Raw genomic sequence first — 288,358 nt, 5'->3', positions numbered from 1 at the left:
TAATGTGAGGTGCACATGCAAGGATGAGGAGGACACTGGAAAGGGTACTCACCCTGACAACCCGAGTGAGGTCGTTGAACTTCTTCCGGCATTGCACAGGAGTCCTGGCAACCACGCTGTTGGAAGACACCCTGTTGGAGACCTCCCTCCAGGCTTTCCGGTAGGCGCTGGGCAGCAGCCTCTTGCCACCTTCTGGGAACAGAACATGGCGCCTGCGCTCCAGTCCGCCAACCAGCAGCCTCAGGTCACCGTCGCTGAAGCGCTGCGCTCTCTCCCTGGCCTTCTCCATAGCCCTGAGCGTTGTGCAGATGAAGCAGAAGTGGTCAGGCCTAGGTTGAGGGCTGCAGTGTGCAGGGCGTGGCAGGCAAACAAATCCACCCTCCCCCTTTAAAAGCTGACCGGCGCCAGAGTGTCTGCCGTCAATCAAGAACTCGCCGCACCTGCGCTGCGCCCGGCCTCGGGGGTATCGCTCAGCACCGCCGGCTTAGCGCCTAAAGATAGTCGTGCATTGCCTGTTTTAGCACAGCAGCAACCTCTTGGGGCGATGCGACTGAATATCGGCAAAGGGGGCGCGACTTTGCGCCAGGCGCAAACTTTAGCGGCCGCCCGACTTTACCGCCCCAAAAGTGGCTATACTGAATTTCTAGGCCCTGGACTTCGGTATAGGGAGTGCAATTTCGAAGTTTGCAGATGATACAAAACTTGCCAAAGTTGTAAATATTGAGCAGGATAGTAGCAGACTGCAGGACAACATAAACAGACTGGTGAAATGGGCAGACACATGGCAGATACAATTTAATGCAGATAAGTGTGAAGTGATGCACTTTGGGAGAAGCAGCATGGAGAGGCAGTATAATCTAAATGGTACTATTTTCGGAGGCTGGGGGGTGCAAGAGCAGAAGGACCTGGGGGTGGCAGGGCTAGTTGATAAGGTAGTTAAGAAAGTGTGTGAGATAGTTGGCTTTGTAAATGGGGCATTGAATACAAAAACACGGAAGTCATCCTAAACCTTTACAAATCGCTGGTTAGGCCTCAGCTGGAGTATTGTGTACAATTCTGGGAACCACACTTTAGGAAGGATGGCAGGGCCTTGGAGAGGGTACAGAGGAGGTTTACCAATATGATACCAGGGATGAGGGACTTCAGTTATGTGGAAAGATTGGAGAAGCTGGAATTGTTCTCCGTAGAGCAAAGAAGGTTAAGGGGAGTCCTAGGGGGTATTCAAAATTATGAGAGGTTTTGATGGAGCAAGTAGGGAGAAACTGTTTCCTCTGACAAGTCCTTTAAACAGAGGTCATAGATTTGGCAAAAGAACTAGAGGGGAAATGAGGAGAATTTCTTTTCACACAGACAGTTGTTTTAATCTGGAATGCACTACCTGAAAGGGTGGTGGATTCAGATTCCATAAGATCTTGCAAAAGGCAATTAGACATGTATTTGAAGTGAACTACACTAATTTGCAGGGTTATTGGGGAAAAAGCTAAGGTGTGGACTAAATTGGATGGCTCTTTCAAAGAGCCGGCACAGGCACGATGGGCCAAATGGCCCCCTTCTATGCTGTAAGATTCTATTCTATTCTACTATCTAGTGGAGTTTGCAGCTCCAGGACCCCACAATTTTGGTTTACATTCTAGAATAAACTTCAAACTGGGAAGGCGAAATACCCCAGATATATGGCAATATAAAAATGATTTACTTTTCAGAACAGTTAGTGGCCCATATTAGGTATGTGGAGCATACAGTCCAGTCCTCAACCAACATTACTTTTGTAATGTATATACCTTTAAGGGGGGGGGACTACTTTTTACAGCTCATGTATACTGTAGTACCGGCAGTGACCACACCTGTATATAGCACTGAGTAGTAATCTGTACAGTCAGTTCAACTGTGAGCCACGTTGAGTAAACACCTGTTGTACCGTTTCTGCTGCAGTCTGTATCTTATTATACCCAGACGTAACATTGGCGACGAGGCAGGTTCGAACCTACCTGCAACTCTGCATCACCTCCTGGGGATTCGTTCCTGGAGATCAGTGGATTGGAGGTCAAGGCCAGAGACTCGGGCGTCGACCACGGGCAACCGCCCAGTCATCCAGCAGAGACTCGAGAATTGCGGGGGAGGCTGTCGAGAGCCAGGCTTGGCTTTCCAGTCGAGGTGGTCCAGCGAAACGGGCTGGCAACAGGTAGTGCGCCGACCCTTCCCGGACAGCGGCGGATTAGAGCCCGACCGAGCGGCACAGCAAAGGGCCGAGCAGCGTCGACGGGGGAGAGAGAGAGAGGGCAGAGCGCACAGGGCGCAGCCGGTGTTCAGGGGCCGAGCAGCGTCGGAGAGAGGGAGGGAGAGACACGCAGAAACCCGCAAGGCGCCGCCATTGCCACGAGGACCGCCGAGTGCGGCGTTGGCAGCAGCGGGGGAGGAAGGAAAGCGCGGGAGACGCCATTTTAAGCCATTGGGAGACGCCATTTTAAACCACACCCAAAATGCCGAAGTGTGGCAGTATCACCGCATTTGACAATGAAGTCGAAGATTGGACTACATATGTCGAGCGAATAGAGGTGTACTGCAAGGCAAATGAGGTGTCAGATGACAAGAAAGCATCGGTATTGTTAAATTTAATGGGTGCAAAGACGTATGGGTTATTACGAAATCTAGTAACCCCAACGAAGCCAATGGAAAAGAGTTTTGAAGACATAGTAACGATACTACAGGAACATTTAAACCCCACACCGCTGCTGATAGCAGAAAGATTCAAGTTTCACAAACGGAACCAGCATAAGGATGAAAGCAATGCTGATTATTTAACAGAACTGCGCAAACTATCGAAACACTGCCAGTTTGGAGCGGGACTGGCAGATACCGTAAGGGACAAGTTTGTGTGTGGGCTTCAAAGTGAAGGAACCCAGAAATGGCTTTTATCTGAAAAGGACCTTACGCTGGAAAAGGCTTTCAGCATTGCGGTATCATATGAAGCAGCAGCACGGGGCGCTGCAGAGATACAACAGAGACCGCAAGAATATGGCACAAACGAAATGTCATATGGAACAGAGAAGTGCTATCGCTGCGGCAGAACAACACACGACCAGAATGATTGCTGGTTCAAAGACAAAGTGTGCAGACAGTGTGGAAAAGTAGGACACATAGCACGAGTCTGCAGGTCGGGAAAGAAAACCAGCAATAAGAAACCTACCAAAGGAAAGTACAAGAAGGTACATAAGATGACGGAGAATAGTTCAGACGAACAAAAGAGTGATAACGACTCCGAAAGCAGGGAACTGAGTTGTCTGAAACTACATAACATGATCACAATGGAGGATCACCGAACCATTTGGGTCACTCTCAAGATAGCAGGAGTCCAGGTAAAGATGGAATTGGACACAGGATCAGCCCTAACAGTCATAAACCGACGGGACTACGAGCGGCTATTCTCACACATACCCTTGAGAGACACAAAAATTATTTTGAAGACGTACACGGGGCAAAAAGTCTACCCCAAAGGAAAAATAAGGGTGACCGTTACATATAACGGTAAGGAAACACCAAAACTAGACCTGTATGTATTGCAAGATGGAGGACCACCATTACTGGGACGTGAATGGATCCGGAAAATACAACTGGATTGGCATTCCATACAGGCACTGACTGTGGCTGACAAAAAGGATGACGACAAAACACCTGGGCGACTGTCAAAGGTCCTAACTGACGCGAAAGAAGTGTTCCAGCAAGGACTCGGAACACTAAAAGGCATGATAGCGACAATTAAAATTGAAGAAAACGCAAGCCCAAAATTTTTTAAGGCCAGACCGGTACCTTATGCGATCCGCCCAGCCGTTGAAGCAGAGCGGGAGAGTCTGGAACGTTCAGGTGTACTGTCCAAGGTACACTGGAGCGAGTGGGCTACACCCATCGTCCCTGTGATGAAAAAGTCGTTGAGCAGCACACCTGGGGAACCAAGGAAGGTTCGCATCTGTGGGGACTTTAAGGTAACAGTGAACCCGATCCTTCACACCGTACAATATCCACTTCCGTGGATTGAAGATATTTTCGCCTCGCTGTCTGGAGGGAAACGCTTCACTAAGATTGATCTGGCCCAGGCGTATCTGCAAATGGAGGTAGAAGAAGCATCAAAAAAATACCTCACAATCAACACCCATAACGGTCTCTACCAATACAACCGGCTGGTATTCGGGGTAGCATCAGCTCCGGCTATTTGGCAGAGGGCAATGGAACAAGTCCTGCAAGGGATCCCAGGGACCCAGTGTTATTTGGACGACATCCTGGTCACGGGCGAAAATGACAGTGATCACCTTGCCAACCTGGAGCAGGTGCTCACTAGATTGCAGGAATATGGGCTCCGAGCTAACCGCCCCAAATGCCAGTTTTTTAGAAAACAGATCTCGCATTGTGGCCACGTTATCGATAAAGAGGGGTTACATAAGTCCCCAGAGAAGATTGAGGCAGCAGTCAAGGCTCCAGCACCGGAAAATGTGTCACAACTGAGTGTAGTGATCAATAACATGTCATTCTGTGGTGGACACTAGGTGGAGCAGTAGAGCTGTATATAGCTGTATGTATAAAACTACACTACCCAGCTATATATACATTAAGACTACATTACCCATGAGGCTAGGCTACCCACAAGGCAGCAGTCAAGATGGAAGCCTCTACAAGATGCTGTACAAGTCCACATGTGCTCAATAAAAGTAGCTAGCAAAAGCTAGCTGTGTTCGTAATAAGAATGTCTAGTTATTAATGAACATAACATGGTACCAGGGTAGTGAAGATCTGCTGAAAATTGTAAAAAGCGACATGGAGAATTTGAAGACACCAGAGCGTTTGAATCTCACAGAAAAAATCGACTACAATTGGCAGACTTTTAAACAGCAATTCGAACTCTACATTGCAGCCATCGGATTCGGTACGAAGCCAGACGCAAGGAAGATAGCGTTGCTGCTTACGGTTGCAGGCCCACAGGCGATAGAGGTATTTAATACATTTGTATTTAATCCAGCGGAGAACAGAGACAAATTAGACAATGTGCTACAGAAATTTGATGCACATTGTTCTCCCAAAAATAATGAGACGTATGAAAGATACATCTTCCGTTCTCGGACACAGCAACAAAATTAGACTTTTGATAACTTTATAACTGATCTGAAACTGAAAGCACAGACATGTAATTTCTCTGAGCTCAAAGCATCCATGATTCATGATCAGATTGTGTTTGGTATTCATGATAAAAAAGTCAGGGAACGTCTGTTGAGAGAAACCGAACTAAATTTGGAAAATGCGGTGAAAATATGCCAAGCCAGCGAGCTAGCTCGAAATCACGCGAAGACTTTCAGTGAAATCAATAATGATGCGAATGTAATGAGTGATAATGCTGCTGTCGGTGCTGTGTCCTACAAGGGGAAGAAACGTGGGCAGAACAGAAATGAAAAGCAATCGGAGGATGACATTTTTAATTGTAAATGCTGTGGTTACAAACACCAGTTAAGACAATGCCCAGCGTTTGGAAAAATGTGCACAAAGTGTAATGGAAAGAATCACTTTGCCAAACAATGCTTTTCAAAAGTAAAAACGACGAAAGGGCAACGAGTTAATCTGATTGAGGACACTGATTTAAGTGAGACATTTTTTGTAGGAATGGTGTCATGTGACGATATCAAAAAAGATACAGAAAATGTGCAGCCCTCAGAAATGGACAATGCTGAACATAAAGTTAATGCAGTAAAAGAGGACAAATGGATGATCCCACTGCAGATAAATGGAGCATTAGTTACATTGAAACTGGACACTGGGGCAAAAGCAAACTTAATCAGTATGAGTGACATTAACAATATGAAAGAAAAGCCTAAAATACAGAAAAAGTCAGTACTACTGAAGAACTATAATGGAGAGAAAATAGATAGCTTAGGTGTATGCAGACTTAAAGTGACAGTCAAAGACAAAGTGCATCATCTCATGTTTTCTGTTGTGGCTGAAAGACTTGATTCACTATTAGGTGACAAAGCTTGTGAAGACTTAGAACTGGTCAAGAGAGTCTACCGTATAAACTGTGCCATAAGCAGACCAGATGACTCAGGTGATGAAGCAGAGAGCCCATCAAGGATGAAAAGGCCAAAGGGTATCCATGTCTTCAAAAAGCCTAGTTTCTCCAAGAAGAAAGAAAAAGACTTTAAGGTCAAAGAGCAAAGAGAAGCCAAAGGAAGAAAAGTCCAAAGATATAACCGCAGCAGATGTTGTTAAGCAGCGGAAAGAGAAAAAAAAAAAGAAGAAGCCTGCACCAGAGCAGGAAGCAGTTCCGGTGGATACTCTTTCTTCCCTCAGGCCAATCTTTGGTGTTCCATTAGCCGAGGCTGCTGAGAGGACTATGCTGTATGATGGGATCCAGCTGCCAGCAGTTTTTCGAGAATGCATTGACTACATTGAGAGTTATGGCATGAAGAGTGAAGGAAACACTGAAACCCTCTCCAAGCAAAGATATCAAGGAGACCTCGATCTATACAAGAGCAGATTGATGACAATGCCGCAACTGCATCTTGTCATTCACCGCCAGAACAATCTCATGAAGACACATCAGACTTACCCGTGTTGAGAAGATCCACACGTGAAGTAAAAGAGCCTGATAGACTTAATCTTTGAGTACAATGTAAAGCTTTGAAAATGTGTTGACTGTCTTGAAAATGTTTATGTTTATAAAGCACTAACAAAAGTGTTACTGATATTATCTTTATTGTTTTCTTGAAAGTTGAGTGATATTGATTTTGTTAAACCTCCAAAGAAAGGGGGATGTAGTGATCAATAACATGTCATTCTGTGGTGGACACTAGGTGGAGCAGTAGAGCTGTATATAGCTGTATGTATAAAACTACACTACCCAGCTATATATACATTAAGACTACATTACCCATGAGGCTAGGCTACCCACAAGGCAGCAGTCAAGATGGAAGCCTCTACAAGATGCTGTACAAGTCCACATGTGCTCAATAAAAGTAGCTAGCAAAAGCTAGCTGTGTTCATAATAAGAATGTCTATTTATTAATGAACATAACACTGAGGTCGTTCCTCGGGCTGGTAAACTAATACCATAAGTTCTTGCCAAATTTGTCTACAATATTACACCCACTGAACACCCTACTGCAAACTGGGGTGCCATGGAAGTGGAGTGACGAATGTAGACGAGCTTTCCAGAAGAGCAAAACACTAATCACATCGAAAGAGGTATTGGCCCATTACAACCCAGCATTACCAATTCGGTTGGCATGTGATGCGTCACCCTACGGCATTGGAGCGGTGCTGTCGCACAAATTCTCAGATGGCTCAGAGAGGCCAATAGCCTTTGCGTCACGATCACTAACCTCAGCCGAGCGTAACTACGCCCAGATTGACAGGGAGGCTCTCAGCCTAGTGTGGGGAGTGAAAAAGTTCAATCACTATCTGCACGGGCAGAAATTCACCTTGCTGACTGATCACCAGCCTCTTGTCTCCATTTTTAATCCGAAGAAGGGCGTTCCGGTGATGACTGCGCAATGACTACAAAGATGGTCACTTTTTCTAGGGGTGCACCACTATGAGATTGAATATAAGGGCATGAAACAGCATGGAAATGCTGATGGGCTATCACGCCTGCCACTGCCTACTGCGGAGGAAGCACCAGCAGTGGATCCTGTCAAAATATTCCATTCGACTATAGTTGAATACCTACCGGTAACTAACGCTTGTATCGAAAAGGAAACCCGAAATGACCCGACACTGTCTCGGGTATATGATTTGACGGTGAAGGGATGGCCTGCCTGCACATGGCGACTCACTGTTGCCAGCATTCTCGACAAGGAGAGAACAGCTGTCAGTGTGCCGGGGGACCTTGATGTGTGGATCCCGAGTGGTAATTCCACCCAAGTTAAGGGATAGGGTGCTCAATGAGCTTCATGAGGGTCATCTGGGAGGGGTAAAAATGAAAAGCCTAGCCAGGGCTTATGTGTGGTGGCCGGGAATCGATAAACAAATCGAGGACCTGACCAAGAGCTGCTCAGGATGCCAGAAAGTCCAAAATGCACCACCACAGGCCCCTCTACACCCATGGGAGTGGCCCTCATCTCCATGGCAATGGGTGCATATTGATTTTGCTGGTCCATTCATGGACTCAATGTTTTTAATAGCCGTGGATGCGCACTCGAAATGGCCTGAGGTCATCAAAATGTCCTCCACCACCACAGAGAAAACTATTGCAGTCCTACGGACCATTTTTGCCAGGAATGGCTTGCCAGAACAGATTTGCTCCGACAACGGACCACAGTTTGTGTCCGAAGAGTCCCGGAGGTTCTTGAAAAAGAATGGGGTAAGGCATTACACATCCGTCCCGTATCATCAAGCCACAAATGGATTGGCTGAGAGGTTCGTACAAACCTTTAAGAAGGCAATAAAGGCTATGTACAATGACAACATTCCGCTGCAGCACAAGGTGGACAATTTCCTGTTCGCCTACCGGAATGCGACACATGCAGTCACCAACCAGGCCCCAGCCATGATGTTCTTTAACCGAAGGTTAAGATCTCGCCTGGATTTGCTCAGACCAAACGTACGAAGAGATGTTGAGAGTAAGCAATTCCAGCACATCCATGAGAAGCCAACAAGGAGCTTCAATGTAGGGCAACCAGTCTTGGCCCACGACTACCGAACAGAAAAATGGCAGCCAGGAACAATATGCACACGGCAGGGCCCACTAATGTACACAGTGGACGTTGGGGAGAGCATCGTGAGATGCCATGCTGACCAGGTCCTAGAGTCACGAGAACAAGTCAACCCCATGCCTCGCCCATACGTACCTGGTGATGAACCCGACGTACAGGTCGCATCTACCCCAGAAACAGTAGCATCGGAAGCTGATGAACCAACCGACGACAGGGGGCCAGAATCGCCTCCGCACCAAGAGCAAGACACTCGGGAAAGGCGCTATTCAGAAAGGATCAGGAGGCCTCCCCAAAGACTGAATATATAAATAGACTATTTTCAGCTAATGTTGCATGTTAAAAGTGTTTATTGTAATTAGTTTGATATTTAATTGTTAAATGAGTGTTATGGTACTGTTAATCTAAAAGGGGAGGAATTGTAATGTATATACCTTTAAGGGGGGGGACTTCTTTTTACAGCTCATGTATACTGTAGTACCGGCAGTGACCACACCTGTATATAGCACTGAGTAGTAATCTGTACAGTCAGTTCAACTGTGAGCCACGTTGAGTAAACACCTGTTGTACCATTTCTGCTGCAGTCTGTATCTTATTATACCCAGACGTAACAACTTTCAGTGGCACAAATGCTAATATTTGTTCTTGGAATGCAAGTGACACTGACACCGCAGTATTTATTATCAGTCCCTCAGAGTCAACCATATTGTTGGGCCTGGAGTCACATGTAGGCCATTGCAGGTCCTCTCCAAAGTTGGTCAATAATCCAACAGCTCTTATGGTCATTTACTCATTTTTAAAATTTTATTTCACAACATAATAGTATTTGAACTCATAACATCTAGGTTACTACTCTATTATTATAACCATTAGGGTATCTGAAAGGTGATTTTATTGAAGTGTAGAGTTGTTAAGAGTAGGGAAAAAGCAAATGGAATAGAAAAGGTAAAATCTGGAAAATTACTTCGGACTAAATTGTGAGAGCAGACCAAGGACACAGGGAAAAATAGCACTGATATCCGGTTATTCCTCAGTCCAAGAATGATCAACACTTGGAATAAAGATAGAGTTGGGGAGGTGAAAACCCTGGAATCATTTAAGAAATGATTGGATACAGCATAAGAACATAAGAACATAAGAAATAGGAGCAGGAGTAGGCCATTCGGCCCCTCCCTCGAGCCTGCTCCGCCATTCAATAAGATCATGGCTGATCTGATCTTGGCCTCAACTCTACTTTCTTGTCCGCTCCCCATAACCCTTGATTCTCCTGTTTTTCAAAAATCTGTCTATCTCCGCTTTGAGTATTGTAAGGGTAAACCGGGAGAGCTTCTTCTCCCCGAGACGGACCCTCTGATATAAAGGGTCGATGTCCACCTTATTCCCAATCAATCACTCGGAGTCCGGAGGTTCGTTCAGTAAAGCAACTTTGTACAAGTTGACAGGGGAGTCACTCATCCTGGGATGAATGCTCCCCGATCGCTGAAAATCTCCTGCCTTATATACAGGTTTTGTTCTGAGTCGTGGCTACTGTTTGCAATTAGGTGCATTACACATCTACATTTCTTTCATCATACAGTTGGCTTCAGGTGCAAATTCTTGTGACCTGTGTGCATTGGTCTTGTGACCCCATACGTTATCTCTCAATACATTCCTCAGTTAGTGATTCACGGTTTGTGCACTTTGGCCACGTTACACCAGACATCCCCTCTGTTCATAACCATTCCTTATATGGTTGGAGATATGCTCTGTTGCTTAATCCCCTCATTTTAGCCCTTTCTAACCCTTTTAATCATTGACCAACCCGATTATTTTTTTTCCTATTATGGTGTCCTGCCGGGGTGGTGATCAAATCCAACCCATTGGGTCACCTAGTTTATATAATCAATATTGTCCTGATTTCTATGCCCCCTACATCCTTTCCATCGACATATTATCCACCCAAATACATAGGTTATAAGCATTAATGTTATTAGTACTATACATCCGTTAAGCAGGTCTTTCTCCCAAGCCTTTGCTCATTCGTAGTAATAGTCCGTCTGCTCGATGGGAATCTGCCCAGGAGGTTTCTGTAACAATTACCACCGAACAGCATACATTGCTACTTTATCAAGGTCATGTACATTTCTTCCATTTCTTTCTTTTTTTGTTTTCTACGTTTTTTTACAGGCAGCGCATGCTGCTATTCCCATTCCTATTGCCAAAACCAATTGTACTATAACTAGTATGTGAGAAGTAACGCGGATCCATGGGTGGATGTTGACATTCATCCCCCAATCCCACAGCTTCTCATACCATGGGACTTCCTGTAGTTCTATTTCTATGTCCCTTTCTAGTTCCCCAAGATTCCTTTGCAACATTACGTATTGTTTCACCATTTTACTTAAGCCCTCTTTTATCTCTTGCAGATCCTCTTGCAGGCGGGGTATCGGAGCCCCCACCGGATCTTCATAATTGATCAATTCGTTCCTTAAACTATCTGGCACATTTAGTTTCATTTCCTCCCTTGAGTGTACATACACCAATCTGGTGTGTCCAATTGTCACAAGGATCTTTGGTGTAAAGCAGAAGTTAGGCATTGTGATTACACATACAAGGTTACTATATTGATACTCAGTCTCTGTGGTGGCTATACTATACTCCCCTCTGCCTCTGTATCCCGAGCGGGTGTGATGGTGATCAACATGTGATAATTCCAACATGCACCCCTCTGTCTTATTATAGCCGCACTCATCCTTAGGGCCTTCTCCTACCGGATGTGGGCATATCGTAAGCGTATCTTTCCCATGGCATCCGTTTAGGGAGACTCCTCTTATAGTATCATTCTTCCTGATGGCATAGGTATCAATTGGATAGTATCGGGGGTATGTCTCACCCCTCACTATGCCTATGTTTGTTACCTGGTACTGTGGGTATGGAGTTGTGTCTAGTCTCACCACTGGTATCATGAGTACCATGCCTATCATTGCTGTCACTTCTGCTTTGCATTTTTGTATCACTGGATATACTCTGGTCATCCCCTTGAGGGCCTGGATTCTGGCTCAGGCCATAGAGCTGTGTGCTGTTAATCCAGTCTGGTACCTCACCTCGTTGTATCTGTGCCAGATTGTGTTTTAACTGTCCAGTGATCCAATGGCCATAGGCATAGCACAAGCCTCTCCCTACCCCATCTTTTGCCTGTTCCTCATCTCTATGGTTTAGTTTGTTGATAGTGCTAGCATGGTCTTCTATAACTTTGATTCCCTCGAGTAATTTCTTTATTGTATATTCTCCCAACTCTGATTCTTGTTGAACCAAACCAGCTTCTTTCTCTAAAATCTGTTGTATTACCCTTTGTAATTGTTCCACACTACTTGATGTGCCTCAATAAATCCGAGACTCGATGTTAGCGAAACAAAACAAGGCTTTTATTGACTTGGAAGGTAACACACAGAGGAGAATGTATCTTCCATCCAGAGGTCTGCCGTACTGGATGTGCTGCAGGCTGGGCCAGCTTACATAGGAGCCAGGTATGGGCGGAGCCCTACACACAGTACAATACAATGGAAATGAAACTGAAACCAACCACAGTCACAGGCAGAGAAATACTGATGAGTGATGAATGGAATATTTCATCACATTCACCCCTTCTATAGATTTAGTCTGTTCGGGGGTTTGATAGTCCTCTGCGACCGACGTGGCTGTTGTGGTGCCGCGGATGTCGGCTGGGTGTCCCCGGTGGCCTCCTGGGTCTCTGCCGGGGGTGCCGCCAGGGTTGTTGAAGGGGTAGTTGGTGGGGGTACCATTGGTCGATGTTCTTCCGGGGGTGATGAAAGAGTAGTGGGTGGGTAAGAGTTGCTGTGGTCGTGGTTGTTGTCGTTACCGGCTGGGGCGACGTCTTTTATGGACACGGTGTCCTCCCTTCCGTCGGCGTGCCGGACATACGTATTGGGGGTTGGCGTGGAGTAGGTGCACTGACTCCATGAGAGGGTCCGTCTTGTGGCCCCTCACATGCCTTCGCACGAATACCGGACCTGGGGTGGAGAGCCATGACGGCATGGATACGCCTGAGGTGGATTTCCGGGGAAAGACAAACATTCGCTCGTGAGGCGTGGCATTAGTGGCAGTACACAATAGCGACCGTATCGAATGGAGCACATCTGGGAGGACTTCCTGCCAGCGGGAGATAGGGAGGCCTTTGGTCCTTAGAGCTAGAGTGACTGCTTTCCATACTGTCCCGTTCTCTCGCTCCACTTGACCGTTACCCCGGGGGTTGTAGCTGGTGGTACGGCTCGTGGCGATCCCCCTGGACAGCATGTACTGGCGTAGCTCTTCACTCATGAAGGACGCCCCCCTATCCGTATGGATGTAGCTCAGCATACCGAACAGGCAGAACAGGCTGTTGAGGCATTTAATGACCGTGGCGCTGGTCATGTCTGGGCAGGGGAAGGCGAATGGGAAACGAGAGTATTCGTCCACAATGTTCAGGAAGTAAACATTGCAGTCGACGGACGGGAGGGGGCCCTTGAAATCTAAGCTGAGCCGCTCAAAGGGCCGTGTAGCTTTGATTAAGTGGGCTCTATCTGGGCGGTAGAACCGAGGCTTGCACTCAGCGCAAGTGCGACAGTTCCTGGTCAGGGACCGAACTTCCTCAATCGAGTAGGGTAAGTTGCGGGACTTTATGAAGTGGAACAGCCGCGTGACCCCTGGGTGGCAGAGGTCATTGTGGAGGGTCTGTAGCTGATCCCCGGTGGCACTGGCACACATCCCTCGTGAGAGGGCGTCGGGGGATTCGTTAAGGGCCCCTGGCCGGTAAATGATGTCATAATCGAAGGTGGAGAGCTCGATCCGCCACCTAAGAATCTTATCATTTTTAATCTTCCCCCTCTGTTTATTATTGAACATAAACGCTACCGACCGCTGGTCGGTAAGTAGGGTGAAGCGTTTGCCAGCTAGGTAGTGGCGCCAGTGGCGCACTGCCTCCACGTTGGCTTGGGCCTCCTTTTCTACGGAGGAGTGTCTGATCTCGGGCCCTTGGAGGGTCCTCGAGAAGAAAGCTACGGGCCGCCCCGCCTGGTTGAGGGTGGCCGCCAAGGCAAAGTCAGACGCATCACTTTCCACTTGAAAGGGAGTGTTCTCGTCCACTGCCTGTAGCGTGGCCCGCTCAATATCCTGCTTAATGCTTTTGAAGGCGGCATGGGCCTCAGCAGAGAGCGGAAAAGAGGATGCTTTCAAGAGGGGGCGGGCTTTGTCGGTGTAGTTGGGGACCCATTGGGAATAATAAGAAAATAACCCCAGGCACCTTTTCAGGGCTTTGGGAGTGTTGGGCAGGGGCAGCTTCCGTAGGGGGCGCAATCGGTCGGGGTCTGGTCCGATTTCCCCATTCTCCACCACGCTGCCTAGTATGCAGAGGCGCGTGGTGTTGTAAACGCACTTGTCCTCGTTGTAGGTGAGGTTGAGTTTTTGTGCGGTTTTCAGGAACCTCTCAAGGTTCGAGTCGTGATCCTGCTAGTTGTGACCGCAGATGGTGACGTTGTCGAGGTAGGGGAAGGTTGCCTGCAAGTGGTGGTCATCGACCATGCGGTCCATCTCCCTCTGGAAGACCGAGACCCCATTCGTCACCCCAAAGGGGACTCTGAGGAATTGGTAGAGGCGTCCGTTCGCCTCGAAGGCGGTGTACGGGCGGTCCTCTGGTCTGATAGGGAGCTGGTGGTACGCTGACTTGAGGTCGATGGTGGAGAACACCCGGTATTGGGCGATTTGGTTCACCATTTCTGATATGCGGGGTAGCGGGTAGGCGTCTAGTTGGGTGTACCTGTTGATCGTTTGGCTATAGTCGATCACCATCCGTTTCTTCTCGCTACCCCTTACCACCACCACTTGGGCGCGCCACGGGCTATTGCTGCGTTCAATAATGCGCTCTTTCAGGAGCCTGTCTACCTCGGTCGCGATAAACCGCCTGTCCTCCCAGCTGTACCTCCTGCTTTTGGTCGCTATTGGCCGGCAGTTAGGGGTAAGGTTCGCGAATAGCGAAGGCGGCTTTACCTTCAGGGTAGCCAGACCGCACACTGTGAGGGGCGGCTGGGACCCACCGTAATTGAGCGTGATGCTTTGGTGGTAGCACTGGAAATCCAGGCCCAAGATAACGCTCGCACATAGATTCTTCATGATTAATACTTTAAAATTATCGTATACAGTTCCGTTAACGGACAATTGTACCGTGCAGTAACCCATAATGGTCGATGTCTGGGTTTTATCAGCCATAGAGATGGTACCCCGAGTGGGGACCACCTTTAGGGAGAGTTGTTGTACCAGTTCAGGGTGGATAAAACTCTCCGTGCTTCCACTGTCAATTAAACATTTAACCCTGCACCCGTTTACCTCGATGTCCACCATTGATTTGGATAGCGGGTGCAGCCTGGTCTGGTCCACTGTGACCGATGCCACTGTAGGGCCCTGATTGAGACAAGATGGCGTCCACGCTGTCTGCTCACAAGATGGCGGACCCCACGAGGTCGGGCAAGATGGCGTCCAAGATGGCCGCTCCCACGGCGCACACACGGCGGTGGCGGGTTTTCCGGCGGGGTTCCCTCTGCACACCTTCCCGAAGTGCCCCTTCTTACCGCACTTAAAGCACGTGGTGCCTTTCGCCGGGCACAGGTTTCTGGTGTGCTTCGGCTGCCCGCAGAAGTAGCAGTTGGGTCCCCGACGCGTCGCGGCTGTCGTAGGGCTTCTGGGGGGAGAGCGGGGCCCCGACGGTGTCGGGCTGCCGGGCGGGGAAGATGCCTTCCAAGATGGCGGCGCCCTTGGTGCACACGTGGCGGCGTGGATGGCGCGGGCTGAAGAGTAGGCGTCCGAGTTTCTCTGGGCCACATCCAGGGATCGTGCTGTGTCCGCAGCCTGTTTCAGGTCCAATCCCGTTTTTTCCAGCAGTCTCTGCCGGATGTAAGTGGAGCTGAGGCCTGTGATAAAGGCATCGCGAACAAGCTCGTCAGTGTACACTGCGGCTTTTACATCTTGGCACTTGCAGTCTTTGCCAAGCGTTTTCAGGGTGCCTAGGAACTCCTCCACCGATTCCCCAGGTCGCTGTGCGCGAGTAGCGAGCAGATGCCTAGCATACACCTCATTCGTAGGCTGCTGGTAATGCGCCTTTAAGATGTCGCAGGCGGCTGGGTACGTGCCGGCGTCTTGGATGAGGGGGTAAACCCGGTGGCTTACCCAATTCCGCAGAATTCCGAGTTTCATACTCGCAGCGTCCGTAGCGTCTTTGACGGCTGCGGAATTGTCCAGGAAGAATTCCATACACATAAACCAGTGTCCGAAGCGTGCCGATGCGTCCGAAGCATGCTGGTCCAAATCCAAACGTTCGGGTTTCAAGAGTTGATCCATTGTGTTGAAAATTAAGTCAATAAAATTGATGTGCCTCAATAAATCTGAGACTCGATGTTAGCGAAACAAAACAAGGCTTTTATTGACTTAGAAGGTAACACACAGAGGAGAATGTATCTTCCATCCAGAGGTCTGCCGTACTGGATGTGCTGCAGGCTGGGCCAGCTTACATAGGAGCCAGGTATGGGCGGAGCCCTACACACAGTACAATACAATGGAAATGAAACTGAAACCAACCACAGTCACAGGCAGAGAAATACTGATGAGTGATGAATGGAATATTTCATCACACTACTCTGAGCTCCTTGTCTATCTAGGGCATTAATGAACGACGTCCCTGAATTTATTCCCGTGAGTACAGCGTTTCCTAAGCCCCTCTTAATTCTTTGGTGGAATGCAGCATGTCCCCTGAAACTAGTAGCCCCTGTTGCATCAGCAGCTTGGTTAATTACATTCCTTATCATATATGCATACAACTCTCTAGTTTTAGTAAATCTTTCACAATATCCTAGCCATTGTAGCATAGTTAAGTTCATTAGTACCAGTACAATTTCGTGTCTCACATTATCATACAATTGTTCTCCCTCGGTAAATAACACCAGTCCATTTTCGGGCCCAGGCGTCAATTTCGGACACCTTCGTTCTTCAGGTATCGTTGTGATTGGAGGTGTTGTTGGTTCTAGGGTTACTCCTTGTGGCGTTATCCTTGTTGTTGCTGGTTGCGGTGTTGTAACGCCGTGTACAATAGTCCATCTTATGATATCGTCCGTGCAGCTCAGGACATATCCTCCCCCTACTTGACCCAACACATGCCAGTGTCTATTACATCTTACCATATTGCTGGTATCTGTCATTCTACAGGGTCCGCATGGTTGTTGATCCAAGTTCACCCAGGTACCGTCACACCTGTAACATCCTTTTCCTTGTTTTTCACACTCGTAACTGTGTGATATAATGAAGTTCCTCGTGGAGTCTCCACTAGGGGATCTTAACTTGCAGTCCATTTCTTCCAGCCTGTTATTTGGGCTTATAAGTGTTGTCACCAGAGTAGTTATAATAATCCATCTCACTGGATCCATGTTTATCTGTAATTTAAACAGAGGTCTGGTCGTCTTCCGAGCTCTTTCCCCTAGAGGAGAGGGTGGAATGGGGATTTTTAGTGTTAAATGGTTTCACCTGGGTCCAGTGCTTCCATCACATACCCGTCGGTTCCTGTAGACAAACACACGTATCACTTGTCATAAATACAGTATATGGCCCCATCCAACGGGGTTCCATTCCCTTTCTTCCGATAACTTGCGTCATTACTTGTTGACCTATTTTGGGCAGCTCATTTGGTTTAAGTCCAGCATTTTATCTTTCTAGATCTTTAATCTGTTGCTGGTTCCTCACTTCTTTATTTAGTGCTTGTACCTCCTGATTTAGTTGTACTAAGTATCGCCTTACTCTATCTTGCCCTGGTCCTGGTTTTCCCACCCCTCCAGCCAAATCCTCTGGTAGTCTCATAGCTCGTCCTGTCATTAATTCATAGGGGGTCAGTCCGGTCATTCGTCCTGGGGTGGCTCGCAGCCTCATTAGTATGCTGGGTAATAATTCCGACCATCCTTTCCTTGTTTCTTGGATGGCTTTTGTCAGCACGATTTTCAGTGTCCTATTCATTCTTTCTACCATCCGCGAGCTCTGGGGGTGATATGGTATGTGGTATTTTTGTGTTACGTTTAACAGCTTACAAGTTTCTCTCATTATTTTACCGGTAAAGTGAGTGCCCTTGTCTGAGTCAATTTGCAGAGGCACTCCCCAATATTAGTGCAACTGTTTTTGTAGAGCAATCTCGGGTGGCAAAGACTTCCACCCACCTGGTAAATTGGTCAATTATTACCAGGCAATATTTCTTCCCCCGGTCCTGCGCTAAGGGGCCGGTAAAGTCAATTTGTAAGTTTTCCCAGGGTCCTTGGGGCTTGGGTTGGTTTGCTACTCTAACTATACATCTCTGTCCTACATTATTTTTAGTGAATATTATAAAGCGGTGGCAATATTTCGCTACTTCCCGACCCATCTTTGGCCACCACCAGTACTGTGTCAGTAGGTGCAACATGTTACTTCTGCCAGTATGTGTTACACCATGGTATAGCGCCATCAGTTGTTGTCTGCAACATTCCGGTGCCACCACCTGGTTATGGGGGCCCCATTTCCAAATTCCATCCTGTAGTCGAGTGCCCGCTTGTCTCCATCTCTCTTTTTCCCCAGTGCCTGATAATCTACATCCTAGGATACTTAAGGAAGTGGCCCTAGAAATAGTAGATGCATTGCTGGTCATCTTCCAAAATTCTATAGACTCTGGAACAGTACCCATGGATTGGAGGGTAGCTAATGTTACCCCACTATTCAAAAAAGGTGGTAGAGAGAAAACGAGGAATTATAGACCAGTAAGCCTGACATCAGTAGTGGGGAAAATGCTAGAATCCATTATAAAAGATGTAATAGCAGAGCACTTGGAAAACAGTGACGGGATCGGACAAAGTCAACATGGATTTACAAAAGGTAAATCGTGCTTGACTAATCTACTGGAATTTTTTGAGGATGTAACTGATAAGGGAGAACCAGTGGATGTGGTGTATTTGGACTTTCAGAAGGCTTTCGATAAGGTCCTACATAAGAGATTAGCGTGTAAAGTTAAGGCACATGGGATTGACATACTTTTGGGATTCACCTACCTAGATTATCAGATGGGGATTTTCCGGTGGGTCTTCCTTTACTCCACTCCCTATTTCTTCCTCCATTTTCATCAGACAACTGCGCTCTTCTCCTTCCGTTAATATGCCCGTGGCTGGATTAACCCCGGTATGTATTTGTATTATCACCGTTCCATCCCTGGGGAGTAATATAGCTTCCCATTTAGCTTGCCTGCTATCCGATATAGTCCGCAATTTTCCTCTGTTGAGTAGTTCCACTAATGTATGTTGAGTATGCAAAATTACCTTTCCCATCATCACTATTGGTTCGCTTACTCGCACCGCCCAGGTGGCGCAATCTAGTGCAGCCACACATCGTGGCATCGCCTTCGCTACTGGGCCTTTTTTTTTGCAGAGTAATACGCAACGGGTCTCTGTTTCCCTCCGTGATCTTGCATTACCACGACTGAATACCTCTCATGATCTAAATCACAATATAGGTGGAAGGGTCAAGTGGGATCTGATAATCCTAGGGCAGGGGCTGTTATTAATTCCTGTTTAAGGGCCCCATATGCTTCCTCCTGTTCTGTCTCCCATTCTATCTTATCAGTGGTGGGTCTCCCCCCTTTAACTAACTGTTGAATTGGCTCTGCTTTCCCTGCAAAGTCTGATATAAAATTCCTGCAGTAATTAAATAGTCCCAACACTTTCTTCACTCCTTGTTCCTGTACTCAAACCCTCTCGCTATGAAGGCCAACATACCATTTGCCTTCTTAACCGCCTGCTGCACCTGCATGCTTACCTTCAGCGACTGGTGCACAATAACACCCAGGTCTCTTTGCATTTCCCCTTCTCCCAATCTATTGCCATTCAAATAATAATCTGCCTTCCTGTTTTTGCCACCAAAGTGGATAACCTCACATTTATCCACATTATAGTGCATTTGCCATGTTTCTGCCCAGCACCCTTGTCAGCGGGTTTAATGACAATGTCGGGGTTGGATCTGAGAGAATGGAGTGCTGCAAGTTCAGGGGGAGGTAAGTGTTATGTTCATTAATAACTAGTCATTTTTATTAAGAACAGCTAGCTTTTGCTAGACACTTTATTGAGCACATGTGGACTAGGTACAGTATCTGTAGAGGCCTCCATCTTGACTGCTGCCTTGTGGGTAGCCTGGTGCATCATGGGTAGCCCACTCTTATATACATACAGCACCACCTAGTGTACCATTCCAGAATGACAGGTTACTGATCATTACATCCCCCTTTCTTTGAGGTTAAACAAAATCGGTATCAATCAATATCAATCAATAACAACATAAACATCTTCAACAGTCAATACATTTTCAATGTAGTTTTCTTTGTACTCAAAGATTAAGTCTATCAGGCTTTTTTACTTCACGTGTGGATCTTCTCAGCACAGGTAAGTCTGATGTGTTTTCATGAGAGCCTGTATGTGTATTTGTGTTAGATTGTTCTGGTGGTGAGTGACAAGATTCAGTTGCGGCATTGTCATCGATTTGTTCTTCGATAGTCTCTTGTGTTTTTAGGAGGGAACGGCGGTTCCTCCTGAGAACCTGTCCTTCCTCAGTTCTAACAGTGTATGACCTTGCTCCTACTTCCTCAAGAACTGTAGCTTTCCTGTTCCATGCATCTGAATCCTCAATCCTGACAACATCATCCCTTGTCAATGGTTTCAGAGTTTTGGATGACTTGTCATAGTATGATTTCTGTTTCAGCTTTAACAGTTGAAGTCTCTGTCTCAGTTCCTTACTCTGCTTTTCTTTTGCACAGCAGGGTAGTGTGGTACGCAACTTGTGACCCATTAGGAGTTCAGCAGGTGAAGAACCAGAGTCTAAAGGTGAGGCTCGGTAGCTCAGCAGGGCGAGATAAGGATCAGACTTGCTTTCTGTCGCTTTCTTCAGTAGCTGCTTGAAAACTTGAACACCTTTCTCTGCCTTACCATTCGACTGAGCATACAAAGGACTGGATGTGATGTGTTGAAAATCATAATGTGCTGCAAACTGTTGCCACTCCTTACAGTTGAAGCACGGACCATTGTCGCTAACGGCAATCCTGGGAATTCCATGTCTGGCGAAGATGGATTTCACATGCATTATGACACTGCTTGCTGTGGTGCTTGAGAGCAGTGCCACATCAGGATAGTTAGAATAGTAGTCAATCACTATTAGATAGTCTTTACCATTTAAATGAAAAAGGTCCATACCAACCTTTTGCCATGGTGCTGTTGGTATGTCAGCTACTATCATTGGTTCCTTTGCTTGTTTGTTTTGGTGTTTCTGACATGTCTCACATTTGCCTATCATGTTCGCAATGTCCTTATTTATGCCAGGCCAATAAACAGTGTCTCTTGCTCTCCTTTTGCATTTTTCAATTCCGAGGTGTCCCTCATGAATCCTTTTGAGCATGTCTTGACGTAAAGCCTGTGGAATGACTATTCTGTTCTGTTTTAGTAATAGTCCACTTGCGACACTCAATTCTGACCTTATGTGAAAATATTTTGGACAGGAACCTTTTGGCCAACCATGATGAATGTTCTCTATTACTGTTTGTAATACTGTATCTTTTACTGTTTCTTCTGCTATTTGCTTTGATTTTGTGTCTGACATGGGTGGCGCAGCAGTGACCATACTCACATGAACATCCACGTCTTCTTCAGTAGAGCTCACATGACTCATTGTGGGTGCTCGGGATAGTGCATCTGCTAACACTATGTATTTGCCTGGTGTGTAGATCAGTTCAAAGTCATATCTTTGCAGCGTCCTCATGAGTCATTGAATCCTTGGAGACATCTCATTCAGGTTTTTTTTTATGATGGTGTAATACCCACTGGAAATGTTATGTACGCTAAGTATGGTTATCAATCTTTAACTTAGACACTGTATTATCATTGTTATAAATCCCTGTGTTAAAGTTGCCCATGTGAAGGTACGGCAAGAACTTTTAAGGACACAATGTGACTAAGAGCAGACTTTCCATAATTCTGCATCAGTATCAACTGTTGCAGACAATGAGGCTGCGCAGTCTCCAGGCAGAAACCCCAGGAGGAAGGGGTGGAGTCGGGTTTTTCGAGCGGGAAGAAAGGAGCGACTGGAAGAGAAGAGGGCAGGAGCTCTGAAAAGAGGGCTCAGGAGGCAAATGGCTGCCGCATCCCGTCCCGGGCTTCCAAACTCGGCCGCCGCCCTTCGTATTAGTAGCTCTGCATCCAGAACTCAAAGTGGGATTCAGTGATCGTGAAGAGAATTCAACGAAGGGGTTCAGAGTCATAAGTCTTGCAGACATTATACATACCATGAGCTCCAACTTAAGTGCGCCAACGAAAGAGTGCACTCGAATTTGGACACAGGGACAGATTCTCCTTTGAATCCATATAAATGGAGAATGTATGTTTATTATGTCTAGATTCATTCTAATGTATGCAAATGTCAAATTTAGGTAATTGACCCGTAATCTTCTTATACTGTCTGACGTTAAAACTATAAAGTAAGATAATTAGAATTAAGCCATTGTAGTAGTGATCTCCTTACTGGACTATAGAATACTGTCTACAACAGAGACCACATCTCACATATATCTAGAGAACCGTGAAGGGGTTACATTTTGGGGGCTCGTCCGGGATTGTGGTCTATTTATGTCAGTAAACTAACAGTATTGAATGCTCATTGCTAAGAGAGTGGTTTGTGGTTTCTACTGGGCTGTTTGAGCATAAAAGATGGATGTTATTGAGGTTGAAGCTTGGTGCAAACGGAAGCAGATAGCTACTACCCATGCCATTGCGCTGAATGGTGTTGCTAACGATGACCCTGATGATGTCTTGCTAAGGGCTCTGAATTGTGTCAAAGCCTTTGGAAAGGTTAGGATAGTTGAGCGCTGCTTGGGTACAGCTACCAAGAAGCAGTTTGTGTTGATCCAGACATCAGAGAACCTGAGAGGTCATGGTTTACCTGAGGCAGTTGGGCTTTCTGAAGAGGCTGGTCCCTGGCCAGTTCAGTTTGTCCCTATTACTACTAAGGAAGAAGAAGGGTTTCAGACCAAGTTGTTGTCATTCTTGAGACAAGAAGGAAAGACTGTTGCTGATGTCAAAGGTCTGATAGGTCCTTCGGCCCTGGATATGAACACTCAGTTGGTCAGTGCCATTAGTTCTCTGGTGGATAAATGCACCAATCTGCCCTTCGAGGCTCAGGGATACCGTAAGCTCCGTATGTTCTCAGGAGTGAGACCAACTCCCAGTGGGGAAGAGGAGTACGACGCCTGGGCTGAGCAGACCCTGCCTCTGCTAGAGGAATGGCAGTGCAGTGACAATGTGAAGAGGCAGAGAATAGTAGAAAGCCTTAAGGGTCCTGCTGCTGACATTGTAAGATTCTTAAAGGTGCAGAACACCTCTGCTACTTCCTTTGACTACATGCAGGCTCTAGAAACTGCCTTTGGAACTACTGAAACCATTTCAGATTTGATGGTCAGATTCAGAAGCACATTCCAGTGTGAGGGAGAGAAGCTGTCCAGTTACCTGCTGAGAATAGACAAGCTGCTGCATTGTATGTTACGGAAAAGAGGGATTGAGTTGCCTGAAATGAATCGGTTCCGCATTGAACAGGTTGTGCGAGGTGCATTGCTCGAAGACGTGACTGCTCTTCGCATACGCATGACCCATAAGTTGCGAGATCCACCTACCTTCACTGAGCTGCTAAGGGAAGTCAGAGAGGAGGAGGATATGCTTCAGGCCCGGAATGTAGCAAAGAGTGCTGTGATGTCCAAGCTTGTGACTCCTGTTACAGTTCCTACTCCTAAGGGTGATGTCAACCCTAAGATGGAACAGCTGAAGAAGGAAATAAATGTCATGAGAGCCGAGATGGCATATTTTCGGCCTAAGCCCAACACAGAAAGGGATGACGCACGGGTGCAAAAGGTTGAACACCCTGCGAAGTCTAACAGCAAAATGAATGATTCCTCTAAAGGATATCCCCATGAAGGAGATAGACCTGGAGTCTTTTGTTATAACTGTGGAAAGGATGGACATTTCAAGCAAGAATGTAGAGGTGAGGAAAATCTAATAAAAGTAAATGACCGTCTCATAAAACTTACCAAGAAGTCGGGAAACTACAAAGGGGCACAGTAACGGAACGGCCTGCTGTCCCTGTAGTTAAGACACGTTCCGCTAAGTGCAATAATAGACGAGGGGATATGAAAGACATCATACCTGAAGGTTTAGTAGGGCCGAGTTCTGCTGTATCAATACAGATTGAAGGCATTTATACTAAAGCTATCCTCGACACGGGTTCTCAGGTTACCATACTGTACAGATCCTTCTATGACCGATACCTGACGCATTTGCCGTTAACCCCAATCAGTCTTCTGCAGATCTGGGGCCTTAGTCCTGCTGATTACCCATATGATGGCTATTTGTCGCTGAGGTTGGAGTTCTTGGAAGCTGATGTAGGGACCACTGAGACCATTGATGCACTTGTGTTGGTTTGCCCTGACCCCATGGTGAAAGGTGAGGTTTCCATACTGGTTGGCAGTAATACACCCATAGTGAGACGACTCCTGACAAGCTGCAAAGAGCAGGGAGGTGAAAACTTCTTGAGCACCAGACACATTCACCCTGTTTTCAAAAAGGCTTTTGAGAAACTGCCTGAACTTTCTTCCGACGTAGATGATAGCAAAAGAGGAACTGTGTGGTACGTTCGAGCCAAACCTATCACCCTGCGTCCTGGAGGAGTGGCTAGAATCCCTGGGATACCAAAATTCCCTGGAACGCCAGGTACTGAAGCCATTCTAATAGAGTCACCTGATGATCCTGCAGAAGAGTCACGGTTTCCAAATGAGCTTCTGGTGAGACCAGAGTTGCAGACCCCGACAGCTGTGATGTCAAGGAGAGTTACAGTGACCGTGAGGAATATGTCAGGCAAAGGAATCACATTGAGGAAAGGAATGCCGATTGCGCATCTGTTTCCTGTAAATGTACTGTCGTCACATGTGAAGGAAGAGTCCAAAGTTAACTCAACCGGAGATCTGACACCCTCCTCCTTCAACTTTGGAGATTAATTCGTTCCTAAAGAATGGAAGGACCGATTAGTCAGGAAGATGATGGAGCGGAGAGGAGTTTTCTCTACTCATGAGTTTGATGTTGGTTGTAGTAAGAGTACTCGCCATGCTATCAGAATTACCGAGGATAAACCCTTTCGGGAGAGGTCTCGACGGCTGGCACCAGCTGACATCGAAGCAGTGAGACAGCACCTGTCGCAGTTAAAAGAAGCTGAGATCATTACCGAGTCCAGGAGTCCTTATGCATCTCCTATAGTGGTGGTGAGGAAAAAGAATGGAAAGATTCGGATGTGTGTGGACTTTAGGACGCTTAACAGATGTACTATTCCCGACCAATACACCGTTCCAAGAATTGAGGATGCACTGGCTTGTCTTAATGGAAGCAAGTGGTTCAGTGTGTTGGATCTCAGAAGTGGATACTACCAAATACCGATGAGTGAATCGGACAAAGAAAAGACAGCCTTTATATGTCCAGTTGGGTTCTACCAATTTGAAAGGATGCCACAGGGAGTTTCAGGCGCTCCAGCAACTTTTCAAAGAATAATGGAACAAACAGTTGGGGACATGAACTTGCTCGAAGTATTGGTGTACTTGGATGATATCATTGTGTTTGGGGCAACCCTTGAAGAACACGAAGCTCGGTTGCTGAAAGTGCTTGGTCGCCTGGAGGATGAAGGTCTCAAGCTATCATTGGACAAGTGTCAGTTTTGCCAAACATCCGTGTCCTATGTGGGGCATATTGTATCACAGGATGGAGTAGCCACAGATCCATCCAAGATCGAAGCTGTTACCACATGGCCCAAACTGAACACAGTGACTGCCTTGCGGTCATTTCTTGGGTTCTGCGGATATTACAGGCGCTTTGTGCAGGATTACTCCAAAGTGGCCCATCCTCTGAATCAGCTGCTGGCTGGTTACCTCCCACCAGCCGAGAGGAAGAAAAAGGCTAAAGGTAAAGAGAACAAGGACTACTTCAAACCCTCTGAGCCTTTTGGTGTTAGATGGGATGAGAAATGCGAAGAGGCCTTCCACACCTTAAAGCAAAGTCTTACTCAAGCCCCCGTGTTGGCTTTCGCAAACCCACAGCTGCCATATGTGCTACACGTGGATGCCAGTCAAGAAGGGTTGGGTGGTGTGTTGTATCAGGACCAAGGAGCAGGACTGAGACCTGTAGCGTTCATCAGTCGCAGTCTTACGCCATCAGAGCGTAACTACCCAGCTCATAAGCTAGAATTCTTGGCGTTGAAGTGGGGGGTGGTGGATAAGCTGCAGGATTATCTGTATGGAGCGAAGTTTGAAGTGAGGACAGACAATAATCCATTAACCTATGTGTTGACTTCGGCAAAACTTGATGCCACCGGCCACCGCTGGCTTGCTGCACTATCTGCTTACGACTTTAGTCTCGGGTACAGACCTGGGAACCAGAACATTGACGCAGATGCTCTGTCTCGGCGCCCACACTACCAGAAACCAGAGTGGAAAGATGTTGCTTCAGCAGATGTGAAAGTAATGTGTCAGATGTCCGTGGTATCTGGACCAAAGAATTCATTTCATGCCCGAGAGATTGACCACTTGGGAGCGTCAATGCATGCTGTTCCCCAGGCATTTTGCAACCTTTCCAGTTTGGATGTACAAAACTTACCCATGTTGTGTTCATCTGAAATATCCAAAGCACAACAGGAGGATCCCTGTATTCATGAGGTGTTTTCAGCTCTCCGTCTGGGTGATATTACACAGATCGACAAATCAAAACATCCTGACTGTTGTCTGCTCCTAAGAGAATGGGACCACTTGGAAATTAAAGAGGGAGTGTTGTGTAGAATCACTCACCCACCCACTAAACCATGTCATTCACAGTTGGTCCTGCCTGAAAAGTACAGGGAAATAGGGATGAAGTCTTTGCATGATGACGCAGGTCATCTGGGAGTAGATAAGACCTATGGGTTGGTCAAGGACAGATTCTATTGGCCGCGTATGAAGTCTGCGGTTGAGGAGTTCTGCAAGTCCTGTGCACGTTGTGTCCAGAGAAAGTCTTTACCTAAAAGAGTTGCTCCTCTGTTTCACATGCAAAGTGATGGACCTCTAGACCTTGTCTGTATGGATTTTCTGTCCATCGAACCCGATTCCAGCAATACCGCAAATGTCTTGGTCATTACAGATCATTATACTCGCTATGCCCAAGCTTTTCCCACAAAGGATCAGAAAGCATCCACCATTGCCAAAGTGTTGTGGGAGAAATATTTCATCCACTATGGACTGCCAAAGCGAATACACAGTGATCAAGGTAGAGACTTTGAAAGTAGACTTATACATGAGTTGTTGTCCATGCTCGGGATTGAGAAGTCAAGAACAACTCCATACCATCCTCAGGGAGATCCTCAACCTGAGCGGTTTAACCGTACTTTGTTAGACATGCTTGGAACGCTGGATTCAAAGCGAAAGAACAAGTGGAGTCGGCACATTGGACATCTTGTTCATTCTTATAATTGTACCCAAAATGACGCTACTGGTTTTTCACCGTACTACCTCATGTTTGGACGTGAAGCGAGGATGCCGGTGGATTTGTGTTTCGGAGTATCCAGTGATGGCACATCACAGAGAACTTACCTCAAGTATGTATCTGACATGAGAAAGGAATTGCAAGCTGCTTATGAACTTGCTGAATCTGTTTCTGCCAAACAGAATAAAGGAAATAAGCAGAGGTATGACCAGAAGATCCGTTTTTCCCAACTCATGCCTGGTGACCGAGTTCTCATACGGAACCTAAGACTTCAAGGGAAACATAAGTTAGCAGACCGCTGGGCTTCTACACCTTACATTGTTGAAAGTCAAATGTCACAACTACCTGTGTTTCGGCTAAAACCTGCAGGTGGGAATGGACCCATAAAAATACTGCACCGGAATCATATCCTGCCATTGGGACAGCAAGTGCGTCTGGATCCGCCAGCGGATAATGAGCCGACACCTAGTAGGAGAACCCTGCAGAGAAGAAGAAGGAAAAAAATGAGAAACCAGGAAAACTTTGTTCCAGAAGACAGAAAACCCATGACACAGTGTGTGGATCATGAGGAACCTGATGAGTCGGAAGATGAAGAATGGGATCTATGGTACGACCTCCCAGAAAGACGCATAAGACAGAATCTGGATGAATTGTCTGAACCATTTAGCTCAGACTTGGACATGGTCTGGGAAGAACCAGATGCTTCCGAGAAGGAGATAAAAGAGACTGAAAGGCATGATAACAAAGGAACCAACACCTCCAACGTAGTTGAAGGAACTGAAGACCGGGTATCCGAAATAAGGAGCTCACAGCGAGTTAAGAAGGTTCCTGAAAGATTGACATACAGTACACTAGGAGTGCCAAGTGTAATGATAGCCCCTACGGTTCGATATGTTACCTCCCTTTATACATGGTTGGGAAGCATGCAACCCCTTATGTGTAAAGTTCATTAGTCATGGGGACATGCCTATATTTGGTAGGGGGGGAGTGTAATACCCACTGGAAATGTTATGTATGTTAAGTATGGTTATCAATCTTTAACTTAGACACTGTATTATCATTGTTATAAATCCCTGGGTTAAAGTTGCCCATGTGAAGGTACGGCAAGAACTTTTAAGGACACAATGTGACTAAGAGCAGACTTTCCATAATTCTGCACCAGTATCAACTGTTGCAGACAGTGAGGCTGCGCAGTCTCCAGGCAGAAACCCCAGGAGGAAGGGGTGGAGTCGGGTTTTTCGAGCGGGAAGAAAGGAGCGACTGGAAGAGAAGAGGGCAGGAGCTCTGAAAAGAGGGCTCAGGAGGCAAATGGCTGCCGCATCCCGTCCCGGGCTTTCAAACTCGGCCGCCGCCCTTCGTATTAGTAGCTCTGCATCCAGAACTCAAAGTGGGATTCAGTGATCGTGAAGAGAATTCAACGAAGGGGTTTGGAGTCGTAAGTCTTGCAGACATTATACATACCATGAGCTCCAACTTAAGCGCGCCAATGAAAGAGTGCACTCAAATTTGGACACAGGGACAGATTCTCCTTTGAATCCATATAAATGGAGAATGTATGTTTATTATGTCTAGATTCATTCTAATGTATGCAAATGTCTAATTTAGGTCATTGACCCGTAATCTTCTTATACTGTCTGACGTTAAAACTATAAAGTAAGATAATTAGAATTAAGCCACTGTAGTAGTGATCTCCTTACTGGACTATAGAATACTGTCTACAACAGAGACCACATCTCACATATATCTAGAGAACCGTGAAGGGGTTACAATGGCAACTAGTGGGCTGTGGTCTGTCTCAACTGTGAAGGTGGGAAGTCCATATATGTAGCCATGAAACTTTTCTAGTCCAACTACCAAGCCTAGACATTCCTTTTCAATCTGGGCGTATCGACACTCAGTATCAGTCATAGACCTGGAGGCATAGGCAACAGGCTTCCAATCTTCACCCTCTGCTTGTAGCAAGACCGCGCCTAGGCCATCTTTTGATGCATCCGTTGACACATTGATTCTCTTTGTCGGGTCAAAGAAAGTGAGTACAGGTGTGGTTGTCAGCACTGTTTTGAGGTTCATCCACTCTTGTTCATGTCTTTCTGTCCATGCGAACTCATTTGTTTTATGTAGCAGGTCTCGCAGACAGGTTGTCTTGGCTGACAAGTTAGGAATGAACTTTCCAATGAAGTTTATCATCCCCATGATGCGTAGTACTCCTTTTTTGTCAGTGGGTCGGGGCATGTTGAGTATGGTGTTTACTTTTTCCATATCTGGCTCTATTCCTTTACCAGATAGAATATCTCCTAGGAAAGTGACTTCTTGGACGCCAAACTGACACTTGGCTTTGTTGAGCTTCAGTCCATTCCGGCGTATGCTCTGTAGCACTTTAGTCAGTCTCTCATTGTGTTCTTTCAGTGTGGAGCCCCAGATGATGATGTCATCAACATAGACCCGAACTCCTTCCAGACCTTCAATTATGTGTTCCATCGCTCTATGAAAGATTTCAGATGCAGATATTATCCCAAAAGGCATTCTGAGGAAACAATACCTGCCAAATGGTGTGTTGAAGGTACAGTATTTCGTGCTCTCTTCATCCAGTTTTAGTTGCCAAAATCTTTGTGAGGCATCGAGCTTTGTAAAGTATCTGGCACCTGACATTTCACTGGTGATTTCTTCTCGCTTGGGAATCTGGTAGTGTTCACGTTTTATGTTTGCATTTAAGTCCTTTGGATCCATGCATATTCTTAGATCATTGTTCTTTTTCTGTACACATACCATGGAGTTAACCCAGTCTGTTGGCTCTTCGACTTTCCTGATGACTCCTAGTGTGGTCATTCTGTCCAGTTCATTCTTGAGCCGATCACGCAGGGGTGCTGGAACTCTTCGTGGAGCATGTACCACTGGCTGAGCATCCTCCTTTAGCTGGATCTTGTATGTGAATGGTAGAACTCCAAATCCTTTGAACACATCCTGGAAATTACTCACTACAGAATCCATTGAGTCATCTGGTCTGCTTATGGCACAGTTTATACGGTAGACTCTCTTGACCAGTTCTAAGTCTTCACAAGCTTTGTCACCTAGTAGTGAATCAAGTCCTTCAGCCACAACAGAAAACATGAGATGATGCACTTTGTCTTTGATTGTCACTTTAAGTCTGCATACACCTAAGCTATCTATTTTCTGTCCATTATAGTCCTTCAGTAGTACTGACTTTTTCTGTATTTTGGGCTTTTCTTTCATATTTTTAATGTCACTCATACTGATTAAGTTTTTCTTTTGCCCCAGTGTCTAGTTTCAATGTAACTAATGCTCCATTTACCTGCAGTGGGTTCATCCATTTGTCGTCTTTTACTGCATTAATTTTATGTTCAGCATTGTCCATATCTGAGGGCTGCACATTTTCTGTATCATTTTTGACATTGTCACATGACACCATTCCTACAAAAAATGTCTCACTTAAATCAGTGTCCTCAATCAGATTAACTCGTTGCCCTTTCTTTGTTTTTACTTTTGAAAAGCATTGTTTGGCAAAGTGATTCTTTCCATTACACTTTGTGCACATTTTTCCAAATGCTGGGCATTGTCTTAACTGGTGTTTGTAACCACAGCGTTTACAATTAAAAATTTCATCCTCCGATTGCTTTTCATTTCTGTTCTGCCCACATTTCTTCCCCTTGTAGGACACAGCACCAACAGCAGCATTATCACTCATTACAATCGCATCATTATTGATTTCACTGAAAGTCTTCGCGTGCTTTCGAGCTAGCTCGCTGGCTTGGCATATTTTCACAGCAATTTCCAATGTTAGTTCGGTTTCTCTCAACAGACGTTCCCTGACTTTTTTATCATGAATACCAAACACAATCTGGTCACGAATCATGGATGCTTTCAGCTCAGAGAAATTACATGTCTGTGCTTTCAGTTTCAGATCAGTCAAAAAGCTATCAAAAGTCTCATTTTGCTGCTGTGTCTGAGAACGGAAGATGTACCTCTCATAGGTTTCATTCTTTTTGGGAGAACAATATGTTTCAAACTTCTTTATCACATCGTCTAATTTTTCTCTGTTCTCCTCTGGATTAAATACAAATGTATTAAATACCTCTATCGCCTGTGGGCCTGCAACCGTGAGCAGCAACGCTATTTTCCTTGCGTCTGGCTTCGTACCGTACATGATGGCAGCAATGTAGAGTTCGAATTGTTGTTTAAAAGTCTGCCAATTGTAGTCGACATTTCCTGTGAGTTTCAAACGCTCTGATGGCTTCAAATTCTCAATGTCACGTTGCACAATATTCAGCAGATCTTACCAATCCTGGTACCATGTTATGTTCATTAATAACTAGTCGTTTTTATTAAGAACAGCTAGCTTTTGCTAGACACTTTATTGAGCACATGTGGACTAGGTACAGTATCTGTAGAGGCCTCCATCTTGACTGCTGCCTTGTGGGTAGCCTGGTGCATCGTGGGTAGCCCACTCTTATATACATACAGCACCACCTAGTGTACCATTCCAGAATGACAGGTTACTGATCATTACAGTAGGTTGGAGTGAGTGAGGGGAACAGAGAAATGGAGCTGGCCGATGTCATGCCGGCAGCTTGCAATGAAATGATCTAGAGAGGGTAAGAGGCCAGAGGGAGGTGTCCAGGTAGAACGAGAATTCTGAAAGTGGGAGAAAGGGTCAGCCATGCTGGGGGAAAACTCCTGGCCAAAGAAGTGGGCACGGAGACGAAGGCAATGGAGAAAGAGCTCAGCATCGTGCCAAGCTCGAAATTCATTGAGGTGAGGACATAAGGGGATGAAGCTCAGGCCTTTGCTAAGGACTGATTGTTCAGGGTCAGAGAGGGGAAGGTCAGAGGGGATAGTGAAAATGTGGCAGGGGGTGAGATTGGAAGAAGGGATGGGGTCAGAGGAAATTGAAGGGGAAGAAGGTTCCGGAGGGGCGTTGGTGTCCAAGAGTTGTTGAAGTATGCAACCCTTGACACCAGAAAGGAAGAAAAAAAGTTTTCTGTTAAAGCACCGGATGAGGCGAAGGATGAAATGGAACTGCGGACCAGGACAGATTTGAGATAGAGTGAGTCGGTGCTGCTGAAGAGGGAGGTTGAGTGTTCATGTGGTGGCGCATGGCATTCAGCATGGATCTCAGGATACAGCGAGAGCAGTGGTTCGAGGAACGCTGAATATCTTGGAGATATCTGTAGTCCTGGGTGGATCCAAAACACGAAGGGTGGAATTTCAGTTGGAATCCACGTGGAGTAAGTCAGAGCCGGAGACAGTTGCTGAGGAAAGATATGTGGCTGTGAAAGCGAGTTTTGGTAGATACCTGATCAAACACGAGAAGGGAGACAGAAAGCAATGAAGATGAACAAGGTAAAAGAGACAAATGGAAATCCCGTCAGAGAGAAGAGCAGAACTTCTTCAAGGTGGGCATTCCTGGAAGAGAGGTCAAATGTAAGAAGTCACACAACACCAGGTTATAGTCCAACAGTTTTATTTGAAATCACAAGCTTTCGGAGCGCTGCTCCTTCGTCAGGTGAAGTGGAGAGATGCATAAAGACACAGCTTATATAGTCAGAGAATAATGCCAGATGATTACAGGTAATCTTTCTAACTGCCATTTATCACAATAAAACTGTTGGACTATAACCTGGTGTTGTGTGACTTCTTACATTTGTCCACCCCAGTCCTCCGGCATCTCCACACCATGGAAGAGAGGTGACAGTGAATTAAACACTAATACAAAAAGAAAAATACTGTAGATGCTGGAAATCTGAAATAACAACAGAAAATGCTGGAGATACTCAACAGGTCAGGCAGCATCTGTGAAGAGAGAAACAGAGTTAATGTTTCAGGTCGATGACCTTTCGTCAGAACTGGAAAAAAGCAGGAAATGGAACAGATTTTTAAGCAAGTTTAGAGGCTGGGAAATGGGGGAAGGGATGAAAGAACAAAAGGGAAGGTCTGTGATAGGATAGAAGGCAGGAGAAGTTAAGAGACATTAAGAGATATCCAAGGCAAAAGGAGATGGTAATGGGACAGGTTAAGAAACGAAGGATGGCTCTAGATGAAGTGTAAATTGCGCTGGCAGAATGAAAGACAGCTGCCATGTGGGAGAGAACAGAAGGCACAAACACAAAGTGTGGATAAAAAATATATATATGATAGAGAAACTGTCCAGTCTGTCTGGATGCATGGGGAGAAGGCAGGGACAGGGTACTGAATTTGGATGATCAGCCATGATCTCATTGAATGGCAGAGCAGGCTCGAGGGGCCGAATGGCCTAATCCTGCTCCTATCTTCTATGTTTCTATGTTTCTAAACTGAACCAGCCCTCCATCCCTCCCCTGAGTCATTCTGGGATACACACACACACAGTTTTGCTCCTGTACAGATATGGCTGATCCGCAACTTCATCCTCCAGCGAGCGCAGGCGCGCACCGAATCATCAAATCCCGCGCATTCACAGTCGCTGACAGCTCTCGCGAGAGCTGGCGTGGCTGTGACTGCGCGGAGCGGAAGTTCGGCCTCTTTTTTTGCGGGCGGTGCAGGGACACGGCGCTGGTGATCGAGGATGAAGGTGAGGAGCCGGCGATTGAACCGCGACCAGCGGCTGGCCCCCCTCTCATACCCGCGCCTCTTACACCCTTATCGCCCTTGTAACAAGCCGCCGCACTGAGTCGGTCCCTAGTGGCTGCTGCGGCCCGGATGGCGGCGGATTCAGGGAGGGAGCCGGAGCGGCCAGTCCGGAGGAGGGCGCTGCTAGGCCTCAGGCCTCGGTTACAGAGTGCTGTGTGTGTGTCGGACTCAATGCGGCGGGGCAAACTTAAAACGTAGCCTCAGTGCCGTCTGGCGTCGGGGTTCATGTGCCCGACACAGGGCCCGCCCAGTCTGGACAAGGATGTTAAAAGGAAGAGTAGCAAACTAAGTGATGGTCCCTTAGAGGCTGAGACAGGTGTAAGTATCTGTCTTCACAGTAGGAGACACAGAAGCATTCAAAAAGTAGTGGGGAACCAAGGGGCTATTCAGAGTGAGGAACTTAAAGTAATTAAAATCACTAGAGAAAAAGTATTTGAGAAACTAATGGGACTAAAAGTCAACAAGTTCCCTGGATCTGATGGCCTACATCCTAGAGTTCTGAAAGAGGTGGCTGCAGAGATAGTGGATGCATTGGTTGTGATCTTCCAAAATTCCCTAGCATCTAGGACGGTCCCAGTGGCTTGGAAGGCAGTAATCTGAGAAAGGACATGCATGCCTTAGAGGTGGTGCAATGGAGAAGGTTCATTAGATTGATCCCTGGGATGAGAGGGTTGTCCTATGAGGAGAGATTGAGTAGATTGGGCCTATACTCTCTGGAGTTTAGAAGAATGAGGGGTGATCTTACTGAAATATATAAGATTCTGAGGGGGATTGACAGGGTAGATGCTGAGAGGTTGTTTCCCCTGACTGGAGAGTCTAGAACTAGGGGGCATAGTCTCAGGATAAGGGGTCGGCTGTTTAAGATTGAGATGAGGAATTTCTTCACTGAGGGTTGTGAATCTTTGGAATTCTCTACCCCAAAGGGCTGTGAATGCTGAGTTGAGTATATTCAAGGCTGAGATAGATAGATTCTGGGGAATCGAGGGATATGGAGATCGGTGGGGGAAGTGGAGTCGAGGTCAAAGATCAGCCATGATCTTATTGAATGGCAAAGCAGCCTCGAGAGGCCGTGTGGCCTGCTCCTAATTCTCGTGTTATGTTCTTATATTGGAGGAGCTCGGCCAGGGCTGGTCTGGAGGAGTTCTACTGGGCTGTCACCAGTCTGCTCTCCCCATGATCTATGGCTAGAGAGCGCGGTGAGTTTGGGGTTGGGTTTATGCGGCGGCCCGCGGCTGATCCAATGTGTTGATGGAGAGTTTGCCACTAGATGCGGTCTGGTTCATTGAAGCCCCAGCAATGGGCTGGTTGCTGCGTCTTGTAGCTTTTTGTGTTCGTTTTCCACAAACTCAAGCAGCTGGTTTCACTTTTCTAGCTCAACATCTCTTTCCCAGCCACTGGCTGCCAGAAGCTTATCGAAGTGGACGATGAGCGAAAACTGCGTACTTTCTATGAAAAGCGCATGGCCACCGAGGTTGCTGCTGACTGTCTTGGAGATGAATGGAAGGTAAGTCGGAGCAGGAGCAATGTGTCGTGCTTTGTAAAGTGTTGGAATTTGTGTTGACTGTGGAATTAATGTATTTATCAAAAGCATTTCAAAGGGCTAGTTTTTAACTAAGTTGTCTATTTATGTTTAGAATTCCTTAAATGAAAGTTTTGTGATATTACAAGCGTTTCAAGTGCCCCTTTTACTTTACAGTGGTGCTGTAACCAGTCATGACTCTCTTTAGTTGGCCTTGCTGTCTCCAGATCTAACGTCAGAGGTGGATTTTCTTGGTACTGTACCTCTGTAGATTGGCATCTCTTCTAGCTGATAGCAAGTCGAAACTCTCTGCCGGTCATCAATATGATTATTTGTTGGACAGTCTAGCTTTCGGGGAAGGTACAGCAGTCCGAAACACAGTCACCAACTGTTCTGGTGCAGAATCCACCTAGTTAGGTTGTGGGGTTGGGATCCTTGGAATGCAGTAAAATGTAACTGATGTTGACGTGTTTTTTGTGTTCTATGCTTGTTAATGCTTGTTTTAAGCTAAACTAGCTGTGTACTTAATCAGGATTCAGTTGTGGAATGGCGCAGCATTGATGAGAAGGCGGTACTGGTTGTATAACAAAAAAAATACTGCAGATGCTGGAAATCTGAAATAAAAACAAAATGCTGGAACTGGAAAAAATTAGCGATGTAACACGTTTTAAACAAGTACAGAGGAAGAGAAAGTGGGAGGAACGGGAAGGTCTGTGATAGGGTGGAAGGGAGGAGAGATTAAATGACAAAAGGTATGATTGTACAAAGCAAAAGGAGATGATAATGGGACAGGTGAAGAAACAGAAGATAGGTCTAGAAGAGGTGTAAATGGGAATGGCAGAATCATCAACAGCTGCTGTCCAAAAAAATTGGGGACAGAGGTTATGATCTGAAATTGTTGAACTCAATGTTGAGTCCAGAAGGCTGTAAATGAGGTGCTGTTCCTTGCGTTAAGCTTCATTGGAACAGTGTAGGAGGCAGAGGTCACGAGTGGGAGTGAAGCGGGGAATTAAAGTGACATGCGACTGGAAGCTTGGGGTCCACCTTGTGGACTGAATGGAGGTGTTCTGCAAAACGGTCACCTAATCTGCGTTTGGTCTCGTTGAGACCACATCGTGAGCAGCGAATACAGTGTACTAAATTGAAAGGAGTACAAGTAAATCACTGTTTCATCTGGAGGGAGTGTTTGGGGTCCTGGACAGTGGGGAATGGAGGAGGTAAAATGGCAGGTGTTGCATCTCCTGCGTTTGCACGGGAAGGTGCTGCGGGAGGGGTTGGGGGTGATTGAGGAGTGGACTGGGGTGTTGCGGAGGGTATGGTCCCTTCGGAATGCTGAAAGGGGAGGGGAAGATATGTTTGGTGGTGGGATCACGCTGGAGCTGGTGGAAATGGCAGAGGATAAGCCATTGCATGTGGAGGCTGGTGGGGTTGAAGGTGAGGACAAGGAGAGCCCTGTCATGGTTCTGGGAGGGAAGGGAAGGGGTGAGAGCAGAAGTGCGGGAAATGGAACGGACACCGTCGTGGGCCATGTCAACCATGGTGGAGGGGAAATCTCGGTTGAGGAGAAAGGAAGACCTATCAAGCGCTGGAAAAAAATTAAGAGATATAACCATTTTTAAGCAAATGCAGAGGCAATACGGGTGCAATATGATTTGACAAGGTCCCTGTATGGGAATGTCCACACACAACTTGGTCATTAAACTGCTGTCTGTTGATTGGCCGTTGGGTTAGAAGTCTCTTGCGTGGAGAATCTTATTCCCCTGAGATCAGTATAGATTACACTCTGGTTTGTGGGGCGGAAGGATAAGAATGATAAATGATTACTGGTTTTGTGTGTTGTGAATTTAGTAGCCTTTCCAAATTGTAATACTTCCAAAGAAAGGAAAACACCACTACCGTAATTCTGTCATACATCTTTCTGTTAATAAAAGTACTGGAATATTTTATTAAGTCTATATAGCAGTAAGTGAACAGAGTTCGGTTCACTAATTTACCTCTGAGCCAGAAGGTTGTGGGTTCCAGTCCCACTCCAGAAACCTGAGCACATAAATCTAGGTTGACACTCCAGTGCTGCAGTGTCGGATGTGCCGTCTTTCAGATGAGACATTAAACCGAGGCCCAGTCTGCCCCTCAGGTGAACGTAAAAGATCCCATGGCACCATTCATTCGAAGAGTTGGGAAGTTCTCCCTGGTGTGCTAGCCAATATTTATCCCCCCAACCAACATCACTAAAACAGATTGTGGTCATTATCACATTGCTGTTTGTGGGACCTTGTTTGCAAATTGGTGACCACACTTCAAAAGTACTTCATTGGCTGTAAAGAGCTTTGGGACATCCTGAGCTCTTGAAAAGTGCGATATAAAATCCAAGTTCCTTCTTTAATTCTGGATTTTTTTCAGGGATACGTTGTACGCATCAGTGGTGGCAATGACAAACAGGGCTTCCCCATGAAACAAGGTATCTTGACTAATGGCCGTGTCCGCCTGCTGCTCAGCAAGGGGCATTCCTGCTATCGCCCGAGGAGGACTGGTGAGCGCAAACGAAAATCTGTCCGTGGGTGCATTGTTGATGCCAACCTCAGTGTCCTGAATTTAGTTATTATTAAGAAAGGTGAGTGAAAGTTAAGTCAGTTTATACTGTAGATTGAAGAGATTATTTTTGCAATTGTGAATGTTGAATTTGCGGCCTGCACTGTAGTAATCTTGAGCATCCCTGACTATAATCGCGCAACCATTGGTGGCCGTGCCTTCAACTGCCTAGGCCCTAAGCTCTGGAATTGCCTTTCTAAACCTGCCTGCCTCTCTACCACTCTCTCCTCCTTTTAAGACACTCCTTAAAACCTAGCTCTTTGACCAAGCTTTTGGTCACCTGCCCTACATTCACCTTATGTGGCTCGGTATCAAAGTTTGTTTCCGAACACTCCTGTGAAGCTCCTGGAGACATTAAAAGCGCTATATAAATACAAGGTGGTGGTGTAATGTACTGAAGATTTACCAAATCTATTTCCTTACAATTAAATGATTTAACACTGGGCAATATTTGCACTATGCAAAGTCAAGTCAATTCTGCCTGTGTTCATTCAGCTAAGCTCCTCAATGGGTAAAGGCACTGCACATTGTATAGTAAGTTATATAGAGCAGACAGTCCCAGCTTTGATTCCTGACTTATTGGGTTGGCTGCTCTCAGTTTTTTGAATTGGGGGGGGTGGCTACAGTGGGTACTGAGGCCAACAGCCAAGGGAGAGGAAAAGTCAGTCACAAATGTTACTTTTTACCCTGCTATGGACAGTTGTGTTTTTAAGAGAAATATGTTGTAAAATACGCATGTGTAAAGTGCCATTTTTTTTGGTTTTGGCGAGGAAACCCCTTTAAGCTTTGATCTTGCTTATTGTTGGTTGAACATCTTTTCTAATGTTTTCTGTTTGACAAACTGGCAGTGATGGGATTGTTGATCCTTCAGCCTGTTGGCCATTTAAAGGTGCCATAATATGGATTTTATTTTTTAAATGACAACCATCTGCTGCATGGCAGTTTTCGAAGTGATGGTGATTCGTTAAACTCCTTTCTCAGCCTCTGACCCTTTGTAGCAACTGAAACCATAATGAATATACAGTTGCAAATTGCTATATGGTTCCTGCTGCTCTGACTAACCAACCTAATGAACTGGTTCATAAAGGTATGAAAACAGGAAAGTGACTTTGGTATAGTGTTGCAATTGGGCAATAATCCTTGAGCCTTTCTGGTTCTTGCAGACATTGTCTCTCAGCAAACACTTGTAACTTGCACAGCGATCCTGCTGCCCGATTGCTTGTCGGTGATGTGACCTAAATCCTGGAAAACCTTTGTGTGATGTAGGCATTTTGCTGGCATGAGATTCGATGCATTTTTATACTACTTTTACCCCTCTCGAAAGTACTAGCTTGGATGTGGTTCCGCAGGTGCCCCAGTGTGGTTGCAATTTTTGAAACCCCCCCCCCCCCCCCCCCTTGACGCTTCCTGATGTTACTGCTGCTAGCTTTCCGAAAGAGAAATTGGCATTTTGGTTCACTGTTCTCCTCCAACTCTTAGTAAAGACCCACTCTGCGTTGCTCAAATGCAATCAACTTTTATGCTCATCTCGTCTATCGAATCCGCTGCTCTGGTCATCTTCAAGCTGTGAGACACCAAATTTGCCTCTTCTCTGCAGCCTCTTTATATTCTCTCAATCCCAGTTCCGCTTTCGTACTACAGTAATTGGATATTTTTCTCATGATCTCTCCTATTCCTGTCAGCGTTCCTGCTACAGTCCCCACTGCTTATAGCAGGCCTGTTCGTGCAAACGTGATTTGCCCACTATATGTGATGGCCAGTATAAAGCGATAGCGTTAATAAAATTAAAAATAATTTCAGTTGCAGTACCATACTTTTTATTTGGAAACTTCCCAGTGGCAGTCGGTTTTGTATACTATACGTCGAGCTATGGAGTGGATATATTTGGCAAAGGACTGTACCCCAGAACACGCACACTGTCTTGCTCCACATACCACTTCCAGAGAGAGGACAGTTAAAATTCAGGCGGCCGCATGTGCTAAAGATACCTGTAGCTGAAACCTCAACCAAAACGAGAGAAATGAAATAAAAAATGACCCAGTACGGACTAGTTAGTAAACGCAGCTGTTTCTGCCCAAAATAAATGGAGCACTTAAGACGCTATAACCAGCAACTTCAAAATTGATGTTGATGCAAATAGATAATGATTATTGAATTTTGGATGAAGTAAGCGACTACCTGTTTTATGCGTGGAGTTTTAAGTGCTGGGGACTGTACTACCATTTTCCCTTGGGTCAGTACTTTCCAAAGCTATGGCTGCCTCTTTCATTTTCCATCACTTTCAAAGTTGCGGTCTAATTCATGATTGGCTGTAAGGTTTTTGACATGGCTGCTTCTCTAATGCCATTGTTGTCTATGTTACACACCTGTGGAACTCCGCTGTTCAATGCTCTGGTAAATTATTTGCTGATCTCTGGTAGTTTGCATTTCTAAAGAAGTAATAATCATACATTCTTTCACCAGAGCTATGCTGATGGCTCGTTCGCTGGCCCGTTTTAATGTTTGCCATTGGTACTCAGAATCTCTCATTTCTCACAATGCAGTGGCTGAAATACTTCATCTTTATTCCCTTCAAAAGAGTAATGCAAGTCGTGTTTCTTTCAATTTATCGAAGCCACTCTTTGTCCCAACCCAACAGTTATCGCCACTTAGCTGTAAGTCTGTCCAACTTCTATCCCCAATCTCCGATGGAACTCCCAGAAGCATTGTCAAAGCTCTTTCCATGGGGCCTATTTTCCTCTTGTTATTTTTTTTCCCCTTTCCCTTTGTCTAAAGCCCGTGTCTGTTCCAAGACTTGAATGCTGCTCTCTTACCTGAGATCTCACCCTGGGGGGGGGTTTAAACTAACTTGGCAGGGGGATGGGGTACAGAGTGGAGCTATAGTAGGGGGTGATTTACAGCCAAATACAGAGGAAAAAACAAGTCAGCTGGGAAGGCAGAGCAAATATGTGAAGGCAAAAGGGAATATGGCAGGGCTGGAAGGCATTTATTTTAATGCAAGGAGTCTTGCAAATAAGGTGGATGAACTGAAGTTGTTGTTGAACACATGGGAGTACGATATTGTTGCTATCACGGAGACATGGTTGAGGGAGGGTCAGGACTGGCAGCTCAATATTCCGGGGCATAGAATCTTCAGGCGAGACAGAGGGGGGTGTAAAAGGGGAGGGGGTGTTGCAATATTAATTAAGGAGTCAATTACTGCTGTAAGGAGGGACGATATATTAGCGGGTTCCTCTAATGAGGCCATATGGGTAGAACTTAAAAACAAAAAGGGGGCAAGCACTTTGCTGGGAGTGTACTATAGGCCCCCAAACAGTCAGGGGGAGATAGAGAAACAGATATGTAGGCAAATCTCAGAAGTGCGAAAATAATAGGGTAATAATAGTGGGGGATTTCAACTTCCCCAATATAAATTGGGATAGTCAAGAGTGTGAAAGGCTTAGAGGGTGCAGAATTCTTAAAGTGCATCCAGGAGAGCTTTTTGAGCCAACATGTAGAAAGTCCTACAAGAGAGGGGGCGGTACTGGACCTAATTCTGGGGAATGTAGCCGGGCAAGTGGTGGAAGTATCAGTAGGAGAGCATTTTGGCGACAGTGACCATAATTTGGTGAGATTTAAGGTGGTCATGGAAAAAGACAAAGACGGCCCGGAAATAAGGGTTCTAAATTGGGGGAAGGCCGATTTTAATATGATAAGGCAGGATCTGGCCAAAGTGGACTGGGAGCAGCTACTTATAGGAAAATCCACATCAAAACAGTGGGAGACTTTCAGAAGGGAAATAGACAGAGTACAGCACCAACATGTTCCTGTAAAGGTCAAGGGTGGGACCAACAAGCAAAGGGAACCTTGGATGACAAGGGATATACAAAAATGCATTAGAAATAAAAGGGGGGCTTTTGGCAGTTACAAAAGACTAAAGACGGAAGAAGCCCTAGAGGAGTATAAAAAGTGCAGGGGCATACTTAAAAAAGAAATTAGGAGGGCGAGGCGGGGCCATGAAATAACACTGGCGAGCAAAATAAAGGAAAATCCTAAGATGTTTTATAAGTATATTAAGGGCAAGAGGATAACCAGGGAAAGGGTAGGGCCCATTAGTGACCAAAGTGGCGATCTGTGTGTAGAGCCAGATGATGTAGGCGGGGTTTTAAATGAATTTTTTGCATCTGTGTTCACTATGGAGAAAGACGATGCAGACATAGAAATCGGGCAAGGGGACTGTGACATACTTGAACATATTAGCATCGAGAGGGAGGAGGTGCTAGCGGTTTTAGCAGGCCAAAAAGTGGATAAATCCCCAGGCCCGGACGAGATGTATCCCAGGCTGCTGTGGGAGGCAAAGGAGGAGATTGCAGGGGCTCTGACACAAATTTTCAGAACCTCTCTGGCCACAGGGGATGTACCAGAGGACTGGAGAACAGCTAATGTAGTACCATTATACAAGAAGGGTAGCAGGGATAAACCAGGGAATTACAGGCCAGTGAGCCTAACAACTGTGGTAGGGAAATTATTGGAAAAAATTCTGAGGGACAAAATTAGTCTCCACTTGGAGAGGCAAGGATTAATCGGGGATAGTCAGCATGGCTTTGTCAAGGGTAAATCATGTCTGACAAATCTGATTGAATTTTTCGAGGGGGTGACTAGGGGGGTGGATGAGGGAAATGCTGTGGATGTGGTTTACATGGACTTCAGTAAAGCCTTTGACAAAGTCCCGCATAGGAGACTGGTCAAGAAGGTAAGAGCCCATGGGATCCAGGGTGCCTTGGCGCGTTGGATCCTAAACTGGCTGAGTGGCAGGAGGCAGAGGGTGATGGTCGAAGGTTGCTTTTGTGACTGGAAGCCTGTGTCCAGTGGGGTACCTCAGGGATCGGTGCTGGGTCCCTTGCTGTTTGTGATCTACATAAATGATTTGGATGAGAATGTAAAAGGTATGACCAGCAAGTTCGCAGATGACACGAAAATTGGTGGGGTGGTCAATTGCGAGGAGGAAAGCCTCAGGCTACAGGACGATATAAACGGGTTGGTCAGATGGGCGGAAAAGTGGCAAATGGAATTTAACCCTGAAAAGTGCGAGGTGATGCATTTTGGACGGACAAATAAGGCAAGGGAATACACAATGAGTGGTAGGACCCTAGGAAGTACAGAGGGTCAGAGGGACCTTGGTGTACATGTACATAGATCCCTGAAGGCAGCGGAACAGGTAGATAAGGTGGTTAAAAAGGCATATGGGATACTTGCTTTCATTAGCCGAGGCATAGAATATAAGAGCAGGGAGGTTATGATGGAGCTGTACAAAACGCTGGTGAGGCCATAGCTGGAGTACTGTGTGCAGTTCTGGTCGCCTCACTATAGGAAGGATGTGATTGCTTTGGAGAGGGTGCAGAGAAGATTCACCAGGATGTTACCTGGGATGGAGCGCCTCAGCTATGAAGAAAGACTAAACAGGCTGGGGTTGTTTTCCTTGGAGCAAAGAAGGCTGAGGGGGGACCTGATTGAGGTATACAAAATGATGAGGGGCATAGATAGGGTAGACAAAGAGGAACTTTTCCCCTTAGTAGGGGGGTCAATAACAAGGGGGCATAGATTCAGGGTAAGGGGCAGGAGATTTAGAGGGGATTTGAGGAGGAACTTTTTCACCCAGAGGGTGGTTGGAATGTGGAACTCAATGCCCAAAAGGGTGGTAGAGGCAGGAACCCTCACAACATTCAAGAAGCATTTGGATGAGCACTTGGAATGCCAATGCATACAAGGCTATGGACCAAATGCTGGAAAATGGGATTAGACTGGGCAGGGATGGATGGGCGGCGCAGACACGATGGGCCGAAGGGCCTCTTTCTGTGCTGTAAAACTCTATGACTATGACTCTATGACCAGAAAAGGCTTCTCTGTCTTTTGATATTATTATGGTCTGTGATCCTGAATTTACAGTTCCAAATACACCTCCATCCTATACACTTGTATTCAAATAGTGACTCACTGCTCTCATTTTTCCCGTGATATTTCCTTTGACAGGCTTCAGACTTTTGAAATGCAAGCTGGCTGCTACCTTGTTTATTCCTGTTTGAACCTTGGGTGTATGGGCTTTGGCTCTTCATCCAGTCTTCTAAATTAAAAACTAGTGGAGACAGTATATCCACGGCTAATCTGACTTCATCTCATATTTACACAAGCACGTTTAGAATGATGGTGGTGCTCCAGTTATATTAGGAGTGTTCAACTTGTATTTGAGTGTTCAACTTGTATTTGAATCAGACAATGTGAAGACAAACTCTGGTTTGACGGCATTACAGGTTTATATTGGAATATGATTGACAGTACAACTTCCTAAAAGGTTTTATTTCTGACTAGGTGAGAAGGACATCCCTGGTCTGACAGACAATACTGTGCCCCGTCGTCTTGGACCCAAGAGGGCACGCAAAATCCGCAAACTGTTCAACCTGTCCAAGGAGGATGATGTACGCCAGTACATTGTCACCTCATCTTCCGATTAGGCACTCTGCAGCCTTCCGGACTCAATATCGAGTTCAACAATTTCAGATCATAACCTCGGCCCCTATTTCATTTTTTCTTGTAATTTTTCCACTCCTTTCCCCCCCCCCCCCCCTTTTCCTTTTGTTTCGCTCTCACACCTGGCAGCTATCCCTTGCCCTGCCAGTACACTTTACACCCAATCTCAGCCTATTACCATCTCGTCTAGCTTCTAACACCTTTTATTGTCTCTTTTTTACTTCTTTTATTCTTTTGTTTGGTCGCAGCCCTGCCTCCGATCTATCTTTTCTTTCCAGTTTTGAAGAAGGGTACGACCCGAAACGTCAACTCAAATTTCTGTCCACGGATGTTGCCTGACCTGCTGAGTTTTTCCAGCATTTTCTGTTGTTATTTCTGGTTTATATTGGTGCTGAGGTATCAGAAACATGTACTGTCCCATTATTGGCCAGATGGCTAGCTGTATCGAAGCCAATCTAACATTGGTTTGTGATATAACCAACCAATCTCATGTCATGGGAGCTTTTTGAAGGGGGTGTGGTCTTTGTTTTATTTTCCCCTGCGATACATAATCCTGAGCAATGCAGTTGGTGTTATAACCTACACCATAAAAAATATTTTCTTATTGCACTGGCTTGTATTGCAAAAATGTTAAATGCTACACTCCCTGTTGTTGCCAGTTGAAATGTGGCTTTCGTGGCTCCTTGATGGCTCAGTTGAGTAAATAGTCTGTACCAGGTTCAGGCTCAAGATTGTGCCAGGTTAGCTGATCTCAGTCAGGATGATTAGGGGAATTTGGTCAGGACTCCTCTACTGTCCAGTAAGCTATGCTGCAAGTATGGTTATACGGACATCTGGTGACGGCAAGATCAGCTTTAATTGTGATGCCTAGTCCCGTAGTTTAATGTGCCATGTTTAGACTCGCGTGAAGAACTGTTGATTGAGGAGGGTGCTGGAGGACATGTGTGGAAGGTGTTTTCATGAGAGCTGAGGAAATTGGCAAGAAAAGGAGAAAAAAATAGATTTGTACAATATAGAATGTCTATATCATTGATGTGACGGCATTACAGGTTTATATTGGAATGTGATTGACAGTACAACTTCCTAAAAGGTTTTATTTCTGACTAGGTGAGAAGGACATCCCTGGTCTGACAGACAGTACTGTGCCCCGTCGTCTTGGACCCAAGAGGGCTAGCAAAATCCGCAAACTATTCAACCTGTCCAAGGAGGATGATGTACGCCAGTACATTGTCAGGAGACCTCTGAGCAAGGAAGGTAGGTATATCGGTGTTTTGTACGTTTTTCCGCATACTCTGGAGCAGTCTTTAAACTTCTCTCTCGCCCTCGCCTCCTACATGTGCAAGGAGCTCATGGATGACTTTGTCACAAAAAGTGAGACCATCCGTTCAGCTGCCTCTGCCGCTTCCCTCCCTTCCCCCGTGCCCACTGGGCTAAACTTCTCCATAGGATTCCCCCTGCCTTTGTCTGAACTTGCAACTTTCTCTACTTTTTCCTGTTATCTCCCCTCGTGTCCTCACTGAGCTCATCTTGTCAATGAGACCCACCTCCTGCTCCCTCTTGAACTGCATTGTTGAATTACACGTATTACCTCTACCTATCATCTAGCTCTTCCCATCAAACTGCTGACCACCCAGCTTCCCTTCCTGGCCCCCATGTTTGCTGATATTGTTAACGGTTCCCTCTCCTCGGTTACTATTCTCCTCCCCTTCAAATCTGCTGTCATCACTCCCTCCTCGAAAACCCCACTTTTGACCCCTCTGTCTTGCTGAAACTACCACCCCCCAAATCCGTGCCCACCATTCCCGCAACTCCACGCTTGAATCCCTTCAGCCCCTGCCACAGTACTGAAAGTCACAAATGACATCCTATGTGACTGTGGCCATGGTAAACGATCCCTTCTCGACCGGTCTGCAGCCTTTGGCAAGGTTGACCACACTATCCTCCGCCAACGCCTCTCCTCCGTCGTCCAGCTGGGTGGGACTGCACTCGCCTGGTTCCTTTCTGATCTATCCAGTAAAAGCCAGAGAATCACCTGCAATGGCTTCTCTTCTGACTCCTGCACATTTACCTCTGGAGTCCTACAAGGATCTATCCTCTCCTATTTCTCATCTACATGCTGCCCCTCGGCAACATCATTTGTAAACACGACGTCCGATTCCACATGTACGCTGCCGACACCCAGCTCTACCTCACTCGGCCCCTCTGCTGTCTCTGACTTGTCACACTGCTTGTCCGACATCCAGTACTGTGCAGAAATTTCCTCCAACTAAATATTGACTTCGGTCCCCGCCACAAACTCGATCCCTTTCCTTGCTAGCTGTTTGTTTGAGGCTAGACTAGTCCGTTTGCAACCTTGGTGTCGTACTTGATGCGCAAATGAGATTCCGACTACATATCCGCTCCATTACTGAGACCACCTACTTCCACCTCTAACCTCTGCATCGGCTCATCTGCTGCTCAAACCCACAGCTATGCCTTCGTTACCTCTAGACTTGACTGTTCTAATGCTCTCCTGGCTGGGCTCCCACAATCTATCTCACATAAATTTGAGCTCATCCAAAACTCTGCTGCCTATATCCTAATTCACACCAAGTCCCATCGCCCTGTGCTTGCTAAACTACATTGGCTCCCCGTCTAGCAATGTCTCCATTTTTAAATTCTCGTCTTTTCTCCATGGCCTCTTTCCCATCCTATTTCCAGCCCTACAAGCCTTCAAGCTCTCTGCTCCTCCCATTCTGGCTTCTTGCGCATCCCCGATTTTTAATCACTCCACCATTGGCGGCCGTGCTTTAGCTGCCTAGGCCCTAAGCTCTGGAATTCCCTCCATAAACCTCTCTACCTCGCCTGCTTTAATGCGCTATTTAAAATATGCCTCTTTGACCAAGTTTTGGTCACCTGCCTTAATATTTATGTGACTGCGTCAAATTATGTTTGGTAATGTTCCTGTGAAGTGCCTTGGGATGTTTTACTCTGTTAAAGCTGCTATATATGCAAGTTGTTGCTGGTATATCCCAAACAAGGCTCACAAAAAGTGGTGTTTCATTAAAATATTGCTGTGCTGTTTTGGAATCTTGTTTTCATCAGCCATGCACCAATTGCTGTTCAGATCAGAAACTTGGTGCTGTGGATGGAGTTGAACGAAAGAATGTTCAAAGTACAGGAAACTCTTTTTTTATCCGGGACCGACGTGGTGCCGGTTTTATCAAAAAGTCCGGATTACAGAGAGTTATAGTTAAAAGGTACGAGAGCTCTGTACACAGCAACAAATCCAGGCTTCCCTGTTGTTTAGCAACAGGTGCAAGAAGCCCGGCCACAGACCAAGCGTCCCTGTTGCTTAGCAACAAGTGCAGGAACCCCCGATTACACAGCCAAGAATCAAGAAACGGCCACTAATATGAAGAAAAACTTGACTGAACCTACTCCTGAATTTTGCCGGTTAACTGAGATTTCCGGTTGTTTGGGTGCCGGTAAATCGAGAGTTTCCTGTACATGTCTTTTTTAGACAAGAGAAGCAGACTAACTGCAGCTCAGCGGGGTTCCTGTTTTGTGAATGCTTAAGAACATGTCTTTCTGTTAGCATTTTATTTTTGTTATTTATTTTGCACTTTGACTTTAATTCCCAGGTAAGAAGGCTAGAACCAAAGCTCCCAAGATTCAGCGTCTGGTAACTCCCCGAGTTCTGCAGCACAAACGTAGGCGCATTGCCCTGAAGAAACATCGTACCCTAAAGAACAAGGAAGCTGCAGCAGAGTACGCCAAGCTTCTGGCCAAGAGAATGAAGGTTAGTTTGTTCTGTGCTTTGAGGAATTTCTTGGTCTGTGTGGTTAGCTTGCACTTTTGGGTTACTCTAAAATTGTGTGAGCACCCCCCCCCCCCCCCCCCCCCCCCCCATGTAATGTTAACATTTGGTCCTAAAAGAGTTGCACTTGGACTGGAATTCTCCTTCACGACACTTAAATTGAGCGAGATCTGTTGCAGAAAGTCCCGCTCACCCATCACCCTGTCCTTGTTGGCCTACATTGGCCCTGTGTTTAAATACCTCGCCCCCCTCCCTGTCTTAAACTTTCTCCAGCACCCCACCCTCGAACTCTTGTTCTTATAACCTCTGAAATTCCCTCAAACTTAGACTGTCCTTAAAAGTTATCTCTTTGATCAAGCTTTTAGTATGTCATTTTTCGACAGTGTCTATATTTTCCCTTCAGCCTCTGTGAAACACCTTGGGACATTTTTTTCCCTACATTATAGACAGTACATAAGTGTTGTAATTGAACATCTGTTGAAAGAGGAGTTGCCTCGATAAACAGCAATAATATATTGAGTAGGATGCATTAGTGCTGTTGTCAGAAATCTGACCTATTTGAATTTGTTTGCAGGAGGCTAAGGAAAAACGCCAGGAGCAGATCGCAAAGAGGCGTCGTCTTTCTTCACTGAGGGCTTCCACGTCTAAATCTGAATCTAGCCAAAAATAAAAATGTTGGTGGGATAGACAAATAAACTTTTGTTGAAACCTCCTGCTTTGTTTCATCGTTTGTATATTGAGAACAAAGGTTTGAGCTCGGTGGGTCTTCCGCAATTTAACGGTGTGATTGTCCATTCATTGACATCAATGGAGGGATTAAATATTGTTAATTTTCAGCATTTTAGGAGCAAAAGGGCAGTTATTTTACACTTCAGTTTGGAGAAATGCCTTTTTATCTCCAAGGGTTAATGTTGCATTTAATTTAATGGGTGCTTTTACCTAAAGAAAATTCAGGCATAAACCATGGGTTGAGAAAGCATTTATTAAACAGGCAAAAAATTTACTTTACTTTATTTAAACAACATTTTAGAATTGCTTTAACAACAATGAAGCACCTGAAGTCCCAAAACACGTAACTTTCGGAAATCAGATGTCTATCTTAGACTAACCCCATTACGAAAGTTGTATACTCATGGGCCTAGAAACTTGAGCGCTGGAAACCTGCCGGTGGCACCGCGGGCCGCAGTTACCGGCTGCCAAAATTAATAGCGCTGGCAGCAGCAGTATATTGGTGCGGCTCACTAATTAACATTAATGCAGCGCTAAACTCACTGCAAGGCCAGTTTTCGGGCGGTAGTTGCAGCAGGAGGCCCAATGAAGAGTGGCCATAGTGTCATTGCAGTGAGAACAGCCTTCTCTTAAAGCAAGGCTGTCCTTTTAGAAAGCAGTGCGGTCCCTTAAACGGGAACTGCTTTCTATAATGAAAAAAATAAAAATCATTTAAAAATCATTTGTAGCTGTTGGAGCTCAACTGCCTTCTGGGAGGGGAAATAACATTAAAAAGAATTCCCAAATGGCAGTCTTCAGCTTCCGCGGCTTAAAAAAAAAAGTTTTATAGAATCATAGAAAGTTACAGCACAGAAGGAGGCCATTCGGCCCATCGTGTCTGCTGGCCGAAAAAAAGCTATCCACCCTAATCCCACTTTCCAGCTCTTGGTCTGTAGCCCTGTGGGCTATGGCACTTCAGGTGCATATCCAAGTACTTTTTAAATGTGGTTAGGGTTTCTGCCTCTACCACCCTTTTCAGGTGAGTTCCAGACCCCCACCACCCTTTGGGTGAAAAAATTTCTCCTCAAAACCCCTCTAAACCATCTACCAATTACTTTAAATCTGTGCCCCTGTTTATCGACCCCTCTGCTAAGGGAAATAGATCCTTTCTATCCACTCTATCTAGGCCCCTCATAATTTTATACACCTCAATTAGGTCTCCCCTCAGCCTCGTCTGTTCCAAACAAAACAACCCCAGCTTATCCAATCTTTCCTCATAGCTAAAATTCCCCAGCCCAGGCAACATCCTCGTAAATCTCCTCTGCATCCTCTCTAGTGCAATCACATCTTTCCTGTAATGTGACCAGAGCTGCACGCAGTATTCCAGCTGGGAAGTGCTTCAGTAGTAACACAAATGGCTCCGCAAGCCAGGGAAGAGCAACCAGGTTCTCGCACGCAGCACTCCAGCTTTGTGTAGGGGATCACGACCTGGCTCCAGTGCCCCAAGAAGCTTCATAGCCTCAGATAAGTGGTCAAGGTCAGTGAATGCATCTTCGTAAGCCGTCTCCTACCAACTGCACCACTAGTTTCGCACAGTTCTCATTGCATGATACGCCCAATCACTCCCAACGGCTGGGCTGAAAGGATACAGGATGCTGGAATTCTTGTACGTTATTCTCATTCTTGCTTTCCCAACCTCCCCTCCCCACAACTCCACCCTTGTGCCTTCAGACACCATGCAGCCTGCCCAGCCAGTTGTTGACCGAGAGGAGAGTGAAGAAGAAATGTCACTCGATTTCACAATCCCAGCTACCAGCTCCTTAAGGCCATCTGCAATGTCTCCCACTGAAAGTCAGCAGCCTTCCACCAACCATGCTGCAGCCATTAGGGTAGCACTGTGTGATATCAGTAGGATAGGCAAAGGTACACAAGACAGTCACTAAGAGAATGCATAAGGGTGATGAGTTGATAGCTTGATGTCATATTGGGTGGATAGATGTATATTGGTGGATTGGAAAATTTGCTTTGTGGTGGCTTTTATTTCAGCATTGTGGCCGAGAGGATGTTGTGATGGTCAGTAACAAAGGTAAGGGGTGGGACAAATGCTGAAAGGGGAATTGGGGTTGTGGTCACTGGTAGCGTAAGCTGACGCTTGCATCCTGGATATACCGGCCAGAAAGAGTCTGTCTCAGGGTTGCATCTTTCCTTCTGCGTCTTCCTCTTCCCTCTGCGAGTGGATGCTGGAAATCTGAAATAAAAGCAGAAAATGCTTGAAATACTCAGCAGGTCAGGCAGCAAAAATTTGTGTTTCCCCACAGATGCTGCCTGATCTGAGTGTTTCCAACATTTTCTGTCTTCTCAGAGGCCTTCCTTTACCATTCAAGGCCTTGCAAGCATTGAGTAGGACTCCCTGCAGACTTTAAAAACTTTTAACATCTATTGCATCAAGCCACTACTTCAATAAAATATTAAAATCCAGTCCGAAAGCTTAAATGCAAACTAACCTGAAAGATGTGTGTGTGATGAAATATATGCCTTCATCACCCCCTGTGTTTTACCTGCTTTGTATTGTGTGTACCGCCCCCTTTTTCCTATTGTGTGTATTGGCTACGCCCCTGTCTCTTGCTATATAAAGGTCTCAAGAGCTGTATGAGTCATTCTAGCAGCTGAACCCGATGTGTAAAGACCTGCAAAGTTCTTAGTGATTAAAAGCCTTTAGTTGAATCTTTAAACTCCTTGTCTTTGAGTTATCGATGGCTCTTCAATTTTAATCACTAAAACAACAAGATGGATCGACTCCTGAAACCAGAGCGCTTGGCTCTGGACCCCCATGCCTCAGACGCAGCCACACAGTTCGGACACTGGTTCCAATGCTTCGAATTTTTCATTGCAAACTCATCCACCGCCATAGCAGCCGCCACCGGAGACGTGAAACTGGGAATCCTGCGAAACTGGGTGAGCCATCGGGTCTTCCCTCTCATCCAAGACGCCACCAGCTACGGGGATGCCTGCACCATTCTGAAGGCCCACTACGTGCGGCCAATAAACGAGGTGTACGCCAGGCCTCTTCTGACTACTCGCACGCAACGGCATGGTGAGTCACTAGAGGACTTTATGCTAAGCCTAAAAGTACTGGGCAGAGACTGTAACTGTAAGGCCGTGTCTGCCACTGTGTACACGGAGGAGCTGATCTGAGACTCCTTTATTGCGGGCCTCAGCTCAAATTACATTCGGCAGAAGTTGTTTGAAAAGGAGGGACTGGACTTAAAACAGGCTATGGGTATAGCGCGATCGCTGGATATGGCCCAGAGGAACTCTGAATCCTGTTCCCCAGGCCACGCGGCCCACTCCGCCTCGTGCGCGCCGTGGGGGCCGCCATCTTGGAAGCCATCTTCACCTCCCAGGTCTCAGGCCAGCCCAGCACCATCGGAGCCCCAGCCCCCACCTCGGAGCCCCACTACTGCCGCGATGCATCGGGGCCCGAAATGCTACTTCTGCGGCCAGGACAAACACTCCAGGCATCTGTGCCCAGCGAAGGGCACCACCTGTTTTAAATGCGGGAAGAAAGGACATTTCAGCAAAGTCTGCAGAGGGAACCCCGCCTCCAACTCCACCACCGCCGCGTGCGCGCCGTGGGAGCGGCCATCTTGGAAGCCATCTTGTCCACCCTCATGGAGTCCACCATCTTGCCCCGACTACACGGACCTCCAGGACCCACTGGTGGCCTCGATCACAGTGGCTCAATCCAGGCCGCATCCGTTGTCTAAATCGATGATGGACATAGAGGTAAACGGGAACAAGGTTAAATGCTTGATTGACTGCGGGAGCACCGAAAGCTTTATTCATCCTAGCCTGGTAAAAACGACTTTTACTAACGATAGTCCCCACACAGGGCAAAATCGCCATGGCTGATGAGACTCATACCTCAAAAATCACAGGTTTCTGCGCTGTTATGCTGTCGGTAAAAGGCACTGATTACAGAGATTTTAAACTATTGATAATGCCAGATCTCTGTGTGAGCGTGATCTTGGGTCTGGACTTCCAGTGCCACCACCAAAGTATCACGCTTACCTATGGTGGGTCCCAGCCGCCCCTCACAGTGTGCGGTCTGGCTACCCTGAAGGTCAAGCCCCCCTCTCTGTTCGCCAACCTCGCACCCAACTGTCGACCCATAGCGACCAAGAGTAGGCGGTACAGCTGGGAGGATAGACGGTTCATTGCGTCGGAAGTAGAAAGACTCAAGCGGGAGGGTATCATCGAATGCAGTACCAGCCCGTGGCGCGCCCAGGTAGTAGTAGTTAAGGGTAGCGAAAAGAAGCGGATGGTGATAGATTATAGCCAGACGGTTAATCTATACACCCAGCTAGACGCCTACCCTCTGCCCCGCATAGCGGCTATGGTTAACCAAATCGCGCAATACCGGGTGTTTTCCACCATCGACCTAAAATCGGCATACCACCAGCTCCCCATTAGGCCGGAGGCCCGTCCATACACCGCCTTCGAGGCGAACGGATGCCTCTACCACGTCCTCAGAGTCCCCTTTGGGGTAACGATTGGGGTCTCGGTCTTCCAGCGGGAGATGGACCGCATGGTCGATGAGAACCAGTTAACAGCCACCTACCCATACCTAGACAACGTCACCATCTGCGGCCACGACCAGCAAGACCACGACTCGAACCTCGCGAGATTTCTGAAAACCGCCCTCAGACTCAATCTCACCTACAACGAGGATAAGTGTGTCTTGAGCACCACGCGCCTCTGTATCCTGGGCTGCGTGGTGGAAAACGGGGAAATCGGTCCGGACCCCAACCGATTGCGCCCCCTACGGGAGCTACCTCTACCAAACACTCCCAAGGCCCTGAAAAGGTGCCTGGAGTTCTTCTCCTAGTACGCCCAATGGGTCCCCAATTATTCCGACAAGGCCCGTCCCCTCCTGAAATCAACGTCCTTCCCGCTCACGGCCGAGGCCCACGCCGCCTTCAACAGCATTAAACATGACATTGAGAAGGCCGCGCCGTGGGCAGTGGACGAAAACATCCCTTTCCAGGTCGAAAGCGATGCGTCCGACTTCGCCTTAGCAGCCACCCTCAACCAGGATGGGCGGCCCGTAGCCTTTTTCTCAAGAACCCTCCAAGGGCCCGAGATCAGGCACTCCTCGGTAGAGAAGGAGGCCCAGGCCATAGTGGAGGCAGTACGGCACTGGAGGCACTACCTAGCCGGCAAACGCTTCACCCTGCTTACCGACCAGCGGTCGGTAGCCTTCATGTTTAACACCAAACAGAGGGGGAAGATCAAGAACGACAAAACTCTCAGGTGGCGGATCGAACTCTCCACATTTGAGTACGACATAATATATAGGCCGGGGGCCCTCAACGAATCCCCCAACGCCCTATCACGAGGGATGTGTGCCACCATCCAGGGGGACAGGCTACAGGGCCTCCACAATGGCCTCTGCCACCCGGGGGTCACCCGGCTATTCCACTTTATAAAATCCCGTAACCTGCCCTATTCTATCGAGGAGGTCCGGTCTATGACCAGGGACTGCCGCACCTGTGCGGAATGCAAGCCCCATTTTTTCAGGCCCGACCGAGCCCACCTGATCAAAGCTACACGGCCATTCGAGCGCCTGAGCTTAGATTTCAAGGGACCACTCCCCTCCACCGACCGCAATGTGTACTTTCTCAACATTGTGGACGAGTACTCCCGCTTCCCATTCACCTACCCCTGCCCAGACATGACCAGTGCCACGGTCATCAAGTGCCTCGGCAACCTGTTTTGCACGTTCGGCATGCCCAACTACATTCACACTGACAGGGGGGCGTCGTTCATGAGCGACGAACTGCGCCAATACCTGCTGTCGAAGGGGATAGCCACGAGTCAGACAACTAGTTATAACCCCCGGGGTAATGGGCAAGTGGAGAGGGAGAACGCGACAGTGTGGAAGGCGGTCACCTTAGCACTAAGGTCTAAAGGCCTCCCCACCTCCCGCTGGCAAGAGGTCCTCCCAGACGTGCTCCACTCGATAAGGTCGCTACTGTGTACTGCTACTAACGCCACTCCTCATGAGAAGATGTTTGTTTTTCCCCGCAAATCAACCTCAGGAGTGTCCCTACCCTCGTGGCTCTCCACCCCAGGGACCGTCCTATTACGAAAGCATGTGAGGGGCCACAAAACGGATCCACTCGTGGAGGCAGTACACCTACTCCACGCAAACCCACAGTATGCGTACGTGAAGCACGCCGACGGGCGTGAGGACACCGTGTCCATAAAGGACCTCGCCTCGGCAGGAAGCGACGACGACAACGACCCATCACTACCACCCCCAGAAGAACCTCCACCACCCCCAGGCTTACCACCCCCAGAAGTACCTGCAACACCCCCAACACATGGGTATGCCAAGGAGGGCACCACGGACTCCCGGTCGGAACCCGAGGTACTGTTGCGACGTTCAGGAAGGACTATCACACCCCCGGACAGACTAAATCTGTAGAAGGGGTGAATGTGATGAAATATATGCCTTCATCACCCCCTGTGTTTTACTTGCTTTGTATTGTGTGTACCGCACCCTTTTTCCTATTGTGTGTATTGGCTACGCCCCTGTCTTTTGCCATATAAAGGTCTCAAGAGCTGTATGAGTCATTCTAGCAGGCGAACCCGATGTGTAAAGACCTGCAAAGTTCTTAGTGATTAAAAAGCCTTTAGTTGAATCTTTAAACTCCTTGTCTTTGAGTTATCGATGGCTCTTCAGTGTGTGTCCCTTTAAGAAGTGCTTGTCAGTCTGCTGCACGCTCGCTTTTCAGAACAAGCTTAGGACCCAGCGCAAAGGTCCAAGTTCGCAGAGCATAGCGTTAAGTCGGCGTGCACATCACGCTCACCAGATTTGCATTTCCAGGGCCTAAAGCCCTCCCCAAAATGGCGGCCGCTGAGTCCTGCGCCAGAGGCGAGTGTTAGAATGGAGGCAGCCATTGTTTTCCAAGAATCTGCCGCTAACCGGTGGCGGTAAGTAGCCCAATTTCTAGGCCATGATATTTTGACAAATACTGCTGTTGTGTAGCGTGGCTTTCCCTTGTAGCCAAGTCATCTGCTTTATAGACAACTAAGCCTGTATTGAGGCATAAAGCTGTGAGGTAATGAGCAGTCATGAAGATTCCAGGTGAAGTTGGAGCAGTCATGGTGAAGCTGAGTCTTTAACTAACTTCTGCTTAGCTTTAATAGTCTTTGGCTGTGAAATTCTGCTCCTTTGCGCCTCCAGGGGGTGCTAACTGGGTGCAAAGGGCTTACTGTCTGGGTGGGGGCTGAGAAATTCGACAGGGTGCTACTGAGTCACTAGCTGATAGCGCTGCACCCCTGCCGGTAGCGCCCCGGGCTGCTATGCCACTGCCAATGACATTGCCGGGCGCCACGACCCCTTAGTGCCCCGCCGCAGCAGAAATTCGGCTGCACCCCGCGAGGCTGCTGTGGGCAGTGTTAACGTCAGCCTCGTGGCCGTGAGCCGGGCCAACCTCCGCTCACGGGGCGCTAATTAAAGGGAGGTGTGGCCGCGACCCGCGCCGTCATTTTATTTCTTTTGGCCGACCTACAGGTCGGCCCTCCGTGGCGGCCCTTGACATAGTCTGTGGCCGCCATTGTGCAGCCCGGCCCTGCATCTCGGGGCCGAGCTGCAGCCACGGCACCTCACCGCCCTGGTGGGCTAGTGTGGGCCATCGGAGGCCCTGCAGAGCTCGCAGCATCCCTCCCCTTTAACGGAAGTGGAGGGGCGCTGAAATGTGTCAGCGCTATGCGGAATGGCCACGCAGCGCTCCGGCAGTACCACGCTTAGTGCCACTGCCCCAACAGGAAGTGGAGCACCTGAGATAGCGCTCCGCTGCCTCGCTGTGGCGGTAAACCGAATATAGCAGCCGGGCGGCACTTCCACGCCCGGCACTGAATCTCTGGTGATAATTTGGTTACTGACCCCAAATGGGGCGTAACCAAATTTTGTCCCCTTTAACTTTGAACCACACCTTCCGGGGCAGTGGATTGTCAACAATAGGTTCCTCCAAATACAACCCACGATTTATTAACATTTCACTTATTTTCTATGTGTTTTTCATGTAATCAAGTTAAGTAGCCGAGTGTTCAAACTATTTCCACCCGGCCCAGAGGCGGTTCTTCTTGTTATGATGATCTGATACTTGTAATTAACAATTTTTTTTTAACAATCCTTTTCCTTCAGCATGCTGGAGCCGATTTACTATCAGGCTTTCATTTATCAGATGTATCTTTACTACATATCCTCATCTTCCTACAGCTAGCTGATTATTCCTAATATCACATTGAGTAGAGCGATCCTTCGTAATATCTTTAAATTTATGTTCTCTGGTTTAATTTGAAGTAGTTTTTATATATGATCCTTTGGGTCTGGAATCCAGATATGTTATTTGAGCAAGACCAGCAATTTATTATAATCAACACATTCACTGGAGTTGGTACCGCCAAACTCAGGTTTTGTAGGTAGGGGTCGCTCGTCTGAGATGCGTTGTAGGTAGTGTGATTGATTTAACATATTGCCTTATTTCAATACTGAGCAACACTGCAACAAAATATAAGACGTTAATAAACTTGCGGAATGGGTGTGTAAATGGCAAATTAATTTCAATAGAGGCACGTGTGAGGTGGTGCAGTTTGGTAGGAGGAATAAGGAGGCCACATACTCCTTGGAAAATAAGACTCTAAATGAGGTATCCAATCTTACAGCACAGAATGCTTCATACAAAGCATCAAAGGCTACTTTCAAGAACAGTCTGTTTCTAGTCCAAGGAAAGAAGCATTGTTTTAGTTCTCAAAATGAGAATAAGAGTTCAACTGGAAAATAGCAACCACAGCAATAGTTCAGTTCAAAGCTGACTGAACTGGCTGGTGATCTTTTCTCTAGAAAAAAGTAATCTAATAGATAACATTTTAGAATTCTAAAAATTTAGACTAAAGGAAGGCCTGGAGTTTCCGCTCAATTGCGCTGTTTTTTTCGGGGTAATTCCCCCGATAACAGTGTGGCCAACGCAAAACATCACAGAATTTTAAGCACAAATTGCATTCAACGCAATTCGAGTTTCCATGATCTTTTGGGCTAGTTTTAAAAGCATCGTGGTAGAAGTAGGCCCCGCCAGAAAAGTGGTCATGCCTCCGGGGTGAATTCATCACCATTTGGAGTATATTTTTTTAAAGTCATTTTCAGTCATTTATAATTGGGTTACTCACGGGGGGTGGATTGACTGTGATTTAAAATGCTTATTTTTGTGATAAACCCATTTTCAGCTGTATTAATCAAACATTACCAAATTAATCACTCTTAAATATATCAAGGAATATAATTTAAAGCAGTTTTTTTTTTAATTACGATTTAAAATGCTGCCCAATTGCACTGGTTCATGTCAGATTTTGTCTTTGACGAGTTTGAGCGGAAACTCGGGGGGTGGGAACACTTTTCAAAACGAGTGCAATTTGCGCCAGGATTGCCAATTGCGCCCAAAGCAGAAACTCTACCCCAAAGTCTTTAAACTTATGAAAGGATTTGGTAGGGTAGATGTTTCCACTTGTGGGGGAATCCAAAACTAGGGGGTTATAAATATAAGATAGTCACTAATAAATCCAGTAAGGTATTTAGGAGAAACTTCTTTGCCCAGAGAGTGGTTAGAATGTAAAACTTGCTGCCACATGGAATAGTTGAGGGGAATAGCATAGATGCATTTAAGGGGAAGCTAGAAAGAAATTCAGGGGTCCGTGTACACAGTCAGTAAAATATAGCAATCAGGTACACAAAATAATCAAAAAGGCTAATGGAATGCTGCCTTTATATCTAGAGGGCTAGAATATAGAGAGGACGTTTTGCTAGTTATACAAAGCGCTGGTCGGACCACATCTGGAGCGCTGTGTACAGTTCTGGGTACCGCACTTTAGAAAGAATATATTAGCCTTGGAAGGAGTGCAGTGCAGATTCACCAGGATGTTACCAAGGCTCCAAGGATTAAATTATAAGGAGAAATTACATAAACTAGGCTTGTATTCCCTGGAATATAGGTTAAGCAGTGATTTGATTGAGGTTTTTAAGATTTTGATAGGGTATAGTGAGAAGCTTTTTCCGCTGGTGGGGGGAGTCCAGGACAAGGAGACATAACCTAAAAATCACTGCCAGGCCATGCAGGAAAGGGATTAGGAAACACTTCTTCATGTAAAGGGTGGTAGAAGTGTGGCACTCTGTTACAAAAAGTATTAGATGCTAGCTCAATTAATAATTTTAAATCTGAGATTGATACATTTTTGCTAGCCAAGGATATTAAGGGATATGGAGCCAAGACGGGTAGATGAAGTTAGGATACAGATCAGCCATGATCTAATTAAATGGTGGAAGATGCTCAAGGGGCTGAATAGCTTACTCCTGGTCCTCTGTTCCTACATGAGGGAGAAAGGAATAAAAGGATATGCTGATAGGGTTAGGTGAAGTAGGGTGGGAGGAGACTCGTATATATGAAGCATAAACCGGCACAGAGAATCCTCGGTTGAGGAAACTTTGTCTACACTTCCTCCCACCCGCTTCCTGTAAGGACTCTATTCCATTCTCCCAGTTTCTCTGTCTCCGTTGCATCTGTTCTAACTATGCCACCTTCCATACCAGTGCTTCCAATATGCCTTCCTTTTTCCTCAACAGAGGATTCCCCTCCACCATGGTTGACAGGGCCCTTGACCGTGTCTGTTCCATTTCCCACACTTCTTCTCTCACCCCTTCCCCTTCCTCCCGGAACCACGATAGGGTTCCCCTTGTCCTCACCTTCCACCCCACCAGCTCCCACATTCAACTGATTATACTCCACCATTTCTGCCACTTCCAATACAATGCCACCACCTCTTCCCCTCCCCTTTCCATTCCTTCCGCAAAACCCTGGTCCACTCTTCAATCACCCCTCAACCCTTCCCACGGCACCTTCCCGTGCAAGCGCAGGAGAAGCAACACCTGCCATTTTACCTCCTCCCTTCCCACCGTCCAGGGCCTCAAACACTCCTTCCAGGTGAAACAATGATTTCCTTGTACTTCTTTCAATTTATTATACTCTATTCACTGCTCACAATGCGGTCTCCTCCACACTGGGGAGACCAAATGCAGATTGGGTGATCGCTTGGCGGAACGCCTCCGTTTAGTCCGCAAGTGTGACCCTGATCTTCCAGTCACCTGTCATTTTAATTCTCTGCCCCACTCTGACTTCTCAGCCTCCTACACTGTTTCAATGAAGCTCAACATAAGCTAATGGAACAGCACATCATCATTTGATTAGGCACTTTGCAGCCTTCCGGACTCAACATTGAGTTCAACAATTTCAGATCATAACCATTGCCCCCATTTTTTGAGACGACAACTGTTGATGATTCTGCTATTCCCATTTACACCTCCTCTGAACCTATCTTTTGTTTCTTTACTTGTTCCATTACCATCCCCTTTTGCCTTGCACCATCATCACTTTTATTATTTAATCTCGCCTGCCTTCCATCCTATCACAGACCTTCTCTTTTGTTCTATCTTCCCCTCCCCCCTTTTCCCAACCTCTGTACTTAGTTAAAACCTGTTACATCTCAAACTTTTTCCAGTTCCGACGAACAGTCATTGACCTGAAATGTTAACTTTGTTTCTCTCTCCACAGATGCTGCCTGACCTGACGAGTGTTTCCAGCATTTTCTGTTTTTATTTCAGATTTCCAACATCCACAGTATTTTTGCTTTTGTGTTAAAACCAAGGCTTTATACTAATCAAAATCATGAATGTACAAAGTGCAGCAGGGAGATGAAAAGGGAGAATGACTAACACAGAAATGTGAAAAAGACTTGCAGATACTATAAAAGGAAATAGGAAGGGCTTTTATAAGCATATTAGAAGTAAATGAATAATCAGAGAGTAGGACGAGTCAAGAATGAAGGGGGAAATCTGGTCATAGAAGGAGGAATATTAAGATATATTACTAAATACATTTTCAGGTTTTTTTTTTTAGTGATGATGGATGTGATAATGTAGACGTACCAGAGGATGTGGAAAAATTGTTCAACATAAATGTAGAAAACATATTGGTTCTGAAAAAAATAGCAAGATGAGTAAGTCAACAGGTCTTTAAGGAATGCTCCCGAGATGGTTGTCAGAGAGGAGATAGCAGAGACTGGCCACAATTTCTAAATCCTCTTTAGATATGCAATGAATACAAAGAACCCTCTAGTTTTTGGATGACGAAAATTCTCAAAAGTTCATGTTTTACATAGTTTAATATGTGACAGTTGCCATGTGGAAGAGGGAGCAAAGATGGTACATACCTGTAGAGAATCTGGAAAGAAAAAGTTTCACTGACCAGACACAATGAAGCAAGTTCCCAGAAAATAAAACAGCCCAAAATCCCTGATGCTAGAAGAATTGCCAATATAACACCTCTTTTCAAGAAAGGACAAGAAGGAAAGCCTGGGTAACAATAGACCAGTTAATCCAACATCAATTCTGGACAAATTGCAAGTATCCATAATTCAAGCATTCAGAAATGCCTTTTATTGTCTCTTCTTTTGTCCAATCACAGCCCTGCCTTCGATCTATTTTCTTTTCTTTCCCGTTTTGAAGAAGGGTTTTGACCCGAAACGTCAACTCAAATTTCTCTCCACGGATGTTGCCTGACCTGCTGAGTTTTTCCAGCATTTTCTGTTGTTTTTTAGGATTATCAAGGTTTGCCAGCACACATTTGTTAAAGACAACTTTGACGACAAAGTGATTAACTGTCTCAAGGGAATGCAATAGATGTAAATGGCATCACAGCATTTGACTATGTTCCACAGGAGGCTCATTAGAAAAATTTAGATAAATAGTTGAAGAGAAAATGCTAAGCGACAAGGGAAAAAAGGGTTAGAGTGAATGCATGTTACTTGAATTGTAGAAGGGTTGGAAGTGGTGTACTCCAGGGCCAGTACTGCGTCCACATTTGTTTGAGACATCTTGTGGCATTGCTTTAGCTGCGTTTGTTGTAACAGGCTGGGAAGGTACAGTGCCAATTGTGGTCCAAGAATTGGAGCTACCAATGCAGCATTACCTATTGGTTTCAATCTTTCGGGGGTGTTACTGCATTATCAAGAAAGGATTTTATTTTTATATCAAATTTGGATTGGGCATGAGCAGGATCACTATCTGCTGATGACACAAATGGGGAGTTCTGGCAAACTAAAAGATTTGAGGAGGATTTAGGCAGGCTTGTGGAATAATCAGACAGATAGCAGCTGCAATTTGTAGTGAAGTGAGAGGTGATGCATTTTGGGAGGAAAAATAAGCAATAGTAGTATAAATTTAATGGAAAGACATTGAAGAAGGTGGAGGGACAGAGACTTAGGGTGCAAATACAACTTCCCATCCCAATCAACAACTTGCATTTATATAGCACCATAAATATAGTAAAATCAAATCAGATCCTCCAATCCAAATCCGATCCCATCAAATCAAATCCACAACAACTTGCATTTATATAACGCCTTTAACATAACACTCCTGTGAGGTGCCTTAGGATGTTTTATCAAACAAAATTTGACACCAAGCCACATAAGGAGATATTAGGACAGGTGACCAAAAGCTTGGTCAGAGGTAGGTTTTAAGGAGCGTCTTAAAGGAAGCGAGGTAGCGAGGCAGAGAGGTTTAGGGAGGGGATTCCAGAGCTTAGGACCTAGGCAGCTAGAGGCACAGCCACCAATGGTGCAGCAAAGAAAAACGGGGATGCGCAAGATGCCAGAAAGAGGAGGAGAGATCTCGGAGGGATGTAGAGCTGGAGAATGTTATAGAGGTAGGGAGGGGCAAGGCCTTGGAGGGATTTGAAGACAAGGATGAGAATTTTAAAATCAAGGCATTGACAGACTGGGAACCAATATAGGTCAGCGAGCACTGGGGTTCAGCCTCAGACAGTGGCCTGGGAGAAAGTGATGCAGTAAGTGGCTAGGAAACGGAGTTCGTAATGGGGACCAAAGGCAATGGTTCCGGTCTTCCTAATATTTGATTGGAGGAAATTTCTTGAGACAAGAGGGGTCGAGAGAGGTGGTGGCGGCGGTGAGGTACAGCTGGATGTTGTCGCCGTACATGTGGAACATGACATTGTGCAAATACAGAATTCCTTCAAAGCGAGTGTGCAAGTAGAAAAAGCCATAGCCAATAGCATTTTGTGTTAAATAAACAGGGGTATAGAGTACAAGAGCAAATAGATAATACATTTGTACAAAGCAATGGCTGGGTCATAATGGGCAGTTTTGGGCACTCCATTATAGAAAAGGCCTTTAAAGCTAGAGAGTACAACAGATACATCATTATATCAGGGATGGACAACTATAGTTGAGAGATTTGTGATATTAGGACCATTTCCACTGAAGCAGAGAAGGCTAATATTTGAACAGAATTTTTAATTTTTGAAGTGTTTTATAGGAAAATATTTTCTTACTTGTTCTGCCATGGAGAGGGATCATCAATTTAAAATAGTCAGTAAAACAGTGAAGTTGAAACAGACCTACTTTTAAAAGTAGTGGAGAGCAGGGCAGGGCAGTGGGATTAGCTGTGGATTGCAATAGCAAAGAGCCAGCAGAAACAATGGGCCAAATGGCGCCTCATGCTTACATGATTCTACGGGGAGGGCTGATAACCAAATAAAATTAATAGCTAGAAATTGCTTCATGCCCTTTTAAGGCAGAGTCCTGCTACTTTCTCCCCAATCCATCTTCGGTCTTCCCTGGTCGCAAATCAATAGCAGTCAAGCGATCAGGTGGGTAATCTATTCCTAGGCCTTTACCAGTGCTGGTCAGCAGACTGTTCAGATCCAAATGTTGATGTGTAAATTGCATTTGTAATTTCTTCTGTATACGGGTATTTTTTAGTTTAAAAAAATGATAAAGGGATAAGGACATTTTAAGAGGATATTAAATCTTGGGAGGAAAAAAAACATTTTGCTGAATGTGGTTTAAAAAATGTCTTTAGATCTCAATGGTCATCAACTCTGATAACTCCTTGAACTAAATGAAAGAACATTAAACAAAAAAAAAAAGGATTAACCAGACAGGGAAGCATGCAAGAACATTCTATTTCATCCTCTCCTCCTTCAGTACACTGGAGTCATCTCAGTTCACAAGTTGGCCTTTTTAAAAAAAAAAAATATTAGCAGTAATACCGAGGAGGAGCTATGCTGGTAAGAAAATTGAACTTTTCAAATACAAGTTCAGATTTTGATAAGTTTATCATTTCCTTGTATAGAATAGGGGACAAATTTGAATGAAAATATTTGCTCCTTTCCTTTCCCAGATCGACAAGTCCTTAATTTTGTCCTCAAACTTCTTTTTGCCACTCTGCTGATTTTTCTCTGTGGCGTTTTTACTATCATGCATTCATTAAAAATGGCCATCATTGCCAAGTTCTTGTGACATCTGATCTGAACAAGATGGCCAAGTGACTTCCAGCCAGCCAATCATCTTCGATTTCTTAGTGTTTCAAAGACTGTGAGGTGAGCCACTTTGGTAGGAAGAAAAGAAGCGTCACCTACACTCTAGAAAAGAAGAAACTGAATGGGGTAGAAGAGCAAAGGGATTGAAGGATACAGGTGAACAAATCATTAAAAGCAGCATTGTAGGCCAGCATTAAAAATGCTAACAAAGTACTGGGATTTATTTCTAGAAGTATAGAATTCAAAAGGTAGTGAAGTTATGTTAAACTTGTATAGAACCCTGGTCAGACCATATTTAAACTGTGCAGTTTAGTCTCCATACTATAAATCAGACATAGAAGCACTGGAGAAAGTGCTATCAGGAAAGATTGAACAGGTTGGGGCCTCCTTCTTTACAAAGAGGAGACTTCAGGAGGTCTTTTAAAATTATTTCTGGTTTAGACTTCAATGTGGGGGGCACGATTAAGAAATCTGCAGACGGTACAAAAACTGGTTGTGTGGTTGATAGGAAGAAAGCTGCAGGAAAATATCAATGGACTGGTCCGGTGGGCAGAAAAGTGGCAAATGGAATTCAATCTGGAGAAGTGTGAGGTAATGCATTTGGGGAGGGCCAACAAGTTAAGGAAATATACAATAAAATGGTAGGATACCGAGAAGTGTAGAGGAAAAAAAGGGACCTTGGAATGCATGCCCACAGATCCCTGAAGGTAGCAGGACAGGTAGATAAGGTGGTTAAGGCAGCATATGGGATACTTTCCTTTATTAGCTGAGGCATAGAATACAAGAGGAAGGTTATGCTAAAACTGTATAAAACATTAGTTAGGCGACAGCTAGAGTACTGCATACAGTTCCAGTCACTACATTACAAGAATGATGTGATTGCACTAGAGATTGACGAGGATGTTGTCGGGACTGGAGAATTTTAGCTATGAGGAAAGGTTGGCTAGGCTGGGGTTGTTTTCTTTGGAACAGAGGTGGCAGAGGGGAGATTTAATTGAGGGGTATAAAATTGAGAGGGGCCTAGATAGAGTGGATAAGAAGGACCTATTTCACTTGGAGTGGTCAATAACTAAGGGGCATAGATTTAAAATAATTGGTAGGAGGATTAGAGGGGAGTTGGAGAACTTTTTTCATCCAGAGGGTGGTGAGGGTCTGGCACTCACTGCCTGAAAGGGTGGCAGAGGCAGAAACCTTATTTGCATTTACAAAGTACTTGGAATGCACTTGAAGTGCTGTAACCTACAAGGCTACGAACCAAGAGCTGGAAAGTGGGATTAGGCTGGATAGCTTTTTCAGCCGGCAGAGACATGATGGGTCAAATGGCCTCCTTCTGTGCTGTAAATTTCTATGATGCTTATGAATGGGTTGAACAAGGTAGATGTGGAATGTTTCCACTTGTGGGAAAATCCAAAACTAGGGGCCATAAATACAAGATAGTTACAAATAAATCTAATGGGGAATAAGGATAAATGTCCTTACTCAGAGTGGCTAGAATGTGGGACTTGCTACCACAGGAAACGGTTGAGGCAAATAACTCATAAGGAAACTAGATGAGTACATGAGAAAAGTGAACAGAAAGATATGGTGAAAGGCTGAGATGAGGTAGATGAAATGGGAGGAGACTTCTGTGCTGATATTTATACTCCACACAAGAGTTGTGCCAAATGGCCTGTTTCTGTGCTGTATATTCTATGTACCCAGTCCCTTTGCCAATAAAAGTGACAATTTTGTATAACTATCCTTTATTGAACAAGTAATTTTGTTTATACTTTCACATACATCTTATTTAGAGAATTATACTAACAGCTGTCACATACAACAACTGTGTAGCTGTACAAGATTTGGACCATAGATGCAATCTGCCTTTCTAGAAGTGTTAAAATATAAAATCAATTATTTTACAGCTCAATGTGGTAAAGTCTTTAATACAAGATTACATATAGATATCAGAACAGAAATTTTGTCCTTCAATAGTATTTGTACTGCCACAATTTACCCAGTGCTTTTATATTTTTCTCAGACTATTAAATCCTGAAGAAACAAGATGTCAGCAATATTTATCTGATTTATTTTTAATAAAATTACTTTGGTTTTACCATACAGAGAGGGAGAGCTCCAACAGTGCTGCTACTGCAGAATGTATCAAAAATCGCAGCATAAAATTATAGCATCCCTTTATAAATGCAGCACTAAGGAGCTGCACTGTCAGACACCAGGGTTGATTTTTATCTTCACCACCTAGACATAAAGCATCAGCTGGGCACAGCACAGGGAGAAGAGAAGTCAAACAGGCCGTTAGTTATGAGCATGTGATCCTCCCCAACTGATTTTCCTCTCTGCAATCCAATCAGGTGATGTTTTATGCCTCCGTGGTCTGACAAAAATCTGAATTAACCTAGAATGATCCCCTAGTTTCATTATAGTATAGCTAGTTATTTCATTCTGAATTGTAGAATTTCATAGGAAATCATCCAACAACTTAAAATCCAGTCTTTGATACTAAAAAAATACAAAATGGTCAGAACCATCCTTTGTGATATTGTACAAAACATTGCACTGCTAGATCATTGATAGTAAATGGCAGATCTGCCTTAAGACATTTAGTGTTTAGCAGTTACATTTTATTAAATCTCCCTTCCATAGAAGTTCAGAAACTTACTGAACATGTTTTTCATTATTCACAATGCAACAGCGCCTCAAGTTGTGCAGCCATATATCCGTGTATACCAACATCTTAATTCTAATCATCTAGGCACATATGCTTAGTTTGCAGTGTGTACATTCATACTTTGGACATAAATCATATAGTGGTTCAATTCCATAATGATATTGCAGTTTTTTTTTTAGATGAAGGGAGGCTCAAAACACTTTCGGCACCACTCGATCCTGGTGCAGGGCGGTGAATCAATCGGATGTGCCACCTTCACTTGTTCTTCTGTCAAACGTTCATAAGCTGCTCTATACTCCCTATCAAAAGCATCTGTAATCACAAGTATCAAGCCAGGTTAGGAGGCACCAGTGTAACATATTCAGAACTTACATTTTATTTTTGAAGATATTAACTCCTCTATATATGCCTGAAGTCTAGACAAAGCAGTTAGAATGTTACAGCACAGGAGGAGGCCATTCGGTCCATCGTGCCTGTGCCAGCTCTTTGGTAGAGCTGGCCAATTAATCCCACTCCCCTACTCTTATTTTATCCCTTCAAGTATTTATCCAATACTCTTTTGAATGTTACTCATTGGAGTTCAGAAGAATGAGGCGATCTTATTGAAACATATAAGATTGTGAAGGGGTTGGATCGGGTGGATGCGGGGAGGATGTTCCCGATGATGGGTGAAACTAGAACTAGGGGGCATAGTCTTAGAATAAGGGGCTGCTCTTTCAAAACTGAGATGAGGAGGAACTACTTCACTCAGAGGGTGGTAGGTCCATGGAATATGCTGCCCCAAAAAGCTGTAGAAGCTACATCATTACATAAATTTAAAACAGAAATAGACAGTTTCCTAGAAGTAAAGGGAATTAAGGGTTACGGGGAGCGGGCAGGAATTTGGACATGAGTCTAGGTTCGGATCGGACATGGCCCTGTGGGTAGCGGAGCGGGCCCAGGGGCCGTGTAGCCTGATCCTGCTCCTATTTCGTGTGTCTAATTCTGTTAGATTCAGGAGATGGTTCTGTGATAGTAGATTGGCGGTTAGGATCAGATCAGCCATGATCTTATTAAATGGCGGAGCAGGCTCGAGGGGCCGACTGGCCTACTCCTGCTCCTATTTCTTATGTTCTCCCTTTTAAGCGGTGCATTCCAGATCACAACTCGTTGTGCAAAAAAAAAAAGTTTCCATCTCGTCACCTCTGGTTATTTTGGCAAACACCTTAAATCTGTGTCCTCTGGTTACTGACCCTTGTGCCACTCAAAACCCTTCATGATTCTGAACTCCGATATCAAATCTCCCCTTAACCTTCTCTGCTCTAAGGAGAACAACCCCAGCTTCTCCATAGAACTGTCCCTCATCCCTGGTACCATTCCAGTTAATCTCTGTGCCCTCTCAAAGGCCTTGACATCCTTCCTAAAGTGTGGTGCACTCAACGGATTACTCCAGCCGAGGCCTAACCAGTGTTTTATAAAAGGTTTAGCATAACCCCCTTGGTTTTGTACTATATGCCTCTATTAATAAAGCCAAAGATCCCATACGCTTTAACAGCCTTTGCAACTTGTCCTGCCATCTTTAAAGATTTGCGTATATACCCCTAGTCTCTGTTCCTGCACCCCCTTTAAAATTCATATCGTCTCTCCTCATTCTCCCTACCAAAATGCATCACTTCACACTTCCCTGCGTTAAATTTCATCTGCCATGTGCCTGCCCATTTTACTAGTCTTTCTATGTCCTCCTGAAGTCTGTTACTATTCTCCTCACTGTTTACTATCTTTCCAAGTTTCAATATCATCTGATGCCCTGCATACCCAAGTTCAGGACATAAATATACATCAAAAAGAGCAGTGGTCCTAGTACCGTGGTGGGGAACACCACTGTATTCTTCCCTCCAGACTGAAAAACAACCATTCGCCACTACTCTCTGCTTTCTGTCCCTTAGCCACTTTTGTATCCTTGCTGCTACTGTCCCTTTAATCCCATGGGCTTTAATTTTGCTAACAAGTCTATTAAGTGGTACTCTGGCAAACGCCTTTTGAAAATCCATATACACATCAATCGCACTACCCTCATCAACCCTGTTACTTCAATGAAGAACTCAATCAAGTTAGTCAAACACGATTTGCCTTTAAAAAAAATCCGAGCTGACTTTCATTTATTAGCCCATCCTTCTCGAGGAGGTTCAGCATCTCTAAGAAATGCACGGATATCAGGAATATGGAGTGGGAGGTGGGGGACAAAAATCAAAAAATTTGCACAACACCATTTTGTGGAGCTTCACTACTCTGTCTGAACACTCCTATTTTAAGTGGTGCAATACATCAATACAACATTTGTTTCAGGAATTATGATAAAGACTGCAAAACAAGGCTTTGAAAACTAATACAAAGTTAATCTGAAAAAAATCTTGCAACTTGGTTTGAGAACACTAATTTTGAGTCTTGCAACTTGCCAAAAGTTGCTCAGCTTATGTCCACTACTGGTGCCAAGAAAGCAGCACCATAGCATTTAGCACAGATCAGCATCGCTTCCAGTACTGGATAACAATGGTGAACCATCCAGGCATGGATACTTCCAATACTGGCTAAGTGCTGCATTACTGGAGTTGGGAAAATTGCCTTAAGTTTCAATCTTAGAGATGCAGATTTAAGTTTATTTTAATTTTTGGAAAGTACTTCACTAGATCAGAAAAGTATTTCAATGGAACATGCTCTACTCTGCACTTACTACCAGCTTCAAATGTTTTGTGGACATTTTGTACACTTCTCAGGGGATAGTGTGGAAAGTTGCAGCACTGGTATAAAAGTTGCAGCACTGGTATAAAAGTTTTAGGATAGCCTAAGGTACAATCCACATCAGGGTCACAGCACTTAGCACCATGAATGACATCTAGCAGCTGTACATTAGGATTGCTCTAATTTTAAAATGTTCATTTCAAAAGTTAAGAAGTGTGCAGGAGGCAGGGGACCATTTTCAAAAGGCTGAAGGCTACAACAAATCTGAAAATGCTTCTTCCTACACATTAGTCATAACACCTTACTTACCAATATCAATATTCTCCCTCCCAAGGGCCACCAGGGAAAGAAAAAGAATTTCCCTGTACATACTCCTGTGGAGAAAGAAAACAACTCCAGTGACTATCCAATTACTAATGAATCCAAATCTATCAATTCATCAACATACACCATTACAAACTGAGGCAATGGCTGCTTCCAGCAATCATTCACAGGCATTAGAATATACAAATATAAGGACAGGAATGAGATGCATGGAGTTGCATCACACCTGGACCTGTAGTTGGTCAGTTATTGGTGGAAGATTAGATATCAATATAAAAAGGACAGTTTATGGCATAAACTATTCTTGTTTTCAACATTTGCATATTTCAGAGAGTTCTCATGAGTTTCTGACCTTTGTCGCTTGGTTTCAGGATGTTTGCTGGTCTCCTTCAGGAGTAGGCATATAGGTCCAAACACATCGTTGGTCTGGATACTTCTCACAATAATATGCAGGGGACTCTTCTCCACCTGACTATCTGGAGTTAATCCACCAGCCAAATCCTTGTCTGTGGATACAGAAGGTTAATTTGATACTTTAGATACAGAAGCATTTACTTTGATGACTATTTATTTTGCTGTTTTATGCTCACGTAGTGCACATCTACAAAAAAACCCCGATCTGTCAGCAATGCATTTTGTTTTGAGAGGTTAGGTGCACAAAATTTAAAAATGAGAAGCAACTTAAAAAAAAAAAAAGTCCATCTCTGCCTTTCCAAAAGTATCAGAATGCAGAGAGGAGTTTGGAAGTACAGATAATGGGAGTGAGTAAGTTAATCAGGGCAATACAATGGCTGTTCAATTCAATTTGTCTGAGACCCAAACCCATACCAGATTGTGAAATTCAACAGATAACTGAATAAAAGACAATATTCTTGACAAACTGTTATTAATTTCACTTATCACACTATCTTTCTCTAATTTATATAAAACCACTGTGGAGTTATCAGTGTTCAGATAACAGATAAGTTGCACTTTTCTTACATTAAAAGCCATGACACATCTTTCTTAAAGTACAAATTTTTCCATCAACTTAAAATTTGTACATTTCTGTTGAAGCGACTGCTGATCCAAACAGTGATGTCCATTATTTCCTGTGTTCACAGTTCCCTATTGAATATGTTCCCAACTATTAAGATCCAACTCTCAACCACTTATTTGTACATTTCATGTTTGGGGTTTCAATCCAACCAGCAATAACTAATAGTGATCTGTTCAAGCAGAACTTTGATTACAAATTCACTTACTTCTCCTGGGCCCGAGTTGGTCAGCACAGTGATGATAAAATGAGTGATTGTACATCAGTATTTCTTCCAAATTGAATATTTCTGATTGTGATGGGGGTGTGGGAGAACTAGATCTATTGCTGTTGCATTAATTTTGTACTGTTAGGCAAATTACTACAAGTTCACAAATTAAGCAATAAGAGGGACACCAAGTGAATGCAAAAGCTTGGTGAAAGAAAAACCTTCCTATGGAGTCCATCTCAGTCACTCACTTCTGTTTCTCCAACGTATATACAGGGGATCACCAGGCTCTTGATGAAGATTAGTGTTATCCCAAAGTAGCTGTATGTAGACCGATTTGCTGTCTTGTGAAAGACTTGACTGAGGCATCTAGAAGGGAAAAAAAAGTACATGATTTGAGAACTATTTTTCACATCTTTAAAAATGCACATTTAACAAGTAAATTAATAAACTGCTTTTGTTAATGGAAAAAATATAGCAGCTTCTATTCAGTTTATTTGTATAGAGTATTTCAATAAAAGTTACACAAGACTGCATAAATCATGAGCAACCAAGTTATACAGGGTCTTTCACAACTTGTGTGGTAGTGAAAAAGCTTTTGCATTGCAAGTATAGTGTGAGCAGATATAAAGGACTTCTCTTGTTGCACAGTAGTATGCAGTAACAGCCTCAGCAGATCAAGTCATTGCAGCACTGGTAACATTTGTTTAGTTGAAGAGGATGCAGGGGAGCCAATTACTGGGCTTAACATTTGTCGTAGGTTGCAGAAGTTTGTGCCTTCTTTTTAATTTTATAAAACGAGTTAGTGTAGCAGTAGTGAAGTCTTTCCTATCTTGCCACCCCGTCCCCCCTCAAAAAACTGTGCTCATCGGAGGGATGTTAGTGCTAGAGGGATGATACGCTTCTCATTTCAGCCACACGCATCAGTAGCAAGCACTCCCAGGTCAGGTATGGCACAATGAAATACAGAGCAAAGCTCTGTCTACTCTTCCACAATGAGTCTCAGCCTCAATCTCAGCAGAGCACTACACCAGCGTGATCATGTGGACTCTGAGCGAGACTGCCAAATTAGGAACAATTTTGTGCTGTAGATCCATGTGCACCAGCAACTGGATAAGGCAAGACCCTTGCAGCTAGATGATACTTTAATTTGTTCAGTCCGCAAGCGTGACCCCGAGCTTCCAGTTGCCGGTCACTTTAATTCTCCGCTCCACTCCCCCTCTGACCTCTGTCTTCAGCCTCCTACATTGTTCCAATGAAACTCAACGCAAGCTCGAGGAACAGCACCTCATCTTTCGAATAGGCACTTTACAGCCTTCCAAACTCAACATTCAGTGCAACAATTTCAGATCATAACCTCTGCCCCCATTTTTTCCAGACGGCAGCTGAGGATTCTGCTATTCTCATTTACACCTCCTCTACACCCTTTTTTTTTTTTTCCTTTACTTGTCCCATTACCATCTCCTTTTGCAAAGCACCATCATCCCTTTTGTCATTTAATCTTTCTGGCCTTCCACCCCATCACATCCTTCCCTTTTGTTCTTTCCTCCCCTCTTTACCTGCCTCTGCACTTGGTTAAAACGTGTTATATCTCTAATTTATTCCAGTTCTGATGAAAGGTCATCGACCTGAAATGTTAACAGTTTCTCTTTCCACAGATGCTTCCCAACCTGCTGAGTATTTCCTGCATTTTCTGTTTTTATTTTCAATTTCCAGCATCCGCAGTATTTTACTTTTGCATGCGAGATATTTTCATCCCAAAAGTCTGGGCTAACAACTTGTCCTATCCTGTATGAGGTGTGGAGCAGCTATCATACACTCTCACGGGGCATATGTCATTACATAAATTATGTTTCTCACATCAATATAGTTTTACTTCATTTTAACAAGTACTTCATGTTGACTTTTGCCAGGACGATTTTAGTGTCTGTTCAAAATGGAATCAATTCTACCATAGTAACTGATGTGCTATGCATGGTATATATAATGAGATGTCTCTCTTCATTCTGTTGAATTTTCAATGATATAAAGGAAGTTGCTGCAACTAGAATTTAGTGCCATTAAGAAAAATGCAGCGATTTACAAGAGGTCATCCATTTTTATTCTTTGATTACTCAATGACATTCTGTCCAACTTCTTTTGTTATACTAAAAATATACTACTTCAATAATAGCATTAAAAAAAAAAAAACCAAGATCAGGAGCACAATTTGCTGGAGAAACTGCACCACCCTGAACCACAGCAAGTTACTGATCCCAGTCACACCAGAGCCTTAAATAGTTATCCTCTTCCAACACAAAACCAAAACTCCCTGGTGGCATCCACTCCTTTTAAAAAAATATCAGAAGATCACCATTACCAGAAAAAAACAGCCAATAGACATGGCAAGTGATTTGTTATTACTTCTCTCTCCTCAAAACTTGCATTTTCACCGTCTATGGGACTTCAGGTAAAATCGCAGCATCTGAACAGCAAATCATGTTGCAGGTGGCAAGAGTACAAGTTGCCACAGGATGTTGAGCTGTGAGGAGTCTCCTGTCCTACTCATAGGTCATTTGGACATTTTTAGGGAAAAGATCAAATGTACCTCAAACAAAGAATTTACTGTTCATTACAAAAGTTCAAAGCAAGTTTTGCAAGTGTGGGCCTGTTGAACCTGACTGCATCTATGGGTTCCCTGTGCTGATGTAGTTTAGAGTTGAAAGGGCTGTCCTGAAATTAACTAAGGTTCCAGCTCAATCTGAAAGAATAAATGGTGAATGATTTCTGAAATGTGCAATTTTGCAATATTGGAAAGACTGAAGCCATTGCTTTCAGCTCCCACCACAAACTCCACTTCCTTGCCACTGACTCCACCCTCTTTAAAAAAAAAAAAAAAAAAATATAAAAGGATATAGAGAAAGAACAGAAAAATAGTTTGAACAACTAGCAGACGCCATGTGCTGTAAACTGAATACAATAAAATAGAGCAGCTCCAAGCCACACTCGGTCAGTCAGAAAAAACGACGTGTCAAAAACTATGGAGGCTGAAACTTGTTCAGAGGAAGATTGACCATATCTGCGTAAGTAATCTGACATTTGTTCAGCCTACATTTATGAACACACGGTCAATGGGAAACAGAGAACCAAACTTCAGGCCACTTTGGAGCATAGCAGTGGCACACTCAGAATGGCTGTTGTGCAATATGGAGAAATGTCACAGTAGCAGAGTTGGCAAGTAAAAAAAACTTCACTCAGAATTTAGAACATAGAAACAGAAAAATAGGAGCAGGAGTAGGCCATTCGGCCCTTCGAGCCTGCTCCACCATTCAATATGATCATGGCTGATCCTCTATCTCAATACCATATTCCCGCTCTCTCCCCATACCCCTTGATGCCTTGTGTGTCTAGAAATCTATCTATCGATCTCCTTCTTAAATATATTCAGTGACTTGGCCTTCACAGCCTTCTATGGTAGAGAATTCCACAGGTTCACCACCCTCTGAGTGAAGACATTTCTCCTCATCTCAGTCCTAAATGTCCTACTCCATATCCTGAGACTGTGACCCCTCGTTCTAGGCCCCCCCAGCCAGGGGAAACATCCTCCCTGCATCCAGTCTGTCCAGCCCTGTCAGAATTTTATACATTTCAATGAGATCCCCTCTCATTCTTCTAAACTCCAGTGAATATAGGCCTAGTCGACCCAATCTCTCCTCATACGACAGTCCTGGCATCCCAAGAATCAGTCTGGTGAACTTTCGCTGCACTCCCTCTATGGCAAGTATATCCTTTCTTAGGGAAGGAGACCAACACTGCACACAGTACTCCAGGTGTGGTCTCACCAAGGCCCTGTATAACTGTAGTAAGACATCCTTGTTCCTGTGCTCAAATACTCTTGCAATGAAGGCCAACATACCATTTACCTTCCTAACTGCTTGTTGCACCTGCATGTTTTCTTTGTGACTGGTGTACAAGGTCACCCAGGTCCCTTTGTACATCAACATTTCCCAATCTATCACTATTTAAATAATACTCTGCCTTTGTTTTTCCGACCGAAGTGGATAACTTCACATTTATCCACGTTATACTGTATCTGCCATGTACTTGCCCACTCACTCAACTTGTCTAAATCGCCTTGAAGCCTCTTTGCATCCTCCTCACAACCCCACCTAGTTTTGTGTCGTCAGCAAACTTGGAAATATTACATTTGGTTCCCTCATCCAAATCATTTATATAGAGTCAGAGTTATACAGCACAGAAAGAGGCCCTTCGGCCCATCGCATCCACACCGGCCATCAAGCCCTGTCTAATCTAATCCCATTTTCCAGCATTTGGTCCGCAGCCTTGTATGCTATGGCATTTCAAGTGCTCATCCAAATGCTTCTTGAATGTTGTGAGGGTTCCTGCCTCTACCACCCTTTCAGACAGTGAGTTCCAGATTCCAACCACCCGCTGGGTGAAAAAGTTCTTCCTCAAATCCCCTCTAAACCTCCTGCCCCTTACCTTGAATCTATGCCCCCCCTTGTTATTGACCCCTCTACTAAGGGAAAAAGTTCCTTTCTATCTACCCTATCTATGCCCCTCATAATTTTGTACACCTCAATCAGGTCCCCCCTCAGCCTTCTCTGCTCCAAGGAAAACAACCCCAGCCTGTCCAGTCTTTCTTCATAGCTGAAGTGCTCCAGCCCAGGTAACACCCTGGTGAATCTCCTCTGCACCCTCTCCAAAGCAATCACATCCTTCCTATAGTGTGGCGACCAGAACTGTACACAGTATTCCAGCTGTGGCCTAACCAGCATTTTGTACAGCTCCATCATAACCTCCCTGCTCTTATATTCTATGCCTCAGCTAATGAAGGCAAGTATCCCATATGCCTTTTTAACCACCTTATCCACCTGCTCTGCTGCCTTCAGGGATCTATGTACATGCACACCAAGGTCCCTCTGATCCTCTGTCTTTCCTAGGGTCCTACCATTCATTGCGTATTCCCTTGCCTTGTTAGTCCCTCCAAAATGCATCACCTCACACTTTTCAGGGTTAAATTCCATTTGCCACTGTTCCGCCCATCTGACCAACCCATCTATATCGTCCTGCAGACGGAGGCTACCCTCCTCGCTATTTACCACCCCACCAATTTTCGTGTCATCTGCGAACTTACTGATCATACCTTTTACATTCACATCCAAATCATTAATGTAGACCACAAACAGCAAGGGACCCAGCACCGATCCCTGCGGTACCCCATTGGACACAAGCTTCCAGTCACAAAAACAACCTTCGACCATCACCCTCTGCCTTCTGCCACTAAGCCACTTTTGGGTCCAATGTGCCAAGGCACCCTGGATCCCATGGGCTCTTACCTTCTTGATCAGTCTCCTATGTGGGACTTTATCGAAAGCCTTACTGAAATCCATGTATACCACATCCACTGCACTACCCTCATCCACACACCTAGTCACCCCCTTGAAAAATTCAATCAAATTGGTCAGACATGATCTTCCCTTGACAAAGCCATGCTGACTATCCCTGATTAATCCTTGCCTCTCCAAGTGGAGACTAATTCTGTCCCTCAGAATTTTTTCCAATAATTTCCCTACCACTGATTTTAGGCTCACTGGCCTGTAATTCCCTGGTTTATCCCTACTACCCTTCTTGAATAATGGTACTACGTTAGCTGTTCTCCAGTCCTCTGGCACATCCCCTGTGGCCAGAGAGGTTCTGAAAATTTGTGTCAGAGCCCCTGCAATCTCCTCAATATATTGTGAATAGCTGGGGCCCAAGCACTGATCCCTGCGGTACCCCACTAATCACCACCTGCCACCCCGAAAAAGACCCATTTATTCCTTCTCCGTTTCCTGTCTGTTAACCAATTTTCAATCCATGCCAGTATATTATCCCCAATCCCATGTGCTTTCATTTTGCACACTAGCCTCTTATGTGGGCCTTTATCAAAGGCCTGCTGAAAATCCAAATATACCACATCCACTGGTTCTCCCTTATCTATTCTACCAGTTACATCTTCAAAAAACTCCAGTGGGTTTGTCAAACACGATTTCCCTTTCATAAATCCATGTTAACTTAGTCTAATCCCTTTTTTTTAATTTAAAAAAATTTTTTTTTTTTTTTAAGTGTCCTGTTATCACATCCTTTATAATACTCTAGCATTTTCCCTACTACTGATGTTAGGCTAACCGGTCTGTACTTCCCTGTTTTCTCTCCCTCCTTTTTTAAAATAGTAGGGTTACATGCTATACCCAATACTGAGTGCCCAAAATGAAAGTGCCCCATTCCCTTACCTTGAACACAAATATTTACAAAAGGCCATTAAAACAGCTTGTGAATGTAACAGATTTGAAGATCAAGTTAAGGACACTCTAGAACATGAGTGAACTGATAAAAATGAAGACAGGAAGATCTGGTACCAATAGGAGTAAGTCTTACATCTAGGTCCAACTGTCTGTGGGCAATCTGGGTGTGTACCATAGAGCTTCATACAAAGTTTAATTATCAACATTCCAATTAATTTTCACACATCTTAATTTTCAAATGCTAACTGATCTTGCTATAGTGATTTTGAATTTATCCACCAAATAAGGCAACGGTGTTAAGAACCGCCATTTCCAAAACTACAGATCAATGAAGTTCAAGCAGGACAAACCAGTGTCTAAAAAATATAAGCATAAATAGTATCGAGTTGCCTGGACTTCGTGGGCCCACATGCCAGAAGAATGTGGACCATGGGCTATAGTTCAGACAACCCAGCTGTACATACTGCAGAGTGGGAATTAAATCACCTGTTCAAACAGAGTGCTAAAAAAAATGGACAAAAGCAGCACTGGTTCATTCTCTCAAGATTATAGGAATGTACTATTTGTACATGGAAGCCAAGAAGTTGAAAAAAGCAACACTACTGCTCTTCACATGCATCCTCAGACTACCTCACTAAGAGTTCTCAAAATTTCCCCCAAGCTGAAAGAACTTCAATTATTAGAGGTGGCCTGTAAAATAAGCAAACATTGCAGCCAACTCTCAAACTTTCTGTAGCACTTTATCCTTTATCACACCAATGTACCATGATGCTACAAGGCTCAATTTTTATAGCCCTCTTACTAACCAAAATTACATTGTATTCCCAAGTGTTTGAGTACTTCAGTTATCATCTTGTTAAAAAAATAAAGATTTATAATAGTGATTAGTATGCGCTCATTTGAACAGATGATGGTTTGGTGTGCTGACAAATTGCATCCAGTCAAGGTATAATTTATGAACATTACCTCTTCAAATAAAGTAACCACCAATCTTCTACGTACCTGCATTCCTTTATTACAATGCTCGGATGTCAGGATGAGACCCGGCAGGTTACTTGGTAAATCCAGCCTTCTGAAATACCAAACAAGGTTCCAAAAAATGATTGGGTGCTGGTTGATAAACGTGGAGCTGTGAATCACCTGATCTCCCTCATTCTCCAGCAGAGACTCCAACTCCTTACGCAGCACTAAAGGACTTAGATATGGTACAGAGACGGGCTTTGGATTAGGTCTGCTTTCAAGACTCACAGGATCCTAGTGAACAAATATAAAATGGTGAAGGGTGAATTCATTCATAAACTAAATGTGTAGACCCACTTTCAAAAGAAAAATTGAAACAGAAACCAGTTTCAGGAATCCTCAAAACAAGTCCTCTCCTCCTGGGGGAAGGGGAGGAAAAGAGGGGAGGAAGTTGAGATGGCTTCAAGGTGACATACTGGGCAACGAAACATCAAAATCATGTCAAGTCTTGGCAGAGGACTTGATAAAGCAATACTTGAGCTAGGCCAGTCAAAGTACTCCAGAAACAGTTAATTAAGTTGAGCTCATCCAAAACTCTGCTGCCCATATTCTAACCTGCACCAAGTCCCATTCACCCATCACCCCTGTGCTTGCTAACCAGCAACACTTAGACTTCAAAATTCTCAGTTATTTTTAAATCCCTCCATGGCTTTGCCGCTCCCCAACTCGAATCTCCTCCAGCCCTACAACCCTTTAAGAACTCTGCATTCCTCCAACTCTGGTCTCTTGTGCATGCCTCACTTTGTTCAGCCCACCATTGGTGGCTGTGCCTTCCGTTTTCTAGGCCCCAAGCTCTGGAATTCCCTCCCTAAACCTCTCCGCCTCTTTCTCCTCCTTTAGGCCACTCCTTAAAACCAACCTCTTTGGCCAAGCTTTTAGTCTCCCATCCCAGTATCTCCTCCTTTGGCTTGATGTCAATTTTTGTCTGATTACTCTCCTTGGGATGTTTTACTATGTTACAGGAGTTATATAAATCAAGTTGTTAATGATTACCTAGCCAGCCTGGCTCATTAATGGGATCTGAAGGGATAGACCAGGCACTGGGAATCTGCTCACTTGGCTCCAATTCAGCCTGAAATCCAATGCTGTAACAGAAAGAGTGGTCCTGGCTAGACAAGCAGTGGGAAGCGTGCGAGTGCTGGTAAGCTGAGCAATTTCAGCTGGTCCCTGTACACACTTGCCAAATTTTGTTTTTTTTTGGGGGGGGGGGGGGGGGGGGGGGGGGGAGAAAGGAGTGGGTGGGACGTACCACCTAAATTCAAAATAAACCTAAATGACGATTACAATATTCATTCCATTTACAGACCGATACTATAAGCAGTAATAAAGAGAAACATGGAAATTTGTCCTCCGAAACCTATTCATGTTTTATTTTAGTGCCTAAGCAAGCTGATATAAAAGATGCACAAGACTGATCTGAAACCAAATATGGAAATCACTGGAAGATCAACATTGCTGTTGATCAGTGACTATTTATCCGAACATACCTCAAACTTTGTTACATAGCACATTCACTTACTTTTATATAATTGATTTAGAAAGACCGGAGGATTACAAAAAAACATTTTGTTTGTAGGGTGTAGGTGATATTGGCAAGGCTGTATTATCTATTGCCAACTGCCTAAAAATGTGGTGGGCACTTATTGAAGCAACTTTGTGTAACTGAGTGACTTGCTGTAGCATGTCTGAGGGCATTCACAATCAGTCACTTAGTGAGAGAGTGGAGTCACATGTAGGCCAGCTTCTTCTCTCAAGGATGGTAATGATCCAGCTGATTTTTTTTACTCCTGGTGAAATTTCACAATTTTCCATGATGGAATTTGAACTCAACTGCTGCACAACTGTATCCAACAAGCACTGTGTTGATTTCACCCAAATTTTTAAAATTTGAATAGTTATAATAGAAATAAAAAGGAAGTTCTAGTGCCTGAATGCCACACAACTGTGCTAGCTGTCTCACTTAAAAAAAAAGTTCAGAAAGTTACAGCTGGAGGCCCTGAATTATATAGACAGGAACTCTAACAGAAAAACTAACATGACAGTTTAGATATCCACCAGGTGGCGCTTATGACAAAAAAACTAAATTGATCTGTATACGTCACATAATAACAGGCAATTTTAGAAAAGAGAAAAGGCTGTTTGGTTCAGTTAACCCATCCCATTTTGGTTGATCTAAACACCATCTTCCTTCTCAACACATCCTTCAATCCTGTTTCTTCAGAAACATGCGTCACCCGTGGTAACTTTATTGCATTTATATCTATTACTTTGAGAGAAACAATTCAGCCTCAACTTCCTAAATATTAATCATGTCTCCTACTTTGAGCATCTCCCAGCAATGTGGACAAGTTGTCAACCAACCCGCTCAATCCATTTTCCAACATGAAGAAAATAATTTATATACATGCAGAATTAATGTGGTGGACTTAAAGGGAACCCAAGTTTCAAGTGGGGATCTTGATCAACAGTCAAATGATCTCCAACACCGTTCTTACATTTTGAAAATATTGAAATATAAATAATTCCATTTTTAAACTTTATTTCAGGAAATAATTCAATGCCTACAGAGCACAAATCTGTGGCAGCACTAAATCCAAAAGTTACTTTTTCCAAACTTAATCATTCTATTACGTCAAATCATTTCACATCTGGCTGCATTAATTACTTACCACACTTTCCTGCAGACTATTTGGGAGGCTGGTTGTTGAAATACCATGTGTAGGCTGCTGAGACACATCCAAGTTCTGCAATGGACCACCTACACTGTAACTTCGGATCAAAGATGCTGTCCGTTTAGGGGTTTCATCATGTCCATTGTCTAGCAACTCCCGGGAGTCCTTTGATAAAGCACTGGTCCAAAAGGGGGAAAAAAATTAATGCCTTCCATAAAAAATCACAGCACAGGAGGCCATTCTGCCCATTGCGCCGGCTCTTTCGAAGAGCAATCCAGTTAGTCCCACTCCCCTGTTCTTTCCCCATATTACTGCAATTTTTTTCTCAAGTATTTATCCAATTCCTTTTTGAAAGCTACTATTGAATCTGTTTCTACCACCCTATTTGCTGTGCGCAAATTGGCACCCGCATTTCCCACACTACAACAGTGACTACACTCCAAAAGTACTTCATTGGCTGTGAAGCGCTTTGATATGTCCGGTGGTCGTGAAAGGCGCTATATCAATACAAGTCTTTCTTTGTTTTTCTATCAGGCAGTGCATTGCAAATCCTAACCACTCGTAATAAAGGTCTGATGGATCCAGCCCTTCTTGCCTCCTTTACCTGACATGTATCTCATTTGCATACTGATCCAAACTTTACCTTATGCATAAACTTTTAGTTTGTTAAAGCCTTCAAAATAAATGCATTTTGCTCCTCCACTAGATCTTCCTATGCCATACACCATGCATTTGCTGAGATCGCAGATAAAGCTCCCAAGCCTCCAACAATGCCTGTATAAAACTGGCCGCTAGGAAATGGGCGATAGTGGGAGAGAGGTACATTTGAAACCTCAGTCTCAATAGTCGGCAGCGATAGGACATAGATTTGTGCTTTCATCCTTTCACCAGGTGATGACAAAGCGTGGAAAAGAAGAATTTAAAAAAAGCTGCTCTCACACGCACCTTTAAATAGTTTCAGATGTATATTGGGAGAAGTCTGGGAGCAAAGGCACTTGCTTTGGAATAGTGTGTGGTTCAAGAAGGAAATACATTTAACAAAACATTATCGTTAGACAAGCAAAGAAACTCACAAGGGGGGAATGGATGTCATTTGAATATTACAGAAACTTTACCGTTTATCTTCAGAAGAGGACTCCTCCTGGGTTACTGTAGGAACTGGTGAATCTGCCAAGTTTATTAGATTCGATGTGGCAGGAATACAGTCAGCTTTCTGCACCACACGTTCTGCTGCTGTGGTTATATTGTTGCTGTGCAAACTGTCTCCAGACACACTGGACTTCAGGAAAAAACTGAGAAAAACAGATTGCCACAGACTTCAATTCAGGCACTGATCATAAAAGTGCAGACAGCAAATTATGTAATTTTACGACAAAAAGTAAACCTGCATAATTACTACCAAAATGTTATTTAAAAAAAACTAAGCAGTTTTATCTCAAGTCAATATTAATTTTGCTGTACTATGTTTCACGGTCACTTAAAACAATAACAGGAAAGCCGAATAAGCACTTCATTAGAGTTAGAAAAAAATACATGGGCCCGGAATTTGTAGTGGGTAATAATGAACGAACAGCGTTCACCGTTGTTACCCCTTTGAAAGTGACCGTAACATCAGAATGTAGCGCACGCGCATCTAACATAGAATCATGAAGTTGCGGTCAGTCATTCACTACTCCAACACTAGCTGCACTCCCACCGCCCCCCCCGCCCCTAACACAGCTGGCAATCAGGGAAATCAGTGGAACGGACGAAAACTTGGGCTTTTCCGCGGTAATATCACTGTTAAATACCCCATTAATGTCAGATCTTGTTGGATTAGGTGTAACTGGGGTTTTAACAATGTATTGACTGCTAAACAAATGTTACGACACTGAAAAACGAATTTTAATTTTGTGGAGTGTCAAATTTCTTCATAATGATGAAAATTACAATAAGAAACTTAGATATTTTAAAAGTTTGTTCATACTTAGTTCAGGTTTACTTTTCCCCCATACGAGAGCCCCAATCTTTGATTTGCTCTTCCTGGTTCTCTGTCTGAGACTTCTGCATGGTAATTGGCTGCTTAGACAGCTTGTTGAGGTCACAGTAGCTCGCACTAGGAATTCCTCACTATTCTACACTGATCTGACCTACACGTCGAGAAAGGCAAACATCTCGTCAGAAATCTCAAGATCTTTGTGGGCGGCTTTCTTCAGGGCCAGCGGCAAGTGCCTTTGCTTCACCGCTGACTGCAAATTCCCGGCCATGATATATTTATCAGTAATATTTTTCTTAAAACACAAAGAAAAAGCAGTGGTATATCCAAAGAGACTAATCAATTTTACCACTTTTTCTTCCACATATTTTCAGGACACCAAACCACAGCAAGCTCCTGATACTAACTGAGCAGGGAGGGAGAATATACAAAGCAGATGCCAGGGCAAGTCCACCCAGTCTACTCTCCTACACCTCTTACCTGCTGCATTGACCAAAGGCTTGGAAAGAAATAATCTTATTCTTAAATATCAGAAAAATGCATAGTACCAAACATGAGATTTTATAAACTGGAGCAAAAAACAAATAATTCAGTACCTTCCGGTATCTCGTAGGTCCTTAAACTCAATGTTTAGAACTGGCAAAAAAGTCTTTTTACAAAATGGACAAGTGGTATTAAGGTTAGAATCATCTGCACTCCAGCCAGACATAATCTCCTCATCATAAACTAAAGCTTCACAGACACGACACTGAGAACAGCTGGACATCAATACCTTTGGGGGAGGGGGGGGGGGAAAAAGTGCAATATGACAGATTAATCAAATAATATCTCAATGCGTTTGTTAGAACAATTTGTTCTGTTAGGGAAAAAAAACAATTTATAAATTTGGATTTAGTCAAACAAATGATAAATCAAACAAGGTCCTGCTCTTGATTGGCCATCAAAAAAATTATACAGTACCACAATATGATGGGCCTAAGGGATGCATATTTAAGCTGCAGTAGCAGCCCCGTGGAAGTAAAATAACTACGGAACTAATTTAAAACTAAAGCTAATGTTTTAAAGTAAAACATTCAGTCCACACTACCACAACTGCTTGGCAAGGTAGGAATGCCACTGAAGGCATCAGATAATTGTGAATGGCTAGATATTTGCTTTCTAAGCTTGAATTACTGTGACTCACTTGAAGTCACGGCCATATAAATTACCCTTGGGTATAATTTCTATTGCAACATTCTTATAAGTAGATGCCATAGTAAAAAAATGACAAATGGCATCCACGCCAAAAACAATAAATGAATCTGACAATCTAATGACAATCAACGGTTAACTATGCCATTAACTGATGTTCATGGTGCATAGACTATGAACCAGTATTAATATGATGGCAGATACACTGGGTTGTTTATACTAAAATGCTTTTTTTTTTTTTTTTATATAAAAAGGGCAGAGTTTAAAACCGGAACTTGATGTTAAAATTCCCAATAAACTAGATTCCCATTGTTTATTTATATTACATTTTTCTTTTTCCTCACCTGGCCTGACATCTGCAGCCAAAAGTGCACATCCCGTTTCCAAGACAGCAACATATAGCCATTAACAAGCATCAAATATTCTCTAGACATGATTCTATTCTCCGATTTTACTTTCTACTTGCAGGGAGATGCCAGAGTCTCTGCTCAGTGCTGAGCGGAAACTGAACCCGTGTATGCCCATCCTCTATGGCAGTTTTTTATTTTTATTTTAACACAATGGTCCAGTAATTCCGGGCACAACGCATGAGTACGGACGGGGTACTCACGCGTATGCCCGGAGGAATTGCTGGTTTTCAGCATGCACAGCGCATGCGCTGAAAACCGGCATTTCCTGTCCTCTGACCCAAGGGGTTAAGAGGCAGAACGCGCGCGACTGCACAGGCAGCGCGTGCGCAGTAAAATTCCTTCCCCCCCCCCCAACAAGAGTTGCGCGCGTGTAAAGGCCTCCGGTCTTTGTGCGTGGAAAAACAAGACGTAAGTATTTAGTTTCAGGTAAGTGGGCTTTTAGTACAATGTAGAATTTTTTTTTTTTTTTTTTTTTTTTTTTAAACACAGGTTTGTTATTTTTAAAGAATTTACAGGATGATAAGTTTAGTTTTGACCTTATTTTTTAAAAATTTATTTTTTTCAAAAAACTGATTAATTGTTTAAAACATTTTTAAAAACTTATTTATAGTTAATATACAATCAGTGGGATGTTTTTTAAAATTTTATTTAAAGTTAAAGTAGTGTTTTGGCAGCCCATACTTTTCATGAGTTTGACAGCTCTTACTGTCAAACTCATGAATGAGTTTCCCCTCCCCTGATTGGCTGCACAGTGCTCACCTGATCCCAGCCGGCACATCGCACTAACTACGCCGCTGGATCAGGTAAGCACTGCGCGCTGACATCTGAACCGGGCCTGTGACAGGAAATGCAAGCAGGCCCAGGCTTCAGATGTCGGCGCGCAGGGCGAGTGCAGATCGGGGGCTTGCACGCGCGGCAAGCACCCGATCCTAATTTCAGGGCCAATAAGTTAGAGTCTGTAACATGATTTCACAAAGACGTTTTGATACAGAAATGAGTCTCATACCAAATTAATGCAAATTTACAGAAGTTTGCCAACAGTTCTCAGCCAATCAAAACTCTCAATTCATAAGTTAGTGTTATGCTGATTGCACAATATTTGCTCCCTAAGCATGATTAACAACTAAATATTACGCAGTAGGTCAGCCATGTACACCTGATCAACCAACTCTGTGAAATCAGAGATAATCATCCTTAGTAAAGCGTCAGCTTGATTCAGTTGGTAGCACTCTCACTTCTGAGTCAGAGGTTGTGGGTTCAAGTACAAAATTTGAACAGAATCTAGGCTGATACTTCAGTACAGCACTGAGGGAGTGCTGCACTGCTGGAGGTGCCACCTTTCATATGAGACTTTAAACCCAGGCCTCATCTGCCTATTCAGGTGGATGCAAGTATGAGTTTCTACATAACATTTCAAGAGTTTTTGTCTTATAAAAACAAATGGCAAAATGTGTGATTCTGTTGCTTCAACTTTATGGTTTATAGTTTTAAGAATGCTCTTGTAAAAGGCATGGGGATCAAAGCATAATTTTCTTACCTCCATTGCACAATTCTGGAAGATACTTGATGTACTGGCACAATGGGAGGATCCATGATCGGATTTCTCAGGTTCATTGTCCTTTCCTACTTTAGACGAATGTGCAGCACCTAGTGAAGTATATAGTATTAAGATATATTATAAAAAGTCATCATTCATAAAAAAATTTCACTAATGTCAAGGCAATATTAATATGGAGGGGAGAGTAACCTTTTAAAGATAAGGCTATCCCCCCATATATGTATAAAATATTTTACATAAATCAGCGATTACAGACTAGCTTGCACAGCAAGTTAAGTCTCCCAGACAATTGGCCCTGGATTGATGGGCCCCATTAGAGCTCTGTTTAACTGCAACAAGTGAAATCAGTTCTGGTAATCTTTATTCAGACCTCAGCAGACAAATGGTACAAAGCTTCCTTTAATCTGGTACTACTGTACCCTTTTAAAAATGGATTTACATTAAGGATAGTTTGTGGGGAAACTAGAATGTCATTAATACAGGAGGGTTTAAAATTAGGATTGCTTGGTATTATGAATAAACTGGGGGATATTACTGACACAGGCACCAAGTAAGGTATGATTGACGAGAGATCAACACAATTAATAATTACTGAATATAAGTATGGATGACTGTCCATTTATCGACAACCAAATCTGGAAAAGCTGCTGGTCCAGATGGTGTTTACCCAGAATTCTTAAAACTACTGGGACTCAAAGCTAAGAGATGGTTGACCTCCTCCTTCTCCGAGGTACTAGCAACCAGTAAAATTCCACCTATTTGGAAGGAGACTAAAATAATTGCCCTCTTGCAGCAGGGGGAAGAATGCTTGTAAAGCCTCCAGCTACCGCCCAATCTCCTTACTTTGCACTTGTTATAAAGTGCAGGAGAGGCTACTACTTCACAGACTAGCCCCCATCATCGAGCCAACCATCCCCAAGGAGCAAGCGGGCTTTCGGAGCGGCCATAACTGCTGCGACCAAGTGGTAGCTTTAACACAGATTGAAGCAGGCTTCCAGCGCCAGCTCAAGACCACCGTAGCACTGATGGATCTGCCAGCAGCTTATGACACAATATGGAAACATGAACTGCTTTTCAAGCACTCCACCATTTTACCCTGCAGAACAACGATCCATCTTCTCAACTCCATGCTTAGCAACCGACACTTCCATGTGTACACTGGCACCCAGAAATGCAGATAAAGGACATTGAACAACGTACTCTCACAGGGTTCTGTCCTGGCACTCCTGTTATTCAACGTTTATAACAGTGACCTGCCCAAAACAGAGTTCCACAAGTTTGTATACACTGATGACATTGCCGTGGCCATGCAGAACATGGATCTGCCCATCACCAAGGAAACCCTGACCAGTGATTTACAGAGGATGAAGGCCTACTTCCACCGATGGCGACTTTGGCCAAACCCACAAAAGACCGGCAACCTCGACAGTCCACCTCAACACCAATCAAACAAACCATGCTTTGAAAGTCCCCTTTTGTGGCGCAGAGGTAAACCATGCCAAAAATCCCTCCTATTTAGGAGTCGCGCTTGATCGCACAGTGTCATATAGCCAGCATCTCCAGAACCCTGGGAAGAAACTAAAGAGTATGGTCAACTTGATCCAGAACTTCGCCGGATCCATATGGGGAGTCGACACTCAAACTGTCCGTCGGCAGCACTCGCCCTGGTGTACTCTACAGCGGAGTGAGTATAAAAGGTAAGCCCGAGCGCGGGTAGGCGTACTAATCTCCAATCTCAGGGAGGGTGAAGTAGTAAAAAGTAATCGAGGTGTGACGTCACCACAAAGCAGGTAAGTGATTGGTTGGGGGTATTTCTCTCTTTTTTAAAACTTTAACTCTGTGTTTTATAGTTTTTAAGGTCTCTGTGGTGTAGCGGGGACAGTTTGTAAACCAGGGCCCTTAAATATATCATTTAACTGTAGTGAAATTGGTGGGATTCAGTTTAATTTAATTGCAATTAATTAAAGGTTAAGTCATGGCAGGACAGCCCAGTGCTGTGGTATGCGCCTCCTGCACTATGTGGGAACTCAGGGACACTTCCTGTGTCCCTGACAACCATGTGTGCAGGAAGTGTGTCCAGCTGCAGCTACTGGCAGACCGCATACTGGACCATTCGCGATGCTGAGGATGTTGTGAACAGCACGTTTAATCAGTTGGTCACACCGCAGGTAAAGGTGGCACAGGCAGAGAGGGAACGGGTGACCAACAGGCAGAGTAGTAGGCGCAGGCAGGGAGTGCAGGGGTCCCCTGTGACCATCCCCCTCTCAAACATATATACCGCTTTGGATACTGATGGGGGGGGGATGGCTTACCAGGGGAAGGCAGCAGCAGCCAACTTCCTAGCACCAGGGGTGGTTCTGCTGCACAGGACGGGAGGAAAAAGACTGGGAGAGCTATAGTAATAGGGGATTCTATTGTAAGGGGAATAGATGGGTGTTTCTACGGCCACAAACTAGACTCCAGGATGGTGTGTTGCTTCCCTGGTGCAAGGGTCGAGGATGTCTCAGAGCGGCTGCAGAACATTTTGGAAGGGGGTGATGAGCAGCCAGTTGTCGTGGTGCATACAGGTACCAACGATATAGGTAAAAACCAGGATGAGGTCCTAAAAGCTGAATATAGGGAGTTAGGAGGTAAATTAAAAAATAGGACCTCAAAGGTAGTAATCTCAGGATTGCTACCAGTGCCACGTGCTAGTCAGAGTAGAAATAGAAGGATATTTCAGATGAATACGTGGCTAGAGGAATGGTGCAAGGGGAAGGGATTCAAATTCCTGGGACATTGGAACCGGTTCTGGGGGAGGTGGGACCAGTACAAAACGGACGGTTTGCACCTGGGCAGGGCTGCGACCGATGTCCTAGGGGGAGTGTTTGCTAATGCTCTGGAGGGTTTAAACTAAAATGGCAGGGGGTTGGGAACCTGAGCAGAGAGACAGAGGAAAGGGAAACAAGGATAAAAGCAAAAAAGACAGGAAGGAGAAAAACAAAAAAGTGGCAGGCAGAGAAATCAAGGGTTTAAATCAAACATGGCCACAGTAAATAATAATTCTAAAAGATCTAAGAGCGTTAAAAAAACAAGCCTGAAGGCTTTGTGTCTTAATGCGAGGAGCATTTGTAATAAGGTTGATGAATTAGCTGTGCAAATAGAGGTAAACGAATATATATATGATTGGGATTACGGAAACATGGCTCCAGGGTGGCCAAGACTGGGAACTCAATATCCTGGGGTATTCAATATTCAGGAAAGATAGGCAAAAGGAAAAGGAGGTGGGGTAGCATTGCTGGTTAAAGAGGGGAATAACAATTGAAAGGAAGGATATTAGTTCTGATGATGTGGAATCTGTATGGGTAGAACTGAAAAATACCAAGGGGCAGAAAACGTTAGTGGGAGTGGTATATAGACCTCCAAACAGTAATGCAGAGGTCGGGGATGGCATTAAATTGGAAATTAGGGAAGCGTGCAATAAGGGCACAGCAGTTATCATGGGTGACTTTAAATCTACATATAGATTGGGCTAACCAAATTAGTAACAATACTGTGGAGGAATTCCTGGAGTGTATACGGGATGGTTTCCTAGACCAATATGTCGAAGAACCAACTAGAGATCAGGCCATCTTAGACTGGATATTATGTAATGAGAAAGGATTAATTAGCAATCTTGTTGTGCGAGGCCCCTTCGGTCAGAGCGATCATATGATCGAATTCTTCATTAAGATGGAGAGTGAAATAGTTGACTCAGAGACTAGGGTCCTGAATTTAAATAAAGGGGACTACGATGGTATGAGGTGCGAGTTGGGTAGGATTGATTGGGGAATGACACTCAAAGGGTTGACGGTGGATAGGCAATGGCAAACATTCAAAGATCGCATGGATGAACTACAGAAATTGTTCATCCCAATTTGGCATAAAAATAAAACAAAAAAGGTGAATCAACCGTGGCTATCAAGGAAAATTAGGGATAGCATAAGATCCAAGGAGAGGACATATAAATTGGCCAGAAAAAGCAGTAAACCTGAGGATTGGGAGCAGTTTAGGATTCAACAAAGGAGGACAAAGGGGTTAATTAAGGGGGGGAAAATAGAGTATGAGAGTAAGCTTGCAAGGAACATAAAAACTGACTGTAAAAGCTTTTATAGATATGTGAAGAGAAAAAGATTGGTGAAGTCAAGCATAGGTCCCTGGCAGTCAGAATCAGGGGAATTTATAATGGGGAACAAGGAAATGGCAGACCAATCAAATACATACTTTGGTTCTGTCTTCACAAAGGAGGACACAAATAACCTCCCAAAGATGTCGGGGAACATAGGGTCTAATGACAGGGAGGAACTGATAGAAATCAGTATTTGTAGGGAAATGGTGTTAGGGAAATTGATGGGATTGAGGGCCGATAAATCCCCAGGGCCTGATAATCTACATCCTAGGGTACTTAAGGAAGTGGCCCTAGAAATAGTAGTTGCATTGCGGGTCATCTTCCAAAATTCGATAGACTCTGGAACAGTACCCATGGATTGGCGGGTAGCTAATTTTACCCCACTGTTCAAAAAGGGTGGTACAGAGAAAACAGGGAATTACAGACCGGTAAGCCTGACATCGGTAGTGGGGAAAATGCTAGAGTCCATTATAAAGGATGTAATAGCAGAGCACTTGGAAAAAAGTGACCGGATCGGACAAAGTCAACATGGATTTACAAAAGGTAAATCGTGCTTGACTAATCTACTGGAATTGTTTGAGGATGTAACTGGTAAAATAGATAAGGGAGAACCAGTGGATGTGGTGTATTTGGATTTTCAGAAGGCTTTCGATAAGGTCCCGCATAAGAGATTAGCGTGTAAAATTAAGGCACATGGGATTGGGGGCAAGGTATTGACTTGGATAGAGAACTGGTTGGCAGACAAAGCAAAGAGTTGGAATAAACGGCTCTTTTTCCAAGTGACAGGCAGTGACAAGTGGGGTGCCGCAGGGATCGGTCCTTGGACCCCAACTATTCACAATATATATTAATAATCTAGACAAGGGAACTAGATGTAATATCTCCAAGTTTGCAGACGACACAAAGCTGGGTGGGCGTGTGTGCTGAGGAGGATACTGAGAAACTCCAGTATGATTTGGACAGGTTGGGTGATTGGGCAGAAGCATGGCAGATGCAATATAATGTGGATAAATGCGAGGTTATCCACTTTGGTGTCAAAAGCAGGAAGGCAGATTATCGGAATGGCAATAGATTGGGAGAAGGGGAAGTGCAACGAGACCTGGGTGTCCTTGTGCACCAGTCACTGAAAGTAAGCATACAGGTGCAGCAGGTGGTTAAGAAGGCAATTGGTATGTTGGCCTTCGTAGCGAGAGGGTTTGAGTACAGGAACAAGGATGTCTTGCTGCAGTTGTACAGGGCCTTGGTGAGACCACATCTGGAGTATTGTGTGCAGTTTTGGTCGCCTTATCTGAGGAAGGATGTTCTTGCCATGGAAGGAGTGCAGCGAAGATTCACCAGGCTGATACCTGGGATGGCAGGAATGACGTATGAGGAGAGATTGGGTCAATTGGGCTTGTACTTGCTGGAGTTTAGAAGAATGAGAGGGGATCTCATCGAAACTTATAAAATTCTAACAGGACTAGACAGACTAGATGCTGGAAGGATGTTCCCGATGGTCGGGGAGTCCAGAACCAGGGGTCAGAGTCTAAGGATAAGGGGTAAGCCATTTAGGACAGAGATGAGGAGGAATTTCTTCACCCAGAGTGGTGAACCTGTGGAATTCTCTACCACAGAAGGCAGTAGAGGCCAATTCATTAAATATATTCAAGAAAGAGTTGGATATATTTCTTAAGGCTAAAGGGATCAAGAGATATGGAGAGAAGGCAGGAACAGGGTACTGAATTTGGACGATCAGCCATGATCTCATGGAATGACGGAGCAGGCTCGAGGGGCCGAATGGCCTACTCCTGCTCCTATCTTCTATGTTTCTATGAGTCCTGCATGGCTATCAAGTCCACGTCAAATCCGTTGATGTCCAGCTGAATTCTACTATGAGAATTATCAAGTATGCTTTTTATCGACACCAACACCATGGCTGCCTGTGCTTGCAAACATCGCACCACCACACCTACGCCACAAATATGCAGTCCCTAGAGAATACAACCACTACACCAGCAAAGACATGCTGATCCAGGCCGACTTGAACAATCTAGCACCAACCCGTCTCAAATCTAGGCGGCCATTTTGAACCTTCGCCAAAGTCCTTCAGCGATCTCCCCTCAGCCTTGATAACAGATGGCGAAATGCTTGGAAGAACTGTGACATAGGGAATGGATTCCTTATAGAGGACCCCACAGTACAACCTGAAGGATCAAACCTTCCTCGCAAACAGTGGACAACCATCAACCGCCTCAGTACCGGTCATGGTAGATGCTGCCACCTTCTCCATAGATGGAAGATGAAAGCATCCCCATCGTGGAGATCTAATCAGACGCTGGAGCACATCAATGAGCACTGCCCTCTGAGGAAATTCGCAGGCAGTCTGCAAGATATCCACGCTGTTACGCCGAAAGCTTTAGCCTGGACATCTGACTTAGATATTGACATCTGATTTGCTTTGCTACTACCATACGAAAGAAGTAGTCAATTTATTTTACGGAACACAGTAACTGACTTTACCTAATTCTTAAAAAGAAGCAAATTTTGACTATATTTACTGTATTAGTGAAGCACAGGAGATATCAAACATATATTCAAGCCAACATACCGCCACTCTGAAGCCAAGATCAGGTATTAAGGGAAGGGTGGAAATAAAAACGCAAGCACTTTTGTATACCTGCCAAAGCTAACTTAACAATGCCAGATGCTTGGAGCAATTCACTCATTTGCCATTCACCCTAGTTGATGAATTGTCCAAGCAGGCCTGAACAAGGAGGGGATAAAACAGGGTAACAAAAATATTATAAAACTTTGATTTACTGAGAGGCCGCGCAGAGTGAGCAGACAAGTCCGATTCCACATTGAGTTTCAGATCCCAAGCATGTTGTGGTGGTAAGCTGCAAGGTTCCTCCAGATGAGAGGAAGTGTTATCCAGTGGGCTTGCAATGTTACCAGTTAACAATAGTCTAACCTAGACTATAATTTTAAAGAGTGCTGGTAAGTGGAACACAAGACCACCAACAGTTAACTTCCTCAAGCATTCCGAGTATAAACCGAGCTGCTCAGAAGTGGAGAATTTGATGGGGAACCCTTCGGGAGTTTGGGACTGAGTAAGCAGAGAGAGACAAATGTCAGAAAATAATATGTGATCAATAAATTTCATGGAGCAGCAATTCACAAATATAGTGCAAGTACAGGTAGACTATCCTTTATCCGAAAACCTCGGGACCAGCCGTGTTTCAGTTTTCGGAAAATTTCGGATTTCGGAAGGTGGGTCAGCGGGGGTCTCCGCAGTCGTGGCTTGTCCGTCGCTGCTAGCCTGGAATGCAATGAAGTTCCGCATTTCCACCAACAGGTCGTCGTGCTCGGTCGGAACAGGGGCCGGCACCGCCGCGGGCTCAGAGCTCTCGTTGCTTTCGAGCCTTTGAAAGAGAGTCAGGTGGTTCCGCGGGGGGGTGGGGGGTCGTGCGCACGACTTACGCTGACCCTCTGCTCAGCGTAAGTCGGCGGGGTCGGGGTCGGCGTGCGCACGACTTACGCTGACCCTCTGCTCAGCGTAAGTCGTGCGCCACTCTGGTCATGTCGTACGCACGACTTACGCTGACTGAAAAAACCTTTGGTTTTTAGAGGGTTTCGGTTTTCGGAAGTTCGGATAAAGGGTAGTCTACCTGTATCAAAAATAACTAGTTTTGTAGTACATAGAATATACATGGTTTGCTTAAAAAGCATTAATAGCTGGATTTTAAAAAAGCAAATATAATATATTAGTTTTAACTAACCAGTCAGAGGGTGTTTACCAGTATCACTGCTGCTGCTGCTGCTGCCAAGGCTAGTGCTGCTTTGATTAAGGCCATTTGTAACCATTGTTGTAGGTAGACCCATTCTTTCAGTTGGGTTGCCACTATAGCTATAATCCTGAACACCAGGAGGAAAGCTGAATTTTGAATCATCAAACCGTTCATCCTTAATATGGAAAGAAACAAATAATTCAAATTATAAGAAATAACCAGCTGAATAGTCATTCTTTTCAAAAAGGAAATACTGAGAAAAGAAACAAGAATACAGAGAACAAGCAAGTGCTGTATTAGTTAATAGTGGATACTAGAACTAGTGGTAGTATTGCTGCAAGTATTCACTACCTTAGAGAACAGTTAGATAGAAGTTTGTATCTTTGACTCAGTCGAGCTTTGATCTTGGCCGTGTCACTAGAATAGGCAAATGGAGATGTAATGCTTCTGCACACAATAGAACAAAAAAATTGCCAGAGTGGTCACCCAAGGCTGCTCCAAATCACTCTGGTCGGAAACAGAAATCTTTGAGCAGGTCACCAACCTACTTACCCTTAGCCAGGTCAAATGGACTCCTATAGCAAGTAAATTTTAGCTATACCTTTAACAGAAGATCATAAGAAGTAGGAGCAGGAGTAGGCCATTTGCGCCTGCTCCACCATTCAATAAGATCATGGCTGACCTTCTAACTCAACTCCACTTTCCTGCACTATCCCCATATCCCTTGATTCCCTTCATATCCAAAAATCTAGCCATCTCTGTCTTGAATATACTCAACGACTGAGCCTCCATAGCCCTCTGGGGTAGAGAACTCCAAAGATTCACCGCCCTCCGTGAAGACATTTCTCCTCATCGCAGTCCTAAATGGTTGACCCCTTATTCTGAGACTGTGACCCCTGGTTCCAGACTCCCCAGCCAGGGGAAACATTCTCCCTGCATCTACCCTGTCAAGTCATGTAAGAATTTTCTATGTTTCAATGAGATCACCTCTCATTCTTCTAAACTCGAGAATATAGGCAGAGTCTACTCAATCTCTCCTCATAGGACAATGCCCCCCATCCCAGGAACCAGTCTGGTGAACCTTCTACAAAAAGGGAGGTAGTAAAAGGTGTTGCATCTCCTGCGCTTGCACGGGAAGGTAGCATGGGGAGGGGAGGGGCTGTTGGAAGTGATAGAGGAGTGGACCAGGGTGTTGCGGAGGGAGCGGTCCCTTCAGAGTGCTGAAAGGAGGGGGGAGGGGAAGATGTGTTTGGTGGTGGGATCACGCTGGAGGGGATTGTCCGAAGGGACCGCTCCCTCCGCGACATCCTGGTCCACTCCTCTATCACCCCCAACACCCCTTCCCCTGGCACCTTCACGTGCAAGCGCAGGAGATGCAACACATGCCCTTTTACCTCCTCCCTTCCCACTGTCCAGGGCCCCAAACATTCCTTCCAGGTGAAACAGCGATTTACTTGTACTTCTTGCAATTTAGTATACGGTATTCACTGCTCACGATGCGGTCTCCTCTACATTGGGGAGACCAAACGTAGATTGGGTGACCGCTTTGCGAAACACCTCCGTTCAGTCCGTAAGGGTGACCGAGCTTGCGGTCGCCTGTCACTTCAATTCGCCGCTCCACTCCCACCTCTCCGTCCTCTGCTCCTACACTGTTCCAATGAAGCTCAACGTAAGCTCGAGGAACAGCACCTCATCTTTCAATTAGGCACTTTACAGCCTTCTGGACTCAACATAGAGTTTAACAATTTCAGACCATAACCTCTGCCCCCATCTTTTTTTGCCCCTCACATGGCAGCTGTCAATCTTTCAGCCATTGCTATTTACGCTTCATCTAGAGCCATCTTTTGTTTAATGTCCCATTACCATCTCCTTTTGCCTTGCACCATCATCCCTTTTGTCACAATCTCTCCTGCCTTCCATCCCATCACAGACCTTCCCTTTTGCTCTTTCCTCCCCTCCCCCTTTTCCCGGCCCCTACACTTGCTTAAAAACCTGTTCCATCTCCAGCTTTTTCCAGTTCTGGCAAAGGGTCATCGACCTGAAAAGTTAACTCTGTTTCTCTCTCCATAGATGCTGCCTGACCTGCTGAGTGTTTCAAGCATTTTCTGTTTCTATTTCTGGTGAACCTTCATAGCACTCCCTCTATGGCAAGTATATCCTTCCTTAGGTAAGGAGACCAAAACTGTACACAATACTCCAGGTGTGGTCTCACCAGGGCCCTATATAATTGCAGTAAGATGTCTTTACTCTTATACTCAAACCCTCTTGTAATAAAGGCCAACATACCATTTGCTTTCTTAATTGCTTGCTGTACCTGTGTTAACTTTCAGTGATTCATGTACAAGGACACCCAGGTCCCTCTGAACACCAACATTTCCCAATCGTTCACCATTTAAAAAATACTCTGCTTTTCTATTTTTCCTACCGAAGTGGATAACTTCACATTTCTCCACATTATATTCCATTTGCTATGTTCTTGCCCACTCACTTAGCCTGTCTACATCCCCTTGAAGCCACTTTATATCCTCAACTTAAATTCCCACCTAGCTTTGTACCATCAGCAAACTTGGATATATTACATTATGGTCCCCTCATCCAAATCATTGATAAGAGGATTGTGAATAGCTGAGGCCCAAGCACTGATCCTTGCAGTACCCCAATAGTTACAGCCGGTCAACCCGAAAATGGCCAGTTTATTCCTACTCTGTTTTCGGTCAGTTAACCAATCCTCAATCCATGCTAGTATTTTACACCAATCCCATGAGCTCTAATCTTGTTTAATAACCTCTTGTGTGGCACCTTATCAAATGCCTTCTGAAAATCCAAATACATCACATCCACTGGTTCCCCCTTACCTATTCTGCTAATTACAACCTCAAAAAACGCCAACAGATTTGTCAAACATTATTTCCCTTTCATTAAATCAGTGTTGACTCTGCCCAATCCTATTATTATTTTCTAAGTGTCCTGTTACCACGTTCTTAATAATAGATTCTAGCATTTTCCCTACTACTGGTATCAGGCTAACTGGTCTGTAGTTCCCCGTTTTCTCTCTCCCTCCTTTCTTAAATAGTGGGGTTACATTTGCTACCTTCCAATCTGCAGCAACCGTTCTAGAATCAATGGAATTTTGGAAGATGACAACCAATGCATCCACCATCTCTTTCAAAACCCTAGGATGTAGGCCATCAGGTCCAGGGGATTTATCAGCTTTCAGTCCCATTAATTTCTCCAGTAATTTTTTTTTTTTTACTAATACTAATTTCTTTCAGTTCCTCATTCTCGCTCGACCCTTGGTTCTCCACTATTTCCGGGAGGTTTTTGCATCTTCTTCCATGAAGACAGACACAAAGTATGTTTAATTTCTCTGCCATTTCCTTATTCCCCATTATAATTTCTCCTGTCTCAGCCTGTAAGGGACCCACATTTACTTTCACTAATCTTTTCCTTTTTACATACCTATAGAAGCTTTTGCAGTGTTTTTATATCTCTCGCTAGTTTACTCTCATCTCTTTCTACTCTGCTCTTCTATATAAGGAAATAAGAGTTTCAAATGTATATTTTCATTAGAAAAAAAAATTACAGCTGGTCAGAACAAATTCAAAACACTCATTAATAGAAGCATAGTAGTTTACAACACAAAGAGGCCTTACCCCCAATTGCATCGGTGATGACTTTCTGCTGGAGCAATTCACAAACTAATCCCATGGCCCTATTCTCTCCCTGTAGACCTGTAACAACTTCTAATTATAAAGTTGTAGCTACAACCACCAAACATTTAGCTAATGATTGTCCTCTTTATCAATCATGCCATTCTTGTCCACCATCTCTCCTCTAGTCCACTTCCATGGAACTGCCTGATCTTGCACAGTATGTTCCTATCAGTCACAAGAGTCAGTACATCTCCTGCAATGGCTTATTTTCCCACCCAATTCCCTTCCTTTTCTTCATACAGGTGCCTCAGTGACATCATCTGCAGGCATGGAATCAGTTACCATACATATGCTGATGACCAACTCTACACTTCCACCACTTTGATTCCACCACTATCTCTTCAATGCCAGACTACCTGTGCAACTAAACAATGGAAACACTGCAGCATGTATATTCAGCCCCCTGCTAAAACAGTCTAGTCACTAACCCCATCTACCAGATAATCTGTAACCTTGGTGTCCTGCTCAACCCAAAGCAGTCTCACACCCCATATTCTGACCATCACCAAACTGCTTACTTCGACCTCTGCAACACTGTCAGCCTCCTCAGCTGAAACCTTTGCCCACATGTCTGTCACCTCTGGACTCGATTTATTTAATGGTCTCATCAGTTTCCCAACCTCCATAAATACCAACTCATGTAAAATTCCGTGACCTGTATCCTGTCCCACATGGCTCATCATTGCGATCCTTGTACACACATTTGCTCCCTATTCCAACATAACTATTTCAAAATTCCCATTCTCATCTTACAAATTCATCCATGACCTTTCCACACCCTCTCTGTGACCCTATTTATCCCAAACTCTTTATTCCTCCAACTGTGTGCATCCTCCTTTTACCTAATTTCACAAGCTGTAGCAGAGCATTCAGCTATCTCGACCCCCCACTCTAATTACCTCCCTAAACACCTCCACTTTGTTTCCTTCTTCTCCCTCCTTTAGATACCTTCTCAAAACCTAGCTATTCAACTATGACTTTGGTACTCCCCAAATTATACTGTTTCCATTTTGACTCCTCTGTGAAGCACTTTGGGACATTCTTCCACTTAACAGAAATGTAAATTTATTATTCCTCAGCTAATGTATTTTTTTTAATTTGCAAAACTTTATTGTAGGAGTTTCATTTTTCCAGCGAATATTCCTGACTTTTTCCTGTTAAGACCATGGTCAGGATATTTATTTAATTAGAGAAGCAGCATAATCATAGTCAACAGTAATAAGACTATACTGGAACTCTTTCCAACAGGAGGAAGATCCTTGAAGGAGATGGCAGCTGTATGGTGTCAACCAAATATCAACACCTTCGGATACTGTGCTGCATCCTAATAGAAACAACACCAAGTTCTATACTTTTGGACAAGTCAATGTTGCCTTACTACTGGAAGGTGCTTTGAAAGTATCGTACAGTTCTCATGTTTTAAGTAGTATAAAATTGAAGGCGGCATGGCAGGGAGATCACCAGAAACTACAGCCAGGCTAACTGCATCCATCTTGATGTCAACTAACAATATGTTCAGGCCCTGACGCATCTACTTGGCTCCAGTCTCTGGTTCAGGAGGAAGCCAATTGCAAAGACATCTACAGATACTCTGGACCATAGGATTGGCACTGCTACTAGCAGGAAAGGTCACCAGAACCCCCAACAGTTTTTGTCTCTCCTTTCTGCATCAGCCAACGCCATGCATCACACAGATCATTGATAGATGTCATTATACGCAGCAATTGTATTTCCTTTTCCACTAGATAGCAACTGAAAAGTGATATAGCTGCCCAAGGGCACTGCACTGCTGAATTGCCCAAAGTACAAGGTCCTTGATGACTAGCTTCTGTGCCCATCATCAACATCTATACCCAAATTGAGGCAATTGTCAAATAAAAAGGAAAAAAAAGTTTGGAAGCCCTTGTTCCCACCAATCAGGCTCCAGCAAGCTGGCCACCTATCACACTGTTGATAGAATAGCACATCTGAACAACTCCTTGTATATATTTTTATAAAAACAGATCTTGTACAGTATTAGAGGTAAACGAATATGATATGATTGGGATTACGGAAACATGGCTCCAGGGTGGCCAAGGCTGGGAACTCAACATGCAGGGGTATTTAATATTCAGGAAAGATAGGCAAAAAGGAAAGGGAGGTGGGGTAGCATTGCTGGTTAAAGAAGGGATTAACACAATTGTAAGGAAGGATATTAGCTCTGATGATGTGGAAGCTGTATGGGTAGAACTGAGAAATACGAAGGGGCAGAAAACGTTAGTGGGAGTGGTATATAGACCTCCAAACAGTAATGCGGAGGTTGGGGATGGCATTAAAAGGGAAATTAGAGAAGCATGCAATAAGGGCACAGCAGTTATCATGGGTGACTTTAATCTACATATAGATTGGGCTAACCAAATTAGTAACAATACTGTGGAGGAGGCATTCCTGGGATGGTTCCCTGGATCAATATGGTTCCTCGGCAACTAGAGATCAGGCCATCTTGGACTGGGTATTATGTAATGAGAAAGGATTAATTAGCAATCTTGTTGTGCAAGGCCCCTTGGGTCGGAGCGATCATATGATCGAATTCTTCATTAAGATGGAGAGTGAAGTAGTTGACTCAGAGACTAGGGTCCTGAATTTAAATAAAGGAAACTACGATGGTATGAGGCGCAAGTTGGGTAGGATTGATGGGGAATGTCACTCAAAGGGTTGACGGTGGATAGGCAATGGCAAACATTCAAAGATCGCATGGATGAACGACAGAATTTGTTCATCCCAGTTTGGCAGAAAAATAAAACAAAAAAGGCGACTCAACCGTGGCTAACAAGGGAAATTAGGGATAGCATAAGATCCAAGGAGAGGACATATAAATTGGCCAGAAAAAGCAGTAAACTTGAGGATTGGGAGCAGTTTAGGATTCAACAAAGGGGGACAAAGGGATTAATTAAGAGGGGGGAAATAGAGTATGAGAGTAAGCTTTCAAGGAACATAAAAACTGACTGTAAAAGCTTTTATAGATACGTGAAGAGAAAAAGATTGGTGAAGTCAAGCGTAGGTCCCTTGGTCAGAATCAGGGGAATTTATAATGGGGAACAAAAAAATGGCAGACCAATCAAATACATACTTTGGTTCTGTCTTCACAAAGAAGGACACAAATAACCTCCCAGAGATGTCGGGGAACATAGGGTCTAATGAAAGGGAGGAACTGAAAGAAATCAGTATTTGTAGGGAAATGGTGTTAGGGAAATTGATGGGATTGAGGGCCGATAAATCCCCAGGGCCTGATAATCTACATCCTAGGGTACTTAAGGAAGTGGCCCTAGAAATAGTAGTTGCATTGCTGGTCATCTTCCAAAATTCGATAGACTCTGGAACAGTACCCATGGATTGGAGGGTAGCTAATGTTACCCCACTATTCAAAAAAGGTGGTAGAGAGAAAACGGAGACTTACAGACCGGTAAGCCTGACATCGGTAGTGGGGAAAATGCTAGAGTCCATTATAAAAGATGTAATAGCAGAGCACTTGGAAAACAGTGACCGGATTGGACAAAGTCAACATGGATTTACAAAGGGTAAATCGTGCTTGACTAATCTACTGGAATTTTTTGAGGATATAACTGGTAAAATAGATAAGGGAGAACCAGTGGATGTGGTGTATTTGGACTTTCAAAAGGCGTTTGATAAGGTCCCGCATAAGAGATTAGCGTGTAAAGTTAAGGCACATGAGATTGGGGGCAAGGTATTGACTTGGATAGAGAACTGGTTGGCAGACAGAAAGCAAAGAGTTGGAATAAACGGCTTTTTCCGAGTGGCAGGCAGTGACTAGTGGGGTACCGCAGGGATCGGTCCTTGGACCCCAGCTATTCACAATATATATATTAATGATCTAGACGAGGGAACTAGATGTAATATCTCCAAGTTTGCAGACAACAAAGCTGGGTGGGCATGTGTGCTGTGAGGAGGATGCCGAGAAACTCCAGTATGATTTGGACAGGTTGGGTGATTGGGCGGAAGCATGGCAGATGCAATATAATGTGGATAAATGCAAGGTTATCCACTTTGGTGTCAAAAACAGGAAGGCAGATTATCTGAATGGCAATAGATTGGGAGAAAGGGGAAGTGCAACGAGACCTGGGTGTCCTTGTGCACCAGTCGCTGAAGGTAAGCATGCAGGTGCAGCAGGCGGTTAAGAAGGCAAATGGTATGTTGGCCTTCGTAGCGAGAGGGTTTGAGTACAGGAACAAGGATGTCTTGCTGCAGTTGTACAGGGCCTTGGTGAGACCACACCTCGAGTATTGTGTGCAGTTTTGGTCGCCTTATCTGAGGAAGGATGTTCTTGCCATGGAGGGAGTGCAGCGAAGATTCACCAGGCTGATACCTGGGATGGCAGGAATGACGTATGAGGAGAGATTGGGTCGATTGGGCTTATGCTCGCTGGAGTTTAGAAGAATGAGAGGGGACCTCATTGAAACTTATAAAATTGTAAAAGGACTAGACAGACTAGATGCAGGAAGGATGTTCCTGATGGTCAGGGAGTCCAGAACCAGGGGTCACAGTCTAAGGATAAGGGGTAAGCCATTTAGGACAGAGATGAGGAGGAATTTCTTCACCCAGAGAGTGGTAAACCTGTGGAATTCTCTACCACAGAAGGCAGTAGAGGCCACCCCAGCCACAGTCTGTTCGCCCTCCTGCCATCTGGGAGACGCTACAGATGCATTCGCACCCGTACGACCAGATTTAGGAACAGCTTCTTTCCCAGGGCTGTCATCCTACTGAACTCCACAAATAAACTCTAAAGCCTGCACATCTGCCAATGCACTTTATTATGGTTATGTTTATGTTAATGTATTACAAGCCAAATGTATGTTGAATGTTTAAATGTCTTAATCTAAATGTACACTCTCAGGAGCCGCAAGCCTACATTTCGTTGTACTGCACTTGTGCACTAACAATGACAATAAAGTTGATGATTATGATTATGATAATTCATTAAATATATTCAAGAAGGAGGTAGATATATTTCTTAAGGCTAAAGGGATCAAGGGATATGGGGAGAAGGCAGGAACAGGGTACTGAATTTGGATGATCAGCCATGATCTCATTGAATGGCGGAGCAGGCTCGAGGGGCCGAATGGCCTACTCCTGCTCCTATCTTCTATGTTTCTATTGAGAATCTAAAAGGCGAGATAGTATTACAATCTGCATGATTGACTTGTGAAATAAATTTCTTATCCTACTGCCTCTCAAAACAAATCCACTATGCAGTGAGCAAAGTTGTGTCTAACCTCATCATCAGAGTAGGAGTATGCTGATGCCACAGCTCCCCACATCTTGCTGGCAACATTTGCTGCTTGTTTCATACCAGACTTAAGTACATCCATCTTGGGTCCAGAGAGCAGATTGTCAAGCTTAAATCCTGAAATTGATGTAACCACGGACCCCAAGGAGCCATGCTGGGTGTTCCTCACCAAGGCAGTTAATGAAGTCGAACGCATTTTCTGTGAAACTGGCTTTTGCACTTTAGGTTGGCCAGCAAATGTTTTTGACCGGGACACAGATATAGATGTTGCTTGTAGATCTTCCGGTGGAAGAGGGCTAGATGGGAGACTTGACCTTCTTTCCTGTGCATGACCGTGCACGCCATCACTGACACCTGAAGGCTTCTCTTCATTCTCAGTCTTGTGCAGTTCCATACTGGCTGATTTGTCCCCAAGAGGGCTTTTAAGGTTCATATACATTTCAATCTCATCAGCAAGTTTTCGAGAGACAACTGGTGGTACATTCTCAACATTAGAGGGAATTTTCTTTTCAGTCTCCGAGACCAGCAATGATAATGGGTCAAAACCCATCTTAACATCTTCTCTTTCTACAGGTTTAACTGCAGGGTACACACTAGTCCTTTTCTGCATGGGATCTTCAGCTTCATTTCCTTCATCAATTGGAAGAAAAGTATCTGGTTCAACCTGTAGGTCCTCCATTACAAATGCTGCATTTTTAGTCATCACTGCAGTCTCAGTATCAACAAATGATGCTTCCACTTCAGGTGAAACACCCAAGCATTTATCAACAGTAATTTTGCTGTCATCACCTTGACACTCTCCAGTTTGATTGGCTAAGTGATCCAAGGTTGGAGAGGTCTTAATCTTTGAAGATAGCTCTTCGGTACTGCACAAAGCAGCAGCGAGGATCCTAGCATCAGCACCCATCATCTCCGCTATCTCATTTGGATCAGTTTCAAGGCTTCCCTTTTTAAGTAACATGTTAGACCGCATATCAGCACTGAAACTGCAACTCCTTTCTGCCCAGAGCTTTTGCCGCTGTTGGCTTTTCTCGCTGTTCTTTCTGTGTGCTCGAGTACGGGGGTCACCAACTCCATCACCATCTTGATAATTGTCATTATCAACCAGCAGCAAGCTAGCCAAATTACCTAGCATTGAAAAGATAGCAAAAGTAAAGGATTAATGTTGACAAGTCATACAATTTATTGTTCCCTTATTTCAATAAATGAACAGCTGTGCCTTAAAACTAAATGAAGGTGGAGGTGTACGGAAGCTCCATTCCAATTAATCAGTAATCCTCAAATGTTTTTAAAAACACCAGTCAGAACAAATATTAAAGCCAATATACAAACAAGTACAACAATCAAGGGAACTTCATGTCTGGAGTGTTAATAAATGGTTGGCACCACAAATAATACAAGTTCGCATAATTCTTCACATGACAAATAATCCTCAGCCACATATTCAAGAGAAACAAATGTAAGACAGGGTTGGTGGAAGACAGATAGAAAATCACCTCAGAATAGTCTTCTACATATCCTAGCGTTCAAGAGCATTACTGACAGAGGACCAGGAGCAAATTGTGAGAAGGATGGGGAGGAAGAGGACACAGCCAAACAAAAAGAAAATCACTTTCTACTACATTTGAAGCAAACTGGGCCTATGGCATTTGAAAAGCACCAATAACCAACTCACAGGAAATGGTTAAAAAGAATTGGCTCAGTGGTGGAACTCTTGAACCCACAACCTTCTGACTTGGAGGCAAGTCCCACTCCAGAGACTTGAGCACAAAATCCAGGCTGATACTTCAGTCAGAACTGAGGCACTGCGGTCTTTCAGATGAGACGTTAAACCAAAGCCCCATCTGCCCTCTTGGGTGGAATAAACTATCCCATAGTACTTTTCGAAGCAGCACGGAGTTCTCAGTGCCCAGACCAATATTTATCACTCAACCAACACCTAAAAACAGATTATCTCGTCATTATCACATTGCTGGTTGTGGGACCTTGCTGTGTGCAAATTGACTGTTGCATTTCCCTAGGTCACAACAGGGACTACACTTCAAAAATTACTTCATTGGCTTTAAAGCACTTTGGGAAGTCCCAAGGCTGTGAAAAGTATCTCATAAATGCAAATCTCTTAGTTTTACAGTTGTGTGACATCCTAAAAGAATCATTCTTGCCTACCCATTCCTGCTATCTTACTCATTAACATGAATTACAGGATTCAGGCCATATCCTTACTAATTTTTACATTCTGTAATTACATTTTCTTAGCAGGAGAATTTAACCAGTTTAGCGACTCTGAAAGATGAACTTGTCGGACATGTGAACCACAGGAGTTCCTGTTGAGACTTAGAAAGGACTGTTACACATATTAAAGACTATAAAAATATACCAAGACTTCTTATTCCTCAGTGGAAGTGGTATTAGCTTTCATTTTCAGTATGAAATCCCAAAGTAAAAAGATTCCTTTTCATATTCTTTCAAAAGATAGATATCAAGTTCTCCAATTATATGAGCTGTTAGTCTTTAAAGTTCAATAGGCTTTAAGTAAAGACAGGGACAAGAGTCAAAGATATCCTGTGCATTAGGTATAGCAAAATCATAAAACTGTTGTCTATAGGCAGGTTTATGATTTAATTACACTTGGTGCACAGAAGAAAGTTGCCAAGATTTTCCTCAGAAACCTGTAGCAAATAAAGTGGTCACTTTTTGCAGTGCTGTTGCAATCCTATGCTGATTTTAAGTATCCATTCAGAGGGAGCTGTAAGAATTGCATTGAAGCTCCAATAAAAATAGCATTGACAACTGAAATAAATCCTTATGGGGAAAAAAGAATGAACTTGCTTTTATATAGCACCTTTCCGGTCCTCAGGAAGTCCCAAAGCACTTGATAACCAATTAAGTATTTTTTGAGTGTAGTTACTGTTGTCATGTATGGAAACGTGGCAGCCAATTGGCACAGTGAGGTCTAGCAAACAGCAATGAGATAAGAGGAGATAATCAGTTTTAGTGATGTTGGTTGAGGGATAAATATTGGCCAGGACACCAGAAGAACTCTCCTGATCATCTCTGAATAGTACCACAGGACATGGCCTCAGTTTAATGTCTCATCAAAAAGAGGAACCTCCAAAAGTATCAGCCTAGATTATGTCCTCCAGTCTCTAGAGTGGGGCTTGAACCCACGACTTTATGACTCAGAAATGAGAGTGGTGCTGCTGTGCAAAGGTTGACAGTAACAAACAGGAAAAAAAAATACAATCTAAAGCAGGGAGATTACAAAGGTGTTCATTCACATGCTATTTTCAAAAGTCAATACATGAAACCTGAATGTGGGACTCGCCCAGTGCCGTAGAAGCAAAGACACCAGCCATGATTTGAACTGGGATGTGAATCGAGTGGGTGCTGACAGAGGGGAGGTGAGAACCATCCTAACTTTGGCAGCATGCCACGGTCAGTTTCTCGCCTGAAACCGGCAGCTGGCCAGTCGCGCAATGTTCCTGTGGCAAAGCATTTCATACAGAATCTGCACAGTATTTTCTTAAAACTTAAACCATGCAATAGCTCAACTTGAAAAAACTGAATTTTATGAAATTTTAATTGATGTAGAACAACATTTCCCACACATTGAGTCATTATTTGGATGTTCACATGACCTGTATAGTTTTGGGCCATTAAATAAAAGTTCTTCAATACTTTAGATGCTCCAAGGTATGGTAAAGTTCCTTCCTGTTTATCGTCATTGTTAGTTTTTCCACATAATACTCTTAAATTCCCCAATAAAGCATTTTGGTTTTTGAAATAATTAACTGTGAAAACCAAAAGCAGCACACACAATTAACCCCTTCCTCCACATACTAATTTCTTAAAGAAAGCAAAAGGACTGATGAAAGGTAACAGATATTAAAGTTGGGTTTAATTCAGGAGTTTTTTTTAAATTACAGTAATAAGTTAATATTCACAGATAATTGAGCAGTGCTCAGTTCTCCCTTTGGTCCTAAAATATGTCTGAAATTTCCCCTTGTGAAGGGTCTTGGGCATTTTACTACATGCAAGTGTTGTCTACTAAGAACTAGGAGCAGGCCATATGGCCCTTCGTGCCTGCTCCGCAATTCAATAAGATCATGCGTGATCTTCAACCTCAACTCCACTTTCCTGCCCTATCCCCATATCACTTGATTCCCCAAGAGTCCCCTTCGCCATTTCTAGCGGCACATAGGAACTCCAAAAAACTTGCAATCCATTGAAAAGAATGAAGATAAATTGGTAATGCAAAAATGACAAGACACACTGTAATCCAATAAAATACTAATAACTCGCAATAAAAACAACAATTGCTTACCGCTGCTTCCTCTGCTGCCAACAGCAGCACATTGCAGCTTTACAATGCTGCTACTTGAATGAAGTCTTTCTGGTGAGTGGGAATTCTTAATTACTTTACTCACTGCTGGTTCCGCACCAGTCTTGTCTGTGCTTTTTTCTGTCGATGAAATGCAATGTAAATTTAGTTAAAGATGGTTTCCACTTCAAATTCAAGTGAAGGATTTGGAACTCAACTCAAACCCACATATACACAATAAAGACGAGAATGGACTGTGAGCACAGAACTCAAATACAAGAACTAAAAAAAAAAAATCACAGATCTCAAGCAAGATTTCATTGGCTGTAAAGCGCTTCGAGGCGTCTGGTGGTCGTGAAAGGCATTATATAATTGCAAGTCTTTCTTTAAGAATAGAGTTGAGAAATTCCTTTCTACAACAGATAATTGATATGGGGAACAAGCACCAGAAAAAACGAATCGATTCTCGCCAATTAAAAAAGGACTGGATCAATATTTAACTGAGGTTTGTTGAGATAAACATATGTTGATTCGTATTGATTATGAAGAGGGAATAGATTTTGCGGAGGGGAGGCCGGATGCTGGTGGTTGTTTTTTGGGAATGGGGAAGAGAAGAGTCATCATGTCCTATGAAAGGCGAAAACTTGATAGGTTGAAGTTTCTAAGCTTTTAAACACTTCTCCCTGCATTATCAAGTCTCTAATCATTTGAGATGCTTTTTAAGGGCTAATAGGGTGGTACCGGAGTTAACCCAGTGCCTAAAACAAAGGAACAGTTTACAAATGCCCTCTGTGTACAGAAGGGCACCATTAATACAGCTGGCTTCAACAAACTAAAATATATTAAATCACTATTATTTTGCCCATCTATCAGACAGCCTATATCCAGTGGTGCCATCGGTTGTAGAAGGCTTCAACCGCATTGGTGGACATCGTGTGATACCTCTCCAAGGTCACCATGGACCAGAGGCTGGCAGTCTGAGCAACCTTCCTGGTGGATCCTACTCATCCTCAACCTCTAGACAGCTGAAGAAATTGCTTCACAGTTTTCAAACTTTGCGACATCACCTGAAACCGTTCTGCATTTTGCAAGATTCTAATATTGATGCAACAGAATTAGAGTAATGGCATTATTTTAGTTCTGAGTGAACTAAAGATTGTTTTTCAATGATTTTTTTTTCAATACAAATTCTTTTGGTAAGAATTTATTTAAAAAACCTCCAGTTGTCTTTCCTCCTTTTTCCATGGTAGTGACTCATGACTGAGTCCTACATACACCAGTCATGCTGCAGTACCTCACCCATCTGGTTATTCTTAATGTGAGCCTAGACAAGGAACACTGGCAAGCTGAACCAAATCTTCTCACCCAATAGCTACATAAAGTGACAATAAATCGCAGTTGGATAATATCATTTCCACATGATCACTTTTTAAACAGCGATCTTAAAGGTAAAAGTGCTTTATGCCATTTATTACCTCCCTAGCGCTCACTATAATTTTCTCTATAAACAAATATTTATGGCATAAATATACATCTACAGTACAAAATCTTTTTAAACAAGCTACATTCCATTAATTAAAAGCATCTCCTGCCCTGGAATGCTGCTCAAATTGACAAGCTGCAGCAGGAACCTCTCTGCGATGACTCTCCTTCCCTAATGTTCTTTACCTCCCAATGGGTAAGTACTTAGCTGCTTGACTCATGCTCATGACAGCATAGCTGACTGTGTGCAAAAGGTTGTTCGACATTAAATTCAAAGAAAACACTTGATTAGTGTTAAGTTAAAAGTCACATTGATTCTCATAACCTTCACCTTTTTGCTCTTTAATTGTACCAGATGAGCCAATTTCTACCAGTGTTTCTTCATGAAGCTCAATGTCTTCACGTCGAAGTTCATCTTTAGATCCATACCCTTGGTCTGACTGAGCACCTGTAAGAAAGTTAGCCCACAGTTTGAACAAATTAACTGCTTCCCATGTGAACCATACAAATATATTTTTTTTAAATGCCATTTTCTATCTTGCACTGGAAACAACAGTGTTCTTCAGACTATAGAGTTCTCCCTTGTGAACATGCAGCATACATTAATATTTACATAAATCTCAGTTTAATGGAGTTGCCTACCTTTCGAAGACATTTTAAAATCTTCCTGAAGTTATAATTACATGACCATGTCATTTGTGCAATCTTTCTCTACTGTTTGAAAAAAATTATTTCCATTTCCCTTGAACCCAAAGCAGAACACCTTGATTTTCTAAAAGTCTGAACACTTTGGACAAATAGGGGCAGCACGGTGGCATAGTGGTTAGCACTGTAGCCTCACAGCGCCAGGGACCCGGGTTCGAATCCGACCTCGGGTGACTGTGTGGAGTTTGCACATTCTCCCCGTGTTTGCGTGGGTTTCCTCCGGGTGCTCCGGTTTCCTCCCACAGTCCAAAAGATGTGCAGGTTAGGTTGATTGGCTATGATAAATTGACCCTTAGTGTTAGGGGGATTAAATACGTGGGGATAGGGTGGGATATGTGTTGGTGTAGGGGTTAAGGGGATCGGGTGGGATATGTGTCGGTGCAGGCTCGATGGGCCGAAATGGCCTCTATCTGCATTGTGGGGTTTCTGTGAATCTGTGAAATATCCAACCAGCACATAAGGCTAAAAAAAGGAAATACTATATATTTATCTGGTACTATTTTCTGGAAATTCTTCAGTGGTGTTTAACTAGATGCTAGACTTTTAAAAACAAACTTGAAAAGCACATTATAATCTTATGAAGTTGCTGCGTATTCAATATTTTGAAGATTAATAGGCTTATCCAGGTATGATGACATATGACATGCTTTCCAAGTAGCATTTAACCTTTTTCATTACATTTCTTAGGCTACACAAGTAATTTAACAATAAAGTAAATAACCAAATACAATGAAGTATGTTCCTTAACATTCATTTGTACACAACATTGAAGGGGGAAAAAGTAGTACTTCCAGTATAAGGCACTCCCCTACATTTACATATTACAAGAAGAAATGGTGGCGAGTTGGCAACATAGACTGATGAAAGATTATTCAATGGAAGATTATTCAATTTCTGTAAGTTCCAGATTTATTTCCCTCCCATAGAGATCTGCCACTTAGGTCTTTGCCCCACTTAAAGCTACTCTAATAAGTGTCAGTCTTGACCTATATGTCTGTTTGCATGGACCAGCCTTAGGCCAATCCAAAAGGTGTCCAAAGTAAGAAAAACGGTTTGACCAACATACAATAGAGTGGCTCTGGATGTGACTAGACACCATCACGACTCTCCACCAGAAGGCCTCCAATTGAGAGGTACCACTTTTAGTTCCTTTATACAAAATGTCTGTTAAGTTGAAGAAGCAGGTAGGGTTTAGAATTATAGAACAGTACAGCACCGAAGTAGTAAACTGCTCACTGAAGGTGCTCCTTCCTATTTTACTAACAAGGATATATTGGTCTGCAAACATTAAATGAAAATTAAATTGATTTTCCCATTAACTTTCATCCACTTGTAAGCCAAACCTGGTCAGAATTTGACAACAATTTCGAATTGTGCTTTTCCGCAAGTAAATATACATTAAAAATCAAGACGCTCTAGTAAAAACAAAGACAGAAAGGGGCACACAAAGGAAACAAAAGTGAGAAACACACCAAGTGAGCAAGAATAATAAAGTGAAAAAGGATAGGTAATACAAATGCTGTTTCACTCAATCAGGAGGAATTAACCTAAACGGAAAGCAAAATCCCTACTGCAAATTAGATCTTGCAATCACAATAGGCGGCATGCAGCAAAATTCAGTGACAAGTAGCAAAAGCAAGGAAAATGAGTCCAGATCAAGGAGCTTTCCACATTAAAGGCAACTAATCTCTGCTCAACAAAAGAAAGCAGAAGGGAGCTTTAGGAGAGTGAGCGCAGGATGGTGTAAGGGACAACGGTCACTGCTAAAAGAACAAAATAATTTGCAGACTGCATGAAGATCACTAGTGGAGGTAGTGCAGCTCAAAAGTCAATACCTGTGCTACCGTGATTATCAGTGGAATCTAGTCTGATTAGGTCTCGGATGAACAGCACATGCTCTCCATTGTTAGCATCGTTAGAACTATCCACGCTACCATGGCTCACAGCATCCGTATCACTTCCACCTGTTCAGAACATCAAATGAGGTATGGAAAAGTAAAAACAAATGGAAAAAACTTGCATAAGAAACCTTCGAGGGAGGAAAGCCTTGACCAAAGCTACCACTTTTTTATTAAATAGTACTTTTCAAATAAAATGGATGTTTAACAAAAGAAGTTTCTACTCCATACCTCTGGTTACATAAAGGCAGCATTTTTCAGTCTGTTCAAAACTTATCCAAGAAAGGTTTTCTCTCATGCACCAGACTGCCAACCAAAACCTATTTCTTTTAAACTTAGCTTGCATTGAAAATATAGCGATACAAGAATACAGCAAACTTTAACTCTCTGAAAACCAAAGCATCAATTCTTGCACTATTCAATCTTATTTATAGAAACAATGTTCAATCTGTCAGGAATTGCTCAGCAAAGACTAATCAAGTTCTTAAAGTGGTTAAAAGTTAATGAACTATTGAGTTTACGTTCAAATTCATGGAACATATTGGGCCGAATTTTGCTCTAACCAATGAGTGAACAGTGACAGCCGCTCATTACACTTGCCCATAGACTTTCTATGGGGTTTTGCACGGCAAGTTACTGTCAGCCAAATATCTAGAAAGTGCAGCACCCTCTACAGAACATCTGGGACATGTGTGAACAGGGCAAGCAACTGTGCATCGCCTTGACCAATCAGATTGAAGAATTATTAATGACCAGCAGTCTCCAAATCAGGAAATCAGTTAGAATAGTGAATTCAATGTCAAATCAGGTACAGAATGTGAAATAGAGGGAAAGAAAGATTGGATGAAGAGAGACATATAAAAGAGACAAACATTTAAAAAAAAAATTAAACTTAAAAAAAAAAAATCTCCAACAATAATTGAAAGCTGAAGGAATGAGACTCCACGCTTATAAATGTTAATTTTCAGTGCCAGGGAGGTTGTTTGGCAGTAATCAAGACTTAGCACAGCATTAAAAGGGTACCTAGACTGGAATGGACAAGCCCTAACTTTTGCTGGCGAGTTTAGTCCACATCTATGAGGCAAGTACAGGAACTTCACACCGTTCAATACATTGGAATGGTGAGTCAGACGGCGAGATGGTGTTTTCGGGAAGGAATGTCACATCTCAGACAGCAACTTCCGGATTTCTGCCTTTAACTGCGCATATGGGGTCGCTGCAAGTTGCTGTCTGACTTACACATAAATAACGGTGAGCACCGTTAGCCCCACCATCACTTTCACAGTAAAATCCGGCCAAATAAAATGGAGCGAAAAGCAAAACACAATGTTACCAGCCAAGAACATTTCTGCCATTTTCTTTTGTTTTGCAGCACTCCAGCAGAAAATTCACAGAAGCAGTAACAATTAAAACCATTTTCAAAACATATGCATGTTGTTCCGTGCAAATGAACAGAAATGGGGATGTTCGCTGATGACTGCAGTGTTCAGCGCCATTCACAACTCCTCAGATAATGAAGCAGTCCATGCCCGCATGCAACAAGACCTGGACGACGTTCAGGCGTGGGCTGATAAGTGGCAGGTAACATTCGCGCCATAGAAGTGCCAGGCAATGACCATCTCCAACAAGCGAGAGTCTAAACACCGCCCCTTGACATTAAAAGGCATTACCATCGCCGAATCCCCCACCATCAACATCCTGGGGGGTCACCATTGACCAGAAACTTAACTGGACCAGCCACATAAATACTGTGGCAACAAGAGCAGGTCAGAGGCTGGGTATTCTGCGGAGAGTGTCTCACCTCCCGACTCACCAAAGCCTTTCCACCATCTACAAGGCACAAGTAAGGAGTGTGATGGAATACTCTCCACTTGCCTGGATGAGTGCAGCTCCAACAACACTCAAGAAGCTCGACACCATCCAGGACAAAGCAGCCCGCTTGATTGGCACCCCATCCACCACCTTAAACATTCACTCCCTCCACCACGTACCATGGCTGCAGTGTGTACCATCTACAAGATGAACTGTAGCAACTCGCCAAGGCTTCTTCGGCAGCACCTCCCAAACCCGTGACCTCTTCCACCTAGGACAACGGCAGCAGGCGCATGGGAACACCACCACCTCCAAGTTCCCCTCCAAGTCACACACCATCCTGACTTAGAAGTAGATCGCAGAGCATTCACCGTTGCTGGGTCAAAATCCTGGAACTCCCTAACAGCACTGTGGGAGTACCTTCACCACACGGACGCCATCGATTCAAGGCGGTGGCACACCACCACCTTCTCAAGGGTAATTAGGGATGGGCAATAAATGCTGGCCTTGCCAGTGACGCCCACATCACAAACGAATAAAAAATAAAAAAAACTTCCTCACTTGCTTTACAAACAGTGAAGCTCCCATTCTCAATAAAAATCACTCAGGCCCAGTATCTTTTCATTACCTGGATATCCTCAATTTCCTTCCTAGAAAGACAATGGCCCAGAATTTGCTGGGAAAATAACAGCGAGTTGAATGCGCGCGCCGTTATTATTGCGTACATAACCCAGCAATTTGAGGCGTGGAAGAGATACGGCTTAAGTTGCGAGTCGCCACAAATTGCTGGACGACTTGTGCCGCTCCACTGCTAGCTTCGTAAAAACCAGGAGCTTACCGTCAACCTCCCCGCGAGTTTCAAGAAATTGCTGGATTTGCGCTGTTAAAATGAATTAAACACGCCACAGAAAGTAACGACGCAAGGGCCCTTTTAAATGACGAGATTTGTGATCCTGCAATGCCACTCAACTTTCCTAGTCCAGAAAGGGAACAATTGAAACTGTGAAGTCTCATTCCTGCAGGTAACAAATTGTTCCTAGAGGTTAAATATTTTAATTTTTGTTCTTACCTTTGCTTAGTCACTTTTTTCCACTCAATGCAATCTTTCTTTCCCTTTATTTATCTTTCTGTATCTAATTTGACTCAAATTAATCCCATTTCCTTCTCAGTCGTTCTTGTTTCTTTCTTTATCCTTAAATCTCATTGGTTAAGGAGATAGACGTTGTCCGTCGTTCACCAAGGTGCCAGGTGCCCAGTTGACCTCGCTGCGCCATTATCAGCTCACACTTCCAATAAAGGTAATCTGTCCTCATCAGTTTGTGCAAACTCCACAAAAAGATGGCAAGAGGGAATAGTGGCAGTAATCCTTACTTCTTTGTGCTCTCTAATGGTATCATTGACTGCATCAACTGTTTACATCTCTGAAGCATTGGTCAAATCAATATTTATGGACATCATTTGGGAATCCGTCCAACTTGATCATTTTAACTGGATTCGATTATATCTACAAATTGAATTGAATTCTACCAGTTCAATCAGCTTCCCTGTTATGATCTTTTCACTTCTGCAGTTCCCATTTATGTTGTTCACTTCAGTTCTCTCTTCCTGCCAGTATGTTGGCAGTAATTTATGCTTAGACAAATTAAAAAATAATTCAACATTTCTTTTGTTCCATAGCCTTGCAACAGGGCCTAGGAGAGTCATCAGCCTGTTTTTAAAAAAAAATTGGCCACTGGTATGTACTCTCCCACTGATTAAATCATCTCACTCAACAAACAATGCAATTTCATTAGCTGGAACATAGAGCTGCTTTCAAACATTAGCATAATGGCCCAAAAGATGTCTTCATCAGGTGACTAATTGGCAAAGTCATTTTCAGTTAGATTTACTAAGTTAGTGAAAGGTACTACACAATTTGAAAAGGTATTGCATGAAAATGCTCCAGCCCTGCTTGCTCCATCTGGCTCATGTGTTTATTGGAGCACCGCATATTGTAACATCCTGGATCTGCACAACTTTTTTTCTTTTTCAGCATACTAGAGAGAAAAAAGTTCAGGAAACCAGGAGACACCATTTGGTTACCCTCCTGCTATTGGTCTTTCAAGTCAGTAAACAGCTGCATAATTTAGAGAGATGAACAGAACCTCTCATCTGCTCCCACCCCCCAAAAAAAATCACAGCAGTCACTCCATTACTTAAAAAAAATCAGTTCCCAACACATCAACTTTGCTCCTTTAAAATGGTTACCTGAGATCAATGGAACTTGGGCATTCGCAGAGCTCGATTTCTTAAACACTTGACGAAACTGCGCGACACCACGAACTACATTCCGCACTTTTGTCCACAAAAGGCAACCACTGCGATTACTGCTGGGCCAGGGACTCTCCAAAACAGCCTACAAAAAGGAAGTCCATCACCCACAAGTTCAGAGGTAATAACAGAAATACTTAAGACTTGCATTTATATAGTGTCTTTCACGACCACCAGACGTCCCAAAGGGCTTTACAGCCAATAAAGTACTTTTTGAAGTGTAGTCACTGTTGTACTGTAGGAAACACGGCAGCCAATTTGCACACAGCAAGCTCCCACAAACAGCATTGCGATAATGACCAGATAATGTTATAGATGTTGATCTCCTTCAGCCCCACAACTATCCCCCCAAGATATCTGCACACCTCTAATTCTACCCTCTTGTGCATCCCAGATTATAATCACTCAACCTTTGGTGGCCGTGCCTTCTGTTGCCTAGGCCCTAAGCTCTGGAATTCCCTACCTAAACCTGTCCACCTCGCTACCTCTCTTTCCTCCTTTAAGACGCTCCTTAAAACCTACCTCTTTGACCAAGCTTTTGGTCACCTGCCCTAATTTCTCCTGATGTGAATTGGTGTCAAATTTTGTGTCTTAAAATACTCCTGTGCAGCGCCTTGGAACTTTTTACTACGTTAAAGGCGCTATATAAATACAAGTTGCTGTTGTTGAGGGATAAATATTGGCTAGGACACCCCTGCTCTTCTCGAAAATAGTGCCATAGGATCTTTTACATTCACCGGAAAGAGTAGACGAGGCCTCGGTTGAACGTCTCATCTGAAAGACAGTACCTCTGACAGTGCAGCACTCCCTCAAGTACTGCACTAGAGTGTCAGCCTAGATTTTTGTGCTCAAGTCTCTGGAGTGTGACTTGAACCTACAACCTTCTGACTCAGGAGGCGAGAGTGCTACCAACTGAGCCACAGCTGACAACTTTAGTCTTTTAAAATATTTATTTTTATTCCATCTACACAGTTATTTAACTTTTTTCACTCACTATGTGCTCCACCAGCCCTGACAATTACCGTCAGGCTACAACCTTTAATGTAATAAATCATCCCAAGGCGCTTCACAGAAGTGTTATCAAACACAGGCGTGGCTAATGCAACATGACCAGTGGCCCTGTTATATTGCCATTTCTGCAATGGTTCAAACTGTTCCTTTGTTAGCAAAGACAGCAATATTTGGAGATTAAAGTTACCAATCTGATGACACACTGAATTCTGGAAAACAGTGCTACCACCTCAAGGGAGATGTTCTCTCACAGCACCAGATGCAGTATAACTAACTTGTTAAGCAAACTTTAAAACGAACCCAGACAATGAAAATCTAACTAACTTCTTAAAGTTTACAATAGAGCCAGAATTTGAATGTCGGTGAGCAAAGCTCTGCACAAGTAAGTATGCATACACAAAGCCCTGCTTTGCCTGGCTTGAAAATATCAGACTCTAACTCTACACTGCTAGCTCATATTGCTCTACAGTAAGTACCAGTCTCAAATTGATAACAAACTTGCATTTATATAGCGCCTTTAATGTAGCAAAACATCAAGGCGCCTCACAGAAGCGTTACCAAACAAAATTTGACAGAGCCACATAAGGAGATTAGGGCAGATGACCAAAAAGCTTGATCAAAAGAAGTAGGTTTTAAGGAGCGTCTTAATTGAGGAAAGAGAGGCGGAGGGGTTTAGGGGAGGGAATTCCGGGATTGAGCGCCTTGGCAGCTGAAGGCACAGCCAACAGTGGAGCAATTAAAATTGGGGATGCTCAAGAGGCAGGATAAGAGGAGCACAGATATTTCAGAGGGTTATAGGGCTGGGGGATATTAGAGATAGGGTGGGGCGAGGCCATGGAGGGATTTGAAAATAAGTATGAGAATTTGAAAATCGAGGTGTTGCTTAACCAGGAGCCAAAGTAGCGAGCACAGGGGTGATGGAGAACAGGACTTGGTGAGAGTTAGGACATGGGCAGCAAATTTTGGATGACCTCAAGTTTACAGAGGATAGAAAGTGTGAAGCTGGCCAGGAGTGAGCGAGTTGGAATAGTCAAGTCTAATGGTAAAAAAGGCATGGAGGGCTTCAGCAAATGAGCAAGTTTGGGGGGGGGGGGGGGGGTGGTGTCAGGCAATGTTAGAGGTGGAAATAGGTGGCCTTTGCGATGGCATGGATGTGCAGTTGGAAACTCATCTTGGGATTAACCATGACATCAAGGTTTGGCCTCATAATATAATACAATCCTAAGTGGTGAAAATCAATAGGTTTAAACTCATCTCTACCAACCTTTGCCCCATCAGAAGCAAGTGAGGCCTAAAAACATGCGTGGGCTAAGCTGCAGTCCTGGAACTGAAACTCAAACCTTCTAGATGAGCATTATGTACACCCAAGTTTTGTGAAATCATACATCTATGAACCCTACTTTCAGACATTTGATTAGTATGTACAAATAACCGTGCATCTCACTGGTGATGGGTTCCTATATCAGATCATGTGGTTAGCAGGGACCAATCAGATGGTAACTTCAGCGGATGTCTGCTGACTTTTACTGTGACCCCCACATGGTGTGTGCACGATTACCAACTCTGGTTGGAGGTATTCCAGGAGGTCTGACCACGTGAAGTCTGCAAATGTTATTGCATTTACCTTAAAGGCTGGGTCACTGTAGATAAGAATCTTGGCTTGTGGTTTCGCACTAGCAGCTGTTATGTGAGAAGTTCAGAGAACCAGTAGGCTTCCCGTGAGCAGGTGAAAAGGAGAAACAGAGGGCAGGGAAGTAGGGGGTGGGAGACATTTCAAAGTGGGGGAGAGAATCGCAAGGGAAGTCAGGAGGTGGAAGGAATTTTGATCCCACCAATAACTAACAGTAACGCACTGAAATTGCACCAATAATTAATAATACTGGTAACACAGATTCCACTCATAGACCATCAGTGAGTTATGGTATTCCAGTTGGTTGTATGCAACGGTTGTAATAGGTGGAATGCCTGGATATCCGACCTGTAACTAGCACTGATGCACTGCAGCAACTCGCCAAAGCTCCTTCAACAGCACCTTCCAAACCCGCGACCTCTACCACTTAGAAGGACAAGGGCAGCAGACGCATGGGAACATCACCACCTACAAGTTCCCCTCCAAGCCACACACCATCCTGACTTGGACCTGTATCGCCGTTCCTTCACTGTCGCTGGGCCAAAATCCTGGAACTCCCTTCCTAACAGCATTGTGGGTGTACCTACACCATATGGACTGCAGCGGTTCAAGAAGGCGGCTCACCACCATCTTCTCAAGGGCAATTAGGGATGGGCACTAAATGCAGGCCTAGCCAGCCAGCGACGCCCACATCCCATCAATGAATAAAAAATAAATTTAAAAAACCTGTGCTTATGCTCCACACAAGCCTCTTCCCACCTCACTTAATATCTCATCCTATCACCATATCCTTCTATTCTTTTCTTCCTCAGGTACTTAACTAGCTTCCCCTTATAATCTTACCCTATAACCTGCTGATATTCACCCTGAAACTACAGCCAGCATCCCCCTGCACTGGAAAAGGTGTTGCATTTCCAACAGGGCCCATCTCTTTCCCTATCTCCTTGGACACGGGTTCTGCATGAAGGTGACTATGAACTGGGAGCCAATCAGTACATGGGCTGCATACCGGCTAGCATAGACCGACCTGAACCAACTGGAGAGGTCGCACAAAGAGCAGTGGGCTCAGTGTTGGGCCGTTTCTCGCAGGGCATATCATCCTAAACTCTGCTCAGCACCAACATTTCTAGACCATTCCCTATGCTCGGACCTAGTAAAAAGAGTTTACCTTTTATGTTGCTTTTTTTCCCCCCAAATACATCCCATTTCCTTTTAAATATTGGTCAAGTCTCTGCCTCAATAGCTCTTTGGTGTCACTGAATTCCTTTACCCCAGACATCTAAGGCAAAGCTAGCCCAGGCTGAGAAAGTAATCTCCTTCAGCTTGCTCCAATTATCCTAAAAAAAAAATGACTTTGGGAAATGCCAGTTGCCTTCTGGTGACAGCCCCATAATAAAAAGCTGCTCGCAATTCATAAGATCTTTATGAAGAAAGCCATTTGGCCCTTCATAATTTGTTTGTGAATTTGCAGTAATGGTTTTGAGGCCATGAAAAATATTCACATAACTTTCCTGCACCACACATTACAAACAGATTTAGTTTTCAACTTACTTTGTTGTAATAACCATAAGTAATGGCATTCGGTTGCACACCTGCATTTTTCATTTCAAACAGAACTCTAACAGCAAGTACTGGGTGCTCCAAGAGTCCACACAATTGCATCAAAACCCTGTAGCACACCTATACATGGTAAAGAAAAAAAAACAAGAAAGTGAATTCCATTTGTGCACAGAACAGAATGAAAATAGTGAGCCGAAACAGCACTGACAGAAGTACAGCTCAGTTTCATACAACACTGCTATTGAAACATTTCTTAATCTAATAACATAGGAACAGGAGTAGGCCGTTAAGCTCCTTGAGCCTGTTACGAAACTTTGGAAAAATCTTCAAACATTTGAATTAGTAACAGCTTTTCATAAATTATAGCACATTGGATTTTTTGGGATTTCATTATAGTGAACAGCCAACTAACGCTGACATTTCTAGAGACAGATACTCAAAGACAATAAACAAATCAGTAGTATGTGTGTAAAATTACACTGCAATCTTCAACTTACCTGCAAATCATATTTTTATTGAGGTGAAATGTGCACTTGCCTCATCTAGTGGATCCACTTTCATATTTCTCATTTTGATGAGTACACTGTATGCTTGCTGCAATGCTCTGACCTTGAAATGGGAGACCCCGACATATGCTGGCAGGCAAATGAACCAAAGACTGTAACAATGGCTGAACAAGCACTTGGACCAGAGTGCAGGGATTGAGAAGTATTTCTTTGCAATTTTCTGGGCAGTTTTTATCTCCTGTGAAGCAAAGTATTGATCATTTCTCCAGTATGTAGCAATACAACAATGTTAAAGTATATTCGCTTCTTTCCAATAAATTCTCTGTGGTTTTCCAATTCTTTAGCTTTTGCTCTCAATTTGAACAACTTGATAGAGTAAGCACCTTCAGACTTAGCCAAAGTCTGACAAATAGTTTAAGTTTTAGTACGGTATAATGTTAGTATATTTGTATTAAAAAGCCCCCCTTCTACAAGATATTCTGCTCCCTTTTTATACCTACCATTAGGACATGTAAACACATTTACTGCAGAACACAGATGAAATGCTAAGATGTTAACAGGTATCCGTACGAACTAAGTACTATTGTTTAAACCTGCACATAAAACTTCCCTCACCTGTTTAGTTCTTTTTGCCATGAGGGCTGGACTGCTGGGGTTAGTAGCTCCAATTAAAAGTTTGATAGGCATTTTCACTTCCTGTGGTCGGTCTAACAGCTCTGGTTTGAGCACTGGGAAGATTTTATAGCTGAAATAAAAATTCAAACCGAAGTTCACTGAAAGGTTTTTGCATATTCTAATTTGTTTATAATATAGTTTAAACAAACCACAAGATAAAATATATAGGGGTTACAATATAATTAAGTTAACATCCCCAAAAAATGAAGTTAACTGCTGTTTTAAGAGGTACCATCGCATTCAAAATAAACAGGTGAAACTTTTGTTAAAATAGTGGACAAGGCAAATTTTGTAAGAACCCATTTGTTAGTAATATTGCACCACGTGATTTCAGTTTCATGTTCTCAATTAGGTTTTTAAATTGAGCCTCCTGACTCTCCTGGTCAATACAAGTTTCATTTAATACCCAATTAAGTTTATGAGATTGCTTTTTACAACACAAGCACCAACAGATGCAGCCCTGTAAAATAGACACAGCAATGTCAAGTGCCATCTCAAAATGTTCAACATTTCTTTAGGGAAAAAAAATAGGCTACTTCATTTATGGTGCAACACTGTTACTGTTGACCCCTATTCATTACAAAGGCCTGTAAACCAGTCTTGGTCATAAAACACAAATATTGCATTTACAGTATGGATACCACTTTTTATTTTGGAGATGTACAAGTTGACCAGAAACCTAAAATCTGTATCTGTGTTGTAATCTAAAATTTAAACCAATTCAGAGTGGTACATGTCCCAGAGATAAGGCACCTCTGATGCCCTGGAGTGAAAAATCAAAGTTACTGACTAAATGAAAAAAGCCTCAACTCACTCAAGCTACATGAATCCCACTTCAATATTCTCTCCTGACCCAAAACTGCTATTAAACTTGTACAGGAAACTTTCGTTTAATGTCCGGAAAGCTCTATCTACCAGCAAAATTCAGGAGCCGTTTCCTACAAGTTTTTTTTACTTCTCGTTGCTTTTTTTTTTCCCCAATCAGGCTCTGCAAGGTCTAGCTGAAGCTGTTGCTTAGCTACAGAGACGCTTTTAAGCTGCGGCCGACTGTTTTGAAGCTGTTAGGGTTTGTTGATTCACACGGAGCTCAAAAGCTCCGTATGTTTTAACATTAGCACTGGTTTCTACGGCAGTTTTGATGGTACGGCACCAGCTCGGTCCAGTCAGTGCCGGATACCAGAAAGTTTCCAGTAATGGGATTTGTATTCATATAGCAAGTTATCACATCCAGGATATTCTAAAGTGCTTCAACTCCAATGAACTACTTTTGAAGTGTAGTTACTTATATTGCCAATTTGTACACAGTTGTATCCCTCAGTCACTTCAATGAGCAGTTACAGGAATTTGTCCCACATTTGACAAACCCTGTGCTTCAATAGATCATAAAAGAATTTCATATGAAACACTGTGCACGAATGGTGGAAATACTTTGGATCAACCTTTTTCCTGTATGCAATTAACTATAAGCCGCCGCATACCTTGAATGAATACCTTGAATTACACAGTAGCTAGATGCCAAATATGGTATTGAAACAATGGGGGACCCCGTTTGCCCCATTTCCAGTTACACACCAATTCTACTTTGGAACCAAAACAGCTTGGGTTGAGTCAGAAATGGTCATTAAACTACATTACAGCCTCACTGTAACTGTACTAAGAGTGTAGATCAGGTGTAACAAATGAGTTCTTTCTCCCCCATAACTTCCAGTTGCAGTCAAGCACTAACTACCACTGTTCATCAGCTCACTGTCCCCTTCAATTCAATAGACTGAACAGATGGTGGCAATGAACTGATTATCAGTAACTTACTAACATTAGTCCGAGGCAAGTTTAAAATCAGCAAAATTGAGAAGGATAAGCTAAAGTGTGGCAGTAGTTAGCACTGTGACTGTAGCTGAACATTTCAGAGGACAGCCTGTTGGGTCTGCACTGAAGACTTGTCAACTAGGTCATAAATGCAGTCAGCAAACGTCCTGCCCAGCAATCCCATCATCTTTCTTGATGCACTGCTCAGCTGTAGAGCACAGGTGAGAATACTTGTTTGGTCATCTGGTTACACTCTCTAACAATGCACTATCATTGGTATTTTAAACAGCTGACCAGTGTGCAGGGAGGGAGGGAGAGGGGCTGAACAGCTTTCAATGTTACAACCACTTTTAAAACTAAGTTCTTATAAAAATAATGATGTCAGTATTATTCAGCACAAAAAACTAATTGCAACAAACTCTCATGTTCCCCAATTAGTTTATTTTGTGGCTACAGTGCATCAGCCTTCAGCAATCAACATATAACAAACAAGAACCACCTGTTATAAACAAGGTCAATATGATTAGTTAGTCACAGATTTAAACCAGTACTCCACCCTGTTTTTTAAATCCATGCTAAGGTTTTCCATGTGTTACCCCTAGAGAAATCACAGAAACCATGTCATACAGAACTTACAATCAATCATTGTAACATCTTCATTCACAATAATTCAATTAAAATTAAATACATATAAGCTATAAACCAGCAGCCTTGGAGAAAAGGAAAAAAGATTCAAATCCCTGAGTGTCTTAAACCTATGCAAGATGTAGCTGTGTTTATGAAGCTGCTGACAGACACAGTAAGAGCACGAGAGAAAGGCTGAGTGTAACAAACAGAGGTACACAGCACATCAAGCAGCCTGGGGATCCCCCTCAGACTCACACAGTTACTCTCAATTACTCTTGGTGCAGCTGTTACTCTCCCCATCTCTGTTATTCCATGTCTGTTATTCACTCCCTCCTCTGTCATTCTTTAATGTATTATTGTTCCTCACTTAATTGTTCCTAGTATTTTGTCCCCAGTGATCTCTGCTAACAGATATTTTCCTTCAGTGATCCATAATTATTAGCTTTTCCTGCAGCAATTTCTCACAATGGGATCAAAGCCACAGAATGGCAGAGGCAGGAAGGGAAAAAATCATTAGCATATACAAGTCTTTGGTCCACTGCAAAATGCATTTTCATTTTGCACTTTATGATGTTCAGCATAAGTTGGTTGAGCAGTTATTGGAGCTCCGATGGTGTAGCATTATCTACTTGCAGGAATGGGTTTACGCAAGATGGAGACTATTGATTTTGCATTTGGGGAAGGAGAAAACACACCATGAGAGATAAGATGGGATGGAGAAGTTTATGATTTTTGTAAATTATTGACTGTTTTGTCCATTAATCATGTAAGTTTATTTTAAGGATACAGGTAACAACATTGAACATATTTTACTGCAGTATGTTTGGGCAAAATTTTGCTTGTGGAAAAATGTGTTGTATAGTATGGTGGTGAACAGAAGTAGGAAGTAACCAAGGAGAAAGGACAAAAAAACACACATTTCTATGGCAGAATTTCATCAGCAGGCACACAAAATTGATTTTGACTTGGACCAAGGTACAATACCTAAATTTCCCTGGTAGATCTTGTCCATCTGATGGTGGAGGTTCCAGAGGCATTATAAACACAGTGTGCTCACTTCTCTGTGACTCGTCCAGCTCGATTAGCTTTGTATCTTCAGTGTAGTCAGCATCAACCTTGATGTGCAAAAATGCAGAAAATAAGTACTTTTCCCTCTGACTTTATTGCCCTGCTGTCTTCATTCACTCTCCCCCTTCATATAGACTCCCCCACCCAAATCCTTGGACAACGCCCTCATCTCTCTCTACCAGAAGCCTCGATCACAATGCAATCCCCAGCCACTTTTTTTTTATTTTTTAAAAAGCTTCCTTACCACCCACTTCCCTCCTCCAATCTTGCTATTCTTAACATTTTCCATTGAAAAAAACTCTTCAGCTTCCTCAAGATCACAAACTTCCTATTCTCATTGAAACAGACAAGATTCTGAGGGGGATTGACAGGGTAGATGCCGAGAGGTTGTTTCACCTGGCTAGAGAGTCTAGAACTAGGGGGCATAGTCTCAGGATAAGGGGTCGGCCATTTAAGACTGAGATGAAGAGGAATTTCTTCACTTGGAGGGTTGTGAATCCTTGGAATTCCCTACCCCAAAAGGCTGTGGATGCAGAGTTATTGCATATATTCAAGGCTGAGATATAGATTTTTGGACTCCAGGGGAATCCATGGATATGGAGATCAGGCGGGTAAGTGGAGTTGAGATCGAAGATTAGCCATTATCTTACTGAATGGCAGAGCAGGCTCGATGGGTTGAATGGCCCAAGGCCTGCTCCTAATGCTTATATTCTTGCCTCAAGCTAAACATTAGTAAGACCAAAGCTATTGTCTTTGGCCCCATGATAAACTCTGTACCTTGGCCACCAATTCAATCCCCCTCCTTGGTCATTGTTTCAGGCTGAACTAGACTGTTGGCAGTTCAGTGCCCCATTTAAGCCCGAGGTAAGTTTCTGACCCAATATCCTCTCTAGCACAAAAACTGCCAACTTCTAACTACTTAACATTGTCCACCTACACCCCTACCCACCTCATCCCATCTGCTAATGAAACATCTTTGTTACCTTCAAACTCGACTATTCAAATGCTCCTGAGGCCAGCCTCCAATCCTGCACCCTATGTAAACTTCAGCTCATGTAAAATTCTGCAGCCCGTATCCTATCTGACCAAGTCCCACTCATTCCTGTCCTCACTCCCTTATATTGGCTCTAATGTTCCCTATAAACCGCACTTTGCTGCGCACAGCGCAGTCCTCTACATTTCTGTGCATGTGCAGTATTTACAATGGGGAAGCCGGTGAGTGGCCTGCATGGGACCTTTCTCTTACTGTGCAACCACACATCGTAGAGGGAACATTGATTAGCTCCCAGGTCTCCAACACCTCAAATGTAAAATTCGCAGAGTTGTATTTAAATCCCTTCATGGCCTTGCTCTTCCCCAACTCTGTAACCTTCAGTCTTATACCCCTTCCTGAGCTTCCATTCCTTTGAATCTAGCCCCTTCTGCATCATACCCTACCATTGGCAGCCATGCCTTCAGCCACACTTAGAATGCCCTCCCTATACCCTTCTGTATTTTCAGCTCTCTGTCATTGTTTAAGGCCGTACTTAAAAGCAATCTCTTTGACCAAACATCGGAATATATTTTCTATGTTAAAGCCACTATGCAAAAGCAAGTTGTTTGTTGTTGATTTGCTATAACTCTGCTTAACCTCGTGTTATATGGTCACTGATTATACCAATCAAATGTTTTGTACTTGCACAGAATCATAGCATGATACAGCACGGAGAGGCGCCATGTGGCCCATCAGGTCTATGCCAGCTCTTTGGTAGAGCAACACCACTCCCCTACTCCTTCCCATAGTCCTGTAAATTTTTTCCCCTTCAAGTACTTATCGAATTCTCTTCTGAATGTTACTATTGAATCTGCTTCCACCACCCTTTCAGGCAATGCATTACAGATTACAACAACTCACTGTGTAAAAAAAATGTTTCCTATGTTGACTCTGGTTCTTTTGCTAATCACCTTAAGTCTGTGTCCTCTGGTTACCGACCCTTCTGACACTGGAAAAAGTTTCTCCTTATTCACTATCAAAAACATTCATGATTTTGAACACCTCTATCAAATCCCTTCTTAACCTTCCCTGCTCTAAGGAAAACAACCCCAGCTTCTCCAGTCTCCACGGAACTGAAGTCCCACATCCCTGCTACCATTCCAGTAAATCTCCTCCTCACCCTCTCACAGGCCTTGACATCCTTCTAAAGTGTGGTGCCCAGAACTGAACAATACTCCAGATAATCCTTTATAAAACACTGGTTAGGCCCCAACATAACTCCCTTGCTTTTGACCTTATGCCTGTTTATAAAGCCAGGGATCCCATATGCTTTTTAACAGCCTTCTCAACTTGTCCTGCCACACTTCCAGGTCTCTCTTCCTGCACCTCCTTCAAAATTGCCTATCTTCATTCTTCCTATCAAAATGGATCACTTCACACTTCTCTGCATTAAATTTAATCTGCCATGTGTCTGCCCATTTCACCAGTCTGTATGTCCTCCTGAAGTCTGTTACTAACTTACTCATTGTTTACTACAGTCCCGAATTCTGGGTCATCGGCAAATACTCAAGTCCAGGTCATTAATATATGTGTCAAAAAGAGCAGTGGTCCTAATACCGATCCCTGGGTAACACCACTGTATACCTACCTTCATTCTGAAAAACAACTGTTCACCACTACGCTCTGCTTTCTGTCTCTTAAGTCAGTTTTGTATCCATGGTGTCATTGTCCCTTTAATTCCATGGGTTTCAATTTTGCTAACAAATCTATTATGTGGTACTTTATCCAACGCCTTTTGAATGTCCATGCACACATCAACTGCACTACCCTCATCAACCCTCTCCGTTAGTTCAAAGAACTCGATCAAGTTAGTCAAACACGATTTGTCTTTAACAAATCCGTGCTGATTTTCAATTACTGGCCTATACTTCTCCAAATGCCAATTAATTTTGTCCCGGATTATTGTCTGTGAAAATTTCCCCACCACCGACTTTAGGCTGACTTTCCTTCCAGTTGTTCCTGCCTGAATACTTTACCTTTGTGAAATTGAAACCCTTCTTTCTCCCAACTCACACCATGATTGTATTATAATCCCATAAGCCTCTCACTTGCTTAAACAATCTATCTGTGCAGCTTAAGTTGGTGCTCAATATCAGTTACTAATCATTCTTTTACTACTCTCATACTAACACCTGGGTGTGCAGACCAATTCAAGATAGAGTTACCGTGCATCACTGGAAGTGAATTGCTGCCACTTCTGGAAAAAAATTAAAATGAAGAAACTACACAAGAAATCATGCTAACCTTGGTTCCTTTCTCCGTGCCTTTATCAGAATGAAAAAGCTGGGGACAAGAGAGTGGAAATTTTAACGAAACTGAAAAAAAATACTAAATTCTACATGAACCTTTGAACACTAGAAAACAGTTGTAAACTGTGTACTTCTGGAAACTTTAATTCAATTGCACCAGCCATTCAGATACACATACACTCAGTGACCTCCAAGACCCAAATAAAAAATACAGATCTTCACGAGACCAGTATTAAAATACAAAGTAAAAAGAAAACTTACTGAAATTAGAAATTAAGCTGTAATAGGCTACAAACTCAGTTCAGCTGCGAGAAAACTTGTACTTTCTAACATTTAGCATTATTGTGATCTTGCATAGTTACTTGATAAAAAAAAATTGGTAATAAGAATATGGCTAATCAAATTTGTATATAGAATTGGATTGTTCAGTTACTGCTGATTAAGTATGATTATGCATAAGGTTTTAAAAAAGTGCGAGAAAAGCAGGTACTGTATTTGAAAACCTGCAAATTCTTACCTTATCTATACAGTCATCAAAAAATACTAGGCTAGTATCCTTGTCACTCACAAAAGAACACTCTTCAATGAAGCGAATAAACATCTGTGTTTTAGTCAACTGAATGTAGAACTTTTGATGTGCCCGATCACGAGACTTCAAGAACCCTACCAAACGTAAAACACAGCAATTAGATAAGAAAGCACAGCAGCATAACCTGCTAGAAGCTGCTTCAGTACAACATTCCAGCTGCACAGCTGAGAGCGTCTCATACTTGATGGGTAACTGTAGTCATCAGAACTGCCCCCATGGTCAACGGCCAAAAAAAGGACGTCTCGACATTTACTTGTTTCTCTCAAGTCATGTCACTCCATTTTAAGCTGGTCTCTCGGAACCAAAGCAAGAATGGACATTTTATACAAAATCCTCCATTCATTAAGTCTCAAGAGGAGAGGAGAGAATGGAGAATAATGTAAATCTGAAATAAAAACAGAAAATGCTGGAAATACTCCAAGTCAAGCAGCATCTGTGGAGAGTATCAGGTCGATGATCTTGTGTTCCAACTTGTAAAACCACGTTGTCTTGCAACAGACATCGGCAATTTCCTTGGTAACCTTCTCTCCTTTAGTGTCTAATAATTTCATGTGATCTCAAGCACAGAGTTGCTTCGGCAGTGCAACTAATGGGCGCTTCTTGGAGCGGCTCCTTAGACCAAACCAGAAATTGATGCTTTAGAGCAACTTGGGTGCTGACCTGGAGATACCCAAGTGCAGTTAGTGTCGCTTGGGTATCATACAAGTAACTCAGTGCAAAACCAGAAACCAAAGGTCACAAAAGGAAAATGATTAGCTAAAATCAACAACATCCTGCAACAGATTTTTTTTGCAGCAAGTACTTTATACTGAATGAACATAAACAAGTTCTCTAATTTGTACCAGCATCCAATCAGGAGTTAGAATTTCCTCACTGTTGCCCATTCATAAGGTCACTCCAGCAGAAATTAAAGCTGAGACAGAAGAGCGGGAAGATAAATTCTGCCCAATGTCTGCTCTCAGACCACCTCCAATTTGCACTTTTGCAGCACTGAAGAACACAAAGCACCAAGAAAAAACAGCAATTGCAGATACCTTCCTTTATGACATTTAGGGTATAGCAATTTACAGTGCCGAGACCCACCCTTCTATGAACTTTATGAAAACCTAACTTCCAATGAGTACACCAAATGAAGTTTGAAAATGTTGGTGCATTAATATGTTAGCTCAGAGTCTTCCTTGAGCTACAAAGGCAATGTGTAGTGTTGCAATCAGGGAAAAACGAAATGGTGTACACTGTCTCAAGTGGAAACAGAAATGAAAAAATGACTCAAGTTGAAGGGAATCAAACTGTTGGACTCTGGTTAAAAATGACACGAGATCAGCTTAAACTGCAAAGATGGGAAAGGAGTAATTGAACTTTACAAAGTGGGGTGGAATGGTGCTTCGATAGAGTTTGCATTAAGACGCAAAATCAATTATATTCTTCTGGGAATACTTAGTTGCTGCACTGCAGACTGACTTACAGTTTGCATATTGACCACCTGTAACATCAGCACTCAAAATAACTGAAAATATTGCCAAAAGGCCACAGATATGACTTCAACACCCAACAGCTCCCTAAGAAAAGGCAAAAATTCAGCCTCTCAAAATTTTAAGCACTGTTTTCTTGATCAGCTCAATTCAGAGTTATCGCTTCTTGAACATTGCCCTCACAAAACCCATGATTGGCTTTGGCTCCTGTATACACTCATTTAGTACTCCCACTCAAACGATCCTCAAAATAGTGGCACCCCATGATGGCACTAGCTCCGGTAACCAAAAAGGAACGCTGTACACCACTGAAGATTCTCTTAAATAGGTCAGTGCTGTCCCCACTTTGGCACAACAGGAAACTCAAACACTTGTCAAGAGCAACTTCAGACCCTAACATGAGTGATATCATGATCTTCCAAAATATAGCCAACAGATTCCCTTTTAAGTTAATCCCACTATCTCTAAATGATTTAAGACACAGCACTACTCAATTCCAGCATAAACTGAAATGTAAGAGAATCTGTAAGCAAATGGGAAAGCAACTTCGTAAGAAAATAAAGTAGAGAATGAGAAAGGAAAATCACACACACACACAGAAGTGTTCCAATGCTGTATTACAGAGAGTGGGATCATATGGATGCCTTCCTGTAAATTTCCACTCATCAGATCATGGCTATCCACCACAATTAACTACTGAATGGGAGTAGGTGCATTCCCACAGGGAAGAAAAAAAAATACAATTTCCAGGCAAGACATCTTGAGCTACTCCAAAGTACTTCTGAGTGATGAGTTTAACTGGTGCTGTTAGATGTCTGGACAGCTCATCCATCTCTTTGCTATTCAAGTAATGCATCAATCATGTAAACATTTCTACTGAAAGTTTTCTCCAATCACCTTATCGTTGTGCTCGAGTTACTATGTTACCCTCCCAACGTTCTATTTCCCCTCTCCTAAAAAAGTGCCAACTTAGACAAGGCTACGGTTTTATTAACAATCGAGTACCTCACTCAAGTCTTGTCTCACAAGAATCAAGTGTCAGCAGACTATTTGATTGTGGGAGCATCATTGATGAACCTAATTCAATTTTCATCCAGCATGAAGATGTGCAATTTCTAGCAAAAGTCACTGGCCAGTGATCAGAAGCAGGGACCCATAGAATGTGTACTTAATATTCTGTGCATCATGCATGTTTATATTTCCCTTCATTAAAATAGAAACTGTGGCCCCTTTTCACACCCCAAGATAGACAACAGAAATTTCATGTTCAAGATATAAACTAAAACAGAGCCAGTAAAGTAAGGAAGTTCCTCACTGACATTCAAACCAACTGGTGCAAACCTTGAACAGAAATTTAATTGGTACACTCAGATTCTTAGCTCAAGAGTACAACATTTAAAAAAATTTACTGTGAGAAAAACAGGCCGAAGCTGTACTTTAGCTAGCCTCAGCAGTTTATCTTTCAACTCCTAGCATGAAAACTGAACTAAACAAATTGCCCTTTGAAATGCTGAAATTCAAAAGATTAGATATGCACGATTTAAAAAAAATATTACCTTGCAGATCATATAGTGAATTTGCAGAAGTAGCTTTCTCAGAAGGAGCCTGGGTTATTGGTTTGAGGTATGTTCTATATCCCTTCAATATGGATGCCATGAAACGTAGAAAGGCCTCCTGGATTTCCATTTCCAGTGAAATCATCTTCCTTTGCCAAGAAAAATCAGCCTCTATAGGCGTCATCTCTACAGCAGACCCTTCCTGTGCTCTCCTGTGAACTAAACCATATGATAGAAATCAACAAAACTCAAACTTGTGTAGTAGCTTGAACAGCTGAATGTCTTCACAGCCAGAACAATCTGCACCTGACTTCACTTTGAAGCTCAGTCAGCCAACTAGAATATGAACTCAACAGAAAGATGCTCAAAGGTGCTAAGAAACAGGTACCCGGGGTTGCAAATAATAATTCAGGTGGATGAAGCCATAATAAATTGCAATAACTGAGTTTTATAAATAGGGGTAGAGAATAGAAAAACTAAAAGGTTATGATTAATTTGTACAAGGCAATATTTAGACCACAATGAATAGTGTACACACTTTTGGACACTATGATGGAAAGGTCATTAAACTTGGTGTGTATAATGTAGATTCATCCTCGGTTCCGAGGGACTGCCTAAGAAGAGGAGATTCATCACAATAGTAGGGACAAGAAATTATAGCTGTGTGATGAGATGAGAGGAGATACAGGGACTTTTCCACTGAGCAGAGGAGGCCAAGAGATTTTAAAATTATGTACAATTTCCATAGGGCGAATAGGAACATACTAATTCCTGAGGTTAGAGAGTCAATGATGAGGGGGCATTAATTTAAGCGTGAGGAAATGTGTGAGGAGAGCAAAAGGTAACTTACATACTGCACGTTTTCAACCTCGAGTAAGTCATGGGCCAAATGGCCTCCTTCTGTGCTGTAAATTTCTATGATTCTATGTGCAACTCTCAGTAGGACAGTCTAACCTGAAGTCACTTAAATCAAAATTTGACAATTCAATTTTTTTTAGTATTGAATTGCAACTTTGGTGTATTTACAGTGCTTAATTCAAACTATTGGATAATTCAATTTTTTTAAGCACAAAACTTGGAATCAGTATACTATATTTACAGTAGCTTGTATGTGACATTGTACTGGCAGGTATCTAAAAAAACAAAATGCCAGTCAAATATTGCCGAGTGCACCTTAAACCCTGCTGGCTTTTCATTCTACTGGAATAATAGACACAATAACAAGTGTATCACCTTCCTGCAAGCCTGGCAGATATAATGCGCTGAGGTGATACAGCCTCAATATTAGTGATTCCACTGTTCGTGAAACCAATGAACTAATACTTCCCTTGAATGTAGAACAAATGCCATGACAGCACAAAAAAGTTTAGCAAGATTGCTAAAATAAAAGTAAAAACACCTTAAAAAAAAAAAAACAATATTTAGTACAAAAGGGGAATGGATTTTTTTTTTTTTTTTTAAACTGGAATTATAAAATTATCAAAATATATAGGTAGGCACTTTCAGAATACCTATTTCTTTGGGATTTAAGCAAAGCATGACAAAAATCACAAAAGGAACTTCTAAAGAATGACCCAAAATTACAAATGATTATAATTTCTCAAAAATGACTATTCCTTCGCTTTCTTACTCAATGAAAGCTGGTTTTGTAGATTCACTAAGGAACTGAAGAGATTCTTCCCAGGCTTCTTTGGAAGTTGCTTCCAGCTTAAATTTTTCCGGTCATCAGATCTATAAAACAAAAGCAAAAACAATCAGCAGCAGCAAGCAGCATTCCCAGGTCAGGTATAGCACACATTTGTGTTATGAAGCTTCCTCTACTCTGCTCCAGCAATATACCTCAACCCCAATCTAAATACACCTGGATTGAGACCAACTGTGTCACCTTGTCTCCCTCCTCCCCCTTACCTCCTCTTACACTCATTTTAGTTGCCCTCAACTGAATTTTGTATGGCTCCAAGTCTTCCCTGTGCTTCCTTGTAAATTCACCCATCGCCCCTGAGAGACTTGCATTGGCTCCCAGTCCACCAACGCCTCAAATTTAAAATTCTCGTTCTCGTGTTCAAATTTCTCCATGACTTTGCCCCTCCCTATCTCTATAACCTGCTCCAGCCTTAACACCCTCCGAGAACTCTGCGTTCCTCCAATTCTGGCCTCGTGAACCCGACTCCTTTTGTCCCACCACTGGCAGCCCTGCTTTCAACGATATAGGCCCCAAACTCTGGAATTCTTTCCCTAAAACACTGCCTCTCTCTCCTCCTTTGAAACCCTCCTTAAAACCTACCTCTTTTGACCAAACTTTTGGTCACCTGTGCTAATGTCTCCTTCCTTGGCTTGGTGTCAGTTTTTGTTTGATTCAAAGTAAACTATCCCAAGACACTTCGACTATGTTAAAGGCACTATATAAATGCAAGTTGTTCAGTTTTGTTGCTCATTTCTGACCTCAATTCAGCTACCATGGTACTAATCTTACTAGGCTTGTCCCTTCTGGTAGGAATAGAGACCTTTTTCCACACAGATTAAATTGATTTGAAGTCCTATTATGCATTTAATCCTAGAATCATAATAGTTTTGGCCTGACAGTATCAAGCAGAATTTATACAGAGAATTTTTTTATGCAACTGGTTATGATCTGAAATGCACTACCTGAAAAGGTGGTGGAAGCAGATGCAAATGGTTACTTTCATAAGAGAATTAGATATATACTTGAAAAGGAGAAATTTGTGGGGCTATGGGGAAAGAGCAGGGGAGTGGGACTCATTGGATAGCTCTACCAAAGAGCTGGCATATACACGATAGGCCGAATGGCCTCCTTCTGGCTGTATGCTTCTATAATGACCTTTATGCAAACATACACCTATTTATTTAAAATGTTACGAGTATACTTCCATTACTTCCCTGAAGGGAAGAATGTGAGCCCAAACATTATCTTGCAACCTAGTGAGTCTTAATAAAGATACAAAAGAAGCCACAGAGCTACAAGAGTCAAGTACCGATACTTACAGATATATTGTATTTGTATCCAGGTCCACACATACAACATCCAGAGGTGGGTCATAAAGATCAAAATAGCGTGAATCAACACCTACAATAAACGGAAACGGTGCATTGAGGACTACAGCTAGGGACAATGGACAGAGTGGAATATATGGACACTGCCATTGGAAAGGAAAGATCATCTGAAAAAGAGAATCAAAAACCAATGCAAGTGAAATTATTAATACAGATTACTATTGTTATAAAAATCCAAATGGTTTTAGGTTAACACACCAATACTTACAGCTACAACAGCTTCAGCCACACCTGTCAACACAGCAGGCCTCAGAGAGTGCAGCAGAACCTTGTTTTCCATCAAGACAAAATACAGTAGAGTTGCACAGTTCTCAGCACCCAAGTTCATGAGCAAAGTGCTAAAGTTTGCTCCTCTAGGGGGAAAAAAAATGTTACATAGATCAGGTATTTTCATGTCAAAATATTTTGCAAGTCTGCTTTAAAAATGCAGTTGCATAACATGGTCGCAAATTGGTTGTTTTCTAGCACTGTTATGAATTCAGGCTAAAACGCAAAGTCTCTCAAAGGACTCGACATGTTTCCACAGCTTAAGGTTGGAAACATTTAACAGAAAAAAAGCTTCCCAAGTCAAGCTATTATTCATACTATTCCTGGCCCAATAGGCTAAGCAGAAAATTAAGTAATCAAAGCGGCTTTTGCAAACTGCTGCAATAAATGATAGTATATGCAATAGTTTTCCTGTAATATGCTTTAGCATAAAGTATTCAAACTGTTAAGAGTTCAAAAATCATGAAACATGATCCCGTAAGACCAAAATGTTCCTGGAACCTTCATTCAAAGTTCTCAGCTTGCCTTAATTGTTCCTCTTAATCCCCTTCCCAAAAAAGGTATATATTTTTGGAACTTTGCGTGCACATACATGTTTAAGTGACAACAGCAGACAGTTTACAGATAACTGCATGTGTGCACTTCTGCATTGCAGCTTGTTATTTGTTGAGGCAGAGTATTGCTAAAGGGTTGCTTTCTTCAGTGAATCTTCATGCAAAGATCTCTTTCTCTGATCAATCACAGCAGCAATTTGTGGACTAAGAATATGTATTCTCTACATCAGGTTAGCAAACATTTCAGAAGTGGTCATTTCCAACATCAACTTTTAAGCTCAACTCTTTCATTATGGTACATCCAATGAAAACTAAGCAAGGGTTCTTGGAAAAGGAGTTGCAAAAAAAGTTGTTTTTCAGACTGGAGGAAGGTGCACAGTGGTGTTCCCCAGGGGTCGGTACCAGGACCACTGCTTTTCTTGATATATATTAATGACTTGGACTTGGGTGTACAGGGCACTATGTCAAAATTTTTGGATGACACAAAATTGGAAGTACAGGTAGACTATCCTTTATCCGAAAACCTCGGGACCAGCCGTGTTTCGGTTTTAGGAAAATTTCGGATTTCGGAAGGTGCGCGAAAACACTTCGGTTTTCAGAGTAATTCGGTTTGCGGGAGTGCGGATAAAGGGTGCACTATCCCTTATCCGAAAGGGTGGGGGGTGGGGGTGGGCGGGGGTCGGGGTTGTGCGCACGGCTTACGCTGAGCGATTTCGGTTTTCAGAAGTCATGCTTTGCGCCACTTTCGGCTTTCAGAGGTTTTCTGGTTTCGGATGTGCGGATAAAGGCTGGTACACTTACGCTGAGCGATTTCGGTTTTCAGAAGTGCGGGAAAATGCTACACTATCCCTTATCCGGCGAGGCCTGTAAGTCGTGCGCCACTCTGGTCATGTCGTGCGCACGACTTACGCTGACCGAAAAGACCTTTGGTTTTTAAGAGGGTTTCGGTTTTCGGAAGTCCGGATAAAGGGTAGTCTACCTGTATAGTGAACAGTGAGGAGAACAGTGAAAGGCTTCAAGAGGACATAAACAAGCTGGTGGAATGGGCGGACACGTGGCAGATGAAGTTTAACGCAAAAAGTGCGAAGTGATACATTTTGGTAGGAAGATTTACAAGAATTGTTCCAGGGATGAGGGACTTCAGTTACGTGGATAGACTGGAGTTGTTCTCCTTAAAGCAGAGAAGATTGAGAGGAGATTTGATAGAGGTATTCAAAATCACAAGGGGTCTAGACAGAGTAGATAGAGAGAAACTGTTCCCATTGGCGGAAGGGTCGAGAACCAGAGGACACAGATTTAAAGTGATTGGCAGAAGATCCAAAAGGAGACATGAGAAAAACCTTTTTTACGCAGCGAGTGGTTATGATCTGGAATGCACCGCCCGAAAGGGTGGTGGAGGCAGATTCGATCGTGGCTTTCAAAAGGAAATTAGAGAAGTAGCTGGATAAAAAAATTTGCAGGGCTACGGGGAAAGGGCGGGGGGATTCCGACTAGCTGTAGTGCTCCTGCAGAAAGCCGGCATGGGCTCGACAGGCCGAATGGCCTCCTACTGTGCTGTAACGATTCTATTATTCCAAGTTCAACAAACTCTTATGCAGCATTCAACCATTAATACATCCAAAGGAACATCAAACTATAAATACAAATGTGCAGTTAGCAATATTTCCTATGCTAAACAAGGGCCAATTAAAAATGGCCCAACACATGGACGAACAGTTAAATTTAACTCGATTATGATAGCAAAATACTGCAGATGTTGGAAATCCAAAATAACAACAGAAAATGCTGGAAAAACTCAGGTCAGGCAACATCCGTGGAGAGAAATTTGAGTTGACGTTTCGGGTCGAACCCTTCTTCAAAACTGGAAAGAAAAGAAACTGGATCGAAGGCAGGGCTGCGATCGGACAAAAGAATAAAAGAAACAAAAGAAGTAAAAGAGATTAGAAGCTAGACGAGATGGTAATAGGTTGAGATTAGGTGTAAAGTGTACTGGCAGGGCAAAAGATAGCTGCCAGGTGAGAGAGAGTTAAATTTAACTGTCTGGTTAAACTGAAATCTGAAAAATATATAAATTTGGCCCAATAACCATTTCACTAATAATACACAAGCACATATTTTACTGCACCAGAATCCACAATTGCTGGTGTGGGAAGTTAAGTGTGATAGGAGGTGATTTGAGCATGGGGTCAGGGCAGACTGGAGAGCATTTACTCTGCTATACCTTACCTGGAAGTGCCTAATACTGGGTACCCAAAGTGGAGAAAATACTCCATCAGCATGACATCTTGCACATAGATGAACACACAAAAAACCCAAACTTTCTAGATTTTATGCAGAATTAGCTGATGTCAGCAGGACTGCTACAGTTGACCCCAGTGTTCCTATGCTAGGGAAAGGGTGGGGGACGAGAAAGAAGAAAGATGCTCCTGATCACCATCAAGGATCTCCTGCTACAAAGTATGATTGCAAGGGGGCTGGGCGAAGACAGGATCAGGTGCACTTGGACTACTCAATGCCTAGACTCATTCATGAATTATGGCATTGGGCAAGATATTGGAGGGCTTCAGGTACTCATAAAACCATTCCTTAGTGAGAGACAGCACCCTCAGCATTAGATCATGGGAAAGGGGAGAGAAGAATGGCAGTAGCTATTCAAACAGCACTGACCTTCTGTGGGTACTAGTATAGGTCATGATATTTCACATGATTACCATACTTGCTCAACAAGTTTGAGGCTAATCAGGTTACATAAAATTAGTAAGGTTTATGGATTTGCAAATATTTTTACTTTTTCTGTAAAGATTTTCAAATGGAAATTAAACACTAAATAATTGTGCAAAGCATTGAGAAATTAATCGAAAACAAAGTCAAAGATGGATGCAGACATGAGAGTAAGGGAAAACAGGTGAGGAAAACAGAAGAGTGGTAAAGCAGAGAAATAAAACAAAACAAAAACAAGGAAACCTTCATTAGGTTGCACAAGTTTTGGGGGGGGGGGGGGGGGTGGAATCAATGATTGCGACCATAGTTTTTCCTTATTCCAGCTTACCTTAAAGGCAATGGTGTTGAAACCGGTTGAGACAGGATCAATGCATCAAGTGCAGACAGCTACAAAACAAGCAACTGTTAAGTATCAATTTGAACTAAAGTCAAAGTAACAATATTCTTGTTTTAAAAAAAATCAAGTTCAACTCTCCACAGCTAATTTTGTACTACTAGCAATGTGCATACACATTACCTGAACCAAGATTCTTGGCCTCTGGGCTGATGGGAAGGGAACATTATGCATGAAGTGGGATATATGCCTATAAACAATATAAGAAAAGTCTCAAAAAATGATAAATGGCAAAACAAAAGTGATAATTAGTATGCAACAAACAGAAAACCGTACTATCACAGCAAATGTCTCCAGGCAGTTTCAATATTAGTACAGGGTACGCTACTTGTGACCCAATTCTGATACTGACTGTTCTGTTGCATGTGAATGTCACCTAAATTTAAAGAACTCATCAAAGAAAAAAATATGGGTAGAGATTAGGGTAAGCAAAGTTACAAGGTATGGTAAACAAATACATAAACCTATTGTTATTAGAAACTCGCCTGTAGTTTTTTTTAAATGGTCAAAAAGTGACAGCTTGCATTGCATTTACAGAATATACGAGGCTCTCTAATCTTTTAAATTTTGCTTTAAAATGAAAATAATTCCTCCTTTACTCTCCTGTGAAATGTCCAACATAATTGACTTAACATAACAGCCAATGTAATGGCCATGAAACTTATAACTGCCATAAAATGATAGTTGTGGCAATTTAAATGGTAAAAATTACAGGCACTATAGTTCAGCTTGTTTGCTACTGGTCTATCAGGAGTCATAGAAACATAGAAGATAGGAGCAGGAGTAGGCCATTCGGCCCTTCGAGCCTGCTCCGCCATTCAATGAGATCATGGCTGATCATCCAAATTCAGTACCCTGTCCCTGCCTTCTCCCCATATCCCTTGATCCCTTTAGCCTTAAGAAATATATCCAACTCCTTCTTGAATATATTTAATGAACTGGCCTCCACCACCCTCTGTGGCAGAGAATTTCACAGGTTCACCACTCTCTGGGTGAAGAAATTCCTCCTCATTTCAGTCCTAAATAGCTTACCCCTTATCTTTAGACTATGACCCCTTGTTCTGGAGTCCTAGGTTCAAATCTTGCCCAGGCTGATGGGATCAACAGTGTGCTGACGTCAAAACTACTGTATGAAATCATTCTCAATCCAGCACAAATTTATTCATAATTCATCACTAATTGGCCACAGGAGGGATGGTGTGGGAAAAGAAAAATATGGCATATTGGTGCAATAGTGGGCGCTCTTCTGAGGCACATGTTGAAGCCAAGTAAAGCGAGCTTTACTCTAGATTTAACTATGCTATGCCTGACAGGCGAGCACTTGATGCTCCCAAAGTCCCTGATCTGGAAAGTGTCCCACTTCCTAGTATTATCTTATCTTGAGCAGCACAAAACAAAACTTTTTAGAATGGTAAAATGACCTCAAATCTACTACTACATCCAGTAAATATTTAGAAATGTCCAGTCAGTAGAGTCAATAGATAAATTAATAACCCCCGGCCAGTCTCCCATTCTCTAAACTTAAACTCATCTGAAACTCTGGTCCCATTATCCTATCCCACATCAAGTCCCACTCAACCATCACGCCTGTCCTTGATGACCTTCATTGGATCCCAGTCCTCCAACAACTCAAATTTAAAATCCTCATCCTGGTGTTTAAATTTCTTCTTGGTCTTGCTCCTCCCCAACTAACATCCTCCTACTCGACACCACGACAAAACTCTCCATTTTTCCAACTCCGACCTCTTGTGCATCCGACCCTTCAACTCATAACTGGTGGTCATGTCTTCAGCTGCCTAGCCCCCACGATCTGGAATTCCCTCCCTAAACTCCTCCGCAAACCTCGCCATCATCTTCTCTTCCTTTAAGACCCTTCTTAAAATTCAACGCATTGGTTACCTTTCTTCGGGTCGGCATCTATTTTTGCCTGATAATGCCTCAAAAGTGCCTTGGGGTGTTTTTCTATGTTAAAGGTGCTATATAAATGAAAGATGTTGTTATATTAAGAGATGCCCAGAAACCACTGCAATCTCAACTCTAAGCCTTGTAACTCACCCAACCACATTGCCCATGACTATGCTCAAGTACAAGTTAGTTTAAAAATAGGTGTGTCTTTCTATAACTTCATCTTTGCTGGGCTCATTGTAAATCGGTTTCCCTGTCTCATTTGACCTTTCATACAGTTCTGTCCATCACTGGGTTTGCCAACAGCTCCATTTCTCACTCTCGCCCACCATGTACAGGATTAATCAGTCTCTACCTCCAAGGTATATTTCCTCATTCTTCCTACACCTCACAGACTACTGTTCCTTCTGGTTTTCCTTCTGTTTAACTGGTACTCTGCAACTCAATTTCCACCCCCCACCCAGGTATGTTTTTCACCCTCCACTTTTCCGTTTATCTGCCAGAGACTTGGAGCTTTTATGGCGACAGTGCAAAACTGTTAAAATGAAGTGATTTTGACAAGTAATTTTATTAAATCATTCTATTATCTGTTGTAACAAGTTTGGCAAGAAGCCAACAATTGAATGCAAACTGAATTGTACAGTACCGTACAGTCATGCCGTTGCTGTGGTAACAAAGTGTTTTGTCATTTGCTTCATTACAATATATGCTTTTCAGTAAAACACAACAAATCTTTAAAAAGGACTTTTAAAAACAGATTATTCACATCTAGCAATACCGTATAATATTTAACAGTGAAAAGAATCACAAAGCTTGAGCATTAGATGCCTGATGAGGCAGTTTTCACCCCTGAAAAGCACTTATCCCACTTATTGTCGAAAGTGCTAAGACTAGCACATGAAGTGAAAAATACTCAGACTGAACTGGTTACTAGGCGATTTACAAACACTTTGTCTAGGTGTGAAAAAAGAGCTGGTTAATACACAGATTGGCAAAAAGGCCTTCACCGGTTGGCTTTTTGCGAGGCAGTATAATGCATAAATGACTTTTGGAACTCATTTAAATATTTTATTCCTTTATCAGTTAATTTAACAGGGACAGCCATCATTGGAAAAGATAGAAAAGGGATTTGTGCAGAGATTTTCTTGAACATTTTATTTTCATTTATTCATTTAATTGGGCTCCACTGAAATAATCTGGTGGGGTGGGGGAGGGGTCATCTTGTTACACCTGCATGAGGGCAGGATCAGGGCCAAGGGCTGGTTGGGAGACAGTAAGGGTTTGGAGTCTGGGGCTGAGATAGGGACTGAATACAAACCAGAACTTGGGGATCCAACTTTGGCTGTACTGTTATTACTTAAGTGGGGTGTTGGCGCTTACTAATTGCAGGACTGTAGTTTTGGTTGTATTATAGTGGCTTATAATTGTACCGGTAGGATACAGTCTAACCTGCATGCATCACCACCAGGTAGATTGCTTTCATTCTAATTGCCTTAATTATGAAGGAGGCAGAAATTCATGCAACCTATTTCTGAAATATCTCCAGTGGAAAAGGAAGAGAGTTCAACTTGCACAAATTCCTGACTTGATTGCAGATGAGTATAATATTTTACCAGATTAAGATTGTGACCAGTGTAAAAATGGCAACTTTATAATTGTCACAGGCTGCTAACGGAGGTGGAGCATGCAGAGCTTGGGTATCAGGAGGAAAGCAGAGGTAAATACTGCAAACACTAGGGCTCAGAAAAAGGGATAGACCTGCACAAAATTCTATTCAAAAGATACATAGATTATGGCTAGGTTTAGCAATTTCTCAATGATTTCAGTTCACGTTATAAATTTACTTATACATAAATCAATCAGTGGCTATAAAAGTAACTGAGCTATGTAATTTGTAGGTTTTCCCATTTGTCCAATGAATACTTAAGTTGATCCGCATGGTTAATTCAACTGTTAATGGTCAGTCATTATTTGAGGCAATCATAATTTAAAGAAAAACTTTTGATGTGATGCCGCCCAAGTTAAAACAAGAACTATACAGATTGCTCCATTTATTGATTTACTGTATCAGTTTACTGTGGTATTGGACACAAAAATAATCAACAATTTTTTTTTACCAAAAACTGCAATGTTCATTTTTCTGCACCAATTGCTCTGATTATGTGATAAATTAAACAGATTGAGATTTGACCAGCAAAATCAGTGTACTGCAACACTATGGCCAGGATGAGAAACTCACGTTCAATAAAACTAGTTCATATCCAGGAATCCATTACAGGTCAGAATATTAATGTGATTGCTATTTGTAACTGGAACTAACAACTGAATTCACAACCAAAAATAGCATCCTAAAAAGCTCAAGTAAATTCAAGTCAACAAAATTACCAAATTTCAATACTACTTAAAAAAAAAAAGGAAATGTTGGAAATGCACAAGCAGGGCCTTCAGCATCTGATAGAGAAAAGATAGACCAAATGTTTCATTTGGGAGCTGACCTGGCCTGCCTAAACCCCAGTGACAGTTTTAACCTGTGCCACCAAATAAAGAATCCCCAAGATGTAGATGTGGTCTCCTCTATATTGGGGAGACCAAATGCAGATCGGGCGACCGCTTTGCGGAACACCTCCGTTCAGTCCGTAAGGGGGACCCTGAGCTTCCGGTCACCTGTCACTTTAATTCACCGCTCCATTCCCACTCAGACCTCACCGTCCTCGGCCTCTTGCATTATTCCACGGAAACTCAGTGTAAGTTTGAGGAACAGCACCTCATCTTTCGATTAGGCACTTTACAGCCCTCTGGACTCAACATGGAGTTCAACAATTTCAGATCATAACCTCGGCCCCAATCATATTTATATTTTTTATCCACACTTCGTTTGTGCTTTTTTTCCCCCTCCCACATGGCAGCTGTCTTTCATTCTGCCAGCGCAATTCACTCATCTAGAGCCATCCTTTGTTTCTTAACCTGTCCTATTACCATCTCCTCTTGCCTTGAATATCTCTTAATGCCTCTACTTCTCCTGCCTTCCATCCCATCACAGACCTTCCCTTTTGTTCTTTCATCCCCTCCCCCATTTCCCAGCCCCTAAACTTGCTTTTAAATCGGCTCCATTTCCTGCTTTTTTCCAGTTCTGACGCAAGATCTTCGACCTGAAATGTTAACTGTTTCTCTCTCCACAGATGCTGCCTGACCTGCTGAGTTTTTCCAGCATTTTCTGTTATTAAAGAATCCCCAAGACTTTACAACAACTATTTATATAGCGCCTTTAACGTAGTAAAATGTCCCAAGGCGCTGCACAGGAGTATTTTAAGAGATTAATTTGAATTTCCAGCATTTACTATTTTCTTTTACAGGATCATCTACAGGAACAAGGTTAGGTTGACTGATCTGTAAAATAGTAATACAAATGCATTCTGTCTGTAAACTGTAATTGTACATTATCAATGTCTTTACGGGTTCCCGAAACATGAAGGATGACAAATTGATGATCAACATTTTAAGGAATAGTCCCTACGAACCAAGACGAAGAATGATTGACAGAATTGTCTTCCGACACAAAACTGTAGAATTTCCTTTAATTTTGTGTTTTGGCAAAAGATCAGAACTCTGCAAGTTAACTGGAAGTTCACACCGCCACATAAATCATGAAGATCTACTAAAGATTTTCATCCAATAGTCTTGTGATTCACATTTTTAAGTTGTGCTGTTTCAAAAGGATAGGACCAGCAACATTGTGGGATCATCACCTGCAAGTTACCATCCAAAATAGCACACCACCCTGATTCAGACAGGTACTGTCATTCCTTCAGCACTATCAAAATCATGGAAACTCCCTACCTAACACCATTGTGGAAGCACCATCACCACAAGGACTGCATCAACAACTGGGGATGGGCAATAAATTTGAGACTGGTTGAAAAACACTCTTGGAGCACTGTTGCTAGAATGGATGTTACAACTTACTGCCCATTACTCATCAAAACATAACTCCAACTCCTTGAAAAGAACAGATTTCAAAACTGACTATGTGGCTTTGAAATATTTCTGCCACTCAATCTACAATCATCAGCTGAATCTGCAATGTAAGCCTTTCCTGGAGACTCGGCCACAGTTAGTATTTATCCATACCTTTCCTAGATTCCATGGTGCTTAAAGTCTAAAAATATTTACAAAAACAGTTCGTTTAAAAAATAAAACCATATTCAGGTTATAATTTTTTTTAGAAAAAATGCTAGAACACAACAAAACTAGTTTTTGAATCAGTACAAGTTAAATCAGCTATTTGGTTCAAACATTATAAAGTAATTTGAAGCAATAAGCTAGTTGTGCACACACACAACAAAACAGCATCTGGAATCAAGCAAGTAGTAGCTTGGCTGTATAATTAAACTATCCAGCAACTTGGAATCCAAAAAGATAGGGAAGGATGGCGGGTGAAGCACACAAAGTCACCCAAGCCGAATCACTATTCAGAGCCCCTGCTGGAAAAAGTGTGCCTGTGTGGTCTTCTGGTTAAGACAAAGTTGGGTATGATTCTGCTTTATGCTGCCATCAGCATTCACCATCTGGGATCCGTTTAATTGGGCTCGTTTAATTTCTGCATCATTAATACCCATAATGGAAACCTGACCACATCAGTAAAGTTAACAGTTTATTTTTACTTTTTCAAACACTTCGGACTTAGTAAAGCAGATCCATATTAGAAAGTATACATACTTTTCAATGGGCAAAGGATGAGGTCCAGAGACAGAAAGCTTGTACAAAAACATCAAGAATTTGCGGAATGCCTCAAAAAAGGGCCAGCGTGAGAGAAGACAGATGCATTTATTGGTGTGCACAGACTTGGATGTGATTAGTTTCTTGTCCACAGCAGTGATGAGGCCCAGTTGCATTAGCTGTTTCTCAGTAAGTAGTTCCGTTGGGTAAGACTCATAAAATTGGATAGCAGCACCATATACCTGTTTTGTTAGATCATAGTACAAAAGCATGTATAATTAGTTCCTCAAAATACAAAGAAAATACTAGGTCATACAGATCACTCCAATCAGGAATGCTCTTCAACAGGACTTGGTCAAGGATTGAACCGTTGCACTAATATATCCTATACATCCAACATTATAAAATGTGGATTTGCAGTTGACAAAAAAAAGTGTCCAGATTTAATCATATAAATATTAATCTAATACACAAGCGTTGAACTATTGCCCTTGCCGAGTGGAGATGTCATGTTTACCGTGGTTGCTAAAATTACTGGTCATTGTGCTCCATTTACTAAAATGCAGCACAATTTTAAGACTTTGCCTTTCTGGATTAGTCATAAGGGACATTATGACACCCATTCCAGAAACTTGCACTGTATTTCAAACTAAATTCTAAACCATAATGTCACTTAAATCTGGATACTGTCACTGGTTTGTATCAACTGCAAATCCACATCTTCTAATGTTACAAACTCAGAATACATACTTACTCAGTTCCCTGCTGTGCACTGCAGAACTGCAGTTTACATCTGCAAGCATGCTTTAACTTGAGAATATAGCAAATAAGTGGAGCTAAGTACGTATAGCTTAAGTTAGAAGGTTTAAAAAAAAAATTGCATTTATATAGCACCTTCCACAACCTCCGGACATCCAAAGCACTTCACAGTCAATAAAGTACTTCATGAAGTGCAGTCACTGTTGTAAAGTAGGGAATCACGGCAGCCAGTTTGCACACAGCAAGGTCTCACAAACAGTAATGAGATAAATGACAATTTAACTGTTCTAGTGGTGTTGGTTGAGGGATAAATGATTGCCAGGACAGAGAGGGAACTGCCGTGTTCTCCTTCAAAATAATGATATGCAATCTCTCTCAGCTGCTAGAAAGTGAAAACAGGACCTCGGTTTAACGTCTCATTTGAAAGACAGCACCTCACGTAGGCCTATAACTAAAGTTCAAAAACTTTCCAATTAAGTGTAAAACTAATTATTTGTCTCAGTTTACTATTAATGTTCAAGAGATACTATACAAGATTTTTTTTCCCTCCAAGCTTACCTTCTCTGCTGATGAGGCAGTCAGCACAAAAGTAGAGAAAACTGGCAGTGGATATTTGGTTTGGGGAGCCCAGCATTCAATAGTAGCTCCCATGGGAAGGCAGAAGAGGGGAACTGATTCAGACAGTGGGAATAATTCATAATCATCTTCAGGATATCTGCATATTAATCCTGAAAAAAAGAGGGATAGAATGGAATGCAAATTTGTGAAAATATAACCAAGTAAAATGCAGTTTTTAAATCTTTCATCACATTTATTCTGCCAACCAGCAAGACTTGAGTACTGTAAATACTGCAGATTTGCTAATCCACAATATAGCCAAACAAAGCTTCAATAACTTCTCCAGATGTGCCACAATATTCAATAGTAGTGGAAAGGGGGCAGGAAGTATTTGTATTAATTGCTCTTGATTCCAGTTTTTCAGCCTTAATAAACTATTTGGCTACAGAAATATTCTCTGTAAAATTCTGCCAGAGTCAATAGATCTGATCAATTCCAGACACTTAATGTTAATGGTGTAAAAAGCAACCAGGTTCAAGTATCCAAACACAGTGCACAAATTAATTTGTGGGAACGATTCACGAGAAAAGATGCATGGCAAACAACCAGATACTGACAATATTTAACAATTCAATCTCAAGTGACTGAATTGTAATGCCCAATGCAACACATTCTGAAATACATTTAAAAAGTATTAACAGTAGAGTACTACATAGATCGACTTATGCATAGTAACATATAGGCTCAGAGTTATATTTTACTAGCTTTGTTACCAGTCATACAATTAAAGCCGTAAGCTGGTTATTAGCAGCATTTTGACCATTTTCAGTCAGTTAGAAACACAGCTCATGAAGCCTTTTAGCAAAATATTTTGTAGGAACGTTTTTTAAAAATGAACAGTGGGCTAGTGTTTCCGCTCAATTGCACTGGGTTATCTCCCCTCCCCCCCTCCAGACACAATTCGCCCGAAATTGGCATAACCAGCACAAAAGATCGCGGAATTTTAAGCGCAAATTACATTTAGTCCAAATCTTGTACGCGAGTTTAAAAGACACCCTACCCATAAAACTGGTCACCCTCCCAGGATGTATTAATCACCATTGGGCATTTCCACGAATTCAGCTCATTTGTAGACCTTTGAGGCGGCTCTAAAAATTAAACTGGTTCTTTTGGACGCAAGGGCACTAAACACATTAAAAATGCTTTTGTGTGATAAACCCATTTTCAGCTGTATTAATCAAGCTGTTAGTGGTTACCACTCAAATATATCAAGGAATTATTTTTTTTATTTTTTTTTAAAGCGCATTTTAAAAAAATGACATTTTAATGTGTTGCCAGATTGCGCTGGCTCATGGCAGATTGCATGTTCGGTGAAATGCAAATGAGTTTGAGCGGAATCTCTCGGGGGGGGCGGGGGGGAAACCAAACACTTCGCCAAACGGGTTCAATTTTGGGCACAATTTGCACCCAAAGTGGAAACACTACCCCAGTAACTCCAAACAGTACTTCTGAATTCTTCCATCTACTATACTCAGACTAACAGTTTCAGTAACACTCATGACAATGCCACCGGTGAACATTTTGTGGTACCACTATATTAGCAGGGGATCGGGGGCAGTGGGGGGAGATAAATGAGAAAATAGGAGACCTGCCAAGTCAAACACACCTACAGAAGCAGCTTTCCATTTTCCAGAGACATTAAGACCTAAATAGTGAATATACACAAATTTTCAGCTCAGAGGGGCCTTCTAATAATGAATTATCTCCCAGATCCTCATTACTAACACGACACAGTGTTAAAATTAGAAATAGAAATAAATAATTTAATTAATGTGGTCATTATTAGCCTGATGAAGCACAGGCTGAGAAATATTATTTGGATTATTGTAAACTATCAAATTATTCAAGCTTTACTTGCTAACCATGTTGAAGAAACTTGGAGAGCTTGGTTTGTATTTTTCCTCCAATTTAAACCTACATTTGGGCACCGCCTTTTATTTTACTTAGAAATTGATCACTCCACAAGAACATTTATTCCGGTATCAGGCAAGCTGTTCCTTGAAAAGACCTGTCCTGTTCACAGAGAGACGCTAATCTTGTCCAGTCCACCTCTCACTTCTGGTCATTTAAAGCAATTTAGAGCTTGTGATCATAACTCTTGTGCATTTTGGCATTGTAAAAGATACACACTGGAACTTGACTGAAAAATGCACTATCTGGGATAATTTCATTTGTGTGAAAGCTACATATTTAGATACAAGAAACTTAATCAGAGTTGGGAAATCACAGAAAAAACTGATATGTTCATCTGATGGGAAAGAGGTGGGCAGCAAAAGAATGAATAAAGTTATCGGTTGGGACTTTGGTTCTTCTGTGACTTCTACCAGTGGCTTTAGCTCCAGGCTCTCACCTAATTGAGGTGGTAAAGCAGTAGCTCAACAAAGGATGGTGTGTAAGATTTTATTTTGAAGTTCACTCCCTCGCAATTAGGAGGTATGAAAGGTGTTCGCAATTACTTTTCCTGAAAGCTTTTAAAATGTATTAGTTGGGTTACATACCAGCTTTATATGCAATTGAATTAGAAGCAGGAACAGACTTCTTGTAACAAAGATACACACTGGAACCCCACTGTAAATAAAAACAAATAGTTACAAACGACATAAAGCCTCATACTTTTAATTTAAAAAAAGTTACAACATTCACAATTAACTAACCCAAAGGCTAAAGCAAAAAGAAAGGCATTTCGCAGGCTTGAAGATATGGAATATACTCGTCACGATTCTCTTCTGGAGTTCAGCTCCCGCCACTAGAAACTGCTGGTGAACTAAGTAAAATGTTCAGTGGTAGAAAACTGGCATTTACAATGTGATTTGGCACCAATATGCTTGAATAAGCCTAGTGATATAGACTAGTTGTCACACATGCCCATACAAGCTTGAATAATGGTAGGGTTTGCCATTACCTTTGTGTTACCATTCCAGGTTGAGCACTCCAGTCAGTTTCAAGCTATTGGGGGCAAGAGTTTACCTAAATTCCTCAACTTGAACAAAACCCCATTATAATTACAATAGCAAAATACTGCAGATGCTGGAAATCTGCAGTAACAGAAAATGCTGGAAACACTCAGCAGGCCAGGCAGCATCCATGGAGAGAGAAACAGAATTAACATTTCAGGTCTGGGACCCTTCATCTAGGTTTTAATGTTGCATTAAGCTTTTGGGTCTAACATACTGGAGACAACATCACATATCTGAGCCGCTCGAGACAGCAGACTTGGCTACTCACTACAACCTATGAATTCTAAAGCTGTTTTATATTGAGCGAGGGCCTCTGGGTTCCCCAAGCTGCAAGCCAAATGTAAAGCTGGCAGACATAAAAACAAAAAATGTTGGAAATACACAGCTGGCCTGTTAGCATTTGTAAGGAAAACGAAAGGCAGGTGGACATTTTGGGTGTAGGCCCTTTGTCAGAACTGAAAAATGGAAGATAACCAAGCCCAGTACTAGGGCTGACAGAGAAATGCAGTTCTGAAGATCTACACCCAAAATGTTATGTCTTGTCTTTTTACATATGCTGCCTAGCCCATATATTTTAGTATATTTTAATAATTTTTCATTTTATGTAATAAATTGCCAGGACGCACCAAGCCTAGTGGCTTGCAAGTCCTGCTAAAAACAGGTTTTGCCTGCAGCCAATCAAAGCTGCTCCCAGCAGTTTCAGATCCAGCAGCATTGAAGAACAAACTTGCATTTATAAAGTGCCTTTCACAACCTCAGATCGTCCCAAAATGTTTGTCAATTAAGTAATTTTTGAAGGGCCATCACTGTTGTAATGTAGGAAATGCAGCAACCAATTCGCACAAATAATCCCACAAAACAGCGCAAGACAAATCACAAAATAATCTGCTTTACTCATGTTGGTTGAATGACAATTATTGGCCAAGACACCAGTGGAACTGCCTTGCTCTTCTTCAAATAGTACCATGGGATCTTTTACGTCCACCCGAGAGGGTAGACAGAGCCTCAATTCAATGGCCTGGCTTTTGCAGTAAGAACCGTGAGGTTATCAGCGCTCACTATTAAGGTTAAATCGGACAGCAACTTCTCGCGTCTGCAAATGCACAATTAAACACAGAAATCAGGAAGTTGCTGTCCGAGATGTCCTGCTCTTCCACAAGCTTTGCTACACTTCGAGAGACTCAGCATTAAAACACGTAAAGGGCATGAAGCTGTGGTACTTACCCACCAGATATCCACCAAGAAAAAGTTGTGGAAGTGAATTTTTAACAATGTGAACAGTCTTAAGGAGTTAGATATATTTCTTAAGGCTAAAGGGATCAAGGGATATGGGGAGAAAGCAGGGACAGGGTACTGAATTTGGATGATCAGCCATGATCTCATTAAATGGCGGAGCAGGCTCAAGGGGCCAAATGGCCTACTCCTGCTTCTATCTTCAATTCGTACCAAACAACCTCTCTTGGGTGTGGAGTCTCATTCCTTCAGGTTTTTGGAGATTTTTAAAAATTTAACAAAAAATTTTTGTTTTTACTTTTTCTTTTCCTCGCTTTATTTTGCTTTTGGTATATGATTTTACATATTCTAACTTATACTTCCTGGTTTAGACTTCGTGTCTCAGTAAGGATTCTTCAAGTTGATTGGTTAAGGAGGCATGCTGTTGCTTGGCCTGTTCACACGGGTCCCAGATCCCCTGCGCTGGATCAGACACCCAATGACAGTAAACGGACACTCAAAAGCCCATGAGGAGTCTGTGGACAGCTGTAAGCGTAATTAACAGCAAACGTTTGTTTGCCACTGACCGCAAAATCCAGGCCACAGTCTCATCAGATAGACTGTGCAGCACTCCCTCAGTACCGCCAAGTCCAGATTACATGCTCAAATCTCTGGAACGGGGCTTGAACCCATGACAATGTGTCTCCTAGCAAGACCCGAGCTTGGAGAACAGGCTGCACTAGCAGGGGTCTCAGGCATACAAATGTGCTTTAAGTTGAAAAGGGTTCATTTTCATATTAATGGAAGCAGTACTTATTCACACCGAGAATGATAGCAGTCTATAACCAATAGTGATCATGGAGAGGTTTCACTCTTGCTCATCAATGAATGGGCTCTGCCTTCAATAGCATGAAACCAATTCTGCACTCTTGATGCAGAGCTGGAAGGAAAAACAGAGTGGAACAGGAATGATTGGGACAGATTCAATTAAAATTTGACCACCATGAAATAGCTGGAGTACACAGGAAATTAAGGAGAAGGGAAAATTAACCAACAGAAAATCAGCAAATATTAAGTGAGAAAGACAATCAGGAAAAAAGGAACAACCAATTATTTCACACAGTCAGTGGCAAAACCCGTGATTATGCTTTACCAAAATCCCAGTGACAACCTGATTCAGTGCAATCAAAATTATTTTCCAATGGTTCTTCGGACTTAAATTATATTTTCTTCTGAACCAAACTAAAAAGTTCCAACACATATTGGGATTTCTAATCCTAAAAAGAGGATTCAAAACAATTGTTTTAAATTTGTTATTTTCAATGCACAACTATTGTCGTCAAAGTAAACTACAAATTGACCACATTACCTGAATGAGGTATGACTACTATTTTATACATGTCTTTACTTAAACACCAACTCTCAAGCTATGGAATGCATGGTTGTGACTTTCATCAGTAGCATGGTGCACTAATGCCATCATTATATTCAAGTATTCATTTCATAGGTAATGTACAGCTAGTTTAATTTACCATAACACAACTGTACAAAGTTCGGACATGGACACTTCAAACATATTTCCAGGCACCCAAACGGCTGATGGTGTGGCAACGTTGAACACAGAACCAGAAGGTTCCACATTTGATGCCTGGTCTGGTAGATGTTGATTTAGCTCATCTCAGCTGGTTAATGGGGAGGGCCAATTGACCTTGGTATCACATTACAGGAATTGAGGACATGGGGCAGAAAGGCAGGCCTGATTACGTAGTGTTTGTTGCCAGAAGGTACGAGTGTGTAAACACCAAGAACAAACAGGAGCTAGTTTAGCCGAGTCACTCCCCATGTTCAAACGACCTGCTTACAATCATTGTCTTGGCTCACGAACAAAGAATTGCCACTTTGGCAAAATGGCAGAGTGTTGCACTGAATGTGCAACTAAATCCTAGAACATGTTACAGTCAGGAGGGGAAAACAAGGAGATAAGAAATGGATTTCAAATAGTTGCTCAGCAAGACTGGACATATTATTTTCCTGTAGTACAATTGAGGCAATAATGCCTGGGGAACTTACAAATGACCTCAAGTAGCCTCTGAATATATCCTTTACTGGTACCAGTCTGAAATTGCTCCAATTAGTCAGTATCAATGTTCCCTCTAATTTCTTTTTGGCCCGCGTGGCCGCTTTAATGGGCTGCGCTTGCCATTCAAAATTCCGCGCATGCACAATTTTTCTATTTAAAAGCCAGCTCACCAGCAGCGCGGGACCTGCAGAGTGCTGCCGCGCAGCTTAAAGGGAACATTGGTCAGTATGCTCTGTGGAATGAACCCATGATCTGTAAAACCAGGGGGTACTCAACCTTCTTGCTTCTGAGGCCCCCATCCCGGGTTATAAAAATTCCAGAGACCCCCATAACATGGCAAATATTTTTTCTGTAAAAATGTATCATACAATTAAACATATATATATATATATATATATTATTTTTGTTTTACTTAAATGTGAAACTTGTTGCTGGTGCTGAGCAACAATTCTGTCAAAACATGGAGGTTTCTTCGACAATAATGAGTAAAATGTGGGAAATGATTAACCAAAAACAACGTTCCAAGACTAAGTCCGAAATGGGAAATGGTTAATCAAAAGCGGGGAAGTGATAAAGCAAAACATGCAGAAATTTGTAAAAAGGGGGAAGATGGTCAACCAAAAGCCAAAAATAATTCAGAGACTAAATCCCAAGTGGGAAATGGTTAACAAAGTGCCTTCCTGCGGGTGGGGTCCAGGAATTACCTTTATGATTTCCCATCCGACCCGCTGTTCCGTTAATAACTTCGTCAGAGTATCGGATTGCCTCCAGATCACTGGCAGATGAAAGGGCTAACTGAGCTGGGGAGGGCAGTACCGATCCATGTGGCTGCACCTTTGCCGGACGGGGCAACAGTAAAGTGGAAGACCACTTCCCGATTGATAAATCCGTGGCCCACCACCTTGGGTGCGTCATTTGGGCTAGCCTGGGAAAGGGGGCACCTAATGAAACCGGAACTGACCGACACCGGGAAGCAGTCCCTGAAACCTATCGAGGCAGACCTGTTAAAACCGCGGGGGAAATCGAGGCTGCCATCTGCAGGTGCACCAGTCACCTTGCCTCTGATTGATTCTCAGTTCAGCAGTCGACACTTCTGGGGCGCTCTGGAGTTCAGAGTCCGATCTGGCAGACCCCTTTAAACCTTCTTGCAAACCCCTAGGGGGCCACAGATCCTCAGTTGAGAACTCCTGTGTTAAATGACACATGCCTTAAGTGTGGGCAGAAGGATAAAATGCAATCTCAAGCTTAAGATCTCAAACAGGACTGCTACTTTTTGGCCTTTTTTATCCTTTTAACTTTGTATTCTTCTGGCCTTATTACTTCAGATCATACTCTTGGGCGAGTCCCAACTCTCTACGCCTTCAAGAGCATCTACACTAGCCTGGATATCTAAGCAAGCTTCCAGGAATGTGCCCCAGGTTCACAGAACAACGTTTCCTTTAATGAAATTTATCTATTGGAATTATCCTATGCCTCCATAGAGTTAGAGATTAGGGTATCCAAAATATATGGGGTTATGCGAATGAAATTGCGACGCAAATAAAACTCTGTTTACATGACTATTAGAACTTGACAAAAAGTCTCTTCAGACTGGTGTTGGAATAACTGGAAAGATGCTTCGAATTTGCTTATGTTTTGGTTCCCTGCAGATCTTAAAACATTTTTCACTGTGACGGTCACATATGGCCTTGTTTCCAGGCTAGCTGTCTGCTGTGTGTGCGCTAGGTAGGTTGTTTTATGTATCTTTTAATTTGACCAACCAAGGCCCACGCCTGTGTTTCTTCCATTACTGCTAATAACCATATTATAATGCTAAGTTAGGATTTTGACTTTGTTTAACAAAACTGCTTTAAAATGCTTAAGTTAACCAGTGTATAAGAATAAAATAAAAGATATCTTTGGGAATTTAATGATTCATTCCATGGTGCAATAGTCTGATAATGAGAGTTAGTTTTGCATAGCTAAAGCTGCATGAACAGCATGAACATAAATAACTGATAACAAGCAGTTACGGACATCTGATAGCCAAGAATGGCATGTCTGACTCCAAACTAGGGAGGACAGGACAAGGGAGATAAAAGAAATGTTGATGGGTAGGCCTTCAAAACGTAAAAGCATGTGTAATGATAATGAAGACCCCTCCTGGAGGGAAGATCTTTCGCTCAAAGTTGAAATAAAGAACTCGACGTGCCATTGGACACCTTGGTTTAGAAAGAGCCCTTACAGGTTAAATGGTCCAGTCCATATTTTACATCAGGCCTACCCCTAAAAAAGGGTACGAGAAAGACTTGAAAAGCTCTTGGCACAGACGGTAAAGGGGAGAGCCATCCAAGAGTGGGGCTGGTTTAACACTCTTCCGCGAGTGGACACATGCGGACCCAAGTTAACACTCTTGGAGGTTCTGGACGAGAGGAAGAAAGGCCATAAGCTGGAGAACTGTTCGCGCACGCCAGCAGTCTGTCCGATCAGGACCAGTACCAGATGCTGGTCACGGTTGTATGTTTTCGCTGTATAACTAGTGTGTTGTATTCCGTCTTAAACTATGATTAAACACAATATTCCCACCATATTTGTTTGCAGTCGATCCCGATTATCTGAAAGACCAGAGATAAGCCAATATCAATGAACTGGCTAATCTCAACAAGCGGACCCCTGTGTCATTGAATGAGCAAAGTATCACAACTTCAGACCTTGTTTTAAGTTTAAATTATTAAGCCAATATTAGGTATAAAATATGAAACAAACAATATCTATTTACAGTAGAAATATTCCTATCCAGCTCCTCAAAAAGGTAAAACAATAAAACGTCACAATCTAAATAAAAGCTATTAGTTTATATACTTTATATATACATATGCAGTATTTCTTGTCTTCTATTTCTAACCACTACAGAAGTTGATGTTATCTTAAACTATTCAAGATTGCAACAGCTAGTTACAGCTCCCAAAAACAGTTACCAAGACTTGAGATGGTCAGCCACATTCAAAAATAACTATAGTACACCTAAATGGGACAATTCATAGGCTGTTCCCTCAAGCTTTACAGGCAACTGAACTAAACTTCAAGCACTTGGAGAGAGTTAGGCTTAGTACAAGATTATGGCTACAGCTGGCTTTTAAATTCAGTCACAAGACACAAGAGTTTAACGGGTCAGATACCAAGCCAATACTAGAAAAAACACTATTTTTGTCAGTGACCAACAGTAGAATTGGCCTTGTATATTAAGTGATTCTTTCAAGATTTGTGTACTACTACTCCTACTATTATAGCACCTTTAATGTAGTAAAATGTCACAAGGCGCTTCACAGGAGCGTTATCAAACAAAATCAGAGAGCCACAGGAGGAGATATTAGGGCAGATGATCAAAAGCTTGGTCAGAGAGGTAGCTTTAAGGAGCGTCTTAAAGGAAGAAAGGTGGAGAGGTTCAGAGAGCTGGAGGCCTTGGCAGCTGAAGACATGCCCACCAATTGTGGAGCAATTAAAATCAAAGATGCTCCAGAGGCCAGAATTGGAGGAGCACAAATATCTCCGAGGGCTGCAAGGCTGATAGGAGGGTTTCAGCAGCAGAATAGTTATGGCAGGGACGGAGTTGGGTGCTTTTCCAGAGGTGGATATAGGCAGTCTTAGTGACGGCACAGATGTGTGGTCAGAAGCTCATCTCCGGGTCAAATGTGATACCAAGGTTGCGAACAGTCGACCTAAAAGTGAAACAGACAAAAAGCCATCATCTATGATTCCCTTCAAAATCTGCATGCAGATTTTGTCGGGCCCCAACCAGCTTTCATATAAAATGTTTTTATTCCGTGAGTTACGCTGTTAGATAATTGGCGTTGAAGAGTGATGAGCCACGGAAATCTGAAACTTCCTGTGCTTCTGGCATAAAGGATCCAAATGGAGAAAGGCCTCAAGTATTGCTATCTCTGGAAAAGGATTTCCTACCTTGTTCATTAATTAGTCTAGGTAGCTGCTTTCCTTTAGGTTAATTGAGGGTGAAAATCAGAGACCATTTTCCAAGTAGCCAAACAACTTTTCACTGAACTGATGGGTTTTCTACCAAAGATCATAGCATTGCAGAATACATAAGTCACCTAGCAAACTCATTTTTCTTCTTTTTCTTGACTAAATTTGAACAAAAAACAAAAACTGTTACATTATTCCTGGTGTCCACAAAACACTTCAGTCCTTGTAGTGCCCACCAGTCACAGAAGACCTCAAGTGTACCAGGCAGCCAAAGAGACCCCCCCCCCCCAACCCAACCGGACCATGTTATTCTTGGACCTGTAGGTGGCCATGCTGTCCAGGCCCAAGAAGGTCCTCCAACACGCCCATCCTCACCTCCACACTGGGTGGCCAAAGATCAGCAACTTCGGACTGAATGAAGCCAGAAATAGAGGCGCAGCCCCCTTAAATAATTGAACAGTAAGCATACCAGCTTACCAAGTACTTGGGAGTCTATGGAAAAACTTAGTTGACAGACGATGGATTGGATGTTGCCCACTTAATATGGTATAGCCCTATAGGCATATTCACAGTGCAAGTGGTTTTGCTACCTGATGTGAGGGAGAAATCCATGACCTAAATGAAAACAATATACAAACTTTGGGAGGAAACCTGTATAATCAGCATAACACATTAGCAGCATGCCAAATTATGAAGCTAAACAAACCTGGATATTTGGATCGTCCTAATGCTACTAAAACAGCAAACATATCATTCCGTGACATTTTAAATCAAAAAACTGGAAGTTCGAAAGGAGGGTATATTAATTTGTGCAAGATCAAATCAAGACCCCATTTGGGTATCAGAGGTGGTCTATGAAGCATGAAGTTTCCCAACTGATAGCAGAACCATAACATTTTACAACAGAGGCAGCCATTTAGACCCACCATGTCTGTCAGCGTTTTCTAAAGCAACCCAAAATAATCCCACTACCCTGTTCTCTCTCTCTGCCCCAAATAATTGACCACTTTTCCTTTGTGCAACATCCCTGCTTCAACTGAAATCCAAACATTCCACACCCCAACTTTAAATGAAATGGCTCCTAGCCCCTCTCCTCACTCAGTGACAACTTTAAATTGATGACCCTTAGTTACCAACTCCCTAACCAAGGGAAAAATATACCTTCAAGATCCTTCATAATTTTAAAAACCTTTACTAAATCGAGTCTTAGCCGTCGCTATTTCAGTGGATAAAGTCCCAGTATCTCAAATCTCTGCACACAGATATGGTTTCACATACATGACATCATTCTGGTTGTACACTATAAATTTCATGTCCTTTCTGTAGTGGAGCATCTAAAATTGCACAAGGTGCTCCAAAAGTGGCCTAACCCAGGCAGTGTACAAATATATCATATCTCTGCTCATGTTCTATGCCTATTTATAAAACCCCAAATGCCTTATGGCATTATTTACCCAAACTTGCACTCTTGCGTAATTAAGTATTTGAACACTATTTATTCAAATCATTCAGCATTTAATGTTTGTTCCTATTCCTTGTTGTTCCTCCCAAAAAGCTGTACTTCACACTTCTTTGCATAAAATTGCAACTGCCACCTGTCTGCCCATTGCACTAATCTACATCCATGCCCTCTGAAATCACACACATGAAGCTAAAACTGACCAGTTGGTCACACCTTTCACTTTTGGGCTGGAGTTGGGAAAGAAGTGCTTGCAATTTAAATAGTTTATGGAAAATATTAGTTGAAGTCCCAGGCAAGGCCCACAACTATTTATCATTTATGTCTATGCTTTACTGTGCCATACCCAATTTGAATTGTGTTACATCAACCAAACTATATTCAGAATCAGAACGATAGCAAAATACTGCGGATGCTGAAAATCAGAAATAACAACAGAAAATGCTGGAAAAACTCAGCAGGCCAGGCAACATCCGTGGAGAGAAAATAGAGTCAACGTTTCGGAGGAACTCTATTTTCTCTCCACGGGTGTTGCCTGGCCTGCTGAGTTTTTCCAGCATTTTCTGTTGTTATTTCAGAATCAGAACCATGTGCAGCTTAGTTTGAAAACCATTCATTCTTATTCCACCTTAGGATAGTTAATCACAAAAAAATTACAGACTTTTACTGTTTCTATGCTTATGTCACATTCTGTCAGCAACACTTAGGCTTTTCACTAGAATTCTATCGTATCAAATTATCTTCGGCCCTCAAAAAGTGTTACCAATACCAAATCCTTATTGATCATGGTGCTCATCACAAGGCATAAAAAGGACAAGCAATTGCTTCATGAGCCTGCCCTCAGGAGAATTTCTTCCTTAAAAACATGTTTATCAATATTCATTAACCCAAGATGGAGGAGAATCGTCAGCATTGCCCACTATTAATCAAAAAGTTATCAAACCCAAATCAGATTTTCCAGCAAGGAAACTTCGCCAAGGTTTACTCCTGCAATGTAGTAAGTTGTATGATATACAAGTAAGGAAGTTATTTTCTAGTTTTCTCTGGTTACCTGTTTATTTATTACCCTGGCCGCTCAAGCTTTGGCATCTGGCTTTTCAGTAACAGCATTTAAAAACCAACAGTCTTGTGTTTAGAAGAATATCCAAATATAAAATAAATGGAGCTTTCGCGCTCTCTACAGATGCAGTCCTAATGCTCCTATAAATTTTTGGATTTATTCTCCCACCTGTGAGGGCTAATTGCACGCTGCATCAATTGCTAACAGTTTACTGAAAACCCAACATTCTGGCTTAAACAGCTGCAGGAGAACCATTCCGCAAATACATCAGCAGATAGCTCTCCTTGAGAGAGCTGAGAAACATGCTTCCTAGTAACTTTTCCTGGACTGCCACAGTAACCCGTTTATTGCATCAACTGTTTAATGTAGAGCTTTGTGAACAGGTAGCAGTTTTGTTTTAACTACATGGAGAGGAATGGGGTACACTAGAATTATTTTCCCAGTTTGGTTGAAAAGAAATCCAATATAGTGTTAAATTGTTTCAACAAGTTAGCATTCAAGTTTTGCTTGTAATCAATACCACTGATATTAAAGTTTGCAGCTCGTGAAAGAACAGTTGGAGAGAAACAGGTTCCCCCAAAAAAACCAACTCGTGCTTGGCAAGAGAAAGGAAGCTTCTGTAGTTTTTTGTTCTGCTTATCTACCACCACAATACATTACCAGTACAGTACAAAGGTCTCAGCAGCAGCTCTGTGTAAATGAACAAACTTCTACAGGTTTCCAAGCAAGGTTCATTATGTTTTAGGATTCCTGTTTATAGCAACAATAGCTAGTACTTCCATTGCTGAAAAAGTAGCTTCATCTTTTTAGGCTTCACAATTACAGGATACAATAATTTATTCATAGCTGCAAATTTGCTTACTTCACCCACCCCACACCCAAAAAGTCTTTAATGCCTAGCCTTTGTTTATACAATTCTAGCATACAGTAATATAAGATGCTCAATCTACATCACATTTAAACTACTCCGGAAAAGGAGCAGTCAGTTTAAATACATCCACATTAAAGAAAGGAAAATTTATCCGTTTAAAAGCGTACAACAGGTATATCCCAGGCAACATGCTCCCAATTCTGCTCATACCACTGGGCTGCAGTTCATGTACATTTGGTGAAAGAGTGCCCATAGCGGGCATACAAGACCCCATGTATAAATTTTGTGTTACAGATGTTGATCTGGCTTAGTATTATCAGTAGAATTAGCAGTGTCACGTCAGTTCATTTTGTCTTGAGGAGACAAAAAAAACAAGTTTATGAAAAAGTACATGCTGATGTATTATCACAACGGTGACTTTAAATAAGCAAGTACCCTAATATATAGCCTAAATCGTCGTCTGATTGGAAGAATAAGTTTAGTCATATCCATTATGTGAAATACAGCAATAAGACTTTGTTTGACTTCGTGTGCATGTATGGTTACAATCTTGTTTGTCGAGAGCAAGAGCTTATTTATGGGAGTGGCCTTTGCTGCACAAGATTAATCACAGGAGAGCCCAATGGATTTAACAGAATGCTTTGTTTTATAAAGCAAGTTGAACCTACTGTGTGCTTGCTCATTTGCAAATGCTAACTAAGCTATTATACTGCGATGTGGGTTTAGAATGAAGAGAATGTTCAAAAGTAAAATAGTTCCATTAATTAGAATGTGATGTCACCTGTGGAAGTGTAAATAAAATGGCCAACGAACTGGCTAACAAAATGGCTTTGCATAAGGAATGAATTGCATTTCGGAAAGGGAGCAAAGAGGAACTTCAGCTTCGCAAAATGCAAGCATAGCAATAATAAATGCAAACTCAATAAGAAGGAAGAGGGACACCTGCTCTTTGACCTGTGGTTTAGTATTAAAGAACAATAAAGGTCACGAGGGCTTGACTGCTAGATGGAAGATTGAATCATTGCAGGATATGGTTAACTAGCTATTGTACGGCATCCAATCGCGATTCGGCACCTCAAAGGCATACGCTGCAGTAAGACAAGACAGGAACTTGTGATTCAGATGGTCCGACTGGTAGAGATAAGAAGCGGAATTGAAAGAATAGGCTTTGTTTAATGCAAGTTGTTTTTTGAGAAATGTGTGTTGCTAAACCAATGATGTACTATCCACATATTATCTGGAACTTGTTTACTCCAATGTATAAATATGAGCCTCTTGTAAGCGTTCGTTGAAGTTGTAGTATCGACCTTTGATTGTACTGCTCTTCCCTTGTAACAAGTAAAAAAAAGTATGGTTTGCCAGTTACTGTGTGTCTGAGTCTTGCTCGAACTTTGACACACCCTTACAAAATGTGGAAGATATTTACTGGCAGTGACATCTTCAAATATTGTGTAAAAGCCCATTACAGGAAACTCTCTTAACCGACAAAATTCAGGATTAGGTTCAGGTAAGTTTTACTATATACTAGTGGCCGTGCAACAGGGACTCCTGGATCTGTGGCTGTGTAACCGGGACTCCTGCACAAGTGCAGTGTAATCGGGCTCCTGCACCTGTGGCCGTGTACGGGGCTCTCGTATCTTGGTAAGTATACCTCTCCGTAATCCGGACTTTGATCAACCGGCACCACGCCGGTCCCGGATAAGAAAGAGTTTCCTGTATTAGAGTATTCCTGTGACAGAACTAAATACACAATGTGGTTTTTAAATCAGGTTTGTTTTAGACTTCAGGAAAACTACACTTGCATTACACTTGCAGATTACAGCCTGAATGCTTTAAGCTAAAAATACAAGTACTGAGTTTATTTTTAAAAAGACATTACATGTCAGAAACTAGTGGAATTCTAGTTTATACCTACAACCTCCTATGCAGCTTAAAGTCTGACGGAGACATTACACTTCCTTCCACTGTAAAAAGAAAATTGTATTTAAATACAAGGTTCTCCAACAAAAGCAAAGGTACAGTACAAAACAGTAACCAAATCATTGAAGTTCTGTTTGGAAGATCGTCAGATAGTTAATCTGCAAAACACATTGCCATGAAATAAGTACTGCATCTTTTTCATTACTGTTTCAGATACCATAATGCAGAAAACTGCAAAGATTATCCTTACCATGCCACAGTTTAAGTTCTTATCTACTTTGCAGAAAGTGTGGGGTGGAGTTTCTCCTTTACTGGTAACAATAACACAGATGTCTGTCACAGCCAAAGAATTCTGAGGTCTGTTCAACGGAGCCCTCCGATGGGTAATGAAGATTCTCTGAGAGGTGGCTGAACTGTTGTTAACATTGGCACAACGGCCAAAAGGAGTTGCTTGCAAGATTTCACAGCCTGGAATTAGACGTTCCTTCCCCTCGTACAAAACCCTAAGATGAGAAAGAAAAATATTTCTGCTTATAATTATTCTACCATTGTGTTTGTGAATTAAAAAAGTGAAACAAGTATAGAGCATCTGGAACAGTGTTAAAAGCACACATTGCGATTCTCCACTTTCAGTCTAGCCAGCAAACATGGTCAACATGCTCCAAGTTAACCTCAATCGCACCTGAATCCAACTAATTGAAGGGACGGATCGGCATTAAAGATCGTTGCTCATCACTTTTGTAAAAGATCCTAGTTGATACAGAATGATAAATGCGCTTTAATATTTGAGCATTGAGTGTGCAAATGCAAAATTTTAACTCAAAATTAATTAGATTCAATTCCATATTAAAATCAAGTGTAATGAGGTTCAGTAACCAGTGTCCTCCAAAAACACTCAATGCACAGAAATAGTTGATATCAGATGGACTTCAACTTGCATGGAGTATTTTTCAATATTCAAGTGTGCCTTAATTTCATTGAGGGAGTTCAAAGAACCTTATGGATATGCAAGTGCTACCAAAAAGTAATCTCAATAACCATTTGTGGATGTGCATCAAGAATAATATTGGCAACATGGTTGTTTTTTTACTATTCGTTACCATTTAAAAAGTGGAAAGGATTAAACGTTCAAAATATCAAGCTAAGTTTAAAAAAAACAAGAACGCCCTAAACATTTCCAAACATTACAACACTAGGCAGACTAGAGTTAAGCAGAATCTTCAGAAAATCACAGCAACACAATGCTTTTGGTGCTCGTCTTTTTATCACTAATGCAAGTCACTGCAGAAGAGCATATGGATATAAGGCATGATCAGCTCTACTGCAGCTCACAGGAATAAATCGTTAACGAAACTACCAGCTTCCTGAAGGGTACAGTTGAATTAAAATTTCAAATACTAGTGTGAAGCAGTAACAGTTAAATACTTGATAACCAACATGCTCCATGGTCAAACAACATTATCCAATGCACTGGCAAATAAAGCAGGAGGAACAGCTCCTTTGATGGCTGAGTTTACCCAGTGAGAAAAATGAGCCATACTGACAGCAAGGCCACAAGTTCAGCTCCCAATCTGTTCAACGTTTATTTATATAGCACCTTTTAACATGGTAAAACATCTCAAGGTACTTCACAGGTGTTATCAAACCAAGTGTGACAGAGCCACATAAGGAGATTAGGAGAAGTGAAGTAGGTTTTAAGGAGCGCCTTAATAAAGAGGGGCTGAGGGAGGGAATTCCAGAGCTTGTGGCCTAGGAAGATGAAGGCACAACTGCCAATGGTCGATCGATGAAAACTGGGTATGCGCGAGGCCAGAATTGGAGGAGTGCAAAGCTGAGGGTTGTAAGGCAAGAGGAGGTTACAGAGATAGGATGGGGAGAGGCCATGGAGGGGTTTGAAAACAAGGATGAGAATTTTAAAAATCAAGGTGTTGCTCGACCAGGAGCCGATGTAGGTCAGCGAGCAGAGGTGATGGAGGAACAGGACTTGGTGCGAATTAGGGTAAAGGCAGCAGAGTTTTGGATGAGTTCAAGTTTATGAAGGTGCAAGATGGGAAGCTGTCCAGGAGAGTATTGGAATATTCAAGTCTAGGAGGTTACAAAAGGCATGGATGAGGGTTTCAGCAGCAGAGCAGCTGAGGCAAGGGCAGAGGCAGATAATGCTGCAGAGATGGAACCAAGTAGTCAAATAGGACACCAAGGTTGCAATAAACTGGTTTAGCCTCGGACTCTGGCCAGGAAGAGGGACTGAGTCAGTGGCTAAGGAACAGTAAGCCGAGCTCAGCTGGGCAGCAGTCAGAGCATTACAATTGCTCTTAGCACCCATGTTCAGAATTGGGAAGTCCAATTCAGTTTGTGTACCTGATGACCATCGAGAACTGCCCATGTGCTGTTTTCTGGGGCAGACAAGACAAGGTTCAGCTCTGAAACCTCTACAGGTGAATATCCTGCTGACTCTCAGCCACTTCAGAGGCAAGTGTGCTCCTACTGATCCAACCATCAGCTTGGCTCACGGCTAGCACACTTGCCTGAAATCAGAAGGCTCTGGAGTCAAACCAGAACTGGAGCATACACCTCTAGGTTGACACATCAGTGCAGCAGTGAAGGAGTGCTGCATTGTCAGATAAGACACTAACTCAAGGTTTCTTCTGCCTGTTCAAATGGACACCTATTCAAAGTAGGGTATTGAATTCTCAGTATTCTCACCAATATTCATGCATCAACTAACACCAACAGCAGACTAACTGATCAATCTTATTGCCATTTATGGGAGCTTGCTGCACACAAATTGGCTGACAAGTGGGCCAATAAAGTAAGTGTATCAACATGTCAGGAGTAATTCATCGGCTGTGAAGCACTTTGGGCAGTCCGGAGGGATATGAAAAGTGCAAAATGAGCACAAGGATCTTACTTTACTGCAGTGTGACTGGCTCTCACAGAACTATACCCCAAGGAGATAACGTCTTCACAAGTGGGGAGAAACTGGAAAGAAAATTGAAACTTCAGACAAAAAAAACATTTACTGCAGCATGATAACCAAATGCAAACCTGCTTTGAAATCTTTGGTAAAATTTGTACCCTACAAACATACGGAAATATTTATTCAACAATCCTGCCTGATGCACTTGACATTATGTTGAACTTTGGTCCTTGAAAACCTTAGGCAAATCCACCAAAGTATCTTTAATGCAAAAAGCAAGTCACAGAAAGCACAATATTAAATTTAAGATGAGCCATAAGCTTGGAATACTAACTCCCCCATGTATGAAGTCACCACATGTAGGAAGAGTGCATGAATACATCAAGGTGTATCGTGTCTGCAGTGTATACTATCTACAAGATGTATTGCAGCAACTCACCAAGGTTTCTTTGATAGCATCTCCCAAACCCTCAACCACCAAGAAGGACAAGGACAACAGATGCATGGGAGCACCACCCCTCCAAGTCACACACCATCCCAACTTGCAAATATATCCTCGTTCCTTCAACGTCGCCTGGTCAAAATCCTGGAACTCCCTATTTAACAGCACCAGGGGATTACCTTCACCTCACCGACTGCAGCGGTTAAAGCCAGCGGCTCACCACCACCTTCTCAAGGGAAATTAGGGATGGGCAATAAACGCCCATATTCCATGAATAAAAAAAAAGGTTCCTTGGCATTGATGTGCTCAAAGACAGTGAAAAATGTCATTTTTCCTTACTCACTAAATGAATAAAATTTGTTCCCTTCACACACATACTATCAATTATTCAGTACATGTGACATGGGGTGAAACAGCCTGCTCTTGGAAGAAGCATTTGGGGGCGGGGGGGGGGGTCATTCAGGATCATATGGACACATAATTCTTGTCCAATGAAGTGGTATAGGGGATGGGAGTGAAGTAGCACTATGTTCCATTTCTCTTCAAGTTTACAAGACTGCAGGGAGAGCTTGCACACAGGCCACAGGTGCTTAGGCCTGCATACTGGGAGTTAAAAAAAAAATGACTGTTATTCTGGAAAGGTGTGGGGCCAAGGGAATGGCAAGAAGCAGTCTCAAAGTGAAACACAAAGCTGCTTTAAAAAAAAAACCCTCTTGTATGTAGTTTATTTGATCATTTTACTGTCTAAATTACCCCAGATAAAGTTTATTTTATACAGTTTTGATACAACTTATATATTTATATAGCGCCTTTAACATAGTAAAACATCCATTGGTACCAACGACATAGGTAAAAAGAGGGATGAGGTCCTGCAGCAAGAATTTAGGGAGCTAGGTGAAGGATTAAAGAGCAGGACCTCAAAGGTTGTAATCTCTGGATTACTCCCGGTGCCACGTGCTAGTGGGTATAGGAATAGGAAGATAGAACAGATGAATGCGTGGCTAAAGGGATGGTGCAGGGGGGAGGGCTTTCGTTTCCTGGATCACTGGGTCTGCTTCTGGGAAAGGTGGGACTTGTACAAGTCAGACGGTTTACACCTGAACCAGAGGAGGGGAACCAATATCCTTGCGGGGAGGTTTGCTAGCACTGCTGGGGGGGGGGGGGGGGGGGGTTTAAACTAACTTGGCAGGGGGATGGGGTACAGAGTGGAGCTATAGTAGGGGGTGATTTACAGCCAAATACAGAGGAAAAAACAAGTCAGCTGGGAAGGCAGAGCAAATATGTGAAGGCAAAAGGGAATATGGCAGGGCTGGAAGGCATTTATTTTAATGCAAGGAGTCTTGCAAATAAGGTGGATGAACTGAAGTTGTTGTTGAACACATGGGAGTACGATATTGTTGCTATCACGGAGACATGGTTGAGGGAGGGTCAGGACTGGCAGCTCAATATTCCGGGGCATAGAATCTTCAGGCGAGACAGAGGGGGGTGTAAAAGGGGAGGGGGTGTTGCAATATTAATTAAGGAGTCAATTACTGCTGTAAGGAGGGACGATATATTAGCGGGTTCCTCTAATGAGGCCATATGGGTAGAACTTAAAAACAAAAAGGGGGCAAGCACTTTGCTGGGAGTGTACTATAGGCCCCCAAACAGTCAGGGGGAGATAGAGAAACAGATATGTAGGCAAATCTCAGAAGTGCGAAAATAATAGGGTAATAATAGTGGGGGATTTCAACTTCCCCAATATAAATTGGGATAGTCAGAGTGTGAAAGGCTTAGAGGGTGCAGAATTCTTAAAGTGCATCCAGGAGAGCTTTTTGAGCCAACATGTAGAAAGTCCTACAAGAGAGGGGGCGGTACTGGACCTAATTCTGGGGAATGTAGCCGGGCAAGTGGTGGAAGTGTCAGTAGGAGAGCATTTTGGAGACAGTGACCATAATTCGGTGAGATTTAAGGTGGTCATGGAAAAAGACAAAGACGGCCCGGAAATAAGGGTTCTAAATTGGGGGAAGGCCGATTTTAATATGATAAGGCAGGATCTGGCCAAAGTGGACTGGGAGCAGTTACTTATAGGAAAATCCACATCAAAACAGTGGGAGACTTTCAGAAGGGAAATAGAGAGAGTACAGCACCAACATGTTCCTGTAAAGGTCAAGGGTGGGACCAACAAGCAAAGGGAACCTTGGATGACAAGGGATATACAAAAATGCATTAGAAATAAAAGGGGGGCTTTTGGCAGTTACAAAAGACTAAAGACGGAAGAAGCCCTAGAGGAGTATAAAAAGTGCAGGGGCATACTTAAAAAAGAAATTAGGAGGGCGAGGAGGGGCCATGAAATAACACTGGCGAGCAAAATAAAGGAAAATCCTAAGATGTTTTATAAGTATATTAAGGGCAAGAGGATAACCAGGGAAAGGGTAGGGCCCATTAGGGACCAAAGTGGCAATCTGTGTGTAGAGCCAGATGAAGTAGGTGGGGTTTTAAATGAATTTTTTGCATCTGTGTTCACTATGGAGAAAGACGATGTAGACATAGAAATCGGGCAAGGGGACTGTGACATACTTGAACATATTAGCATCGAGAGGGAGGAGGTACTAGCGGTTTTAGCAGGCCAAAAAGTGGATAAATCCCCAGGCCCGGACAAGATGTATCCCAGGCTGTTGTGCGAGGCAAAGGAGGAGATTGCAGGGGCTCTGACACAAATTTTCAGAACCTCTCTGGCCACAGGGGATGTACCAGAAGACTGGAGAACAGCTAACGTAGTACCATTATTCAAGAAGGGTAGCAGGGATAAACCAGGGAATTACAGGCCAGTGAGCCTAACATCTGTGGTAGGGAAATTATTGGAAAAAATTCTGAGGGACAAAATTAGTCTCCACTTGGAGAGGCAAGGGTTAATCAGGGATAGTCAGCATGGCTTTGTCAGGGGTAAATCACGTCTGACCAATCTGATTGAATTTTGAGAGGGGGTGACTAGGTGTGTGGATGAGGGAAATGCTGTGGATGTGGTTTACATGGACTTCAGTAAAGCTTTTGACGAAGTCCCGCATAGGAGACTGGTCAAGAAGGTAAGAGCCCATGGGATCCAGGGTGCCTTGGCGCGTTGGATCCTAAACTGGCTGAGTGGCAGGAGGCAGAGGGTGATGGTCGAAGGTTGCTTTTGTGACTGGAAGCCTGTGTCCAGTGGGGTACCTCAGGGATCGGTGCTGGGTCCCTTGCTGTTTGTGATCTACATAAATGATTTGGATGAGAATGTAAAAGGTATGATCAGTAAGTTCGCAGATGACACGAAAATAGGTGGGGTGGTAAATTGCGAGGAAAGCCTCAGGCTACAGGACGATATAAACGGGTTGGTCAGATGGGCGGAAAAGTGGCAAATGGAATTTAACCCTGAAAAGTGCGAGGTGATGCATTTTGGACGGACAAATAAGGCAAGGGAATACACAATGAGTGTTAGGACCCTAGGAAGTACAGAGGGTCAGAGGGACCTTGGTGTACATAGATCCCTGAAGGCAGCGGAACAGGTAGATAAGGTGGTTAAAAAGGCATATGGGATACTTATATTCTATGCCTCGGCTAATGAAGGCAAGAGCAGGGAGGTTATGATGGAGCTGTACAAAACGCTGGTGAGGCCACAGCTGGAGTACTGTGTACAGTTCTGGTCGCCTCACTATAGGAAGGATGTGATTGCTTTGGAGAGGGTGCAGAGAAGATTCACCAGGATGTTACCTGGGATGGAGCGCCTCAGCTATGAAGAAAGACTAAACAGGCTGGGGTTGTTTTCCTTGGAGCAAAGAAGGCTGAGGGAGGACCTGATTGAGGTGTACAAAATGATGAGGGGCATAGATAGGGTAGATAAAGAGGAACTTTTCCCCTTTAGTAGGGGGGTCAATAACAAGGGGGCACAGATTCAGGGTAAGGGGCAGGAGATTTAGAGGGGATTTGAGGAGGAACTTTTTCACCCAGAGGGTGGTTGGAAGCTGGAACTCACTGCCTGAAAGGGTGGTAGAGGCAGGAACCCTCAACATTCAAGAAGCATTTGGATGAGCACTTGAAATGCCATTGCATACAAGGCTATGGACCAAATGCTGGAAAATGGGATTAGACTGGACAGGGATTGATGGACGGCGCAGACACGATGGGCCGAAGGGCCTCTTTCTGCGCTGTAAAACTCTGACTCTATGACTAAAAGAGGAAGGAGAGGTAGCAAGGTGGAGAGGTTTAGGCAGGGAATTCCAGAGCTTCGGGCCTAGGCAACAGAAGGCACGGCCACCAAAGGTTGAGCGATTATAATCAGGGATGCTCAAGAGGGCAGAATTAGAGGAGTGCAGATATCTCAAGGGGTTGTGGGGCTGAAGGAGATTACAGAGATAGGATGGGGCAAAGCCATGGAGAGATTTGAAAACAAGGATGAGAATTTTGAAATCGAGGCGCTGCTTAACCGGGAGTCAATGTAGGTCAGTGAGCATGGGTGATGGGCAAACGGGACTTGGTGCGAATTAGGACACGGGCAGCCGAGTTTTGCATGACCAAGTTTACGTAGGGTGGAATGTGGGGGGTCAGCCAGGAGTGCATTGGAATAGTCAACAGGTAACAAAGGCAGGAATCAGGGTTGCAGCAGCAGATGAGCTGAGGCAAGGGCGGAGACGTGCGATGTTACGGAGGTGGAAGTAGGTGGTCTTTGTTATGCCGCGTATGTGTGGTTGGAAGCTCATTTCAGGGTCAAATATAACAAGAACAAAAATCTTGTCTGCTTCATAGCACTAATAATGGTCTCTGAACTTCAGTGCCATCAGTCATGAGTATTTTTCCATTTCTAGACAGGGGAGCTTACAAACAGCAAGTCTCTCTGTACACTATGAAAGGACAATCTTGCTGTTAAACGTGTGGTGGTGTTTTTTTTTTTTTTTTTTTTTATAAACGCAGAAGGGAACCTCAGATTACACTCTGGAGCCCTGCAGCCAATTAAGTGAAGCTCTAATCAAACACTCTAGATTGAGCCCTAGGCTCCCAAGATGGTAGTAGTCCTCTGCGAGAAAAAGTTTGATATACATTACACTGTCCAAGCAACTTTAGGAACAAGCACGTTAGCCTGAATTGTTTAGTTTTATGCGAATTTCTTGTAAGCGTTACTTAAATTGGTACAAATCAATGTCGATGAAAAAGATGGCAAATCAAAGTTCTAAATATTGAGTCTGTTTATTGGATGTTTGTTATTTCCCAGGTTAGAATTGGTAACCAAGGAAAAAAATTGGGCAATTGGATTGCTGCGTAACCATCCCTCACTGGTACTTCGTGACTGAAGCAAACTGCTGTGACTTCATTCATGTTTTGTCAATTGGACATTTACTAGTAATTTAACAAATAGTCCTCACTTCAACCAACCACTGTTTTTAACCCTACAGACTATTGACATCCAAAATTAAGACCTCAGATGCAATGATTCAGAGGCCACACTTTGACATGAAGCCTTCAAAAGATACCAGACAAGAAATTATGTATATTATGTAATCACCAAGCCAGAAGAATACCACTGAAGTCTGAAAGGAAGCCATTTCTAAATTTTAATTCATTTTAAAGATATAAAAAAACTTACATAAATCAGTTATGTTTAGTTTCCTGCCAATGCTCAATACACCAAATTCATCCAAACTAAAACCGTACATCTCTACACCAGGTAACTATATTTTATAGCTGTAGTTGCACACGAACTAAATCAACATTTTTCTCAGCAATGCATCCACAACTTCCTATGTGTGAATGCAAAATTTTCACCCTCGCCCACACCCCCCACCCCAGCCAGATCTCCACAAGAAGAAATTCATATCCTGCATCAGGCCCAATGGATTGAACCACACTGAATAACTAGCATAACAAATTCCCCACAGACGAGTTTGTAAAGGCACTTGTCAATGCTGCACTAAGCCACACAGGCCAGAGGGTAAAACGTTTGATTCCTGGATCTGTGCTGAATTGGCTGATTGCAGCAAAAATAGCAACTGGGGCACTGCAATTGGTCCCAATACCTGTGACTAGGGAAGAGAATAAAAAGCTTCAGAATTATTGATCCTGATCATACAGTGACCCACTAGAAGTGCATGTGTACAGGCTTCAGATAAGACAGGATTGCACTCTTCTATAATGCCCAGAGTCAAATAGCTAGCCAAAATTCACTGTCCACGGTCACACAAAGAATGGCCTCTTGGGTGTTGGCAGTATTTCAGCAAACAACATTGGACACCAGCAGGTTTTAGTGCCTTCGAGAGAGGAGGGAAGAAACATGGACAAAATTTGGAAGGCCAGCCTAACAAGGTAGATTCTTGTCAAGTTCCAAGTTCAGGTTTTTTTCATTCACACACCCCCCCAAAAAAATTAAGAAAATTGGATTACTGCCTTTAATTCTCTTGCAGCTGTTTCTTTATACTCAGATTTTGGAGCACACACACATTAAAAGAAAAAAGTGGCAATTTCCAGGGTGGCGAAGGCTGGGAACTCAACATCCAGGGGTATTCAATATTCAGGAAAGATAGGCAAAAAGGGAGGTGGGGTAGCATTACTGGCTAAAGAGGGGATTAACACAATTGTAAGGAAGGATATTAGCTCTGATGTGGAATTTGTATGGGTAGAACGGAGAAATACCAAGGGGCAGAAAACGTTAGTGGGAGTGGTATCTAGACCTCCAAACAGTAATGCAGAGGTCGGGGATGGCATTAAAAGGGAAATTAGAGAAGCGTGCAAAAAGGGCACAGCAGTCATCATGGGTGACTTTAATCTACATATAGATTGGGCTAACCAAATTAGTAACAATACTGTGGAGGAGGAATTCCTGGAGTGTTTACGGGATGGTTTCCTGGACCAATATGTCGAGGAACCAACCAGAGATCAGGCCATCTTAGACTGGGTATTATGTAACGAGAAAGGATTAATTAGCAATCTTGTTGTATGAGGCCCCTTGGGTCGGAGCGATCATAATATGATCGAATTCTTCATTAAGATGGAGAATTAAGTAGTTGACTCAGAGACTAGAGTCCTCAATTTAAATAAAGGAAACTACGATGGTCTGAGGAGTGAACTGGGTAGTATTGATTGGGGAATGTCACTCAAAGGGTTAACGGTGGATAGGCAATGGCAAACATTCAAAGACCGCATGGATGAACTACAGAATTTGTTCATCCCAGTTTGGCATAAAAATAAAACAAAAAAGGTGACTGAACCGTGGCTAACGAGGGAAATTAGGGATAGCATAAGATCCAAGGAGAGGACATATAAATTGGCCAGAAAAAGCAGTAATCCAGAGGATTGGGAGCAGTTTAGGATTCAACAAAGCAGTTCAAAGGGATTAATTAAGAAAGGGAAAATAGAATATGAGAGTAAGCTTGCGAGGAACATAAAAACTGACTGTACAAGCTTTTATCGATATGTGAAGAGAAAAAGATTGGTGAAATCAAGCATAGGTCCCTTGCAGTCAGAATCAGGGGAATTTATAATGGGGAACAAAGAAATGGCAGACCAATTAAATATATATTTTGGTTCTGTCTTCACAAAGGAAGACACAAATAACCTCCCAGAAATGTCAGGGAACATAGGGTCTGATGAAAGGGAGAAACTGAATGAAATCAGTATTTGTAGGGAAATGGTGTTAGGGAAATTGATGGGATTGAAGGCCGGTAAAGCCCCAGGGCCTGATAATCTACATCCTAGGGTACTTAAGGAAGTGGCCCGAGAAATAGTAGATGCATTGCTGATCATCTTCCAACATTCAATGGAATCTGGAGCAGTACCCATGGATTGGAGGGTAGCTAATGTTACCCCACTATTCAAAAAAGGTGGTAGAGAGAAAACGGGGAATTACAGACCGGTAAGCCCGACATCGGTAGTGGGGAAAATGCTAGAGTCCATTATAAAAGATGCAATAGCAGAGCACTTGGAAAACAGTGACAAGATCGGACAAAGTCAACATGGATTTACAAAAGGTAAATCGTGCTTGACTAATCTACTGGAATTTTTTGAGGATGTAACTGGTAAAATAGATAAGGGAGAACCAGTGGATGTGGTGTATTTGGACTTTCAGAAGGCTTTCGATAAGGTCCCACATAAGAGATTAGCGTGTAAAGTTAAGGCACATGGGATTGGGGCCAAGGCACTGACTTGGATAGAGAACTGGTTGGCAGACAGAAAGCAAAGAGTTGGAATAAACGGCTCTTTTTCCGAGTGGCAGGCAGTGACTAGTGGGGTACCGCCAGGATTGGTCCTTGGACCCCAGCTATTCACAATATATATTAATGATCTAGACAAGACATGTAATATCTCCAAATTTGCAGACGACACAAAGCTGGGTGGGCGTGTGTGCTATGAGGAGGATGCCGAGAAACTACAGGATGATTTGGACAGGTTGGGTGATTGGGCAGAAGCATGGCAGATGCAATATAACGTGGATAAATGTGAGGTTATCCACTTTGGTGTCAAAAACAGGAAGGCAGATTATCTGAATGGCAATAGATTGGGAGAAGGGGAAGTGCAATGAGACCTGGGTGTCCTTGTGCACCAGTCGCTGAAAGTAAGCATGCAGGTGCAGCAGGCAGTTAAGAAGGCAAATGGTATGTTGGCCTTCATAGCGAGAGGGTTTGAGTACAGGAGCAAGGATGTCTTGCTGCAGTTGTACAGGGCCTTGGCGAGACCACATCTGGAGTATTGTGTGCAGTTTTGGCTGCCTTATCTGAGGAAGGATATTCTTGCCACGGAAGGAGTTCAGCGAAGATTCACGAGGCTAATACCTGGGATGGCAGGAATGACGCATGAGGAGAGATTGGGTCGATTGGGCTTATACTCGCTGGAGTTTAGAAGAATGAGAGCGGATCTCATTGAAACTTATAAAATTCTGGCAGGACTGGACAGACTAGATGCAGGGAGAATGTTCCTGATGGTTGGGGAATCCAGAACCAGGGGTCACAGTCTAAGGATAAGGGGTAAGCCATTTAGGACAGAAATGAGGAGGAATTTCTTCACCCAGAGAGTGGTGAACCTGTGGAATTCTCTACCACAGAAGGCAGTAGAGGCCAATTCATGAAATATATTCAAGAAGGAGTTGGATATATTTCTTAAGGCTAAAGGGATCAAGGGGTATGGGGAGAAAGCAGGGACAGGGTACTAAATTTGGATCATCAGCCATGATCGCATAGAATGGCCTACTCCTGCTCCTATCTTCTATGTTTCTATGTCTATTGCAGCCTTGCATCTCCTATGCACAGAAACTTGCAACCTGTAGGACATGAATTGGATAGCACGCCAGGTCTTTCACCACAGTATTTTGCACCGGGGAGCCCACTAGGCCCCATTAACCATTTCTGACACTTGAGATTGAAATCTACTTCTCCAGCCGTTTGGTGGGTTCATTAGTTTTTGACAGTTGATCATCAGAAAAGCCATTCTCTATGTTTAACTGTGGCTGGAGATTGGAGTACAAATACTCATTGTCTTTCAAAGAATCAATAATTCAACTATCCTCCTTTGAACCAATTGCAAGTATACTGGCTAACTTGGATATCAAACAACTTGTCTGCTCTCCTGTAGCCAGCTCAGCTCTTGTCTGAACTGTGGACATTCTCTGAACAGTGAATTTGGCTGCCTCAAACACCAAAAGAAAGACACTCTGGACTGTCTCATTCAATTAAAGACACACTGATATATAGCTTTGGATGGACAAAGAAAATTTTCCATTTAAGGCAAAAATAGAACTCTGCTTCCATGTGTTATCCTTTTCAGCCAAGACTTTGGCTATGTAATATGTACCAGGAAACGGAGACGGGAACGCAAGAAATAGGAGTAGGCCATTCAGCCCTTCAAGCCTGCTCCGCCATTCAATGAGATCATGGCTGATTTTTTGCCTCAATTCCATTCATCCATCGCCATATCCTTTGATGCCCTTACTAGTCATAAATCTATCAACTTCTGTTTTGAATATAACCAATGACTGAGCCTCCACAGCCCTCTGGGGTAGAGAATTCCAAAGATTCACCACCCTCTGTGTGAAGACATTTCTTCTCCCCATCTCAGTCCTGAATGGCCTACCCTTTATCCTGAGGCTGTGGCCCCTGGTTCTAGGCTCCCCAGCTAAGGAAAACATTCTCCCAGCATCCATCCTATCAAGCCCTGTACTAATTTTGTATGCTTCAATGAGATCCCCTCTCATTCTTCTGAATTCAAGAGGATACAGGCCTAGTTTACTCAATCTCTTGTCATACGACAGTCCCGCCATCCCAGGAATCAATCTTGTGAACCTTCGTTACACTCCCTCTATGGTAAGGAGACCAAAATTGTACACAGTACTCCAGGTGTGGTCTCACCAATGCCCTGTATAATTGGAGTAAGACTTCTTTACTCCTGTACTCAAATCCTCTTGTAATGAAGGGCAGCATACCATTCCTAATGGTTTGCTGCACCTGCACATTCACTTTCAGTGACTCATGTACAAGGACACCCAGGTCCCTCTGAACATCTGCATTCCCCAATCTTTCACTGTTTAGGAACTACTCTGCCTTTGGTTTTTTCCTAACAAAGTGGATAACTTCACATTTATCCACATTATAATCCATCTGCCATGTTCTCGCCCACTCACTGAGCCGGTCAAGATCCCCTTGAAGCCTCTTCACATCCTCTTCGCAACTGACACTGCCACCAAGCTTTGTATCAGCAGCAAATTTGGAAATGCTACATTTAGTCCCCTCATCCAAATCATTAACATGGATTGTGAATAGCTGGGGCCCAAGTACCGATCCTTGCGCTATCCCACTAGTCACAGCCTGCCATCCTGAAAAGGATGCGTTTATCCCTACTCTGTTTTCTGTCTGTTAACCAATTCTCAATCCATGCTAGTATATTACCCCCAATTCCATGTGCCCTAATTTTGTTCACCAACCTCTTGTGTGGGACCTTATCGAAGGCCTTCTGAAAATCCAGATACACCACATTTACCTGTTCCCCTTTGTCTACGCCACTAGTTAAATCCTCAAAGAACTCCAATAGGTTTGTCAAACAGGATTTCTCTTTCATAAATCCATGTTGACTCTGCCCAATCTTATTAGTTTCTAAGTGCCCAGTTATTGCATCCTTTATAAGATTCCAGCATTTTCCCAACTACTGATGTGGGGCTAACAGGTCTGTAGTTCCCCGTTTTCTCTCTCCCTCCTTTCTTAAATAGCGGGGTTACATTTGCTCTCCTCCAATCTGCAGGAACCGTTCCAGAATCTATAGAATTTGGGATGATGACAACCAATGCATCCACTACTCCAATGGCCACCTCTTTCAAAACTCTAGGATGTAGGGCATCCGGTCCTTGGGATGTCGACTTTTAGTCACTATTTAGGAACAAAGTGAACCAGGGTAGCAATAGTGAAGGCTGCAAACTGAGGTGTGGGGTTGAAGAAAGTTGCACAGTAGAGTGCACAAAGCCAAGGAGGGATCTGTTCACAATGAAAAATATTTTGTAACAGATGTGTTGGGGGATGGCAAGTCAGTGGAGGACAAGGCCATGGGTGATTGATGAGCAGGACTTAGTGGATAGAATGTGAGCGACAGAATTGGACAATTTGGAGTATGCGATGGGAAAGCGTAGAAGGTAATGAGAGCACTGGAGAAGTCAAGTGGGGAGATGACAAAGACACAGCTGAGTTTCAATGGCAGCAAGGGTCATCGAGACACTGAGGGAGGCAATTTTCAGAAGGTAGGTTTGGCTGTGGCAAGAACACATGTTACAAGCTCAGCTCAGGGTTAAACAGGATGCTAAAGTTAGACACTGGGCTCAGGTTGAGTGTGCAGGCAGGGATAGGGATGCAATCAGGGGCGAGAATACAGTCTTTTAGGCAGCTTTCTTCTCGACAATGTTGTCAAGGATGTGCAAGCCAATAAGATGCCTGGGGAAAATTGCTAATGGCACTCAAATCAGCTGTAAGGGACATGTTTTTTTTTTTAAAAACCATAAGCATTTGAATTGCAGTAAGAACTTAGTTTGAGATAAGGGGAGTTTTTCCTGAATCCAAAGGCTTTATAAAAAAAGGTAGCATACCTCTATGTGCCAGTAGTCTGTAAAGCAAAGTTCCTAAAGTCTTTAAAAGGAGAGTTGAACTATACTTAATAACATAATTAGCAACAGGAGTAGGCCATGTGATCCTTGAGCCTGCTCCGCCATTCAATACGATCATGGCGGATCTTTGACCTCAACTTCACTTTCCCACCCGATCCCCAAAATCTATCAATCTCAGCCTTGAATATACTCAACGACTCATTTTTCCAGATGTAATTTTTTTTGGAGCACTGAAGCCAACATAAACACAAAATCTAGAATCTTGACTACGCCCAAAATGTCCACGTTTTACAGAAAGTTTTCATGGAATACAGCTACTGTGCTCTGCCATTCTATCAGGCTTGCCCAAGTGACATTTTGAAACAATTGAAGAATTCAGCATAACATGAAGTACAGAACTCAAAAAATACAAGCTGTACAAATGCAGCTAAAAATGTCACTGAGTAACTCATTGGATTTAATGTGTTAAGAAATGGCAATGGGACTTAAAATAAACAAATCTCCAGGATCAGATGGTTCCACACACAAGATTAGCAAAAATGAATGTGCACGGAATTGGAGGTAGCTTTGCGATATGGGTTGGGAGGTAGGAGACAGTAGAGATAAAAGGGTTCATTCTCTGATTGGTGGTATGTGACAACTGATGTTCACTAGGAATCTGTACTGGGGCCTCAGCTTTTCAACATATATATCAATGACTTTGATGAAGGAATAGAGAATTGTATTTCAGAGTTCGCAGATGGCATCATTAGGAGGCACAGTAAGTTACGTGGATGGGAGGAGGAAGTTGCAAAGGGACATAGACTAAGTGAGTGAGTAATACTATGGCAGTTGGAGTTCAATGTGGGGAAGTGTGAAGTTATCCACTTTGGATCTGAGAAAAACAAATCGAAAAAAATTTTGAATGGAGAGATGAGGCAGTGGTGGAGTAGCAAGGAGATTTAGGTCTCCATGTGCATAAATCATTAAAAGCGAATGCACAGGTACAAAAAGAAATCCAAAAGACTAATGGAATGTTGGCCTTTATCTTAAGGGGGCTGGAATTCAAAAGTGAGGATGTGATGCCTTAATTGTACAGAGCCTTGGTCAGACCCCATCAGAGTACTGCATTCAGTTTTGGATATCGAACTTCAGGAAATATATATTGGCCTAGGAAGAGGTACAGTGCAGATTCACCAGAATGACGTAAGGGCTTAAAGGGTTAAATTATGATTACAAGTTGCATAAACTTGGCTTTTATTCCCTCAAGTTTAGAAGGTTGAGGGGAGATCTAAGTTGGGGTATTTAAAATGATTAAGCGATTCAATAGGGTAGGTACAGATAAACTATTTCTTCTGGTAGGGAGTCCAGAACAATGAGGGCATAACAACATTAGAGCTAGGCCATTCAGGAGTGTAATTAGGAAACACTTTTTCAAAGAATGGTTTTGTAAATCTGGAACTTGCTCCCTCAAAAGATTGGGGATGATAGGCAATTGAAATTTTCAAGACAGAGATCGATAGATTTTTGTTAGTATTAAGGGATATGGATAAAAGCATGTAAATGGAGTTTACGTAAAGATCAGCCCTCATCTAGCTGAATGGTGGAATCAGCTACTCCTGTTCCCTAATAAAAAGAAAGCCATTTTGCCCATGAAGCCCAAAAATCAGATACAATCTACCCCATTATAAATTCAACCCTATTTATTCATTCTCAAGGTAAAATCTTAAACAACATTTCCTTTACCTCTAAAAGTAATCAAATACAAGTCGCAGCACATCTATCCAACCCTGTCTGGTTGTTTTTGAAAGATGGCATTTCCTCAATCACTGCCTCACAGGATCTGTTTAAAAAGTCTAATAGCCATTAACAAGTATTTGATTATGTCCATCCACAATTATATGTAAAAGCTTCAATACTGTTCCCCCACACCTGAATTTTTTTTTGGAACAAGTTAAACACATTTAACAGGAAATTCCTGTTAAGTTTCGGTGTAGCTACAACGCAAGAATTGTGTTGCGCCAGTCCCAAATGGGACACAAATGGCTATCAACAGGTGGCACTGCATTTACATTTGTTTTACAACTTTTTCTTGACAGTTGGCAAACTAGCTGTACAGAAAATTCCTGTCGGCTAGATCGGCGCAGAACCCGGAATAAATCTCTTCTAATTTCTGTCGAAGTGCGATCCATAAAATTTGGGGCCATTAAGTGTTTTATTGAGTCTTTTGCATGTATGCGTTGGACATCCTGGAGAGATGCATGTTGGACATCTTGGCGAGTTAAGGATTAACAGTCAAACTTCTTTGTATCTTAAAGCAACAGGCTTTCCAAGATATAAAGAGGACGTCTTTGGAGTGTCATAAAAGGAATACATTGCTTGTTTTCTGAGATGTAAAGTGCTTATGAAGGGAATAAGTGTTAGTACTGATGTCACCCATGAGTGGTTTAGTTTTAGGGTAGTAGGTATCCATTAGACACAGATAGTTGGTAAAGCTGCTAACAAAAGATAAGTCAGGAAGTAGTTGAGGCAAACAATTGCAAACTGTTTACAGGGATATTCTGTTTCCCAAGGATTTGGGGAATGTATATTCTGTTTTCCAAGGATTTGGGAAATAGTACATCATACAGGCTTATCTATGAGGTCTTCCTGTCAAGTGTATGAAGGGAGATTCCCTTCTTTGATTGGCTCCCCATGGCCCACGGGAGGCCTGCAACCAGAAAGAGAATCATCAGCTCTACTCACGTATGAGGCTAATTTGGACTTGTGTCCTCCAGTTTAGCACTGAGTCCATATTAAATAGCCTGGTCTCAACTTGGTCTCTGCTTCATAGTATTTTAAGGACTTGTTTCATGTCCCTCAAACTAATTTTCTCCAATGAAAAAGGGTTCATTTCCTGGAGTCTCTTTAGAAGTTTGAGCTCCCAAGTCCTGAACAAAGTTTGGCAGTCAGAGAAAAAATAATTTGGTGAAGTGAATTTAAAATTTATCGTGCAAGGAATCAAACCTGTGCTGGTGTGGCACCTTACAGAGAACTATAAACTGCACAGTACCAAGACTAGACTGTGCAAACAAATTCAAGGACGCAAAAGTCAGTCTACAAGACTTGCAATTTTAGGTTCGAGTCAAAAATACAACTGCAGCTCATCAAATTTGATTTGAGCATCATTAACAGCAATTGAATGATTTGCTTTTTGGTGGAGGCAGTTAGGCAGAAAGTGGGTCTGGAGATTACACGAATAAATGCAAGTAGAAGGGAAAATAATCCAGGAAATATCATGGCTCCTGTGATACTTGAAAGTATTTAAAGCTTCCGAAAAGCAGCAATGTGTCAGATTGAACAAACTTATCAATTCGGATCGAGGTGCATGGCATCCTCAATATTAACAACAACTTTATTGATATAGTGCCTTTAACTTAGTAAAATGTCCCAATGCGCTGCACAGGAGTATTTTAAGACAAAAAATTTGACACCAATCCACATAAGGATAAATTAGGGCAGATGACCAAAAACTTGGTCAAAGAGGTAGGTTTTAAAGAGCATCTTAAAAGGAAAAAAGAGAGGTAGCGAGGCAGAGAGGTGTAGGCAGGGAATTCCACAGCCACCAAAGGTTGAGCAATTATAATCAGGAATGCTCAAGAGGGCAGAATTAGAGGAGCACAGATATCTCAGGGGGTTGTGGGGCTGAAGGAGATTAGAGAGATAGGAAGGGGCGAGGCCATGGAGGGATTTGAAAACAAGGATAAGAATTTTGAAATCAAGGCGCTGCTTAACCGGGTGCCAATGTAGGTCAATGAGCACAGGGGTGATGGGCGAACGGGACTTAGTGTGAGTTAGGACATGGGCAGCCGAGTTTTGGATGACCTCAAGTTTACGTAGGGTGGAATTGGAAAGCAAATGCCTGCGGTTTGGGAGCACAGCCCAAACTCATTTTCACATCTCCCTGTTGAAAGTGTTGGTCTTCCACTCTACACTTCAAGTGGCACAGTTGAGATCAAGACCTTAAAAAAAAAGGAAATCAAGCTCATCAACTTAGCCATCACTGCACCATAGCACTGTAGTTCAATCACCAACACACTGCACTAACCTGCATTCCTTCACCCAGGGTCTCAAGTCACCAGAATTTCGACAGTGAAGTTAAAATTTTAGCTGCCTAGAAAGAACCATTACTGCTGTAATAATGTCCACTTACCTGCCTATACACTACACATAGTTGTAGTCTAAATTAAATCTACTAGATTCAAATTTTGTCTTGCTGCCCCTGTATCAACCCACACCTCAGGCAGAGAAAATTTTCAAAAATCAAACAACTTACCCGATATCAATGAGAGGTGGTTTCTCCCGCCCTCTTTTATAGCAAAGATACATCTCTGGACTTTTCAAGCTCCCAAAATTCAAGTTTGCCTGAAGTCCTGTAGGCGTGCTCTCAATGCAAGTATAACCTTCAGGAACATTTTCTCCTGCCGATCTGATTATGACAGCAAGATCGGTTATTGGTGCTTTCGGTCCTGTTGACTTGGTCTCTAATATTGTGATATCTTGCTCCAACGGTGTAGATGTGTCAGTCAACCCCGCAACTACAAAGTAGTCACTAACTCTTGGGCCTTTATCTTCAATCATGGCTGGATGTTCCTTAAGAGAAAGGGAGAGGAAAAAAGAAATAACTAGGCAATTCTTCACAGTAAATGACTGGACTGTGCAAGATATAAATATACATACGTTTTCAATGCTAAAGATAATGTTCAGACAGAATACAGTTACAATAATGCACTATACAGAGCATTTCAGATGAACATGGTCACTTTTTTCTTTTTAAATTTTAATGCTCTTCAGTACAACCTCATTTATTTTCAGCTCTGATGAAATCACATTAATTACCAAAAGTTACTTTTAAAACTTTCTCTGCTGTCCTGAAGGCATCTAATCTTAGTGGAATATTGTCCCCAAGTAGTAGTCACCCTCCAAGAGGCCATTATTAATGTACAGGAAAGTTTTTTTAAAATCCGGCACCGACGTGGTGCCAGTTCATCAAAAATTCCGGATAACCGAAAACTATAGTAAAAGATACGGAGAGCTGACAGCTCCGTATAAAGCAACAAACCTTGTTGTTTAGCAACAAGTGCAGAACAATGGCCACAAGTTCCAAGCGTCTCTGTAGCTTAGCAACAGCTGCAGCCACACCCTTGCACAGCAACAGATCGAGGAAGGCAAGTACAATATGAAGTAAAACTTACCTGAACCTACTCCTGAATTTTGCCGGTTAACCGAGATTTCCGGTTATTTAGGTGCCGGTAAATGGAAAGTTTCCTGTATGCACCTTAAGTAAATGTCAGCAAGTCATCAAACTGTGGAGGACAGCCCAGCTGAACAATCCACACTAGACATGTACACTGGTACACTTCCAGCAAGGATAGCAATCAGAAGTGGTAACCAGCAGCCCTGCATCAACTGTAGCACCCAGGCTGTTGATTTAGCTGAGATTAGGTAACTCAGCAGAGACTAGCAATAGAGCCGAGGCTTTCTTGGTCTATATGGTTTAGACACAGTATCATCTCACCTCATTCGGGGGGGTGGGGGGAAACTATGATTTGTAGTGTTATTGATCAGTAACCAGAAGCACGCATACAACATGCCCAGGTATTTGCTATGTAAGCAAGGAGATGAAGTGGATGTTGAGAAGAACTGAAGCCACCTTCAAGGCCTGCAAGAAGGGGGAGGGAAACATAGAAGAGTCTCAGTGGAAGACTTTACAAGTCACAAAAGTAAGGAATATTAGCTCTGATGATGTGGAATCTGTATGGGTAGAGCTGAGAAATACCATGGGGCAGAAAACGTTAGTGGGAGTTGTATACAGGCCCCCAAACAGTAATGCAGAGGTTGGGGTTGGCATTAAACGGGAAATTAGAGATGCGAGCAATAAGGGCACAGCAGTTATCATGGGTGACTTTAATCTACATATATATTAGGCTAACCAAATTAATAATACTGTGGAGGAGGAATTCCGGGAGTGTATACGGGATGGTTTCCTGGACCAATATGTTGAGGAACCAACTAGAGATCAGGCCATCTTAGACTGGGTATTATGTAATGAGAAAGGATTAATTAGCAATCTTGTTGTGTGAGGCCCCTTGAGGAGTGATCATAATATGATCGAATTCTTCATTAAGATGGAGAGTGAAGTAGCTGACTCAGAGACTAGGGTCCTGAATTTAAATAAAGGAAACTACGATGGTATGAGGCGCAAGTTGGCTAGGATGGATTGGGGAACGTTACTTAAAGGGTTGACGGTGGATAGGCAATGGCAAACATTCAAAGATCGCATGGATGAACGACAGAATTTGTTCATCCCTGTTTGGCATAAAAATAAAACAAAAAAAGGTGACTCAACCGTGGCCAACAAAGGAAATTAGGGATAGCATAAGATCCAAGGAGAGGACATATAAATTGAGCATAAAAAGCAGCAAACTTGAGGATTGGGAGCAGTTTCGGATTCAGCAAAGGAGGACAAAGGGATTAATTAAGAGGGGGAAAATAGAGTATGAAAGTAAGCTTGATGGGAACATAAAAACTGACTGTAAAAGCTTCTATAGATATGTGAAGAGAAAAAGATTGGTGAAGTCAAGCGTAGGTCCCTTGCTGTCAGAATCAGAGGAATTTATAAATGGGGAACAAAGAAATTGCAGACCAATTAATTACAATCTTTGGTTCTGTCTTCACAAAGGAGGACACAAATAACCTCCCAAAGATGTCGGGGAACATAGGGTCTAATGAGCGGGAGGAATTGAATGAAATCAGCATTTGTACGAAAATGGTGTTAGGGAAATTGATGGCATTGAAGGCCGATAAATCCCCAGGGCCTGATAATCTACATTCTAGGGTACTAAAGGAAGTGGCCCTAGAAATAGTAGATGCATTGCTGGTCATCTTCCAAAATTCGAGAGATTCTGGAACAGTTCCCATGGATTGGAGGGTAGCTAATGTTACCCCACTATTCCAAAAAGGTGGTAGAGAGAAAACGGGGAATTATAGGCCGGTAAGCCTGACATCAGTAGTGGGGAAAATGCTAGCGTCCATTATAAAAGAGGTTATAGCAGAGCACTTGGAAAACAGTGACAGGATCAGACAAAGTCAACATGGATTTACAAAAGGTAAATCATGCTTTACTAATCAACTGGAATTTTTTGAGGATGTAACTGGTAGAATAGATAAGGGAGAACCAGTGGATGTGGTGTATATGGACTTTCAGAAGGATTTCGATAAGGTTCCGCATAAGAAATTGGTGTGCAAGGTTAAAGCACATGGGATTGGGGGTAAGGTACTGACTTGGATAGAGAGCTGGTTGGTAGACAGGAAGCAGAGTTGGAATAAACGGGTCTTTTTCCGAGGGGCAGGGATCAGTCTGAGGACCCCAGCTGTTCACAATATTTATTAATGATCTAGACAAGGGAACTAGATGTAATGGGGCAGTAATTCCTCCCCAAACGCGTGGGTACGGAAGGGGTACTCACGCGTCTGGCCGGAGGAAATGCCGGTTTTCAGCATGCACAGCGCATGCGCTGAAAACCGGCATTTCCTCTCCTCTAACCCAAGAGGTGAAGAGGCTAGCATGTGCGCTGTAGGGAGCAGCGCTTGCGTCTTGGATTTCCTCTGTTTTGGGGGATTTGCGCATGTGTAAAGGCCTCCGGTCTTTACGCTTGTAAAAAGCACACGTAAGTATTTATTTTTACAGGTAAGTGGTGTTTTAGTGTAATTTAGAAAAAAAATTCCCACAGGTTTATTATTTTAAAGAATCTACAATAAGGTAAGTTTAGTTTTAGACCCTTTTTAATAAAAATTTATTTTTTTCAAAAAAAATTGTTTAAATTATTTTTTTTAACTTATTTATACTTAATTTAATGATTGGGATGTTTTTTAAATTTTTATTTAAATTTTAAAGTGTGTTTTGGGCCCCTGTAGTTTTCATGAGTTTGACAGCTATTACTCTCAAACTCATGAATGAACCTTCCCCTCCCGATTGGTGTACAGTGCTCACCTGATCCCAGCCGGCACATCGCACTAACTACGCCGCTGGATCAGGTAAGCACTGCACGCTGACATCTGAACTGGGCCAGGGACAATAAGTGCAAGCAGGCCCGGGCTTCAGATGTCAGCGCGCCGGGTGAGTGCAGATCGGGGGCTTGCACGCGCGGCAAGCCCCTGATCCTAATTTCAGGGCCAACATCTCCAAGTTTGCAGAAGACACGAAGCTGGGTGGGTGTGCGCGCTGTGAGGAGCAGGCAGAGAAACTCCAGTATGATTTGGACAGGTTGGGTGATTGGGCAGATGCAGTATAATAATGTGGATAAATGCGAGGTTATCCACTTCGGTGACAAAAACAGGAAGACAGATTATCTGTACGACAATAGATTGGGAAAAGGGGAAGTGCAACGAGACCTGGGTGTCCTCGTGCACCAGTCGCTGAAGGTAAGCATGCAGGTGCAGCAGGCGGTTAAGAAGGCAAATGGTATGTTGGCCTTCATAGCGAGAGGATTCAAGTACAGGAGCAAGGATGTCTTGCTGCAGTAGTACAGGGCCTTGGTGAGACCACATCTTGAGTATTGTGTGCAGTTTTGGTCGCCTTATCTGAGGAAGGATGTTCTTGCCGTGGAGGGAGTGCAGTGAAGATTCATCAGACTGATACCTGGGATGGCAGGAATGACGTATGAAGAGAGATTGGGTCGATTAGGCTTATATTCGCTAGAGTTTAGAAGAATGAGGGGGATCTCATTGAAACTTATAAAATTCTAACAGGACTAGACAGACTAGATGCAGGAAGGATGTTCCCGATGGCGGGGGAGTCCAGAACCAGGGGTCACAGTCTAAGGATAAGGGGTATGCCATTTAGGACTGAAATGAGGAGGAATTTCTTCACCCAGAGAGTGGTGAACCTGTAGAATTCTCTACCATATAAGGCAGTTGATGCCAACTTATTAAATATATTCAAGCAGGAGTTGGATATATTTCTTGAGGCTAATGGGATCAAGGGATATGGGGAGAAAACAGGGACAGGGTACTGAATTTGGATGATCAGCCATGATCTCATTAAATGGCAGAACAGGCTCGAGGGGCCGAATGGCCCACTCCTGCTCCTATCTTCTATGTTTCTATCGCAAGGGCAATCAGGAAACCTTGCAAAAAGGAACAGTCTCCCAAAATTTAGTTGATCAAATTGGGTGAAGAAATTCTTACAGCACCACCCCCCGCCCCGCCGGAGGGATGGTTACGTAACAGAGCAACTGAATTTTGACCTTTGTCAGCTCTTATCAATCCTGCCAAGAAAGTTCAACAGAACTGACCAAGGGTGATGCATGATTGGCACACAGCTGGTATTAATCCACAAAAGACCACACTCGTGGGATTTTCTCTCATGGGATTTTCTCTCACTTCAGCTTAAGAGCACTGCAACTAAAAACTGTCCCTTCCTGAGCCAAAGGATCCTTCACAATTGCCCAAATGTCAGCAGATGGTCTTGCTTAGCCAACAATGCATTCAACAGAGGCTTCTCTAAGGAAATCTGCTACCACCTGCTGTTGTACTGAAGTTGTCCAGAGGGGATCCAGTATCGGTAGAAGTGATTGCTCCATGAAAAGACCCATGATGGGTCCTGGTCACTGATCGATTTTTGAGGGAACAAAGCCTACTCCAGATTGGCGTTGATCCCCATTGAAAGCATTGTATAACTGATGGGTCTGAGCCCTCCACTACATCTGACTTATCACTCTACTTGTCCGACATCCAGTATGGGATGAGCAGAAACCTTGGTGTCCAATTTGACCCCAAGTTGAGCTTCCACCCCATATCTTCAACACCAAGACTGCCTACTTCCATCTCTAACATCACACGTCTCTGCCCCTGCCTCAGCTCATCTGCTCTTGAAATCCTCATCCATGCTTTTGTTAGTTCTAGACTCAACTATTCCAATGTTCTACTAGGCAGCCTCCCACCTTGCACGTTCTGTAAACTTGAGCTTATCCAAAACTCTGCTGCCTGTATCCTAACTCATCCTGTTCACTCATCACCCCTGTGCTCACTGACCTATATAGGCTCCCCGTCAGGCAATGCCTTGATGTTAAAATTCTCATCCTAGTTTTCAAATCCCTCCACGGCCTTGCTCTTCCCGATCTTGAGCCTCCTCCAGCCCTATAACACTCAACTATCCCTGTGCTCCTTCAATTCTAGCCTCTTGCGCGTTGCTGATTTTCATCGCTCCACCATTGGCGGCCGTGCCTTCCACTGCCTAGGTCCTAAGCTCTGAAATTTCCTTCCTAAACCCCCCCCACCCTCTCTCTCTCCCCTTCTTTAAGATGGTCCTTAAAACCTACCTCTAAGCAAGCTTTGGTCACCTGTGCTAATTTCATGTACAGTAGTTTGGTGTCAAATATTGTTTGATAACACTCCTGTGAAGTGCCTTGGGACATTTTACAATATTAAAAGATGCTACATAAATGCAAATTGTTGTCTAACTATTTAGACTCTGCTGGACAGTAGAGAATTGGATTTCCAAGCATTATATTTTCCATGTCACTGCACCAAAAAAGAAACAACCAGCCAAGAATCAGCAAAGTGCAAAGCAAGTCAGTGGAGACACATCAGATCTCATCTACCTTGGCCAGAAGTGACAGCAACTTCTCCAGATCACTGCAGGCATCTTTGGCAGCATACTAGATAGATAAAGGAATGACACGATGTGCAAGTGCTTAGAATCTTGTACATGTTGAAGTTTGGGGCTCACGATGCACTAAAGAGGGCTTGGGACTCCTCCAATAATGAAGAGTCATTGCCCACCTGAAGGCAATGACTCCATGTTGGGGTAGAGTTCCACAGGCCCCAAGCACCTTCACTACCTCACCTGTGACTCGAGTGTTGGCAGACTATGTGCATATAAGGCACACGACAGCCAAGCACACACTTAGAAGATAGGAGCAGGAGCAGGCCATTCAGCCCCTCGAGCCTGCTCTGCCATTTACAGGTAATGAGATCATGGCTGATCATCCAAATTCAGTACCCTGTCCCTGCTTTCTCCCCATATCCTCACCTGACACTCGCATGTCTGACAACCCGAGTACATTTTCCCCTGCCTAACCCAGGAACACCAACGCAAATTCTTGCAACCTTAGCATCACACCAATTGAAGTCAGCTAACTTGAGCACAGATGAAGACTGCGACTTCACTGGTCTGTACAGTCTAGCTACAGAGTGCCATTTTGGGAATGGGGGAGCAAGGCACTGAAAACGTTTGGTGTTACAAAAATTCTAAATGCAAACATGGACTCAAAACTGCTAATTACAAACCCCAACTCAAAACATCAACTGCAGTAAACATCTTAGTTTTTGAAGAAGGGGTGCTTTCAAAACCATGATGCAACAAGATGCACTATGAAGTGGATAATTACCACTTGTGTATAAAAGAGTATACACATGTGGGCAGGGATGCCACACAGGTCAGCATCATGCACCAACATCACTCAAGGGGCAAAGTCATGCAAGAATGTCAATTGAGACTGGCTCAACCACAGCACTGTATGAAGGATGCCAACATTCCAACAAGCTGTATTTTTATAGCATCTTTAACATAGCAAACCATCCAAGCGCATCACAGGAGCATAATCAGACCAAAATTGACACCAAAACCATAGAAGGAGACATTAAGCTAGGAAAGCAAAAGCTTGGTCAAAGAGGAAGGTTTTAAGGAGGGTCTTATAAGAGACAGGTAGAGAGGCGGAGAGGTTTAGGGAGGAAATTCCAGACCGGAGGGCCAAGAGGGGTTAGAACACAATTGGCAATGGTGGGGCAAAGAAAGTAGGGGGTGCACAAGAGGCCAGAGTTGGAGGAGGTTTGTCAGGCTGGAGGTGGTTACGGAGATAAGGAGGGGTGAGGCCATTGAGGGATTTCAAAACAAAGATGAAAATTTTAAAAATTGCAGGGCTGCCAGACTGGGAGCCAATGTAGGTCAGTGAGCACAGGGGTGATCTGAGAACTGGACTAGGTGTAAGTTAGGATCTGGATAGCAGAGTTTTAGACGAGATTAAGTTTATGGAGGGTGGAAGATGGCCTGCCGGCCAGGAGAGCACTGAAACAGTTGAGTCTAGGAGGTAACAAAAGCATGGATGAGGGTTTCGGCAGCAGATGTGCTGAGGCAAGGTGATGTTGTGGAAGTGGGCAGTCTTCAATAATGCAAGTTGCTATCTAACATATTTCAATATACTAGTCTTAAATTTGTATCTCAATTTAGTAGTCCTCACATGCAAGGCTGAAAATTTATTAGAAGTAAACCAAATTCACCCCATTTCCCCTATAATGTGGCATGTTATAAAAAGGTATCCAATCTGCAAAATCATCAGTACATCAGAGTCACTTCTTGTAATACCAAGGTACTTCATTACATAGGATTACATTACAAAGGGTATACAGCACAGAAACAGGCCATGCCAGCGTTCATGCTCCACTTGATCCTCCTCTCTTCTTTCCTCATCTAAATCCACCAGCGTAACCCTCTATTCCCTTCTCCCTCATATGCTTGTCCAGCCTCCCCTTAAATGTATCTATACTATGCTTCAACCACTCGCTGTGGAAGCAAGTTCCACATTCTCACCACTCTTAGGGAATTCAGAAGAAACTTCTTTACCCAATTGGATTTCTTGGTGGCTATCTTATATCGATGGCCTCTAGTTATGCTCTTCCCCATAAGTGGAAACATTCTCCCTCTATCCACTCCATCAAAACCTTGCATAATTTTGAAGACCTCTATTAGGTCACCCCTCAGCCTCCTTTATTCGAGAAGAGAGACCCAGCCTGTTCATCCTTTCCTGATATATATACCCTCGCATTTCTGGCATCATCCTTGTAAATCTTCTCTGCACCCTCTCCAGTGTCTCTATATCCTTTTTATAATATGGCAACCAGAACTGCACGCAGTACTCCAAGTGTGGTCTAACCAAGGTTCGACACAGGTTTAGCATAACTTCCCTACTTTTCAATTCTATCCCTCTAGAAGTAAACCCTCGTGCTTGGTTTGCTTTTTTTTTAAAAATTATAAATGGCCTGGCTAACCTGTAGCGCAACTTAGTGATTTGTGTATTTGTACTCCTAGATCCATTTGTTCCTCTACCCCACCTAGACTCGCACCCTCCAAGTGGTAAGTGACTTCCCTATTCTTCCTACCAAAATGTAATACCTCACATTTATCCATGTTGAACTTCATTTGCCAATTATTTGCCCATTCGGCAAGTTTATTAATGTCCTCCTGTAACTTGTTGCAGTCCTCTCAGTATTGACTATCTCCCCCAATTTGGTGTCATCCGCAAGCTTAGAAATTGCATTTTTAATTCCAAAGTCTAAATCGTTAATAAGTTGTGAACAGCAGTGGTCCCAGCACCGATCCTTGTGGACCACCACCACCCACCTGCTGCCATTTTGAATAGCGACCCTTTACCCCTACTCTCCGCTTTGTGTCTTAAAGCCAGCTAGCTATCCATTCTGCTACTTGTCCCCTGACTCCGCATTCTCTGACCTTTAGTCTATTATGGGGTACCTTATCAAAGGCCTTTTGAAAATCTAGATAAATTACATCTACTGCATTACCAGTCTACTCTGTTACCTCTTCAAAAAATTCAAGAAGATTGGTCAAGCAAGATTTTCCCTTTTGAAATCTACGCTGACTATTCATTATTATACTTTTCATAAGAAATAGGAGGAGTAGGCTCCTATTTGGCCCCTCAAGCCTGCTCCGCCATTCAATAAGATCATGGCTGATCTGATGTTGGCCTCAACTCCACTTTCCTGCCTGCTCCCCATAACCCTCGACTCCCCTGTAGCTTAAATATATGTCTATCTCAGCCCTGAATATATTCAATGACTCAGCCTCCACAGCTCTCTGGGGTAGAGAATTCCAAAGATTCACAACCTTCAGAAGAAATTCCTCCTCATCCCCATCTTAAATGGGCAACCCCTTAAAACAACCCTTTCATCTCGGGAATCAGCCTAATGAACCTTCGCTGAACACCCGCCAATGCAGATATATCCCTCCTTAAATAAGAAAATCTTGCTTGACCAATCTTGAATTTTTTGAAGAGGTAACAGAGAGTAGACAATGGTAATTTTAATTTCTAGATGGTCTTCTATTCTCTCCTTTAGCAGGGATTCCATAATTTTTCCTACCACCGTTGTGAAGCTGACTGGTCTATAATTCCCTGAATAGAGGGGTGCACGTACCAAAGTCTTTGAAGGTAGCAGGACAAGTTGGAAAAGTCTGTTAAAAAGGCATACAGGATCCTTGGCTTTATAAATAGAGTACAAAAGCAAGGAGGTTATGCTAAAGCTTTATAAATCACTGGTTGAATCTCAGCTAGAATATTGTATCCAATTCTAGGCATCACACTTTAGAAAGGAATGAAAAACAAATTTAAAAATACATTTCTTCCAGGAAAATGTGTGCGTGTGGATTAATTTCCAATATCGACAAAACGTTGTGCTTGAAGCCAACCTTCTAAAACACATGCACAGAGTTTAACAAAACCCAGCAACAACTGCTGCTATAAATCAAATCCTCAGGAAAAGTCAACTGAATCTTTTGGGTATCAAAAACAGCATCACTTTCTTCGACAGCACCTCCCAAACCCGTGACCTCTACCACCTAAAATGACAAAGGTAGCAGGCGCGTAGGAACACCATCACCTCCAAGTCACACACCATCCGAACTTGGAAATATATTGCCGTTTCTTCGTTGTCGCTGGGTCAAAATCCTGGAACTCCCTCCCGAACAGCACTGTGGGATTGCCTTCACCACAAGGACTGCAGCGGTTCAAGAAGGCAGCTCACCACCACCTTCTCAAGGGCAATTAGAGATGGGCAATAAATATGACGCCCACATCCGAGGAACGAATAAAAAAAAAAGCTTTAACGATTGTAAATTTAAAGGTTAAATAAAAAGAAAAATACTGCAGATGCTGAAAATCTGAATTAAGAACAGAAAATGCTGGTCCTGCAGCATCTATGGAGAGAGAAACAAAGTCAATGTTCCTGGTTGATTACATTAATTAATATGACTGCCTATTTTTTTCTCCCTCTTGCCATAGTTCTGACGATAGGTCATCGACCTGAAATGTTAACGGTTTCTCTCTCTCCACAGATGCTGCCCGACTTGTTGAGTATTAGCAGCATTTTCTATTTTTGTGTCAGTTGAGGGTTGTTTGCTCACCTCATTCATTGTGGTACAATTTGCATTATACAATTGCACTTTTGTCACCTATGCCCTGTGAAGGAATAAGCTATATTCAGAAAAACACACCATTCTATGAAATAATTCTGGCCTTATTAAAACATGACAAACTGGGTTCAGGCTATTAGGATAAGATAAGATGTTGACACTGAAGCAATAACCTTATTGAAATAGGAGGTTGGAAGCTCCTGAAGTCTGAAGCTTTGGAAAGAACACAATGGTACACCCTCTTAAGGTGTCCTAAATTACACTTCAGAAAGTAACAGAAAATTAACATATGCCTTCGTAAAAATGACATCAAATGAAACACAGGAGACACGCTCCTGTGTTGCAACCAGCTGAGGTAACTAAGAATTGCATAGATCACCCTGGTTGAGGCATTTTAATTTATACGTCATTAAAAAGACACAAACAGAAGACCTTGTTGTTACACTGTTTATGATAAGCTTCGAACACCTAAAGGAGAGACACAAGTCTGCATGCTACCAGCTGAACTGACTAAGAATAGCAGGGGTCAGCAGAAAAATGACGAGATAAGTAGCTTACATCAGCAGAAAACTTCAAAGGAAATACCACTGAAAAAGGATATAAATATTGAACTTTCAAATGGGATGATAGATTCGCTGTAAAGGGGCAATGCGATTCTCAGGCTTTAGAGGCAAGCTCGAAGTCTACAACTCTTTGTAAAAATGTTACGAAGTTAAGATTTGAGAATAAGGATCTCCGATAATAGAATTATAAGCTCTCTGTTTTTGGAACTGTTAATGTTGCAATTGAAACACCTACTGTAATTACATGTTGGTTCTTTAATAAATCTATATATTTTTAGAATTGTCTCATAATATTTCTGCATCAAACTCGCAAACTCAATCTCTGTACGCTCTTTGGTGAGGAGTTGCAGAATTTTGGGGGAATTATCCGGACCCTCATAATATCCGGAACGTTACAGTCTAGCTAAACTTATTAAAAGTGCTGTCTGGAGAACGGTAACATCTTCAGGTTGTTCCTTTCCTTTAGGGAGAGACAGTCCGGACCTTTAGACCTAATTAAGCGTCTTTAGGATTCGGCTACCTCAAACTTTCGTTGAAAGTGAACGTCGAGGGAATACACCTGATCCGGGGCTAGGACTAGTAATTAGCCCTTCAGCCCTACATCAGGTTGCTTAGGAGCACAAACAGCTGCATTTGCTTCCTATGCTGTGTCAATTATTTTGCTGGCAAGGGGGAGAAAAAAAAGTCACATAAAATAGTTAAAAATACAGGAAGTGCTTTATGCATGCTGATCATTTGCCACTTCCTGTTTAACTGGAAGCGGTCACACCACAATCTTGCACTGACATACATTACCCTAGCACTTTATCTTGGTGATCTATGCCATTTTCATTATAGTAACGAAGAAAACTTCATCCAAAACTAGCTCAACTTCCCCAAGTGTATGCAAAACCACACGAGATTTTTTTGTATTTGCTTCTATTTTACCTTTACATTGGGAATTTGTTGGGAATTTCACAGGGCTGAGAATTGAACTGGAAATCATTTGCAACAGATATTATCAGGTCCTTAACTGACAAGAGTACTATTAAAACTGAGGAGGGTGGATTTATATACACAAAGTAACTAGCCATAAAACAAGATATGACAGAGTAGTCAATGGTTTGTTTAGTACTTAGGATTGTAGATTCACATCCCCACAAGGGATTCTGCAAAGCTCACTGCCTTCTACTTTATGTCTAGCATGTTTTTGCTATTTTAATGAGTAAATTCCCACTTACCATTTCTATTAATACATGCTGTATATGCATCTTCATGAAACATTAGATTAGAAATTAGAAATAGATTAGAAATTAGAAACAATATGCTTGATCAATCCGAGAAGTTTATGCTTCTGTGACTAAAACACCCACTAAAATTCGGCCATTTACTGATTTGTGGCATTAAAAAAGTTGAAACTTTCCTACACTACCAATGAAAATGTTGTTACAGCAATCTCCAAGGCTGAATAGCAAGCGACTTTTTGGAAATGAAACCACAACTTGAAGACATCAGAATAGCACTTCTAGGAATTCAAAAATACCTAAGTGTGACTCTAGATCACGCTCCAAAACCCCAAGTGTGTAAATTCATTAAATTTTCATGATCTGCAAACCAAGGGACACAATTGGCAAGCATGCAAGTTACAAATTATGCTGCTGCATACAGATATAAAAATTGGGAGCTTGAGATTTCCACTAGTGACCGCAACACCCAATTGTATACTTCAAAATGTTTACACCACACAAGCTTCGCATACTCCCTACAACTTGGTGAATAAATTCCTGGGTACAATGTAATACAATACAGATTGGCCAAGGAGGTCTCCAGTTCAAAAAAACTGGATCGTGATCGTGAGCGGGAACACAGATTGGTTTTCCATGATTCAAGGGTGCAGAGGTCAATGTGGCACTCCATTTGCTACTCTGGCTGAATCAGCTAACTCACCCAAGACTAAGAATAGACATTTTCTCAACTTTATGGCTCAATTACTCACCGTCTTAACCAGCAGACCTATCCAAGCAGCTAAGGATTTCTTTTATAACAGCAAAATACTGCGAATGCTGGAAATCTGAAACAACAGAAAATGCTGGAAATACTCAGCAGGCCAGGCAGCATCCATGGAGAGAGAAACAGAGTTAACGTTTCAGGTCTGGGACCCTTCATCCACTCCTCAATCACCCCCAACAGCCCTTCTTCACCTGGCACCTTCCCGTGCAAGCGCAGGAGATGCAACACATGCCCTTTTCCCTCCTCCCTTCCCACTGTCGGGGCCCCAAACACCCCTTCCAGGTGAAACAGCGATTTACTTGTACTTCTTGCAATTTAATATACTGTATTCGCTGCTCGCGATGCGGTCTCCTCTACACTGGGGAGACCAAACACAGATTGGGCGTCCGCTTTGCGGAACACCTCCGTTCAGTCCGTAAGGGTGACCCTGAGCTTCCGCTCGCCCGTCACTTTCATTCTCCACTTCACTCCCACTCTGATCTCTCGGTCCTCAGCCTATTACATTGTTCCAATGAAGCTCAACGTAAGCTCGAGGAACAGCACCTCATCTTTCGATTAGGCACTTTGCAGCCTGCCGGACTCAACGTAGAGTTCAACAATAACAACAGAAAATGCTGGAAATACTCAGCAGGCCAGGCAGCATCCATGGAGAGAGGAACAGAGTTAACGTTTCCAGTCTGGGACCCTTCATCAGAACTGGAAAAAGCTGGAGATGTAACAGATATTAAGCAGGTGCAGAGACAGGTGGGGAGGGGGGGGGGGGTTTAGGAGGGGAGGAAGAAATAGAAAGAACATCCTGTACTTTTGTAAGAGGCAGGAAAGATAAAATGTTGCAAATGGGAATGGCAAAAATCATACTGCATGATCTTTCCTGCCTCTTACAAAAGTACAAGATGTTCTTTCTATTTCTTCCTCCCCTCCTACCCCGCGCCCCCGCCCCCCCCCCCCTGTCTGCACCTGCTTAATATGTTACATCTCCAGCTTTTTCCAGTTCTGATGAAGGGTCCCAGACCTGAAACGTTAACTGTTTCTCTCCCCACGGATGCTGCCTGGCCTGCTGAGTATTTCCAGCATTTTCTGCTGTTATTTCAGATTTCCAGCATCCGCAGTATTTTGCAATTATAGTAGAGTTCAACAATTTCAGATAATAATCCCTGCCCCCATTTTTCATGCAGTATAATTTTGCCATTCCCATTTGCAACATTTTCACAGCATGTTCTTGCAATTCCTTCCTCCCCTCCTAACACCCCCCCTGTCTCTGCACCTGCTTAATGTGTTACATTTCCAGCTTTTTCCAGTTCTGAAGGGTCCCAGACCTGAAACATTAACTCTGTTTCTCGCTCCACGGATGCTGCCTGGCCTGCTGAGTATTTCCAGCATTTTCTGTTATTAAGGATTTCTTTTATTATGAGATTATTAGACTGACTCAATATTACAAATAAAACCCCCTGCAGTCTGATCAGATTTCTATAACCTCAGTTGGTCTAAGGATAGAGATGCCACAGAGTTATCAAAGCCTAATTTGCTAACAACTAGTTTAAAAATTGAGTGTACGTTGTGTGTTGGCACTGCTGCTTCGGGGCAGTGGGTGCATTTGAAACTATGATACTTTTTATGTTCCTGTCCTTTCAATATTAGAATAAAACTACTTTAATTGGATCACAATGCACCAATATCAGAATTTTAACGTAAAATGCAAGTAGAAAGAGCTCTTCTGCATCTCAACTGAACCAAAGAAGCAATTCTTACAAAAGCTTGTTAGCCTTTCATCAGCACTTTCCAGAATGAGACATGTCTTACTTGAACTAAATCAGATAGCTCATTACAAAAAGTAGCTAATGTTGATTTGTCAACTAACCTAGTAACCAAAATGTATCTAATGGTTATTTGATCCTCTTTACATGTATTCTTACACAAATCCTTAATTATTAGTGCTGGAGTTGATCATGTGCACATGAAGCCCAACATTTGCCACAAACAAACATGACATTTCATTTAACAACTATAGTTTGCACAATGGTTTCCAATACGACATAAAAGCACACCATTTTCTACTGTCAACTCTGAAATAACTTTCAGAATCAGACAACTCAAATTCCTAGATTTTGATTAAGACAGCAGAAAACACCTTATATCATTCAATGAATCCATCTTTTTGCAGCCAGCTAGCTGTGGCCTCCAAACAACTAAAGGTGGACCATCAGTTTAATGTGCACTTAAATTATTACACATGCATTTTTTTCTGACTTGGAAAAACTGCTGTAAATATTGTCCCTTTTGGTTTATTTTACAAATGAGTCATCAGCAGTACAGCGCCAGTGGTTTTTTTGTTTTGGCTGTTTCATTTCAGACATTTCAGCTGGTATTTAAAAAAAAACATTGCCTTTACTATAGTAGTGCCAGGATTTAAGAAAGCCTTACTGATTTAAATGGACAATGAGAATATATCCCATATCGGCTGGGTTCCAATTAACTTGCAACCGAATATATTCTCCAGAACCTTCCGCATTTAAAAAAATAGGGAACTTATTTTAATTTAAAATATATCATCTATAATATATTGATGGGAAAACAGGAACTAATGTGGTTAAATATTGCTGCAGCAATATTTTCCAATTCAGACATTCTGATCCAAGTCAGACTTAAGAACTTTACAGTTTAGATAATGTAGGGAAATAATTGCTTCAGTGGACTCATTGATGTTCCATTAATTTAATACCATGACATTTAAAAAAAAATTCTGAAGCTGTACACTTCAGTGGTTTTGCTTCAGAGGAACATTAAATTAACAGTATCACAGAGATGCAAACATTATAGGAGCAATGTTTGAGTTAAAGGGTACAGCTACACAAATGCAAAGTATTGCTACATTTTGTAAGTATTCCATTCCTCATCACTGACCTTTCAACAACAAAAACTTGCATTTATATTGCACTTGAGCATAGTAAAACATCCCAAGGGGCTTCACAGGAGTGTTTACAGATTTTGACATCGAGCCACATAAAGGAGATATTAGGGCAGATGGCCAAAAGCTTGGTCAAAGAGGCAGGTTTTAAAGGAGCGTCCTTAAGGAGGAAAGGGAGGTAGCGAGGCAATTTCAGAGCTCTGGGCCGTGGCAGCTGAAGGTACGGCCACCAATGGTGCAGTAATTACAATCAGAGATGGGCAAGAGGCCAGAATTGGAGGAGTGCAGATATCTCAGAAGGTTGTACGGCTGTAGGAAGTTAGAGATAGGGAGGGGAGAGGCCATGAAGGATTTGAAAACAAGGATAAGAATTTGAAAATCAAGGCATTGCTCAACCAGGAGCCAATGTTGGTCAGCAAGCACAGGGGCGAGAGATGAATGGGACTTGGTGCGAGTTAGGATAGCAGTAGCAGAGTTTTGAATGAGCTCAAGTTTATGGAGGGTGGAAGATGAGGCGCCACTGGCCAGGAGCATGTTTGAATAGTTAAGTCTACAGAAAAAGCAGGGTGTTTAACCTACAACTCCATGTATGCGACATGAATGCAAATATATGCATGTGTGAATCAACAGATGTAATACAACAGCTGGAGTACTGGAAACAACTGGGTGACCACAGCTCAATTCCATTCATGTTCACTCTCCATCAAATAGTGGAAAGGTCTATAATGTTAACTCTCAACTGTGCCAACTGAGGACTGATTAGGGATACCATTGTCCAGGAGGGATTGGAGCGGGTAGGAGGGAGGGGAGCGGGTAGAAGGAAACAAAGGAATTAATGCAATTCAGTACATGCAGATAGAAAATATTGCCCCCCCCCCCCCGCCCCCCATGTCTCAGAGTAAATGCAATACTCATATCCCATCTACACTGGAAACATTTTTCCTGAATTGGTTCTTCGATGCTAGCTCCACAGTTCCATTGTTAAAAAAAAAAGTTTTGCAAGGCAATTTATACAGCAGTCAGATCAACTTTAAAAACAAACATGTATGAACATTCCCGGCTTGCTTTGAGTCGGTTTGCTGCAGAGACAATCACCAATTTAGAGTGGCAACACTGCTTCACTTTTCTACAAGCAAGTTTCTGCAAGCTCTCTTCAAATGAGAATGATTCAATGATGAGAGAGCCATCCGTAACCAGTCTTATGAGCAGTCAATAATTAGAATGTTTAGATTTTCAAACCATCAATAAAACACAAATGATCAGTCTTTTAGTTTGCCCATGGCGCTTTCCAAATTCATTACTCATGAGATTAGAAACAAGACCATTTCAGCTTAATCCACTTTGAATTAAATAAAAGCTATTCCTTTTTACAAGTTCAGTTGAAAACCTACTCAAACACGTGTAGTCAAATGATATGCAAAAACCACAATTATAAGCTGACAATTGGACTTTACCCACAGAGAAAAATAGACGATTTAGAATTTAAAACACAAAACAAAAGCTGCAACAGATTTGTAATCAGTACAATCTCATTTGAAATGGGTATTTTTAACCACTTAGACACACCCTGCAGTTAAAAAAAAAGTCAAAAGCTTTTGAAATTTGCCCTCTTGCTTCTCAAGCTATATTTTGAAAAACAACCGAAGCAGACACTGCTAGAAACTGAAGACAACCCAACTCAAGCAGTTGGGCTGACTAAATGCACCCTGGTGATGTACACACACTGCATATGCTCAGAATTCAGGATCTGCTTTCAGCTATTAGGGTCAAGGTTTTAGGTTAAAATATCAAGTCCAAGCCCAGGCTTTTGAGACAGCCTGAGGCCTTCATGTAAAATGCTCAGCAACGTTAAAAACAATAGACAATTAGGAGAGTATGAAATTGTTGATTTTTTTGTGTTTTAAGCCTTAGTCAGGAGGAAAAAAAAAGTTAACCAAATCAAAATCACTGAAAATGCTTTTTATTTTCTTTTGAGGGTGTGGGATGAGGATGTGGGTGAGAACATCCGCCATTTTTCTTAACAGAAACTTTGAATGTCCAAAATAAACGAATAGGGGTGGGTTGCTTTAACACGTTTCTCAGTTGCAGTTTTCAAGCTGCTTTCTGCACTTTGGATTTATATCTTGCAAGCCTCTTCAATTCCAATTTGCTGCTGCTCTACTTTGCAAAAGCACAACAGGAAGTGCAAACTAGACAAGAATTAATATTGCTAGCAGATGTCCAGTGTGTTGCTCATGGGGAGTTGGAAGATGCACTGTTTCGCCAATCAACCATGTAAACAGTTCCCCCAGAGTGGATTTTGTAATACAATCTGCATTGAAGTTAAAAGGTAAATTAAAAACTAAGCACAGAGATGAAAACACACCCTGAGCTTGCTGAAGTACTTGGGGTGAACACTATTTCTGTATAGGTCGGGGTGGTGAAACAGGAATAAAGATATCAGGGGTCATGATACCAAAAGGTGGTAGGCTTAAGGCCCAACCACTAAACATGCAACAAGACAGATTCTCAATGCCAATCCAGGGCTCAGAAACATGTCAACCCAAGAACACTGCTCAAGGCTGGCCATTACTATCCAGTCAAGGAAGCAGGATGGGCGAGATAGGATGTGGTATTTAAAGCTGATCTGATGGACAACAGGACTCAAGATTTTACATGGTCTGGTGCAGTCTGAGCAAATAGCCACGGCAAGTACATAGTGTTTCCTCCAATCAGGTTTCTGCCACTGTCATAGTACCAAAACAGCTCTCAGTCACAAATGACATCCTATGTGACTGCGACAAAGGTAAACTATCCCCCCTTGTCCTGTCTACAGCCTTTGGCAGCTGACCACGCCATCCCCCTCCAACACCTCTCCACTATTGTCCAGCTGGGTGGGACTGCACTCGTCTGGTTCCATTTTTATCTATCCAATCGTAGCCAGAGAATCACCTGCAATGGCTTCCAATGTTCCCTCTTTTATTGGATGCATGTCCCATTCCAATCTTTGCATTTAAAAACCAGTGAGCGGCCTGTGTGGGACTTCCAGACCACTGCGCGGCTGCACAGCTCAACAGGAACACCGATGGCTTCTCTTCCCGCTCCCACACCATTACCTCTGGTATCCAAGGGTCTATCCTTTGCCCCCTCCTCCTATTTCTCATCTACATAACGCCCCTCAGCAACATCATAAATTGTCACACTGCTTGTCCAACATCCAGTACTGAAAATTTCCTCCAATAAATATTGTGAAGACCGAAGCCAGCGTCTTCAGTCCCAGCCACAAACTCCATTCTCAAGCCACCGACTCCATCCTTCTCCCTGGAAATGGTCGGAGGCTGAACTAGACTGTTCGTTACCTTGGTATTGGATTTGACTCAGACGAGTGTCCGACCATATATCTGCAGCACAACTGAAATTGCCTATTCCCACTTCCATCACGGGTCTCTGCCCCTGCCTCAGCTCAATCGGCTGCTGAACCCTCACCCATGTTTGAAGGTCGAGAGCTGGAGTGACAGTTTGAAGGAGCGAGAGCTGGAGCGACAGTTTGAAGGAGCGAGAGCTGGGGTGACAGTTTGAAGGAGCGAGAGCTGGAGTGACAGTTTGAAGGTCGAGAGCTGGAGCGGAACCCGGTTACCAGGACACCAAGTTGGACAGCCAGGGGTAATGTGCAGGCCAGGTGTGTGTGGAAGAAACCGAGGGGAAACATCGAGAAAGACTGAGGGGGCACTTTATTTATTTAATTTAATTAATTAATTAAATTAAATTTATTTAATTATAAAGTTGCGAGTTCCTCACGATGCTCTACCAGTGCGGCCACCCTGTAACCAGAGATTATGCTAGAAGCCTGGGTAGAAATATCAATGTAATTACTGTAGAAATTACTTTTTTTACATTATTGCTTGTTCATTTTATGTGCTGTCTTTTTTATGTCTTTTATTTATTTTATGTCTGCTTTATTTATATTTAATTAAAGTATGTATGCATGTATGTCGGTATGTGTTTTTTTGTGATGGCACCGATGAAGATGGCTGCCGTCCTTGCGAGCTCCATGCGTACCAGGCAGCTAAGTGTTCTTGCTGCTTGGTGCTCTCGGCTCGTCAAGAAAAAAGCATTTCACTGACTAGATTACACTTCTTGTATTTAGTTATGTGACCAATAAAATTGAAATTGAAAGAGTTACCTCTAGGCTTGACTATTCCAACGCACACCTTGCCAGCCTCCCACTTTCTACCCTCCATAAATTTGAGGTCATCCAAAACTTGCTGCCAGTGTCCTAACTTGCACCAAGTTTCATTCACCCATCACTCCTGTGCTCACTAACCTACATTGGCTCCCGGTTGAGCATCACCTCTATTTTAAAGTTCTCATCCTTGTTTTCAAATCCCTCCATGGCCTCGCCCCTCCCCATCTCTAATCTCCTCCAGCCCTGAGGTATCTGCGCTCCTGCAATTCTGGCCACGAGCATCCCCAATTTTAACTGCTCTACCATTGGCAGCCGTGCCTTCAGCTGCCAAGACCCTAAGCTGTGGAATTCCCTCCCTAACTCTTTTAAGACGTGCCTCAAAACCTAGCTCTTTGACCAAGCTTTTTGGATATCTCATATGGCTTGGTGCCAAATCTTGTTTGATAACACTTCTGTGAAGCACTTTGGGACATCTTAGTATATTAAAGGCGCTACATAAATACAAGCTGTAGTTGTTTATGGCAAGGGCTGAAAATAATGCCTTTCGTCTTAGTTCTTTGGAGAAACTTGTTACTCAGCCATGACAATGTCAAACAGGTAGTTTAAGCAGAGGTGGCTTTAGGGTTGAGAGAGATCATGGAGGGGTAGAGCGGGAGGTCATTAGCGTGCATTTGAAAGCTGACCCCATATAAATGAAGAAATGTGAAACAAGGACAGAACCTTGTGGGGCTTCCAGAGGTGACAGTGTGGAACAGGAAGAGAAGCCTTTGCTGGAAATGTGCTGGCTTCAGGCCTTTTATATTACTTAGTGCCACCTGCTCAGCTCCTTTCATGGAAGGATTGTGCAGCCTGCAACAACAAATCAAGCACGTCTACTTGGGTAAGGCCAGTGGCTAAGACGGCATTCATTTTTAAAAATTAAAAGCTGGGTTGTTAACCACTGGCCTTGTTGAATCTAGCAAGGTTACATTGAGGCTGCTGCCAGCTAGTTGAGACACACGCTTCAAGAGCTGATGGCATTAAAAGTAGTTCCAGAGAGGCCATTAACATGGCTGGTGTGGTAAACAACTTTAATCTGGTGCAATGTGACTTCAAAGAGATCAAGAAGGATGCAACAGAAAATGCTGGAAAAACTCAGCAGGCCAGGCAACATTCGTGGAGAGAAATTAGTGACGTTTCGGGTCTAACCCTTTTTCAAACGGGAAAGGAAATAAAATAGATCGAAGGCAGGGCTGCGTTAGAACAAGAGAAGTAAAAGAGACATTAAAGAGGTATTCAAACCAGACGAGATGGTAATAGGACAGAGGAGACAAAAGACGGCAAGATTAGGTGTGAAATGTACTGGCAGGATGGGAGACAGCTGCCGTGTGGGAGAGAGGAGAGAAAAAAAAAAGGTGGGGGGGGGAAAAGGGAAGACCCAAACAAAGGGGTGGAAAAAAAGTAAAAATGTAATGGGGGCCGAGGTTATGATCTGAAATTGTTGAACTCGATAGAGAGTCCGGAAGGCTACAAAGTGCCTAATCGGAAGATGAGGTGCTGTTCCTCGAGTTTACGTTGAGCTTCCGTGGAACAATACAAGAGGCCAAGGACGGTGAGGTCCGAGTGGGAATGAAGCGGTGAATTAAAATGACAGGCGACCGGAAGCTCGGGGTCACCCTTACGAACTGAACGGAGGTGTTCCACAAAGCAGTCACCCAATCTGTGTTTGGTCTCCCCAATGTACAGGAGACCGCATCGTGAGCAGCGAATACAGTATACTAGATTGCAAGAAGTACAAGTAAATCGCTGTTTCACCTGGAAGGGATGTTTGGGGCCCTAGACAGTGGTAAGGGGGTGGGGGGGGGGGGGCGTGTATAGGGGCAGGTGTTACATCTCCTGCGTTTGCACGGGAAGGTGCCATGCGAAGGGGGAAGGGCTGTTGGGGGTGATAGACACCCGAGTCCACTCCTCTCGGAGGGAGTGGTCCCTACGGAATGCTGAAAGGGGTGGGGAGGGGAAGATGCGTTTGGTGGTGGGATCACTTGAGGTAGCGGAAATGGCAAAGGATGATCTGTTGGATGTGGAGGCTGGTGGGGTGAAAGGTGAGGACAAGGGGAACCCTATCGTGGTTCCGGTAGGGAGGGGCAGGGGTGAGGGCATAAGTGCGGGAGATAGAACGGACATGGTCGAGGGTCGTGTCAACCACGGTAGCGGAAAAGGGAAGACATGTCGGAAGCACTGGTGTGGAAGGTGGCATCGTCGGAGCAGATACGGCAGAGATGGAGAAACTGGGAGAATGGAATAGAGTCCTTACAGGAGGCGGGGTGGGAGGAAGTGTAGTCCAGGTAGCTGTGGGAGTCAGTGGGCTTGTAGTGAATATTGGTCGATAACCTATCCCCAGAGATGGAGACGGAGAAGTCGAGGAAGGGAAGGGAAGAGTCAGAGATGGACCATGTGAAGGTGAGGGAAGGGTGGAAATTGGAGGCAAAGGTGAATGAAATTGTCTAGTTCGGGGCGAGAGCAGGAAATTGCACCGATACAGTCATCAATGTATCGGAAAAAGAGGTGAGGGAGGGGACCGGAGTAGGACTGGAACAAAGTGTTCCACATATCCCACGAAAAGGCAGGCATAGCAAGGACCCATGCGGGTACCCATAGCAACACCTTTAATTTGGAGGAAAGGTTAGTATGCAGGTACAGCAGGTGATCGGGAAGGCCAATGGAATCTTGGCTTTATTGAAGGGGGATGCAGTATAAAAGCAGGGAAGTCTTGCTTCAGTTATACAGGGTACTGGCGAGGCCACACCTGGAATATTGTGTACAGTTTTGGTTTCCATATTTAAGAAAAGATATACTTGCTCTCGAGGCAGTTCAGAGAAGGCTCACTCGGTTGATTCCAGAGATGAGGGGGTTGACTTATGAGGAAAGGTTGAGTAGGTTGGGCCTCTACTCATTGGAATTCAGAAGAATGAGAGGCGATCTTATCGAAACATACAAGATGGTGAGGGGGATTTATCGGGTGGATGCGGGGAGGATGTTTCCACTGATGGGTGAGACAGGAACTAAGGGGCATAATCTTAGAATAAGGGGCCGCCGTTTCAAAACTGAGATGAGGAGAAACTTCTTCACTCAGAGGGTAGTAAATCTATGGAATTTGCTACCTCAGAGCTGTGGAAGCTGCAACATTAAATAAATTAAAAACAGAGATAGACAGTTTCCTAGCTGATAAGGGAATTAGGGGTTACGGGGCGCGGGCAGGGAAGTGGACTTGAGTCTAGGTTCGGATCAGCCATGATCCTATTGAATGGTGGAGCAGGCCCGCTCCATTCCCACTCGGACCTCACCGTCCTTGGCCTCTTGCATTGTTCCACGGAAGCTCAACGTAAACTCGAGGAACAGCACCTCATCTTCCAATTAGGCACTTGGCAGCCTTCCGGATTCAATATCGAGTTCAACAATTTCAGATCATAACCTCGGCCCCTATTACATTTTTACTTATATCTTCCCTCCCACCCCCACCTTTTCCTTTTTTTCCTCCTCTCCCACACGGCAGCTGTCTCCCATCCTGCCAGTACACTTCACACCTAATCTTGCAGTCTTTTGTCTCCACTGTCCTATTACCATCTCATCTGGTTTTGAATACCTCTTTAATGTCTCTTTTACTTCTTTTGTTCTATCGCAGCCCTGCCTTCGATCTATTTTATTTCCTTTCCAGTTTGAAAAAGGGTTAGACCCGAAACGTCACTAATTTCTCTCCACGAATGTTGCCTGGCCTGCTGAGTTTTTCCAGCATTTTCTGTTGTTATTTTGGATTTCCAGCATCTGCAGTATTTTGCTATCGTCAAGAAGGATGCATATTGTTGGGAAGGGCAGGAAGAACTTTGCATCTGCCGATGATCAATAGTAACACTGGGCATCAAAACTGGTAGCAAGTACAATTCCACTGAAGTTAACATCCATTACTCAAAAAAAATTTTTTCCCATTAAACAGTTAAGCAGCTTGCACTCTGCATCAGTTTTTAAACATGCCATTCCAATAATACTATCAAGAATGAAGAAAAAGCTAAATTCCTCAGTCAACGCTTCGGGTGTATGCATTTCACGCCAATGAACATCCATCCAAATTAATCCGTCAGAAGATACACAGGAATTGAAATTTGAAGTTTGATGTATTTGAGTCTGGTTACAACTTATGAAATGTATCTGTAATGGCAACCTTACCCACATACACACGTGTATATATACACACAATGCAAAATTATTCCATAACCACGTCGCCAGGAAAGAATTAATTGTATTGAAGGAGTAAGGTTTTGTAGCAGGCTATTAAAATTACTTGGTACAAGCAGTTAAATAGAACAAACATTATGAAAACCCATGGGATACGATTTATGTGCCACATGTGGGCTTAACTCGGACTAGTTACGCTCAGCACAAGTAGAGATACAGATCGACTTGGTTTTCACAATGTCTGCTGTCACTATACATTAAAAATCAATCCAGTAGAGAGTTAAGTTTTTTTAAATAAAGTCAATTATTGGCACACTATTTCATTGTGACTTGGTTCCAGTACAGCTGCAAATGTTGAAAGGATAACAGTAGCTTAACTTAGAGAATGGTTAAAAGGAAATGCTGTCATTTTTCAAAAGGAAAAGAATATTCATTAGCCGAGGCATAGAATATAAGATCAGGGAGGTTATGATGGAGCTGTACAAAACGCTAGTTAGGCCACAGCTGGAATACTGTGTGCAGTTCTGGTCGCCACACTACAGGAAGGATGTGATTGCTTTGGAGAGGGTGCAGAGGAGATTCACCAGGATGTTACCTGGGCTGGAGCGCTTCAGCTACGAGGAGAGATTGGACGGGCTGAGGTTGTTTTCCTTAGAGCAGAGAAGGCCGAGGGGGGACCTGATTGAGGTGTACAAAATTATGAGGGGCATAGATAGGGTAGATAGAAAGGAACTTTTTCCCTTAGTAGAGAGGTCAATAACAAGGGGGCATAGATTCAAAGTAAGGGGCAGGAGGTTTAGAGGGGATTTGAGGAAAAACACTTTCACCCAGAGGATGGTTGGAATCTGGAACTCACTGCCTGAAAGGGTGGTAGAGGCAGGAACCCTCACAACATTCAAGAAGCATTTAGATGAGCACTTGAAACGCCATAGCATACAAGGCTACGGACCAAGTGCTGGAAAATGGGATTAGAGTAGACAGGGCTTGATGGCTGGCGCAGGCACAATGGGTTGAAGGGCCTCTTTCTGTGCTGTATGACTATGACTAATATGGCATAATTCAACAAACTTGCATTGGATTATTAATTCAACTATTTCTTGTATGTGAAATCACATACAAAAAAACCCCAAAAGGAAATATAGCAATACAGCTTATCTGGAAGTCATTAAGTTTTCTTTTAATCTGAAGTGCTTTGGAGAATATAATTGTGCAGCAATAATTTGCTTCTTCAGCAAGTGGCATACAGCAGGCAGTTTTAGGCCAGCTATCTTCTAGGAGTCAATTAGGCTCACGTGGGCTAACCTCATGACTTAATCCAGGCATTGCAGCAGCATGGCTCACTGAAGCAACCAAGCACTAAATAGTGCAATGCAAGTCTGACTGCCACTCCACTGACTTCCCAGTATCAACCACATCACTGTCAGCAAGTGCCTCATGGAGACCAATCACCAGATATGGCAACATTTGTTGACAATAAATTACAACCAAGAGTTGAATAGTTTAAACCACATTAGATTAATACCCTGAAGTTTCAGGCATTTCGGGAGAAATTTCAAGATCTTATTTCTTCGAAGTTTTACCTGTTGTTGCCCACTCCACCAATTGGGTACAGTCCACAATAGTGCAAACTGTAGGTAGCCTGCATCAGTTTGATAGGCCAAATGGTTAGTTTGGGGCAGAATAAAACTGGACAGCTGACAAGTCCACTTTCATTGAATTGGTTTTTACTGTAATTTAGTGCAAACGTTATGCCTTTCAACAAGAAATAGTCAAAAGTCTCCTTGAAAAGACAAAAAAAGATTGACTTACTTCCTTTTCCACCCAAGTTATTTCTGTTGATTCTCAAAATGCAGCATCTGAATTTAGCTCATCACAGAAATTACAGCATAGGAAGAGACCTTTAGATCCATCTCACCTGTGCCAATGCTAGCTTTAACTGCAGCAACCTTTCATTCCAATTCTCTGAAACCCTTTATATATTCTTGCTTTTCAAACACTTAGCAATTCCTTTTTAAATGATGTTGCAGCATCTCCCTGAATAGCCATTTGTGGCAAAGCATCCCATGTTCTAATAACCCACTGCAAAAAAAGTCTAACTTCTCTCTTCATTCTTACATGAAAACCTCAATGACATCCTCTAACTTTTGTTGTTGCATGGAAAAAGAAATTGAGCCATAACTATAACTATTCATTCCTGGTGTAATTTTCGTGAATCTTCATTATCCTAAGTATAATGGGGTGCCCAGAACTGTATACGACGCACCAATTGTGACATAGGCTTGTACAGATTTAACACTTCCTCACTGAGGAATCACTGGAAGTCTTGTATACAAGTGTATAATATAACATTTCTGAAAGCCAGAAGCAATAAACTGCAGATAATATCACAGTGATGAAAGACAAGCTACCTCCACTCAGAACACAGGTTATTCAAGTTACAGTATATACTCAGAGGGGGGGGCGAGGGGAGAGAGACTGCACAGTTTAACCAAAATCTTGTCCCACCCTGTAACCTCAGGCAACAACTTTCCCAAGCACATGAAGCTTATCCCAATACCAATCTGATCATGCAATCATTTTTACCAGATGCTCCAACTCTTGCCTTTGGCAACACGAGCACAAGCACCATACCCTCACAAAGCATAATAGTTAACATTACTAAAGCCATCATGTAAGTGAACCTGCACACATGTAGTGCCTTTAACACAGCAAAACATTCCAAAATGCTTCACAAGGGGAGAGGAAAAAGGAGAAATTACATCGAGCAGTTTTATGAAAAATACCAGTGCATTGCCACAATGGCTGAAGGCTTTGCAACCAAATTTCAGTGGAAGGAAATTGGGCACACAGTAGGCCAGCGTCAGAAGAGTAGAGTGCACAAACTGGGCTGTAGAAGGTTGCCGAGTAGGGTGGGGCAATCTATGCAAGGATTTAACAAGGATTCTGAATGAGCTCCGGGATAGAGAGGCCAGTGATGAAGGGACGACAGATTTGAAATACAGAACTTCATTTTTAATTTTCTACAGTCTATTACAAACAACTTCATCGCTCAGGTGGCTCTGCTCTTTCCTGATTACTGCAACAACTGTGAGCACACAGCCTCAACAGCCACCTTGCTCAGTGGGAAAGTGAAGATGAGGTCATAGTAAATTATAGCTGCTAGACTATTAGCTGGTTTTATAAGCCAACAATATACAAAGCTCAACTTAGTGAGTCATTCCACTAATTAAAAAGCTCTACTTGCATGTTCCTGCAAAAGAAAAAAAGCTTTTGATGCACCAGACACCTCAAAAATATTGCTTAAAAATCTTGTCTATGTATATAAATATATTTTTTTAAAACAGATGCACAGTTAGCTGATTCTACAACAAAGTTACTAACATTCAGATAGGCCATTTAATTGGGTATTAATGCATGCATGATTTAGTTCTAGAGCACAAATTTGCATTCACAATTCAAAAAAAAAAAAATCAGTATGTAATATCCAGAAATCATCTATGCCATTGGGGAAATATATTTAGAGGCAAACCACTTCCCCACAAGAAGAGAGGGGAGAAGATGGAAGAAAGAAAATTAAGTCCAGCTGTATCGCTTTGACTCAAATAGCAAACAGAAACGGTGAAGCAGGCTGACTATCTGCATTACTGGCCAGGTTTGCAGGTGAAACACGAAAGGGATAGAAAAAGACAAAGATGGTGGTTATTTTGCACACCAAGACAGTATCATACTACACTCCATTAATACAACAGAAACAGATCACCTTAAAATTTACACTTACAAAATGAGGCTACATATACCTTGACCTATTTCAAATGAAATGCCAGTGATTTGTGGATCTAACATGAATTTATAGAAAATGTGCACTACAAGTACACAATCATGGTCCTTCGTTAAGTTGCTAAAGGTGCACCAATTGTAACTGAACTCATTTTGATATAAAGTTCTCATCACCAATTCACACTTTTCCTTTATCTATTATTTCGCAAAATCTCGTAATTAAAATTACAACTAAATTAACTTTCCAGAAGCATAAATTGATGCACTCAGTATTTCAAATTAATGAGTCTGAAAACCATAATGCCCACTCAAAAAGATACAAAATTCATGCAATCCACACTTTGGAGAACTACTAAATCCTATTAAATGAACGTTCAAAAATGGTTTTAGGTAGAACATCAGCAGTATACAGTTGGGTTCATTTTTCACAAGAACAAAACTCCCATAGCATTGGCTTTATTAACTGCTCAAAACCCTGCCATTACCTGGGGAAACTGTACTGGTCTAACAGGATCAGATTTCCAACATGCTCCAGAATTCCTGGTTCAGCAAATGGTTAACCATCAAACGATTACTAGCTGGGGGCAGCATCATCTGCTTGAGAGTTGGATAACCATAAGAGTTGGATAACCAGAGGAGGAACATACGCCAGTAATACTACGTGCAAATATTTCAGCTACTACATGTTAAGCTACAGCAACAGCATTTTGGGTGGCTTAAAGCTGCAGGTCTGCCTAAAGCACAAATTCTTTTAGTTCTATTCTGGACATAATTTTGCAGAATGTTGGCACATCCAGTCCAATGACATTGCAGTTTTGGACTGTACTGCAGTCAAGGGGAAGAAAGAAAGAGGACAATGGAAAGAAAGTTTAAAAAAAAATCCTCTCTGCAGCCTGCCAGAGTTGAATAAATTGATTAACTGATTGCCACACCAGTCTTGGAAACCGCCAGGTTTTATTTTTTTCTCCCCACACAAAAAACAAATTTTGTATGTTATTATTGATGCAAGTGATGTTAGAAATATGAAAAAAATGGTAGTCACTTTATTTCCTTGATAGCAATGGTCTTTACATAAAGGGCTGATCATGACAATTGCAAGCAAGTTCATCCAATTTCAAAAACATCTTTGCAGGCCTAACTTGAAACAAGTACATGTCAGTTTGAAGTCGAAGATGGAATGCGCAAGTAAATCAGTTACAGATTGTCATACAAGATTTGGCCCTGAAAGCAATTGATATGCAAGTACAATAGAATCAAAATCATAACTACTTCTGGAAAAAGTTTGTAGATATAAACAGACACTGCAAGCAGCATTTCCCATATTAAATTTAAAACCCACTACTGTAGTAAATTCTACCCAGTCGCAAGTCTTCCATATTAACTACCAACTTGACAGTAAAAGCCAACCTGTGGCGTTCCCAATTTTCCCACTATTGCTGGCACTACAGCTGCACCATCATTCAGAAAGTGGGTTTCTCTTATGTTCCTGGCCCGCACTGGATACTGCTGCTGCCAATTACTCTCCTGGTAACTCGCCAAAGGATTCCATTGTTCTTGTTCCCATAAACCAAGGCGCACCTCAGCCCACACTTACTTTGGTGGCTGTTTTCTATCCCAACTGGCTAGCTAGCTAGCTTCCAGCGAGTGGCTTGCAGCTGGCTGCCGGCCTTACTGGTTTTTGCAGCTGCGCAATTGACCGAGGAATCAAAACCTTCATGAGAATACCCAACATTCACCTCCACCATTGCCAAAATCCCCAGGCACACCATCACCTCAACTAGAGCAATGCTATCTTTGCCAGACTCTAGTTACACTCTGATTAAACTAGAACTTGAAACAAAACTCTGCCATCTACATCCTCTTCTTCAACACCCCTATCCATGCCAGCCTCCACAATCCATTGCCCTCATCTACAAATGTCTCCATGACCTCACTAAACCCTACTGCTGCAACCTCCTCCAGCTCTACATGTCAAGATGTCGCCTTCGATCTTCCAACTTTGGTCTCCTGCACATCCTGCCTCCACCCCAGTCCACTTTCAGTTAGTCTTCAGCCATCTTGACATCACACTGGAACATACTCCCTATCCTGCTGTACTTAACTACTTTTCTCCATTTCCTCAAAAATCTACTCAAAACCTACCTCTGATCAAGCAGTCAGTCATGTCCGACCCCCCCGCCCCCACCACCTTTCCCATCACAGCTCAGTGCTGGGTTTTGCCTCAGTGAATCACTTTGGGATATTTTATTACACTAAACTTGCATTTATATAGCACCTTTAACATTAAAAAAACATTCTAATACGCTTCACAGGAGTGTTACCGAACAAAATTTGACACTGAACCATACAAGGAAATATCTTGGTCAAAGAGGTAGGTTTTAAGGAGCGTCTTGAGAGAGTGGTAGAGGAGGAGGAGAAAGTGAGAGTGAGAGAGAGGTGGAGGGTTAGGGAGGGAATTCCGGAGCTTAGGGCCTAGGCAGCAGAAGGCTCGGTCGCCAATGGTGGAGCGACAGAAATCGGGGATGTTCAAGAGGCCAGAATTGGAGGAGCGCAGATATCTCGGAGGGTTGTAGGGTTGAGGGAGGTTACAGAGATAGGGAGGGGCGAAGCCATGGAAGGCTTTGAAAACAGGGACGAGAATTTTAAAGTTGAGGTGTTACCCGACCGGGAGCCAGTGTAGGTCAGCAAGCACACAAGGGCACTATACATATGCAAGTGGTTGTAACTTAACCACAAGAGCAAAAATTATACTGGAACTCTAAGAGGAGCCAGAGTTGCAAGGAGTACAATTTTAGATGTTGGCATTACGCTGACTCGTACATATACTTGTTTATAGTTTTAAGTAGGAGCAAGCAAATGCTAGAATTAGCAATTCTGGTCATGTGCTGTATAGTCCTCTCAGGAGGGCTATACCTCCCAGGAGGTTTCATCATCTCAAACCAGTACCATTACATATGTAGCTACAATAAAATAAATATTTTTAACTTATCAAATAGCAATAAACAACTGCCTTGATTGATGCACAGGCGTAAACATCTGAAAAATTGAGCATCAACTCCCAAAAGCATACTTCACTGTTCATATAAAAGCTCAACTTCTTGAATCAGTTGCAAGCTTGTACAGCAATCTGCAAATCAAGGAACAAGATAATGCACTTCAATGCTGTATTCAGCACTTTCCAACAGATTGAAACAGAATTGGAAAAGTGTTGTTTCACAATGAGTGCAAGAAAACAACATACTTGGAGGGAGTAGACTTCAACAAGCCGTCAGTGTTCAAGTTCAGTGACCCAAAACTCAAAATTCTGCATCACTTGCAGGAAATGAAGCGCTCAAATATGAAGCAAATAAATACCCAATGAACACAATCATCCTGATGTGCAAAAAAACCAATAAAAAGTTAATAACTTCTGTAGCAAAATTCAAATTTAAACTTTAGGAAACACCAGATTCCACAGGAAGAATTACAAAATATTTGTCTTCCCACTATATTGCTTCAAAAAAATATTGCCATTATACATGTTGAAAACTGTGGTTTCCTTTATAGTTGAATACATTTTCTACTGTACAGGATATTTATAATTAGATCTTCTTGTGCAATTAGTAAATTAACAGGAAGAAAATAGGCAAGATATCTCAGACAGAGTATCTAATGAAATTTCAAACGTTTCCATGTTTAAGTTTGTACAAAAGTCAAGTGCACTGTACACAGTGACAAGACTGGCCATTTCTCCAATACTTCTGTAATACATCATGCTAGTTTTGATATACTGGATTGTCAGAGCCAAATAATGATCCTTGGAATTTGACTACATTAAACAGATGAATTTCTCCAAGCAATAAGATTTTTTTTAATGTTGTTAATAACCACACACACTTAAGAACATAAGAAATAGTAGGAGTAAGCCATTCAGCCCTTCAAGCCTACTCCACCATTCAATGAGATCATGGCTGATCTTCTGCCTCAATTCCATTCACCAGCCCTATCGCCAGATCCTTAGGTGGAGGAGGAGTTCCTGGAGTGTTTACGGGATGGTTTCCTGGACCACTATGTCAAGGAACCAACCAGAGATCAGGCCATCTTAGACTGGGTATTGTGTAACGAGAAAGGATTAATTAGCAATCTTGTTGTAAGAGGCCCCTTGGGTCGGAGCGATCATAATATGATCAAATTCTTCATTAAGATGGAGAATGAAGTCGTTGACTCGGAGACTAGGGTCCTCAATTTAAATAAAGGAAACTATGATGGTCTGAGGAGCGAGTTGGGTAGGATTGATTGGGGAATGGCACTCAAAGGGTTGACGGTGGATAGGCAATGGCAAACATTCAAAGACCGAATGGATGAACTACAGAATTTGTTCATCCCAGTTTGGCATAAAAATAAAACAAAAAAGGTGACCCAACCGTGGCTAACGAGGGAAATTGGGATAGCATAAGGTCCAAGGAGAGGGCATATAAATTGGCCAGAAAAAGCAATAACCCTGAGGATTGGGAGCAGTTTAGGATTCAACAAAGGAGGACAAAGGGATTAATTAAGAAAGGGAAAATAGAATATGAGAGTAAGCTTGCAGGGAACATCAAAACTGACTGTAAAAGCTTTTATAGATATGTGAAGAGAAAAAGATTGGTGAAGTCAAGCGTAGGTCCCTTGCAGTCAGAATCAGGGGAATTTATAATGGGGAACAAAGAAATGGCAGACCAATTAAATACATATTTTGGTTCTCTCTTCAAAAAGGAGGACACAAATAACCTCCCAGAGATGCCGGGGAACATAGGGTCTGATGAAAGGGTGGAACTGAAAGAAATCAGTATTTGTAGGGAAATGGTGTTAGGAAAATTGATGGGACTGAAGGCTGATAAATCCCCAGGGCCTGATAATCTACATCCCAGGGTACTTAAGGAAGTGGCCCTAGAAATAGTAGATGCATTGCTGGTCATCTTCCAGAACTCGATAGACTCTGCAACGGTACCCATGGATTGGCGGGTAGCTAATGTTACCCCACTACTCAAAAAAGGTGGTAGAGAAAAGGCGGGGAATTATAGACCGGTAAGCTTGACATTGGTAGTGGGGAAAATGCTAGAGTCCATTATAAAAGGTGTAATAGCAGAGCACTTGGAAAGCAGTGACTGGATCGGACAAAGTCAACATGGATTTACAAAAGGTAAATCATGCTCGACTAACCTAATGGAATTTTTTGAGGATGTAACTGGTAAAATAGATAAGGGAGAACCAGTGGATGTGGTGTATTTGGACTTTCAGAAGGCTTTCGATAAGGTCCCGCATAAGAGATTAGCGTGCAAAATTAAGGCACATGGGATTGGGGGCAAGGTATTGACTTGGATAGAGAACTGGTTGGCGGACAGAAAGCAAAGAGTTGGAATAAACGGGTCGTTTTCCGAGTGGCAGGCAGTGACTAGTGGGGTACCGCAAGGATCGGCCCTACGACCCCAGCTGTTCACAATATATATTAATGATCTGGACAAGGGAATTGGATGTAATATCTCCAAATTTGCAGACGACACAAAGCTGGGGGGGAGGGTATGCTGTGAGGAGGATGTCGTGAAACTCCAGCATGATTTGGACAGGTTGGGTGATTAGGCAGAAACATGGCAAATGCACTATAATGTGGATAAATGTGAGGTTATCCACTTTGGTGGCAAAAACAGGAAGGCAGATTATTTGAATGGTAATAGTTTGGGAGAAGAGGAAGTGCAGAGAGACCTGGGTGTTCTTGTACACCAGTCGCTGAAGGTAAGCATGCAGGTGCAGCAGGCGGTTAAGGCGGCAAATGGTATGTTGGCCTTCGTAGCAAGAGGGTTCGAGTACAAGGACAAGGATGTCTTGCTACAGTTGTACAGGGCCTTGGTGAGACCGCACCTTGAGTATTGTGTGCAGTTTTGGTCGCCTTACCTGAGGAAGGACGTTCTTGCCATGGAAGGAGTGCAGCGAAGATTCACCAGGCTGATACCTGGGATGGCAGGAATGACGTATGAGGAGAGATTGTGTCGATTGGGCTTATACTCACTGGAGTTTAGAAGATTGAGAGGGGAGCTCATCGAAACCTATAAAATTCTGTCAGGCCTGGACAGACTAGATGCAGGAAGGATGTTTCTGATGGCCGGGGAGTCCAGAACCAGGGGTCATAGAGTCATAGAGTAATACAGCACGGATAGAGGCCCTTCGGCCCATCGTGTCCGCGCCGGCCATCAAGCCCTGTCTAATCTAATCCCATATTCCAGCATTTGGTCCGTAGCCTTGTATGCTATGGCATTTCAAGTGCACATCCAAATGCTTCTTAAATGTTGAGGGTTTCTGCCTCCACAACTCTTTAAGGCAGTGAGTTCCAGACTCCAACCACCCTCTGGGTGAAAAAGTTCTCTCTCAAATCCCCTCTAAACCTCCCGCCCTTTACCTTGAATCTATGCCCCCTAGTTATTGACCCCTCTACTAAGGGAAAAAGCTCCTCAGCATCCATCCTATCTATGCCCCTCATAATTTTGTACACCTCAATCATGTCCCCCCTCAGCCTCCTCTGCTCCAAGGAAAACAAACCCAATCTGCCCAGTCTCTCTTCATAGCTGAAGCGCTCCAGCCCTGGTAACATCCTGGTGAACCTCCTCTGCACCCTCTCTAACGCGATCACATCCTTCCTGTAGTGTGGCGACCAGAACTGCACACAGTATTCCAGCTGTGGCCTAACCAGTGTTTTAGACAGCTCCATCATAACCTCCTTGCTCTTATATTCAATGCCTCGGCTAATGAAGGCAAGTATCCCATATGCCTTTTTTACCACCTTATCCACCTGTTCTGCCGCCTTCAGGGATCTGTGTACTTGCACACCCAGATCCCTCGGACCCTCCGTCTTGCCTAGGGTCTTTCCATTCATTGTGTATTCCCTTGCCTTGTTAGTCCCCCCAAAGTGCATCACCTCGCACTTTTCCGGGTTAAATTCCATTTGCCACTGTTCCGCCCATCTGACCAACCCATCTATATCGTCCTGCAGACTGAGGCTACCTTCCTCGCTATTTACCACCCTACCAATTTTTGTATCATCCGCGAACTTACTGATCATACCCTTTACATTCATATCCAAGTCATTAATGTAGACCACAAACAGCAAGGGACCCAGCACCGATCCCTGTGGTACCCCACTGGCCACAGGCTTCCAGTCACAAAAACAACCTTCGACCATCACCCTCTGCCTTCTGCCACTAAGCCAGTTTTGTATCCAATGTGCCAAGGCACCCTGGATTCCATGGGCTCTTACCTTCTTGACCAGTCTCCTGTGCGTGACTTTATCGAAGGCCTTACTGAAATCCATGTATACCACATCCACTGCGTTACCCTCATCCACACACCTAGTCACCCCCTCAAAAAATTCAATCAAATTAGTCAGACATGATCTTCCCTTGACAAAGCCATGTTGACTATCCCTGATTAATCCTTGCCTCTCCAAGTGGAGACTGATTTTGTCCCTCAGAATTTTTTCCAATAATTTTCCTACCACTGATGTTAGGCTCACTGGCCTGCAGTTCCCCGGTTTTTCCCTACTACCCTTCTTGAATAATGGTACTACATTAGCGGTTCTCCAGTCCTCTGGCACATCCCCTGTGGCCAGAGAGGTCCTGAATATATGTGTTAGAGCCCCCGCAATCTCTTCCTTTGCCTCACCCAGCAGCCTGGGATACATTTCATCCGGGCCTGGGGATTTATCCATTTTTAGGCCAGCTAAAACCACCAATACCTCCTCCCTCTCGATGTTAATATGCTCGAGCATATCACAGTCCCCCCGCCCTATTTCTATGTCTACATAGTCTAAGGATAAGGGGTAAGCCATTTAGGACTGAAATGAGGAGGAATTTCTTCACCCAGAGTGGTGAACCTGTGGAATTCTCTGCCACAGAGGGCGGTGGAGGCCAGTTCATTAAATATATTCAAGAAAGAGTTGGATATATTTCTTAAGGCTAAAGGGATCAAGGGATATGGGGAGAAGGCAGGCACCGGGTACTGAATTTGGATGATCAGCCATGATCTCATTGCATGGCAGAGCAGGCTCGAAGGGCCAAATGGCCTGCTCCTATGTATCTATGTATCTTAGATTTCTGACTAGTAAGGGCATCAATTGACTTCTGTTTTGAATATATCCAATGACTGAGCCTCCACAGCCCTCTGGGGTAAAAAATTCCAAAGATTCACCATCCTCTGTGTGAAGACATTTCTTCTCATCTCAGTCCTGAATGGCCTACCCTTCATCCTGAGGCTGTGGCCCCTGGTTCTAGCTCCCCAGCCAAGGGAAACATTCTCCCAGCATCCACCCTATCAAATCCTGCAATAATTTTGTATGCTTCAATGAGATCCCCTCATTCTTCTGAATTCAAGAGAATACAGGCCTAGTTTACTCGATCTCTTCTCATACTACAGCCCCACCATCCCAGGAATCAATCTTGTGAACCTTCGTTGCACTCCCTCTATGGCAAGTATATCCTTCCTTAGGTAAGGAGACCAAAATTGTACACACAGTACTCCAGGTGTGGTCTCACCAAGGCCCTATATAATTGGAGTAAGACTTCTTTATTGCTGTACTCAAATCCTTCACCACCTACATCATTTCCTGGCTGTGAAGCACTAACATTTTCCATTATACCCCACGTTACCTCCTTCTGCTGGAGTTCAATGAAACCCCTGCACACATGACTGCTGGAACCAATAAACATCTATTACACAGATGACATCAAGCTAAATTACAAATAAATAGTGTAGATTTAACCACAATTTCTGTAGCTTGCAATCTGCTCTCTTTTGCAAATTCAGTTATGAACCAATAATTTACCTTTATATTATCTAGTTCTAAATTGATATGATAGCTGCTGAGATGGAAGCGCAGATCACAAATTGTTAATTAAATGTTAGCTTATCTAAAATTATGAAGGTCTGTACAAATGTCATTTCAACAAAGTATTTAGTCAATAGACTATAGTTACACTAGTGGAAAATCGTGCCTCTTTAGGAAATGGCTGATGAGTTGGTTACTTAACCAGTAAAATTAGACCATTGTAATGTAATCTACTACTTTTTAAATGCAAACATTTAATTTATATTAATCGGATAATTCAACTTTTAAGTATTAAATGCCTATTGTACTGTTACTTATGCTGCTCAATTTAAATTACTGGATAATTCATTTTAAAATCACAACAACAGCTTTTAATTACCAGGAGTAGATTGTATATTATAACAGGCCAGGACAGGAACCTTTTAACATTAGAGCCATATTTTAGGCTGTTTTCTTAGGCTATTTTCTTGGGCTTTTTATATTAAAAGGGAACTAAGAAGTGAGACAGCTAGAAAATAATGAATTATACTTTAAGTGATTAATCACAACTGAATATCTGAACAAGAAGTTAAATGTAGCCCAAGTTTACCAGAGGTTGAAAGTAGTACTTGATAAGTAGTTATGAACATGGGTCACTTGGCTTCTCACAGCTGGCGTGGTTACAATAGGCCAACTGGCCTCCTTCTGTACAGTATAATTCTACACTATTAAAGTTTCCGTAGTCCAGTCAAGCTCAATAAAATACAAATTCAGAAGACAAACTACTCACTTTATTTTGTGCACCATCAAAAGTATTCTGCTTGCAGTATTTGAGGCAAAGGTTGCCATTTTAACATTAAATCAATATACAATCCCGCAATCAACGGATCAGATCAAAGCTCTGCAGTCCTGCCACATAGTTGTTTAATGGTCTGCCACCATTCATGACTAACAGGAGAAGACTCCATTAATATCCCCATCCTCAATGATGGTGGGCAAAGTCAACCTCGGTTCTGAGCGACTGCCTAAGAAAAAAAAGAGTGCAAAAGACAAGGCTGAAGCGTTTGCAACCATCTTCAGCCGGAAGTGCTGAGTGGATGATACCTATCGGCCTACTCCCGAGGTCCCCACCATCACAGAAGTCAGTCTTCAGCCAATTCAATTCACTCCACATGATATCAAGAAATGGCTGAGCACACTGGATACAGCAAAGGCTATGGGCCGCGACAACATCCCGACTATCGTGCTGAAGGCTTGTGCTCCAGAACTAGCTACGTCTCTAGCCAAGCTGCTCCAGTACAGCAACAACATTGGCATCTATCCGACAATGTGGCAAACTACCCAGTCCACAAAAAGGACAAATCCAACCTGGCCTACTACTGCTCCATCAGTCTACTCTCAATTATCAGCAAAGTGATGTGTAATACCCACTGGAAATGTTATGTACGCTAAGTATGGTTATCAATCTTTAACTTAGACACTGTATTATCATTGTTATAAATCCCTGGGTTAAAGTTGCCCATGTGAAGGTACAGCAAGAACTTTTAAGGACACAATGTGACGAAGAGCAGACTTTCCATAATTCTGCACCAGTATCAACTGTTGCAGACAATGAGGCTGCGCAGTCTCCAGGCAGAAACCCCAGGAGGAAGGGGTGGAGTCGGGTTTTTCGAGTGGGAAACGGAAGCGACTGGAAGAAGAGGGCAGGAGCTCTGAAAAGAGGGCTCAGGAGGCAAATGGCTGCCGCATCCCGTCCCGGGCTTCCAAACTCGGCCGCTGCCCTTCGTATTAGTAGCTCTGCATCCAGAACTCAAAGTGGGATTCAGTGATCGTGAAGAGAATTCAACGAAGGGGTTCGGAGTCAGAAGTCTTGCAGACATTATACATACCATGAGCTCCAACGTAAGCGCGCCAACGAAAGAGTGCACTCGAATTTGGACACAGTGACAGATTCTCCTTTGAATCCATATAAATGGAGAATGTATGTTTATTATGTCTAGATTCATTCTAATGTATGCAAATGTCTAATTTAGGTCATTGACCCGTAATCATCTTATACTGTCTGACGTTAAAACTATAAAGTAAGATAATTAGAATTAAGCCATTGTAGTAGTGATTTCCTTACTGGACTATAGAATACTGTCTACAACAGAGACCACATCTCACATATATCTAGAGAACCGTGAAGGGGTTACAGATGGAAAGTGTCGTCAACAGTGCTATCAAACAGCACTTACGCACCAAAAACCAGCTCACTGATGCCCAGTTTGGGTTCCGCCAAGACCACTCGGCTCCCGACCTCATTACAGCCTTGGTCCAAACATGGACAAATGAGCTGAATTCCAGGTGAGAGTGACCGCCCTCAACATCAAGGCAGCATTTGACAGAGTATGGCATCAAGGAGCCCTAATAAAACTGAAGTCAATGGGAATCTGGGGGGGGAAAACTGTTCACTGGCTGGAGTCATACCTAGCATAAAGGAAGATGGATGTAGTGGTTGAATATCAATCACAGCGCCAACACATCGCTGTAGGAGTTCCTCAGGGCAGTGTCCCAGGCCCAACCATCTTCAGCTGCTTCATCAATGACCTTCCCTCCAACAAAGTCAGAAATGGGGATGTTCGCTGATGACTGCAGTGTTCAGCGCCATTCACAAACTCCTCAGATAATAAAGCAGTCCATGCCCGCATGCAACAAGACCTGGATGATGGTCAGGCTTGGGCTGATAAGTGGCAGGTAACATTCGTGCCACAGAAGTGCCAGGCAATGACCATCTCCAACACGCGACAGTCTAACCACCGCCCCTTGACATTCAACGACATTACCATAGCCAAATCCCCCAGCATCAACATCCTGGGGGGTCACCAATGACCAGAAAATTAACTGGACCAGCCACATAAATACTGTGGCAACAAGAGCAGGTCAGAAGCTAGGTATTCTGCGGCATGTATCTCACCTCTGACTCCCCAAAGCCTTTCCACCATCTACAAGGCACAACTAAGGAGTGTGATGGAATACTCTCCACTTGCCTGGATGAGTGCAGTTCCAACAACACTCAAGAAGCTCGACACCATCCAGGACAAAGCAGCCCGCTTGATTGGCATCCCATCCACCACCTTAAACAGTCACTCCCTCCACCACCGGCATACTGTGGCTGCAGTGTGTGTCATCTACAAGATGTTCTGCAGCAACTCGCCAAGACTTCTTCGGCAGCACCTCCCAAACCCGCGACCTCTTCCACCTAGAAGGACAAGGGCAGCAGGTGCATGGGAACACCACCACCTCCTAGTTCCCCTCCAAGTCACACACCATCCGGACTTAAAATATATCGCCAATCCTTCATTGTCGCTGGGTCAAAATCCTGGAACTCCCTACCAAACAGCACTGTGGGAGTACCTTCACCACACGGACTGCAGCGGTTCAAGAAGGCAGCTCACCACCACCTTCTCAAGGGCAATTAGGGATGGGCAATAAATGCTGGCTTGGCCAGCGACGCCCACATCCCATAAAAGAATTTTTTTTTAAATAATAAATCGGTACTAGTGACCTAATCTCTGATTAGTTTCATTGTAAAGTAAAAAAAATCAAGGTTTTAGTTCCCAACCTAAATAACTGATCTGAATGACAGGCAGTCATTTTGCATACTTGAGAAATCTTGCTTTTGTACATGGCATCACTGAGCCTGCCCATCCCACTCTCACTAAACACAAGAGCTTCACAATGCACAGTATCCTAGCAGCTTTTTCCAAATACTGTAATAAAATAACATTTTCTGCTGGAGATCTTTGGAACAATTACAAAACTCTCCAATGCCAGTGATGCACATTATAAAAAGCAACATAGGAAAAATACAAACACAATCCCGCTGAAAGGTTTCATCTATTTTGACTATTTTGACTTTTTTTTTTTTAAAAAGGCATTCTAGTCAACACAACTTGTATTTATATAGCACCTTTAACGTAGTAAAACGTCCCAAGGCGCTGCACAGGAGCATTAAAAGACAAAAAATTTGACACCGAGCCGCATAAGGATAAATTAGAGCAGGTGACCAAAAGCTTGGTCAAAAAGGAAGGTTTTAAGGAGTGTCTTAAAGGAGGAAAGAAGTAGCGAGGCGGAGAGGTTCAGGCAGGGAATTCCAGAGCTTCGGGCCTAGGCAGCAGAAGGCACGTAATTATAAATGATTACACTGATGAAAACAAATGTTGGTTATACATATTTCTTTATAAGTCACTCACAACTAAGCTACGACTTCAGCATAATTTGAACACTTGCATGCCTCTTCTGCAGATTCTGCTTGTACAAAATACTTCAATTTTGCACTCATTTATCACATATATTGATCACCCCTTAAAAAGGTGCCGCACGGCACCAAAAATTAATTAATTAGAGGGAACGTTGCACAAGAGGCCAGAGTTAAGAGTTTGGGATGAGCTCAAGTTTATGGAGGGTAGGAGATGGGAGGCCAACCACGAAAGCATCATCTTGAATAACCTAGAATTTCCTATCTTGATCTGCAGCTTAATTCAAATGTTTAGAATATTGTACAAGAATAAATATTTTACTGTATGCCGTTTCTCTTTTCTCTACCTCCTCTCTCCAGCCCCCACCCCCATCCCAACAGATTTCGAAAAGTACATTTTATAGCAAGGCAATACAATTACACCAGCATTCTCACTAAGCCATTTGGACAATTAGACCGAAAATTTTACATGGCTAAGATAGAAACCTGTAAGCAATTACAGTATTTTAGTGGGCAAGTCCACCATGTCGCGTGGTACTAAGCCATACATGTTTTGATACCCAATCTGTGTTGAGTTAGCGGATTTCAACTTCAACAGTAACGGCCACTGCCCAAGACCAATGTTGTCCAAGCGGAATTGTTGACTAGCCACAAGTGTGGCTACAGTGACACCATTTTAGCCACATGCACGAATTATAGTAGAAAAAGCCTTATATACTCAGAATACTGGCAAATCATGTGCATACTTATTTAATAAACATCTACCACTATTCAGTAACTCAGGAAGTAAAGCACTCAATGACCAAAAGACAACTCTCACTGCTTTTCGTTTTACCATTTTACCAATAAACCCATTAAAAAGTTAAAGCACATAAGCATATGCCCTGCAAGGAGTTTTGAGAGCACATGCCCATTTCTACTTTTTTATTTACTAATCAGAAATGCAATTAGTCACATATTGGGGGGGGGGGGGGGGGTGGCGAGCAAAAGAGGGAGGAGAAAACCCCCAAGAATTTGCTCTAATATTTGAAAGTTATTCTTCAGCAATTAAAGTAAAAAAATTAAATATATCAATACTTAGCCGTTGTTTTATACGACAGACTTTAGACTAAACCTGTTTTTAGCTACAAATGGGAAGGCAATTTGGACAATTTGACTGGACAGCATTTCAGCAAATACCAAGGCTATTAACATGCAACATGTTGAGCAAACAGTAGATACATTATAAAACACACAAAATTAGAACTGCAATGTGAGTTTTAAACATAGGTCAGGATCAAGCTAGGCTGTGATACCTTCTCCAGTCAGATAGCTGGTCAAAGCTTACAAGAGTGACCATCTTGCAGGCAAAACGAGGGCCACCGGTATCAATAGACCTATAAAAAAAAGAGTCACAAGTGCAGGAGATGAAAGAAAACACACAAGGAGTTAAAAAAAATGTAATTACTGCATAAAAATGAAACAGTGGAAAACATACAGCTTCCTAAAACAGTTAAAGTACATTTGGAAGTATCCAAGTTTATGGAAAATAAACCACTGTCAAATGGTGCTGGACACAGCCTATGGGTTGTGGAGCAAGTTTGTGGCACCAACATTAGTCCCAACATAGATTCGATTTATTCATTTGATTTTCCACTTTTCCAGTGCGCGTGACCAGCATTATGACACAATGCAGATATGGACTTTTTTTCCCCTTGTTGCCCCAACCAGCTCAAGAACAAGGTCGCAAGAGATTCAAGTCTGAGCAAATTATACAGAGAGTTCTGGGACATTCAAGGAGTACTTTAGGCATCAGAGTCTTGGCTCAGTGATGGACTTTCTAACTCAGGCGACAATGCCATGAGTTCAAGTTCCGCTGCAGTGAGTTGAGCATAAGCTGGACTGGCACTCCAATGCAGTACTGGGGGAGTGCTGCACTTTCGATGGTGTCATCTTTCTTGAAACATTCAACTGAAGTTCCACCTGTCCTCTCAGGTGGAAGTAAAAGATTTCATGGCACTATTCGAAGAACAGCAGCAGAGTTCTCCGAGTATCCTGGCCAATATTTATCCCTCAAGCAACATCACAAACAGATGGTCTGAGCATTTCTCACCGTGCAGAGCACAAATTGGCTGTTGTGTTTCCATACATTACAATAGTGAGTACACTTCAAAGTACTAATTTGGCTGTGAAGCACTTCAGTGCCTTTCACAAGTCCAGGGCATTCTATATAAATGCAAGCTCTTCGCTAAAAAAAAACCCATTAACCACACCAATGCTGAAAGTGCTCAATTCATCCCCCACTCATCCAAGTAATTACTCAAATTATTTTTCAAGAAATCTGATAGTTGTGAGATAACCAAAAGATTTTTGGTCCTGCTATAAATTTTCTACAGTTTATTCAAAAGTAAGCGTACCTTAATCCTTTGTGATGTATTAAGTGGCCACATAACATTAATACAGAAAGAGATCTGGCAGTCTTGGAGCTACAACTAAATGCAAGGCACTAAGCTGTGCAAAAAGGTGTTGAATAAGGCTTAATAAATGCAGTATCCTTTGCCAGCACATTTTACACAGATAAAGAAATATGCAGTTCAGTCAAAAACAGGCAATTATAACTTTTGAACTGTGGTCCATTTAATCACTTTAGCAATTTAAAACGAACAAACAGAAATCAGTTCTACACCACTGATCAGACTTAAAAGTGTTTTTGTTTCTACACAACATTTGAGAGTAAATTGGCAATACATATGGTACAGTAGTGGTATCGTAGGTATAGGAATGAAAATAGAAGTGATAAAAGGCTGAGCGATCAATTTCATTCCAGACAGAACATATTTGGCATCAACAGTTTGTGCAATTAAGTGACATTTTGCACAAGACTCCATGTGGCAAAAATTCTGCCTGATTATTGGGAAAGTGGATAACTGAAGCACATAATACAGGTTCCAAGGCATGCCCATATGGATAACTGAAACACAGATAATACAGGTTCCAAGGCATGCCCACATAACTACAAACAGTTGTGACAGGCCTCGTTTCCAGCATGCGAGTATGCAGCTTCTGGCTGTATGGAGCCGATGAAAGTTTTATAATTTCTTCAAATATTTGAGTTTGCATTGATTAGACATACAACCAGGATATGAACAGGGCTACTTTGCCCCACTCTAATAAAGTGACAGTTATTGTAGAATAATGTTGGTATTGCTTGTTTTGATAGTTCTTGTATTTAAGCATTTTTTTTTTTTTTTTTAAATCAAAAAAATTTCAATGCTTCAGTATATAGCCTCAGGATAGTCAAACTATTTTCTCAGTTATTAACTGCAAAATGTATGCAATTCAGCATTCACTTTAGAAGCTACCATCCTCATTGTGCCCAACTCTAGTGGCATATAGGAAACCTTGGAGTTGTGTTTGGAAATCAACAACCTACTACATTTATAAATTAACTTTTTGGCACAAGTTCAAAAAAAGGATCACTGCTTCAACGCGTTACATGACTTATCCATGATGCAACACAACCGTGTCATGACAGAGCACCTTTGCAAATAGTGCATGGAATGCGCAAAAAGGGAACAGAATTCTTACAATGGTAAATCCATGTGAGCTTACAGTGTACAGGGAAAGCTTCCAAATCAATTACTTAGATGAAGCAAGCTGTATGAACAGGTTACACTGCTTTGCATACAATATGCCAGTCTTGAAAATTGACCCTGAAAGCCAGATGCATATCCTGTCTATGTGTCCATCATATGCTGAAGTGTTTTATTAAAAAACAGGAAAAATATGCTAGACCTATGCAAAAAATTACAATAATTGCAATTCAGCAATGAGAAACACAATGACAACATTACTGACAGGATAGCTTCAATAGGAATGCCAGCAAACATTCAACTGTAAAGCTAAAAAGCACTGTTCAAAAATAATGAAAATTGAAGCTAATTCCAGGTCTTTGCCAGGCCATATAAACTTAAAAATGCAATGACACCATGATTGCAAATATGCACCCCATAAACGTGACCCCGTTCTTCATGGCAATAATATACAGTTGATAATTCAAAGTTCCAGTTTAGGTTAAAAAAAAATCAGTAATTCAAATTAAGCAATTGGAATAAAGTAGAACTGGAGGCATCCCCCCAAGCCCCACTCCCCCCACCCCAACACAAAATGCAATTTGAATCTGAATTATCGAGCAATTTGAATGAAGCAACTTCAAATCATCAGAAGTAGATTTGCACTGTGATGATGAGCTGCTCATCTTTCACAGGATAGCACGCCACTCACTTCAGAAATACAAGTCAAGACAGGAGAGAATGGTTGCGCACTCAGACCTAAAACTTTTGAGTTCGAAGCAACATCCTCAAGAGCAGCGAGATGAGATCCTCTAATTTTCTCCCCTTTTCTTTCCTTTCTCTCCTGCAAATACTGGCACCTTCAGGGGTGTATCTAATCCTGTACCTTTCCTGAGTGGCCATTCATGAGTTTATGAAAAGTGTAAGCACGCTATTCAATTCTGAAGATATTGTACCCAACCCTGTCCTAAACTAACATGGTAGCATATCCCACACACATCTTTCCAGCAGGTCACTGGAGTCAAAACCCTAGCGGACAATTTTTCCCCTCTGTTGCCTAGGAATACCGAGCTCAATTGTAGCAACCCAACCCAAACAACAACAGCAGCAGCTAGCTCAGCAGAACAAGCATGGAAACTGGAACCTTCAGATATGCATTACTTCGTTCTTCGCCAGCACAACCTTGTATTCACTAGGTAATCAGGTACCCTGATAGCATACTCCACGATGAAGCAGCAGCACAAGGACCAACGTACATATTACAGGCCCAAAAGTCAGTTGTTCTTTTCACCAAGGATAGTGTGTTGTGATGGATATCAATATGAATAATCCTAATAAGATGTTTTAGTTTGGTCATTCTCCCAAAAGACTTTCATCTCCTTTGCGGCCAAGAGGCAGTTTCCATATTGGTAATGTCGTCGTTAAGGTACTGGGCTAGCAACCCAAAAGGCCTGAAGTTCATATACCCCTATGGCAACTTGTAAAAATCCAATTGGTTCACTAATGTCCTTGAGGGAAGGGAACCTGCCACCCCTACCCAGTTTGGCCGATGTGTGATTCCAGTCCCACAACTTGTGGCTGACTCTTAAAGCCACTCTGAAATGGCCTAACAAACCTCTTGGATGTAAAAAAAATAATCATATGAAGATCAGGGCATCAGATCAGGGCATGGCTTGAGCAATCTCAGCCCAGTCAACGCTGCAAATGGCCCCTCAAGGATCAGGGGGGGAAAAAAAGGGGAAAATGACACATCAATATACTTCAACATTGTGCTCCCACTCCCATGCTTCTGTATGATTCATTCATCTCTGAAGTGCTTCATTACCACCAAGGACAGACCTAAACCACCAGTACTTCATGTCCCAATATGCCTCAAAATGCTATCTCCAAGTGGAGAAAAGAGCAGAAACTGTAATTGTAATGCTGGCAGCTTTTCACAGTTCATGCAGACATCTGTGTTGTCACAAGGAATATTTACCATACCAGCACCAATAACGCTGTTCAGTACTATTAATGCCTCACTTCAAATTGCTGTCATCACTAGTAACAAAGCCTATAAACCACCATGTCACAGTATTAGTTCAGAAGGTTCTTGCCACACAACAACCAAAGTTAGAGCAACACAATCCATTTTAATTTCTCATCAATTTTCAGTTTTAAAAAGGGATAAGTACAAAAATGTCACACTCTAGCATTAACTTAATGGCCTGGCAACCACAGATTTTTTCCAGATGATACAGCATCAAGTCAGAAATTCACATTTAACTGTTCCATCTTGTTTACATCATACCATCTAAATGAGTGTTGTCCAATACATCAACCATATCTGACTAATTGGGAATTGAGATGCAGCTAATTGCATTCTTGACTAGTTAATAGAAAAATGAGTAATACAGTAGACTGTTTTTGTGCATGTGATCTCAATACACATGCCCTCATTCACACAGCATATGCATGTATACTTTAACCTTTTTGTTGGTAAAATGGCAAAACAAAAAGCAAAATATACAAGTATTTCTTGATGGTTGTGTTCGCTTTAGTTCTTTGGTTATCTGCTAAAATGGTGCGTAACACAGGTGAAAACGTCAGACTTCAACATGGTATGCAATGGGGCGCTGTCACTATGGTCAGCTCGACCAATCGGTATAGCCGCTACAGGCCAGAAAAAAAGTAAACCCGACCAATAATGAGCAGTGAAGGGCAAGCAGCATCCAACCGCTTTCTGGATTGATAGCTGGGCCACATCTGGAGCATCTCATGGTGAGAGTCAACGTTCTCAGCAAACATGATGATAAATGAAAAGAACCGATCATAACTGCTGGGCAAAAACCTAGAAGATGCACTAAGATGTGCTATGTCTGATAAATAAATGGCAGAATTCAAAACATTGTTGAGAGAAAAACTAAGTTTCACACTGAATGGTGATCGATGTTTGTCAAGTACATATACACGTGAAGTACATTTACCTGTATTGTGTGTATGGTGCTTTTTACCAAAATGAAAGCGGCTAAAATGGCATCACCATAGCGGTGCCTATAGCTAGTCAGCAATTTTTGTTGGACAACACTTACCTAAACATTGTCAATTGCATCCAGTCTACCTTGCATATAAAAGATTGGAGTCTTATTAAAAAGTAATTGGATGTTTACAGCTGTAATTCAATAGCAAGTAGCAGATGCTCACAAAGCACTCAGATTCATGGAGTTTTGTCATTGGTAACCCTTTGATCAGGTTACAGTCCGACAACTCCATTCCACATGGCATCCATTATAGTATGACAACAATAAGCTCAAGTTTCCTTCAGCTGTGGTGTGGTTTTGTTCTTATTTTACAGTCTGATGCCAACTTTTCTCCAAAATTTATGATGTAATGGAAAATGAACATTTATTGTCCTCTTGCATTCAAATGAAGGAAACATTTTTTTTTTTTTTTTAAATCAACAAAACCCACAATGGAATAGTCTGACTACAATTATCATATGTAAAGCAATCCGAAATCACATAATCGCTGCCTATAATTCGATCTAGACCGTAAATTGGACACTGGACTGAGATTGCTATACAATTGATTGCAATTAACATTATGGTAGCCATAACCTACAATTGCCTTTATGTACGCCTAGGAGGAGACTTCAAATTTTTCCCGTCTTTACTGTTTAAAGTCACCATTTCTCAGGCTAGGCAGAGATGTGACTTTTCAATGCTCAGCTTCCCTATACTCCTGGAACACTCAAAGCACACAACTTTTACAGCAAATGGCAAGTTGTAAAAGTACAAAGAGCTTACTTCCAAGGGAATGCCAATACAAATCAGATTCCTAACCCTATATTTAATGGCTACATTGTTTTTTTTTTTTTTAAATCCTTACATTGTGGATTCCCTCAAAAGCCAACTTTAAAAAAATGGATAGATACAGCTTAAACTTTGACGTCAGGAAAGGGTTAGATACTTGGCAGCACTGGAAGGGTTGGGAGTGAGAGAGAGAGAGAGAGAATTTGTTGAGTGGAAACAATGACATCTGATGCTATGCGGGGGGGGGGGGGGGCGGAAGGGATAAAGCAGCAAAGCTGAGATGGTGGGGGCGGAAAAAGAGAACAGCAGAAATTGACAGCATTGGTATAAGGTGAGAGTGTCTGGGAGAACTCATGGTGTGAAGAGGCTAGACATCAGTGACCTACTTTTGTAAGCTCTCAAATGTACATCACTAGTAATAATGGCTCAAAAGATATTGCTCAACAGCCTGTATTTGTTGAAAACACAACAATCCCATCACAGTTACAAAATACCAGACACAGCTTAAAAATCCAAGCTCTGGAAATGGAGCAGAAGGCAAGGCCAAGACCTGAAGGACTGATGAGCACAAGCAGGGCAAGGTTGTTTAACTACCAGAATGTGACGAGTCAGTTTAAATACACTGAACACCGCCCCCCCACACTCCACTTTATTTGTGTGTTCATCATGTACAGCCGGCCAGGGTCACTCAGCTCCAGAGCTCATTACAGCAGGTTGGCTGGTCAATCACTAGTGCCCTGGAGTGCAGTGGATCTGCCTGGTTCAGTTATCAGACCAAAGACTCAACCTCTGCCACAGAAGATTAATTTAGTCATATATCTTCCATTGCTCTCAGACAGCCTCCATATGACCTTATAGGAGCTATTGGCCCAAGTTTCAGTTTTCTCAACAGCTACGTGAATTCCAGAGCATGGGGTTCAGGTGGTTGAAGGCACAGCAGCTGATGGGAGGGTTGAGGAGGATAGCTCAGAATCAAATAGGACACACAGTTCATGAACATACTGGTTTCAACCAGTGGCAGTGGCCCAGGAGGGGGACGGAATTGGTGGCAAAGGTATGGAGTTTGTGTCGGGAGCACAAGACAATGGTTTCAGTTTGCCCCAATGTTTAGATGGAGGAAATTGCAGGTGCGAGAGGTGAATGGATATCATTGCAAAGGGGCAGCATATAGAAGGGGAAGTGGAGAGGCCCAAGGATAGATCTTTGGGGGACTCCCAAGGTAACAGTGCAGGGGTGAAAAATAAGCAAGAGTTGAATCAAGCAAGGGCAGTCCCATGGAACTGGACAATAAAGGAGGTGTTGAGGAGGTCAATCATGCCTAAGGCTGCAGAGAGTTAGAGAAGGACAAGGAGGGATGGTGCACCAGAGAATGTCATTTGTGACTTTGGTTAGGTCTATTTTGTTGCTGTGGTATTGCAGAAATCTGATTGAGGGGTTCAAACATAGAGTTGCTGGTAAGATGGGCACAGATCTGGGAGATGACAATACGTTTAACAACTTGAGTGGAGAGAGATGGGGCGCTAATTTTCAACAGAGGACTCAAGGGTGGTTTTATTTTTTGAGGAGGTGATGATGACAGTGGTTTTGAAAGGCAGGGGCACAGTACCCGAGGAGAGCGAACCATTTACAATGTCACCTAGCACAAGGGCCAGGAAGAAAAGTTGGAATTGGATCAAGGCGCTTCTCATGGACAAGATTAGCTCAAGGAGGCATATGGGGAGTTAGAGAAAATAGAGACACACATGGGTTCATGGAGAGGGCAATTGGGAGGTTTGGCTTGGGGGAAAAGAGGAGGGATGGAAGCAGCAGAGGCAACTGAATGGATCTCAATCTTAGTGACAAAGAAGTTCCTTGCACTAGTTGTTGGAGGTGAAGGTGGCAGGGCAAGGGAGAGGGATTTAAGGAGGTGATTAGCAAGGGAGAAAAGAATTGAGTTGTTACCTTTATGCTCAAAGATCCTGGAGTAGTAAACAGTTTTGGCAGAGGACAGTGAGGCCCTTGACATGGTGCAGCCAGGCATGGTGATAGTTGACTAAACCAGTTGTGCACCAATTTGTACCTTTGGACTTGAACAAAGATGGGAATGATACCAGGGGAAACAACCAGGATGTGATTGATGGTAGAAGCTTTGCTGGGAACAAGGGTATCCAAGGTCAAGGTTAGGGAATGGGTGAACAAATCCACAGCTGGAGAACCAATACATTATTGGTAAAAACAAAGAGCCCAGGAACAATGATGACATTTTGCCTCACTCTTCCATTTAACTAGTGTTCCGTCTACCTCTACATGGAACTACGAGTTAGAGTATGCACCCTGGAGAAATTCTAAGATTTGACCGTGTACTCCCTTAGCTTTTTCCACTGAAAGGCTGCAGGAAGCTGTCAAAAGTATTATGAACGTGCAATTAAAACAACTTGCATTTATACAGGAGCATTAGCATAATAAAACGTCTCAAGGCGCTTCACAGGAGCATTAGCAAACAAAATGTGACACCGAGCCACATAAAAGGAGAAAGCTTCGTCAATGAAGTAGTTTTTAAGGAGCATCTTAAAAGGAGGAAAGAAGTACGTAGAAGCGGAGAGATTTAGGGAAGGAATTCCAGAGCTTAGGGCCTCGGCAGCTAAAAGCAGGGCCACGAATGGTGGAGCGATTAAAATCAGGAATGCGCAAGAGGCTAGAATCGGAGGAGCACAAATATCTTCGAGGGTTGTAGGGCTGGAGGAGGTCAGAGATTGGGGGGGGGGGGGTGCGAGACCTTGGAGTGACTTGAAAACAAGGGTGAGTATTTTAAAATCGAGGCATTGCTCAACCGGGAGCCACTGTAGTTCTGAGAGTACAGGGGTGATGGGCAAACAGGATTTGGAGCAAGTTAGGAGACATGCAGCAGAGTTCTAGCTGAGCTTAAGTTTATGGAGGAGTGCATTGGAATCGTCAAGTCCAGAGTTAATAAAGGCATCGATGAGAATTTCAGGAGCAGACGAGCGGAGTCAGGTGATGTTACGGAGATGGAAGTAGGGTGGTCTTAGTGATGGCGCGTATATGTAGTCGGAAGCTCACCTTGGGGTCAAATACGACACCAAGGTTGCAAAGAATCTGGTTTGCAAGTTCTACAATCTTTGATCTTATATAAAGCCACAACCTGCCCTACGCATTAAATGAAATCCATCCAGTACTCTGATTGTGTGCCACAACCACCTGAAGAACTACCTTATGAGCTACCAATAAGATTTGTCGATAGTTTCATTTCATGTAGGATCGATCTCCTTTCTTACAAGCAGAAAGCATAACTGTGCCTTGGAGAGAGAGCGCACGCAGAACTGTGCCTTGGAGAGAGAGCACGAGAGACACACATATGCCTCAAAACAGAATCTTATCTACCTCATTGGCAAATAGTTTGCCCACACTCACATGAATAGCCACTTGGACAAAGGTACCAGAAGCCTGAATTTTTCCATACCACAACAAGATTCAGTGCCTTCAGGGATACCAATATGAGAAAGTTTGGGTAAAGGATTTTGTCTCATTCATGTTTAGCACCATGGTCATGCAGCTGTACATAAGCAATAACAATAGCACAATATGTTTGAAACACTTTCACTTGAATGTCAGTGTAAAACTTGAAAATAAATTCACGCTTTCAGCAACTTCACTCATTTAAGCACACTCAAACATGTATTACAGTAGCTATAATTCACGCTAATATTCCTCTTGGGAGCAACTACATATCTGGTTTTCCCCAAATATTTTTTTCCCCATTTTGACTTTACATAATATGAACAGTTCCAGCCTGCATTCCCCACCCTAACAGAGGTAGAAACAAAAAAAATTACCGTTTTGACTATCAAATGGACGCAAACACTCAACTCTTCAGGGACAGGGCCTAGTTTATATAAAATCTTGACTTGACACTGAATGGACTCTGGCTCTGAGCCCAGGCGACCAACAGGTTGGTTCACCTGCAGCGTCTCTGATCCCAGCCAGTGGAAACCTTCCAGAAGGTGAAAAAACTAAAAAGAACAAACTCCTGGAAGGGGACAGAGTGAGAGGGAGCAGCGGCGACTGCAGCTGGGCACGGTGCCCTCCAGCAGCAGGTGGGCTCCGGCCAGAGCTGGCACCGGCGGCCCGACAGCCGCTCGCCCGGAGCGGAGCCCTCACGACCCACGGACGCGCACCAAGCTCTCGCCCCGGGGTGGGGTTGGTTACTCACCACAACCCGACAGGCTCCAAAATAAAGAGAGAGACTAACCGAAGCGGGGGGGCCCGCACACGCGGAGCCGCGATCCTGGCCAGTTGTGTTGCGCCGGGCCAGTAAAGCGAGAGCCTCCCTCACCCTCACCTGCCCCGGCCGCCGCCTCTCACCGACACGACATGAAGAGAGAGAAAGCGCCACAAGTGAGAGAGCCGGAATCTGACTTAACTCGGAGCCAACTGCGCGACATGCGTACGGCGCTTTTTTTCTTCTCCCCCAAACCCCACCTGTCCTGTCCAGTCCAGTCCGGCCCACGGCTCCCTGTCTCGGTGACTCCGACTCGCGATCACTACGACGCCCAAGTTACCACCGCCATGTTTGTTTGTGACTTTTCACTTCACTCGGTCAGGCCCCTCCCCGCAGGATGATTGACAGAGGAGGGTTGCCCGCTGCGTTCAGTTCCGACTTCAAGGTGCAAGCGTTCTTTTTCGCATAGGCCAATAAAACTGACGCTGGGTCACACCAAGCAAGAATCAGCACGACAAGTTCCCTTTTTAGGACACCACTAATAATAGAAAAGGAACACACGGTCTAATCAAGCTAAAAGAAGGTCAACATAAGCAACAAAGTCCCAACAAAAGCAATGGGGACATTCCCAAGTAAATCGGAATGTTGTCATTGGCGCCCATAAGACACTCCATACCCTTCGGTGCCCAACGGTCGCGGAAGGCGTCAAGTGTACTCTTTTGAACAGTACGTTTAACAAATTTGACTGTAACTAATAAAACTTTAAATGAAACTTAAACAAATCAAATTAAAATTGTGTTGGCTGGGTTGATGATGCACTCCAGTTCCCGCGGCGCCCACCGGTCGCGGTAATACTCAAGCGTGCCGGTGGACACCGCGTGCTCCATCTCCAGGATCGCCCAGGCACGGACAAGACTGCGGAAGAGAGGCAGGCAGCCAGAGCAACTCCCCCCATGGGAGCTGCCCATCCTGGACTTAAAAATCGCTGTTATAGCCAGGCCCAGGAGTAGACCCACCAGAAGGTCCTGTGGCCAAAGATCAAGAGCATGGGGCTAAAGTGTAACCAAAAGTTGAGGAGCAGCCCTTTCAGATAGCGAGCAGTTTTGGATGGGCTAGTGCTGGTGGCTCCATTTTGCTTGGGCCAATGGAGTGATAGTTCAATGCACCGGAACAAATGGCCTCTGGAGGAGGGCACCACTGGAACCAAACAAGTGGCCCAATCAGCTAAAAATGTGTGCACATTGTTAAATAGTAATTCAGGCCTCATCATTGAGACATAGATTTACTCTGGATGTCAGCATCAATCTTCCTGCACAGCTCTTTTCGGTGGATGCCAGTAGCAAAGTACATTTGATCCATCTAAACTGAAATAATTTCTGGGTTACACCCATATTTGGTAGGTTGGATCGAGGATGTTATAAATCTCTTGCAATGCCCACTAGTTACCATAGGCTTCTTGTGAACGGGCAGACACCGCATGCTTGTATTTGATGGCCACTCAGGCATGTACCAGAGCTCTAAACATGGACATAAAGATGGAGAGACCATTCCAGCCAAGTTTATGCATCTTAGACTTCTATATACCACCTCTTGACAGCCACAGGCCCACGCAGATCCACTTGACCAAAGATCCACTCACCATTGTGAGTGAGAAATGCAGTCAAAAATTAAGGAGCAGCCCTTTCAAATAGTGGGGAAGGGGCTGCAATATTTGAAATTGGTCTCATTCTGGCTGCAGAACAGGCAGGCATCCAGGATATCAGTGAAGTAGCTTAAATAGTGGTTAAAGCCATTGCACTGTGCAGTACCCTAATTCCCAGGTCCCAAGAGCGCATTACAGGATGAAGGAAATAAATGGACACTAAGCAGAAGGAAGAAAAGGAAAACTAAAATGTTGGGTGAGGGAACCAAATGCACAGTTGGGGAGGGTTTCGAGGAGGTTTTTTGAAAGCAGAGGGAGATGGCAAGGAGGAGGGATTGAGGGAGGGAGTTCCAAATGCCAGTGACATAAGAGCTGGAAGAGCGGCCACCAATGGTGGAACTGAGGGCATGGGAAGTAGGACTAACTTGGACTCAGAGGGGCATAGGGAGTGTACAGTGAATTGTGCCAGGAGGGTATTGCTGGGACTGGAACATTTTTTGTGACATTAGGAACTCCCTGGTATAACACCTGCCAGATTCAGCGCAACCCTCCCTCCACTCAGTTCCAGTGATGTTCATAAACCCCAAACTTTAGAAGAGAACCCCCTACTGCACCAGTAATATATTTTCCATGTCCCGTACGGGTGCGTAAAAGGTGTGTATGCGCCCATAAGGACCACACAAGTTCTGGATTTTCATGCACGAAGCACATGCGCGAAAACCCGGAACTTGCGATCTGTCAAGAATATTATTGACAGATGGTCCGCATCCCTGGCAAAAGGGCATCCGCGGGCGGAGAGTTGGGCTATTTGCCCAACTACTGCCCAGCGAATGTCCGTGAAATTCTTACGCCTGGTAAAAGCAGGCGTAAGGCCTGCTTTTACCAGCGTAAGAGTTTAAATAAATATATAAATAACTTTTCTTCAATCATTTAAACATTAAAAAACCTGTACAATAAGCTGCGGTTATTTTTAGCCACTTTAAAACATTTAAATTTATTTTTCATAAAATTACATTTTTGTTTTAAATATTTAATTAAATAGCATTTTAAATAATTTTAAATTTGTAAAAAAACATTTATTTATTTGATGTGTACATGTATTTTTGGGGGTATTCCCATTTAGGCTTATGGGAATTCCGTACATATGAAGTCCCTATAAGCATGAATGAGGATCCCCTTCTTTCATTCGTTGGGTGAGCCCATGTGATCCCAGGGGTGCTTGCGCACCACATGCGTCCCTGAGATATGTGGGCCTCTACCCGAACGTACCTGGAGAGGCCCAGAAGCGCGAGTCGGCGCGGATCCTGAGGCCCCAGGTAGGCACGTATCTTCTTTGCGGATCGGAGGCATTTCCCCGCAGGAAGCCTCCAACTGCAAATTCAGGGCCCATGTCTCATACCAATCATCCTAGTGCCAAATCAGGGTGGTTTTGTATGGTAGTGCTAAGTTTGTGGCACCAAAGTGACCGAGGAAGCCAACCTGATTTCAACTAAAGCTTTATAAAAAAAAGCCTACTAATTCTCAGTAGCCAGGTTCATAAATAAAGAATGACCCCTTGGGCAAGGTAACAAAGGACAACTCATGCGTGTGAAGCCTTATCCCAGCTAAGAATAAATGCCTTCAGGAGAGGAGGGGGAGAAAGTCACTGGTAAAACTCCTCCCACCCTATCAAGGCACAATATTGCAATTATTTTATTGTGATAATATTTTACTGAGATTTTCAGATAGGTTCTTAACCTCTGTAAAACATTCTGACATTTTATCAGTACACTTTATGTTGTGGTGTGTGCAATGTTTTATCAAGATTCTGGAATAAAGCTGCTGTTATAGGGTGCTAACTTCCAAGACGAGCTACACTTTCAGTCTGTACTAGATGTATTCAACATTTTGGAGGAATGAATTAGGTGTCTATTTCCTTGCTGCTTGAGTGACACTCCTTGTGAGTCAACAAAGAACAGTGTTGACAGTACCAGTGGACAAGTCCACAAGCTGCACAAATCCAACTTTCCCCTTCCCCCATAAAATAAGATATCATGGATGGAGGAGGCTAACTTGAATAGAGAGTTCAGGACCTTTTGGATTAAGTGAGTGACAACATTGCAAACCAAAGCTGCTTTCTACTTTGTGGTTTTTATTTTGTTGTATTTGGGATGTTTGTAACACCTTTAACATGATGCGTGGATATAAACAACCATGACATGCAGGGTTGAGGGCGGTGAGTGAATGAAGTAATGCAAGGGTCCAGTTGACGGCAAGTGACTCTCAGGCTGGTAAATTAGATGGAAAGAATAGAGTAAAACAGAATTAGCTTTTGTTCTCAAGATGAAGATTTACTTAAGTCCAAACATCATGTAAAACAGATTCAAATTTCAAAGTCTCGAAACTATGCAATATCAATTTTACACATTTAAGACATAACTATTGCTGAGTCATATAGACCAGGAAGGTCCCAGGTTCGATCCCTTGTCTATGCTGAGTTAGCTGATCTCAGCCAAGGTAAAAGTAATAGTGCTGCCAAAGGCCTTAGTAGTGATCTAGTGCGGGGAAAAATAGTTAGGATTTTGTGGAAGGACATATATACCTGAAACGTTAATCTGTCTTTTTACATGTTCAGACTGCCCTACTGTGTATTTCCAGCATTCTCAGTCTTCGTTTCAGATTTCCAGCATTTCCAGTTTTTTTAATTTCCACTCATAATTGCTACTCAATGAATACATCTGAGAACGTGGAGTGAAATCAGGATCAGATGCATTGGCACTTAGCCAAATGGCCTGCCGAGGTTTGAAAAATGGCAGCTGGTGGTAGTTGTGCTTCCACGCCCCAGCATGATGCACCACCTCAAGGACAGCAGCAGAGATAAAGGGATAAAACTTGAGGGGGGAAAAGTAATCACATTAATTCAATGGTCATGCTGAAAGACATGTCATTGATTACTTGGTTATTTTAGTCAAAAATAAACAGTAACTGTAAGCACTGGGTTGTCCCTTGTGTGCTAATGGTACAGCAGGAAACTGCCCATTGGCTAGCTAAATAATGTTTTCTGTTGTGATGTCAGTTACGTTAATATCACTCAAATTGACAAACAATTTCAGAGTCTATTTATCCCGCAAACCGTCTTATTGTATTAATTTTCAAATGAATATCGATGGAATAAAAATAAAGCTTTATGACAATAATTGAAAAGTTTAAATTTAATATTCAACCCTATTAGACAAAATGGGGCTGATTTTTGTCCTTTTTGGACAGCAATACAACTGGAAATTGTGGCACAGCACTTACCGCCCCATTTCCGCCGACGTCCAGGTTGCCGCCATTTTGTTGGGGTCCTTCATATGGGCAGCCCAGGTGTTAGTGAATCATGTACCATGTCTCTAAATATAATTTGGGGTTCAGGGTTGTCGAAACAGACACAACTACATACAGTACATGTGTATATAAAAATCAATTTAAACTTTATTTGTGACAAGCTTCAAATATGCCAGCAGAGCAGTACCATTGCCATAGCAGCGAGAATGCATGCCACTATAACAATAACAACTTGCATTTACATAGCACCATAGTAAAACATCCCAAGGCGCATCACAGGAGCATTATCAAACAAAATTTGACACCAAGCCACATAAGGAGATATAGGACAGGTGACAAAAAGCTTGGTCAACAAGGTAGGTTTTAAGGAGCATCTAAAGGGGGAAAGAGAGGTAGAGAGGAGGAGAGGTTTAGGGAGGGAATTCCAGAGCTTAGGGCTTTTGAATTGATTGGCATGGCCGCCAATGGTGGAACAATTAAAATCGAGGATGCACAAGAGGCTAGAATTGGAGGAGCACAAATATATTGGAGGGTTGTAGGGCTGGAGGTAGTGACAGAGATAGGGAGGTTGCGAAGATGAGTGATGAACCCTTTGTCCTCCTTCACCTGCAATCCTCTCTGATGCGCAATGTTGCGCAGGACTCAGCACACCACTATTATTTTGGACATCCTGGCTGGCGAGTACTTAAGGGCGTCTCCAGACTTATCTAGGCACCTGAAGTGCATCTTCAACATTCCAATGGCTTTTGATGACACACTTGGTGGTCATGTATTTCTCGTTGTAGCGCTCCTGCGCCTCATTAGAGGGGTTCTTCATAGGTTTCATGAGCGAAGTTTGAAGGGGGTATCCCTTGCCTCCTATGCGACAGCAATTAAGTCTGCTTCCTGGAATTAAAAGGTCTGGAATGTTGGACTGCCGCAGCATGAAGGCATCATCACAACTCCCAGGGAATCTGGCGCAGACCTGCATGAAACTCTTGTGGTTGCACACCAGCTGCGCATTGATGGACAAATTCGGCTGCCCTCAAAAGTTTGTCACCATCCTCCACCTGCTTCATAACGACATGCAAGCCGTGATCCTGACCAATGGATCCACCACAGACCCGATTCACGTATGAACCGGGGTCAAGCAAGGCTGTGTCATCGCACCAACGCTCTTCTCAATCTTCCTTGCTGCAATGCTCCATCTCACCCTCAGTAAGCTCCCCACTAGAGTGGAGCTAATTTACAGAACAAACGGGAAACTGTTCAAACTCCGTCGCCTCCAGTCCAGATCCAAGGTCGTCCCATCCTCTGTTGTCGAATTACAGTATGCAGACGACGCTTGCGTCTGCGCTCACTCGGAGGTCGAACTCCAAACCATTGTCAACACCTTCACCGAAGCGTACGAGAGCATGGGCCTTACACTAAACATCCGTAAGACAAAGGTCCTCTACCAACCTGCCCCCGCCACACAGTACTGCCCCCCAATGATCAAACTCCACGACAAGGCCTTGGACAACGTGGTCCACTTTCCATACCTCGGGAGCCTACTGTCAACAAGGGCAGACGTCGATGACGAAGTCCAACACCGCCTTCAGTGTGCCAGTGCAGCCTTCGGTCGCCCGAGGAAGAGAGTGTTTGAAGACCAGGACCTCAAACCCGACACTAAGCTCATGGTCTACAGAGCAGCAGTTATACCCGCCCTGCTGTATGCCTCAGAGACCTGGACCATGTACAGCAGGCACCGGAGAGATACCACCAATGCTGCCTCCGCAAGATCCTGCAAATCCATTAGCATGATAGGCGCACAAACGTCAGTGTTCTCGCTCAGGATAACATCCCCAGCATCGAAGCTTTGACCACGCTCGATCAGCTCTGATGGATGGGTCGCATTGTCCGCATGCCTGATATGTGACTCCCAAAACAAGCACTCTACTTGGAGCTCCGGCATGGCAAGAGAGCCCCAGGTGGGCAGAGGAAACGCTTCAAGGACACCCTCAAAGCCTCGTTGAAAAGTGTAACATCCCCACTGACACCGGGGAATCCCTGGCCCAAGACCACACAAAGTGGAGGAGAAGCATCCAGGAAGGTGCCGAACACCTCAAGTCTCTTCGCCGGGAGTAAGCGGAAGCCAAGCGCAGGCTGCACAAGGAGCGCACGTCAACCCAAGCACCACACCCACCCGCTCCTTCAACCACCATCTGCCCCACCTGTGACAGAGACTGTAGGTCCCGCATTGGACTCATCAGTCACCTACAAACTCATTTTTAATGTGGAAGCAAGTCATCCTCGGTTCCAAGGGACTGCCTAAGAAGATGGACAAATATCCCTTGTAGTTTATAAAACTCCTGGTTGCTGTGACGGTGCTCAGATTGCTACGTGTGTGCCATCAATGGCACCCGGTACCTGGGGGAATCCAGCCTAAGAGGCGAATCCAAGTGCCTGCTCATCCTGGTAATTGTCATCACAAGGGATATTTACGTAATTGTCGGCCCTGGCAAACAAGCCATCATTGACCTGCCTTAAGCATTTATGTGCAACTGACTTGGAGATCCTGGATATGTTACCGGTCGTGCCCTGGAAGGATCTGGAGGCGAAAAAGTTGAGGGCTGTGGTGACTTTCACAGCCATTGGTAATGCGTGGCCACCAGGTCCAGCAGCAAGCGGATCTTCCTGTAGGAGGCTGCAAAGATCTGCCACCACCTTACGTGACAACCTCAGCCTGCGGAAGCAGTGTTCTTCTGAGAGGTCAGGGAAGGTGAGCCTCTGTCTGTAATCCCTATGACGTGGGTAGTGCCTCCAGCGACCTCGGCCCCTCGCTTTGATTTCATACAATCCTACCACACAGAAGGAGGCCATTCGTCCCATCCTGCCTGTGCTGGCTCTTTGAAAGTGCTATCCAATTAGTCCCACTACCTTGCTCTTTCCCCATAGCCCTGCAATTTCTCTCCTTTTCAAGTATATATCCAATTTCCTTTTGAAAGTTAATATTGAATCTGCTTCCATCGCCCTTTCACTCCTGTGCACCTTCCTATGCAACTCCCTCCTGTGCACCTCTCTCCTGTGTATGTGCTGATCCCACCACAGCACATCGTTGCTGCCGTGGATGATGATGGTCTTCCTCTTCTGATGTGCTGTCATACACATTCAAGGCACCTTCTATCCTGATCTCGACAATTTGAAATCCTCACAGGTTGAAAAAAGCTGTATTCACACAATCACTCTCTGCCAAACATTTGCCAAAGGGAACTGAGACAGCAGCTGAAATAAGTGAGCTTTTAGTCAGATGGGACAATGACAAGTTTAAATACACACTTAAATTGCTGCTTAAGCTCGCTTCCGTTTCCCTGGTCAGTTTTCCGAGCCCTGGGAAACCCGTGCTGCTCAAGTTAAATTTGGAGCCAAGTTAAAAACAATTTTAAAATACCTCATTCATGTCTCCTAAGGACATTAATTGTATCAATAAATATCCGCCCACATCAAATTATGAAATCTCTGGCGTGTAGGTTTTTCATTGGCATCCAAATGCGTCTCTGTTAAATCCGGATGTGCGCACGTTGAGCTGGGTTATGCTCCCGCTCTAAAAATCGAAATATTTTACCACTCCACCTGCTCCACACCCACCCATGCTTGGGGGTTAAAATTCCCCCCAATGGCTTCAGTCTTCCCAATATTTAATTGGAGGAAATTTCTGCTCATCCAGTACTGGATATCGGACAAGCAATGTGACAAATCAGAGGCAATGGAGGGATAGAGAGAGGTGGTGGTGAGGTAGAGCTGGGTGTCATCAGCTTACACGTGGAACCTTATGTTCTGTTTTCAGATGATGTCACTGAGGGGCAGCATGTAGATGAGAAATAGAGGGGGCCAAGGATAGATTCTTGGAGGACACCAGAGGTAATGGTTCGGGCGTGGGAAGAGAAGCCATTGTAGAAGATTCTCTGGCTATGACTGGATAGATAGGAATGGAACCAGGTGAGTCTAGTCTCACCTAGCTGGACAATGGAGGAGAGACATTGGAGGAGGATAGAGTGGTCAACTGAGTCAAATGCTGCAGACAGGTCAAGAAGGATGAGGAGGGATAGTTTACCATGGTCACAGTCATAAAGGACTTTGATAAAGGCCGTTTCAGTGCTATGGCAGGGTTGGAAACCTGATTGGAGGGGTTCAAGCATGAAGTTGATGGAAAGATTGGCATGGATTTGGGAGGCGACAACACGTTCAAGGACTTTGGAGAGGAAAAGGAGGTTGAAGATGGGGCAGTAGCTTGCAAGGACAGAGGAGCAATGATGGGTTTTTTGAGGAGCAGAGAGATGATGGCAGATTTGAAGGGGAGGGGGACAGAACCTGAGGAGAGGGAACCATTAACAATATCACCTAACATGGGGGCCAGGAAGAGAAGTCAGCAGGTTGGTGGGAATAGGGTCAAGGAAGCAGGAAGTCAGTCTCATGGACAAGATAAGCTCGGAGAAGGCATGAGGGGAGATAGGAGAGAAACTAGAGAAAGATGAAATTTCAGGGCTAGGGAAGGGGGGGGGAGGACCTTGGGGAAAGTTTGGCTTGGTGGGCTAGGGGAAGGGAGAGAAGGGGTAGGGGCCACTGAACAGATGGTCTCAATCTCAGTGACAAAGAGTTCCATGAGCTCCTCGCTCTTGATGTTGGAGGTAAGGGTGGAGGTGGCAGGGGAGAAGGGTTTAAAAAGACAGTTTGTAGAGGAGCTGAGAAGCCGGGGGTTATCTTTGCATTCAGGATAATCCTGGAATAGTAAGAAGTTTTAGTAGAGGACAGCAGGACCCAATAGTGCTTTTTGTGGTCTTGACAGATCTGGCAATGCAAGGCTAAACCAGTTGTCCGTCATAAACATTCAAGTCTGCTTCCCTTGGACTTAAGGGAGCGAAGATGGTGGTTGTACTGGCAGAACAACCAGGGTGAGAAAGAGTAATTACAATTAAAATTACAGTCAGAAACGGGAGAATTTATAATGAGGAACAAGGAAATGGCAGAGCAATTAAACAAATACTTTGGTTCTGTCTTCACAGAAGAGGACACAAATAACTTCCCAGAAATGCTAGGGAACCAAGGGTCTGGATTTATGAAAGGGAAATCGTGTTTGACAAACCTACTGGAGTTTTTTGGGGATGTAACTGGTAGAATAGATAAGGGAGAACCAATGGATGTGGTGTATTTGGATTTTCAGGCCTTTAGGCCTTTGATAAAGTCCCACATAAGAGGTTAGTGTGCAAAATTAAAGCACATGGGATTGGGGTAATATACTGGCATGGATTGAAAATTGGTTAACAGGGTGGCAGGCAGTGATGAGTGGGGTACCGCAGGGATCAGTGCTTGGACCCCAGCTATTCACAATACATATTAATGATTTGGATGAGGGAACCAAATGTAATATTTCCAAGTTTGCTGACGACACGAAACTAGGTGGGATTGTGAGTTGTGAGAAGGATGCAAAGAGGCTTCAAGGTGATTTAGACAAGTTGAGTGAGTGGGCAAATACATGGCAGATGCAGTATAACATGGGTAAGTGTGAAGTTATCCACTTCGGTAGGAAAAACAGAATGGCAGAGTATTATTTAAATGGTGATAGATTGGGAAATGTTGATGTACAGAGGTACCTGGGTGTCCTTGTACACCAGTCACTGAAAGCAAACATGCAGGTGCAGCAAGCAGTTAGGAAGGTAAATGGTATGTTGGCCTTCATTGCAAGAGGATTTGAGTACAGGAGCAAGGATGTCTTGCTACAGTTATACAGGGCCTTGGTGAGACCACACCTGGAGTACTGTGTGCAGTTTTGGTCTCCTTACCTAAGAAAGGATATACTTGCCATAGAGGGAGTGCAGCGAAGGTTCACCAGACTGATTCCTGGGATGGCAGGACTGTCGTATGAGGAGAGATTGGGTCGACTAGGCCTGTATTCACTAGAGTTTAGAAGAATGAGAGGGGATCTCATTATAACATATAAAATTCTGACAGGGCTAGACAGACTGGATGCAGGGAGGATGTTTCCCCTGGCTAGGGGCTCTAGAACGAGGGGTCACAGTCTCAGGATACGGGGTAGGACATTTAGGACTGAGATGAGGAGACATTTCTTCACGCAGAGGGTGGTGAACCTGTGGAATTCTCTACCACAGAAAGCTGTGGAGGCCAAGTCACTGAATATATTTAACAAGGAGATAGATAGATTTCTAGACACAAAAGGCATCAAGGGGTATGGGGAGAGAGAGAGGGAATATGGTATTGAGATAGAGGATCAGCCATGATCATATTGAATGGCGGAGCAGGCTCAAGGGGCCGAATGGCCCACTCTTGCTTCTATGTTTCTATGTAAGGGTTTTACTGGGAAAAAGGGCATCAGAGGTGGAGTCTCCAACTCTTTACAATCTATATTAACGATTTGGAGGAGGGGACCGAGTGTAACATATCAAAGTTTGCAGATGATACTAAGATGGGAGGGAAAGTAGTGAGTGAGGAGGACATAAAAAACCTGCAAGGGGACATAGACAGGCTAAGTAAATGGGCAGAGATTTGGCAGATGGAATACAATACTGGAAAGTGTGAGGTTATGCACTTTGGCAGGAAAAATCGTAGAGCAAGTTATTATCTTAATGGCAAGAAACTGGAAAGTACTGAAGTACAAAGGGATCTGGGGGTCCTGGTGCACGAAACTCAAAAGGTTAGTATGCAGGTGTAGCAAGTGATTAAGAAGGCCAGTTGGCTTTCATTGCTAGGGGGATAGAATATAAAAATAGGGAGGTATTGCTTCAGTTGTACAAGGTATTGGTGAGACCGCACCTGGAATACTGCGTACAGTTTTGGTGTCCATACTTAAGAAAGGACATACTTGCTCTCGAGTCAGTACAAAGAAGGTTCACTCGGTTAATCCCGGGGATGGACATATGAGGAGAGGTTGAGTAGATTGGGACTCTACTCATTGGAGTTCAGAAGAATGAGAGGCGATCTTATTGAAACATATAAGATTGTGAAGGGGTTGGATCGGGTGGATGCGGGGAGGATGTCCCCAATGATGGGTGAAACTAGAACTAGGGGGCATAGTCTTAGAATAAGGGGCTGCTCTTTCAAAACTGAGATGAGGAGGAACTACTTCACTCAGAGGGTGGTAGGTCCATGGAATATGCTGCCCCAAAAAGCTGTAGAAGCTACATCATTACATAAATTTAAAACAGAAATAGACAGTTTCCTAGAAGTAAAGGGAATTAAGGGTTACGGGGAGCGGGCAGGAATTTGGACATGAGTCTAGGTTCGGATCGGTCATGGCCCTGTGGGTAGCGGAGCGGGCCCAGGGGCCGTGTAGCCTGATCCTGCTCCTATTTCGTGTGTCTAATTCTGTTAGATTCAGGAGATGGTTCTGTGATAGTAGATTGGCGGTTAGGATCAGATCAGCCATGATCTTATTGAATGGCGGAGCAGGCTCGAGGGGCCGATTGGCCTACTCCTGCTCCTATTTCTTATGTTCTTATAGGAGCCATTTGCAGAGGGGAAACCAGAGGTGGGAAGAGCTTTGATTCCACCAGTAACTAATGGTAGCTCACTGAAATTGCACTGATAACTAATAGTAACACAGGTAATAACACTCAGATTTCCCTCACAACCAATACAATAACTCACTGATAGTCTATATGCAACTGGTAATAACAAAAAAGAAAGAGAGACTTGCATTTATACAGCGCCTTTCACCACCACCGGACGTCTCAAAGCGCTTTACAGCCAATGAAGAACTTTTGAAGTAGAGTCACTGTTGTGATGTGGGAAACGTGGCAGCCAATTTGCGCACAGCAAGGTCCCACAAACAGCAATGTGCTAATGACCAGATAATATGTTTTTGTTATGTTGGTTGAGGGATCAATATTGGCCAAGACACCAGGGTAGTTGAATTGGGGGAGGGGGCAAAAGGGGGTTTAGGGACTGGAGTCCGAAGGTGACAACTCTGAACTGGAACCTCAGTCAGAGCCGATCTGTACTTGGACTCCACACATCAAGACTAGTCGGTACAGACTGACCTGAACCAAACCAAGAGATTGCACAAAGGACAGTGGGCTCAGTGTTTCCCATACTTCTCACACGGCACATCGTCCGAAACTCAGCTCAGCAGCAACATTTCTAAACCACTCCCTGGTCTCAGTCTCAATGAAGGAGTGTTTTCATAGAATTAGATTGCAGCACAGGTGGAGTCCAAACGGCCCCCAGGGTTGGTGCTCTCTCCTGTTAAGTAATTCCCCCCCGCCAGATCCATTTATATTCCACCTATTCAAATATTTACTCTTTCCCTTTTAATTTGTTTTAGTCTCTGCCTCAATAGCCACATGTGGTGAAGGATTCCATGGTCTAATAGCCCTCAGATCAAGAACCTTCCTCCTCCATTCCCCCTTGGTTCTTCCAGTGAGAATCCTTGGTTTCCATTCCCTAGTTCCCCAGGTTTCACTTACCTCTTTACTTGCTACTCCTCTCTCATTGCCGTTCCCACTCAGCACGTTGCTGCTGCTGCTCCCGGCTCTGCAGGAAATGTTGGTTCCCACACCCACCCCAACCCATTTCCTCTCCCCACCCTTGCTTGACCCCTAATCCCCAGTCACCTTCTCTCCCCATTCCCCAGTCCTGTTCTCTCCATGACCTCCCATCCCCTGATGCCCCATCTCCAGTCTCTCTCTCTCCCCCTGAGCCCCCATTCCCCAAGTTCCCTCTATCACTGAGCCCCTATTCTCCACTCTAGCTCTGTCCCCAAATTCCCATTCCCCAGTCTCTCTCTCTCCCTGAGCCCCCATTCCCCATCTTTCCCCCAAGTTCCCATTCCTCAGTCTCTCTCTCTCCCCGCAAGCCCCCATTCCTCAGTCTCTTTCTCTCCCCCCGAGCCCCCATTCCCCAGTCTCCATCTCTCCCCCGAGCCCTCATTCCCCAGTATCCCTAAATCCTCGAGCCCACGTACCCAAGTCTCCATCTCACCCCCCCGAGCCCCAATTCCCCAGTTTCTATCTCTCCCAGCCTCCATTCCCTAGTCTCACTCTCTCCTCCCACTCTCTCTCCCCGACCCCCCGATTCCCAAGCGCCCCCCCGCCAGATTCCCAAGCCCCCAGAATCCAGAGTTCCCCAATTCCAGACTCCCCAGTCCCCTCCCGACTGTTCCCGGCACCCAGCCAGTCGCAGCCCTATGTGGTGGTAGTCGGGTGACGTCACCGGGCCGGAGGCTTCTCTGAGTAGCAGCTGATGACATCACAGAGCAGGTGGGGGGGGGAGCGCGCACTGTGGCGCGAAATTTAAAGCGCTGTTGTCCCGGGCTGCTAGAGGCAGTGCTTGGGAGAGGAAACGCTGATTTCGGGAGATTCCCGCCAAAAGTGGGAGGGTTGGGAACCCGAGGCAGAGAAATGGACGTCAGCCTAGGAAAGTAAATTTCTGGCCATGACCCACACTGTAGCAAAATAAAGCTGAAAAACCAGTAGGACAGTCATAAGCTCAGCAGAAAACAGCAGCGGTGGGAGATGGGCTGTAAGCTAGACAAAGTTACCTTAAAACGTAGGGCAATCTTTCCAATCAGGACACAATGATTATCTCCGCCCTGCGACCTATGCCAACTGAGGTTTCTTTCTTCTGTGGAGGATTCAACATCGCTCACCGCTGAAGTACAGACCCTCTCCCTTTATAACCTTTGATATCACTGCTATGTAACAGCTTTGGCTGCAACTCCGTTTTGTTTCCCAGCCTTTACCTGAACTTTATTACACTTGTCTGAGCAGATGATGTCCTTTTACTGAATTAACACTGGCATCCAATGATTTAGTCTTGTGAGTTTACAGTGGACTCCCATGTTTTCAGACCCCTTCTAATCCTCTCATCCTCAGCACTTACCACAAGGGCATTTGTATACTATATTGTCTATTCCCACAAATCTCACTCCCTTTTCCACTTCCTATGATGGGCCATCTGCTCAAATCAAAGAGAACAGTCCAGACATTGATTAGTTATTTCAAAATATTATGGCTTAAAACTACATTATCATATTTCTTGGGTGAAAAGTAAAATTTCCCACAGCTGCAATACGTTCAGTAACCTTATATAAAAAGGCAAAGCATTGCATACTAACCAGCCGATTCCATCACTGTCAAATTAGTGACAGGAACTATGCTGCTGCCCGGATTAACCCTTTCCATTCTCGTCTATTACATTCACCTAAAGTTATTATGCAACACAAGTGCCCATGATGAACAGGTGATAAATAGCCAATCACCAATGGCATGTTAATGAGGCTTACCATGAAAATTAGTTGGGCCTCTCACTGGTGACATCAGGCTTAGATGGAGGCACTGATTTTTGTGGTGTACATATCCACGGCTGCCAATAACCCTCCAGTACTTTACTCAAGTGACGATTCTTCATGCATGAGCCTTGACAGTGAGTGTTTCCAAGTTATTTTTGTCACGGAGGGCTTCACAGCCAAACCCAATCTGGTCCTCACCACACACGCGCACACACACACACACACACACACACACACACACACACACACACAAATACAACACACACACACAAAACACAACACAACACACAAACACAACACACAAACACAACTCAACACACAAACACAACACATAACACACACACAAAAAACACAACACACACACATACAAACACAACACACACAAAACACAACACACACACAACACATACACAACACAACACACACACAAAACACAATACACACACAAACACAAAACAAACACAACACAACACACACAAAACACCATACACAAAAAACACCACACACAACATGCACAAAACACAACACACACACAAACACAACACACAAAACATGACACACACAACACACACAAACCACAAACACAACACACACAAAACATGACACACACAACACAAAACACAACACACACACAAACACAACACAAAACACAACACACACACAAACGCAACACACACAAAACACAACACACACACAAACACAACACACACAAAACAAAACACACACACAAACACAACACACACAAAACATGACACACACAACACATACACACAACACACACAAAACATGACACACACATAACACAACACACATACGACACACACAAACACACACAAAACACAACACACACACACAACACACATTTTCCAGCAGGAGTCACTAAGTAAAATCAAGAATGTGAAACTTGGCTGACTTTACCCCTCTCTAGCTCAGCGTGCTAAAACAAAGCTGAGATCAGCTAACTCAACGCACACTGCGAATCCATGCTGTTGCCTTCTGGTGTTTATGGCTTACAACTAAACCAGGTAATGCTTTCACTAACTGGGCCATTGAAGGAATAGGATGCAGTGGCCCAGTTAGTCTTGGCCTTGTACCTGACCCCACGAACTTCAGCTGGGTCAGCAGTGGAGCCTGTTTATCGCGGGCACTTGTGTTGCATCATAACTTTAGCTGAATGTAATAAAAGAGAATGGAAAGGGTTAACCGGGGCAACAGCAGAGCTCCTGTCACTAATTTGACAGTGATGGAATCTGCTGGTTAGTATGCTATGCTTTGCCTTTTTATATAAGGATTGCAGCTGTGGGAAATTTTATTTTTCACCCAAGAAATTTTTTTTTTTAATGTGTATTCTGTGGTATGTCTTGCATCAATTAATTCTGCCTCTGTCCTCCTTTTACCATCATGCTAAACATATCAGATGTTGTCATAAATGGGGTAAAGGGGAAAATCATTCTGATGAACAGAAAAATTATTCAATACCACATTCCAAGGAATGGAGAAGGTAGCTTTTAAATTTAAAGTGAATGGGGGAAAAATTCGGTTGGTTTGTGCCTCCTGTTAGCGCCTTAAGAGGGCGCTAATGGGGCGCAAAGCAACTAGAGCCCGTGCGCGGCGATGTTTGTGCCGCTCACAAAATTAACTAGACATTTTGCGGTGGCGCTAAACACTACCGCCTCGATCTCCTGCGCCAACAGATCGTGACGTCAGTCGAGTGTGCAACACCTCGGTAGCGTCCCGGACCGGATATTGAGTGGCGCCCCCTGTCTTACCGCCTGCCGCTAGCAATGACAGGTTGAGGGGAGCATTTTGCAGTCGGGAAGGGACAGGGGGAGCGCTATTTAAAGGCGACCGTGTCGTACCTTTTTTTGTCGGCGATATCCACCACGCATTCTGAGAGAGAGAGAGAGAGACTGCAGGAGAGATTCAAAGCTGTGTTGAGGAGTTTTGGGTACTGAGCAGCACTTTACAGGTTCTTTCTGATTTGATCTTCCTTGCATCGATTTAGAAGAGAATATGGGGGCTGCACTCTGTGCTCTTTCCCTGGGTCTCTCCATTGTTCTTTCCAGCAGGTTTGATGTACAGGTCTCTCCAGGCCGAGATTCAAGGCTGCAATGAGCAGGGTGTGGATGGAGAGCAAGATCGACCCTCCCCTTTAAGAACTGGCTGGCGCCAGTGTGTCTGTGTTCCATTGCTGACTGACATCACATGAGCTTCGCCCGCGCTCTGAGGTAACGCCTCGCTCCTCGGCCTTTGCGCCTTAAGAGAGGTGTGTAAGCGCCTGATTTGGCACTCCAATCACCTCCAGGAGCGATAAAAGCCAAATTTGCAGTCGGAGGCGATAATTAGCGCCAGGCACTAATCTTTGCGCCCGGCCGATAATTGCGCCCCAAATGGGGCGATACTGAATTTGTCCCCCAATGACTATCTATGTCCTTGGAGGGGGGTTGGTTTATGCACAGAAGGACAGAAATCTTCTTTTTTACTCCACTGAAATAGTTTTGGGATACAGTCTTTGATTTTGATGCTCTTAACTACTAAAACTCCTAAAGGTTTAGTCTTCCTTGTAGTTTCCCTACATCACAACAGTGAGCACACTTCAAAAGTACGTCTTTGGCTGGGAAGCGCTTTGAGATGCCCAAAGATCATAAAAGCTACTTTATAAAAGCAAATGTTATTTTCTTTCTTCTTTACGACTGAACATTTCCAGCATCCTCACTTTCTCTCGAGTACAGTAAATAGCTTTCTCTTGTAATACTTGGCTACCTTCTGTGTTGTTATCTGCATTGCAGAAAGACATGTATTTTACATATATACCTTTATTAATGGGTATGTAAGCTGGTCAGGTCACATACCAACTCCTAATATATCTTGTCTATTACAAAAACATTAATTAAAAATGGATATTTTTGTCCAGGCCAAAATGCAAGTTGCTATATGCTCCAGTTAACTTCGAAACCCAGAAATAAAGGTGCTTAAGCAAAATATTTCCCCACCTTGTAGTACAGATAGCATCCTAGATATTATTTGTTGATGGTGCCCAGAGGGAATACAGCACCTTATTCTGTCCCTACACAATTGCATCTGTGCTGCAAAATCTGCCGCAAATATAATTATACTGACCAACAAAGTAAACAGAATTCTACTCAATATCCTTTCCACTATTGAAGGTCAATACATTAAGAACTGCTGTGACCAATAATAAAATGTCTAATTAAGATTGTCCTTTGTTACTTTAATCATTTGTTTTATTTATAGCCATAACTTCTTAATTAAGAACAACTACTGACAAGTAAAGTTACCTCATAAATTGTTGTTCTATACCAATCAGTGTAACTCTAAAGATACACATTGGATAACAGGAGGTCCTGATCGTGAATATCTCTTGTGATATGAGAACATTGTTATTATTTGCCTTGAAGCTTATTGAATTGGAGATGATTGGCATATGTACCACATACCAAACTATTATCAGATTGACAGGATAAAAGCAATGACTAATGTTAAGTTGTACAGTTAGCACATAGTTCAACACATCTGAGTCGTCGTGACAATATGATATATTTTGGAATTCTCTCTTGCGGGTCACAGCACTCACTCACTGGGTCAAACTTGGCTGCTGCTAGCTGTTTCCTCAAGCTGTGGCATGGTAAGTTGAAAGCATTAAGATGCATCTATAGTCATTTTTGGTGAACAAAAGGGAATTCAGTCTGAAAATATTTATTGACTGCACAATCATTTTATCCAGTAGTTTCTCTGGTAGGTGACTGTAAAAAGAATTAGTTTCCTGCACTCACAGATCATTCAAAGTAGTTGAGGTAAACACTTTGGCCTAGAAATTCAGTTGGCTGCGCCAGCCGTTAGCGCCTTAGGAGGAGAAGATGTCGGGCGCTAGGCGGGTAGCACCCGGGCGCAGCACGAACTGCGCCTCGCCCCAACTTCACTAGAGATTTAGCGCCGGCGCAAAGTCTTTGCGCGCGCTCAGCTGCGCGCGCAGATCATGACGTCATTTCCTCGTGCAACGCCCTTTGTGCGCCCCCAACCGGAACTTCAGTCGCGCCGCCCCATTGTGCGCCTGGTGCCCCTAGCGACTGTTAAGTGGAACGGTGCTCAGCCGATGCGGGGCGCGGGGGGCGCAAATTAAAGGGCACTCATCCTGCAATATAAAAGGCTGCCATTTTGCAGCACACCTTCTTGCGAAACGGATCTTTGGAGAGAGACCAAGGTAGATAGCTTTCTGCTTTGGCCCAACACTCGGACAGGTACTTCTGGCTTCAGGCCACAGCTTTCAAAAAGTTTTTGCCTTCATTGACATCTCACTGTTTGCCAGCATATTATGGGGGCTGCAATGGGTGTCAACGCTGGCTTTCTCAATTACATCCAAAGGGCTCACAGACGCCGTGAGAGAGTGGCAGCCCTGGTTAGACGGAGAGGGGGCAACAGGCGTCGGCAAAGGAGGCCTTACCCACCCAGGGTATACCGCCAGCAGTTCTCCTATCTCAACATGTCTGAGGAGCAGTGTGTTCGGAGGCTGCGATTCAGAAGGGAGGTGGTCACAGAGATCTGCCAGCTGCTTGCCGTTGATCTGCAGCCACAACTGAGGAGCAGGACGTCTCTGTCGGTGGCAGTGAAGGTGACGGTGGCTCTCAACTTTTATGCCACCGGCTCCTTCCAATCCGCTACTGGGGACATTGCCAACATCTCCCAGTTCGCCGTGCATTGCTGCATCCGCCAGGTGACCAATGCCCTTTTCAAAAGGAGACGTCAGTTCATCTCCTTCTCCATGGCCCTTGACAAGCAGCAACAGCGTGCAATGGGCTTTGCAGCATTCGCGGGCTTCCCCATGGTGCAGGGCGCCATTGACTGCACGCATGTGGCTTTGCGGGCACCTCTGGAGAATGCCGAGGATTACCGCAACCGGAAGGGCTACCATTTGCTGAACGTACAGCTGGTGTGTGACCACAGGCAGCTCATCCTAGCTGTCAATGCCCGCTTTCCAGGCAGCAGCCACAATGCCTTCATCCTGCGACAGACTTCTGTGGCAGACATGTTCCAGGCACAGCCTCGCCCACGAGGATGGCTTATCGGGGACAAAGGCTATCCTTTGTGTACCTGGCTGATGACCCCGCTCCGTGCGCCCAGCACCCCTGCTGAAGAGCGATACAACGATTGCCATCAAGCGACCAGGAACACCATCGAACAAACAATCGGCGTCCTGAAGCAACGATTCCGCTGTCTCGATTGTTCCGGTGGAGCCCTGCAGTATTCTCCGGAGCGAGTCTCCCATTTCGTGGTCGTTTGCTGCATGCTGCACAACCTGGCTATCCGCAGGACTCAGCCACTGCCACCACAGATTGGAGGACCACCTCAGGAGGAGGAGCAGGAGGAGGAGGAGGAGGACTAGCACAGGAGGGAGGCACAAAGTGCAAGGGCCGCCCGTCGCCAGCTTATTGAACGTCGGTTCTAGGCCCCCTCTCAGGGACTGGCTTGTGCCAATGTCAGCAGATGAATGTAGCCGCTCCACAAGCCCTCAGCCGAGCAGGGCAACCAGGACTTAACCAAAAAACCATGCACACTGCAATTTAACAACAAAAATTTATTGAAAACCTCTGCCCTTCCCACATTACATGCTCATGTGGAGAAGCCCCCTCCAAAAACACAAAACTACCAGTCTCGGCCTTACAAAAAGAAAGAAAGACACCAGTCTCGGCCTTACACAAATAAAGATAGACACCAGTCTCGGCCTTACACAAATAAAGATAGACACCAGTCTCGGCCTTACACAAATAAAGATAGACACCAGTCTCGGCCTTACACAAATAAAGATAGACACCAGTCTCGGCCTTACACAAATAAAGATAGACACCAGTCTCGGCCTTACACAAATAAAGATAGACACCAGTCTCGGCCTTACACAAATAAAGATAGACACCAGTCTCGGCCTTACACAAATAAAGATAGACACCAGTCTCGGCCTTACACAAATAAAGATAGACACCAGTCTCGGCCTTACACAAATAAAGATAGACACCAGTCTCGGCCTTACACAAATAAAGATAGACACCAGTCTCGGCCTTACACAAAAACAACTGCACCAGTGTCGGCCTTCCAACAAGCACCAGGCATTTGTGCATACCTCTACTTTTTGCCCTGCGAGGGCGATGCCTTGCGCATCCTTGGCTGGCCCCTGCCCGCCCTGCTGCTCCTCAATGGGAGCCCAGTGGCTGCAGCAAGGCTGGGGGAAGGCTGCTGAGGGGCAGATGGCGAGACGGCAGATGCCCTTGGGGGTCGGCCTGCACCAGCTCTGGCCTTGGAGTGGCCGGCTGCTGACTGCTCCAACTCTGGCTGGGCGGCAGCAGTGTGTCCAGCAGCTCCTGGCAGCTGCAGTGGCGGAGTGGCAGTGTCGGCTGCAGGAATGGTGGCAACCTGGCAGATCGCAGGTGCTCGCTGGTCGCCTGACACATTGGCACTCGCACGGGCCAGCACTGCAGCATGCGCAGCAAACAGCTGAAGGACAGACTGCTGGGCTGCTGCTGCGCGGCGAGTGCCCTGGCGATGCCTGGCTGATCCAGCGAGGGTGGCAGCAGTTAGTGCCCGTGTAGCCCTGGTCTGTGTCCGCATCACACCAGCCAGTGAATGGACGGCACGACTGAGCACTTGGCTAGAAGCTGACTGTGCTGCCGCGAAGTCCTGCAGACTCCTGGCCTGTGCTGCCGCGATGTCCTGCAGACTGCTGGCCTGTGCTGCATTGATGTCCTGCAGACTCCTGGCCTGTGCTGCATTGAACTGTTCCAGACTCCTGGCCTGTGCTGCACTGAATTGTTGCAGACTCCTGGCCTGTGCTGCCCCGAATTCCTGCACACTCCTTGCCAGTGACTCTATGGAGTCAGGCATCCTTCCCACTGCAGCCATGAGCTCAGTGTGCCTGCGCTCAGCCTGGACGGCCATTTCCTCTAGGAGGCGCATCTCCTCTGCGCTGACCGTCGCAGGACTGGAGGCCGCACTCACCCTCTGGGGAGAAGTCCGCCGAGCTTCCCCACCCCTTCCGCGTTGTTGCAGGCCGCTGGGCCCCGGAGCTTCACTCTCCTCCGACCCTTCCCCCCGGCTCCCCTCCAGGGAAGACGTGTCCCCTACATCGCCATGGGCTGGCACGGCTGAGGGTGGCACTGATGGGCCGGCTTCCTCTTCCTCCTCCTGGTCTTCCGAAGGGCTGACAGTGGCAGCTTGAGGGCCCGCCTCCTCACCTGGCGATTCACCATCTGAAAGCAGGAAGGCATAAGAGTAGCTTTAGAGTGAGGACAGGGCAGCAGCGAGGGAGGCATGAGTGGTGCCATTCACTGCATTGGTCGGACAGTGGCAAAGGATGCTGATCTGATGCGCAAGTGGAACGAGAGAGGTCCAAAAGGTGATGCCCTTACCATTGGTGCCCAGAACAGGGTCGGCATCTCCAGTGGCGACGGGGCCAATCAGCCGGCCTCCCATAATGCGCTCCACACGCTGGTCGAGGTCGGAGAGCTCTTTGAGGTCAGGACGGCCTCCCCCGGTCTCAGTTTGGTTGCGCCGGTTGTGCGCAACCTTGGCCTGCAAGAGAAAGGATGGCCTCTAAGTACAGTGTGTAGCCCTGATCTTGTCTGCACTGCCTCCCATGGTCGAATAGCTTGGACAGTGTGTAGCCCTGATCTTGTCTGCACTGCCTCCCATGGTCGAATAGCTTGGACAGTGTGTAGCCCTGATCTTGTCTGCAATGCCTCCCATGGTCGAATAGCTTGGACAGTGTGTAAAGTGCTGAATGTGCAATTGATTTTCATGCCAGGCCCATAGCTGCTGGATGAGGGCTGGCCATTAGGGCTTTCAGGTCCCTTTGCCCATAATGTGAGGTGCACATGCAAGGATGAGGAGGACACTGGAAAGGGTACTCACCCTGACAATCCGAGTGAGGTCGTTGAACTTCTTCCGGCATTGTACAGGAGTCCTGGCAACCACGCTGTTGGAAGACACCCTGTTGGACACCTCCCTCCAGGCTTTCCGGTAGGCGCTGGGCAGCGGCCTCTTGCCACCTTCTGGGTACAAAACATGGCGCCTGCGCTCCACTCCGCCAACCAGCAGCCTCAGGTCACCGTCACTGAAGCGCTGCGCTCTCTCCCTGGCCTTCTCCATAGTCCTGGGCGTTGTACAGGTGAAGCTGAAGTGGTCAGGCCTAGGTTGAGGGCTTCAGTGTGCAGGGCGTGGCAGGCAAACAAATACACCCTCCCCCTTTAAGAGATGACTGACGCCAGAGTGTCTGCCGTCAATCAAGAACTCGCCGCACCTGCGCTGCGCCCGGCCTCGGGGCTATCGCTCAGCACCGCCGGCTTAGCGCCTAAAGATAGTTGTGCATCGCCTGTTTTAGCGCAGCAGCAACCTCTTGGGGCGATGCGACTGAATATCGGCGAAGGGGGCGCAACTTTGCGCCGGGCGCAAACTTTAGCGGCCGCCCGACTTTACCGCCCCAAAAGTGGCTATACTGAATTTCTAGGCCTTTGTGTAAGTAACATCGGTAAATTTTTAAAGCAATAGCTCTGGTTGTCAGCTATGTGTGAGTTGAAGATTTGAGTCAGGTTTGTGAGAGGGACAGGTCTATGATTCTTTGTAGCTCATTTAAAGGTCAGCCTTCTTGCCAGGAGCTGTGGTTGTGACAGCCTTCACCCAGCTCACCAGTCAGTCCGAAGCTATCAGAGGTACAGGGCTAAGCAAAGGCTCCATAGTAGCATTTCACCCCATAAGAAGTGTTCCAAGGAATAATTTTAATTTGAAGGTTAGCACAAGATATCTTTGTTGTTTCAGCCTTTTGAGGAGAATAGTAAAGTTAGTATTTACTGTAAATATATACTGTTTGTACTGAGTACAGTTCATTCATCTGTTCAATGTGAAATAATGTTGTCTGTTGGTTTGAACTTGAGCCATGGTTTGATAGTGATATTCTGTGCCTACTGAAGGCGAGGAAATCCCGAGATGTGTGGCGGCATGTGATATATTCCAGTCAGCCAGAATACAATGATAAGATTTGTTAGCGGATTTTCCATGGTTACGGTCGCAAGAAAGGGTTGTTAGTTCTGCAACAATAACTTCCGCGTGATGCAGGCCCGAGTGGTTTTTAACAACAAACTTTAATATACATTGATTAATAATAGTATTGTTCTTATACAAATATTAACAATGTTCTCATATCCCAAGAGATATTCATGATCAGGGCCTCCTGTTATCCAATGAGTATTATATTAAATGACAAGCAATTAATACAACCTGTTTCCTCCAAGAAGTTCAAGATGATCCGACTTGCACCTTCTTGGGCTACCATTAAGGTGAAAGGACTTTCGACTGCCCCATGAGCTCCAACTTTTGGAGGGAATAGGCTCTACCCTTATGCTATTCGGCTACCTTGGGCTGTCCGTACTCATAACAGAATTGTTTTATTATCCCACCAAGCTGACGCCCCGCTAAGCTGTTTACACAGTGTCCTAATCTCCTCAGCCTCCAACTCTGTCTTACAGGCTTGTTATTGTCATCTGGAATGTACAGGCTTTATACAGGTTGTTCCGAAACAAAACCTGTTATCTGTAAGCTCAGTTAGTATGTCGTAAGGACATTTTAACTGGCTGTACACAAGGCAGTGTTTGAATATAAGAACATAAGAAACAGGAGCAGGAGTAGGCCAATCGGCCCCTCGAGCCTGCTCTGCTGTTCAATAAGATCATGGCTGATCCAATCTTGGCCTCAACGCCACTTTCCCGCTCTCTCCCCATACCCCTTGACTCCCTTGTAGTTCAAATGTCTGTCAATCTCCGCCTTGAATATATTCAATGACTCCGTCTCCACGGCTCTCTGGGGTAGAGAATTCCAAAGATTCACGACCCTCTGAGAGAAGAAATTCCTCTTAAATGGGTGACCCCTTATTCTGAAACTATGACCCCTAGTTCTAGATACCCCCACTAGGGGAAACATCCTCTCAGCATCCACCCTGTCAATCCCCCTCAGAATCTTATATGTTTCAATAAGATCACCTCTCATTCTTCTAAACTCCAATGAGTATAGGCCCAACCTGCTCAACCTTTTGTCATACGTCAACCCCTTCATCCCAGGAATCAACCTAGTGAACCTTCTCTGCACTGCCTCCAATGCAAGTATATCCTTCCTTAAATATGGAAACCAAAACTGTATGCAGTACTCCAGGTGCGGTCTCGCCAGCGCCCTGTAAAGTTGCATCAAAACTTCCCTACTTTTATACTCCATACCCCTTGCAATAAAGGCCAACATTCCATTAGCCTTCCTAATTACTTGCTGTACCTGCATGCTAGCTTTTTGTGTTTCATGTACTAGGACCCCCAGATCCCTTTGTACCGCAGCATTTTGTAGTCTCACTCCATTTAAATAATCATTTGCTTTTCCATTCTTCCTTCCAAAGTGGATAACCTCACATTTTCCCACATTATACTCCATCTGCCAAATTTTTGCCCACTCACTTAACCTATCTATATCCCTTTGCAGACTCTTTGGCCTAGAAATTGGGTTGGTTGCGCCAGCGATTAGCGCCTAAAGAGCCCAAGAATTGGAGCGTTACCCAATATTCGGGCGGGCGCAATGAAGATAGCGACACCTCCCATATTGTGTATCCATTTAGCGCCAGCGCTAACTCTTAGCGCGCGCCTGCGTGCGCAGGCAGTTAATGACGTCATTTCAGTGTGCAACGCCTTTTTGGTACCCCGACCAGATATTCGGTGGCGCCCGGAACCTTTCCGCCTGGCGCTATTAGTGACAGTTGGATGGAACGTTCCCAGGCCCTTCTCGGAGTCGGGGGGCGCTATTTAAAGGGGACAGCTCTAGTATAAAAGCTGCAGGCACTTGGCCTGTTCATTCTGTTCGTTGCTGGAGAGAGTTGGTGAACTACTGTAGCACACTATTTTTCGGATTTAGCCTTCGAAGACTTGGGACCTGCAGGCCTGTCCGGAGCAGTTGGAGCGCTAGACATTACTGCGTGTTGCCCGTCTGGCATAGCAATGGGAGCAAGCGGCTTTGGAGGGGAACGTCCTCATGGCCGGGCACTTGGAAGGGGCACAGAGACGGCGGGAGAGAGGGCCGGGATTGGCCAGAAGGAGAAGGGGCAATGGAGGTCGGCCAATCCGACGATGCGCTGCGAGGGTTTTCAGGCAGCAGGTGTCATACCTTACCATGTCCGAGGAGCAGTGTCTGCGAAGGCTCAGATTCGGTAAGGAGGTTGTGACTGAGCTGTGCCACCTGCTTGCTGAGGATCTGCAGCTGCGTCTACGGTGCAGGACCTCTCTGTCGGTTGCTGTCAAAGTAACTGTTGCCCTGAACTTTTACGCAAGCGGATCCTTTCAGTCAGCCACTGGGGACATCGCGAATATAACACAATTTGCAGTGCATTGTTGCATCCGGCAAGTGACAGCTGCCCTCTATAGAAGGAGGCGTCAATTAATCACCTTCCCTGTGACCCTGGAGAAGCAGGCGGAGCGCGCGCAGGGCTTCGCTGCTATTGCGGACTTCCCCATGGTGCAGGGGGCCATAGATTGCACACACGTGGCTTTGCGGGCGCCATTGTAGAATCCAGAGGAGTTCCGCAACCGAAAGGGGTTCCACTCCCTCAATGTCCAGCTGGTCTGTGACCACCGCCAGATGATAATGGCAGTCAACGCACAATTCCCTGGGAGCAGCCACGATGCGTTCATCCTGCGGCAGACCTCAGTTTCTGACCTTTTTGAGGGCCCGGCTCACCCACGAGGCTGGCTTCTGGGCGACAAGGGCTATCCTCTCTGCCCATGGCTCATGACCCCACTCCGTTTGCCCGCCACCCCGGCAGAAGAGCTTTACAACAGCAGCCATCAGGCGACCAGGAACATTGTCGAGCACACTATTGGTGTGCTCAAACAGCATTTCCGCTGTCTGGACCATTCGGGGGGAGCCCTGCAGTACTCGCCGGAGCAAGTGGGTCGCATCGTCATCTGCTGCATGCTCCACAACTTGGCCATTCGACGAACCCAGCCAATGCCAGCTGATCCTCAAGGTCCAGCAGAGCAGGCGGACGAGAAGGAGGAGGAGGAAGAGCAGGCGGACGAGGAGGAGGAGGAGGAGCATGCGGACAAGGAGGAGGAGGAGGAGGAAGATGGGAGGGCTCCTGAAAGTAGAAGGGCCGTCCGTCAGAGGCTCATAAGGACTCGGTTCTAGGCCCCTCTGACGGAATGATGGCTGTTATTCATCCTGCGCACTTCGGATCGTTCAAAGCCTAGGAAGTCCACCATGAGTGTAAATAGTTACGAGTGCCATTGTAAATAAAACATTTTCTTTATTGTCAAAAAAGTGCTTCCTTCCAGCATAACAATGTCCTGTCAACAGAAACCATAACTAACAAAATAACAGTCAACTCTCTGGCAAAGCCACTAAACTAAACAAACCATCACAAACAATCACAACAGGTGAGGGCGTCCTTGAATTTGGAGGAAGAAACGTCTCAGCACCTCCCTCTACTGCTGGCCCCTTGATGGAGACCGACTTCTCTTTCGCGGTCGGCCCCTTCCCTCCCTGCTGCTCCTACGTAATTGAACCCCAGTGGCGGGGTCAAGGCTGGGGGACGCCTGGTGACTGTCTGGAATCGCAGAAGCCCCTGATGGACGGCCTGGACGACCTCTGGGCTTGGAGGGTGCGGAGGCTGGCTGCTTGATCTGGCCATGGCTGGAAGCAGTGTGCACTGCAGGTGGTGGCAGCTGCACTGCAGACGTTCCAGCGGTGGCATGAGCAATGGTCACCTGCCGAGAGAGGACACCTGCACCATTGTCGGACGACACACTGGCTCTCGGAGGGGACCGGCTCGGCTCCACCGCCACAAGCGACTGCTCCACTGATTCCTGGCCTCGTGTGGTACTGGAAGGGCCCGGGGTGATCCTAGCTGATGCAGATAGGGTGGCAGCAGTGAGAGTTCGCGTTGCCTCAATCTGGGTCTGGACAAGGCCAGCAAGTGACTGCGTGATAGCAGTGAGGACCTGTGTGGCAGGTGCCAGTGCTTCGGAGAAGCCCTGGACAGTTCTCTCCATTGCTTCGGACAAGGCCGGAGCAGTCCGTTCCACTGCCTCGGACAAGCCCTGGACAGACCTTTCCAGGGATTGTCCGAAGCTCTGAACAGTCCTTTCCATAGCGGCCTCGAAGCCCTGGACAGTCCTCTCCATTGCTGCCCCGAAGCCCTGGACAGTCCTCTCCATTGCAGCGCCAAAGTCCAGCACACTCTTTGCCAGTGTTTCTATCGACTGAGGCATCCTCCCCACTGCAGCCATAAGCTCAGTGTGCCTGAGCTGGGCCTGGGTGCTCATTTCAGCCAGGCTACGCACCTCCTCTGCACTCTGTGCAGCAGTCATCACTCCCTGCCTCGCCCTCCGGGGAGCCGGTGCCCGAACTTGCCTACCCCCCTCGCGTTGCTGCAGGCCGCTTGTTCCGGCAACTGGCTCATCATCAGAGCACCCCCCGTCCCCTCCAGGGAGCTACTATCCCCAGTCTGCAGATGTGTTGGCTCCCCTGCGGCTGGAACGGATGGTGCGGCTTCCTCCTGATCCTTGCCTCCGGAGCCACTGGCACTGGCAGCTTCAGGGCCCGGATCCCGAGCTGGTGATGCAGCATCTGAAAGCAGGGAGGTGGAAGAGTGGCTTTAGCGAAAGGACAGGTTGGCAGCAAGGCATGCCAGATTGCGGCAAGGCTATGACATGGCTCCACAGTGAGAAAGCATGCTGGCGGGGGGACCAAGTCGAAGAAGACAGCTGAAAAAGGTGAGATCCTTAACATCACTGTCGACAATGGGGTCGGCAGCTGCAGTGGTAACAGGACCACTCAGGCGTCCTCCAAGAATCTGATGCACTCTCTCCTTGAGATCCGTCAGAGTGACCACTTGTGGAGGTCCTCCACCGGTTCGAAGCTGGTCCTTGCGAATCGTCGCCAGCTTGGACTGCAGGGGAAAGAAGGGGAAGTTCTGTTACATGATGCCCTGAGTGATCATCTCATGCCCCCCATGGTGCAAGAGCCCTTACATGATGCCCTGAGTGATCATCTCATGCCCCCCATGGTGCAAGAGCCCTTACATGATGCCTTGAGTCAAATGTGCATGTGTGTGCCCAGAAAGGGCCATGGGTGCTTGCTGACACATGGCCATTGGGGCATCGCGCACCCTGTAGCCATGAATCAGGTGCAGATGAAGGGGATCAGAAGTTTGCATAAACACCACTCACCCTAACGACCCGAGTGAGGTCGTTGAATTTCTTCCTGCACTGAACAGGGCTCCTGGTCGCCATGCAGCTGGAGTTGACCCTCTGACAAACATCCCTCCAAGCTCAGCGGTAGTCCTTTTGTTTCGGCCTCCTGCCATTGTCAGGATAGAGAACATCTTGACGGCGCTCCACTGCGGCCACCAACTGCTCCAGAGCCTCAGTGCTGAAGCGCTCTGCTCTCTGTCTCACCTTCTCCATCTTGACCAAGTTTTTTGCGCCAGAGAAGGGCGTGCGCCGATTCTGAGGCCTACAGGGCGATGAGTGTGGAAGCTGAGGCTGACTGACCCACCCCTTTAAGAGCCGGCCGGCGCCTGGAAGTCTCGTGGTTATCGGTAATTGAGATCACCTGCGCTGCGCCCGTCTGCGCCGATATTGGGTAGCACCGGAAGTTTTGTGCCTTGGGAGGCCCATGCAGCGTCTGAATTCGCGCCTCAATCACCTTTGGGGGCGATGCAACCCAATATCGCGCCAGGCGGCGATAAGTTTCGTCTGGCTATAAACTTTGCGCAGCGCCAGTTCTAACGCCTCAAGTGGGGCTATACCCAATTTCTAGGCCTTTGTGTCCTCCTCACAACTTGCTAACCCACCTATCTTTGTATCATCAGCAAATTTGGCTACATTCGGTCCCTTCATCCAAGTCATTAATATAGATTGTAAATAGTTGAGGCCCCAGCACTGATCCCTGTGGCACCCCACTAGTTACTGATTGTCAACCGGAAAATGACCCATTTATCCTGACTCTCTGTTTTCTGTTAGTTAGCCAATCCCCTATCCATGCCAATATATTACCCCCAACCCTGTGTGCTCTTATCTTGTGCAGTAACCTTTTATATGGCACCTTATCGAATGCCTTCTGAAAATCCAAATACACTACATCTACTGGATCCCCGTTATCCATCCTGTTTGTTACATCCTCAAAGAACTCTAACAAATTTGTCAAACACGATTTCTCTTTCATAAAACCATGTTGACTCTGCTTGATTGTCTTATAATTTTCTAAATGTCCTGTTATTACCTCCTTAATAATGGATTCCAGCATTTTCCCAATGACAGATGCTAGGCTAACTGGCCTATAGTTTCCTGCTTTCTGTCTCCCTTCTTTCTTGAATAGTGCCATTACATCTGCGGTTTTCCAATCCACTGGGACCTCTCCAGAATCCAGGGAATTTTGGTAGATTACAACTAGGGTTGCGAAGGGGTGGAAAGTTTCCGGTAAATTTCCGGAAATTTTCCATGGGAAGTTTAGCTTGGGAATTTGGGGAATTTTCCCCAAAAAAGCACATGCTAGCATAATACTGCTTTTTTTTGTATTTCTTTCATTTTTTTTTCACAGGTCCTCTCTTAAAATTACTAACAGAGATGGAATCTTAATTATTAAGGAATTTCTTAATCAATATATGTTTATCTTCTTACTTGGCTTGTTTTAATAATTACAAGTTTTGTGTGTGACTGTGAACAAACTTGTCCTGATTGGTTGGATGAGCGGTTAGCTCCCTCTATTGATGATGTAGCGCCGTGCGTGCACAGGCCATGCTTCCATCACATGGAGCATCAGGAAAAATTTACTCACCCTGTTGCAATCGTGCTGATCGACTGCAGTTCGACACAGAGATGAATGCCCTTTATTTCTCTGCATAGAACAATGCCACGTTTACCGTCAAATGTGTGGAAGCATTTTACCCCAGGCATTAAAGATGGAAAGACTGTGTACATGTGCAAACACTGTACAAAGCCATATGTAAAGAATACCACAAAGATGCAGCAGCATTTATCCAAATGCAACAACTTCACTCAAAGCTCACAGCAGTCAACCCAGAGTTCCTCTGCTTCCATTCAAGAAGATGATGGTTCACATTCAGCATCAGTCTCCTTATCATCAGCAACTCCTGGCCCACTTAGAAGGTTCTTTGATACAATGGATAACCATAGCCAGAAGAATGCAGATGAGTGCCTTGCTTGAGCTGTATATGCGACAGGCTCACCCCTCATGCTCACAGCCAATGTGTACTGGAAGAGATTTTTCAATGTTATTCGCCCTGCATACTGTTCTCCCACCAGACATGCTTTGTCTACTTATTTGCTGGAGGCTGAGTATAACAGAGTTCAAGGAAAGCTCAAAGAAATGATAGAGATGGCAGACTGTGTTGCAGTTATCTCAGATGGGTGGTCAAATGTACGAGGGGAGGGCATCATAAACTACATCTCTCCACTCCTCTCCCAGTGTTCTTCAAGAGCACAGACACGAAGGACAACAGACACACAGGCACATACATTGCTGATGAGCTGAAAGCAGTCATCAACGATCTTGGATCACAAAAGGTCTTTGCAGTAGTTACTGACAATGCTGCAAATATGAAGGCTGCTTGGGCTCAAGTGGAGGAGGCCTACCCTCATATTACGTCTATTGGGTGCGCAGCTCATGGGCTTAACCTGCTCCTCAAGGACATCATGGGTTTGAGAACCATGGAAACACAGTACAAGAGAGCCAAGCAAGTTGTTAAGTATGTCAGGGGAAAACAGGTAGTTGCAGCAACCTACAACTCCAAGCAAACGACAAAGAACAAGAACACCACACTGAAGCTGCCCAGCAACACTAGATGGGGTGGCGTTGTCATAATGTACAACAGCCTTCTGGAGGGTACGGTGTCGCTGCAAGAAATGGCAATATCCCAGTCTGGGGATATGGAAACCACCATCAAGAAAATATTGCTGGATGATGTGTTTTGGGAGAGGGTTGTTAGCAGCCTTAAACTACTCTCACCAGTAGCATCTGCAATTGCTCAGATTGAAGGAGATGACGCTGTCTTGTCAGATGTTCTCAGGTTTTTTGCTGATTTAAAAGAACAAATCAGCATTGTCCTACCCACATCCCTGCTGCTCAAAGCAGAGGAGAAGGCAATTGTTCAATTCATACAGATGCGTCAAGAATTTTGAGTCAAGCCGATTCATGCTGCAGCATACATGCTGGATCCAAAGCACGTTGGGAGACCAATACTTTCTGGAGAACAGATCAACAGCGCTTACAGTGTGATTTCTACCCTCTCACGCCACCTCAATCTGGACGTGGGCAAAGTTCTGGAAAGTCTGGCAAAGTTCTCTACCAAGCAAGGTCTTTGTAATGGGGACGAGATATGGGAATCATGCAAGCATATCAGTGCACATACCTGGTGGAAGGGGCTTTGTGCATCTGAGGCCCTGTCACCCATTGCATCAGTGATACTCCAAATCCCACCTTCATCAGCGGCCTCTGAACAAAACTGGTCACTTTTTGGAAATACGCATACAAAGGTGCGCAACAGGCTGACTAACAAGAGAGTGGAGAAACTGGTGGCTATCCGGGCGAATCTACAACTTATTGAGCCAGATACAGAAGTGTCCACCACACAGCTAGACAGTGACACAGAGGAGGAACTGGACACGTCAGAGCCAGAGTCAGAGAATCAGGAGGAGCAATGATGAGTAGAAGACTCAGAAGACTCATGAGTAGAAGACTCAAAGGGACAAAATAAGGACAAATTACAGGCTAAATAAGCTGACGCTCTTTTTATTTTATTTTAGATGGGTCTTTTTTGTGGGGGTTCAATAAAGTTCAAAATTATAACCTAAATAAAGTTTTGAAAGCCGGTTTTTATTTGTATGGAACAGTATGTCTATTTTGATGACAAAGATAATATAAGGGTCAGAGACAAAAACCATCAGTGTGTAAAAAAACTCAAAATTCCCATAAATTCCCCAAATTCCTGAAAATTCCCATGGAAAGTTTCCTCTTTTAAAAATTCCTGGAATTTTGCAACCCTAATTACAACCAACACATCCACTATCTCTGCAGCCACTTCTTTTAAGACCCGAGGATGCAGGCCATCAGGTCCAATGGACTTGTCGGCCTTTAGCCCCATTAGTTTGCCAATACTTTTTCTCCAGTGATAGAGATTGTTTTAAGTTCCCAGCCTTGGTCACCTTGCAACCACGTCTCTGTAATGGCTATCAGATCGTACCCATTTATTTCTATTTGTGCCGTCAACTCATCTATCTTGTTACGAATGCTGCATGCATTCAGATAAAGAGCCTTTAATTTTACCTTATCATTTTTCCTTACTCTGACTCTATTTTCTGGTGCACTCTTATGCTTGTACACTCTGACCCTTCCTGATACATTCTGGTTATCATTACCTCTGCCATTGCCCTGCACTATTGCCTTCTCCTTTCTCTTTGTCTTCCTAAATACCCCTTCACCTGAACTCCTATCCTCTATTTCCAGCTTAGCTTTTCTCCCTTCTGATTCTACCCTCAGGTTCCCATCCCCCTGCCAAGCTAGTTTAAACCCTCCCCAACAGCACTAGCAACCCCCCCGCCATGAGGATATTGGTCCCATTCCCGTTGAGGTGTAACCCATCTGGATGGGAAGATGGTCAACTAGTAATGGTCAATATTCTAACAAGATTCTTTGTTCAACCTCTAGGTTTCACTGCATTTACCTAGATATTGAGCAGGTAAAGGCTCGCTCTGGTTTTTAGGGGATGTGAGGTTTACTTACAGCAGTGGCCTGTAATGGTGAACCTAAGGAAAAGATCTAATGTAAAAACCCAAAAATATAGTAGTACCTGTAGTGAGGGAAGGCCTAAAATGTTGAACCAGATGCTGAAGTGGATTCCGACAAGGAAAGTTAAGACAAAGGGACACCTTCAAAAATATCTTAAGAAGATTACTTGCTGATTATTACCGTGCTATTGGTTCACATTATAATTATTTTGCATAATTGAAATTCATTTAATCTTGCCTTTAGCACAGCATTAAAAAAAATCATTCTCGGGATATGGGCATCGCTAGCAAGGCCAGCATTTATTGCCCATCTCTCGTTGCCCTTGAGAAGGTGGTGGTGAGCCTTCTTGTAATTGGTAATTGTTGGAGCAAAAAGACACAAGAGTAAAAGGAACAAGCTATTAGGAAAGACTCGGGAAGTTAAGCTTTACAGTCTAGAAAGAAGGTAGTTTTGGAGCACCTCAATTAAGTATATAAAATATTCAATGATCGAGATTTTATAACCCAGATATATTACTTTGCCAAGGAAGTAGGAGCAGGAGATAGAAATATATAAATGGAAATTAGTGAAAGGTAACAGATCAGATATCAGGAAACATAGAAACATAGAAGACAGGAGCAGGAGTAGGCCATTCGGCCCCTCGAGCCTGTTCTGCCATTTAATGAGATCATGGCTGATCATCCAAATTCAGTTCCCTGTCCCTGCTTTCTCCCTATATCCCTTGATCCCTTTAGCCTTAAGAAATATATCTAACTCCTTCTTGAATATATTTAATAAGTTGGTCTCAACTGCCTTCTGTGGTAGAGAATTCCACAGGTTCACCACTCTCTGGGTGAAGAAATTCCTCCTCATCTCAGTCCTAAATAGCTTACCCCTTATCCTTAGACTGTGACCCCTGGTTCTGGACTCCCCGCCATCGGGAACATCCTTCCTGCATCTAGTCTGTCGAGTCCTGTTAGAATTTTATAAGTTTCAATGAGATCCCCTCTCATTCTTCTAAACTCTAGCGAATATAAGCCTAATCGACCCAATCTCTCCTCATACGTCATTCCTGCCATCCCAGGTATCAGTCTGGTGAATCTTCGCTGCACTCCCTCCATGGCAAGAACATCGTTCCTCAGATAAGGCGACCAAAACTGCACACAATACTCAAGGTGTGGTCTCACCAAGGCCCTGTACAACTGCAGCAAGACATCCTTGCTGCTGTATTCGAATCCTCTCGCTATGAAACATTTCTTTACGCAAAGAATTATAAATGTTTGGAATAATCTAACAAAAGTTAATAGTCGCAAAACACTGGAGTTATTTAAAATACAATTAAATGCTATGATGGGAGAGCTAATGGTTGTGGGGGAGCTTTAATCTGCTGAATGGCCTTTTCTCATTCCTTACTTTTCTTCTGATCTTCCCTCCTTTCCCACAGTAAAATCATGGCACCCACTTGGTGCCAATTTTCTGACAGCACACACAAGATCAGGAACCAACCCTCTTGGAAGTCACAGCTCTAGAGACACGTCCTGCCACTTCATGGAACAATACATCATAACATTGCAAATTACCGTAAAAATTAAAATATCAGATGAAGTGAGGCAGTGCTCCAATGTGCAATGCCACTCCATGGTAAGCAGAGTCCTCATTTAGACCACACAGAAGAAATATTTCATCAACATAGCAGGCCCAAATTTTGCTGTCAAAGTAATGGTGAGGCTAATGACAGTCACCGTTACTTATGCGCAAATGGTACAGCAACTTCAGGTGAGGGGCAGACATGGGGTTAAACTCAAATATCCAAAAGCTGCTGTCCGAGTTGCACCACTCCGCCATTAGCTTCGTGAAAATGGCATCTCGCTGTCTGCCTCACCATTGAAAAGCATTGAATGGCGTGAAGTTGCTATATTTGCACGGTAGATACGAACTAAACTCGTCACAGAAAGTTAGGTCTTGTCCATTCCAGTCTATGTACCTTTTTAACAATGTGACAAGTGTTAATTACTGCCAGTCAACCACCCTGGCACTGAAAATTAACTATTATAAGTGTGGAGTCTCATTCCTTCAGGTTTTAATTGTGGTTGGAAAATTTTTAAATGTAAAATTTTAAATGTTCACATTTTTTTACTTTTCCTTTCTATCTCTTTTTTCACTTAATCCAATCTTTCTTTCCCTCTCTATTTCTCTTTCTGTACCTGATTTGACATTGAATTCACCCACTCTAATTTACACTTTCTTCTCAGTCCGTGTGCTGTTAATGTCACAATCCTTCAATCTGATTGGTTAAGGAGATACACAGTTGCTTGTCCTGTTCACTCAGGTCCCAGATGCCCTGTTTCCTTCGCTGTGACATTATCAGCTTGCACTTTTTGCAACTTGCCACGAAAATTTTTTTAAAACCTAAATGTTAAAAGGCAAGTCTAACTAATGGCAGATGCCATTAGATGCCATGCTACAGCAAATAATGGCCCAGCATCTTTGTTGCAATGTTATCATGCAAAGGTTAAACAATGACGGCCCGAATTTTGGTGCAGCGAAGGAACAGCTTTTCCCATTCACCTTGTGTACAGTTGCCCAGAGATTTTTTGCGAGCCTGTCAGCGGACATTGCTAACAATCCCGTCTGATCCAGTGTGGCGCCCGCTACAGAGGATCTGTGGCATTTGTGTGCAGGTCAAGCAGCAGGGAGGCTCTTCACCAATCAGATTGAAGAATCCTCACTGAGACATGCAAACTGGAAACCAGGAAACAACAGCAACAACTTGTAATTATATAGCACCGTTAACGTAGTAAAACGTCCCAAGGCACTTCACAGGACTGTTGTAAGACAACAAATTTGACACCAAGCCACATAAGGAACAATTAGGGCAGATGGCCAAAAGCTTGGTGAAAGAGGTAGGTATTAAGGAGCGTCTTAAAGGAAGTTAGAGAGGTAGAGAGGCGGAGAGGTTTAGGGAGGGAATTCCAGAGCTTAGGGCTTAGGCAGCTGACGGCATGGCCACCAATGGTGGAGCGATTATAATTAGGGATGCTCAAGAGGGCAGAAATAGAGGAGCACAGATATCGCGGGGGGTTGAGGGGCTGAAGGAGATTACAGAGATAGGGAGGGGCGAGGCCATGGAGGGATTTGAAAACAAGGATGAAAATTTTAAAATTGAGGCGCTGCTTAACCGGGAGCCAATGTAGGTCAGCAAGCACAGGGGTGATGGATGAACGGGACTTGGTGCGAGTTAGAACACAGGCAGCCGAGTTTTGGATGATCTCAAGTTTACGTAGGGTAGAACGTGGGAGGCCAGCCAGGAGTGCATTGTAATCGTCAAGTCTAGAGGTAACAAAGGGGTGGATGAGGGTTTCAACAGCAGAAGGGCTGAGGCAGGGGCGGAGACGGGCGATGTGACGGAGGTGGAAATAGGTGATCTTAGTTATGCCACAGATATGTGGTCGGAAGCTCATTTCAGGGTCAAATATGACACCAAGGTTGCAAACAGTCTGGTTCAGAGTCAGACAGATGCTAGGGAGAGGGATGGAGTCGGTAGCTAGGTAACGGAGTTTGTGGTGGGGACCTAAGACAATGGCTTTGGACTTCTCAATATTTAATTGGAGAAAATTTCTGCTTGTCCAGTACTGGATGTCAGACAAGCGGTCTGAAAAACAGGAAATATAAATTACATTTAAATCATTGTACAGGAAGTGAAATAAAGATTGGGACATCCACATGGGATTAAGTGAGAGACATAAAAGAACAACAGAAAGACTAAAAACAAAATAAAATAAAAAAATCTGCACCATTAATTTTTTCAGAGGGAATGAGACTCAACACTTGTAAAATTAATTTTTCAGGGCCAGAAAGGTTGTTCAGCAGTAATTATTACTTATTATGCCATTAAAAACTCACTTACTCCTGATTGCACTAGCCCTAACTTTTCATCTGTCTTTAGTGTGAGACGTCCTGACAGTGATTTTTGTGTAGATTCCATTGGCGAAGACTGCAACAGCGCAGCCTGTGGAGGAGGAGATTATCACTGACAACAACTTCCAGATTGCCGTGTTTAACTGCGCATGTACAGATGCCAGAAGTTGCTGTCAGTTTTATCCTGTAATAACAGTGAGCACTGACAGCCTTGCCGTTATTAGTACAGCAAAATCTGGGCCTATTTCATGTATTTCTGAACAAATGCAAAAAATGTAAAAAACTCTTTTTGATGAAGACAGTGTTCCTTTAAACGATGGCTTTTTATTTGAAAGTTACATTTCCTTCTTTTTTACTCCTTCCCCTCAGTTGCTCTGTTCCCTGTGCAACCACTAAGGTGGCCTGTCGACCTGCCAATACTTTCAATTTGACCACTAGGAGGCACTCAAGAGTGGCTTGGAGTGACTATCCTTTGACTTTCCATCCTCATGTGGGGAAACACCGGACTCTTTTCAGTGCCGCCCCCTTGATTAGCTCCTTGGCAGTGTACTTTAGACCTCGAACATGATATGCTACTTGTAGCAAATAGGATTTATTTTTAAAACTCTCTTTTTATGTAATTAATATATTTTCGATTTTGCGCCTGTTTGGGAATACTACCTGACGTAATAAAACTCACTGCACACTTGGTTTGAGCACAAAGCAAGGCTTTAATCAACTTGTTTCAGAACATGGAGGTCTAGTTGTACTTCACTAGTTCCTTGTCTTACAAAATGTCCCTGGCTAGCTGGGCCCACGCCCGAGTATTTATACTCCTTGGACGGCGCCACCAGCTGGCCGTCCAGCGTTATTTCATGAGTAGTTTCTTGATGAATGATGAGATTTATAACATTCTTCCTGCTTAAAATATTTGGACGTCCGACGACTTCCTCTTAACGGATTAGGCAGACCACGAATAGCTGCAGTCTTTTAGATTTTTGTTTATGGCTAGAAGGCACGTCTCCCCAGACCATGTCTTGGTCCCTGGGCCGCTTGATCCATACCGGTGGATCGACAGGACCCGAGGGAGGCTGGGGAGATCATGACTCCGGGTGCGGGACCCCACAGGCGCAATACTGGCTTCATCCTGTTGGATAGCCGGGGATTGACCGGCGTCCTGGCCTCGGGTGGCCATCCCACGGGGAGTGCCCGGCTCCCCAAGTGGATCCGGTGGGGCAGCTGGCAGATCTCTTGATGTCCCAGGTAGGGCGTCATCTTCAGGGGAGTGCAGAGTGTCGGCATCATCCCCGTGGGTCCCTCTATCGGTTGGGTCCGTGGAACCGGCCGGACAGGGAGCCAGGTCCCAGAGCGAAACAGTGGACTCCCGGCCATCAAGGTACCGCACGTGCGCGTACGTGGGGTTGACGTCCGTGAGTTCTACCTCGTCGACAAGAGGATCATTTTTAGATGATCGGACGAATCCTCGTAGCAGCACGGGGCCGGGAGCTGCCAACCATGACGGTAGAGACATCCCATGGGTGGAGCGATGCTGGAAGCTGAAGAATCGCTCGTGAGGTGTGACATTGGTAGACGTAGAAAGGAGAGACCTGATGGAATGCAACACGTCAGGGAGCATAATTTCCCACTGCTGGTCTGGTAGGTTGCGTGACCTCAGCGCAAGATGAACAGCGTTCCAAATGATAGCGTTGTATCTCTCAACCTGTCCGTTACCGATGGGATGGTACAGTGTTGTTTTACTTGTGGTGATTCCCCGTTGGGGGAGATAACTTTTGAGTTCGCTTGATGTGAAGGAGGGACCCCGATCAGAGTGGATGAAATTGGCCGTACCGCAAAGGGAAAAGACTTGATCAAGGCATTTGATCACTGTGGAAGTAAGCATATTGGGACAGGGGAAAGCAAAGGGAAAGCGTGAATATTCGTCCACCATAGTCAATAAGTAGGTGTTTCGCGTTAAGGAAGGAAATGGCCCTTTAAAGTCAATGCTGAGTCGCTGCATAGGCTGCATAGCGTGTATGAGCGAGCCATCCGATGGACAGAAGAATTGCGGTTTTAATTCCGCACAAATTCTACAGGAGGAGCACATTCTTTTCACATCTTCCGTAGAAAATGGGAGATTTTTAGATCGCACAAAGTGCAACATACGGGTAACGCCAGGATGGCACAAGTCAGTATGAAGATCTGCCAGAGTCGAAGTTGAAATAGAATAGCAGAATGCCCGCGTGAGGGTATCCGGGGCCACATTCTCTTTGCCAGGTCGATAATGTATGGTGTATCCAAAGGCGGCCAATTCCATCCTCCAGAGTTGTATTTTGTTATTCTTGATCTTAGTGCGTTTCCGGTTATCCAGCATTCTTGATCTTAGTGCATTTCCGGTTATCCAGCATAAAGGCCACGGAGCGCTGATTGGTTATAAGTGTGAAATGGCGATGAGCGAGAAAATGACTCCATTTACGTACCGCTTCGATGATGGCCGTAGCCTCCTTCTCGACAGGAGGATAATGGAGCTCGCTACCCTGCAAAGTTCTGGACAGAAATGCAACGGGTCGACCACCTTGATTCAAGGTAGCAGAGATTGCCACATCTGATGCATCGCACTCGACCACGAAAGGAAGATTTTCATCAATGGAACGAAGCGTGGCTTTTTCCAGTTGTCGCTTGAGGAGGTTGAAAGCTGAAATAGCCTTTGCCTCCAATGGAAATGACTTTGCGTGAAGCAGGGGCTGGATCTTGTCGGAGAAGTGGGGTATCCATTTCGCATAATAGGCGAACATGCTGAGTTCCTGACGAAGAGAGCCGAGATTCACAGAGGGAGGGAGCTCCTGAAGCAGACGAAGTCGCTCTGGATCCGGTTTGATGACACCGTTGCCCACCCAGAAGCCAAGGATGTTGGCTGATGGTACTGATTTCACAGATTTGGACTCATTTAAGGTTAAGTTGCGACGACGGAGAACGTCAAAAATTTCTGGAGGTTGGCATCATGCTCCTTCTGGTCATGACCAGCAATGGTGATATTATCCAGATATGGAAAAGTGTCCGTTAAGTTCTCCTGTTTGACTAGGCTATCCATTGTCCGTTGAAAGACGGCCACCCCATTGGTGACCCAAAACTGGTAAAGCCAACCATTGGCCTCAAAGGCCGTATACTTTTTGTCAGAGTCCTTTAACGGTACTTGATGATATGCACTCTTTAAATCAAAAGTTGAAAATACCTTGTTGTTGGCAAGGTTATTGACCATGTCATCGATGCGTGGTAGTGGGTAGGCATCCAGGTCGGTATACTGGCTAATAGTTTGTGAGTAATCGATGCAAAGACGTTTCTTGTGTTGCTTCAGAGGATTTTTAACAACGACGACTTGAGCCCGCCAGGAAGATGAACATGGCTCAATGATACAGTCAGCTAGAAGGCGAGAGATTTCTGCCTTGATAAAGGAGCGATCATCTTGGCTGAAACGTCATGATTTAGTGACTATGGGCTTACATCGGGGGGAAAGATTGGCAAACAAGGAGGGCTCGTTGAGCGAAGCCGCCGAAAGCGCACAAAACGGTACTTTGGAAATAGTAAGCTCCGGCTTTAACCCTCCAAACTCGAAAGTGAGTCTTTTGTGTTGTTTCTGGAAATCCTGTCCCAGGAACACATCACTGCATAGGTTCTTGAGCACCCCGAGCCGGGTGGAGAAATAAGTGCGGCCATTGAGAATAAGGTCGACAAGACAAAAGCCGGAAGAATTGGTGGTCAGTGTCGTCAGAGCCATTGCAATTTCCCTCTCCGAGGGGTAAATACGCAGTTTTAACTTACTGACAGCTGGCTCACTAATGAAGCTGTCAGAGCTGCATGAGTCGATTAGTGCACTCAAAATGTGTCCATTTACCGAAACCGTCGTGGCTGCATGGGACAGACTTCGGGGAAAAACAGCTGTGATGGGAGGAGGGGCAGTTTTACCCTTGACAGCTGTAACCTTAGTAGTGGTTCTTGGGGGAGGAGCAGTTTTATAGGTTGCAGCTGTAACCTTAGTAGTGGCTCTTGGGGGAGGAGCAGTTTTATAGATAGTAGCTGCAAAATTAACAGGAGCTCTCGACCGGTATACCTTAGAAAAGTGGCCTTTCTTACTAACAGCGGCTCTTGACTGGCATACCTTAGAAAAGTGACCTTTCTTGCTGCAATGATTGCAGGTTGCGTTACGAGCAGGACAGAATTTCCTATAATGGAATGCACCTCCACAGAAGAAACACTTCCTTCCAGATTGCCAAGATGCTGCTAGGGTGGGGTGGTCATCAGTGAAGGATTCTAGGGTAGGGTTGTCATCCGCTAAGTTAGAGTCATCATCGGTGAGGGCTTCCGCCCGAGACCTATCGAAGGAGTCATTAAAAGTGATAGCAGCAGCCCATGCACGAGGTAAAAGAAAGGTATCTGCATTCCTCTTTGCTAAGTCCAGGGAACACGCCTGGTCATAGGCAGCCTGTAAATTGAGGGTTTTATTCTCCAACAGACGCTGGTGTATGAAGGGAGATGTAATTCCATTAATAAAGGAATCGTGAATTAGCTCCTTCTGGTACTGCTTAGCTGTGACAGCTTTAAGGTTACAATCCTTACTGAGCCTGCGAAGCTTTTGAAGGAATTCGTCAAGTGATTCCCCGGGTTGTTGTCGAGTTGTGGCCAATAGATGCCGAGCAAAAATTTCGTTTGGGGCCTTAACATACAGTCGCTGTAATATTAGGATAGCGGAGTCATAGTCAACAGAGTCTTCGATATAGTCAAACACATGAGGAGATACATAATTGGCAAGTATCTCTAATTTATCAGGAATATTCTCACCATACACCCCGAGGAAGTTGCTGAAGGTACGATACCAGTGTTTCCATACCTTAGCAGTTGTAGGTGAATTTGGGTCCAGGTCAAGACGGGCGGGTCTGAGTAGTTTGTCCATGATGGATTGATTTCTACGCCAGAGTTCCCTTCTGCAGTTGAAGTCGTAGCTGGCAGTTCCCGAAATCACTCGGAGCGTGGAGTCAATATCAAGTTGATTAAATTGACGTAATAAAACTCACTACGCACTTGGTTTGAGCATAAAGCAAGGCTTTAATCAACTTGTTTCAGAACATGGATGTCTAGTTGTACTTCACTAGTTCCTTGTCTTACAAAATATCCCTGGAAAGCTGGGCCCACGCCCGAGTATTTATACTCCTTGGACGGCGTCACCAGCTGGCCGTCCAGCGTTATTTCATGAGTAGTTTCTTGATGAATGATGAGATTTATAACACTACCATAATCAAATGCAACGTGTCAAAATAATCACCGGTTTGGTAAATCACCCAGTTTACATATGCCTTGTTGTTCTTCAATGCCTAATTTGAACAACGATACTCCGTCGACTAAAGCTCTCCTCTCTTCTTAGGCAGTCCCTCGGAACCGAGGAGGACTTGCTTCCACATTAAAAATGAGTTCACAGGTGACTGATGAGTCCAATGCGGGACCTACAGTCTCTGTCACAGGTGGGACAGATGGTGGTTGAAGGGGTGGGTGGGGTACTTGGGTTGACGTGCGCTCCTTACGCTGCCTGCGCTTGGCTTCCACTTGCTCCCGGCGAAGAGACTCGAGGTGTTCGGCTCCTTCTCAGATGCTTCTCCACCACTTTGTGCGGTCTTGCGCCAGGGATTCCCAGGTATCAATGGGGATGTTACACTTTTTCAAGGAGGCTTTGACGGTGTCCTTGAAGCATTTCCTCTGCCCACCTGGGGCTCTCTTGCCGTGCCGGAGCTCCAAGTAGAGCGCTTGTTTTGTGAGTCTTGTATTGGGCATGCGGACAATGTGACCCGTCCATCGGAGTTGATTGAGCGTGGTCAAAGCTTCGATGCTGGGGATGTTGGCCTGAGCAAGAACACTGACGTTGGTGTGCCTATCCTGCCAATGGATTTGCAGGATCTTGCGGAGGCAGCGTTGGTGGTATCTCTCCAGTGCTTTGAGGTGCCTGCTGTACATGGTCCATGTCTCTGAGGCACACAGCAGGGCAGGTATCACTGCTGCTCTGTAGACCATGAGCTTAGTGCCGGGTTTGAAGTCCTGGTCTTCAAACACTCTCTTCCTCAGGCGACCGAAGGCTGCACTGGCACACTGAAGGCGGTGTTGGACTTCGTCGTTGACGTCTGCCCTTGTTGACAGTAGGCTCCCGAGGTATGGAAAGTGGTCCACGTTGTCCAAGGCCTTGTCGTGGATTTTGATAATCGGGTGGCAGTACTGTGTGGCGGGGGCAGGTTGGTAGAGGACCTTTGTCTTACGGATGTTTAGTGTAAGGCCCATGCTCTTGTACGCTTCAGTGAAGGTGTTGACGATGGTTTGGAGTTCGATCTCCGAGTGAGCGCAGACGCAAGCGTCGTCTGCATACTGTAATTCGACGACAGAGGATGGGACGACCTTGGATCTGGACTGGAGGCAACGGAGGTTGAACAGTTTCCCGTTTGTTCTGTAAATTAGCTCCACTCCAGTGGGGAGCTTACTGAGGGTGAGATGGAGCATTGTAGCAAGGAAGATCGAGAAGTGCGTTGGTGCGATGACACAGCCTTGCTTGACCCCGGTTCGTACGTGTGATGAAATAACTCTGTGTTCTGGCATTTGTATTGTTGTTGTTGTTGTACTTGTTAATGTCTGGAATGTTCCACCGGTGTAACCACAAATGCTCCTCCCTAGCCCCGCCCCTCTTCTGGAATGTTCTACCAAGGGCTGGGTTGGTGATGACTGTGTTAACTTGATGCCATGTTCTTACTTAATAAAAGCCTTTAGTTTTAAGCTTTAACCTCATGGATTCAGGCAGTTATTTGGCACATCAATTTTATTAAGTAACAACTTTTGGAAGATGGATCGATTTTTGAAACCAGAGCGTCTGGATGTCAATCCCCATTCGGCAGACGCGTCGAAGAAATTTACACATTGGCTTCGATGTTTTGAACACTTCATCGCATCGGTCGATTCGACGGTTAACAAGTTGGGTCTTCTAACCAACTTGGTAAGTCATCAAACTTACTCGATAATTGAAGATATTACTACATATGAAGAGGCCCTCGCAGCCCTTAAGGCCCAGTACCTTAAGTCAGTTAATGAAGTATACGCCAGGTATCTTTTGTCTACTCGCAGGCAATTACCCGAGGAATCTCTGGACGATTTCCTGCAGGACCTTAAGGCTTTGGCTAAGGATTGCAACTACAAGGCTGTCTCTGCCACAGTGTATCAGGAAGAAGCCATCCGCGATTCTTTCATATCCTCCGATCTAATTATATTAGACGGAGACTCCTCGAGAACGACTCGTTAGTTTTAAAAACGGTCGTCGCTACTGCTCGATCGTTAGATGTAGCCCAGAAGAATTTAGAAGTGTATGCATCAGCCCATGCGTCTCTCTCAGCCTCGTGTGTTCCGAGTATGGAGGCATCCATAACACCAATGGAGCCTCCACTTAATCCTATTGTTGCGGCTGTACCCCATGGGTCTAAGTGTTATTTTTGTGGCCAATCTAAACACCCCAGGCAAAGGTGCCCAGCCAGAGAGGCTACCTGTTTTAAATGTAAGAAACGGGGACATTTTAGTAAAGTGTGTAAGGGTAATCCTGTACCCGATGTCTTCTCTGCTGCCGCCCATTGTTTTACTCTAGCCTCGGCTACGGTTGACCAGACCATACCGTGTTCCTTGTCGAAATCTATGATGGACATCAAGATTAATGATCGTCCTACTGGGTGTTTGATAGACTGCAGCAGTACTGAAAGTTTTATACACCTCAACCTTGTTAACTCCTGTTCGTTGAAGGTGTATCCTACTCGAAGTGAAATTGTGATGGCATCCAAGTCCCTTACTTCGGAGGTAACTGGATATTGTAAAGTCACATTGACCATTAAGGATACGGAGTATAAGGACTTTAAACTCCTCATATTACCTCAGTTGTGTGTGAACTTAATTTTAGGCTTGGACTTCCAGTGTCAGCATGAGAGCGTTACCCTTAAGTATGGTGGATCTCAGCCTCCACTCACAGTCTGCGGCCTTTCTACTTTAAAAAGTAAGTCCACCTTCTTTGTTCGCGAACCTTGCTCCTAATTGTAGACCTATAGCGACTAAGAGTCGACGGTATAGTTCAGAAGATAAAACATTTATAAAAGAGGAAGTGGAAAGGCTTCAACGGGAGGGAATCATCGAACACAGTAATAGCCCATGGCGTGCCCAGGTGGTGGTGGTTAAAATTAATGAAAAGAAAAGACTTGTGGTCGATCATAGCCAGACTATAAACTTGTATACCCAATTAGACGCCTATCCTTTGCCTCGTATTTCTGAGATGGTGAACCAGATAGCTCAGTACCGCATGTTCTCCACCATTGATTTAAAGTCTGCCTACCATCAACTCCCCATCAAAATAGAAGACCGACCTTATACGGCCTTCGAAGCTAATGGGCGCCTGTACCAATTCCTTAGGGTGCCCTTTGGAATGATGAATGGGGTATCCGTCTTCCAACGGGAGATGGATCGTATGGTGGATGAATATGCATTGGAAGCAACATTCCCGTATCTGGACAATGTTACTATCTGTGGGCGCGACCAACGGGAGCATGATCAAAATCTCGCGAAGTTCCTAGAGACTGCAAAGAGGTTAAACCTGACCTACAACAAAAATAAGTGCACCTTCAATACTACACGTTTGTGTATTCTTGGTTGCGTTGTGGAGAATGGGGTAATCGGGCCAGATCCTGAAAGATTACGCCCACTTAAGGAATTACCTTTACCTCATACTGTAAAAGCTTTAAGAAGGTGTCTAGGATTCTTCTCGTACTATGCCCAGTGGGTAGCTAACTACTCAGATAAAGTCCGACCTCTTATTAAGTCGACGCCTTTTCCGCTATCGGTGGAAGCACAGGAGGCTTTCTGTAATATCAAACGGGACATTGAGAAGGCAGTGGTATGTGCCGTGGATGAGAAGATCCCTTTTCAAGTGGAAAGTGATGCATCTGATTTTGCGTTGGCAGCAACTCTTAACCAAGCTGGAAGACCAGTAGCTTTCTTCTCTCGTACATTGCAAGGACCAGAAATTCGACATTCTTCAGTGGAAAAGGAGGCACAGGCGATTATCGAAGCAGTCAGGTATTGGAGACATTATCTCGCTGGCCAACGTTTTACGCTCATTACTGACCAGCGGTCCGTGTCCTTTATGATCAACACTAAGCAGAGAGGCAAGATCAAAAATGATAAGATTTTAAGATGGCGAATAGAACTGTCAACATATGACTATGATATTCAGTACAGGCCTGGAGTATTTAATGAGCCATCGGATGCTTTGTCACGAGGAGTATGTGCTAGTCTAGGTATAGATAAGCTTCAAAGTCTCCACGATGCACTCTGCCACCCTGGGGTTACCAGAATGAACCACTTCATTAAGTCCCACAATCTACCCTACTCTATTGAGGAGGTCCGGACAATGACCAGAACCTGTCGTGTTTGTGCTGAATGCAAACCCCGCTTCTATAAGCTGTCCGAGCCAGCTCATCTTATTAAAGCAACTCGACCATTTGAGCGTTTGAGTCTCGATTTTAAAGGTCCCCTTCCATCAAGCGACCGTAATGTCTATTTTCTTAATATTATAGACGAGTACTCTCGGTTCCCTTTTGTTATCCCCTGCCCGGATGTGACGAGTGCTGTTGTAATTAAATGCCTCTGCCAACTGTTTTCCTTGTTTGGCATGCCTAACTATATACATAGTGATCGGGGTTCTTCCTTTATGAGTGAAGAATTGCGACAGTTTTTGCTATCGAAAGGGATTGCAACGAGTAGAACTACCAGCTATAACCCTCGTGGAAATGGGCAGGTCGAGAAAGAAAATGCGACAGTGTGGAAGGTTATCGTACTGTCTCTGAAGTCGCGAGGCCTGCCGACCTCTCGCTGGCAGGATCTCCTGCCAGACGTGCTGCATTCTATAAGGTCTCTTTTGTGTACAGCGACGAATGCCACCCCTCATGAAAGGATGTTTAGTTTTCCAAGAAAAGCTACTAATGGAGTAATGTTACCCACATGGTTGACGACCACGGGCCCTGTGTTGTTGCGCAGACATGTGAGAGGCTACAAGACTGATCCACTGGTGGAGGAAGTACAACTCCTCCATGCTAATCCCCAGTATGCGTATATTCAATATCCGGATGGGCGAGAGGATACAGTCTCTATTGAAGATCTTGCACCTGCTGGAGCTCGAAAAGAGTTCGACTCTGAGAGTAAAGTTTTCAATCATGGTATTGGACCTTCAGAGACACAAACCCTCAGTGTGGAAAATACTGATGATTCTGGGAATTCGAATGAACCGGAGTTAGTACTCCGGGAGGAGCCTCAGCAAGAGTTACGTCGTTCCCAGAGGATTATCAGACCTCCTGACAGACTGAATCTATAGCAGGGGGTGAATGTGATGAAATAACTCTGTGTTCTGGCATTTGTATTGTTGTTGTTGTTGTTGTACTTGTTAATGTCTGGAATGTTCCACCGGTGTAACCACTAATGCTCCTCCCTAGCCCCGCCCCTCTTCTGGAATGTTCTACCAAGGGCTGGGTCGGTGATGACTGTGTTAACTTGATGCCATGTTCTTACTGAATAAAAGCCTTTAGTTTTAAGCTTTAACCTCATGGATTCAGGCAGTTATTTGGCACATCAGTACGTGAATTGGATCTGTGGTGGAACTGTTGGTCAGGATCACGGCTTGCATGTCATCGTGAAGCAGGCGGAGGATGGTGACAAACTTTTGAGGGCAGCCAAATTTGAGGAGGACACTCCATAATCCCTCACAGTTGACAGTGTCGAAGGCCTTTGTGAGATCAAAGAAGGCCATGTACAGCGGTTGGTGCTGTTCCCTGCATTTCTTTTTTAATTATCTTTCATTGAAGATCATGTCCATTGTGCCCCTTAGTGGGTGGAATCTGCATTGCGACTCTGGGAGGAGCTCTTCGGCCACTGGGAGAAGGTGATTGAGGAGGATTCTTGCGATGACTTTCCCTGTGGCAGACAGCAGGGAAACTCCTCTGTAATTACCGCAATCAGACTTGTCACCTTTCTTGAAGATGGTTACAATTTCAGCGTCTCTGAGATCCCCTGGCATGCTCTCCTCCTTCCAGATAAATGAGTTCATGAATTCGCGCCAGTAGTGCTTCTCCACCATGCTTTAGTGCCTCGGCGGGGATTCCATCTGCTCCTGAGGCCTTGTTGTTCTTCAGTTGTCGGATGGCCTTTTCAACCTCATGCCGGGCTGGGGTTGTGCTGAGATGGTGGCGGGTAGCATGCTGTGGGATGGAGTTGAGGACACTCGCGTTGAAGACAGAGTCGCGGTTAAGAAGATCTTCGAAGTGCTCCTTCCAGCAGGCACTGACTGCCTCTCTGTCCTTGATGAGTACCTCTCTGTTCTTGGCCTGCAGTGGCGTAGGGCCTTGGGTGCTTGGGCCGTAGATGGTCTTGACTGCGGTAAAGAATCCACGCACGTCATGGTTGTCGGCTGGCTGCTGGATCTCCTGCGCTTTCTCCACCCACCATCTGTTCTTTAGGTCGCAAGTTTTTTGTTGAACCTCGGCCTTCAGGCTTCTGTAGAGCTGCTTTTTTGCTCTCGAGTTCTGTTGCTGTTTCCAGATCAGGAATCCCTTGCGCTTGCGGCTTATTAGCTCCTGGATCTCCTGGTCGTTCTCGTCGAACCAGTCTTGGTGTTTCCTGGTCGAGTGACCGAGCGTCTCTTCATAGGTGCTGATTATGGAGGCCTTGAATGCAGACCAGGCGCTGTGGGCACTCTGTGTCTCTGCATCACTGGGAGTTGTCAGGTTGTTTGTGAGGCACAGGCTGAATAGGGCTTTCTTAGCAGGGTCTTTGAGTGCTCCAGCATTAATTTTCCTGCGGCATTGTTTCTGTTGCCGCCGCTGTTTTGGGGCTACATTGATGGAGATGACAGAGCGCATTAGGCGGTGGTCTGTCCAGCAGTCATCAGCTCCTGTCATGGCGTGGGTGATGCGGACGTCCTTGCGGTCCCTCGCTCGGACGATGACGTAGTCCAGCAGATGCCAGTGCTTGGAGAAAGGGTGCTGTCATGAAGTCTTGCACTTGTCTCTCGACGGAACAAGGTGTTGGTTATGAAAAGGCCATGTTCTAAGCATTTCGACAGGAGGAGGGTGCCGTTGGAGTTGGCTTTTCCTACCCCCTCTCTGCCGATCACACCTCCCCAGATACCTCAACTATACTCCGTCGACTAAAGCTATTAGCGCAGTCTAATCAAGAAAGAACATTCTTTATTTGGCTTTTCTTTTCCTTAATAAATCTTCGTAATATTATGCTATGGTAATACCATTGCGAAATTTGAAATGCAAAAGAACAGATTACTTTTATATCATTCACAGCGATCAGAGGTAAATGATTCGAACTTGATCTGTGGTTTTGTAATTGGCCATAAATATAAAGAAACATGAGCTCCCCCTATTGCACAATGCTGGGAAAACACACAGCAGGTGGAAGTAAAGAGAAAACTGCCAATGCTTAAAAACTGAAAATGCTGGAAATACACAGCAGGTATACAGAAATCTGAAAGAGAAAGATAAGTTAATGTTTCAGATGTAACCTTTCATCAGATCTGCCTGGTTACTGGAGAATTAGTACTTTTGGCATATTTTATCAAAATTTTGAGCAAAAAATATTCCACCTGGAATTCTCAACAACAATGACAACTTGAATTTATATATTGCCTTTAACATTGAAAAACTTCCTAAGGTGCTTCACAGAAACGTAATCAGATAAAAATGGATGCCAAGAAAAAGGAGATATTAGGAGGTGTTTGGTCAAAGAGCTGGGTTTTAAAGAGGGCCTTAAAGAAAGAGAAGGAAGTGGAGAGGCGGAGGGGAATTCCAGACCATCGGGACTAGGTGGCTGAAGGGAGGGGGGAATGCACAAGTTGACAGAGTCAGAAGGACAGAGAGTTTGAGGGGAGGGGGTTGTAAGGCTGGAGGAAGTTAGAAGACTTGCATTTATATAGTGCCTTTCACAACATCACGACATCCCAAAGCACTTACATACATAGATACATAGAAGATAGGAGCAGGAGTAGGCCATTCGGCCCTTCGAGCCTGCTCCGCCATTCAATGAGATCATGGCTGATCATCCAAATTCAGTACCCGGTCCCTGCCTTCTCCCCATATCCCTTGATCCCTTTAGCCTTAAGAAATATATCCAACTCTTTCTTGAATATACTTAATGAACTGGCCTCCACCACCCTCTGTGGCAGAGAATTCCACAGGTTCACCACTCTCTGGGTGAAGAAATTCCTCCTCATTTCAGTCCTAAATGGCTTACCCCTTATCCTTGGACTATGACCCCTGGTTCTAGACTCCCCGGCCATCAGAAACATCCTTCCTGTATCTAGTCTGTACAGGCCTGACAGAATTTTATAGGTTTCGATGAGATCCCCTCTCAATCTTCTAAACTCCAGTGAGTATAAGCCCAATCGACACAGTCTCTCCTCATACGTCATTCCTGCCATCCCAGGTATCAGCCTGGTGAATCTTCGCTGCACTCCTTCCATGGCAAGAACGTCCTTCCTCAGGTAAGGCGACCAAAACTGCACACAATACTCAAGGTGTGGTCTCACCAAGGCCCTGTACAACTGCAGCAAGACATCCTTGTTCTTGTACTCGAACCCTCTTGCTACGAAGGCCAACATACCATTTGCCTTCTTAACCACCTGCTGCACCTGCATGCTTACCTTCAGCGACTGGTGCACAAGGACACCCAGGTCTCTTTGCACTTCCCCTTCTCCCAATCTATTACCATTCAAATAATAATCTGCCTTCCTGTTTTTGCCACCAAAGTGGATAACCTCACATTTATCCACATTATAGTGCATTTGCCATGTTTCTGCCCAATCACCCAACCTGTCCAAATTGTGCTGGAGTTTCACGACATCCTCCTCACAGCATACCCTCCCCCCCCAGTTATAAGGTAGTCACCGTTATAAGGTAGGAAACATGGCAGCCAATTTGTGCACAGCAAGTTCCCACAAACAGCAATGTGATAGTGACCAGATCATCTGTTTTATTGATGTTGTTTGAGGAATAAATATTGGCTCGGACACCAGGGATAACTCTGGACCCCCAATCCCCAGTGGAGTATCAGCCTAGATTTTTTGTGTTCAAGTCTCTGGACTGACTCAGAGGCAAGAGTGCTACCAACTGAGTGACAGCTGACACCGTTACAGACAAAGGTAGGGGCAAGGCTATGAAGGGCTTTAAACACAAGGATGCGAATTTAAAATTTGAGGCATTGTGGGACCATGGACCAATATAGTGAGGAAAGGGGTGATAGATAAATGAGCGGTCGTTAGTGCAACACAGGATACATGCAGCAGAGTTTTGGATGAGCTGAAGTTTACAGTGGAATAATTGAATCTGGAGGTGACAAAGGCATAGATGACGGTTTCAGCAGTAGATAGGCTGAGACCAAAGCAGAGGCAAGCAATGTTATGGATGTGGAAATAGGTGGGTTTTGTGATGGAGAGTATATGGGGGTCAGAAAATCAGCACAGGCTTGAATATGACTGAGATTGCGAACAGACTGGTTCAGCCTGCAACAACGGCTGGGGAGGATAGAATCAGTCCGGAAAAATCATCCACAACAAAAGCAATAAAAATGTCTGCCAGCATAAAAATAAAAAATCCAAGAATTCAGGTGTATTCATCAACAATTAACTCTTGTAATAAACCACTTAATCTGTGCAAAAGATTTTTTTCCACTCCACACAGATGGTAGCAGGATTTTTTTAATTCATTCTCATTAAGCATCAGCGGAAAGGCTGGTATTTATTGCCCTGAAAAAGTAGTGGTGGGTCTTTTTCCTGAACCACTGCAGTCCGTGTGGTGAAGGTGCTCTCACAGTGTTGTTAGGTAGGGTGTTCCAGGATTTTGACCCAGCGACAATGAAAGAATGGCAATTATATCTCCAAATCAGGATGGTGTATGGCTTGGAAGGGAACTTGGAAGTGATGGTGTTCCCATGCACCCACTTCCCTTGTCCTAGGTGGCAGAAGTCGCAGGTTTGGGAGGTGATGCCAAGGAAGCCTTGGCAAGTTGCTGTAGATAGTACACACTGCAGCCATGATACACTCGTGAGGGAGGGGATGGATGTTTAGACTAGTGGATATAGTGCTGATCAAGTGTACTGCTTTGTCCTGGATGGTGTCAAGTTTCTTGAATGTTGTTGCAGTGGCACCC

General features: G+C 43.8%; 2 protein-coding genes across 5 annotated transcripts; one reads left to right on the top strand and one right to left on the bottom strand.

Annotated features, from left to right (window-relative positions):
• The first annotated feature begins 33,750 nt into the window (after window positions 1-33,750).
• On the top strand, window positions 33,751-49,036 carry rps6 (ribosomal protein S6). Its single transcript, XM_085983934.1, has 6 exons — window positions 33,751-33,854; window positions 35,286-35,417; window positions 37,833-38,043; window positions 45,633-45,779; window positions 48,149-48,306; window positions 48,899-49,036. Exons 1-6 carry the CDS (start codon window positions 33,849-33,851, stop codon window positions 48,992-48,994), a joined length of 750 nt encoding a protein of 249 aa, XP_085840060.1. The 5' UTR covers window positions 33,751-33,848; the 3' UTR covers window positions 48,995-49,036.
• A 17,179-nt stretch (window positions 49,037-66,215) lies between these two features.
• dennd4c (DENN/MADD domain containing 4C) lies at window positions 66,216-235,605 on the bottom strand. 4 transcript variants are annotated; one of them, XM_085983916.1, is made up of 33 exons: window positions 235,440-235,605; window positions 182,033-182,349; window positions 162,554-162,806; window positions 149,283-149,352; window positions 146,725-146,894; window positions 145,408-145,649; window positions 138,910-138,976; window positions 138,721-138,779; window positions 135,059-135,203; window positions 134,782-134,957; window positions 133,409-133,509; window positions 131,779-131,997; window positions 128,679-128,824; window positions 128,157-128,195; window positions 124,796-124,926; window positions 121,319-121,448; window positions 120,735-120,941; window positions 120,189-120,317; window positions 115,934-116,081; window positions 111,812-111,940; window positions 109,603-109,719; window positions 107,793-107,930; window positions 103,455-104,596; window positions 94,463-94,646; window positions 86,537-86,646; window positions 83,995-84,170; window positions 82,539-82,715; window positions 81,421-81,601; window positions 78,734-78,985; window positions 71,696-71,813; window positions 70,553-70,706; window positions 70,186-70,250; window positions 66,216-67,470 (listed from the first exon to the last, which is right to left on the bottom strand). In XM_085983916.1, exons 2-33 carry the CDS (start codon window positions 182,335-182,337, stop codon window positions 67,334-67,336), a joined length of 5,817 nt encoding a protein of 1,938 aa, XP_085840042.1. In that variant the 5' UTR covers window positions 182,338-182,349; window positions 235,440-235,605; the 3' UTR covers window positions 66,216-67,333. The 4 variants fall into 4 exon arrangements, with proteins under 4 accessions (XP_085840042.1, XP_085840046.1, XP_085840052.1 ...); XM_085983920.1 differs by lacking the exon at window positions 235,440-235,605 and adding an exon at window positions 235,210-235,324; XM_085983926.1 differs by lacking the exon at window positions 235,440-235,605 and adding an exon at window positions 224,917-224,994.
• Between the last annotated feature and the right edge of the window lie 52,753 nt (window positions 235,606-288,358).

Source organism: Somniosus microcephalus, chromosome 1 (genome assembly GCF_052327205.1).
Source record: "Somniosus microcephalus isolate GS21.2 chromosome 1, FLI_Smic_1.0, whole genome shotgun sequence".
In the NCBI taxonomy this organism is placed as follows: domain Eukaryota; kingdom Metazoa; phylum Chordata; class Chondrichthyes; order Squaliformes; family Somniosidae; genus Somniosus; species Somniosus microcephalus.
This window is presented reverse-complemented; position numbering and strand designations above follow the sequence as displayed.

Bases quoted from the DNA above. Each gene is read 5' to 3' on its own strand.
- rps6 (XM_085983934.1), top strand. The intron at 38,044-45,632 runs GTGAGTGAAAGT...ATTTCTGACTAG, and splicing joins TTTAGTTATTATTAAGAAAG to GTGAGAAGGACATCCCTGGT. The intron at 45,780-48,148 runs GTAGGTATATCG...TTTAATTCCCAG, and splicing joins GAGACCTCTGAGCAAGGAAG to GTAAGAAGGCTAGAACCAAA.
- dennd4c (XM_085983916.1), bottom strand. From the start codon at position 182,337: ATGATTGAAGATAAAGGCCCAAGAGTTAGTGACTACTTTGTAGTTGCG. The intron at 145,650-146,724 runs GTAAGCTTGGAG...CTAACAAAACAG, and splicing joins CTGCCTCATCAGCAGAGAAG to GTATATGGTGCTGCTATCCA. The intron at 120,942-121,318 runs GTGAGGGAAGTT...TTTGCTTCACAG, and splicing joins TGGCAAAAAGAACTAAACAG to GAGATAAAAACTGCCCAGAA.